At 52.6% G+C, this 251,087-nt stretch overlaps 12 protein-coding genes, 1 long non-coding RNA gene and 1 pseudogene across 24 annotated transcripts; 7 read left to right on the top strand and 7 right to left on the bottom strand.

The window, feature by feature from the left end:
- Window positions 1-5,061: 5,061 nt before the first annotated feature.
- On the bottom strand, window positions 5,062-17,207 carry ARMC6 (armadillo repeat containing 6). Its single transcript, XM_080928769.1, has 8 exons — window positions 17,112-17,207; window positions 15,171-15,297; window positions 12,995-13,077; window positions 9,515-10,088; window positions 8,180-8,325; window positions 7,200-7,331; window positions 6,789-6,926; window positions 5,062-5,684 (listed from the first exon to the last, which is right to left on the bottom strand). Exons 2-8 carry the CDS (start codon window positions 15,289-15,291, stop codon window positions 5,472-5,474), a joined length of 1,407 nt encoding a protein of 468 aa, XP_080784895.1. The 5' UTR covers window positions 15,292-15,297; window positions 17,112-17,207; the 3' UTR covers window positions 5,062-5,471.
- SUGP2 (SURP and G-patch domain containing 2) lies at window positions 17,143-49,003 on the top strand. Of its 5 annotated transcripts, XR_013975331.1 has the most exons (12): window positions 17,221-17,288; window positions 19,085-19,207; window positions 28,680-30,245; window positions 32,566-32,686; window positions 35,251-35,738; window positions 37,227-37,338; window positions 40,375-40,862; window positions 41,971-42,032; window positions 42,895-43,031; window positions 43,672-43,792; window positions 44,408-44,494; window positions 46,020-49,003. XR_013975331.1 is itself a non-coding variant. In XM_080928768.1 (11 exons), the coding sequence occupies exons 2-10, from the start codon at window positions 19,096-19,098 to the stop codon at window positions 43,790-43,792; spliced, it is 3,207 nt and encodes a 1,068-aa protein (XP_080784894.1). In that variant the 5' UTR covers window positions 17,143-17,288; window positions 19,085-19,095; the 3' UTR covers window positions 46,020-49,003. The 5 variants fall into 5 exon arrangements, 4 of the variants coding, with proteins under 4 accessions (XP_080784894.1, XP_080784893.1, XP_080784891.1 ...); XM_080928768.1 differs by lacking the exon at window positions 44,408-44,494 and having other exon boundaries at window positions 17,143-17,288; XM_080928767.1 differs by lacking the exon at window positions 44,408-44,494 and having other exon boundaries at window positions 32,569-32,686.
- LOC308429996 (nucleolar transcription factor 1-like) lies at window positions 22,773-25,932 on the top strand (annotated as a pseudogene). The gene is made up of 2 exons: window positions 22,773-22,782; window positions 23,673-25,932. The product of its transcript is annotated as a nucleolar transcription factor 1-like (transcript).
- Window positions 49,004-61,195: 12,192 nt separating the features above from the next.
- HOMER3 (homer scaffold protein 3) lies at window positions 61,196-70,542 on the top strand. Of its 2 annotated transcripts, none has more exons than XM_080928318.1 (10): window positions 61,196-61,311; window positions 63,211-63,292; window positions 63,371-63,527; window positions 64,137-64,268; window positions 67,368-67,475; window positions 68,011-68,132; window positions 68,836-68,992; window positions 69,103-69,213; window positions 69,303-69,389; window positions 70,343-70,542. In XM_080928318.1, the coding sequence occupies exons 2-10, from the start codon at window positions 63,279-63,281 to the stop codon at window positions 70,532-70,534; spliced, it is 1,080 nt and encodes a 359-aa protein (XP_080784444.1). In that variant the 5' UTR covers window positions 61,196-61,311; window positions 63,211-63,278; the 3' UTR covers window positions 70,535-70,542. The 2 variants fall into 2 exon arrangements, with proteins under 2 accessions (XP_080784444.1, XP_080784445.1); XM_080928319.1 differs by having other exon boundaries at window positions 69,303-69,396; window positions 70,343-70,459.
- LOC308429774 lies at window positions 66,517-68,083 on the bottom strand. Its single transcript, XR_013975330.1, has 3 exons — window positions 67,960-68,083; window positions 67,740-67,849; window positions 66,517-66,977 (listed from the first exon to the last, which is right to left on the bottom strand). It is a non-coding gene; the product is annotated as an uncharacterized lncRNA (long non-coding RNA).
- A 302-nt stretch (window positions 70,543-70,844) lies between the features above and the next one.
- DDX49 (DEAD-box helicase 49) lies at window positions 70,845-78,563 on the bottom strand (the record flags this gene model as incomplete). Its single annotated transcript, XM_080928317.1, has 13 exons — window positions 78,438-78,563; window positions 77,278-77,401; window positions 75,048-75,133; window positions 74,844-74,965; window positions 74,171-74,358; window positions 73,942-74,082; window positions 73,493-73,568; window positions 72,734-72,810; window positions 72,546-72,643; window positions 71,966-72,040; window positions 71,279-71,367; window positions 71,128-71,199; window positions 70,845-71,024 (listed from the first exon to the last, which is right to left on the bottom strand). The coding sequence occupies exons 1-13, from the start codon at window positions 78,550-78,552 to the stop codon at window positions 70,845-70,847; spliced, it is 1,443 nt and encodes a 480-aa protein (XP_080784443.1). The 5' UTR covers window positions 78,553-78,563.
- Window positions 78,564-78,666: 103 nt separating this feature from the next.
- COPE (COPI coat complex subunit epsilon) lies at window positions 78,667-89,696 on the top strand. The gene is made up of 10 exons (XM_080929113.1): window positions 78,667-79,034; window positions 82,378-82,440; window positions 83,375-83,475; window positions 84,133-84,285; window positions 85,427-85,480; window positions 85,944-86,025; window positions 87,513-87,668; window positions 88,665-88,733; window positions 89,387-89,461; window positions 89,555-89,696. Exons 1-10 carry the CDS (start codon window positions 78,909-78,911, stop codon window positions 89,600-89,602), a joined length of 927 nt encoding a protein of 308 aa, XP_080785239.1. The 5' UTR covers window positions 78,667-78,908; the 3' UTR covers window positions 89,603-89,696.
- A 2,075-nt stretch (window positions 89,697-91,771) lies between these two features.
- Window positions 91,772-104,889, top strand: CERS1 (ceramide synthase 1). 2 transcript variants are annotated; one of them, XM_080928895.1, is made up of 7 exons: window positions 91,772-92,078; window positions 94,104-94,263; window positions 97,299-97,479; window positions 98,192-98,353; window positions 98,829-98,976; window positions 99,084-99,193; window positions 104,708-104,889. In XM_080928895.1, exons 1-7 carry the CDS (start codon window positions 91,830-91,832, stop codon window positions 104,748-104,750), a joined length of 1,053 nt encoding a protein of 350 aa, XP_080785021.1. In that variant the 5' UTR covers window positions 91,772-91,829; the 3' UTR covers window positions 104,751-104,889. The 2 variants fall into 2 exon arrangements, with proteins under 2 accessions (XP_080785021.1, XP_080785022.1); XM_080928896.1 differs by lacking the exon at window positions 98,192-98,353.
- On the top strand, window positions 104,760-107,046 carry GDF1 (growth differentiation factor 1). Its single transcript, XM_080928893.1, has 2 exons — window positions 104,760-105,442; window positions 105,843-107,046. The coding sequence occupies exons 1-2, from the start codon at window positions 104,890-104,892 to the stop codon at window positions 106,601-106,603; spliced, it is 1,314 nt and encodes a 437-aa protein (XP_080785019.1). The 5' UTR covers window positions 104,760-104,889; the 3' UTR covers window positions 106,604-107,046.
- On the bottom strand, window positions 106,650-126,786 carry UPF1 (UPF1 RNA helicase and ATPase). 2 transcript variants are annotated; one of them, XM_080928892.1, is made up of 24 exons: window positions 126,322-126,786; window positions 118,557-118,696; window positions 117,752-117,841; window positions 116,391-116,558; window positions 115,872-116,052; window positions 114,991-115,152; window positions 114,459-114,543; window positions 114,190-114,288; window positions 113,801-113,909; window positions 113,556-113,715; window positions 113,361-113,479; window positions 112,958-113,122; window positions 112,767-112,881; window positions 112,076-112,219; window positions 111,609-111,822; window positions 110,631-110,748; window positions 110,217-110,373; window positions 109,550-109,692; window positions 109,018-109,192; window positions 108,838-108,919; window positions 108,271-108,432; window positions 107,973-108,190; window positions 107,669-107,791; window positions 106,650-107,528 (listed from the first exon to the last, which is right to left on the bottom strand). In XM_080928892.1, exons 1-23 carry the CDS (start codon window positions 126,535-126,537, stop codon window positions 107,672-107,674), a joined length of 3,342 nt encoding a protein of 1,113 aa, XP_080785018.1. In that variant the 5' UTR covers window positions 126,538-126,786; the 3' UTR covers window positions 106,650-107,528; window positions 107,669-107,671. The 2 variants fall into 2 exon arrangements, with proteins under 2 accessions (XP_080785018.1, XP_080785017.1); XM_080928891.1 differs by having other exon boundaries at window positions 114,426-114,543.
- Window positions 126,787-144,740: 17,954 nt separating this feature from the next.
- On the top strand, window positions 144,741-152,490 carry COMP (cartilage oligomeric matrix protein; the record flags this gene model as incomplete). Its single annotated transcript, XM_080928519.1, has 19 exons — window positions 144,741-144,816; window positions 145,028-145,113; window positions 145,535-145,586; window positions 145,941-146,110; window positions 146,853-146,990; window positions 147,156-147,230; window positions 147,311-147,469; window positions 147,547-147,651; window positions 147,736-147,843; window positions 148,152-148,311; window positions 149,204-149,322; window positions 149,488-149,540; window positions 149,625-149,806; window positions 149,928-150,106; window positions 150,214-150,262; window positions 150,661-150,857; window positions 151,784-151,956; window positions 152,169-152,308; window positions 152,383-152,490. 19 exons carry the CDS (start codon window positions 144,741-144,743, stop codon window positions 152,427-152,429), a joined length of 2,268 nt encoding a protein of 755 aa, XP_080784645.1. The 3' UTR covers window positions 152,430-152,490.
- A 266-nt stretch (window positions 152,491-152,756) lies between these two features.
- On the bottom strand, window positions 152,757-205,406 carry CRTC1 (CREB regulated transcription coactivator 1; the record flags this gene model as incomplete). 2 transcript variants are annotated; one of them, XM_080928651.1, is made up of 15 exons in its annotated part: window positions 152,757-156,623; window positions 157,568-157,748; window positions 158,097-158,183; window positions 161,112-161,213; window positions 161,788-161,838; window positions 161,947-162,090; window positions 162,753-162,865; window positions 168,693-168,901; window positions 169,209-169,249; window positions 171,516-171,601; window positions 173,202-173,296; window positions 175,642-175,703; window positions 176,472-176,609; window positions 179,123-179,239; window positions 205,281-205,406. In XM_080928651.1, the coding sequence occupies 15 exons, from the start codon at window positions 205,404-205,406 to the stop codon at window positions 156,412-156,414; spliced, it is 1,764 nt and encodes a 587-aa protein (XP_080784777.1). In that variant the 3' UTR covers window positions 152,757-156,411. The 2 variants fall into 2 exon arrangements, with proteins under 2 accessions (XP_080784777.1, XP_080784776.1); XM_080928650.1 differs by having other exon boundaries at window positions 161,788-162,090.
- A 9,007-nt stretch (window positions 205,407-214,413) lies between these two features.
- KLHL26 (kelch like family member 26) lies at window positions 214,414-238,384 on the bottom strand. Of its 3 annotated transcripts, XM_080928661.1 has the most exons (4): window positions 238,261-238,348; window positions 222,074-222,207; window positions 219,212-219,394; window positions 214,414-217,104 (listed from the first exon to the last, which is right to left on the bottom strand). In XM_080928661.1, exons 2-4 carry the CDS (start codon window positions 222,148-222,150, stop codon window positions 215,523-215,525), a joined length of 1,842 nt encoding a protein of 613 aa, XP_080784787.1. In that variant the 5' UTR covers window positions 222,151-222,207; window positions 238,261-238,348; the 3' UTR covers window positions 214,414-215,522. The 3 variants fall into 3 exon arrangements, with proteins under 3 accessions (XP_080784787.1, XP_080784788.1, XP_080784789.1); XM_080928662.1 differs by lacking the exon at window positions 222,074-222,207 and having other exon boundaries at window positions 238,261-238,384; XM_080928663.1 differs by lacking the exons at window positions 219,212-219,394; window positions 222,074-222,207; window positions 238,261-238,348 and adding an exon at window positions 217,238-217,364.
- Window positions 238,385-245,143: 6,759 nt separating this feature from the next.
- On the bottom strand, window positions 245,144-248,040 carry TMEM59L (transmembrane protein 59 like; the record flags this gene model as incomplete). The annotated part of the gene is made up of 8 exons (XM_080928593.1): window positions 245,144-245,272; window positions 245,394-245,511; window positions 245,587-245,698; window positions 245,911-246,013; window positions 246,411-246,563; window positions 246,794-246,891; window positions 246,987-247,110; window positions 247,891-248,040. The coding sequence occupies 8 exons, from the start codon at window positions 248,038-248,040 to the stop codon at window positions 245,144-245,146; spliced, it is 987 nt and encodes a 328-aa protein (XP_080784719.1).
- Between the last annotated feature and the right edge of the window lie 3,047 nt (window positions 248,041-251,087).

Consider the following 251,087-nt stretch of genomic DNA (forward strand, 5'->3'; position numbering starts at 1 on the left):
AATTAAAACAAGCTTTTAAATTTGTGTACATGGATTGTCTCTCCCTAAAGGCCGGGTTTAAGACATCAATCAGCACTGAATCTGGGGAAGATAAGTTTGTTTTATTGTTGGTGTTTGTTTTGTTTGGTTTGGTTTTTGTTTTTGTTTTGAGACAGTGTCTCACTATGTAGCCCCGGGTGTCCTGGAACTCACTATGTAAACTAGATTGGCAGAGAGTGCCACTAAACTGCATTGGAAGATTAGGTCTTTATAACTCAAGGTAGGGGGTTTCCAAATGGAGGATTTGGCAGGCCACAGAACATAAAGGTTAACAGTTGGTCATAACACCCACCTGAAACAGACATGGCTGCAAGGTGGTCATAACAAGATAGTCACAATCGTTTGGAGCTAAGACATGATTGTCATTTCCTGGAACAGGTAGTACAAAAAGAATCATTTGTAGTTAAGGTTACAGGTGAGACATAGCCCAAGTCTTAAGAAACAGAGGTGTAATTATAAGTAGGAATGAGCCTGGTTTGTCCTTACTATAAGATGTCTTTCAAGCCCAAGATGGAAGCAGTCTTGTCCTTCATAAAGACACTGTCCTGGCCACAGCCCCAGTGACCTGCATTTATGGTGGAAAGAGAAAGCAGAATCCCAAAAGTTGTCTTCTGACCTCTACACACCCCTGCTATGACATGTACATGCTTAAGGCCCTGCCTCTCTGTGGAGCAGAGGGCCAGAGCAGGCTTTGCAGTTGTCCACAGCTGGGGGACCATCCTATGCTCTCTTTCCTAGAACCATTTCCTCTCTGACTTCCCAATAGCATTTCTTCAACCTTCCAGACATTGAGAAGACAGAAGCAAACTCTTATTTCTCACATGTCTTGGATGTGGCCTGTGGAGATCAAGTTTAACAGCGGAGGATCTTGGGAGGAAGCCAGACTAAGTTTAATATTAAGGCCTCAGGTTTCAGGGCTGTGGAAAGCCCCAATCTCCAGTGTTCAAGTGGGCAGGCTCACATGATGCAAGCCATTATCTGCAGGCCACTGTGGGACTCCCCATAGACTAATTCACTGTAAACTTCCTGGCAAAAAGGAAGATATTCTAAAGAGATGACTAAGAGGTTAAGACCACTCCACTTTTGCAGAGAACTCGAGTTTAGATCCCAGCACCCACATGGCAGCTCACAACTGTCTGAAACTCCCATCCCAGAGGATCTAATGGCCTCTTCTGGCTTTCACAGGCACCTGCACACACAAGGTGCACATAAATTCATGTGGGCACACACACATACATAAGGGAAGCATCTTTGCACCTCCCTTACCTATCAGAATATTTAAACAAGGATCTCCAAGACATTAGAGTTTCCCCAGAGGACAGGTGGTGGGTGGCACATGCCTTTAATCCCAGGCAGAGGCAGGCAGATGTCGATGAGTTCAAAGCCAGCCTGGTCTACACAGTGAGTTCCAAGATAACCAAGGCTACACAGATATAGAGAAACCCTGTCCCTCCCCCTAGCACTCACAAAAAAAGAATGTCCCCAGGGACCTGGTGCAACCTAAGCTGAAACTGAACTTGGCTTTGACAAAGATACCATACAGTTCCAACATCCTGTCAGACCTCTCAGGAGAGACTGAAGCTGAGCCAACAATGGGCCAGTGACAGGCAAAAGACTGTCACCTGGGTAGGACCACTTAGCTGCTTACAGCTCTTGCCTTTTGTCCAAATATGAACCTTGGGCTCGTGGGAAGATGGCTCAGCTAGGAAAGGGGCATTGTCTCCAAGACTGATGACCTGAGTTTAGTCCCTGCCTCCTGCAAGTTCTCCTCTGACTTCCACACTTGAGCCGTGTTGTGTGAGGTGTATATTCACAACTAATCAAATACATACATAAATAAGTATAATAAAACAAATTACTCCTTCACCTTGTATCAGGACCTTGACGTGGGAATCGGCGGACCTTTACTTGCTCCTCTTCACAGTGCAGCCTTCCCTCTGCCAGTTTCTCAGCGTGTGCACCCTGTACAGAAGCCAGAGAAGCCATACAGCTCGCCACCTTTCCTGGATCTCAGGGCTGCTTTGACGCCAGCGAGCCCCCTACATCCTCCTGTCGGTACTCACGGCCCAGCCTTCTGATGACAGTCATGTGCAGCCATGTCCAGCCTTTCATGTGGGGGCTGGGGATCTGGAGCCTTATGCTTGCATAGCATAGCAAACCGTCTCTTACCCACCAAACCATTCTTTTCAGCTCACACCGCCTTTGATGAGACAGGGTTTCACTGTGTAGCCCTGGCTGGCCTAGGGCTCATCATAGACCAGGCTTGCGGGAAACTCACAGACACTCACCTGCCTCTACTTCCCCAGGACTAAGATGGAAAGGCCTGCACCATCATGCTGTGCCTCACAGGTTTAATTTTTGATACAGGGTTTCATGTAGCTTACACTGAACTCAGACTTGTTGTATAGCCAAGGATGATCTTGATTTTCCCGCCTCCACCTCCTGAGTGCAGAGATGGCAGCTGTATGCCTCGTGCCTGCTTAATGTGGGGCTGGAGATGGAGCCCAGGACACACATGCCAGGCGAGCACCAGCCCAACAGAGCCCCAGCCTGAGACCTCAGCCTGACTTGTTATGGCCACCAGAGGCCAGGCTCCAGCCCTAACAGCTCCAGCAACAATAGGGTCAGATGGCCAAGCAAAGAGGATGATGTCCCTATCCAGGGGGTAGAGAGCCCCACTGTGGTCTTACCAGGCTTTGAGGGAGAGGGAGGGAAAAAGGAGGGAGGGAACTGGGAGGGAGGGAAGAAAGAAAGCTCCCAGAAGGCCTCATGGCTCCCTACTGATGCCAAGTGAGGCAAGGGTCAGGCAATGGTCCAGCCCTGAGCTGCCTCTGCCAGTGGTGCCAGAGGCACCAACAGGGTCTGGGCATGGCAGCAGCAGCAGATGATACTCCATTATGGCCCCACAGTGTAGAGCACTTAGCAAGATCCCAGCCTCTCTGCACTTGAACCCAGGCAGCACACTGTCTCCTCTTCCCTCTGTCTCCTCCCCTTCTGGGAATCCCCCGGGGCATATCTTCAGACAGACAGACATGACTGCTCTCATGTATGGTGGAGGTTTGTAGACGTGAGGGAGAGTGTAGCCAGCACAAGGACATCTGGGAGAGTCCAGAGTGAATGTGACCCTAAGCCTGGCCATGTGAGCAGAGGGGAAGAACGAGAGAAGCCCCTCCCTCAACAAGGATGGCCCAGTTATATAATGGCTGAGTTATATAGTGACCAGGAGCTTGGTGGCGAGGAAAGCACAGCCCAGTGTCTGGGTTTGAGAGTTCAGGGTAAGGAGTGGAGTATGCCAACCAGGAAGGCCCTATACTGTAACAGATAGGGACTAAGGGATGCTGGGAGAATCTGGTGACCAGTGTCTGCTTTGATATTTTAACAGGATTGAGACCTAACACACACATATGTACATAATTAAAAATAATAAAAACACTATTTTACAAATCAAAACAAAAATAACTGGGTAAGATGGCACACACCTTTAATCCAAGCTTGTGAGGCAGAGGCAGGTGGGCCTCTGTGATTATGAGCTATCTGGTCTATATAGCAAGTTTCAGGTCAGCCAGGGCTACATGGTGAGACTCTGCTTCAATTTACAAAGAAAGAAAGAATGAAAGAAAGAAAGAAAGCAGGGAGGGAGGGAGGGAGGGAAGAAGGAAAGAAAGAAAGAAAAAAGAAAGAAAGAAAGAAGGGAGGGAGGAAAGGAGAAGGAAGGAAGAAGGAAGGAAGGAAGAAGAAAGGAAGGAAGAAGAAAGGAAGGAAGAAAGAAGGAAGGAAGAAGGAAGGAAGAAGGAAGGAAGGAAGAAGGAAGGAAAAAGGAAGGAAGAAGGAAGGAAGGAGGAAGGAAGGAAGGAAGAAGGAAGGAAGAAGGAAAGAAACATGTCAGTGTTGTTCTCTTCTCTGGATCCTGAGTGGGGCGCTGTCTGCAGACACCCTGAGCACACCTAGCATCCCAGGGGCACCTATCCCTGGGACTGAGGAACAGGGTTTGAAGCCTGCCTACAATCACACACATCACTGACCCAGACACCAAGTTATGCAATCTAGGCAGTATAGGACTAGAAGACCCGACCCTTCACCTACATCCTGGTGTTTCTGTCCCCTGAGAGTGGAGAAGGGCAAGGTGACCTCGTCCAAGGTTCATGTCTGTCCTTGAGCTGGCAGAGCCTCTCCCTGTCCAGTGGGGGAAGCTCAGACATCTGTGTGTCTGAGTTAGGATAACTCTCCTACCCACCCCACCCCCCCACACTTTGCAGAGCAGCCAGAAGCAATGGCTGGTTCCCATGGAAACCAAGAGCCTTCTGGGAAAGGCAAACCAGGCCCAGAGCTATGAGAGGGGGGAAGGGATTTTGAGACAGAGGCGGGAGGTTCTGAGGCCACCCTGAACCCGATGGGTCACACAGGTTCAGGAGCAGCTAGCTAGCTGATTAGGGACAAGCAGAATACTGGGGAGGTGGTGTGGGCATTTGAATTGGTGACAATGGTGTGTTTCACATTGGAGAAACTGAGGCTCAAAGAGATGTGGGCTGCCAAAGACAGTGAAGAATGTCAGGGTAAGCCTGGTGTGGGGCAGCATTTCTGGGATGACAGGGGCTGGTGCTAATAATGCCTGTTCTTCTCTGTGCCCAGCAGACAGACCCCAGTGTTACAGATATTCAGTGAGTACCCCACAGTCAGGCTACCTGCGTTCACCACAGATCTCCCTCAGCACAGGTACTGACCATGACCCCAGCCTTTGAGGCCCAAATACCCAGTGCCTGTAGCTACCTCAAGTGCCCTGGTCTCACTGAGGCTGTGGTCACAACACTAACAGAGCTATGAAGAGACCCCTTGAGCCTGCATCAGCAGGCTGCAGTATCAGGAACCAGGGCCAGGGCAGACCCTGATGGATGAATATGAAATCCCTGTCTCTACCAGCAGTGCCAGGAGTTCTAGACCTATTTTACAGGTAAGAAAAATGAGAAGCTTTAAAATTACACTCATTTATTTAGCATGTGTGTATGCACCACAGCACACATATGGAGTTCAGAGGACAATTTGGAGGACTCACCTCCCTCCTCCCACCATGTGGATCTTAGGGAATCAGCCTTGGCGGAAGCACCTCTATCCAGGATCCCAACCCAAGGAGCAGGGTTATCAACTGCTTGGAGTGGTGCCCAGATTGCAGGCTGGCCTTGCCCAGAAACCAGCTTGTGGAGGCCCCAAACTCCAGACAGAGTGATGTAGTTCCCTGTGCCCTTTGCTCCAAAGCTGCCAAGAAAGGCAGTGGTGGAAAGGGCACTGGGAGCGGTGGGCCACCGGGTCATCACTGCTTCTACCCTCCCCCACCGTCCTGCTAACACACTTGTGTGTTTTGGGTACATGGGTGGGGGACAGAGAGGCAGGGCCTCATAGCCACCCATGTTCTGGAGTCAGAGCTCTCTGAGCCGGAGTCACAGCGCCAGGTCACCCTTCTTTCCTGTCCACAGTTCACGAAGCTCCACACGGCAGCCTAGGTCTCGCAGTGCGGCCTTGGCCACATCTTCACAGTCTGGGTGGGCAGCTCGGGCTTGCGAAATGAGCTCCTCCGCCCCCAGGTCCAGGATGGGCTTGGAGAAGACCTGGCTACGGGACACCAGGTTTCGGATCAGCATGCAGGCCTGTTTCTGGAAGGCAGAGAGACTGAATTGGGGAGAGGCCAGGACTGGGGTCCACTCTCACCTCCACAAACTCCTTAGAACATGAGACAGTTATTCAGTGTAGAGCTACATTACACCAGGCTAGACCCATGTCCCACATCTCCTGAGCACTCAGGACAGAATCTAGCACTTGGACAGCTACCCAAGTCCCCTGAGGCGGGTCCTGGAAATGGTACAGAGGACATGGGTAGAAGGTGCCAAAGTGTGTTTCTCAATGAGTCACACATCTGGGTTGGTTCCAGGACCCTTAATCAAGTTTTGTTTTTTGTTGTTTTTTTGAGACAGGGTCTTTCGGTGTGGCCCTGGCTGTCTTGAAACTCACTCTGTAGACCAGGTTAGTCTTGTACACAGAGATCTGCCTATGTATGCTTCCCGAGTGCCGGGATTAAAGGTGTACACCACTACATTCAGCCCTCCCTTTGTGGATTTTAAAATCACTGATTACAGGCACCATGTTCCACAGCTGGGTCTGCAGAGAACAGGTTTCCATGCTCCATGGCCTGTCCTCATGGCTGGATGGCTCAGAGTACCTGACACAATGGGGATGCTGTGTGCATGGTGATGTTTAGTTGTGACAAGTGGGTATGGTGGCACAGGCTGGCTGAGGACATGGACCCCAACTTCCATGTCTGCAGGAGCTACAGATCTACAGCTTGTTTCAAAGGAAGACTGGAGTGGGGGTCAGGGTCAGAGGTCAGTTGGTAAATGTTTCCCTGGGGTTGGTATCAGTTGTAAGTGTGGTGGTACAGGCCTGTCAACAGTACTCACTGGGGAAGGCAAGAAGACCAGGCAGTGAAGGTTATTCCTGTAGCCAAGAAAGTTGGAGGCCACTCTGTCTACTCTGTCTCAAAGGAAGAACAAGAGGGAGAGGAGAGGAGAAAGGGGATAAGCCTAGAAAGAAGCAGTTGTGCCTGCAGGTGTGTGTACTAAAGTCCTTGTATATGAGACTGCCCAGGCTGTACTGTAGTGTAGGACGGTCAGTCTTGAATTCATGCCTCTTGTGAGACTACAGCCACCACACCCGACTCAACATGCTTAGCTGATGAACAGGGTGGGTGGCCACTTACTTACCTGGACACCAGCCTCCTGTGGATGTGCCTTCATGGCCTGCAGAGCGGCCAATGCCCCGCCGCCCTCAATAATGACCCGGCTGTTCTCCGGCTTTCGAAGGGCCAGAACACAGAGTGCCCCGCAGCTTTGTTCACAAACCTGAGTGTGGAACAGGAGGCAGCTGAGACTGTAGGGCAGATAGACTGCCCTCCCCGTGTTAGCATGACTGACCACCCTGGATAGCCTGCAGCTCCCCTTGTGTCATAGCAGTGGTGGGCTGGGTAACCAGAGACGTTGAGAGCAGAAACCCGTGAGAACCCGATATGGTGTAGCCTACCAGGAGACCCAGTCCCTCACCTAGCCTTGCTGACAATGAGGAGGCAACCCCTGTATATCCGACCATTGTCCCACTCATGTGGCTGAGGTGAGTACCTGGGGGCTGGCCAGGTGCCGGGTCATGGCAGCCACAATGGACTCAGTGCCGCCTGCTCGGACAATAGCATCCTTCACATCGTCGTTGCCAGCGATAGCCCTCAAGGCACTGAGCACCTGCTTCACGAGGTCCTGTGTGGATGGCAAGGTGAGGTCACCCTGGCTCGTGCGCCATCTGCAAGCCTCCTACTTGCTGGATGGTGGGAGAAGGTGCTAAAAAAAGCACTCTGGCTGTTTCTCAGTCTGAACACATGTGGCTATTCCAGGGCCACAGGCCTGCCTGTGACAACAGGATCATGACCCAACAGAGGAAGGGCAGACTGGAGGGCAGGGCGGCTCTAAGTTGCCTACTCCACTTCAGATGAGCTGGGCATGAGCGGCAGCCCAGGGAGAGCCCTGAGTGGCTGAGCTATGTCCACCTCCTCACTCCTGCTCCCTGGAGAGCATGCACTCGGGGGCCTGGGCTCCCACGAATAAGGCCCCAAGTTCTAGCACCCAGAACCACAGTGAGCCTGGGCCAGGTAGTACATATGGGTCAAATTAAGGCCAGTTGAGACTATGTTGAGTCCTTGCAATTCTGTCTCATTGTCTGTCTCTCTGTCTGTCCCCATCTGTCTGTCTGTCTCTTACACAAATGCACATGCACACACACAGCCAGTGTGGTAGCTCATGCCTATCACCCCAGTACTTGGAAGGCTAAAGCAGGAAGACTGCAGAATCAAGCCCAGCCTGGGCTACAGACTAAAAAGGGCTGTGGCATGATTTGGTGGCAGAGGGCTTGCACACAGGAGGCTCTAAGTCTCACCAATCTAGGGAAACAAGAAAAAAAAGAAAAACCGGCAGAATGGAACCATGACCCTAAGAGTGTGGGCAGGCCTTCTGCGTCCGGACTTTCACCCTTGCCTCAGTGGGGTCAGTCTGGCCAGCTCTGGCCTCAGGGGCCAGGAGCCCTGAGGAAGGAGAAAGACTTTGGGCTCCACCTGGTGGTCATTGCAGTCAGCCAGCAGGGTCACAAGGATGCCAAGGCCTCCAAGGTCTATAACCTCTTGGCAGAATTCATTCCGAACAGCCAGGCGGGACAGAGTGCTGCAGAGTTCGCTCAGGACCCCCGGGTTGTCAGAGAATGCTGTGCAGAGGCAGGAAGAGAGAGTTAGAGCTGGGAGGACCAGGGACAGGCAGATGCGTAGAGAGGAGCCTGTCAGTCTTGGGAGAATGTCCCACTTCCCAGGCTGGCTGGGGTCATCTAATAAGGCCATGGAAGAGTTGGTCCCTGGCTGGGCGTGCTGGGCACCGTGCCAGCAGCTCTAGAAACTGACACCACAGTGACAATAACTGGCAGACTTGCTCCTGGCATCCCCTAAGCAAAGAGGTTAAGGGTGGGGCATGGTGCACACCTTAGTTCCCCATATTCAAGAGGCAGAGGCAGGGGGATCTTATTGAGTTCCAGTATAGCCTGGTCTACATAGCAAGTTTCAGACCATCATGAGACACAGTCTCAAAGAAAGGTAGGAAGGAAACCAAACAAGCAGAGCAAGGTTTCTGACGTAACTCTGAGGATCCTGTCTGGGAAGGAGTTTTCTAACCACCACAGAAAGCTGGCGGAGAGCACAAGCAGACCAACTGGAGATGCAGTGGAGGTGATAGTCAACAGTTATCCATAACATCTCTGTGGCACATGCTACCTATGCCCACCTGGTACCCTCTTTTTCCTACACAGGCTGATCTGAACAGGCTATGGATTTACTTTAAGTAATGAGATGTGGAGTCTGGGTGGCCCATCCAATCAGGTAAAGGCTTTTGTAAATGGGACACTGAGGTTTCTCAGTAGAGAGTGTCTGGGGTCTGGGAGTTTCCGGTCTGCCCTGGGGCCTTCAGAATGTTAGCCATCCTCTTTAAAAAACTACGCATAGGCTGGGGTACAGTTTAGAGGTGGGGCCTGGGCTCAGCATAGGGTAGTTTGTACTTAACATGAAGCATGCACTATGCTGGGTTCCACAGCAGCACCAGGAAGCAAAGACAAGACAAGCAAGGCTCCAATGTCTACACTCCTGCTCTATCTAATTAGCCTAATCCAAGCTGCCACACATAAGCACAGAAGTGCACACAGTTCTTCAAGAAGCTGACCAGCTTTCCGGATGGTCAGGCCTCATTTCTCAGCCTCTCTGGGGACAGGACAGGGACTGAGGAAGGCTTTCCTGTCTCTCAGATGAGTGGAGAGCCCACACACGGGTCACTAAGGAGCTGGAGCTGGGACAGGCTGGGAGCTATCCTTCCGAGAAGCACACCCACCCTCCTCTTACCAGTGCTGTTCCTACCTCTGGCAGCCTCAATGAGCACCTTCAGGCCTTTGTTCTCCTGAACAATCATCTTGGCATGCTCATGGGCATGGCCAAAGGGTACTCGGATATCATCATCGAAGGTCATGACTCTCAAGGCCCAGCAGGCCTCCCTGACCACGTCGGCGTGCTGGCCATGCTGTGTAATAGCAGCCGTGAGCAGGGGCAGCACACCAGCTTTCACCAAGCCCTGCCGATTCTGTTCGTGCTTTAGGCAGACATGGCGCACGCAGCGAATCCCACAGCACGTGAGTTCAGTGTTGGTGGCATTCTGTGCCAGTGTGGCCACCAGAAGACGCAAGCCCTGGGCATCCAGGAGGTCAGGCTGGCCATCAGTCAGTACTGCCAGGGCATTGAGAGCCTGGAGCAGAAGACCCTGGTCACTGGTGGCAGCCAGCTGCCAAGCAGCCAGGAGGATCGGGTAGGCCCCCTTCTGGGCTGCCAGGTAGCGGCTGGCCTTCTGCTGCTTACACTGGTCACAGAAGCGGACAAGGTGGGCTGACACCTCCTGGAGCTGGGAGCCAGTCAGGGATTCCTGCAAATCCTTGAGAACCTGTGGAGAATGTCACAGTATTAGCTGCTGCTGATAGGCTCAGCACTACAGGGAGTCTCAACACAGAATCTGGGCCCAGGATGGAAGATAGGGCCAGGTCCGTCTGGACATTTCTTCTATACCTATACTGCTATTTTAAGACAAAAAAATTTTTTTTTTAAGTGGGTATGTGCGTATGTGGGTGCAAGTGCGTGTGCAAGTGCATACAATACCCTCAGAGGCCAGAATAGAAGGTAGGATCCACTGCAGCTGGAGTCACAGGATGTTGTGAGGTAATACATGGGTGCTAGGAATTGAACCTGGGTCCTTGGTAAAAGCAGCAAGTGCTCATAACTGCTGAGCCATCTCATTAATGCTAACATAGGAGCTTGATCTATAGCCTAGGCTGGCCTTGAAATTATGTTGTCGGGGCTGGAGAGATGGCTCAGTGGTTAAGAGCACTGACTGTTCTTCCAGAGGTCCTGAGTTCAATTCCCAGCAACCACATGGTGGTTCATAACCACCTGTCATGGGATCTGATGCCCTCTTCTGGTGTGTCTGAAGAGAGTGCACATAAAAAAAAAAAAAAAAACTTCTGCAACAGTATCCTGGGTTCAGGGACTCCAGCTATCAGCCACTATATATATATATATATATATATATATATATATATATATATATATATATATATATATATATATATATATATATATATATAAAATCACCCTATTTAAAAAAAAAAAAACAACTTCAAGTGTTATTTTATTCGTATGGGTGTTTTGCCTGGATGTCTATCCAACAACTGAACCACTCAAGGTGCTTGACACCTGAGGATGCCAAAAGAGGGTGTCACATCCCCTGGAACTGGGGTTACAGATGGTTCATGAGCAGCCATGTAGGTGCTGGGAACTGAACCCAGATTCTCTGTAAGGGCAGTCAGTGTTCTTAACTGCTGAGCCAGCTCTCCAGAACCTGTGCTTTTTATTTAATGTATATGAGTGTTCTATCTGCATGTATACCAGCACACCAGAAGAGGGCATCAGATCCCATTACAGATGGTGGTGAGTCACCATATGGTTGCTGGGAATTGAACTCAGGACCTCTGGAAGAACAGTCAGTGCTCTTAACTGCTGAGCCCTACCCTGCATTGTTAAGTACTGTGGATTAAACCTGGGGGTCCATATAAGATAGGAAATGCTCTACTTGAGTTACATATATCCCCAGCCCTTGATTTTTTTTATTTTTCATTAAAATTTTTTTCTGTCTGTCTGTCTGTGTCTCTGTCCCCCCCCCCCCCCCCCCACAGCATGCATGAGGATGGCAAAGAACAGCTCATGGAATCAGGTCTCTCCTTTCACCATGTGAGTAGGCCCTGCAAGGCAGTCACTAGCTCAGTTACTGGCCACACTTGTAATCTCAGAAGCCTTGAGTACAAGGCCAGTGACTACAGAGCTGAGTTTACTCTCAAGTGAAGTGAGAAAAAGTGTGCTTTCTTCTTTCAACTTTTAGCATACGCTGTATCAAAAATCAGAAAGCAAGTTCTTTCATGCGACACTTATGGTGTCATGTCAAGAAGTGCCAGCCATCTCTGTGGCTCTGCTAAGCAAGGGCACGAGTGAGTAAAGACACACTGGAGTCCACTCTCTAACTGCACCAAGAAGCCCCAGGCAAGAGCAGTAGATAAACAGCCCCGATAAGAGCATTAGAAACACCTCAGTGGCAGCTGGCGTTGTTCTAGAGTGTAACTGGTCCAGACTGCTTCTGGAGGGAGAAGGTCTCTTCCTCAGACTTGCCTGTTTGGATAGCTCCCTCTCATCCACTCCCCAGATATTCACCTGCACAGGGAAGCCTCGTTGCAAAGGTTTCCTGAATCCAACTCCAGGCCATCAGGGAGAATTATGAGAAAGATACTAAGAACAAAGCCAGCCAGTCTGAGTGGCATGACCTTAGGATGCACACAATGTGAACCAAAGTTAAGTCAATGTGCCCAGTGCTACTGAGGTGCTGGCAACCAGTCAATGAAAGGGAGGCTCCGCTGAAACCAGCAGCATGGCCAGGAAGACTTGGTTCAAACTCAGAAACCTGGCAGAGCACGTGACAATAGAATGGAACATTAAAGAAGCCAAGGGGCGAGCTGGAGAGATGGCTCAGCAGTTAAAAGCACTGTCTGCTCTTCCAGAGGTCCCAAGTTCAAATTCCAACAATCACATGGTGGCTCACAGCCATCTGTAATGGGATCTGTAATGGAAGTGTCTGAAGCTACAGTGTACTTATATAAATAAAATAAATAAATCTTAAAAAAAAAAAAAAAAGCCAAGGGGCCGGGGGAAGGGGCCAGGGGGGTGGTTCAGTGCTTCAAAAACAAGCCTAATAACCTCGGTTCAATCCCCAAGACCTACAAAGGGGAAGGATACACTAGATTCCTGAAAGATGATCTCTGACCTCCACCCCCCCCATAAGAATTCTGCTGTTGTTAAAACAGAATTATATTATATGGCCCTGACTAGCCTGGACTCAATATGCCTCCTGAAAGGATGGGGTGGGGTATATATTAAAGGTATGTGTCATTGTTTCTATAAAAGTCAAGGATTGGGAGGGGGAGGTGGTTGGGTGCACAGACTTGTTCAGATCCCCAGAACCCACACTAAGCTGGGCCAGAGACCCTTGATAAATGTGTGCCCTTGACCCCAGCACTTGGACAGTGAGATCATGTAGGTACTTGTATTTTCAAATATGTCTGTCAAGTGGCTCAGCTATCCCCCAGAGCCTGGGCTGCCCTCACATGGACTTAGGACACATGGTTGTAGACTTACATTGGTCACAAGATGGACAGACCACTGACATTCAGATACTGATTTCTCCTACATGGAACATGGGGAAGAGACCTTCCTAGACTGTTCCACCATGATGGGGAGACTGGCTCCTACCTGCAGGACATCATGTGTCGGCTCCTGGAGCCCATCCAAGGATCCTTTCGGTGCTGTCTTCACAATGTTGCTCAGATCAACCCCTGCAGAGAGGAAGATGGGATGAGTGCTGGAGTCAAGTGACAGCCATCCCTCAAGTCCGCCAGGCCAAGAGGTCCCTGCTAGAGGCCTTACATCTGCGGTTCTTCCCAGTATTGCCCAACCACAGGCTGCAAGCAAGGCCATGCCACACAAGCTGTCTCTCAATGAGGTAGCAGCTCTTTCCTGGCAGGCAGATGGGGAGGCAACCTCAAAGAGCCTTTCCCTCGGAACTGCATCCTGCCACCTCAAGGCCTCCCTCTTGTGGTAGGTACTTCATGCCTGCATGTGTATGTGTAGTTTAGGAGAAAATTTTGTTTGAGGCAAGAGTCTATGTAGACCAGGCTGGCCTTGAACTCACTATGTAGCCCAGGCTACCTCCACCTTCTAATATCTGTCAAAATCCGGGATAACAAAAGTGTAGTTAAGGTGTTTTTCAGGTAGTCTTGTTATAAAGCCCAGGCTGTCTCAAATTCACAGTAATCCTCCTACCTCAGCTTACCAAGTATTGGGGTCAGCAGGTAGTGTTGATGAACATTTATTATCCCAACGCTGGGAAATACAGGCAGAAAGACCAGTGTTCAAGCTAGCCTTAGCTACATAATGAGTAAAGAGGTTAGCCTAGGCTATATGAACCAGTCTTGAAACAAATGAAGAAACAAGCCAGGTAACAAGGATAAGGAAGAGATGGAAATCCCAGGCTTTGCCACTGGGCTGTGCCTTGTCAGACACTATGTGTGTGTTTGTGTGTGAATGTGTTTCTATGTGTGTTTGTGTGTGAATGTGTTGACGTGTGTGTATGGTCATGTGGGGGGATATGTAGGGGTCATGCAGGTTGACTCACGTATCATTCCTCAGGAGCTGTCCTCTTCTCTGAAACAGGATATCACTGGAACCTGAGGCTCACTAATTATCCCAGACTGGCTGACCAGTAAACCCCAACAATCTGTCTCCACCTCAGTGCTGGGACTGAAGACATATTCTACTGCCCATGTACTGGCTGGTTGTGTGTCAACCTGACACAAGTTACAGCCAGAGAAGCAGCAACCTCAGTTGAGGAAATGCCTCCATGAGACCCAGCTGTAAGGCATTTTCTTATTAGTGATTTATAGGGAAGGGCCCAGCCAATTGTGATTGGTGCCATCCAAGTGGTCGTGGGTTCTATTAGAAAGCAGGCTGGGCTGGAGAGATGGCTCAGTGGTTAAGAGTACTGACTGCACTTCCAGAGATAAATAAATTTTTAAAAAAAGTTTTAAAAAAAGGAGAGAAAGAAAGAAAGCAGGCTGAGCAGCACCAGTCCATGCATCAGCTCCTGCCTCAGGTTTCATGTCCTGCATGAGGTCCTGTCCTGACTTCCCTCAGTGATGAATTACAATATGGAAGTATAAGCCAAATAAACTCTTTGCTCCCCAACTGCTTTTTGCTTATAGTGACTCATCACAGCAATAGAAATCCTAACAAAGACACCTGATGGTGGTGGCACATACCTTTGATCCCAGCACTCAGAAGGCAGAGGCAGGTGGATCTCTATCAGTTCCAGGACAGCCTGGTCTACAGAGAAAGTTCCAGGATAGCCAGGGCTACACAAAGAAACCCTGTCTTGAAAAACCTCAAAACACACACACACATACACCCCAAAACTCAAACACACCTCATTATGGCTAGCGTTTTACATGGGTTCTGGTTCAGACTCAAGGCAGATTCAGTAAGTATTGTAGCAAGTGAGCTGGATATCAGTCATGGCCCCAGTGTTACTTGATCAGGGCACCCTTTTGTGTCCTGGAGGCAGGAACTTCTCTTCCCTTCTGGCTGAGCGAGACAGGAGGAACGGGTTTGCGGCCGGCATCCTGGTTCTAAGGACCCGATGCACATGTGACCACTTTCATCTCCAAACCTACCACTGCCACCACCACTCTGCAGCCCTACCCACCCACTGTCCCCCATGTCACCCCTTTTCTTACTCTGAGGTGAAGTGAGTTGCTGGTGAAGAAGACAGGCAGCAGGGCTGAGGTCGGCAGCACCTCACTACTGTGTTAGGCTGAGGGCTGCGGCCTCATGTTACTCTTGCCTCTAAGAGCCACGGAAGCCTCTGCCCTACCTTGTGATTCAAACTGCTCCACAGCCTCTCGAATGGCCTCCTCAGGGCCCATCTCAAACTCCTCAATGTTCTCCCGTACTGCAGCATCAAAGGTTTCCTGGGTGATGCGCTTGGAAGCCATCACTGCCTGTTGAGTAGAAAGGAACATTTGAGGGGACAGCGGGCAACTGGGAGTCTACTACCTTAGTAATCCCAGCACTAGGGAGGGCAGAGACAGGAGAAGGCCAGAATGGACTACATAATGAAACACTATCTCAAAAAGCCAAATAGATAAAAGGAAAAGGGCAGTGTCTACCAGGGCCAAAGCAACTATGAGAATGCTCTCCTCGCCTACCATACCTGATCTAGCCGCCAAGAAGCTCAGGCCTACCATCCTAGCACTTGGGGAGCAGAGGCCAGCCTCATGCACATACAGAGTTCTAACCCAGGCAAAGCTTCACAGTGAGAGCCTAACCCAAAACAAACAAGACAAAGGCTAACAAACAAACAAATCCAGGCTATGTGAACCCTGGTCTCAATAAGCAATCCCCCAAGATGAGGGAAATAAAGGGCATTCAATTAAACACCAAGACATAAACAAAGTACAGCCACTGACAGTGTCACTTGGCAGTGCATGGATGGTGCCTAGTCTCACGCATGCTAACTAAAAGTTCCCCACCGAGACTGTTTTACAACACTCATTTATTTAATTTCTTTAAATTGCATTTTATCCACTTGTAAGTGTTGGCTTGCATTTGCTGTGTCACAGGTAGAGAGGTCAGAGAACAGTTTGCAGTTCTCTTCACCATGGAGATCCTGGGGATTGAACTCAGGTCCTCAGGCTTGGCAGCAAGCACCTTGACCCACTAAGCCATCTCACTGTCCTGAGTACTATTTCCTAATGTACAAACTTTTCGGATGCTGTTCTTTAGAACACTTTGTGTTTCCCCATTCGCTGGAGAATCCTGTCTCGGGTGTGATGGTGCACAACTGTCACTGCAACACCAGAAGGCTTGAGGCAGAAGGATGGGGAATTCCATCCCTGAAGCTCACAAAGCATGAGAGAACTGACTCCTTTAAGTCCTCTGAATCGGAGGCCAGCCTGGGCTACAGTGTAAGTTCCAGAACAGCCAGGGCAACACAGAGAAACCTCGTCTTGAAAAATAACAACAAAACAAAGCAAAACACACTAATCCCAGAACAATGGAGGCAGAAATGGCAGACCTCTGTGAGTTCTGGGCTAGCCTGATCTATGTGGTGAGACCCTCCTGTCACACATCCCCGCCCCGCAAGTAAACAAAACCAGTCTGGTTCAAGCAGCCCTCTCCCAAGAAATGATTCCCTCTGTTTTTGTTTTTTTGTAAGTTAGAGCCTCATGTAGACCTGACTGGAACTCCTAATCTTCCAGTATCCAAACAACACCCTGGCTCATTTATTGTTTTTTTTTTGTTTTTTGTTTTTTTTTTTTTTTGAGGCGGCTTCTGGATTGGTATGAAACTCGCAGCAATCCTCCTGCCTCCGTTTCTTGAGTGCATCACAACGCCTGTTCTTTCTTTTGATTGTTTTTATTCTGAAATATGGGCTGACTACGCAGACGAGGCCGGTCTAGAACTCATCAGTTCTGCCTCTGTCTCCATGACAGGTGAAGCAACCACGCCCGCTCCATCACTACTAGATCCCCGTGAACCCAGAGCCACACTGTCTTGGACCTCCTGCACTCCTGGCTCCACTGCCTAGAATGCAACCGGACACGTAGCAGGTGCTCAGCACATAGCTGCAGCACAAATGAATAAAATGAATGAAAGAACCTGCACCCCAGAGAGGCGAAGCTTTTGGTACGATTCTCTCCTTCCCCCCAATCCAAATCCCCGAGAGTCGTGCAGACACTACCACCCCGACCCCGCGGCGCCCACTCCCCACTGCGCCAGTCGGCCACGGGCACAGGCGGTCGATGCTCCTCACCCGGTCTACGCAGCCACGTGGGGGAAGGGTGGGGCTCGCAGTTGTCACCCAAGACTTTGCTTTTGGCTCCTTCGGGCCACCGTACACGCGCAAGCGCAGAGGCGCCGCCTCGACTCGGCGTCCCTCCTTCGGCAGACAGGCTCCTTCCCGGGGCAACAAGGGTGACCGCGAGCACAGGTAAAGCGAAGGGAAATACAGAGTACGCGTGGGCCTGAAGCCCTTGCAGTCTTCTCAATGATGCTTCTAGGTGTCGCTTCCCCTCAGACGGGAGTTTTTACCTAGGTAGAATCTACCCTGAGAATTGAGCAGCACGAAAGAGCCAACATGGCTGCCTTTGACGCTTGCGCATGAGGGCCTAGGCGGTGGTAGCCAGCGCCTGCGCACCAAGTCAGGGCAGCGGCTTGCGCCTGCGCGACGCGGCGCTGCGGAAACCGTTGGCTCATTTGCATCTCCCCGCCTCGCCTGGCTGTGGATAAGGATCCTGAGGCGACGGCGGGGGCGGCACCGCGCGCGGCAGGCTCGGGGTGAGGCCCTGAGGCCCTGGGAGGGCGGGCCCGGGGTGGGAAGGACTCTGGGTGTCCCTGGGGCTAGCGCGCTGCTCCGGCCGATCTCACGGGTCCATTCATTACGTTTGAGCCCGCAGTCGGCCAGGCGAGCTGGGCGTAACGGCGAGTGGGCTTCGGGCCTCTAGCTGCTGGGAACCGCAGCAGCCTCCTGCTAGTCCCATAGACGGGGGAACGGAGGTACAGACAGATTAGGCGCCTTGATTAGATTTCAGGACCAGCTGACCCGGAGGAGATCTTGCTTTTAAAATGACAGAGAACAAGGGGCGCCCTATCGCTTTCCCAGGCCGTGGGGAAACAGGGTGATGGTTATAGAAATGACCATAAGGGAGGTTTGCTTCTTGAAGTTGAAGTGTCATAAGGCAGGCTGTCACTGATATAAATGCTGCCTAGTTTTTTCCTGCATATACAGAAAGTGCCCTCACAATGAATGTCAGGCTTAAGACTAGGATGCTTGACCTCAGTGGCTCACTTCTTAAAGTCTGCTTTTTCTCCTGTGTCAGTGTCTTGTTTTTTCTTTCCTTTTTTTTTTTTTTAAATGTTTTTAGGCAGAGGCTCTCAAACTTGAGTATGATGGCTCACCTCTGTAATCCCAGTGCCCGGGAGGCAGAGATAGGGTGGATTGCATTTTCGATGCCAACCTTTGTGTGTGGGGGTCAGAAATTGATGTCTGGTCACTAATTGGCTAATCTGGATGACCACCAAACTCCACTGGTCTTCCTTATCTTCATCAGAGATTACAGGCACATGTGTCTTCATGCCCAGCTTTTTTTTCTGCTGAATATCGTGTATTTTTGGGTACATATATGCTACAGCACATGGGTGGAAGTCAGACGACAACTTGGCCAGATTGAACTCTTGTTAGGCCCCTTACTGAGCCAGCGTAACTCCCATCCCCCTTTTAAGATTTTATTTGTGTTAGTTGCCCCGTGCGGATGCTGGGAACTGGACTGGGGCTCTCTGTGAGAGCAACAGGCACTCTTAAACACTGGGCCACTTCTGGGGTCCTTTAGCCCTTTTTGTGGGGTCTCACTGTATACTCTTGACTAGCCTGGAACTGGAGATCCCAATGCCTCAGCTGGAATCAGAGCCTGCAGCACCACGCCCAGCTCCTTCCATGCTGTAGGGACTCAGCGCCTGGGTGGGTTTTTGAAAGAAGCAAAAGAGATCTTTCACTGAGTCTGCCCAGAGCATACAGTTGCTAGTTCATTGTCCTCTTGTGAGAATGCCACTCCAGAGAATTTTCAGAGGTGAAGTGAGCTATGGAGAGCCCTTCTCTAAACTGAGTCAGAGTGGTCACACCTTTCCCAATACTTCTTTCTAGGTCATTCTTCCAGTTCTGATCCCCTGTTTTGGTGATTTTTGACCTGAGGCAAGCTGTCTTGATTAGTGTGACTTCTCTCACCATAGGAGAGAGAAACATGGCAGCAAGGCGGATGGCGCAGGAATCTTTGGACACCATGTTACAGGAGAAATGTAAACGGTACGGGGATTCCGAGGCTGCTGGTGAAGCTCTCCATCTTAAAGCTCAAGGTAAGTTAAGATATTTGACCTGTGCAGGAGGAGTTTTGTGTACTCTCATGCTTTGGGTACAAGCTGAGCTGCTGTGATCCTGGATTTGTGAAGAGATCATATTTTCTTGTGGCCCACTTGCCAACTAAGTATGCAGAAGGTACTGTTGTCAGTAAGTAGAGTATGTCAGCCAAACATCGTCACTAAAGAATTTGAGCATTTGTGCTAAAACACATTCTCTGCCACTGACTATACCCAGCCTTTACAGAAGGGTTCCCGTGTGTGTGTGTGTGTGTGTGTGTGTGTGTGTGTGCGCGCGCGCGCGCGCGCGCGCATGTACATGCACCTAAAGCGGAGGCAAAGGACAACTGCAGAAGTTGGTTCTCTGTGGGTTCCAGGGATTGAACCCTGTTACCAGTCAGGCTGTGGCAAGTGCCTTTACTCACTGAGCCATCTCAACAGCTGTCCTTCCCCCTACCCCCTCTTATTAAAGACAGGGTTTCTCTGTTTTTAACCAGACCAGTCCTGGACTGGACTTGATTTGTAGACTGGCTGGCCTCGAACTCACAGAGATCCTTCTGCCTCTGCCTCCCAAGTACTGGGATTAAAGGCTTGTGCCATCATGCCTGGCTAGCTGTCCCCCTTTTAAGACAACTGCCTCAGCCTCCAGCAAACTGACTGAACTGAAGACTTATTTCTTGTAGGCATATCTAAACCACAACTTATGGATTGCTATAGAGGTAGGCCTATACAAAACTATAAACTTACTGAACAAGATTTGTTGTTTAAAAGTTTTTTTTTTTGTTTTGTTTTTTAGCCTGATTAGTTTTCCAGTGTAAACTTAATAGATTACAACCTAACATTGCAATAGCAAAAGGTTGAACATGCCATGATACTCAGGTGCCACTTGAGTTCTGTTCTCTGATGGGCTTTTGGAAACTCCTCTAAAAGAGGTCATGACCCACAGGTTCAAAAACAGTGCTGTATTAGTCCTAACTGTCATGGAGCTTGACCAAGTTAGCATTGAAAAAAAAAAATCCTCCTGCCTTTGCCTCTCAAGTGCTGGGATTATAAGCATGGTTAATCTACTGGTTTTTGTTGTTGTTGTTTTGTGGGTGGAGGAGGCATAAGGTTCCTCACTAAACCTGAAGCTCACCATTTATTTCATCCAAACTGACTGGCCAGTGAGTCCCTAGTGTCTACCTGACTCTAGCTCTCAGCGCTGTGGTGCAGCTTGTAGAGCCATGGGTGCCCTTTGTGGGAGGTGGAAATCTGAACTTAGGTCCTCTTGCTTGCCCAGCAAGCATTCTTACCCACTGTGCCATCTCCCTGCACATCACATCTTAACTTCCTCAGTAAGACTAGTGAAGGCTTGTGTTATGAGGCAGGATGACCCCTGTGGGTTTGAGGCTACCTTGGTTTATATTTATATCTCAAGACCCTGCCTCAAAAGAAAGAGAAAGAAAAACTGGTTGGCAGAGAAACAGTAAGCCTTGCAGAGTACTGCATGGTTTTGGTACAATACTGTGTGGTTGTCAGTCATCCTTTCTTAGGCTTCTGTTCTATTCTGGACATTTCTCTTTTCTGTAAACCTGGCGTAGGAAATGCCTGATGCAGCCACGATTCCTGCCTCTTTTTTAATTTTGGTTTTGTTTGTTTGTTTGTTTGTTTTTGGCTTCTGAGACAGGGTTTCTCTGTGTAACCCTGGCTATCCTAGAACTCTATAGACCGGGTTGGTCTCAAACTCAGAAATTCTCCTGCCTCTGTTTCCCCGGAGCTGTGATTAAAGGCATGTGTCACCACCACCTGGCTTTGTTCTGTTCTTGCCTTAACTCTGCCACCTTGACTGCACAGTCAGGGCCCAAGAGTGATTTCAGTTTGTTTCTTGTTGGTGGAACTTCATGTCTGCCCCCACCTCTTTAGTTAACACCAGGTACTGCCCCTTCATACATGATGAGAATGTCTTAGGATGGCGTTTCCCACTGTATTCCTGCCCATTGGATTGCTCTGCTTGGCACCCACCTACTGCCAGTGTATGTATATGCATGGGGGTGGAGGGTTCTTTTTCTGAGCTCAGGGAGAACTCAGGTATGTACTAGATAAGGGCTCTGCCAGTGAAACATCTCCTTCCCTTTAGTAATGGCAGTGCCTACTGTGTACACTTCAGTGTTTGCTAAAGAAGGAAACTTGTGGGCTGGAGAGATGTTGCAGCAGTTAAGAGCACTGGCTGCTCTTCCAGAGGTCCTGAGTTCAAATCCCAGCAACCACATGGTGACTCACAACCATCTGTAATAGGATCTGATGCCCTCTTCTGGTGTGTCTGAAGACAGCTACAGTGTACAAACAAACAAACAAACAAATATATATTTTTAAAAGGGAACTTGTATTTGCCCAGGAGTGTGGGTTTTTGTGTTTTCCTCAATTGCTCTACTACCTAGTACCTGTCCCTTTCCTTACTTTTTATTGGGGTGGGGGAGGTTATACATTTGTTCATGTTTGTGTACATTCATGTGGGGATGCACAGGTTGACATTTGGTATCTTCCTCAATCATTCACCACTTTGTTTTGCTTTTTAAAGATTTCTTTTATTTTTAAATTATGTGTTTGCGTGGGTGTATGCACCTGAGTAAAGGTGCTTGAAGAGAGCATCAGCTCTCTTGAGCTGAAGTTACAGGCAGTTGTAAGGCTGTGTAATTTGGGGAATTGAGCTCAGGTCCTCTGGAAAAGCAAAAAGTGCTCTTACTACTGAGCCGTCTCTCCAGCCCCACTTGTTTATTGAGATACTGGGAGCTTGTTCACATGCTTAGATTGGCTGCCCAGTGGGCCCTGAGGTCTTCTGTCTCTCCCTTCCCAGCACTGGGGTTACAGACTTGTGTTGATAGGTTAATGTGGGTCCTAAGATGGGGCACAGATCTTCTTGCTTGTCCAGCCTAGCCTTGAAACTCAGTTCTATCTCCTCTCGTCTCCTGAATGTTAGCCTTCTTGGTGTTTGTTACCAGTACCTTTTTGTTAGATTTTTTTTTTTTAAACTTCATTGTAGATTTTGTTTTAAAATCCACCTTCAAGAAAGATGCCCGGGGCCTCCTGCCACTATGGATAGCTTCTGGAGACAGCTTTTTGTAGCATTTCTTCTGTGTGCAGAAGGAACTGCAATAGTATCTGTGCAGCCCCCCCCAACCCATCCCTATTCTCTACCATAGCCTTACTTGTATGACTTCTACTCCTACCTGCCTCTGTCTCTGTTTCAACCCCACAGAATGGAGGGTTAATGCCAGGTGGACCTTTCTACCACTTTGGATCAGCTGTGGTGGGTAAGGGTCATGCTGCTGCTGCCTCCCAGTGGCAGTGTGGGACAGGAAGTCCTCCAAGAAGCAGTTAGAATGGCAGCCTCTATAAAACTTGTAAGACAGAAGTAAAAACTCTGAAGTGGGCCATGCACAGTGAAAGATCCAGGCTTCATAGACCAAGTCCCTTCTCTAAAGGGTGGGTGGAATGATGTTGGGGGTGGTGGCTGGTGGTGAGTTTGGGAGCCTGTGTCTGATGCTAATGTGTGCCTGAAGGGTCATCCACTGTGCTGTCTTGGCTAATGGCACCAGGTAAGCACCAGGCTTGTGCTTACAGACATGTCTTTGTAAGTGTGATCACGCCTTGGTGCCCATAGGACATGGGTGTGGTTCTCAACCTCTTCTGTACCTAGATATCGCTAGGAACCATGACAAGTTGGGAATGAAGCCCTGCAGTTCTTCAGTCAGCCCCCACTGTGGGGGACACATATGACTTACTCAGGGTGAACCACAAATTAAATACAATTTGCAGGGCTGGAGATATGGCTCAGTGGTTAAGAGCACTGGCTACTCTTCCAGAGGTCCTGAGTTCAAATCCCAGCAACCACATGGTGGCTCACAACCAACCATCTGTAATGAAATCTGATGCCTTGGTCGTGTGTGTCTGAGGACAGATACACTGTACTCATATATTTAAAAAAATAAATTTTTTTAAAAGTTCCTCTTCTTAAAAAAATACCTTTTGCAGGGAGGAATGTTCATTGGCTACACTCAGGGGCCCCTGGAGACCTCATTAGCATGGAGAGCTCTAGGCTCTATGCACTATGACAATTTGTCATGATTCTCTTATTGTGGTCACATACTCCAGGATAGGAATCTGATCAGGAGCTAGTTTGAACTCCTACCATTCTCAATTATGAGTTTTATCAGGATTCTGAATTTTCCTTACATTTTCTTCTGTCTGGTGGCCAAATTTGATGCCCCACACGTGGGTTTCTAGCCCTATATAGTGCAAACTTAGAAGATGCTTCTATGGGCTGGAGAGATGTCTCAGTGGTTAAGAGAACCGACTGGGACTCGCTGCCCCAGCGTCGGCAGCTGCGGCTCTGCTCTTCCGCCTGCTGTGCTGTCTGGTGCCCCCAGCCCTCACTAGCACCCACACGCTCGGGTGAGGTGCCTTTGACCCCAGGTTGCCCGTCCAGCACGACCGAGGAGGTGGCTGGACAGCTGGAGAATAAACGGAGAAGCGGACTGTCCCACAGACCTGGAAATGGCCTCCCCCAAAGGCCAAGACCGCTGGTCTCAGGAAGATATGCTGACTTTGTTGGAATGCATGAAGAACAACCTCCCATCCAACAACAGCTCCAACTTCAAAACCACAGAGTCGCTTATGGACTGGGAAAAAGTTGCCTTTAAGGATTTTTCAGGAGATATGTGCAAGCTCAAATGGGTGGAGGCTTCTAATGAGGTAAGGAAGTTCCGTACATTGACAGAATTGATCCTTGATGCTCAGGAACATGTTAAAAACCCTTACAAAGGCAAAAAACTCAAGAAACACCCGGGTTTTCCAAAGAAGCCTCTCCTTACTTCTGCTTCTTCATGGAGAAGCGGGCCAAGTATGCGAAACTCCACCCTGAGATGAGCAACCTGGACCTGACTAAGATCCTGTCTAAGAAATACAAGGAACTTCCAGAGAAGAAGATGAAATATATTTAGGACTTCTAGAGGGAGAAACGAGTTCGAGTGAAACCTGGCCCGATTCAGGGAGGATCACCCTGACCTTATCCAGAAAGCCAAGAAGTCGGACATCCCTGAGAAGCTCAAAACTCCCCAGCAACTGTGGTACACCCATGAGAAGAAGGTGTATCTCAAAGTGTGGCTGCATGCCACTATGAAGGAGGTGAAGGACTCCCTGGGGAAGCAGTGGTCTCAGCTCTCGGACAAAAAGAGGCTGAAATGGATTCATAAGGCCCTGGAGCAGCGGAAGGAGTACGAGGAGATTATGTGGGATTATATCCAGAAGCACCCTGAGCTAAACATCAGTGAGGAAGGTATCACCAAATCTACCCTCACCAAGGCCGAACGCCAGCTCAAGGACAAGTTTGATGGACGACCCACCAAGCCACTTCCGAACAGCTACTCCCTGTACTGTGCAGAGCTCGTGGGCAACATGAAGGGTGTGCCCAGCACAGAGCGCATTAGCTATGCAGCCAGCAGTGGAAGCTGCTTTCTCAGAAGGAAAAAGATGCTTATCACAAGAAATGCGACCAGAAAAAGAAAGATTATGAGGTGGAGCTGCTATGGTTCCTTGAGAGCTTGCCCGAGGAAGAGCAGCAGCAGGTCCTGGGGGAGGAGAAGATGCTGAACATCAATAAGAAGCAGACTACCAGTCCAGCTTCCAAGAAGCCTTCACAGGAAGGTGGCAAAGGTGGTTCCGAGAAGCCCAAGCGGCCTGTGTCTGCCATGTTTATCTCAGAGGAAAAGAGAAGGCAGCTACAGGAGGAACGACCTGAGCTCTCAGAAAGCGAGCTGACCTGCCTGCTGGCCCGCATGTGGAATGACTTGTCCGAGAAGAAGAAGGCTAAATATAAGGCCCGGGAGGCTGCACTGAAGGCACAGTCTGAGAGGAAGCCGGGCGGGGAGTGTGAAGATAGGGGCAAGTTGCCTGAGTTGCCCAAGAGAGCTGAGGAAATCTGGCAGCAGAGCGTCATCGGAGACTATCTGGCCCGCTTCAAGAATGACTGAGGGAAAGCCTTAAAAGCCATGGAGATGACTTGGAACAACATGGAGAAGGAGAAGCTGATGTGGATTAAGAAAGCAGCAGAAGACCAAAAACAATATGAGAGGGAATTAAGTGAGATGCGGGCCCCTCCAGCTGCTACAAATTCTTCTAAGAAGATTAAGTCCCAGGGGGAGCCCAAGAAACCTCCTATGAACGGTTACCAGAAGTTCCCCCAGCAGCTGCTGTCCAATGGAGAACTAAATCACCTGCTGCTGAAGGAGCGCATGGTAGAGATTGGCAGCCGTTGGCAGCGTATCTCCCAGAGCCAGAAGGAGCACTATAAGAAGCTGGCAGAGGAGCAGCAGAGGCAGTATAAGGTGCACTTGGACCTCTGGGTCAAGAGCCTTTTTCCCCAGGACTGCGCAGCATACAAAGAATACATCTCCAATAAACGTAAGAACATGACTAAGTTTCGAGGTCCAAACCCCAAGTCTAGCCGGACCACCCTGCAGTCTAAGTCGGAGTCTGATGAGGAAAATAAGGATGATGAGGAGGAGGAAGAGGAAGACGATGAGAGCGGTGACTCATTTGAGGACGGCGGGGATTCTTCTGAGTCAAGCAGTGAAGATGAAAGCGAGGATGGGGATGCGAATGAGGATGAGGATGAAGACAATGAGTCTGAGGGCAGTAGCTCCAGTTCTTCATCTTCAGGGGACTCCTTAGATTCTCACTCCAACTGAGGTCCGGCCTCCACCCCAGGCAGGCAGTCCAGGAGAGCCACTGTAGAGCTCACCTCCCCAACTGACAACCTTTGTCTCTCCCTATGTTCTGTCCCTACCCCCCAGACTCCCCCACTTTTTTTCTTTCCTTTTTTTTTAAAAAAAAAAATTTCAGTGGGGTAGGAGGCTAGGACCTGTAGCCTTGGAGTCTCAGCTTCAGGGGTTCTCCAGGGACAGCAACCATCAGACTGAGCCAGCATTGGACCAGCCCACCCCGCCTCCTCTTTTGCACTTGCAGTTCCAGCATGGACAATGGACCGGGGAATTTGGGGTTGGAAATGTGTCCTAAAAAGTTTGGCAAGGCCCTTCACATATGCAGCCTGCAGGAAGGTGGATGTTCAGTGGGGGGGCCTTTCCTTCCCAGACAGGCTTGCTACCTGGGCCCCCCCACCCCCACATTGAACTGGAAGGAGAGAAGGGTGCTGCCTTCAAGAAAGCAGGCAGTGTCCGTGACCTTCTTCCCTGCCCCTGCAGGAAGGAGCTGCCTGGACCCGTTCGTAGGGGAGGGGCAGAGTGTTTTTTTTATATATGTGTATATATGTGTATTTTTTTTTTTTAAGCTCTGAGCTGTCAACGAGACATTTCCTACCGATCTCGGCTGCCGTCTTTGTTGTCATTTCTGGAAGAGGGAGGGCTTGGGGTGGGGTGTATCAAGGCTTAAAAAATGGTCTTGATATGCATAGAATGTGTGTGAAGCTGTGTGTATTAGAGAGAGAGAGAATCACACACAGACAGAGAGAGAGAGAGATACAGCATGGTTGCACCTGTGAATAGGAGAGAGAGTGAGTGTCTCTGTGTGTGTGTGTGTGTGTGTGTGTGTGTGTGTGTGTGTGTGTGTGTGTGTGTGTCTGGGGAATCTATCCTAGAACCCACCTCTTTGAATCTGGAAAAAGGGTCGGTAAAGGCCTGGGAGATGGTGTTTGTAGCAGGAACAAACCAAGGCTGCCCCTTCTTGCAATCTTCCACTGTGCCTGCCCTCTGGGTCCACTGTAAAGGACACAAAACCCACCTGATGCTTCCTATACTAGTTTGCCTCTGCCAAGGCCGTGTTTCCCTGAGCTGCTGCAGATCTGTGGTGTCCAGCAGGAAAGTGGGAGGGACAAACCATGGCATGAGCCTTAAAGCTTTTCTCTGGTCCCCTGAGCTTCAGGACGTGTCCTGAGATCTTTTACCTACATGTTTCCTGCCTTGCCCCATGTCCTCTGGCCACCCCCATTTCCTTTGATTTCTCAGGTTTGCTCCCCTTCTGCCTCCACCCCTGTAATCTGAGGAAGGTACTTTGTGCAGCTGGTCCTCTACCCCTTGCCAGCAGCTTCAGACCTAGGGTCAGTCCCTTGACTTTATAAGCCAAGTCACTTTACCTGTGGTGAATTTCATTTTTAATACATTGGCCAGAATTTTTGTTCATGCAGTTGGGTTTTGTGCTGCCCTATCTTTTTTTTTTTTTTTTTTTTTTTTTTTTGCCTCTTGAATGGAAGCCAGGGGTGGGAAGTAGGCTCTCCGCAGAACGGCCTGTAGCCCAGCTGCCTGTCCTTAAAGGCAGAGACACTTGCCTGGACAATGTGATGGAGATTCCTAAAAGAGAAGACTTCCTCTCCACCCCTACAGTCCTTATTCTGAGATTTAGTAACCAGGGTTTTAAGTTCCCCAGAGGGCTTGCAGAGAACCCCATCTTGTTTGAACACCCAGGACTGTTAGAATTGAATGGAGTGTGTTTTCACTTCGAAACAACTTTGAACATGACATGTGTTCCTCCCATTTCAAGTATTGGAAAATTCTTACAGATGGGGGGGGTGGGGGTTATTGGTGCTGTCAGAGGTTGCCCAGGGTATATTTTAGCACTGGGACCCTTCTTTTTCTAATATTTAAGGAGTATTTTGTAGGTTTCAACAACCACCACACTTGAATTTGTACCTTGGGAGCAGCTTAGACATGTCTGTCCCAGATTAAGGCCTGCTGTGGAGGTTTTGTTTTCCCTTTTTTGTATAATAAAGTGAAAAAAAAAAAAAAAGCACCGACTGACTGCTCTACCAGAGGTCTTGAGTTCAATTCCCAGCAACCACATGGTGGCTTACAACCATCTATAATAAGACTTGATGCCTTCTTCTGGTATGTCTGAGACAGCTACAGTGTATGTACATATAATAAATAAATAAATCTTAAAAAAAAAAGAAGAAGAAGAAGATGCTTCTACTTTATATGTAATGGCATTGTAGAATCTCCATAGCACAGAGGTGCTCATTTCCCATGGGTTTTGTATCCTCCCAAATACAGCAAAGAACGGTGAGCAGCAGTGCTCCCTGCTGTTGTATAGGAAGAACACTGGGAAAGGCCACATTGGTGTGTGTGTGTACATCTGTGTCCCCAGCGTGTACAGGTATCTTCCCCAGTCATTTATTGAAGCTGTGGCTCCTCCTGAACCTGGAGTCAAGTCACCAATTTCTGCTACTATGGCTGGCCAGCTTGCTTCAGGGATTCTGTCTCTACTTCCTGAGAATGGGAGATTAAAGGCAGCCACACCTGCTTGGTTTACTGTGGGTTCTGGGGATCTGACCTCATGTTCTTACGTATGACAAACACTAAACCCTCCTGATGCCCGTCTACCCAATTTAACAATGTTAGAACAAACTGTTTGTACCTCACACGTGTCTTCTCTTATAGTCCATGATCTAAAGTGCCTTCTGTCTGTCTGTGGCCATCTATTTCAGATCTCTTAAGGACAGGCTCAAGAGCCAGAGCAGATGTCTACGAGGACATTCATGGTGATAGCAGGTACTCTGCCAGCGGATCTGGAGTGTACTCACTAGACTTGGGAAGAGAGGGTCTGAGAAGTGACATGTTTGTGGGACCCTCCTTCAGATCTAGCAACCAGTCGGTTGGTGAGGACAGCTATCTTCGAAAAGAATGTGGCCGGGATCTGGAACCGTCCCATACTGACTCCCGGGACCAGAGTTTTGGCCACCGGAATCTGGGACATTTTCCTTCTCAGGACTGGAAGCTTGCGCTCTGTGGCTCTTGGGAACAAGACTTGGGCCACTCCGTTTCTCAAGAATCCTCCTGGTCACAGGAATATGGTTTTGGGCCCTCGTTGTTAGGAGACTTGGCCTCCTCCAGGCGGATGGAGAAGGAAAGTCGGGATTATGACGTGGACCATCCTGGGGAAGTGGACTCTGTGTCTAGAAGCAGTGGGCAAGTCCTGGCCAGAGGTCGGTCTCTAAATATGGCTGACCAGGAAGGCACTCTACTAGCGAAGGGGGACACTCAGGGCCTGCTTGGAGCAAAGGGTGTTGGGAAGCTTATCACACTGAAAAGCATGACCACAAAGAAAATGCCTGTTGTCAGTCGTATTACTTCCAAACCTCAGGGCACTAACCAAATCCAGAAAGCCACCCCAAGTCCTGATGTGACCGTTGGGACAAATCCAGTGCTGGATGAAATCCAGTTCGCTGCTCTGAAGATTCCCTTGGGGCTGGACCTTAGGACCCTCGGCTTCCCCAGAAGGAAGCTGGGTTTTGATGCCATAGACAAGGCAGATGTGTTCTCAAGGTTTGGCATAGAGATCATCAAGTGGGCGGGATTCCACACTATCAAGGATGACCTCAAGTTCTCCCAGCTCTTCCAGACTCTGTTTGAACTGGAAACTGAGACCTGTGCCAAGATGCTGGCCTCCTTCAAATGCTCCTTAAAGCCAGAGCACAGAGATTTCTGCTTTTTTACCATCAAGTTTCTAAAGCACTCTGCTCTGAAAACACCCCGAGTTGATAATGAGTTTTTAAACATGCTTTTAGACAAAGGTGCTGTGAAGACCAAAAACTGCTTTTTTGAGATCATCAAGCCCTTCGACAAGTACATTATGCGGCTCCAGGACCGGCTGCTGAAGGGCGTCACGCCTTTACTCATGGCCTGTAATGCCTATGAGCTGAGTGTCAAGATGAAGACCCTCACTAGCCCACTGGACTTGGCTGTGGCCCTGGAGACTACCAACTCTCTGTGCAGGAAGTCCCTGGCACTCTTAGGCCAGACCTTCTCCTTGGCTTCTTCCTTCCGGCAAGAGAAGATCCTAGAGGCTGTGGGCCTCCAAGACATTGCCCCATCTCCAGCTTACTTCCCAAATTTTGAGGACTCCACTTTGTTCGGAAGGGAGTACATAGACCACCTGAAGGCCTGGCTCATGGCCAGTGGCTATCCTCTCCAGGTCAAGAGGACTGTGCCACCAGAGCCCCGAGAACAGAAAACCATGGCTCAGACCTGGGCAACAAGCACTCTGAGCCAAGGTAAGGGTTTCTTTTTTTAAACAATGTTATCACTACCAATGCTACAGTATTTTTATTCAGAGAGTGTGTGTGTGTGTGTGTGTGTTCATCTGTCTTAGGTTATAATGAGAACAGACGCCTATGTTGCTTGGGGCTGGACTCTGCGCTCTGGTCCTCGTGACCACCAGCAAGCATGCTAACCACTGCAGCCCTCATTGGTCTTTCTTTTTTTTTGTTAACTTGGACTCTTGATACGTAACCTAGACTAGTTAGTCTCAAGCTTTAAATCCCCTGCCTCAGCTTCCCCATACTCTGAGAGGACTGATATCTCAACTTATCTGAGTTTCTTCAGCACTTGCTCCATCTTGACACTGATCATGTGTAAATGACCCCACTTTTTCCTCGGGCTTCCACTGCCTGGTAGTAGTAGAGGTTTTTGAAGCAGAACTGAGCATCTCCTTGGCAGCCTCTGCTCTGAGTGCTCAGCTGTGTGGCCAGCCATAGGACTGCCCAGCTGCTTCAGCTAGTGTCACCTCTCCTCTACAGGTGCTCAGTGCTCACTGAGCTAGTTACGATGATACAGGCCCGTCATTTTAGCCTGGGCCAAGAAAGACAAGATTGCTGCAAGTTCTTGACTCAGAAAGCAAAAGAGATGCTGAAGAGATGATCCAGGCTGCTCTTTCAGAGGACCCATATGCTAGCTCACAACTGTCTGTAACCCCAGTTTGGGGTGTCCAGCGTCCTGACCTCCAAGGTTATCAGGCACATAAGTCGTATACAGACATGTAAACAAAGCACCCATACACATAAAATAAAAAATAAAAAACTAAATGAGGACCTGGTAAGATGGGTTAAAGGCACTTGCCACCTAGTATGACAACCTACATTCAATCCCTGTGACCCATATGGCAGAGGGAGATAACTGACTCATGTCATCTGGCTGCCACCTGCAGGCGATGATAGTCACACATCCTTTCACACAGTTAGTTACATAGATAAAAAAGACAGGGCTGGAAAAATGGCTCAGTGGATAAGAGCACTTACTGAATTAGTGTAAGGACCTGAGTTTAGATCCCAGCAACCATATAAAACTGTAGCCACACCCATAATCCCAATTCTGTGGGACCAGAATTGTTGTTGTCTACTAGAGCTTGCTAGCTGCCAGCCTAGCTCCAGGTTCAGTAAGAGTTACCATTTCAAGGAATAAGATGTAAAGAATGACAGGACACCCACATCCTCTGACCTCCACATCTGGCACATGTGCGCATGCACCGCACATATTTAGCATATTTAACAGGCATGCATGAGAGGGCCTCTGAATTGTGCAGCCTGTGCTCTTGACTAAGCCCCATCAGTGATGTCTTTTGTATTTTTTGTTTTCAGGTATTTTAATTGAGTTTATGTGTGTACATATATATGTAAGGATAGAGTATGAGTGTGTACTATATGTGTGAATGTATAGGCTCTTAACACTGTTTTACTCTCGAGACAGGGTCTTATTTAATCTGGAATTATGCTGGTGACTAGCAAGTTCTATCTGTCCTCCAGTTGCCACCTCCCACAGCACTGGGGTTACAGGCATTCACTGTCTGTCATACCAGCCACTGAGCCATCTCTCTGGCCCTAGAGTAGTTTTCTTTCTTTCTTTCTTCCTTCCTTCCTTCCTTCCTTCCTTCCTTCCTTCCTTCCTTCCTTTCTTCCTTCTTTCCTTTCTTCCTTCCTTTCTTCCTTCTTTCCTTCCTTCCTTCCTTCCTTTCTTTCTTTTTTTCTTTCTTTCTTTCTTTTTCTTGGATTTTATAGACAGGGTTTTTCTTTGTAGCCCTAGAACTCACTCTGTAGGCCAGGCTGGCCTTGAACTCACAGAAGTCTGCTTGCCTCCTCCTCCTGAATACTAAGGATTAAATATGTGCACCACCACTGCCTGGTAGCTGTTTTTTAAAAAGTCTTACTCTTTTGCCCAACTGTTTAGAAACTCTTGGGGTCAGACGGTCCTCATGCTGTGTCACAGGCATACAGTACCACCACTGCCTCTAGCTGCATCTCACTCCACCTGTTCTCCACGTTAATACTGAAGCAGCCTGTGTACAGTGGTAGTGGATCCATGCTTAGCAGCTCCTTTCTGGAGTCTACACCTACTCTCTGCAGCCCAGTGACTCTCACTATGTATGGCTAAGCTGGGACATCTTTCAGCAGGACATTTTCTTTCTCAACCAGGCTTTCTATGATCGAAGGTTCCAGCGCTAATGGCCTTGTGGATTTCTGCTGCCTTACAGCTCGCTGTCCTGGTCCCCAGGCCTTTGTGGTCCACCATTCCTTACAACATCCATTCTGTGTATTGCAGCAGTTCCCCAGCGGGCGGACCACAGGGTGGTGGACACGATTGACCAGCTTGTCATGCGTGTCATCCAAGGAAGGCTATCCCCCAGAGAGAGAACACTTCTCCTGCAGGACCCTGCTTACTGGTAAGATGGTTATTTTGTCTTTTTTTTTTTTTAATTTTTTTTAAGGACATGTTCTTATTTAAGAAATAATTGTTTTATGTGTATGAGTTTTTTGCCTGCATGTATGTCTTTGTACCACATTTTGTGTCTGAGGAGACTAGAAGTGTATGTCAGATCGCCTAGAGACAGTTTTCAGCTGACATTTAGGTGCTGGAAATTGAACTGGGGTCCTCTAGAAGAACAGCAAGTAGTCTTAAAGAGCTGAGCCATGTCTCTAGACCTATTTTATCTTTTGCAAAAGCAGTTGAGCACCACTCGCTTCTCTACTGGACTGTCCTAGGAGGCAAAGAGACAGGTATCCCAAAAGCACATGGTAATGAAGAGAGACTTTACAGCCCTGGAAAGCAAGAAGGTCAGAACTGGCAGCCAGCCTGGACTACAGGATAAAGACTCTGTAAAAAAACTTAAGGATGAAGAGTGTTTTGCCTGCATGTGTACCACATGCTTGGTGACTGGAGAAGTCAGAAGGTGGCATTGGATCTCCTAGAATTGGAGTTATGGATGATTGTGAACCACCATGTGATTGGTAGTAATCCAACCTGGATTCACTGCAAGAACAGGAAGTGCTCTTAATCTCTGAGCTAGCCCCTCCAGCCTCTCTGACTTGTTTTTTTTTTTTTTTTTTGTAAGAGATAGGATATTAAGTTGTGGCTTAAGCTATGCCCAGCCTCTCTGGGCTAAAGGGATCCTCCTGGCCCAGCCCTGGTTGCTGTTGACTCTACACTGACAACCTATGAATTTGTCTAAAACTGTCCTTGCTTTACAGATAGAGGCACCGTGCTTGCAGGATACTTAGCTAAAAGCAGGGGAGGAAGCTGGGTGGCCTTAGATTGGTGAGGGAAGCTAAGACCGTTTGATAAGAAGGCATCCTGGTATAGAGGCCTAGGGGTGATGTCACCAGAGAGACCTGACCTAGAGAGAGGACTGCTTCTGCCACAGAGACACTGGGCACAGCCTAGCAGCTGATGGTCACCACTAGAGGTGGCAGATAGAAGAAGCCATACTTGGTAGTGTGAGGTGGAGGCGCTAGCTTTGAACTCTGGCATTCCTCCTGCTTTAAGCTCTGGTGCTGGGGTGGCAGGAGAGACAGTGCACACAGGAGTGTGGCTGTGCTTCTTTCTGTTGCTGGTGCTCTCAGCACTTGTACTTTGTAAGGGAAGTAGGGCTCTGGCTCTGCAGTTGTTCCCTCAGCCTTTGGGGAACTCTCAGTCAGTGATCCAGGAACTTTTCACTTGTCACCTCCAGTATCAGCAAAGGGCTGAGTTCAAGACCATTGGGTCCTAGACTCTTGGTGTTCAGTTCCCCATGCAGAACAGTGTCCAGCACATGGTTTGCTTTGAATTTTGAAAGTCTTTGTGTAGTCTGGGCTGATCTGGAACTTGACATCCTCCTGCCTCAGCCTTCCCAGTGTTGGGGTTGTATGTGTGTGCCACCTCATGTACTGTTTTGAATGTTTTACCTAGTCTCCAGCTGGCTGGAAACACTGGAGGAATGTGACTGTGTCCATAGCTTTAGTGATAAAGGAGTTTGTCCCTTCTCGTTCTGTGTTACATCCAAACTCAGCTAACTCCCAAGCAGCAAACCTGGGTATACAGGGCCAACTGTGACAGTTGTCTGGGTTTTTGTTGTTGCTGTTTTATTTTGTACTTTGTTTTTGTTTAATGAGCTGGAGAATGCTAGGGTCCAAATGGAGGACACAGGTTCCCATTCCTTTTGTTTTTTCACAGGCATCAGAGGTTTGACATCTTGTACCTGAGGGAGTCGGTGAGGTGACCACCTCAGCCTAGTTTATTCAGCTGTCCCTAGTACATTTGCAGGTGACTTGGAATCCCCTCAGTCTTGCCACACCTCCCTCAATGGCACAGGGAAAGCTCACAGAGCACTTGGCCATCTGGCCATGTAAGAGGTTCCCCCTCTTGTCTGCCGTAGAGCTGCAGGACAGTGTGAGCCTACAGCTTCCAAGGCTCTGAGCTACCTCATAGCTGCTCACCAAAGTAGAAAAGGAATCCAACAAATGCTCAGTTATACACCATTCATCCCAACACTCTGGAGACAGAGACAGATAGATCTCTGTGAATTTGAGGACATCCTGGTCTATATTGTGAGTCCAGGCTAGCCATGGCTATATAGTAAGACTATCTAAAAAACAAAACAAATAAAAAGGTAATAATTCAACAGGCAGTGATGGTGCATACTTTGAATCCAGCACACTGGAGGTAGAGGCAGAGGTGGGGAGATCTCTGAGTTCAAGGCCATCCTGGTGTATAGAACGAATTCTAGGACAGCCAGGACTACACAGAGAAACAAAAAGAGAATGGCTCATTTTGTAGTCCAGGCTGGCCTCGAGTTCTCTGCTGTCCTGCTTCAGCCTCCCCAGTGTTAGGACTAAGAATAAGCCTCTTTACATCCAGCTGAATCAAAGCTCCTGACTTTCTTTGAGCAGCAGAGGGCAGCAGCTGCCTCGTTCTTCACTTGGGAGGCACAGAACTGCTTTCACATTGCTCTGCCCTGTGTCTGCTTGGCAGGTTTCTGTCTGATGAGAGCAGCCTGGAGTATCAGTACTACAAGCTGAAGCTGGCAGAGTCACAGAGACTGACCCACAGCTGGCCTGTCGTGGAACGGAGGCCAACGCCAGCCCAGTGTGCAGTGCGTGCCATGCTGTATGCACAAGCTGTGCGAAGCCTCAAGCGCAGACTCCTCCCATGGCAACGCAGGCGGCTGCTTCGCTCCCAGGGTCCTCGAGGCCTGAAGGCCAAGAAAGCCACCACTGCCCAGCAGACATCCCTGTCCTCGGGCACTCGTCAGAAACACCATGGCCGCCAGGCTTCTGGCTCCTTGAGGGTGAAACCACCACCACGGGATTCAAGTGATGCTGCCCAGGACTGCCTACCAGAGCCTGTCAAACCCTGTCCACAGCCCTCCAGCCCTGGAGCCTTGGGCCCATCTCCTCGGCCAACAGCAGGGGAGGACTCTGGAGCCCTGCCAGCCTCTTCTCGATGCCCCTCTGCTAATAGTAGGTGTTCACTCCTACCCCATCCTGTCCCACGCTCATCTGGGTCCCTTGGGGTGGTAGGAGTCAGGATGCTAGGTGCTCAGCAGTCTGGGGAAGATAGCAAGCTAGAGTAGTCAGCAGAACCTGGACAGGATGGATACATGGCCACACTGTCCTTCATATTCCTCCTGAGCCCCGACTCCTGATAATCTAACAAAGTGCTTGCTACCCAGGTCCCTGCTTGGCCCTCCCATGGGGTGCTGATATTGGGGTGGCCAGGCCAGGCCTGAGTCTTCATCATGCCACCATTACCCTCGTGTGTGCCAGAGTCCACTGAAGTGAAAGTCATGGAAAAGGACATAGTTTTCAGAGAACTTGCACACACCTCTTATTGCTTTGCTTGGTTTTGCTTGTGTTTGAGGTTTGAGACCGGATCTTTTCATGTAATTCTGGAGCTCACTGTGTAGACCAGACTGGGCTTGAACTCACAGAGATCCATCTGTCTCTGCTTTCAAGTGCTGAGATTAAAGGCATGTACCACCATGGCCTGGAAGAGCTTATTTTGTGTGAGACAGGGTCTCTTTAGCTCTGGTTGGTCTGGCATGTGCTATAGCTGGGACTGGGCTGGAACCTACAGCCACTGACCTGCCACATCCTTGTCTCAGTGCCTGGCTTCTTCTACATTTTCATCCTGCCTAGGTTACTTACAGCATCTAGCAGTACTCACACTACATGAAGCTGGCTGTTGTTGGACATACCTGTCATCCCAGACTTGCATGGTCGGCCTCACTTATATGAGACCTCATCTCAAATAATAGAAATAATCATTTCTGTATTATTTGGGGTGGGTGAGAATATGAAGTACGAACAGAGGCAGTGCTAAGTGTCTTCATTAGTCTGGGTTTGGCAGTGCTAGCCATTGAATGCAAGGCCACAGGTCTGCTGGGCAGACACTCACCTCCAGGCGATGTCCCAAAACCATTGCCAGTATTTCCAACCTGTCCTGAGGTCTGTGTACTTCAAATACCCCATGGTATTTCCTTAGATGCCTCTTGTACCACTGCCTCTGCACAGCTGCACTGCTGATGATGCTGATAGTTTGGTTATGCCAGCTTTCCTTTACTGCCCAGGGGCCCCTTCCAGCTTTAGGTGGGACATGAGCAGACTATACAGTGCCCAAGCCTCACCATAGACCACCCATGCTTCTCTGCTCCTGACTGATTCCAGCAGAGTCCTGAGCTGTTGGCTGGGTGTCTACTGACCTAAGCTTCAAGAGTCTGAGCCACAGGTTGGCAGTCTGTTGGCTGAGGTGATGAGGATGATGGCCATTTGCCTGTTCCCCTCAGCCAGCCCAGTTGTCCACGGGGCTGCTGATGCTTCTGCCACAATCTGCCTATTGGCTAATTGTGACAATAAGAAGACTTCAGAATCACATGGTACAGGGAAGGACCCAGGATAGGCAGCTTGAGTCATGCTAAAGAGCCACGACCACTGCTTTCTGTTTTGTAGTGGATGCAAAGACCATGGAGACTGCCGAGAAGCTGGCCAGATTTGTGGCTCAGGTTGGCCCTGAGATTGAGCAGTTCAGCATAGAGAACAGCACTGACAACCCTGACCTGTGGTACGTGCCTTGGACTCCACCACACCCCATAGCCCACATGCTGTGAGCAGGTAGGATGGGGTCCACCTTCAGCTGAGCCTGGCCCAGAGCTGACGTCTGTTGGGTCAGCCTTCACCCAGGTTATCAGGAAATGGCCTCGCCCTCCTTTCCATTCACCTTCACACAGACAAAGGGCTGAATACCCTAGTAGCATTTGTGCCTCTCAGCCACCCCTGAGCAGCCAGACACTATGGAAACTCCAGCCTGTGGTGGAAGGCCTCTGTGATGAAGATGCTCCTAGGCTCCTCCAGAGGCCATGAGACCTTCCCACCTCCACTATGCCCACGTATTCCCAGAATTAAGATGGGCATTGTTGAGTTTCCTCCTCCTTGCTGGAGAGCTATGTCATGATCTGACTGAAAATGTAGTTGAATGTTTTGCTGGGTGCAAGGGGCCTGGTCTGTCCCTAGTGCTACAGTGGAGTACAGTTAGAGACTTACAGGTTTGAGCCAGGGCTGGAATTAGGTTGATATATTTCTTGCCTGGCATGCACTGAGCCCTAGTGTCTGTCGCAAGCACTGCATAAGCCACATCATGTTCCATTCCTGCCTCATTAGCACTTAGAAAGTGGAGACAGGAAAATCAGTAGTTCAATGTCATCTTTGCTACATAGGGAAGTTGAGGTCCTGCTTCTAAAAGCACAGAACAGAAGGATGGAAAGCAGGCAGAATGGGCAGAGGGCAGACAGGCTGCTTACATGTCTTAAAGAACTTGTGGTTCCAATGCAAACAGCATGCTGCTCTGGCTGCCTGGGCCTAGTGTGTCCTTCACTTCTCAGCCCTGGCCCTTGATTGTCCTGCTCAGGCTGCTTCCTGCCCACAGGAGAGCCAGTGTACCATGCTCAGAGCCACATCCTGCTTGCTGCGCACATGTACTGTCATTTCAGGCTGTTAGTTGGGCTTTTTTTCCCCTAATTCAGTGAAGACTACAGTTTGAAAAGAACCCTCGCTGTTCTTGCTTATTGTTTACACGGTTTGTTTACTTTGTGGTGGACATAAGCAAACGTGAAGGTCAGAGGACAATTCGCAGGAGTTATTCTCTCCTTCCACCATGGAAGTCCAATTGTCAGGCTTGGAAGCAGGCAATGCCTTTATCCTCTGAGCCATCTTGCTGGCCCTCCAGAGTGTTGGGATTAAAGGCATGTATTACCACACCCAGTTGGAATTTTTGTTAGTCTGTGTTGTTTTACAGTAAAAATCACCTAGAGAAGTCCCACACACCCTTCTCAGTACCAGGGAGCCATCTTGTTTGTACAGTGCCAAGCACTTGCCCACTTAGCCTAGCACTACAAAAATGTTCCCAGACCCCTCTCCTTTCTACCTGCACATCTGTCCTCCTGACTGGTTTTGGATCCCCTGCTAGCCTACATACAGTGTGTCATTCAATTCATACTCCTTCAACAGTGCTGTCCAATGTGTTCATGAAGGGAACCCCAGGACCTCTGGTAGGTCCTGCCCCTCCCCAGTGTCAGAACAACTACACACACAACATAAACGGGGAATGGTTGATTTGGGCTCATGGCTTCTGAGGTCTCAGCTAGTGGTTGGTCTGGCTTCACTTGCACTTAGAGACAAAGCAGAGAAGCACAGCAGGCCTCTCTGGAGGCCAGGAGTAAAACAGAGCATGTGTGTGCTACCAGTGCACTGCCTTCTCCTCCCCTCTGCTCTATCTGAGTCCTCCTGGGATGGTCCTGTATGCTGACCCCACAGCATTCAGCTCTGCCCCCCACACCCTTTGTACCAGCCAACCCGATCGTGACCCTGTGCTCTACCTTCTGTCTGTCACTTCTTCTGTCCCCAGTCAGTCAGCTGCTCATCAGTCTGTACTTGCTAGAACTACCATGTCCTTGTGTGCCTGTGTGTGCTGTTACATGTGTATGTCCCTGAGTGTTGGTGCACTTGATATTATGGACACAAGGAAGCCAGACACTGAATGTCTTCCCCAATTTCCTTTCCTTCTTAGTTTTTGTTTATTTAATGTTTGTATATGTGTGTGTGAGTTTATGTGAACTGCGTGTGTACAAATGCCCATGGAGGCCAGAAGAGAGCATTGGGTCTGCTGAAATGGGAATTACAGAGTGTTGTGAGCCTGGTGTAAGTGCTGAACTTGGACTCAAGTCCCTTGTAAGAGCAATATACCTTGTTGTTAATGTTGGGACATTTACAAAGCGGCTGCTGTGGGGGATTGTGGGGTAAGGTACTAGGCCCTGGGTTCTAGCATCATTGAAGAAGGGGAGACTTTTTGTGGCAACTTGTTAGTATCTTGGGGGAAAAATCCTGAGGTTAAGAAACCTGGCTCGGTACTGGAGAAGATGATTTAGAGGTTAAGCTGATCTTCCCAGCACCCACAAGGCAGCTCACAACTGTCTGTAACTTCAGTTTCAGGGGATCTGACGCCTTTACATAGACATACATGCAAGTAGAACACCAATGCACATAAAAAAGTAAAATAGAACGGAATCATCAAAAATATTAAAGGAAAAAACATGCTACTTCTTAGTGCGCCTGCAGGCTGAAGAGTACCCTCTCCCTTGGCCACTTCTGGGCTTCTGAGCCTTTGGGTGTGTGAGCTTCTGTTGCTGCTCAGGCATCTCAGATCCTTCATCTATTTACTTTATTACTGTGTGTTTGCTGTGGACTCAGCTCTCAGTTCTGTGTGTAGCAAGTGTTTTTATTGGCTGAGCTGCCTCACAGCTTTTCCTTTTTTTTTTTTTTTTTTTTTTAATTCCTTTTTTCTTTTGAGTTTGGTAGGGATGGAATGGGGGTGCCTCTTGCAACTTGCAGAAGCATCCTGTCTTGACAAACTTCAGGACAATCTTATCCCGTCCAAAGATTATTAGATTCGGCTGTCCTAGTCCTACAGGAGTCTGAACATCCTGTCTCCCATTAGCTGCTCTGTGAACCCATAGCAAGGTCACAGGGAGGCCTGGCCTCTGTCCTACGCCAAGTAGGAGCTTCACACTCACTCCTGCAGCTCAACAGTGCATTTTCCCCTCAGGTTCCTACATGACCAGAGCAGCTCAGCTTTCAAGTTCTACCGAGAGAAGGTGCTGGAACTGTGCCCATCCATCTCCTTCCATTCCACGGGTGAGGCTGGGGATTCAGCGCAGAGCCCTACAGCCAGCAAGGAGGGTAAGGGCGAGCCAGAGGAGGGGCATCCTGAGCAGGAGGCTGCACTGGAGGGCCCCGAGGTGATGCCTGAGGAGGAAGAAGAAGATGAGGAGGAGAGCGAGGAGGACGAGGGCGGAGAGGAGACCTGCACTCTCAGGCCACAGGCAGGAGCTGCCAAGTGTCCAGGCTCTGAGGGCAGTTCCCCCACTGACAGCATCCCTGGAGAAGGGTCCAGGGAAGACCAGGCCGGCACCCCTGGCCTATCACAGGTCTCCTCTGGCAGCTGCTTCCCCAGGAAGAGAATCAGCAGCAAGTCACTGAAAGTTGGCATGATCCCTGCCCCAAAGAGGGTGTGTCTCATCCAGGAGTCAAAGGGTGAGTATCCGTAGTCAGTGAGGAGCACACTCAGTAGCCAGTCACCCTACTTTCTCGGAGCATCTGCTAGCATTGTGTGTGCAGATGGGCCCAAGTGCCTGGCACAGTACACAGGGTTTTCTGCATTAGAACTTAGGATTTGAGTGAATTTTTTGGGTCTTGTGGTGGTTTTCTTTGACACAATATACGTGTTTAGTCTGTGCTGGCCTCATACAGTAAATCTTCCTGGCCAGCTCTCACAGGGTGAACTGCAGGTATACCACCACAGCCAGTTTCTCCATGGTTCACAGTGCTGGCAGGAGAGCCTAACCAGGCTAGTGCTGTGTGGGCCCTAGGCCTATGCTTTGGCTTGAAAGTATTTTTAGTCATTGTGCACTGCGCTCTAACGTGTTAGCACGAGACCTGCATGTCCAGTAAGAGGGCTTCCTTCCTTACAAGGAGCTCTCACCACTAGACTGTAATAGAAGTTCAACCTGTTATTTCCCACCCTCGACCTTGAGGCACACAGTTTCTCTCCCATACCTGTAGTGAAACTGGGGAGACAGGAACCATCGGACCTTGCAGGCTGTGTAAAATTCACTCTGTAGTCAGAGATGTCTACTTGGCAAAGTTCTCAGAGATGTGTTTTTAGCACTGTAGTGATGGCCAGTGGCCCCACTGTGACCCTTGTGTCCTGTATCTCAGGAGCTGAACCATACTTCTATCTTACATCAGATACCTTGGTGCTTTGCGCATCTGTGAGACAGGCCTGCCACTATCTTCAGTGACTTCCATGATGAGAGCTTGATGCTTTTCTGAGCTCTGTGTTCTCAAATTGAACAGTTAGGGGCTTGACTAGGAGGGCATAGTGCTGCCGTCGCCTGCCTGCAGCAGGACAGTGCTCCTGTCACCGTGGAAAGCAGCCCGAGCAGCAGGTCTCTGGGGTGGAGTGGTGCCCTTGGCTTCGTCACAGCCATTCACAGTCAGATCAGCAGACAGAGCATTTGAGAGCTGGAGACAGGATGGGCAGACAGGTGTGGACCATCTTCACCAGGCAGCATTTCTGTCTATCTCTAAGGGCATGGGGCAAATGTTCAATGTGAACAGATCTTTCCCTTTTGTCTTCCAGTCCATGAACCAGTTCGAATTGCCTACGACAGGCCTCGGGGTCGTCCCATAGCCAAAAAGAAGGTGTGTGTGACTACATTGTGACACTACCCCTGCAGGTTCAGGATCAGAATGGTTGACTTGCTGCTTGTGATGAAGTTTCAGGCACTTTACAGAGCTAGGTGTGGAGCATGTGCCTGTCCTAGGTGCTCAAAAGGCTGGGTAGGATGGTTACTTATGCACAGGAGTTCCTGGCTGGCCCAGACATCACAGCAAGCTTCATCCCCAAGACAGCAGCCAGGCATAGCATGCCTGTTATTGCTTCGCTGCCTTCAGGAGGCTAGGCTTGAAGATCTCAGGTTTGGAGCCAGCCTGGGCTGGAGTGGGATTGCATTCAGCTCTACACTATAAACTATGCAGTGCACAGGAGAACAGTCCACTCATAGAAGAGGTTGGCTGCCAGAGGGCCATTCATCCTTACAGGTCTCTTGTTCAGTCATTTCTGCTTTGGCCTGGGCCTCACCCTCCTCACAGGGTTTCCCTCATAATCTTAGTACAGGGCAGCAGCATGCTACTCCACAGCCAGTTACCAGTTCTAACCTGGGGTAAGGGACCTGGCCTCAAGAAGTCCCACCCCAGGGCTGGAGAGATGGCTCAGTGGTTAAGAGCACTGCTCTTCCAGAGGTCCTGAGTTCAATTCTCAACAACCACCTAGTGGCTCACAACCATCTGTATTGGGATCTGATGCCCTCTTGTGGTGTGTCTGAAGACAGCTACAGTGTGCTCATATACAATAAATAAATCTTAAAAAATAAAAAAGGAAAGAAGTCACACCCCCAAGAATGTTACAGGGAAGCTGGAGGTGAGTGGAGCTTACCATTCAACCACTTGGAGATCCAGTGTGCACTGAGACAGACTGACCTACCACCCACCTTTCTCTCCTCAGAAACCCAAGGACCTGGAGTTTACCCAACAGAAACTGACAGACAAGAACGTGGGCTTCCAGATGCTGCAGAAGATGGGCTGGAAGGAAGGCCACGGCCTGGGCTCCCTTGGGAAGGGCATCCGAGAGCCCGTCAGCGTGTATGACATGGCTGGGGGAACACTTGGGTGCCTTGGGTTCGGGCTATACCAGAGTATACAGTCAAGTCTTTTTACTAGCTGTTCACTCCGGTGCACACGGTAGCCAGCTCCTTCCTATATAGGCCTCTGAACAGCTTCTTGACCCTTAAATCTAAGCAACATTTAGTAATGGCACAGGTATTTCTGGAAGCCATTACAGGCTACAAGGATGGAAACACAAATCCTCAGCCCCTGATCATATGTCCAGAGGATGTGTCCCTCAGCACCAACATACCCCTGGGTAAGGTGACCTGTTTTGATCAGACTGCAAACCCACAGAGGGCTCCAGTCAGGCCTAGCTGGCTCTTATCTGTGATCTTGGAAGACTGAGGCAGGGAAATTGTGAGTTCTAGGCCAACTTGGGCTAATTAAAAGACTGTCTCAAGCACAAAGGCCATGCTCCCATGAGCTAGTGGCTTCTTTTTCTTGTTTAATGTTTGTTGTTCTAGGGAGAGAACTCTGGGCCTCACCACATGGCAAGCACTCATTAAACCATGCCCCAGCCCTGTGACTGTATTTCCTCCCTGGATATCTGTCCCAAGACCCTGTGCACCCTAGTGGACTCCTGATCCTACCTCTGACTGTCACCTCTGTTCTGCAGGGGGACCCTCTCAGAAGGAGAGGGCCTGGGAGCTGATGGGCCTGAGCAGAAAGAAGACACCTTTGACGTCTTCCGCCAGCGCATGATGCAAATGTACAGACACAAGCGGGCCAGCAAATAGGTGCGTGCCGGGACCCAAATCAGCACCGATGCTACCAGAAGGAAAATCGAGGGAGGCAGAAGGGCCTTTCTTGCCATGTGCCCTCTTCCTGTTCAGGCATGCAGAGGAGGAAGCTCCCCAACAAAAGGGTAGCTTACTGGTCCCAGCCTTCCCATCATCCCTTCAGTGCCTCTGCCTGAACAGGCCACCCTTGGCCTTCCCTGTTTCTGCTCCAGATTTCTCTCAAAGATGACAGTCCCTTTCAGGGGTCCAGCAGCTAGGACAGACCTGATTAGTGGTCTTGCTCAGCCACTACATTTCTTCCTGAGGGCCTCAAGTGCTATTTTGTGAAGGGTCTACAGGCCTCATCTTTCCCACTCTTGGTTCTTTTTAACTTTTATTGTGTGTATGTGTGTAAGTAGGTGTGTTGAGGTGCCCATAGGAACGGCAAAGGACAACTTGTGAGTCAGTTCTCCTTCCACCATGTCGGACTCTGAGATTGAACTCAAGTCCTCAGGCTTGGTAGCAAGCTCCCTCACCCATTGATCCCTATTGCCGGCCCTCATTCTGGTTCTTGACCTTCTCTCCCATCATGCTCCATACACAGTTCTGAACAGCCATTCTCTTCCTAACTAGATCAGAGCCACTGGCGACAGAGATAAGCCTCGAAGCAGCCTTGCCCTTCCCGTCACCCTGTCCCGGACGCCTGCAGCCTGAGCCTCGGTGTGTACTCGGCCAGCTCCACATCCCTAGGTCAGGTTCCATCAGGCCTTGCCACTGTGCGCAGTGCAGCAGCCACTCAGGCACCTTGTCTGTCCTGCTTCTGACTCTGTCCTTCATCTTATTCCCCTTTAAGCATGGTTTCTCAGCCTTGGTGCCCAGGGCCCGGCTCCTCTGTAAGGTCTCCACAGCCCTGCCTTCCAGAGCCCTGTGCTGCTGTGTCTTCAGAGCTTATCTGGAAACAGACAGGCTCCAGCGGAGAGGGAGCACTGTGGATTCCTGCTATTGAGCAATGGTGTCTGAGAGCTTTACAGGCTCAGGCAGAGACACCTAGGGCTAGTTAAAGTCCTGCCTGGCTGTGTAGCAGGACCCTGTCTTCAGAGACTTGTCAAAATCTTAGCCCCAATTTAATATAGTTGGGGCTTATAATACACCTATTTCTGAAAGTACGTTCTGAGGAAAACCCCAGTCCTTATCTCCAGCCTCCACAGTGCGCGGCTCCTGCAGGTGTGTGCTATGATGCTGCGGCCCAGTTTCCATGGACAGTGTCTTTCTGAAGCCTCTGGAAGGACGGCACAGCTCAGCTGCAATGGATGTCTGCTTTGGAGCCTAACTCCACCTGTGCCTGCTGCCCCTGTTTGGTACAGACACTCTCACTGTGTCCCAGCCTCCCTGCCACAGTGCTGGGCATTTGAAATCAGTCTAGAAGTCTGGGAAGGCTGATGTCAGGGGCTGGGGACACGCTGGTCAGGTGTCAGTCATGAGCACGGCTGGAGGATCTTGCTGGAGTGATACTCAACTCTCACAGGCGGTGCGCTTAGCTCTACCTTCTGTTTCCCAGTGTGCCCTTCTTCATATCTGCTGCAGCCCGCGCCTACCTCACTCTCTTGTGTTGTCTTGGCAACTCACAGGTCTTTGTAGCTATGGAGATGCTGCACTGCCTGGGTCACAGTCTGACCCTTGAGCACTGTAATCTACAGGATGGAAGATGACAGGTCAGGGACCCCAGGCTTCAGCTTCTTCATCTTCAGGTCTTTTCTTTCACTTTCTAGCAGCTTCCATGTTGGCTGTGGGTTGGAATGGGACCCTTGTCCATGGTGGACTCTTAGGAGTTCCCATCCATAAGTGGAGCACACACGCCTGGGCATGCTTCTTACTCCATAGCTTCAGCTTCTCTCCAGACAGCTTCGTTTGTGCTGGTCTATTGGGTCTTCAAGATGATTGAGGAATTGTGCATAGATGGTCCTGTCCCAAGTTTCTGTCACTCTGGGACTATCAGGTTGCCTCCAAAGTTGAGAATGACATTCCTGGGTGCTCTTCTGGAGGCAGGATGGGTAGTGGGGGAGAGAGCACATGCCTCATACCCATCAACGGGAGCTTACATGACCCTCCTCTCACCCTGCCGTCCTTCCCCTCCTGGGGCACCTTGCTCTCCAGCCAAGCTGCTCTGGGGGCAGAGCTGTGGAGGACACCTGATGCATACTTGTGTGACCTTGTCTCTATCATGGTGTTTGTCCTGTCATTCTAGTTCCAGGGTCACACCCACAAGGACCATGGATTCCAAAAGTTGTGCTGGCCTGGCCTGCCCTGGCTCCAGTGTGTTCCTGTTCCTGGATGTGAGTCGTGCAAGTTGATTCTGTACCTGGTAAAGCCTAGAACACACTTGTGACGTCACCACTTGGACGTAGTTGTGTTTGTAAGGATCTAAGAAGTCGTGTTCGGTGTCGAGTGCTTGGAATAAATGAAGAGCAGACCCGCTCCCCGGCTCCCGTGCTGCAGTCACTAGACCTCCATGGGTTATATCATAGTCTGCACTGAAGAAGAAAAAATAAATTGGATAGAGTAGCTCATGCCTATAATCTTAGCACTAGGGAAACTGAGGCAGGAAGATTGCTTTCAGTTCCTGGATATCCTGAGCTGCAGAATGAAACTGTCTCAAACATGTGAATCCTGTGAGGAGGACATGAAAGGTGGCGGTGCAGACCCAGGCCTGACAGGTGCCAAGTGGTCAGAAATGGGGATCTGAGCCCTGATGACCAGAATCCCCAGGTCCAACAGTGTGTCCCCAGAGTCCAGCCTCAATTACAGACATTCCCAGGCCTGACCAGATAACAGTCCATCAACCCAAACCCAATGACAAGTGTCTAGCTCTCATGAGTCTCCCAAGGCCTGATATCAGTGTAAAATAGAGGTTTTCCAAGACCAATGACACCATCCCCTTGACTTTGTTCTCTCCCAAGCCTAATGATAGGCTTTTTCCTGTACATGATGAGGAGGTAGCCCCAGGCTCACTGTATTCTGCAAGCCTCTGATAACTAGGTTTGTCCTCTAGGTGCCCTCTGTGACCCAGGCTGGTCTTGAATTCAAGATGTTCTGCTTCATCTTCTGGAGCCTTGGGATCATGGGTCTGTCACCAGACATAGTCTCTGAGAGAATGGCTGCCCATGGCTAACCTGCCTTGTCCCTACCTGGGGCAAGAGCACTGAGTAGCAGGGCCTCAGACATGGTTTTGTGCCCTAAAGATCCCTTGCCTCTGGTTTTCCTACCAATACTTCCCTATACCTAAGCAGGAGGGTGAAGAAACAGGAAACCCTGGGCATGGCCCTTCAGAAGCTGCACCTCCTCTGCTTTATCCTAGAGGAATTCTTACCATGATGGTGACCAGCCAAGCCGTGCCACCTGGCACCCTGTCTCTTGTACCCACCCACCCGATTCTCCACCACAGCCATTGTGGGGGCCATGTGGGTGAACACAGGGCAGAGTCTCCAGCCATATGGGGGTGAGGAGAGAGTCCACATTTAGGCTTTGACCTCTGTCCTCAGTTTCCCCTGACAAACTGTAAGAACCATTAGAACCATCAGAAGGTAGAATACCCCCTGTGTCTTGGGGCCTCTATTGCTATGATAAAGTGCCATGAACAAAAAAGCAATTAGGGAGGAGAATGCTTACACTTCCATAGTACTGTTCATCATTGAAGGCCGTCAGGACAGAAAGCTGGAGGCAGGAACTGATGCAGAGGCTATGGAGAGGTGCTGGTTTGCTCCATACTGATCGCTCAGCCTGCTTTCTTATAGAACCCAGGCCCATCAGTCCAGGGATGGCTTCACCCACAATAGGCTGGGCCCTCCCCATCGTAACAAAATGCCCTACAAGCTTGCTTACACCCCAGTCTTACAGAGGCATTTCCTCCATTAAGATGACCCCAGCCTGTGTCAAATTGACATAAAACTAACCGGAACACCCTTTGAATTTAAGGCTGTGTGGTAATTAAATGTGTCTTATACAGGAGAGTGTTCCCTCACTCAGCTGTGGTTCAAGGACAAGCCAGATGCATGCAGAATAAAGCACAAGGGTCCCCTTCTCCTACATCCACAAAATAAAATAACAGGCACATGTGAGCCCCAGCAACATGAGACAGCCAGGAGTTGTTGAGTCTTATTTCCTCAGGAATGCATGGCCAGTGTGGAGCAGAACAGAAGCCTTTCCTTTCCGGGGGGTTTTGCATGTATAACTGCAGAGAAACAAGCTTGAGACAGTTGGGTTTGGAAATACTGGTTCATATTTCACAGCCATGTTGTTGTCACGGATATTTTTTAAATTACATTTATTCGGGTTAATGAGATGGCTCAGTGGCTAAGAGCACTCACTGGGTCTTCCAGAGACAGGTTCAGTTCCCAGCACCTACGTGGCAACTTACACCATCTGTAACTCCAGTTCCAGGGCATCTGTCACCTTCTGGCCTCAGGCACTACACACACACTGTGTACAGTTATATATGCAGGCAAAAGGCCCATACACGTGAAATAAAAGTCTTTAAGTTAAAAATTGGTGGGCTGGAGTGGCGGCTGCTCTTCCAGAGGTCCTGAGTTAAATTCCCAGCAACCACATGGTGGCTCACAACGATCTGTAATGGGATCTGATGCCCTCTGCTGGTGTGTCTGAAGACAAGGACAGTGTACTCATGCTAAATAAACAAATCTTAAAAATCAAAAGAAAGAATTGGTGTGGGTCTGTATGAGTGAATGTGGCTGTGTATGCCTTTGACCTGTGTGGAGGATGGGGAGTCAGTTCTCTCCGACCATGTGGAACAGGGGTCACACTCAGGTTATCAGCTTAGCCACAAGTGCCAGTACCCACTCAGCCACTGGTCTGCTCCATCATTTAAAACACTGGGTTTTTACAAATACGTTTAATTTTACATAATGGGTGTTTTGCCTGCGTGTGTGTCTGTACCACACGTGTACCTGGTGCCCGTGGGGACCAGAACAGGGCATCAGATCTCCTAGAACCACAGTTGCAGATGGTGAGTCACCACCAATTGCTGGGAGTCAAATTCTGGTCTTCTGAAAGAGTGGCCAGGGCTCCTAACCACTGAGTCCTCTAGTCCCTTAGAATAAGTCTTGTGTTTGTAGGTTTTGTTATTTTTGAAGCAGAATCTCTATATAGTACTGGCTGTTCTAGAACTCCGTATGTAGGCCAGACTGGCCTTGAACTCAGAGATCTGCCTGCCTGTGTCTCCCAGGCACTGGGATGGAAGGCATGCATCATCATGCTCAGCCCCTTAAACTGATCTTTTCTTAAGAATTATTCATTTATTTTATCTATATGACCACACTGTAGCTGTCTCCAGACACACCAGAAGAGGGCATCAGATCCCATTATAGACGGTTGTGAGCCACCACATGGTTGCTGGGAATTGAACTCAGGACCTTTGGAAGAGTAGTAGCCAGTGCTCTTAACCACTGAGCAGTGGCCTAGTTGCAGGTGACACTTTTTTAAATCTTTTTGTTTTTTCAGACAGTTTTTCTGTAGCCTGGTTGTCCTAGAACTCACTCTGTAGATCAAGCCTCCAACCCAGAGATCTTCACTCAGAGATCACCTGCCCCTGCCTTCCTAGTACTGGGATTAAAGGTGTACACCACCATCTGACTTTTTATTGTATGTGTATGTATGTTTGCCTACATGTAAGTGTACCATGGAATGCCATGTCTCAGGAAACCAGAAGTTGTCAGACCCCCCCCCCCGACCCCATATCTGGAATTATAGTTGATACTTAGCTGCCAAATGGGTGCTGGGGACCAAACCCTGGTCCTCTGGAAGAGCAGCCACTGCTCTTACTTACTGAGCCTTCTCTGAAGACTCTTAGTTTTGAGACAAAGTTTCATACCGAGCCAGTAGCCTGGAAGGCTGTGTATCAGGCTAACACCAAACTCAGAAACCCATCTGCCTCTTCCTCTGCCTCCTGGGTGTTGGGGTTAAACGTACTCAATACACATCATGGAATAACTTGAAAGTACACATGCTTACACAAGTTGTCATGAAACACACCTCTTGCCACTGGGAACAAATTTGTTGCCTCTGGCAACAAATCCCAGAGTTGAGCAACACCTGCCCCAATGTCCGGCTTTCTATCCCACCCATAGCCCTGTGCTCTCTGAAGTGGGGCCTTGGGCAGAAGGAGAGGGGAAGCAGGCTCACCCTGCTCCTTTTAGTCCATACGATCCTGCACTGACTTCACTGGCCTGTGGTCCAAGAACCCCAGACTGACCCTCCAGGATCTTGAGCCCCTGGTGGAGTAGCAGGGGCCACACCCCTGGTGAACAGTGGAGGGGCTGCCCACAGTTAGAGAGTACTCAGGACTGGGCTTCTGCTCACTGCTGCTCCTTTCACTGAGTCCTTTCAGACTCAGGAGCCGGGACCATCGGCCTGACAGGTATCCACATTTCACAAGCAGGGAAACAAGAGCTAAGAAGAGCTGAATTGCTTGATTCTTCAGAGCATTATTTTCCTGTTTGATCTTGACAGCAGGCAGCCATTCTTCCATATTCCCCGGTGGGGGTTTACATCCTGGCCCAGAGGTCAGGAATCTGGCTCTGAATGTGAAGTGTGGACAGGGAAGGTCCCTGCACCCCAGCCACGCTAGGCAGGCTTTCCACCCAACGTCCAGCAAACCCAGTTTGAGTGTGCCTTTCACTGATAGGGAAACCTGGGCCGCCTTTCTGGAACCTGTGATCCTCTGGAGTGACATAAGTGTGTCATCAGCCATCTCACATATTAACATTGTATTTACAATGAAGGTGGGTGTGACACTGAGAAGTGTGAAAACAGAAAGGGGGGCTATAAGGAGAGAAGGAAAGGCCCAGTGTTTGCTGCTCAAAGGGGAGTGAGCTTGCCTCATTTGATCTGTGGGATTTGCTGGTTTGCTCCTTGACAGATGAAGGCTGAGCAGGAATCTAAACAAACAAGACTGAGATACTTGGTCTCAAAGGACCTCTCACCAGGAGAGTCTCTGGGGCAATTTAAGCACCCAAGCCCTGGGACTGGGCCTCTGATCATTTGGGGTGCTGTGCCTAGACCCCAGGATCTCTCTCACACACTAGGCAAGTACTATTCAAAGAGACACCTTCGCTTGTCTTAGAGGCTCCTACATGTACAACCTTAAGCCCCAGCCCTGCCTCCTCTGGGATGGCAGCCATGCACCTCTACACCAGCTTCCCCAGAAGCTCTCAGTGACCTGCCTGGATCAAGATCCCAGTGTGGGAAGTATGGCTGCTATCCACGCCTCAGACTGCACCACATGGAAGGAGGTGCCTGTGCAGCTCCAAAAGGAGCCAAGGAAGAAGGCAAACAGGAAGTGAGAAAATGGCTGCTGGCATACTGAGGGAGCTGCAAGCACTAGCCTTTGTTTGGGAAGCAGCTGTGGGACACTGAGAGAAAACCCTCCAATTTGAACCAAACACTGCTTGTGCCAGTGGGAGAGACAGCACACTTCTGCTCACTGCATGTGTGAGGAGCGCTGGTCCCACCCCACATCTGAGACTTCAGTGAAATTAGAAGCTACAGGGTTTGTTTAAAAGATGACTCCACTGTACAAGGAGTAGGAGAATGGGAGAAAAACAAGACCCTGAGGCCTGGAAGGAGGACCCGGAGCACGGAGGTGCAGGGAGCAGCTTGTGTAGAGGCCTTGTGATGAAAATAATCGTGGCTGTCAGGAGCTTGAATTCCTTCCCACAACACCTGAGAGTTTATGTGGGAGTGAGTACAGTGCCCAAGGAAGCCAGAAGAGGGAATCAGATCCCCTGGAGCTAGAGTTACAGATGCCTGTGAGTTCCAGTGCGGTCCTCCACTGGTCTCCAACCCCAGAAAAACGCAAAACATTTGACCAGGAATCGTTCCCCCACAGATTTGCAGGTTGAACACTTGTTCCTCAGTGGATGGTATTTTCAAATGGGTCTGGAAATAAGTGGAGGCATCTCCTGAATGGGACCACAAAGGGCCTTCAGGGATAGAAGAGGTTGAAGCAAGAGGTAGGGGGTGTCTTGAGAATATAACAGAAGCCCAACCTGGGTCAGGCTTTTTCAGGGAGCAAGGGTGCCCCATAAGGAGGGGTGCCATCCTCTAGAGTTATCAGTGGCTTGGGTGCTAGGAACTCAGCTCTGGTCCTCTCCAAGAGCAGCAAGTGCTCGGAGCCTCTAGAGGCTTCCAGACCCCAGGCTGTACTTTTTGTGTGTGCTCAGAGGACTCTGGGCAGCGAGATTTTGAAACCTTAAAGTCCACCTTCACTAACATGTCTGTTCTAACAAGGCCACACCTCTAAAACCTTCTAATTATTTCAAAGAGTATATGAGCCTGAGGGGGCTTCTTTTACTCAGACCACCATACTTGGTCACCATAGTGAGTGGCTACATGAAACCCTGACCAATAAGGAAAGGATAATATTCTGACACTTGAGCCATGTCAGGATGGACTTTGGGTGGACCACCATCCTTTCTGTGACTTGGCCACACCTCCACACCCAACTTCTTTTCAGTGTTTGATTTGAAACACAAAAATCAAAGCCGAGGGGCTGGGACCCAGTTAGTCAAATACTGCCCTAGCACACTCCAGCCTGGGTTCCATCTCCCCACAGAACAAACTTCTTCCCCTCTCTTCTGCCTTCACACTATGACCTGAGGACCATTTCCTAAGGACATCTCAGTGGATATGAATGTGCGTGCAGGGGATGTAGAGGTCTAGGCAAGGGTCGCTGTGTCCCAGGTGGTACCTAGTTGATCCAGTACGAGGCCCTAACACCATCCCACAAATGAGTCAGGAACAGCCAGGACTTGCTAACACAAGGGTACAACTGTCCCCTCAAAGGGAAAAGAGTTTGTTCTGGAGCTAAATGTGTGACCAAAGCCCAGGAACTCAGATTCAGGTTACCCCATATTTCATGCTCCAATGTGGTAACAGTACTGCAGTATTTATAGTAACAGGACAAAGGAGATCATTAATCAAGATGCTTTTCAAATGCTTCAGTGGATCACAGGCAGGTGGGTCCCAGCAGAGTGAGGAGCTCAGCTGTGGGCCTTGATGCTTGCTAACCAGTGTAGCCTTGGATGGGTGGGACTTGGTGATCTGCTAACTTAACCCATACCAAAGCTTCCTTGATAGTTAACAGAGACTGGACGCAGATGTGGCTCATCAGGGACTAAACGTAGCCAAGGCAAACTGCAATTAGGAACTGAGCCTGCAGCACTGCAGGTCAGCACAGCCACTGAAAGTTCATCAAGGTGTCAGTCCTTCAGACGGCTCTCTGTAAGGTACAACCTGTTTCCAGAACCTTCCATCTCAGGTTCCAACCCATGTCCTCACACTTAACTGGTGTCACCATGACTCTACAGGCCCCACCTGTCCTGGACACATCCTCTAGGCTTTCTGAGGGAGCTTTGCTTAGTCAGCTAAACAGCAAGGCTAGGAGGAATTAGGCGTGGTTGCCAGCCCTCCTTCTGGAAGCCCTGACCCAGCATTCCAGGGACACTATGTTGTCACTATGGGCACAAGATGCAAGTGCCTTGTCCAGCTGGAACTCCTGAGGAGGGAATCAGCTGGTCGGTGAGTGCAGCCTAGTTTCCAGGCCTCACTCCAACTGGTTCATCCCCCAAATTTCCCAGATCAGGCCTCAGAAAATCCCATCCTCCCTAAACTGCTCCCTCAGCCTCTAGAACATTCTTCCACTTGATAAGCTTTTCATGCCTGCCCCTAAGCGAGCCATCTCCCTTCACAGACATTGCTCCAGCTCATGCTTGGCACCCCTGACAAAGTACCCTTCCTGCGGCAGCTGGGAGGAAAATTCCAGAACTTTCAAACTCTTATTAGTCACTGTTTTGTTGCTGTGATGGGACACCATGACCAAGGCAACTTAGAAAGAATTTAATGTGGCTTACAGTTCAGAGGGTGAGTCCTCAGACATCACAGTGGGGAGCATGGCAGCAGGCAGGCAGGTATGGCTTTGGAGCAGTTGACATCTGATTCTCTTACTGCCAAGTTAGAGTCAGGGGCTGGGGAGACTGAGCCTGGCCTTGGCTTTTGACGCCCCAAAGCCCACTGTAATAGTAATTCTTGGGGGGAGGTTGTACACCCTCCCTTGTTCTCAGATAACTGCTGGCTGTTTCTCACCCACTCTAGCCAATTTTAGCCCCAATAAAGACACAGAGACCTGATGTTTTATTAACAAGCTGCAAGTCTAAGCTGAGCAAGTTCTGAGCTCTTCTAACTCCCTAAGTCTGCCTATTTCCCAGCCAGATGGTCTTTTACCTTCAATCTGAGTCTCACTTTGGCTTGCTTTGGTCCATGTGTGACTTTATGGAGACTCCTTTGGCAACCTACTCATGACACCTCCTCGTGCTCTCTCTATACCTTCCCCTCCCCCTCTCTCCCTCCTACCTTCTCTCCTGTCCATCCTCCCCCTCCCTGCTCTCCCTCCCCTTTATTTTTAGTTTATGCATGTTGATGTTTACCTGTGTGTATTTCTGTGCAGCATATGTGTTCTATGTGTTTGGTGCCCACAGCATCCAGAAGAAGGTATCAGATCCCCCTGGGACTGGAGTTACAATGTTTAGGAGCTACCAAGAGGGTGCTGAGAACTGAACTCAAGTTCTCTCCGAGAGCAGCGAGTGCTCCTGACCCCTAAGTTGTCTCTCCAGTCCTGAACTCCTCACTTCTGGGGTCTTTGGGATATATCAGAGAAGCTGAGCCCGAATACCTTCCAGCACAGCTCTCCCTTCTTTCAGCTCAAGCCCTGGAGGTTCCCATTCGTCCCACTGCTGCTGGGCACTCCCACACCTCACTCCAACTTGTTTCCCAAGCTGTAAGAGGCTGAGGCAGAAGTTCTACCCTGTGGCAGGTTTCTGAGTTCATTCTTAGTTTTTAGCATTTGGATGGCAGCGTACTCTTAAGACGTTTTCTGTTTAGTTGTTGGGATAGCACTTAGGCCTGCCTCTGAGCCAGGCCTCAAGGTCAACATTTAGTCATTAATTCATTGAGACAGAATCTCACCATGTAGCCCTGGATGGCCTGTAATTCCCTATACTTTCAAGTAGCACAGGCCCATTCTCCCGGATCCCAGATGCTGGGATTAAAGGCCCCAGTTATTTAACTTTATTTATAGACAAGGTTTCATGTGCTCCAGGCTGACCTCAAACTTAGTAAGTACCCAAGGCTGGCCCTTGAACTCCTGGTCCTCCTGCCCTGGTCTCCTGGGTGCTGGGATATGTCCACTGCACCCAGCACCCTACTTCTAAAACACCCCACAGAGTTATCTGCCGGTCACCAAACCCAAGGCTCCATGTGAAGCCCCTCTCAGGAAAGTGCTCAGGCAGACAGAGCATGCGCCTCCAAACCCTAACCACCACAGAGGAAGATCCAAACCCAGGCTCTGGTGGTGTGCATGTTTCCCCGTGCAAACAGTCGGTGCCTAATGGACTCATTCTCCTGTTCTCTCAGTAACCCCCTTGGGCTGGACTGTCCCTTTCCCGGAAACAGGTGTCTTTCCTGCTACTGTGGCTGGGATTCAGTGATAAGACCCAAGGGCCCCTTGAATAGAGGAAGGCAGAGGGCAGGAAGAGGGCTCTAGGGATGGGCTTCCTGTCAGGGTAGGAGGGAAGCGAGCTCCCCCAAGCTCATCCCTGAAGAACAAAGCATAAAGGTCCACTCTTCATGTCCTCCCACACAGGCCCTGGGTTGCTCCATCCCCAGCTATGGAAACGGAAAAAGAACAGAAGCTGGGTGTGGTGGGCCCTGTCATCCACTCCACAGGGACAGTGGGGGGAGTTGACAGTTAGCCCAGCTACCAATTGAGTTCATGAGACTCTGTCTCAAAACAGCTACTGTCCCGGGTGATAGTGGCCCATGCCTTTAGTCCAAGTACTCAGAAGGCAGAGGCAGGAGGATCTCTGTGAGTTCAAGGCCAGTCTAGGTTGCATGAGGCCCTGTATCCTCAAGGCATTTGAAGCATGTTCCTCAGGGCATGCTGTCCAGCTGCCAAGGATTCTGATCTGAACTTGGAAGGGAAGAAGGTGGTTCTCTTCTTCGCAGCTTCACCCAGGGCCACTTGGGCCACATGGCCCAGTTACTCAGTGCTAGAGCACTTTCTACATCAGGACACACACAAGCACAGACACAGGCACATACCACACATACACACACACAGCTCAGAGCACAGACAAATATACATAGCAAAGACACAGGCACATATACACACAGAGCACAGACACATATACACAGCACAGGCACACACACATGTGCACAGACACAGGCACACACACATGTGCACAGACAGGCACACACACATTGCACAGACATAGGCACATATGCACACACAGCATAGACACAGGCACACACACATGTGCACAGACAGGCACACACACATGTGCACACACACAGGCACACACATATGTGCACAGACACAGGCACACACATGTGCACAGACATAGGCACATATGCACACACAGCACAGACACAGGCACACATGCACACAGACCACATACACTTTCCTTCTTTCTTTCCCTCCTCTTCCTTTTCCTTCTCCTTCCTCTTTCTGCCTTTCTAACCAACTTCAGCCACGCCTGGGGGCACACCCGTCATCCCAGCACTTTGGAGGCTGAGACAAGAGCATCACAGGCCCCAGGCAGACTGAGGCTGTTCCACAAATGCTGACCGTGGTGCAGGCAGGTGTCCAGCAGGTAAAGGAGCCCGGAGCCCGACAAGAAGACAGAAAGGACTGCAGCCCACGCTCTGCCCTCCACAGACAGATTAAATAAATGTTTTTAAATCTTTTTAAAAAGAAAACAACAAAACCAAACCACAACAGCAAAGTCCAGGAGAGGTCACGGAAGGAGCTGGGGTGCAGAGGAGACACTTTATGGGGAGACAGGGCTTAGGGGTGTTCTTGTCGTGCTTGGACCACAGGCAAATAATAGTTTGGTCGCCTCTTTGAGGCCCTGGGAAGCCTGAGTTCTGGAGCCAGAAAACTGGAACCGGGTCTCTTTGGAGGGACTGGTCTGCGGAAACTGGCTGCGAGTCACCGGCCCCGCTTGGGGCAGTAGGAGCTGGGGCTGGCCTCCCTCAGTCCCTGTATAGACAGGAGGCTGCCAGGCTGAGTCACCAGGCTGCTGGGGAGACATTCGGCGCCTAGAGGCCCCGCGTGGGCTGTCACACAGCAGGAACACGGCCCCCAGAACCCCCCAAACCTCCTTCTCCACTGTTCCCACAGCTGCTCCACAGAAGGATCGTGGGAGGTGGGGGACAGGCAAGAGCCAGGGTAAGGCCAGCAGCCTCGACTTCCAGCAAGGTGCAGCCTCTGTGTATCTGGAAAACTCTGCCAAGAATGGAGAAACTGAGGCTGTAAGAAAGGCAGGGTCTGCTCAGGTCTGCACTCTCTACTTGCAGACTCTGCCTCATTTGTACATCTGGTCGTGTCCCCCTCCCTCTCTGGCTCCCCAGCACCCTCAGAAGAACCCACACACCTCCTGGTGGCCCTGGGAGGGCCTGCTCAGGTCCTGTGTCCTCTCATCAGGGTTCACCCCACCTCATGGCTCTGTCTTATTCACCTCTGGCCATCTCAGCTTCCACGTTGCTCTAGGAAAACCAGGCTGTTTCTACCTCGGGAACTTTGTCTGTGCTGTTTCCTCTGCTCTTGTCCCTTCTCTCAGTGAAGCGACAGTTTTAGAACCATAGCTGGTCATGCAGATGGCCACCTGGGAGTCAGGATTCGAACCCAGGCCATCTGACACTCTCCCCTTTCCAAAGTGCCCTGCAAGGCAATGGTTTGGGTTTCGTTGTTACTTAGTGGCAGGGTCTCTCTATGTAGCTCAGCCTGGTGCTCACAGCAATGTCATTGCTTCAGCCTCCTGACTGCTAAGATGAAGGAAGAGTGTGAGCAAGGCTGCCTTAGAAACTCAGGTCCACTGTTCAGTGAGGCTGGCTGACCCCCAACCTCTGAGGTTCCAAAGACCCTTGGCCCCTCCTCCCATCCCTGCTCAGGTTTATTCCCAGGGTCCCTCTCAGTGTGGCCGCCATTCCTCCGGCCCACTTTCTGCCCTTCACAGGCGCGGATGTCGGAGCCTACAAGGGCATATTAGCCAAAAATAATCCTGTGACCTGCTCCTGAAAATGGGCCGGCCCCACCCGGCCACCTGGCTCCCAGGAGGCAATTAGCGCACGTGGTAAATGAGGATAATTAGATCTGTGGGAACGAAGTGTGGTCCAGCGCCACCTCCCCTTACCCTGTGCGGGTGGCAGCCTGCTCCTTGCTCCCTCTGGCTCCTTCCTGTGCGAGCCAGCTGGGCTCTGAAGCTTCCTGCATCCTTCCACGGAAGCACACTTTGCCTGGGAGAGAAGTCCCAAGTTTGCAAACTCCTTAACACACTCCACCTCCCCAACACCCCAAGGGCATGCCCCAAGCTTTGGGAGCCCACTCAGACTGGGTCTTCAAGAACTGCACAGAGACACTTTCTGGGGTCAGACCTGATACAGAAGACAAAGAACTCCCTGGAATCAGAGCGTTGGAAGTAGGCTTCTGAGGGATGAATAGGAGTTTTCAAGGAGGAAAAGGTTTGAAATCTGGCCGGTGTGTGGGTAGAGGTATGGGGCTGACGGAGAAGGGGAAGCTTGTGAGTTCCACACCATGATGCATCCATTTTAAAATTTAAATCATTACATTTTGAGACAGGGTCTTACTGTGTAGCGCTGACTGTGCTGGAACTCACTGTGTAGACAAGGCAGGCCTCAAACTTAGCTAAGAAATTATTTTTATTTAAAGACTTAATTGTGGCCAGATGATAGTGGAAACCTTTAATCCAGCACTTGGGAGGCAGAAGCAGGTGGATCTCTGTGAGTTTGAGGCCAGCCTGGTCTACACAGTGAGTCCAGTGTTAGGAGACCTGATTTCTGGAATGAGATTTGTGCCAAGTTGGCTTGCTCTAGGTTTTAGAACAGAGCTTCATAGGAGGGGAATGGTGTCCAATCAACATAGTGAGGCCTGACGGGCGCTCACGGAGAGACTAACAGAAGCCCCAGAAAGAGACAGTTTTGCTCTGGCCCAGTGGAGAGAGAGCCTGACTAGCAGCCATTGCTCATGTGTAGCCTCTGCCGTGCTCGGGACTCTGGCTTCTGTTTGGTTCCTCCTGTGGACAGGAGGCTCATTTCTTCACCGTTCCTCAGCTTTCAGAGAGCCATACCAGTCAAGTAGGGACCCCCAATTGGAAGTCAGTCACTGGGATCCAGGAGGAACCCCCTGCAGCCACTTACCTGTCACTCAAGGGACAGAAAGCTTTGGACACTGCCTGGGTCCTCCAGCCGCTCACCCTGCCTCAGTCCATTGTCCAGGTGAGAGAGCCATAACTGGCCTTGGCTTGCTCCAGGCTAGCCCTGTTCTAGCCCTAGCTTAGAGGCCAATGCCAGGTTCAGGTGAGGTACTCCTGTTTGCTTTTTGTTTGTTTTGCTACAGGATCTCTTTTCAGGCCTGGAACTTGCTATGTAGACGAGGTTGGCCCTGAAACCAACAGAGACCCACCTGACTCTGCCTCTGAGTGTCCAGCCCTGCTGTTTGTATGTGATGTAGTATCTCATGCATCCCAGGCTGGCCCTGACTTCATTTTGTAGCTGAGGATACCCTTGAACTCTCCATTGGACAATCTCCACCTTCCAGGTCCTGGGAAGATGGGCGCCTGCCAAGCCTTGTTTGGGGAACTTTCAGCTCTCACATTCTTTCTTGTGCCCACACATAGCACAAAGCCTGCCTAGGCCTTGAGCTACCCCCACCCCCACTGAGCTCAGATACTTTAATAAGGAGAAAGTCACTCTGAACACAGCAGACGGTATTTTCTTTGTTCCCAGCGTTCACATGTTCTGTGGCTCCAGGCCTGAGAGTGAAGCCAAGTCGTGTGTCTCTGTGCATATGCCCCTCAAAGTCAGGAGCAGTTGGAGAGGACCGTGTTTTCCTCAGCCGTGAAGTGTGTGTCAAGGAGGCTGTAGTTCAGGGTCCCGCGAGACCCAGAAACGAGTGGAGCCAGGAGCCCCCAGGATTCCTAGATTGGGCTGTCAGAGGCAGGGGACAGAATCACAGAGCCTGGAAGGCAGAGAGGACACATCCATGGAGAGGAGGGCATTCTTGGGAGGGTGAGGGAGAGAAACGCACCTCCTGACCAGAGAATATCTCCACTGGAAGTTAGGCACCTGCTGAGGTCCCGTCAGAGACACCAGACTTGAGAAGAGGAAAAATGTCTGACATAGACTCAGATTCGGAGCTGACCATTTGTCCCCAGAACACAGAAGCCCTTGCAGACATTTCTAGAAAAGGGCAGTAAGGGTTTTGGGGGCGGGAGACCCACAGGTAGAGAGGTGGTCCCCTAAAGGACCCTCCTCAGCGGGCTGCTGTGGACAGAGCTGAAAAGGCTTGCCCATCCCACGGGAAGAGGACACTAGGGAACCACTTGGATCCCAAGCTCCTGTAACAGTTGATAACCTAGTTACAAGAATTTTTTTTCTTTTTGAAAGTCAGAGTCTCTCGCTATGTGGCCTTGGATGGCTTAGAACTCACTATATAGACCAGTCTAGCCTAGAATTCACAGAGATTTGCCTGCCTGTTCCTTCAACGTGAGGATTTAAGGGGTGCACCTCTGGGACCAAGGATCTGAGTGCCTGCTGGAGGGAGGCCCAGAGCTTGGAGAGGGCGTTACCCACTTTGCAGCCCCACCCAGACCCTGGTTTGGGGAGTTGGGCTCAAGCTGCCTTCATGCTTCAGTTGCTGAGAGTCCAGGAACTTTTTCTTTTCAAAAGAAAAGGCTCAGGGCCACCCTTGGTAGGAGGAAGGAAGGCGAAGGCTCGTTGTTCACCCATTTCCCGTGTTTCTCCCTATCTCTGGGTCACTGGGTCATACTCCAGGATGAATGCTTCTGTCCCACACCCTGACCCACTACCACCCACCCAACACCCACACTTTTGTCATCTCAGCCTTAGCTCATCAGCCCAAGTGCTCTGCCCAAGGCTGGTCCCGACAGACCCTCCTTTGCCCCGCCTCCTCCACCCCTCTCCCCACCCCGCCACGGTTGTCCCCAACCACCTTCTGCCTCTCTCCGCTGCCCTCCTGGGTCCCTCCCCTCTGTCCAGTACTCTCTGCCTGCTCCTAGGCCCCGCCACTCTGGTCCCTCACTTCATGGGCCCCTCCCCCTCCTTCAAAGACCCCGCCCTCCCCACTTCCTTCACTTGCCTCCCACTGGGTCCCCATTTCAGGAGTCCCTCCTCTTGACCTCCTGGTGCCCTCCTCTTCCTCTGACCTTTCACCCCGCCCATCCCTCCCCCGTCCGACCTCCCCTTCTTCCCTCTCGGGGTCCCCTCCCTCCTCCCCGCCCTCAGTAGCTGGCCAGCAGGGGGCGCTGGGCAGAGGCGGGGCGGGCGCGGGGACTGGCCGCGATGGGACCGGAGGCGGCGCAGACAAAGGCGCGGGTGGCGCGGGGCACGCGGAGGGCGCGGGCCGGAGGCAGCAGCGACGACAACGCGGGGTGAGCCAGGCAGGGGGACCCCAGCTTCCGAGGCACAACCAGGGAGCGGGGACGCAGGAGACGCAGACGGTTTCTAAAGTTGCGGACTGTGAGGCGGCCCCCGGGTGCTTCAGGGTGCAGGCTGAGGAACTGGGGTTCTGGGGTGTGGACTAGGGTGCTGGCTCAGGTGCCGGCTAGGGTTCTGGGTGCGGGGCGTAGCTTCGCCGGGTCCCCCAGCCCAGGCCCGGGTGTTGGGGGCGCCGCATCGCGAGGCTCCGCGGCTTAGAAAGTTGCAGGTCAGCGGCTCCGGTAGTTGGCCTTGCGAGCTGCCCTGGTGGGAGTGGAAACCGGTGCCAAGTGGGAATCCGGCGCGGGGCTCCTGGCAGGGTCCCCGCCGCTTGTGATTGCGATTCTCCGCCCCGCGCCGCTGTTTCCGAGGCGCGTGACTACTCAGTGAGTAACTTTTCCCGATCGCAGCAAGTCCAGACAGGAGTGGTCTGACCGGATGGGCCTGGGTTCGGAGACCCCTTTTCCCCAATATCCGCTAGTCCCAATAGCGACCCCGACTCGACGCCCATCCTCCTCCGCATGGGGGCTCCGGTTTCAGACCCCGTGACCGCGACAGCAGCTTTCCAAGACAGCTTGGAGGGGCCTTGACCTCCCGCACCCTCAGGACCCTCCTCCATCCTCTTAGGCGCAGTTTTGGGGGCTTTAGAGAGTACAAGCTTTCACAGGAGGCTAGGGAGCCCCCTTCTCCCATCCTTGCTCGCTGTTCACATGGTGGGGGGTCTGGGATGAGCCGCTTGTGCAGTGTGCGTTCGTGAGTGTGTTATGATCCCACTCTGTAGCCTAGGTTGGCTTCAATGTCACAACATTCCTCTTACCTCATCCTCCCTAGTGCTGGGATGGCATGTGCCACCATACCAGGTTTACATTTTTTCCTTTTAAATAGGCTCCCTGGAGACTCCGACTCAGAGTTATTTGGGCTACATGGTCTTCCTTTTTTTCTTTTAAGATTTATTTATTTATTATATATAAGTACACTGTAGCTGTCTTCAGACACACCAGAAGAGGGCATCAGATCCCATTACAGATGGTTGTGAGCCACCATGTGGTTGTGGGACTTGAACTCAGGACCTCTGGAAGAGCAGTCAGTGCTCCTAACCACTGAGCCATCCCTCCAGCCCCTAAGTAATTCTTTTATGGGAGCAGAGAGATCCTGACTTCCCTGTTAGCTCCCTGGAAGAGAAGCACTCCACTTTTACTCTCGGAGATGGAGGTACGGCCATGATGAACCCCTGAGATGCATGATCCAACTGTCTTGGCTTCCTGAGTAATAGGACCACAGGGCCTCACCACTGACCCAGCTTTGTCCAACTTTTTGATGCAAGGCACTCTGGGAGGAGGGGGGCTGTTTGATCACGTGGGACACTTGCCCTGTAGCTGATGAGCTGGACAATGAACACAATACCGCAAGCCTGGGACCAGGCTGTTCTCCGAGCTGGCTCTGCCCTGGCAGTTTGGTGACACTATGTCACCTCTCCGCCACACTTGAGACCTATAGATTACTCAGTCCAGTTGTGGGGGCTTCTCCCGAAAGCAGGGCCTTTGGGCTGTGCCTACAGCTCAGACGGTAGAGGGCTGGAGGTCTGGGCTCCATCCTCAGTACCACATGAACCAAGAGAGACGGCACAAGCTGCTGTCCCAGCATTGGGAGGTGGAGGCCAGTGGATCCGGAATTTAAGGTCACTGTTGGCTGCAAAGTGAGTTCAAGGCCAGTCTGGGCTGAGACTGAGGAGGTGGGTGTCGGACCAGTGACTGCTCAACTGCCCAGTGCTGTTCCTGTCCTTCCTTGCTGGTTTTGCAAAGTCCTGAGTATCTCTGGAGCCTTCCTTACTCACAAGCTCCTTCTTTCCTCAGGGGACAAACAAGTGGCTCCTGTCACCCTTCTGGGTGCCCCTTAGAGGCCATCCAGCCCAGCCTGACCAATGTCCACTGCCAGGTGAGCGTCCACCCACTCTGGTCTGGCCTTGCTCCTAGGTGGCGTCAGACTCCTGCAGAGCTTCTGTCCCCACTGCAGGGAACAGCCAATCTTCAGCACCCGGGCGCATGTGTTCCAGATCGACCCCAATACGAAGCGGAACTGGATTCCCGCCGGCAAGCACGCACTTACCGTGTCCTGTTTCTATGATGCAACCCGAAATGTGTACCGCATCATTAGCATCGGGGGTGCCAAGGTCTGAGCAGGGGCTTGGGGGCAGGTGTGCAGCCATCAGCCAGGCTGGGTAACTTGGGAATAAATGAGCCTTTCCGACACCTAATAATGTCTTACAGAAATAACGCAATGGTGGGACTACCCGAGAAGGGCAAAGCCATTTAGACTTTCAATTATTGCCAAGATGGGGAGACTAGACCTCAATGGGCCAAGAATTCTACTGCAGCCCTTCACTGGGGGATTCTAGGCAGAGGCTCTACCCATAAGCCTTCAGATAACTCCTTATTGGGGGAATCCTAGGCAGAGGCTCCACCCATAAGCCTTCAGATAACTCCTTATTGGGGGAATCCTAGGCAGAGGCTCCACCCATAAGCCTTCAGATAACTCCTTATTGGGGGAATCCTAGGCAGAGGCTCCACCCATAAGCGGTCCAATAGCTCCTCACTAGGGGATTCTAGGTAGAGATCAGTTACTAAGGCAGAACTAGAATTCTTATTTTTTATTTAATTTTTTTAACTCCAGCATGTAGCCCCAGGCTGGCCTTCAGCTTGAATGCCCCTTCCCCGGCCGTGAGCGGGTGGTCCTCATTATCCTATCCTCTGACCTGGAATCTTGCTTCCCCCACCCCTAGGCCATCATCAACAGCACAGTTACTCCCAACATGACCTTCACCAAAACCTCTCAGAAGTTCGGGCAGTGGGCCGACAGTCGAGCCAACACTGTCTATGGTCTAGGCTTTGCCTCTGAACAGCAGCTGACCCAGGTGGGCAGGGACATGGGCAGTGATTGGCATCTGTTCCTCAGGGTGGGCTGACAGAACAAGACTTCTTGAGTGCCCTGGGTAGTGTAGTCATTTGCCACCCCGCTCCAACTTTGCACACCCCGCATGCCTCTTAGCAGTGTGGATGGAAGCCTAGACTGGGCACATCCCCTCCCCCGCAGCATCGCTCTCCAGCTTTTGATCACTTAGTAATGAGTCCGTTGTCCTTTTCAGACATGTTTGTATGTGTTTCTGTGCGTTTGTATGTGCATAGGCCATGTGTGTGCTGGTGCTTACACAGGTCAGAAGGGGGCATTAGATCTACAGAAGGAGATACAGGCAGTTGTTAAGGCACCTGACATAGGTGCTGGGACCTGAACTCACGTCTTTTGAGAAGCATTCTTAACTGTCAAATCACGTCTCCAGTTTCTCGAATTTTAATTTAAAAATTATTACTTTTTTATTGACTTTGGGTGTGAATGTGTATAGGCATATCAATGTGTGTAACTATAGAGACAAGAGTGCGGGCCTACTGTGTGGGCTCTTTGTCAGCAAGCACCTTGGCTTTCACTGGGCCATAATGTAGCCTCAAATTTGTTTTGCTTTGTTTTATTTTTCAAGAGAGGGTTTCTCTGTGTATCTCTGTCTATCCTGGGATTCACTCTGTAGACCAGGCTGACCTCCAACACAGAGATTCCCCTGCCCCTGCCTCCTGAGTGCTGGGACTCAGGACAGCTTTGGATTTTTTTTGTTATTTAATATTTCTTTTAAAGATTTGTTTATTTACTATGTATAATACACTGTACACCATAGCTGTCTTCAGACACACCAGAAGGGGGCATCAGATCTCATTACTGATGATTGTGAGCCACCATGTGGTTGCTGGGATTTGAACTCAAGACCTCTGGAAGAGCAGTCAGTGCTCCTAACCACTGAGCCATTGCTCCAACCTGTTATTTAGTATTTTTATAAGTCTTTTGCTTCCATGTATCCATGAGTACTTGCATGTGTATGGACTGTGCCTCTAGAGGCCAGTAGAGGGTGCCAGATCCCCTGGAGCTGGAATTAGATGGTTGAAAGCTGCCATGTGTATGCTTGGAACAGACCCAATGCTCCTAACCACTGAGCTATCACCTCTCCAGCTCCCTATTGTTTTTATTTTATTTTTAGGGGGAGTGTTCCCAGACAGGACTTCTGTTTCTCTGGCTGTCCTGAAACTTGCTCTGTAGACAGGCTGGCTTTGAACTCAGAGATACATCTGCCTCCGTCTCCTGAATGCTGGTATTGAAGGCCTGTGCCACCATGCCTGCCTAGTTTTGGTTTAACGTTTAGACAGGGTCTCACTCCTTCTGCCACTAGAGTGCTGGCTCACAGGTGTGTGCCACCACCCTGGCTTGGTTGTTTATTTAGGGTCTCTCTGGCTTCAAGCGATTCTATCTCAGACTTTTTAGTGGCTGGAATTAGCCCTTGCCTGGTTAAAAGTAACACTTTCTGGTCTGGAGGGATGGCTCTGTGATTAAGAACACTGGCTGTTCTTGCAGAAGTCCTGAGTTCAATTCCCAACACCCACATGGTGACTTGTAGCCATCTCTAACTTCAGTTCCAAGAGATCTGACACCTCTGGCTTCCAGAGACACCAGGCACAAATGTGCCCAGATATACATGCAGGAAAAACACTGATACTTTTTCTGTTTTTCATTTTTGTGGGTAGTGGGGTCTCACCATGTAGCCCTGACTGGTCTAGAACTTGCTATGTAGATAAGGCTGGTCTCAAATTCACCTTCTAGCTGAGGATAACCTTGAATTCCTAATCTGCCTGTCCATGCCTCAGGGGCTTAGATGGCTGCACAGTACCCCAGGATGTCGTTTAAACTCTGTGGGTGGGAAATGCCTCAGTGGTAAGCACAGCTGCTGTTCTTGCAGACAATGGGGTTCAATTCCCAGCACCCAATGGTGGCTCCCTACTTTCTGTAACTCCATGGAGGAGAATCTGATGTTCTGGTTTCTGGGGACACTTCTACATATGTACACACACGCAATTAACAGTAATAAAAATAAGTTTAAAAACAAGTTTTCTTTTAAAAGTTTTTATTATATTGATTTATTATTTCTGTGGTGTACCTGTGTGGGTCATGCGTGCTGTGACAATCAAAGAATAGCATGTGGAGTTCAGTTCCCTCCTCCCGGGTGGGTTCTAGGGACCAAAGGTTCGTCATCTGGCTCACAGCAAACTCATTGGTCCAGCTCCTAGCCTCCTTTGTTTGAGTCAGGTTTGTTTGTTTGAATGTAGCTCTGGCTGTCCTGGAATTTGCTGTATAGACCAGGCTGGCACCAAACTCAGAGATCCTCCTGCCTCCGCCTCCTGACTGCAGGATTACAGATGTGCACCACCAATCGATGCCTGGCTTAATTTTTTTTAATTTACTTTTAAAAAAATGTTTTTATGTGTATATGTGTGCATGCCTGTGTGTACATGTGTGCATGCCTGTGTGTACATGTGTGCATGCCAGTGTGCACATGTGTGCATGCCTGTGTGCACATGTGTGCATGTCTGTGTGTACATGTGTGCATGCCTGTGTGTACATGTGTGCATGCCTGTGTGTACATGTGTGCAGATGTCCTGCAAGGCCAGCCGAGGCCATTGGTCCCTGCAACAGGTGGCTCCTCTGCAGCAGCCTGCCCTCCTCTCCATGGCTCCAGTCCTCACGGGCTCTGTAATAAACAAATGTTACGTTAAAGTGAAAAGAAATGCGTTGTCATAGCCACAGAGCCAGCATTAGTTGTCAGCTGAGGAATTTAGAAGGAATGTCAGGAGGCCTGGGCTCTTGATGGCTGTGGATGTCCTTCCATGTGTTATGTATGACATGTCGGCAGGTCTGAAGGACAGATGGGCAATAGCCTCAGGCTGGCCACTCATCCTGACGAGAAAGTCCCTTTTAGTGTGGCTCAGAACTTTTTAATGTCACCTCTGTAATTCGCCAAACCTCCTCTGTGTGTCATCCTGACACCTGAGAGGCCCTAGGGTGACAGGGCAGGTGCAGGTCGGGGTGTGATGGGAGATGTGAGAAATACTTTCTGACTATCCCCCTGCCTCACCCCCAGTTTGCTGAGAAGTTTCAGGAGGTGAAAGAAGCTGCCAGGCTGGCTCGGGAGAAATCTCAAGATGGCGGCGAATTCACTAACACTGCCCTGGCTCTTGCCTCCCACCAGGTAGGTATTCCTGCACCCCAGGACTACCACACCCTTGAGGCAGCCATATATGCTTCTGATATATGGGGCCATGCACTGTGCTAGTGTCCAAGACTGGCTGGTGGCCTTACTACATTTATGTACCTGTGCACACACGTGCACGTGCCTGGGTGCACATGTGGAGCTCTGAGGACAACTTATGGGAGTAATTTCTCTTCTTTCAGCAAGCAGGCTTGGTGACCATCCTTTACTGAGCCCTCCCACTGGCCCGTGCCACAATTTTACCTGGAGGAGAGTAGTTCCCTGTTTCTGTAGGTGTTTGGGTTTGGCCTTGAGAAGTTAGTGAAGACCCAGGCAGGCGGGGACAGAATTCCTCATCTACAGGCTACAGGGAGCTATGGAGGGTGAGAGAAGAGACACACTGGTCATCCTGGGTCAGTTCAGATGACTCTAATACTCCAGTAACCCCAGTCCTCACCTCAACCAACCTCTCCTCCTACTGCACCTGTGACTGAAGCACGTGCTCCCGTGACCCAGTCCTGGCTCCCATGCACAGGTTCCTCCGAGCCCCTTGGTCAGCACCAATGGTCCAGGAGAAGAAAAGCTGTTCCGCAGCCAGAGTGCAGATGCCCCTGGCCCCACCGAGCGGGAGCGGTTGAAGAAGATGCTGTCAGAAGGGTGAGGGGTGTGGTTGGCAGAGCCTGCTGGAAGCTGGGATGGGCCTGGCGGGACCCTAAGGGGTGTCTTGTGTCCAGACTGAACTTTCAGGTGGCAAGGCGTGGTGTTTCTAGTATCAGGGTCTTGAATGTCACTAAGGGGGCATAGCTGGCAGTGAGGCTGTGCTAGAGCGGGGAATCCCCAGAACAGACCATGAGGATGGTGTTCTTGGGTCAGCGTCCTGGCGGGGACTAAGGGGCGTGGGATGGGCGTGGTCATTAAGGTGATACCTATGGGGGGCTGGACTGCTGCAGATGCAGCTGGATGGGGGTTGGGAGGATGTAGGAATCTGGACTGCAGACCTGGGAGAATGGGTTCCTGCCTCATCTGGAACGGAGGCTGTACTTCCTCCCTGATTGCGCTTCCATCTCCTTTAACCGTGCCCACGCCCATTCTGTGGCTCTCATGGCAATTTGGAGGGTAAGGATAGGTTTCCAATTTGTTTTGGAGGTAGGTCCTGCTATGTAGCCCAGAACTCATTGTATACAGCCTAGGCTGACACTGTTCTTAGGAGACCCTCTTGTCTCTCAGCCTTTCATGAGCCACAACTCCACACTGTGGTCCCATGTCCCACTCCCTGACCCTGCTCTTAGTCCATGCTGCTCTTCACTAGATGTCATCTGTCCTGACCACGCACACCCCCAGTCCAGTGTCTTCCTCACAGGTCTGTAGGGGAGGTCCAGTGGGAAGCTGAATTCTTCGCGCTTCAGGACAGCAACCAGAGGCTCGCAGGAGCCCTTCGAGAGGCCAACGCAGCCGCCACTCAGTGGAGACAGCAGTTGGAGGTCCAGCGTGCAGAGGCTGAACACTTGCGGCAGCGGGTGAGGACCCCCACATCCCTGTCCTGGATTTCTTGCTGTAAAATGACTTGAAACAGAGCTTCACAGGGGTCATTAGACCCTTTGCATCCCACTGAGCTGCATGTGTGCAGGTGGCAGAGCTGGAGGCCCAAGTGACTGCAGACCAGGTCCGGGCAGGAGAGAAAGAAGCAAACAGCCAGTCAGTGGAGCAGTTGGAGGCTCGGGTGCAGACCAAGGACCAGGTGAGCCAGGGCTAGCTCAAGGGATCCTGTCCTGCCCTCCCCGGGAATCCAGGGGCCTCTGAGCACACCCAGGACACCTTCCCCTCTAGGAGATCCAGACTTTGAAGAACCAGAGCACTGGAACCCGAGAGACTCCTGACGCCGCCGAGCGGGAGGAGACGCAGCAGCAGGTTCAGGTTGGCTGTGAGTGGGATAGGGCTGTCTACTCCAAGTTCCCACATTTGAGCAGTCTAAGGTCCCAGGGAAACTTCCAAAGACCTCAGCCAAGAGCTGGGGAGATGACCCTGTTGTCCTCGAGGGCGGGAACAGATTATGCAAAGGTCCAGGACCTCAGAGTCCGTGGCCCTCCCAGGGAGAGGACCCACAGGAAGACTGTTTTGTATGTCACTCAGGTACCAACTACCATGGGTTTTTGTGTGTAGTGTATGTGCAGATGGGCACGCATGTGTATATGGTGTCTCCCTGAGCTCAGAATGGCTGGGTGCAGAGTCAGTGAACAGCGGGGTCTTGTTCTCCCACCCTTGAGTTTACAGCTGCAAGTCGTGCCTGGGGCAGCAGACTGTGCGTGGGTAAGAGGTGACTGAAATTCAGGCCCCTCAGGTTTACCATCTCTTTATTTACACCACACACTTCATTCACAGTGCTTGGCTTTAGGCCATGCTGTTAGGATGCAGTTCCCTCCTACCATGTGGCCACTGGGGATTAAACCTCCATAGATCCCCTGCCTCAGCTTCCAGAATGCCCGTGGGACCACCTGTGGTGCATGCAGTTTTAAGACTTAGTTATGTGTGTGGTAGTGTATACCAGTGATTCCCTCAGGGGCTACATGTTTGTGAGTTGTCTCATGTGGGCGCTTGGATGTGAACTCTGGAGAAGTTCATACCCTTAACCACTGACCTATCTCCCCAGTCCATCTTTTTAAAAACTGGCCTGGGTACACGTAGGTTGGCCAGCATGCTCCGGGAATCCTGTCTCCCTAGCAGCGGAATTACAAATGCTTACCAGCCATCTTATGTAGCTTTTGGGTTCCAAGCTCAGTACTTCACACTTTCATGGCACTTAGTATCGGACAGGACTGACAACCAGAGCTTCCTAGGTTGCTCCACCCCACCCCTTGCTCTCGCTGTAGGACCTGGAAACCCGGAATGCGGAACTGGAGCAGCAGCTTCGGGCGATGGAGTGCAACCTGGAGGAGGCGCGGGCCGAGCGGGAGCGCGCGCGGGCGGAGGTGGGCCGGGCTGCGCAGCTGCTGGATGTGCGGCTGTTCGAGCTCAGCGAGCTGCGCGAGGGCCTGGCGCGCCTGGCAGAGGCGGCACCCTAGTCTTCCCTGGAGGGTTGCGGCCCCCAGCTGTCTCTGAGCTTTGCACTGCATAGAGTTTTCTAGAATCCTTGGGCAGTGCTTCTGCCAAAGTTACATTTCTACACGTGCCGTTGCTGGCACCTGCTGTCCCTGGCCGCTGCTGCCCTGCACCCCAGGGACACTGTGAGGGAAGGCCGCACTGGTCATCCCCATGGGGCAACAGAGGCTTTGGGGTCCTGAGATCAGAAGGCCCTGCCCCATTCTCAAGTCAGACTGACAGATTCAAAGAGTGTTTACTGAAGTCAGGGGCCACCTGCAGCAGGTTTACAATTCAGTCCTGAGCCCCAGCCTGGGCTGGCTTTTGGGGCCGAGGTCTGGGAGGACGTGACTGTCGGCCAGTGCTCCCTGCTTTCTGCTGCCGAAGCGTCTGCTCCACTTTCTCCTTGAAGCGCCGGTTCTGTTGCTTGATCTTGGCTAGCTCAGCTTTTCGTTTGGCCTCCAGGTCTGGGTCCTGTGGAAGGGAGCTGCGATTGTAACTGGGCAGATCCCAGAGATTGCCCTGGCCACACTCATGCCTGCCCCTGCTCACCCATCCCTCCTACACTAGCATCTACCTTCCCCTCCAGGATCATCTGTTTCCGCTTGTTGATCTCCTTCTTTTCATCAAAATGTGAAGCCTCCAGTTTCTGGGGGTGGGGAAGAGAACAGGTCAGGTCAGGCCCAGGGCAGGTAGCTCTGCTCCACACACAGGCTGGCCACACTTACGATCTCGCACTCCCTGCGCACCACGTTGACCTGCGTGAGGATTTGCAGGACCTCGGCCTCCTCCACTGCCAGCTCCGCCAGCTGCTGCTCTGCAGACAGGAAGTACTGAGTTAGGCTGGGACTGCAACTGGTCCTCCTCGCCCCTAGCTCTGGATCCAACCAAATGTGGACTGAAGATATTCAAAAAAGCAAAATGCTGCCGAGCCTGACAGCACATGCTTGTTATTACAGCACTGGGAGGTGGAGGCAGGGGGATCACTTGTTCCAGCTGAGTTCCAGGCCAGCTCTGTAGAGCAAGAATCTGTCTCAAATTAATAAAATGAATAAACAAACAGGTAATGAAGTGAGATCTGGGTGCCTATGAGCCCAGCTCCCTGAAACACTGAAGCAGGGTTCTTGGTGAGCACAGGTCGTCCAGGCCACTGTGAGTTAAACTGAAAAAGAGCTTGCTACAGGGAGCCCTACGGATGGCTGTGTAAGGGAGGAGTAGGCTGGAGGGCCTGCCTGAGAACTCACATCCTTGCCAACTTCCAAACAACACGTGGACCTTCAGGGTTGGTGTCCCTGTGTGCAGAGTACATTTTCAGGGTGTTGGGTGAGCACTGGAATAGGATTCCCAGGGTGGCTAAGGGAAGGAACTTATCTCCCAGGCTTGGACAGGAGCCACCCTGGACCCTACCCACTTACTGATCTGCTCTTCGATGGCATGCAGCAGGTGGATGTCATACTGCGTCACCAGTGTGATGGCCTGTCCCTGCCTCCCTGTGGGGACACATCTGTTATAGAACCTGGGCCCCATCAAGAGGATTGTCCCAGTTGAACAGCTCCAGAAACCTCCTCAGGGACAAGAAGTCAGCGGGGAAGCAGGGAAGCTGGAGGGCATGGAGCAGCAGTTAACCAGCCTTTCTGGGGCTGGGCTGACAGGAAACCAGCTGACTCCTGCTCTCCTGCCCTCTCCTCAGTGCTGACCAAGCTGATGCAGACCATTGGCTGATAGGGCCCATGAACCACAGCAGCTTCTCAGTGCTTATTAGTAAGACAGGGTCCCACTCAGACTTCCCCAAACCCACAGGGGCAGGATGAAAGGTCCAGTCTGGTCCTAGCAATCCTGTCTCTCCTGGTTACAGTCATGAGGGAATATCAAAGATGCCTCCCTGGCCCCTGGATCAGCATCCCAGGCTGGGGACGTAAGGCAGTGTCCTGCCAAGGTGTTCCCACTGAGTCTTTCCTTCTGGATGATACACCCCAGTTCTCCAGTGTCTCTCACCTGCACGGGCTGTGCGGCCAACCCGATGGATGTAGATCTTGGGGAGCCCCGGGGTGTTGTGATTGATGACCACCTGCACAGTGGGGATGTCCAGGCCCCTGAAGGTACAGAGCACTCAGTTGGAGCTCACATAGGGACCACAGCTTCCACTCAGCCTCCCCATGCCCAGCTGCACTAGGCCAGCTCACCTGGAGGCCACGTCAGTAGCGATAAGAATCCGATAGATGCTGGACTTGAATCTGGCCAGGGCTGCAAAGCGCTCTTTCTGTGCCATAGGCAAGGAGAGGTTTGTGAGCAGATGGAACAAGCCTGGGGACAGGGTAAGACCAGACTGGGGAGGAAGGCGGTCTCAAAGCCAAAGGGGACAATAAGATAACATGGGGAGAGGATGGGACATCACAGTGCTGTGATGTCTTTTGTGGTTTATTTTGGGGTGGGGGACAGAGCTGTGCTGGGTGTGCTAACACACACCTGTAATCCCAGCACTTGGGGAGCAGAGACAGGCAGATCTCAGTGAATTTGAGGACAGCATGGTCTACACAGAGCACCAATATAAACAGGGCTACATAGAGAGACCCTGTCTCAAAGTACCAAAAACAAAGCAAAATGAAACCAAATGAATAAACAAAATAATCCCACAAATCAAATCAACAAGCTCCTCAAAACAAACAAAAAACAAAACAAAAATTCACCAAAACCAAAGACAGAGCCTCCATTAGCCTAAATTGGTCTTGAGTTCCTATGTATACAAGGCTGGCCTTACACTCCTGTTTTTCCTGCCTCACCTCCTGAGTACAGTATATAAACCACTATACCCACTGAACAGCGCTGGGGATGGAAACCAGGGTCCCAACTGAATCACAGCCCTCTAAAATTGAACTAAAAGTTCTCTACCGACTGAGTTGTGACATTTGAGACCAGAGAGAGGCTGTCACATGGCCCATCACCTGCTTCATCATGGAGTGCAGTGCCACCGTGGGGAAGTTGAACTTTCGAAGCATCATACAAAGGATCTGGCAGGTCCTGGTGAGAAAAGGGTGGGTGTGGGTACCCCAGCCCACCAAGACATCTCCCGAGAACCAACAAGAAGCAGCCCTGACCATGGTCCACCGTCTTCCAAGATAGAGCTATTAAGCTGCTGGTTCCTGCTGCGCCTGCTGGCTGCTCTGAGGCCAGCATGCCCTCTCCTATGGCGGACACAGGTCCTCTCGTCTCTACACTGACTCAGGGTGAGACAGCCAACAGCTGTTATCTTTGTTCCAGTCAGGCCTGGAAGAACTCTGCATGCCTCCTGGTCACGGCAGTCACAGAGGCATCAGCAGGGTAGGCCGAGCCCAGCTTCACCTTCGTATGACAGAAGGTGGGCCAGAGCCTCCAGCCAGCGCCTGTTACTCACTTGCAAGTATTGGTGAAGATGATGATGGAGCAGTCCTCCTGCTGGTCCTGGAAGGTCTGGACCAGGTGAACCAGGTAGGCATCCTTTACCTTCTCAGGCACCAACAGATAACGCTGGTCAAGCTGCTCCACTGTGCGAACCCTGGAAGTGGAAGGGCAGAGTAACCTACCCTCAGCTTCTTCTGCCTCCACTCTCCGGTGTAACCCTCACCCACAGCTTTGGAACTCACGTGGCCTGTGCCTCCCAAAAGAAGGGCTGGTTAGTAGCCAGGCCCTGCAGCTCCTTGAGTGTGTCAGTCAGCGTAGCACTGAACAGCAGTGTTTGCCTGCACGCTGGAACGGCTGCCAGAATGGTCTCCAGGTCTGCAGTGAAGTCGGTGCAACCCTGCTCCAAGAGCCTGTCGGCCTCATCCATCACCTGCATCAGAGCAGCGGGAGCAAAGATCTTCAACCTGGGAGCTGCAAATGCTCAATAAAGCCCCAAGCACAGCCCACCTGCCTTTCACAGACTGTGAAATGGGTTCCTCAACATTGTCCTCAGCCTCAAGTTCAGGCTACCTACTCTGCAAGACTCCAGCAGGTCCTCTAGGACAGCCCAGCTCCCACATGCCTTGTCTCTATCAGCTTTGTTTTGTGTGAGATGGGGTCTCTCGCTGTGTAGTACTGACTGTCCTATGTAGGGCAGTTTGGCTTTGACCTCAGAGATCCTTCTGCCTCCGTTCTGAGTGCTGGGATGGAAGGAGTGTGAGCATGCGCAGCTGGCCCTTGTCTATTTCTAGCCCTTTGCTCGGTCATCTGGGAACCCGATGCCAGAGCTACATGGAGACCCGTCTCACACACAAGAGAACTGACACAAGGTGCTTCCCAGCCCAGTCTCTAGACGCAGGAGCACAGATGGCTCACCAGGAATCGGATTTTCTTCATGTTGAAAGTGTTGGAACTACGCAGGTGGTCAGCCAGGCGCCCAGGGGTGGCAATTACCACGTGTGGCTTCCGAGAGAGCTCCAGTGCCTGCACCACCATGTCTGAAGTGGAGGGAGAGGTGAGATTTCAGAGAGAGGGGTGAGCAGGGACCCCAAGACCCACCACAGCCTCTCAGCCCCATACCCATGCCACCAACGATGATGCAGTCCTTCAGGCCCAGAGGCTTCCCCAGCACCCGGAACTGCTCGGCAATCTGGTAGGCCAGCTCTCTGTGGGTGACAAAAGCCAGCTGGATCAGTGGGTGTCTGTGCCTATCTCCCATCCCCTCCCCTTCCTCCAGGTTCCTCCTGGCCCTCTACTTCCCTAGTGTTGATGGTCTCCTCAAAATCAATTTTAGGGAGGCTGGTAACATGTCTCAGCAGGTAGGATACACGCTCACAGCTGGAGCTCTGTCCCCAGGACCCACATGGTGAAAGGTAAGCCCTGGTCCCTTCAGCTGGAACAATGAACACCACAGGAGCACAGGGGCATATGCATACACACAGCAATTAAACATCTCAGGGCAAACTGTTCACTGCTGAGGTATGAAGACCTGAGTTTCGATGCTCGGCCTCTCTGTAAAAGCTCAGTGTGCAGTAGCCTATCTTTAACCTCAGTGGGGGTGAGGAAGGGCACTGAGGCAGGAGGATTGCAAACATTCTACAATTAATGAGACAGTGAATGATGTCTCAAAAAATAAGATGGGGTGGCTAGGTGTTGGTGGTGCACACCTTTAATCCCAACACTGGGGAGCAGAGACAGGCTATAAAAGGGCAGTTTGTGAGAGTTTATCTGGGGCTAGAGAGATGGCTCGGTGGTTAGAGCACTGACTGTTCTTCCAGAGGTCCTGAGTTCAATTCCCAGCAACCACATGGTGGCTTACAATCAACTGTAATGGGAGCCAATGCCCTCTTCTGGAGTGTGTGAGACAGTGAGTGTCCCCACATACGTGAAATAAGTAAATAACTCTGATATTTAAAGAGTTTATCTTCTGCTCTGATTGTTGTCTTTGAGGCTCACTGCCTGTCTGCTAACCTTCCAGCCACCACACAATCTCATCTAAGCCTGAGACTCCCTTCTGGATAAACACGTCCTTTCTAGTGCTTTCTGACCTCTGGCTGGCTGCTTCAATTCAGGTGTTCTGGCTCTAACCCCTCTCCACACTGATTCAAACTGGCTTCTCTCTGTCTCTCTGCTTCTGAATCGCCCTGCCTCATACTAGAATTAAAGCTGTGTACTAAGGGTGGGTCTATATTTCAGTCAGAAGGATTAAAGATATGTACTAAGGCTGAGCCATACCACAACTAGAGACAAGTAAATAACACAATCTTAGGGTTCACAGTGTGATCAAATATCCTACAACAGCAGGCAGATCTCTGTGAATTTGAGGCCAACCTTGACCACATAATGAGTTCCAAGAGAGCCATAGCTACACATAGAAACCCTGTCTAGAAAATCCAAATAAGATGGCGGTGGAGAGACAGCTCAACAGTTAAGAACCCAGAGGTCCTGAGTTTAATTTCCAGTAGTCATATGGTGATTCACAACTGTCTCTAATAGGACTTAATGCCCTCTGCTGATCTGTGGCAGGGTGTAATGGTACCCACCTTTAATCCCAGCACGCAGGAGGCCAAGGCAGGAGGATCTCTGTGAGTCAATGCCAGCCTGGTCTACAGAGTGCATTCCAGGACAGACAGGACTACACAGAGACCTTGGGGGATGAATGGTGGTAGAAAGGAGTTCACGGGTGGTTCAGAGCAAGTTACTAGGCTGAGAAAAATCAAGTAGAACGCCTCCTGACGTTAACCTGTGGCCCACATGTAAACACATAAACTATCTCACCTTCTGTGTGATATTTGAGACTCATATTCAAGGTGCTCTGACAGCAATCCTTTCTGTTCCCTAGCCTCTCAACCTATGCACACCAGAGCCCATACACCTACAATATCTTTTAAACACATTTATTATGTTTATTTATTTATGTGGGTGTGCACACGCATGCTGTGGCACTCTGGTGGAGGTCAGAGGCCAATCTTCGGAAGTCAGTTCTGTCCTTCCACCCTGTGGGTGAATCCCCGGGGACCGAACTTAGGTCATCAGGCTTGTAGGCAAACACCTCTGCCTGCTAAGCAATCTTGCTGGCCCAAGAATATCATTTTGTTTCTCTAGCTGTTAGATTTGGTAGCTACCCCGCAGCCAGCTCCCTCCTGAGTCCTAGGAACATTTCACACACACCATTAGTCCTGCTTGATTCTGCATCCCTACAAGAGAGGAGTGATTCTCATCCCACTGCACACAAGAGGAAAATGCAACTCAGAAAGGTCAAGGCACTTGCTTCAAGAAAGCACATGTGGATGGTGTGCTGGAGGCTCACCTGGTGGGTGTCAGAACCAGACAGAAGATGCCATAAGGGTCCTCAGACAGCTTCTGCAGGATGGGAAGTACGAAGGCCGCTGTCTTGCCGCTTCCTGTTTTGGCACAGCCCAAGCAGTCCCGACCTGGGCAGACAGCAAAGCAGTATCAGCAGGAAGCAAGGGCAATGATCAGTCCTGTGGGCAATTCACTCACTGTTGTAAGAAATAGCTGGGTCTGGTCTGCTTTTAGTATGTGGTGCGCTTACAGTTCATTGGAGTTACAGGCTAGGGAGCGCTGGGCCCTTCTCTCCCCTAGTTGGTGGCTGGCACCAAAGTCTTACAATTCTAAGACTTGGAGAGTTACAGGTGGTCTGCTATGTGACTGTGCCCATGATTAGAAAAGGCAGGCGGCTTCAAGCCCCCAAACATTAGATAAGACTTGGGGCCCCAGCGGACTAATGGGATGGGGACTAATGTGGGAAGGGAACAAGCCCTGCAGGTCTATGGAAGAAAAGGTCAGCATTTCCCAGATATGGGGAAAGGCTTCAAAAACTTGCTTGAAATCAGCACACCAGTTATTTTTGCATTTTCTCTCTGCTGGCACCCCTTTTTGCAGAATGGAATATTAAAATCTGGTTTATTTACACTAGTCCTTTGAACAAGTTATTATCTAATCTCCAACAATTATTATGATTGCTTGTTTGAAACAAATTTTCAAGTGGCCCAGGCTGGTCTGCAACTTGCTACACTTGAACTCCTGATCCTGACTCCACCTACTCAGTGTTGTGATGACTGAGTTACCACGTCTGGCTCCACAAAAGCCTGTTTAATGGCAAGAGTGAATTGGGCTGAAGAGCACTAACGCAAACACGGAGCCCTGATTTTTACCTGGAGTCTGACGGCTCCTGTTTCTGTTTGCTACGTCAAAGCTAGTTCTACCTTTTTTCCCCCCTAGTGCCATGTTTTAGTCATTCACTGAACTCTCCCTATGCCCGGACACTACGAAAAATTTCAGAGGTGCCATCCATCACCTGTGTGACAATGCACACGAGTCAGTCGCAGCCTAAATGCTGCGGGTTAGGGTCTGTGAAACACCAAATGCTGCCCTGATTCGTGGTGCCCAAGTGGGGATAAGGAAGAAGGGACAAAGAAAGGCATTAAAAGAGAGGCGAGGACTCACCTTCCAGGATAGCCGGGATACACCCGAGCTGCACCGGCGTGGGCTGCTTCAACCCCAGCTGTCGACACTGTTCCACCAGCCACGATGACAGCCCGAGCTCAGCAAACCCCGCCATGCTCCAGACCGGTGCAGAGAACCTAGTGATTAGTACTTCCGGCGCGTGAATGTTACATCACGTCCACCCCGGAGCAGTCCGGCCTGGGTGTGACATCACGGAGAGCCACTGCGCAGCCACTCTCTCCAGATCCCTCAGCCAATCCCAGCTTCGACCGCCTTTTAGTGTTTTGGTCCTGAAAACCTTGTGCTTGTGGATCGAACCCGAACTATAGTTCTCAGGAGGCGTTGCAAGGTTTCTATTTCAACGCCTCCGATTGGTTTCGTAGAACTACGTTTCCCATAGTTCCCGGCGGCGGGGTCCTGCTTCCGGCCTACGTGTCTCCCAGGAAGAAGGCCGGTTAAAGGTGTGGTGACATGGCTCCTCCGGCTCCCGGCGCGGTTTCTGGCGGCTCTGGAGAGGTAGACGAGCTATTCGACGTGAAGAACGCTTTCTACATCGGCAGCTACCAGCAGTGTATCAACGAGGCGCAGCGCGTGAAGGTGGGCAGTGTGCGAAGCAGCTTCCAGCGCTCTGAGGTTCTGGTCTGTGACTCGGTTTCTCTTAAAGTCAAATATTGTTTTGAACTTACTGTGTAACCGAGGCTGACCTTGAAGTCCTACGCCGCCTTCAGTCTCCACCCCTTCAGTGCTAGGATGACAAGTGTGCACCTCTGTGCCCAGCTTCTAAAATTCTGTTAGTTGTTGTCAGGGGCTCACTTTGTAGCCCAGGCTGACCTGAAGTCAGGGTAATGGTAAGGTAACAGGTTTGCGCCACTGGCTCCATCTTAAAACCTCTTGCTATTTCGTTCCTTCCCCTATCCCCCTCTCTTTTTTTTTTTTTTTTTTTTTTTCTTTAAGTGTCCGAAGCCAGGCATCATGGTGCACGTCTCATGTCCCAGTACTTGGGAGGCAGAGACAGATTGATCTCTGAATTCCTGATGTCCGTGCCTCTACTCTAGAGTGCTGGGATCACAGTGTGCACAGCCATGCCCAGTTTATGCAGAACTTGGGGTGGAAAGCACAGCCTCGATGCCAGTGCTCTACCATTTTGTTTTATGTTTTAAACAGTCTCACATAGGCTGTCCCTAGATTCAGCAGTCTTGCCTCAGCCCTCCCAGATGCAGGATGACAGGCCTGTGCCATGTTTCCCAGCTTGTGTTTAGTCCATTAAAGATGGGAACAGTGTTTGCAACACCTATGTTATTGACAGGATCACCCATCACTTATTCCTCTCTTCTCTCGTGTGGAAAACCCAACATTCCTGCTGGGCTCAGCGAGGGATGGAGTTGATGGAACTCCAGGCTTTCTAGATTCAGTAGTCTTGGCAACAGAGGCCAAAGCAGGCAGCCAGGGAATGACAGGAGAATGGCTGTGGAAAGCAGTGGTCGTGGGCCTGGCTGTTTTGAGTGTGAAAACAGCCTAGCATTCCATGGTCAGGGTGTGATGGGCTAGGGTAAAGTGTGTGAAGGCTTGTCCTAACCAGGCTAAAAGCTCTGTTTTCTTAAACTTCTGGACAGGTAGTACTTTCTAGCTTTTCCAGTGGTATTGACTGATGATGTCTAGCTCCTAGAAGGTTCTCTCTAGTCCCAGGTTCTTCTCCCATCTCAGAACAACCAGATGTGGGGTCTTGTCATCCTTAGAACTCCTTATGTCTCCCTCTGGTCACTTTCCTCTGGGTCTCTGCCTTTAAGGACTTATGTGGTTAGGTGTAAGTCCCTGATTCTGGACTCTGAACTTTAGAAATGCGGGACGATAAATGTTTAGTCACCAGTCATTTGCCCAGCAAGTGACTTCAGTGACTCTCTGTGATACTAGCATCTTTCCTTCCTTTCCTTATGCCTTTCAGGTTTTGGGGGTGACATCAAGGCTCTTGTGTGCTGGTCAGATGCTCCTTAACTCTAGCCACACCCTATATCCTCGCCCAATGTCGGTTGAAGCTTGTGTTCCCTTTCTCTCATCCCTTTTAGTACCTACTACAGACCCCCCAACAGTCCCACCTCAAATATCAGCCACCCCAGTCTCCACCTGGGGACCTCAGGGTGTCGCATAGTTTAGGCTAGTCCTTCAGCTGAGTTCCCAGGACACCTTCAGACAGCATGCAGGTGGCTTGGTCACACATCTGTTCCTTCCTTTCAGGGAGGGCACTAGAACTATAGGTGGATTGAGGCAGGGCCTCTGCCTGCTGCAACTTCTGGCCCCATGAGAGCTGCTAGTTGCTAGACTGTGGTGATCAGGGGCTCCTCAGGGTGTTTGGTCCCATCTACTCCAGAGTCTGAGGCAGGAAGATGATTAGAATCCATCCTGGGTGCTGTTGTGGTAAATATTAAAAGTATGGCTTATCCTTTTATCGGTCCCCCGCGGTCTCACTCTGCAGATGCGGCTCCATTGTGGTCCCCACACCACTTGGCACTCCAGGCCACCTCTAAGAACTCAGGCATGGTTCACTCTACCGCCCTTGTTGTTTCTGCCCCGGTGTTTTCTTTCCCCCACCGCCCAGCACAAACATGACTCCAAAGCCTGACAGCTTTTCATGTAGATTTATATATTAAATTCTCAATCCACAAACCCTCTATACAATAAGATTATATCCAATAAACAAAGATACAAACTGCCCTTCTATATAAGATAAAAGACCTATAAAATACCTTAAAATATTCAATTTACCTAATGCCAATCCAGTCCACCTGGATCCAGATCACCCTTCTCAAACTCCATCTTGATTCCCTCTCCTTCTTTCTCTGCCCCCTGTCTCTACTTCTGCTCCCCGACATTTTCCTGCCTATATTTCTCCTGTCCAATCATGTATCACCTCAACATAAATCTACAGGGTGGTAACTAACCACTCACCACAGAATGGCCTGGCCTGTGTGCCCAAAACTTCAGTGGGTCTAGTCTCCTGTCTCATTCCCACCTCTGGCATTTTGAAGTGCTGGGGCCTGCACTCGCTTGGCATGCGCAGTCATCTGTGGCTCCTCAGCTCACACCTCTGCGGTTCATTTAGCCACTTCCATGCTGCAGAACATACAAATCTTCAGCTTCAGAAAAACTAGCAGCTCTCAGTTGCCTCACTGTTCCAAAGCTGTGGTCTCCTTCACACTCGGAAATGTAGACTTTAAGGGATGGGAAGGCCTGAGCTTTACCCCAGGAAAGCCTCACTGAGTTTAGAGTCCAGGCTGATCTTGAGCTACCTGAAATCTTCCAGCCTCAGCCTCCTGGGTGCTGGCGTCACAGGCTAGCCTCTTCTGCAGCTTCCACCAACCAGATCTGCAGGTCTATCCTGTCCTTACACTTCTCACTGAAAGGTCCTGAGGGTATTGGTGGGGAAGCCGCCTCTTTTATGCACAGGGCCACAGGGGCTGGAGGGTGGCCATATTGACGGTGTCATTCTCTGGGTGTCCTTTGAAAGTTATTTATTAGTCAGGCTTGGTACTCCTAGCATGTGGGAAGGCAGAGGTAAGAAGATCCAGCTTGTCTCAGCTATGTAGTGAGTTTAAGGCCAGCCTGGTCTACATGAAAGCCTGTCTACAAAACTTCCAAAATAATAAAATCAAAGCCAAACAATTTCGGCTTGTCCAGCACCCAGCAGGGCTGGGGCACGCAGTGCTGCTGCTGTGGTCATAAGGCACTACTCTCTGTGACAGCTGGGATGATGGCAGAGCCTTCTTGGGCTCACATCAGTTGAGATAAGATTAGGGCTTTTCCACACTGTAAGCCTTCTGTGGAGGCTCCTTTGTGGCTTCTGGGCCTCCTGGATTCCAGCTAAGGCCCAGAGCCATTAGCCTGAGTGCCACCAGGCAAGCTGCCCAGAAGGCTCCCCAGCCTCACTTGGCACCTCTCCCCACAGCTGTCCAGTCCTGAGAGAGAAGTAGAGAGGGATGTCTTCCTGTACAGAGCGTACCTCGCACAGGTGAGTGTGGGCAGCCTGGGGAAGGGCACAAGGTCTGCAGGACAGCAGTGGGCATCCAGGCCTGGGGCCTGTGTCAAGATGCTTCATCATGGGGAGGCTTGGGTGTGTGTGGTCTGAGGACCTCGGGCTCCATTCTCTCCTTCCATTGTATAAGTCCCAAGAATTGAACTGAGGTCATCAGGCTTGGCAGCCGTCTTATATATAGCCCAGGCTGGCCTTGAATTCACTATGTAGCCCAGGATGCCCTTGCTTCTTCTACTTCTACCTGCTTTGTGTTACCATGCCTGGCTTCATCATTATGCACATAAAACAAGCTGTTCAGGATGTCACAGTCCTGTCATCTCAGCACTTGGGCTCCTGAAGCAGGAGGAGCTCAAGTTTGAGACTACCCTGGGCTACACAGTAAAATCCTGCTCAAAACAATACATTTCTAGTGACCTCATTCTGGCCCAGGGCAGGACTCAGGTGCCGCAGAGGAGCCTGCTAGGCAGCCTCATCACAGAATGGGATCACCAGCCCCAGCCTAGGGTGTGTGCTTTGTGTGCTTCAGAAAATTGGGTATGACTCTCAACAGGGCATGGTGACACACATAATCCCCAGCTCTTAGAAGGCTGAGGCAGGAGAATTGCTGCAAATCTGAGAGCAGCTTGGGTGAGAAAGACACAGCAAGAAGGGACAGGTGGTTCCAGAAGTAGCCATAGATGTCAGGAAGAGGTCTGCCAGGTAGGAGAAAGTGGGGTACAGCAGACATCCTCTGTCCCCACACTGCTGACACATGTCCCAGCTACAGCAGCAAGGAAGACGTGGCGACCTTGCTGCCTGCTGCTGATGCACTTGGCACTACTGGCTTGAGCAGTGTGTTGGTGATGTTGGCTGTGGGTTGGGAATATGAAGCCTTCATGTAGGAAGAACTGATGTGCACCTGTGACCGTAGAGGAAGTATGGCGTGGTCCTGGACGAGATCAAGCCCTCCTCGGCCCCAGAGCTCCAGGCTGTACGCATGTTTGCTGAGTACCTTGCCAGTGAGAACCGGAGGTAAGGCTTGGCCAGGCCGGTGGCACTAGGTCCAAATAGCCTGGAGCCCAGGGTCTGCTCCAACCTGCAGAGAGGGTAAGATGTCCTTACTTCCTACCCCTTCACTTCTATGTCTCCATTTCCCTCATCTGCTCAGTGGAGTTGGTGACAGACGCTGCTGAATGTGCTGTACGTGCATATGGCTTCCTAGCACAGAACAGAAACAGGGCTCTGGTGACATTCAACATGCTCTGTCCTAAAGCCTCAGACCCAAGAGCACTGTCCCTTAAAGCTCTGCTGGCCATACCCAGAGTAGAGCATTTCTCACCTGCTTCTCCCAAGCCCAGGCCTGCTCATAGGCTCAGCACAAGGCCATGGCACAGAGGCCTTGAGGATTCCCACCACCTAGAAGTTGACAACTTCTGATGCAGTTGCTCTGCTGTCACACCCTCCAGCTGGCCTGGAGTCCCTACTCCCAGGCTCCCAACTTGTTTTGTCATCCGCGTAAGAAATAAGAATGGTGGCTGCACCCATAGAGGGCCAGGCCTTCCCGGTGCTCTGTAAAGATGGCCACTGTTGCTTGTCCCTGTGCACTCCTGGGTCCTGAAGAATGGGATCCCTCAGAGGCATGAGGCCAACTCCTGCCCTAGCCTCACTCTGAGCAGCCACATCTCATAGGGACAGCATCGTGCTGGAGCTGGACCGTGAGATGAGCAGGAGCGTGGATGTGACCAATACCACTTTCCTGCTCATGGCCGCCTCCATCTACCTCCATGACCAGAATCCGGATGCGGCCCTGCGCACCCTGCACCAGGGCGACGGCCTTGAGTGGTGAGTGGCCTGGAGCCTGCTTCCTCTGTGTTCTCTCTAAGATGGGCCCACGGGCCACAGGTGTCCTCTGACCCCACACATTTGCGGGGCATGTGTGAGCGCACGCGCGCACACACACACACACACACGCTTCCACACAAAAACTATCGAAGAAAAGGGAACTCGGTAAGTCCAAGCTGAAGGATCCCAGAGGGAGAGTGAGAGGGGATCCAGTCTGTTACACATGTGTATGAATCGTCAGAGAGTTTACAGTTACTAAAATAAAGATTAAAGGAGGAAGTAGGGCTAAGCAGGTCAGGCAGATACCTAAAATCCCATCCCGTAGAAAGCTGAGGAAGGTGAGTCAAGCCTATACACACATACATGTGTATATACATATATATTTTTTTCCTCCTGAATTTGGGGACAGAAATGTACAACAGTGCGTGTGTGTGCTGCAGAGCAGAAGACAATTTTTAGGAGTTGTTTCTCTCCACCATGTGGACCCTGGAGATCAAACTCAAAGCATCAGACTTCATAGCAAGTGCTTAGCCTCTGAACCATCTCTCAGATACCTTAGGGTTTTGAGGCTAGCCTGGGCAACATAATGAGAGACCTTGTTTCAAGTGGGCGTGGGGAAGCAAGGGCATTTACCTGCCATCCCAGAACCTGGAGGTGGAGGGGAGAATATCTGGAATTCAAGGTTACCCCCAGCTAATCTCAAATTTGAGTCTAGCCTAGGCTACATGGAACCCTGTTAGAAAGAAAAGGGCAGATGAGCGCTTGGAATTGCAGGAAAAGTAAAATGAAGAGCAGAAGAAATGGAGTTGGTGACTAAAGGGCCTGGGGTCAGCCTGTCTAGAAGGGAAGCAAGGCAGAGTGGCCACATGAGTCACCTGTCCTCCCTGGAGCTGAGACAGAGGCTGATGACGGCAGGCAAAGGTCCTGCAGGGCAGTGGTGTCAAGCAGTGTCTCTGTGTTGTTGCCCCACACAGAGGCAGGGCAGGGCGGGCTCCTCTGTTTGGCCTGCAAGAGGAGTGCAGGCAGCAGGGCTCTACCGGCAAGTCTGCCCTACAAACCCTGTCATCCCACTGGAAAAGTAGAGGTGTTTCTCTTGGCAAGGCCAGGTGCCTGCCAACCACTGTCTCTGCCCTGTCCACAGCACGGCCATGACGATTCAGATCCTCCTCAAGCTGGACAGGCTGGACCTAGCCCGGTGAGCCACAGCCAGGACCACAGTGCCCCATACAAGTGACACACCTCCCTTACCTAGCCTCTCCCTGGGGTCCTTGGCTGGAAACAAAGGTGTGGGGGCTCTGCCTGCTTCCCTCTGTCATGCTGTGGGTGGACACTGCCCTGTAGGATGCTGGGAGGCTCTGCACAGGACATGTGGGAAGCCAGGTTCTATCACAATATTGGGAGATGGGATAGGGGTTGTTGGTGATGGAGTAGCAGCTCCCTAGGCTGTGGCAGGCTCGGAGCTTATCATAGGCAGTTCCACACAGCTGATCTCTGTCCCCGGGTAGCATCTCTCTGAATCTATACCATACCGGGCAACAGGAGGGCCAGACATGCCTTCTCCATATCAGCTGGACACAGACTAGTAGGAGAGTGTGTCAGGGTCTATCTTTAGGCTCTGGCCCCCCAGGCCACTCAGTGCCTGGCTTCCAATGTCCCAGGAAGGAGCTGAAGAGGATGCAGGAGCAAGATGAAGACGCCACCCTCACCCAGCTAGCCACTGCTTGGGTCAACCTGGCTGTGGTAAGCTCCACAGGAATCGGGGAGTCCGGTAGGAACTAAGAAGTGTCACTCCGGTGGCTGTAACTCTCTGTTCAACCAGGCCTCACCCTAAGCATAATGGCAGAGTCCTGCAGACTCTAGAAGAGGCTCTTGGAGGGAGTGGTCCAAGCCAGGCAGCTCTCTGTGTCTCCTAGATTTGGAGTGGCTCTGTTCAGCTCTCAGGGCTCCTTTAACGGGCTCACACTGCCTGACTCCTGCCAGCTGCCTTGTTCTGGTTCCTGGGCTTGGCCTCCTTTCTGAGCTCTTTTGTCCATAAGCCTTTACAGGAGAGCCCAGCTCTGGCCTCTCTAGTGCTCCTCCTCTTGGGTGGTAATGACCTTAGGTTTTCTGGAGGTGTACTTACTTATTTTCAGTTTGAGTTTTTGTTTTTCTTTCTTTATGGGACTGGCACAGTATGCAAGGTCTTTCTCGCTTGGGCCTGGCAAGTAATGTGCACTTAACTACACCCAGTCAGAATTAACTTATGTACACTTAACTTGGAAGGATTTTATTTTGTTTTAAAAACAAGTGTCACATAGCCCGGGGTATCATCTGATTGGCCACGTGGCTAAGGCTGTTTTAGAATTTCTTGTCTTCCTGCTTCTATTGTCCTAGTACTGGGATACAGGCGTGTACCCCATGCCCTGCCCCTCTTAAAGATTGATTTGTGCATATGCATGCAGTACTTAAAGAGGCCAAAAGGGGGTGTCAATTCCTGGTCCGGTTACAGAGTGGTTGCTTACCCATCTTCAACTCCCTGACCTTTTTTTAAATTTAAAATTATTGAGCCAGATGGTAGAGGTGCACACCTTCAATCCCAGCACTCAGGAGACAGAGGCAAGTAGATCTTTTTGAGTAAAAAAAAACAGCCTGGTCCACATAGTGAGTTCCAGGACAGCAGGACTACACAGAAAAGCCCTGTCTCAAAAAGCCAAAAAGAATGTTAATTTTTATTTTAGATAGCACTTCATAAGGTTCCATGTGGTGGCCTTGAGTTTACTCTGTAGGCAGGCAGGGCTTGGACTGTGCATACATTAGTTTCCTAGGATGAGACGTGCATGTGCAGAGGGGTGGAGCTCTGGTGTTCAGGTCTGGCAGCGAGCACCGTTACCTGCTGAGTCGCCTCACCAGCCAAGGCTTGAACTTCTGTCCTGCCTCACCCTCAGAGCAGCTGGAGTTACAGGCCTGCCCTGACAGGTCCCACTGCTTTTTACTGCTTTGAGACTCAGTGTCCCTATGGTCTCAGCACAAACACCACATCCCTTTTCCACAGCATCTTAGCAGTGTTAGAGCAGGCAGTATGGCAGGAGGGATGTGTGGCCCGTTGTGTGTCTCACACCCTCTATTCAGGGTTCTCTGCTGGAAGGGAGGTGGGCCTGAGCTGGTCTAGAGAGTGACTCGCCCTGGGCTGCGTCAGAGAGGGTGTCGGGCCAGCAGGTGGCCAGCAGTTGACATAGTTGTCCCCACAGGGTGGTGAGAAGCTGCAGGAAGCCTACTACATATTCCAGGAGCTGGCCGACAAGTGCTCACCCACATTGCTGCTGCTCAACGGCCAGGCAGCCTGCCACTCGGCACAAGGCCGCTGGGAGACTGCGGAGGGCGTTCTGCAAGAGGCGCTGGACAAGGTGGGTGGGGCACACCGTGGCAATCATGGGCATCCCAGCATACCATTATACCCCAAACCATTGGAAACCCTCCACCCTGCAATCCTTGTACTTGGTGGCCAGAGTGCTGGAGTGATGGGCTGACTTGAAATTAAAGAGGCATAGCCAGGCATGGTGGCACGTGGCTTTGATCCCTACACTTGGAAGGCAGAGGCAGGTAGATCTCTGAGTTCGAGGCCAGCCTGGTCTACAGAGTAAGTTCCAGGATTGTCAAGGCTACACACCAAATTGAGGGCTGAGGCTTGTCCTGGACTGTCCTTAGGAGGACACAGGCATTGCCTGTTCCTCATGTGTGTAGGGCTCTGAGATGTCTTAAGGAAGGACTGTGGGGAAGCCTGTCACCATTGCACTTAGGAATTTACAACAGGATGATTATGAGTTTGAAGCCCAAAACTAAGAAAGTCATATGGAGTGAGCTCCCACAAGGGAAGTCTGCGCTTACTGCTGGCCTACACCAGGCTCTTGCAACCCAGGTCCATCATTAGGACAGTGGCCATGCCCAGCAGGTGGTCAGCACAGACGCTGTGGCCACAGGCTTTGGGGAATTTTAAACACAAAAGCACTTTTGTGGGACTTGGCACAACTAGTTGTTTCCCGTTTGCTTGTCCCCAACCCTCACCTAACGCTGGCCTGCCATCCCTTAGTGGAGAAAGGCTGGTAGTGTAATTTTGGGGGTGGGGGGGGCAACTTCACAATTAACCAGCAGTTTAGTGTACAGCAAGGGAACTCGGTGCCCCCCCCCCAGCTAGGAAGACAGACCCAGGCCAGACTGAGCAGGAAGCACAAGGCCCTGGTCCCTCTGCCTTGCAGAGTGCATGGTGAAAAATCTGGGACAGCCTGGTGCCATCTACCTTCCTTATGGTAGCTTAGGCTGGCTCTTTCTGGCCTCAGTCAGGTGTTGGTCTGTGGGTTCAGGGCTTGGGTTCTGCTGACTGCCTATTCTCCATCTTTTTCCAGGACAGCGGCCACCCTGAGACCCTCATCAACCTCATAGTACTGTCACAGCACCTGGGCAAGCCCCCTGAGGTAGGCTGTAATGTGACTCAGGCTCAGCCCCTTCAGGATGGTGGTGAGGACAGAGACAGGGTGGGCAGAGACCAGTGAGAAGGAGGGAAGAGGAGGCTGGTCAGCTTCCTGCATAGGTAACAGGATGCAGCTTGCTGAGCCCTGCGCCAGCATCTTTTGCTGTCCTGTGGAGGACAGACGGTGTCCTCACTGCTGTGTAGACAGGGCTGGGCTGGCGCTGCCTTGCTTTAGGTCCTAGGACAGTGGCTCTCAACCTGAAGGTTACATGAGCCTTTCACATACCTGCACATCAAATGAGTACATTACAATTGAAATGCTGAAAGTAGCAAAGAAAATGTGGTTGCGGTCAGCACATGAGGAACTGAATTAAAGGGTCACAGCAGTAGGAAGTTGAAAACCTCTGTCTTAGAATCTAGGACATGTCAGCTCAAAGACATCAGCCAGTCTCTCCGTCCTGGCCAGGCCTCCCTGGAGCCTCTGCTGCACACCTGTGGCTATCTGGGGGTGTGAGGCCAGGATTCCTTAAGCATACACTGGCTCTGGGGTGGGCGGTGAGGATCAGGGTCCCTCCCTAACTCCCACCCTATCCTGCACGGTAGCATGGCTTTTGGATTCCCATATCTGGCCAACTAATTCCACCCCACTCTCCTCAGGTGACAAACCGATACTTGTCACAGTTGAAGGATGCACACAGGACCCACCCCTTCATCAAGGAGTACCAGGCCAAGGTGAACGGAACGGTTTTCTAGGGATGGGGATAGGTTCCTGATGAGAGGGAGAAGGCTGTGCTGTCTCACGCTGTGTCCCATCTCCCACTGTAGGAGAACGATTTTGATCGCCTGGCACTGCAGTATGCGCCCAGTGCCTGAGGTGGAGAGGCCTTGGTAACCCCAGCTGTGTGCCACGGGATGCTCTCCTCTCTTCCTTGTCTGCCAATAAAGTCTATTCATCGCCTCTGCCTGATACCCACCAGGCACTCATTCTGACACAGGTGGGGCTTGGAGGAAAGTCCTGCTTCAGGGTACCCCACATGGTCCCCTACCTCCCTCTGTCCCTCCATCCCCGGTTAGCCTCAGTTGGCATCCAGGGAAACTGAGGTACAGGCCCATCAAAGCAGCCATCAGTGAAGGATGCTGCTGCTCAAGTCTAGGACCCTAGGCCTGTTGTCTGTGCTGCCACTTTGCACATGATGGGCACAGAGCCACTTCAGTGAGGAGTCCCAAACAGGTAGGGTCCCACTGGACAGGAAGGAGGGCTGTGAGCCCTGTGCTGGCTCTGGGCCTCTGGTCGTGCTTGTGACCTCACCTTAACTGCTGGGGTATCGTCAGACACCAGCTCAGATGCCACTGCAGTGCAGCCACTGACACTTGGCCCTGTGGCAGAAGGGGACAGTATCAGCCTAGCATGGGATCCATTAGGGAGCCCTGGTCATGGACCTACAGCACACATCACCCCACACCTCATTGGCAGGCATCCCACCTACACGGCCAAGAAGAAACTCAGGCTGCATGGGCTTCTTCACTTGCAGATGGGCACTGTGTTTGCCAGATGGCACCAGAATTTGCCAGGAGGGACTGGGAAGGGCCCCAGCCCCTAGCCTGTCACCTCCAACTGTCAGGAGAAAGAACAAGAGCCCCTCACCCACAGGGGTTCCCGGTCCAGAACACTTGAGTAGTTGTGCACTCTGAGGGAGCCGTGGGGGGGTTGTGTTCACTGCCATCTCCAGCCACATGGGACCCTCAGACACACTCAGTAGTGGGCCTTCCCTAGACTCAGGACAGTCCAAGCCAAGGGCACAGATAGCTCAAGTCTGTCCCCGGGGTTGAGGGCTGGAGTGGGACTCATTGCCCACCTGGTCAGTGAAAGATCCTGTCTCAGAACTAAACAGCAGGGGTTGGAGGGGTGGTGAGCACTGGCTGCCCTTGCAGACTGTTCAGGCTCAGTTGTCTGTAACTCTAGTTCCCAAGGGATCTGATGTCCTTCTTGCCTCTGGGCACCAGACAGAAAAAATACACCAAGTGACTATGTCTTTTTAAATGGTCAGTGTGGCAGGGCTGGGTGGGGGGTGTCAGTGTTCACATGCACTGCTTTGCAGAGGACTGGGGTTCTGAAGCCAGCAGCCAACAGCAGCCTGTAGCTCCCCATCCATGGATGTGCCTTCCAGTCCCGTGAGCATGTATACTCATGTGGCATATGTGCACACAGACACACAGGTTTTACATACTGATGGAGGAAGGCCGTAGATATCTGTCGCCCCTGGACTCGTCCCTTGTGCATGCGGGCACATGGTGCGTGTGCGCACGTGCAGGAGGCTGGGGATGTGGCCCCGTCGGTGGAGTGCTTACCTAGCATGCACAGCCCGAGTGCCACACCAGCGATGAGTAAGCCTCACATGGCAGTGCCTAGCTGCCTTCCAGGCACTCAGAAGGCAGAAGAGAGAAGAGTTCAAGGCCATCCTCAGCTACACAGTTGGAAGATCTGCACAGAGGCCAGATCTGCACAGAGGCCATGTGGCTGGAGGAGTCAGTAGAGGAAACTGGTCAGGCTTTGGCTCACTGGTGATGGAAGAGCAGGAAGCTGGTCTTGGACAGTCCTCCTCCCACTACCATTTGTCAGCTCCACCCTCACAGTCTACCAGTGAACCTCTGGGGCTAGTCTAGGACACTTACAGGCTCTGCATTCAGACACAGGCAAAGGGTGACTGCCGACCCCAAGCATGGATCGAATCTTTTTTTTTTTTTTTTTTGGTCTCATTGCTTTTATTTATTTGTGTATAATGGCGCCCAGGTGGAGGTCAGAGGATGATTTCTGAATGTTAGTCTGTCCACACCTTCACCCGCTGAGCCATCCTGATCGCAGAAGAGCCCTCAGGGCAGTCGCAGACTGAGCAGAGGACCATTAGGTCTCAAAGCCGTACCTCCGGAGGGCAGGAGGTTGTGCCGTGCATTGTGAGGGGCGGGGCCTGGGAGACCACACCCCCTTCTTGCTCTGGTGGGGGCCTGCGCGCCCCCGGCCTGGCTGCTGCGCGTGACGCGAGGGCGCGCGGTGGCTGGGACGGGTGCAGGCAGCAGCGGAGACAGCGGACAAGCGGGTACCATGGCTGCTGCAGCGATGACCACCGGCCTCGAAGCACCAGAGCCCATGCCGAGTTATGCACAGATGTTGCAGCGAAGCTGGGCCTCGGCACTAGCGGCGGCACGGGGCTGCGGGGACTGCGGCTGGGGACTGGCGCGCCGCGGCCTGGTGGAGCACGCGCACCTGGCTGCACCGGAGCTGCTGCTGGCTGTGTTCTGCGCTCTGGGGTGGACAGCGTTGCGCTCGGCAGCCACCACGCGCATCTTTCGGGTCAGTGAGACCTGGGGGCCCCTGAGAATTGCATGCAGGAGAGTGAGGCCTCTCCCCACGTATTCCTCCTATGTCCATGGTGGCCGCTGGAAAGAGGGGGGCTCGGGTCTGGAGATGCCCAGGAGGTTGGCGCCTCAGGCTATCGCGAGACCCTTTGCGGGGGTGTGGCTGAATTGGGGTGACAGTGTGATGGATTTGGTGTCCAATATAGCGTGGGATGTTCTTGGTCTCGGGAAACCAGATCCACACCCTGTCTTGGGTTGTTTTGATAGAATCTGGGGCGATCCACTTGGTACAACCTCTGTGCTGTTACTGACCAGAGAATCGACTCGGGGTCCTTCCTGGGGATTGACTTGGGGACCAAAGAGCCTAGATCCTGGACCGAGAGGCCTCAAGATGCACGGAGGTCACCTGTTCCCTGCGTCACAGGGAGCTGCTGAGCCTACACCCAGTCTGTGCAGTTGAGGCTCCACCCCTGTCTGTGGTCCACACCATCCCCGAACCAGTGATGGCACGTGTGCCTCAACCTTGGAAATGACCCTGTCTGTGTCAAGGCTGGATTCTGCCGCCCCCATGGGGTTATGGTCAAAATGCTCCCTTTCTAGTGACTAAGAAGGCCACCGCCCAGGTCTGAAGAATGACCCTGTAGCACTTGTACTGATGACATTGGCACCTGAGTCCATGCTTCACCTCTCCAGGGATGAGGGGGTCTCAGTGGTATCTGGGCCAGTAGCGTGGTGGATATTCCCCAGGGGGACTAGCTGGGGACATCCCGCCCCCGTCTAACTGAAAGTGGCTGGGGGGTGCGGGGACAGAGAGCATTGTGCCAACAAAAGGGCCTTTCTCTGCTGGCGGGAAGAGGCTGTTCCTTGTTAGGTCAAGACAGGGTGTTGTCCAGCTCCAGAGCCCACCCTCTGGTGTCACTCACTGGAGGGAGCAACTTTAGCTCTCAGCTGCTGGGGAGAGGCAAGAGTGAGAAAGGCCGAGGCGCAGTGCAGCCATGGTCCCCATCTGCCTTGGCCCTGACACTCTCCCGGCGCCCAGATGGGTTGCTGGAGGCCTTGATGCGGCCTGAACCACTTCAGTTCCAATCTCACCCTTCCAAAGAAAGGGGCGGAGGGACTGTCCCACTCTCCAAGCTCAACTTGGCAGCAGCCTGCCTAGTTGCTAGGGGTTACAGGAGCTGGGCTCTGGCTGTCTCCATGACAACCGCTGAGCGCTCTGTGCTCCTCTGGCCCCCTCAGCCTTGAGAGGAAGGGTTTGGCGTTCAGCTCAGGAGCTCCACCCCCCAGTGTGCTGGAGCCTTCCCTGACTCTAGTCTGCCTATTCCAACTGTCTTTTGTAGTCTTTGAGACAGTTTCTCACTCTGAAACCCAGGTCGATGAAACTCATGGTAATCCTCCTGCCTCAGCTTCCCAAGTGCTGGGATGATAAGCATGTACCTTCTAATTCAGGACGCACTATCCTGTGATGTCTCTGTGTCCCCAAAGTGAGGTTGCCTCACTATCACATGTTCCGTTTCACTTCTGCCCCCCCAGCACCACCCCCTTTCTCTCAGTAGACTCAGTTCACAGTCTTTGGTCCACAGCTTCCCTCCCAGGCCCGTCCTGTCTTCTTCCTCCCAGTGTGAGGGAGCACTGGTGTTTTTGAGGTTTCCTGTCCGCCAAGGTATTTTCCTTCAACGGTCAGGTCTTTCCCCCTTTCTCCCTCCCTGAAACACCCCCAATTCTCTGCCAGGACCTGAGCCCCCAAAATTCCCTGGGCTCTATTGCTTAAAGCCTGAGTGTGTTGCCCTGCCCTGCCCTCTCCCCTTCCCTCTCCTCTCTCCAGGCCACACAGGACAGCTGGGTGCTAAGTTTAGCCCTTCGTGGGCCAACACATGGGCTCTGGTTACCCCAGATGATATGGGCACAGAGTCCCAGCCTTCTTAATGCTGCTCAGCCTGCTGAGTCCCTGGGCCTCACTTTGCCCCTGGAGGGGCATCGAGCTCCCCAGTGATAACCATTACCCACCATGTCCCCACAGCCCCTGGCCAAGCGGTGTCGTCTGCAGCCTAGAGATGCCGCCAGGTTACCTGAGAGTGCCTGGAAGTTTCTGTTCTACTTGGCCTGCTGGAGCTACTGCGCTTACCTGCTCTTGGGTACTCACTACCCTTTCTTCCATGACCCACCCTCTGTCTTCTATGGTAAGAACCCTGTGGGACCAATGCAAAGGGTTCTGTGGAGGCTGACACAGCACAGCCAAGCCTGACAACCCAAGCTCTGTCCTTGGGACCCATATGGTGGAAAGTGAGAACTGACTTGAAAATTTGTCCTCTGACCTCCACATGTGCACGCATTCTCTGTCTCTCTCTTTCTCTTCCTCATGGGCTTAATGAGATGTCTCAATGGAAGTCTTGATATTAGGCCATCTCAAAACAAGGGTGGCTATGGACCCCTGGAATGGAGTGGTCAGAAGAGGGCTCCTATCAGAGGCAGTGCTTCGAGGGCATGTGCAAAGGCCCTGGGGTGCCATAGGATGATTCTGTGAACATTGAACTCTTGGCTGGAGTTTGAGTTTCAGAGATGGATGAAGGTAGAGACTTGTAGGTGTAAAAATGTGCAAAGTGGAAGGGGCTCCTTGCTAGGAATCCTGTCATGGGAATTCACAGTGACCAGAGGTACAGAGACAGGCTCTGTGAGGGAACAGACATGGGTTGAGAGGACACTCTCTGGTGGTACTAGGACGGATGGTGACTTTCTCCACATGGAGAACACCACACAATTTTTTTCCTACATGATCCAGAATGGCCCAAAATTGGGGATGCTCCTGTCTCAGCCCCCAAACTGCTAGGTGTGTATCACCATCAAAACAACCTGTTTTGGGTTTCAAAAAGAGTGGTGTTAGCGTCATTCAATTTGCTTTTGTGTAGGCAATTCATGGTTTTGTTTTTTGTTGTTTTGTTTGAGACAAGGTCTTCCTGTGTAGCCCTGGCTATCCTAGAACTCACTATGTAGACCAGGCTAGCCATAAACTCACAGAGATCTGCCTGCCTCTGCCTCCCGAGTGCTGGGATTGAAAATGTGCAGTGTCCCGGCAGCTGATGGGCCCATGCTCGATTCATGATTGAACCTTGTCTGGGAAAAGGTGTTATGCATTTATTGAACATTTACAGGGTTTTGTGGGTTTTTTTTTTTTTTTTTTTTTCTGGAGATGGAACCAAAGAGGCCCCTGCATACTGGGCGCCACCACAGCTGTGCATGTCCGAATGCAGCACCAAGGGAGGCTGAGCTAGGCCGCTACTCTTTACTCCCGAGCCACGCCCACAGCCACTCAGGGGCTCTACCCTGAGTCACTGCCCCAGGCCTAAGCATGGTGAACTAGGTCAGCCTGTTCTAGACACAATCAGGAGGAGGCTCCCAAACCATCCAGGGGACATTCAGTCTGTTCATAGCAAGAAGTAGCAAGAGAAAACGGGGAGGGGTTCAGGGGGGCAGAGTGTGGATATGTTAACAGGGATGGGGACCCTACTGAAGGTGACTTTGGCTGAAGTATGCTGAAGTGGGGTGCTACAAGTAGGCACATGCTAGAGGATGAGGAGAAGTGTGGGGCTTCTTCTCCCTCTTAAAAAAAACATATCCCTTTATATCAGTGTGCGAGGGGACACCTGTGTACCACTGTTTGCACATGTGCATGAAGGTTAGAGAATAACCTTTGGGTGCTGCTCCTCTCTTCTGTGTGTGGAGCCCTGGAATCAAACTCAGGTCACCTGGTTTGGTGGCAAGCGCCTTTACTCACTGCCTTAATTAGGGTTTTACTGCTGTGAACAGACACCATGACCAAAGCAACTCTTATTAGGACAACATTTAACTGGGGCTGGCTCACAAGTTCAGAGGTTCAGGCCATTATCATCAAGGCAGGAGCATGGCAGCATCCAGGCAGGCATGGTACAGGAGGAGCTGAGAGTTCTACATCTTCCTCTGAAGGTAGCTAGCAGAATACTGGCTTCCAGGCAGCTAGGATGAGCGTCTCATGGCCCACGTCCACAACAACACACCTATTCCAACAGGGCCACACCTTCTGATAGTGCCACTCCCTGGGCCAAGCATATACAAACCACCACACACCGAGCCTCCCTTTGGAATTGTATATGGGTTCATATGCAGCCTAGGATGGTCTCAAATGTTACTGTCCCTCTGCCTCATGCCCAGTGCTGGCTGGAGGTCAGAGGCCAACTCTGAGAGTTACTTCTCTCTTCCACCTTTATGTAGGCTCTGTGGGTGGAATTTTGGCATTTAAGGCAAGCATCTTTGCCTGTGGGGCCGTCTCACTAACCCTAATGAGTCCTTCAGTGATTTTATTGCTTGGCTGGCTGCCTACGCTGGGACTGTGAATGCAACTGGGGACATGGATCACAAAGGCCCAGACAGATTCAAAAGGACAGAGCATGGTGACCGGAGAGGAGGAGGCACAAGAAAGGAGTAGTGGGTAATATGGGGCTCACCAGGGATGGAAGACAATTACCTGAGGCACAGGAAGGCTGGAGGGGAGGGTGTAGGCTACAGGCAGAAAGTTCTGTATGAGACGCACCCACCACAGCTGAGGCACACTGAACTAAGCATTGGACCAGGAGGCCTCTCTGTCTGCAAGGTGGGAACTTTAACCAGGCATGATGGTACATACTTGTCATTTCAGCACTCAGGAGATTGAGGCAGGAGCATTGCTATGAGTTTTCAGGCCAGTGTAGGCTAGCTAACAGTCTCTCAAACAACAACGGCATACCCAAACAAAATGGGGCTGGAAATGAGATGGTAGAAAAGCTTACTCAGAAGGCCCTCGACTCCACCCATCCAGTGCTTCCACACGTCCCAGCACTCAGGAAGTGGAGGCAGGAGGATTATGAGTTCAAGGTCATCCTTGTCTCCATAGAGATTTTGAAGTGAGCTTGGCTTACATGGGATCCTGACTCAAGGCAGGGCAAAGGCTGGTGAGATGCCCCTGCCCCCAGTTGAGGTGCTGGCTGCCAAGCCTGAGTGGAAAGAGAAGGGTGACTCCCAAAGAGTGCCCTCTGACCCCCCCACGGGGTCCTGTGACAGGCTAGTCCCCATACACGTTCACAATAAATAATCCTATCCATCAAATAGAGACTTACAGCCACCCAACATTCAGCAGACACATGCTGTGTGGGGAAGTCTCAGGGGACATAGCAGCCCTGAAAATGACTGCTCGTGATTCTTCTAGACTGGAGGTCGGGCATGGCGGTGCCCTGGGACATAGCGGTCGCCTACCTGCTTCAGGGGAGTTTCTACTGTCATTCTATCTATGCCACCGTGTACATGGACAGCTGGCGCAAGGACTCCGTGGTTATGCTGGTACACCACGTGGTCACCCTGCTCCTCATCGCCTCTTCCTACGCCTTCCGGTGAGTGCATTGGAGTGTGTGTGTGTGTGTGTGTGCGCGCGCGCGCGAGGGGCTAGTGTGAAAGTTAAGATAGGTCACCTGAAGGTCCAGAGCCCAGTGTTCCCTGTCAGGGGGCCGCAGCAGGGTCACTTGAGCGGGTTCCAGGCCTGAGCTAGAGCTAAGCTGAGCACAGGCGGAGGGTGCGGCCAAACGTTACAGAGCAGCGAGACCTGCGGCGGTGAGGCCGCACTCATAAAGGGGAGCTGAGAAACGGCCCACAGCCAAGAGCACTGGCTGTTCTCTCGAGGACATAAGTTTCGGATCTGTGCCCACATGGTGGGTGGTTCGCCTGCTTCGGGGCACTGAAGTCACTGTTCACCAGGCACTGGCATGCGCATCCCCCACACACATAGATTACACAGGAGTAGGAGAGGCTGGTCCCGGGGCTCAGAGTTAACAGCATGTTCTTTTAGGGTTTGCTTTTTTATGTGTATGAGAGTTTTGTCTGCATGGAGTGGGACCCCCTGCAATTGGAGTTACAGGTGGTTGTGAGCCCCCATGTGGGTTCTGGAAACCAAACCGAGCCATCTTTCCAGTCTCAGTTCCGGAATCTGGCGCCCTCTCCTGGGCTCCACAGGCACTGCACACAAATGCACAGGTTATGCACACAATAAGAAAAATCTGCCATGTGGCCCTGGCTTCTCAGTCCTGGTGTGATGTCCCTACTCTCCAGGTACCACAACGTAGGCCTCCTTGTGTTCTTCCTGCATGATGTTAGCGACGTGCAGCTGGAGTTCACCAAGCTCAACATCTACTTCAAGGCTAGGGGCGGTGCCTACCATCGCTTGCATGGGCTGGTGGCCAACCTGGGCTGCCTCAGCTTCTGCTTCTGCTGGTGAGAGGGTGGGCCAGACAGGAGAGGGTTGTGCCTTAGTGGGTGGCTAGAGCCAAACAGGAAGGGTGTGTCTTGTTGGATAGTGGCCAAGGAATGGGAAAAGGGGGTGTGGTTTGGTGGGGGGGGGGTTGGGAGGAGAGGGTACAGGCAGGCATGCACTGGGGTCTGTGGTTGGGTAGGAGATAGGGCCATAGACCATAGAATAGTCCAGGGGGAGAGGCTGATTGGTAAGATAAGGAGGGGCAAGCAGAGGAGGGTTGCAGCCTAGTCCAGAAATACCTATCCAAGCAAGGTCTGGCGTGTAGGTGGGGCTACCAGGCCATGGTGCTGAGAAAGAGTGAATCAGGGGACCCTGGGGATGAGTGACAAGTGGATGGAGAAAGCGGTAGAGAGGACCTGGGGATAGGGTGAGGGGTAGGGGGAAGGGAGTGAGCTCTTCCTCACCATCCCTCCTCCTGACTCCTCCTCCCCCCAGGTTCTGGTTCCGCCTCTACTGGTTCCCGCTCAAGGTTCTGTATGCCACCTGGCACTCCAGCCTGCAGTCTGTTCCCGACATTCCATACTACTTCTTTTTCAACACTTTGCTGCTGCTCCTCATGGTCATGAACATCTATTGGTTCCTGGTGAGTCCAACCCTCACGGTCATCCTCTGGCCTGGGAGGGCCCGTGTGCAGGTGCAAAGGGCCTGTGGCAGCCACAGGATTTCATCCGTGCCTTTTTCCTCCCACAGTACATTGTGGCTTTTGCAGCCAAGGTGCTGACTGGTCAGATGCGTGAACTGGAAGACTTGAGGGAGTACGACACTCTGGAAGCTCAGACAGCCAAACCCTGCAAAGCCGAGTGAGTGAGGCTGGGCCTAGGCCCCAGCTCCTTCTTTCAGGAACTGGTGTAGACTCCTGAGAATTCCGGGAGTCCTCAGGGAAAGAGCCTGAAGTGGAGGCTTGGCTATGTAGCCAGAAATATAACCTCTGGGAACAAGCTAGAGAGAGGCCTGCCGAGGCTGGGGGCTGCTTGCTAGGCCAGAAGGGATGTGCAAGTGACCAGGCCAGGCCCACCCATGATCTCCAGATTCTGAAGGACAGCAGGGGCTCAGGAGAATACCAAAGCACTGTCCACCTGCCTGCCTTGGAGTCTGGGGTTGGCTCAAGCAGCCAACAAGAACTGAAACAATGCTGGGCTCTCAGCGGACCTCTGGGGACCTCACCAACCCGAGTCTGGGCAGACAAACAGGGTTTAGGACATGCAGCCCCCAGAGATGGTTTGAGTAGCATTGAGCAGGAGCAAGGGCAGGAGGCTGTAGAAAGTTCCAGCAGGGGGCTGGAGATATGGCTCAGCAGCTAAGAGCACTGGCTGCCCTTCCAGAGGTCTTGAATTCAAATCCTAGCAACCACATGGTGGCTCACAACCACCTGTAGTGAGATCCGATGCCTCTTCTGGTGTGTCTGAAGACAGATGCAGAGTACTACTCATATACCTAAAATAATTCTTCTTTAAAAAAAAAAAAAAAGAAAGAAAGAAAGAAAAAGAAAAAAGAAAGTTCCAGAAGATGCAAACCAGCCAGGACCTGGGCTGTGTTAGCTCAGACACCATGAGACAGGAGGTTAAGAAGGGGAGAGATATGATTTCATAATTTTTGTTTTTAAAGAAATATAGGGGGAGGATTTTTAAAGTATTTATTCTCATGGTCGGTATGTGTCATAGTGTGTAAGGGGTCAGAGGACAACTTTCAGATATAAGTTTCTTCCACTGTGGGTCCCAGGGACCAATCTCAGGCCACAGCTTGGCTATAAGCAACCTTTTGCCACTGAGCCATCTTAGTGGTCCTACGCTCATTTGCTTTGCTTTCGTTTTTTTAAGTTATTTTATGTGTGGGTGTCTTCCCTGCATGTGTGTCTGTGGACAGTGCCCAAGGCCAGAGAGGGCACTGGATCCCCTGAAACTAAAGACAGATGTGAGCCTCCATGTGATTGCTGGGAATTGAACCCAGGTACTTCAGAAGAGCAGTCAGACTAGGTGGTGGTGACACACACCTTAAATCCTAGCACTCCGAAGGCAGAGGCAGGTGGCTCTCTGTGACTTCGAGGCCAGCCTGGTCTACAGGGTGAGTTCCAGGACAGCTAGAGCTACACAGTAAAACCATGTCTCAAAAAGGAGGGGGGGGGGGGAAGGAAGGGAGGAGGAGGGGGAGGGAGGAGGAGGAGAAGAGACTAGTCAATGCTCTTAACCAGTGAGCCGCCCTTCTTCAAGGGCCCTCAACCTTCCCAGTGCTATGGCCCTTTAATACAGTTCTTCATGTTGTGGTGACCCCAACCATAGAATTATTTCATAACTGTAATTTTGATACTGTTATGGACCATAATGTAAATGTCTGGCATACAGGATATGTGACCCCTATGGGGGTTGTGACCCACAGGTTGAGAATCACCGCTCTAAGACCCTGGCCCTAAGTTCATTTGTACATTTATTTTGTGTATATGGATGCTTCTCTGCATGTGTGTCAAGCACCACTGTGCACCTGACTCCCACAGAGGTCCCGGGAGACCACTGTGAGCCATAGTGTAGATGCTGGGATTTGAACCTGGGTCCTCTGGAAGAGCAGTGCATGGCTCTAACTTCCTGAAACAGGAATGGCTTGAACCTGATGGCTTCCACTGCTAACAGAGAGACTACCTTTGTTCTAGAACATTTTGATCTGCAGAGAGAAAAAGCCTCCACACACAAACAGAGGCACTCCAGTCCCTGCTATGTCAGGGGCTGCAGAGGAAGTGTGTTGAGGCCAGAGCTCACACCAGGGGTAATGTCTATTTACTTCCTGTAAACACTGTCCAAGAGCAGCTGGGAGGAGGGTTTGGCTGACACATCCCAATCACTGCTGAGCAGAGACATCCGCAGGACTCAGCAGAGATCTTCTTGGCTGGCCCCCTGCCCACTCAGCCTTCCTCCTTCCTTGCTTCCCTCCCTTCTTTCTTTCTACCTTTGTTTTTTGAGACGGTTTCTCTGTCCTGGAATTTGCTCTGTAGACCAAGCTGGCCTCCATCCAACTCAGAGATCTGTCTGCCTCTGCCTCTCTAGTGCTGGGATTAAAGGTGTGAGCCACCACTTCCTGGCATCCTGCTTTTTTATAGCACCCAAGGGTGTCCAAGGGTGGAGCCACCCACAGTGGGCTGAGGTCTCTCACACTGATCAGTTAATCAAGTAAATGCTCCACAGACTTGCCTGCAGGCTAATCTGATAGAGGCCTATTCTCAGTTGAGGTTCCCTCTTCCCAATGACCTCAGTTTGTGTTAACTTGACAAAACACTAACTTTTCCAATGGTCATTGTTAGCTAGACACAAACACAAGTAGTAAATCATAACCTCTCCTTTTTTTTCTCCCCAGTATCTCATGTTAATGTTAGGATTATATACAAAACACAGTCAGTTCAGTTCTTACAAGTCCCAAGTGTTTTTACCACTTGCTAGGCATGGTGGCGTATGCTTTTAATCTCAGCCAGAAGGCAGAGTCAGGTGATTTCACATCTCTGTGACTTCACAACCATGCTGGTCCACACACTGAATCTGAAGCCTGGCAAGGCTACTTAGTGAGACTTTGTCCCAAAAAGCAAACAAGCCAGGTTGTGGTGGCTCACACCTTTAATCCCAACACTCAGGAGGCAGAGGCAGGCAGATCTCTGAGTTCCAGGATAGCCAGGTCTACACAGAAAAACCCTGTCTAGAAAAAAATAAGTAAAAACAAAAATTTCATCATTTAAAAGTTCAGCCACTCTTAAATTTATTTGAAGTCTCTTAATCATGGACTCCTATAAATTCCAAAATAAAACATTTCTTACTTCAAATTGGAAGAACCAGGACACATACAAAGTAGAGGAAACCAAATTCCAGTGGTGTCGATGCACATCTGGAACCCAGATCTTCTGGACTCCAGGGTGCTTTGCCATATGCAGCGCAGCACCCGTTGGCTCTCCCATGGCATGGGGTCTCCGTGCTGGCATGGCCACCTTCTCAGTGACCCTCCCTGGCCTTCAAAACCAGCACCACCCAGGAAACTCTTACACTTTACAGAGAAAGTGACCCGTTCCTGTGTCCTGACTGAGGAAGACTTTGTCTCAGTGACGCTGGTCTCAGTCACAGCTGATCCTTCGCAGGAGAATTTACCACTTACCAGGAACCTTTCATTCCACTGCGCAAGAATAAGACTATTACCACAATGTTTGAACCGAATTTGAAGCAAGCTTTACTCTGTTCTGGCCAGGATAATGGACACTGGCCAGGTCCGTACCTTAGAGTCCCAGAGAACAATTATAAGGCAATACCCATTAGACTACATAGTTCCTGCCATAATCCACGGAGGGCAAGCATACATCCTGACATACTTCCTATGTGTGGTCAACACATCTTATGCAGTTGAGACAACCAACCTTGTTTACTGAAGGAAACACATATGGCTTGTCATCTTACATAAACAACAGCCTCTACTGTTCCAGGAAGCCATCTGCCCTTCGCAAGTGGGGCTTACAAATTAGAAGCATTTCAGAATCTCTCAAGCACAGTAATTTTTTATTAATGTATGTGGGTACACTGTCACTGTCTTCAGACACACCAGAAGAGGGCATCAGATCCCATTACAGATGGTTGTGAGCCACCATGTGGTTGCTGGGAATTGAACTCAGAACCTCTGGAAGAGCAGTCAGTGCTCTAACCACTGAGCCATCTCTCCAGCCCTCAAGCACAGTCATTTGAACCTAAAACATAGCTTTAGCCCTCACAAAACCACATATCTGTAGTTGAAGAGATTGTACAGCCCTGATAAGAGCCGTTGCTCTTTGTGTGTGTCACTGAGGCACGAGGGCAGCAAGCCCCATGGAAGCCAAAGCACATGGTAGCTCAAGTCCTGAGGAGCTGTAAACACTCAACAGAAAGAACAAACTTCAAATCCAGTGAGGCCTAAAGCACCAAACGCTGGCTTCCAGGGACATACTTTCTCTAGAAAAGCTGCAGCTTTTAATTCTCCACACAGAGCCAACTGAGGACCAAGTACACCAAGTACACAGGGCATCAAATCCAGGGGTATAGAAAGCTGCTCACAGTGCAGCAAGTTCAGCCAGTGGATGAGGTCTGAGTGAGCCTGTGGGAGGGACAGTATTGCTCTGACGTAGGGAAAAACCCCCAAAATCAAAGAGCCACCAAAACAGCTCCCCTGGGAAAGCATTAGACCAAAGAATGAGTGAGCTCAGACTTATAGTTCATTTGGCGTGTGGTGACTTGAAGTGGTATCTTTTTGTTTTATCAAGACAGGGCCTCTGTGTATCCCTAGCTGTCCTGGAATTCACTCTGTAGCTCAGGCCTCCATCTCAGATTCATCTGCCTGTCTCTGCCTCCCCACCCCCCCCCCTTGAAGTGGAATGCTTAACGTGAGCCATGAGGACTGTAGAGAGATGGTGAGGACATATTGAGGAAGCTTCTAGAACGTGCTAGAGGTTTCCACAAGACTTAAGAGGACAGGTTTGGGAGACACTTAACCCATATGAGGCAGGAATGCCCACTTGCTACAGACCTCAAATATAGAACAGTGCTCAGGAACTCAACACCTCAGACCCTGGAGGCCTGACCTCTGAACTTCATCCCTGGAGCTACCTGCTCTGCCTCATTTGAGGAAGTCCATGGCATCCCCAAGAGTACAAACTGCACAGAGATGAGGAATACCAGGGACCCCTGCCAAACATGGCTCCCTGTGTGCCTCCCTCAGCAGCTGACTTCTGAAGGCTGGGAGGGGGAGAGGCAGAAACTGCTAGGCTTTCTCTTCTTAAGGGACCCTCAGTCTGGCCAATAACTCCTGCAAGAATTACTTCACCATCAGACTCCTGCTCTCTACGTGATGGAGAATGAAATTTACTGTATTAGTTAGAAACTCTAGGGGCTGGCACGCTCGGGCAGGCCTTTAGCACCAGCACAGGTGACGCAGAGACAGGTAGACCTGTGAATCTGAGGCCAACCTTTACAAATGAAGCTCCGGGTTAGCCAGGTCCACAAAGAGGGAGACCATCTCAAAAAAAAAAGAAAGCCTAAAACTTCCCTTAACTGTGTCTGAGGGTCTGCCTTCCACTCCCAGCACTGGGGGAACCTTTCAAACTTTGCCAGGGATTCCGGGTGTTCGGAAAGGGAGTTTATGGCTGGGGGAGGCACACAGGGCCATGGCAGGGATGGTTTGTGTGGGAACCAGGGAATGAGTGCTGTTTTACCTGTCTGGAGAGGAAAGAGGGTTCTTGCAGCAGAGGAGGTATGGGAGGAGATAGTCAACAGGGAGGGTGAAGCATGGGCATCCCAGACTAATCTGTGTCTACTTCTGGCCCTCAGGAAGCCTCTGAGGAATGGCCTGGTGAAGGACAAGCTCTTCTGAGTTTCTTGTCCATCCTCAACTCCCGCCATCCAGGACTTTGTCCCACCCTACCTGGGATACTGGCCCCGCCCCTGGAGACTAGACCCAATCCCTGGAGGTCTGCTCCCACCCCTGGAGGCCTGGCCCCGCCTTTGGCGGCATGGCCTCGCCTCCGGGACCATGGCCCCGCCCTAAGATGCAGGATGCCACCCTTTTCCAGGGACTCTGGCTGCCAGCAGCTCCGCCTTTCAGGTCAATTCTCGACCACCCACCTTGGGCCTGCCGCCCAGTTCTGCCCTCTGGATCAGTGGGGTCCAGACACGCCCCCTTCAGGACCTCAAAGCACCCCGGACCTACGGTCACCAGCCCAGGACCCAGTGGACTCTGCCGACTCTCTTGGACTTCGCCTGGGAGGAAAATGCTCCCTGTCTGCCAGCGTTTTTGCGACCACCTTCTCTTTCTGCTCTTGCTGCCCTCGACGACCCTGGCCGGCGCGCCAGCATCCTTGGGCCCCGCTGCTGCCCTACTCCAGGTTCTCGGGCTTCCCGAAGCCCCCCGGAGCGACCCCACGCTTCGACCTGTTCCTCCTGTCATGTGGCGCCTATTCCGTCGGCGCGACCCCCAGGAGGCCAGAGTGGGGCGCCCTCTGCGACCATGCCACGTGGAGGAACTGGGGGTCGCCGGAAACATTGTGCGCCACATCCCTAATAGCGGTGAGTAAGGGGGCCGTGGTTGGATAAAAGTCCATGAGGCTGAGTCCCTCATACGACCTGTCCAACCTGGTAGCAAGCTGAGACCCTGTTTTCTTAGTCCTCTAAAAGCAAGGGCACATGCTGGTGGTTTTCCTGTACCCAACCTCAGCCCTGCCCCCATCCCGCCACTTATTATCCTTTGAAGCCTTTTCTTCAGCTCACTTTTCTGGGCCCCCAGGTCCCCGTCTGCCCATATCTGCAACTGTAGGCATGGCACCCCACAGTGTCCCTTCCTTGCAGCGGGTGCCCTGCCCCCACCCCATCCTTCAGTAGGGCTCCTGTCTCTCAGCGCTTCCTCCTTGTCTCAGCCCAGCCCGTTTGCTGGGACATCGCGCCATGTCTACTCTCCCTGCACCTCCAGGTCTGTCCTCCAGGCCCGCACAGCCCGCCAGGTGCCCGGAGTGGACCGTCGTCTTTGACCTGTCGAGCGTGGAGCCTGCAGAGCGCCCAACACGCGCGCGCCTAGAGCTGCGGCTGGAGGCCGAGAGCGAAGATACACGAGAGTGGGAGCTAAGCGTGGCGCTGTGGGCCGAGCATCCCGGGCCTGAGCTGCTGCGCGTGCCGGCGCCACCCGGGCTGCCACTGCGTGCAGACCTACTGGGGACTGCAGTAGCCGCCAACGCATCGGTTCCGTGCACCCTGCGCCTGGCGTTGTCACTGCACCCTGGGGCCACTGCAGCCTGTGGGCGCCTCGTTGAGGCCTCGTTGCTGCTGGTGACACTGGACCCGCGCCTGTGTCCCTTGCCGCGGTTGCGGCGCCACACAGAGCCCAGGGTGGGAGGTAGTCCAGTGGGCACATGTCGCACCCGACGGCTGCATGTGAGCTTCCGTGAGGTGGGCTGGCATCGCTGGGTGATCGCGCCGCGTGGCTTCCTGGCCAACTTCTGCCAGGGCACGTGTGCGCTACCTGAAACGCTGAGGGGACCCGGCGGGCCGCCTGCACTCAACCACGCTGTGCTGCGAGCACTCATGCACGCAGCTGCCCCCACCCCAGGTACAGGCTCGCCCTGCTGCGTGCCAGAGCGCCTGTCGCCCATCTCCGTGCTCTTCTTCGACAACAGTGACAACGTGGTGCTACGCCACTACGAGGACATGGTGGTGGATGAATGTGGCTGCCGCTGACCACCCGGGACACCCTTTCAGGGACGGCCCCACGCAAAAGCAGGGACCGTTTGTTCATGTTTTATTGGTGACAAAAAGCTTAAAACAAATTTGACTAAAAATTAAGTTCCATTGCGTTGGCGCAGGTGTGCCTGGATAGGGGTTGGGTGGCTGCCGCGGAAGGTGGGGGCCGGGACAGGGCGCCCAGCAATGAGGCCTCCACCCACGATGGGGAAGAACCCGCGGGCCGTGCTCACGAGTTCGCCTGTGGCCTCTGAAGCTCAAAACTCAAAAACAAATCCTCCGGCTGCGGTGCAGGCGGTGATCCCAGGCTGCAGGGCTCGGGCTTCTCGGTGCTGCCTCTTCGGAAGCTTCCTCCCAGGTCCGTCAGTCAGGTCTTAGAGACAAGCTGATCCAAGTACTTCCCACACTCCTTTGAAAGAATCTTGGGGGGGGGGGGGGGGGGGGGAAGAAAAGAGGAAAAAAAAAAAACCAGAAAAACCCGAAACACCGTATTTTAAATGAAACCCCTTAGCGCTGGGACCGCGCGCGGATGGTTCTGGCTGCCTGCTTGGGCACAGAAACGCGAAGTTCGTCCTGCTAAAACGTAGCCCCTCAATCACGAGAAACAAAGAAAATTAACAGCGGGGCCGGTCCTGGCGAGGCCTCTCCCTCTGGCAGGCATGGCGCTGGGCCGGCCTTGCAGCGGTGCGGGCCTCTCTCCTCTCGCCGCCCGCAGGGGGCGCCCGCTCCTCGGCGCTCCGCTCTGTCGTCCTCCCTGGCCGCTCTCTGCTCGCTCTCGCTCCTCCTTCCTCTCCTCGGCTGCTCACACAGTGGTGCTTCAGTTTTAGCAGTGGAAAACAGGTATCCATTTATTTTTATTTTTTATTACCCAGAATAAGATGCTGATAGACTAAGCCACATAGCTTAGCTCTTCCGCCGCTACCTGTGATCAGGGACAGGGTGAGAGGTGTCAGAGCCAGCTGACGTGGGACCAACAAACACCCCACATCTACATTCCCAGTCTGGCCCGGAAGACCCTGTTTGAACTCATGTGCAGGGAGCTGAGCCCACTAAGCCACTTACCTTCTAGTACTGGGACAGCCCGGTGACCCCGCCGTGCTGGTATGCCCGCTCTCCCTGGTATGTGGAGTCTTGAGAGAGAGCCACGTCAATCTGAGATTTAAACTCATCACCGAGGTAGCTGTCCTGGAAGGCAAAGGGTAGTGTGAACATGGCCAGAAAAGCCCACAGCTACCCAGTCCTCAGATTCCAGAGGACAAAGCCCATACTGCAAACTGAGTCCACTTCAGAGAGGCAGTGTTAGCGGTCTCATGTGTCCCCTTCCCCTCCCCCCTCCCTTCTCTGCAGTATGATGGTGACAGCCCACCTGGGACAATTCCGGCTGGGAGAGGCCAGGCTGGCTCATCTGGGAGGGCTGGCTCATGGACACATAACCCTGTGTGAGGGCACCCTGTGAAAAGGGCTGCGAGGCCACATCCTGACTGGCCTGGCTGTTGGGAAGGGTGGTCTGGCTGGGCCCAGGAAGCCCAAAGCGGTTCTTCTGGCGGCCTCCACGGCCAGTCTTGCTTTTTGGGGTCCCCCGACCTGAAAGACAGCAGTGAGATATGGCAAGCTCTCTCTACAGCTAGGAGAGGAGCCAGGGCAGTGGTGATAAAACCGCTTACCGGCAGCCGGCCCATTGGCCTGTCCGAAGTACCCAGGCGGTGGCATGGGAGGCATGACCAAGTTGAAGGGAATGGGGATGTTCATGGCAGCCACGTGGCTGGGACCTGCGCTGATCATGCTGATCTGGTCATGGGTCTGGAAGTACATGTTCGAGGGCCGGCCTGCAAAACACTTGATTCAGATGCAGGGCAGTGGACACGAGCAGACAAGTAGGCGAGCAGAGGAAGGCCGACTGCCGGGCACACAGGTGCTGCTAGAGGGTTGGTGAGGCCGCGATGAACTTTGTGGGCAACTTTAAGGACTCCAGAAAGCAAAGGCCAGCATGGCTGAGGTTGGCTGAGGTGGACACAGGTTTGTCACAGAATAAAGGGCACCAGCACTCAGGCAGCCTACGCAGACAAGTGACCCCAAACTAACAGCAGAGGCCAGAACGGCCCTTGTGAACCTGGCTAGAGAAACTACAGACACCTACTGGACTAGCTCCAGATGGAGGCCACCCATGGGGTGACAGGTTCAGACTGGGACATGGGAAGGTAAACACATTGGTGCTTGCCAGAAAGGCTCACCCTGGCTGCTGCGGTCATACACAGATCCGGGGATGATGGCCTCTCGGGCATCATACATGGCAGTAGTCATGAAGCGGGCTCCCTGCAGGGCAGCACAAGAGTGAGGAATTTGTCAGTCAACAGCGGCAGAGGCTAAGAACCCCCAGCTCTCCCATGTCCCAGGCCAGCCCCTTGGCCCACCGGGTTGACAGTGTTGACAAGTTTTCGGGGCTTGCTGAACTGCATGAGGCTCTCTCGTAGGTTGTTGAGTGGCCCTTCCACTAGCGCCTTCTGTTCCTTGTAGTAGCTCAGCAGGTGGTTCCACAGGGGCTGCTTCGACAGCGCCTTTGGATTACCCACAATGATCACGCCGTATCTGCATGGCAACCAACACGCTGAGCCCACGGCCACACCCACTCAACCCCACTGTCTCGGGTTAGCACCCTGAATGTGAAGAGCTGGGTGCTAAGAATCAAATAACACTGGCCAGCACATGAAGGTGGCACGTAAGTGGCAGTGGGAGCTCTCCACATGCTGATCGTGAGCTCCATCTGTGTCCTATAGGATCATGGAGTTGTGTTCCTCAATCAGTGGAGCAGCAGGCCACAGTACCCAGTTCTCAAGATGGGTGCCAACATGCATGTGCACTTCGGGACAGATACGGGTAAAATGGACCAAAGGGAGGGCTTCTTGTTGGCTGGTGGGTGGATGGGAGCAGTGGGTGGTGGCCTACCTCGCTCTGGTGAGAGCCACATTGAGACGCCGGGGGTCATTTAGGAACCCAATACCCTGGTGCTCATTGGCACGCACGCAGGACAGGATGATGAAGTCCTTCTCCCGGCCCTGGAAGGCATCCACGCTGGCAATCTCCACTTCCTGAATGAGACAGTGTCCTGTTAGTCACAGCCTAACCCCTTGCTCTTCTGCCTCTTCCTTCAGCTGCACAGGAGGGAGCTGCATCATTAAGTATGGTACAGCCAGATGCTACAAGTCCCCAGTGACAGAGCTACCACAGGTCCAATAGCGCAGAGACTGAGTAGCTCCATGGCGCAATCCTTGGCCATGCTAATCCCAATAAAAAACCAGCCAAAGCTCTGCATCTGTCACATGCCCAGACAAGTTACAAGTTCCATGTCCCTCAGTGGGACCAGCTGTCCTGCCCCTTCCTGTGTAACTCTGAACTGCTTTTTGGCTTTACTGAACAGCCCTGGCTGTCTCGAAGCTCACAATCAAGGCTGCCCTCAAATCCAGAGACCCACCTACTCCTGTCACCAAAGTGCTGACACTTTCTACTTTCACGTCCAGCAAGGTCTGACACACTTGCCGTGGTGTAAGACAGCCCTGTACATGAGGTGTGCTCATGTGCTTTCTCCTAACTGCTGGGCATGGGGTGGAGGTACCTGGTAGAGCTTCGTGTGCAGGGAGCCACTGAATTGCATGTACTGCACCAAGTAGGAGCGCTGGCCCTCGTAGGGGGTGATGATGCCAATCTGGTCAGGCTTAGCGCCTGCCTTCAGCAGCTTCGTAGTTATCTTCTCCACATTGGCTGCCTCCGTCCTAAGAACATCTGTCTGTCAGTGACAGGCTCCTCAGAGGTCCCCAGCCTGACAGACCTCCAGTAACAAAAGGGGCACAGGAGGCCAACTAACAGTTTCCCACCCCTGCCATTTACTGAGGCTCCAGGAGAAATGAGCCGTGTCTTTCCCTCACATGCTGTAACAAGCAGAAGGACCCAGGGAGTAAGATGCTCTGGGTCTTGGGTCTGAGAGCCGAGGGTGAGAAAGTGGCTCCATACCAGGGACACAGCTGCACACCTGTTGAGGTAGGATGTGCCAGAGCTGGCAATCTCCTCCTGGCCCTGTGTCACGTAGAAGAACATGGGCTTGTCAGGCTGTGGCCACTGGAAGTCAAAGCCTTTCTTGACACGATCCGCTGTGTCAGAGAAAGACAGAAAGCGTCACCATCACTGCTAAGAAGCCCAGGGGCTCAAGGCACACTCACACAGCAAAGGGACTGCCTGGATCCACATAGTAGGGCCATAGAGACAGAGCTCTGAGCAGGCATCTTCCTTGTCACAGTTCAAACTCAGACATTCAAATCCACACTGACTCTGAGAAATAAGCCACTGTGCTGAAGCTGTGTTTGAGAAAAGGTCTCAGTATGTAGCTCTGGCTGGTCCTCCAGAAAGCCTGTCTATCTGCTGCCCGAGTCCTGGGATTAAATTGGAGAGCCATGCCCAGTTGTTACACCATGTTTATGAGAAACATCTTTATGCTGCCAACAAGTCAGCGGAGCACAGCTAGTGGCAGCGCACCTATAGCTTACCCGATACCATAGGCAGTGGCCTCCACAGGTCTACTGCCCACGCCCTCAAGGTCCTCCCAACAGACATTGTGCCAAGGCCCTGAAGGGGTCACTGCCAAAAATCATTTTAGGTGACCCTAGTGTCCTAAAATTCCCTGTTCACAGAGCCTCCCTGCCTGGTCTCATCACACATCTCCCAAGAGAAAACCTTGTCCTTCCCTGGGCATGTGAGCATGTGATATGGTGATATCAGACTGGGAACCCCTGCAGTCAGGGCGATTCTGTTCTAAGCATGGGGTGCCTAGGCTGGGACTGTCCAGCATAAAGCACATGGCCCTTGTGAAAGTCACAGCAACCCCATGACAGGTCAGCTGTGTGGCCACTGTGGAGCTACCACACACTCCAGCAGCACTGTGCCTGAGAAGCTGGGGTGAGCAGCACCATGAAAGTTGTAGGGAGGGGTTGTGAGGATGTGGCCCAAATGTTACCTGCAGTGACGCCATTCTGCAATGAGCCCTCGTAGAAGATGTTGGACGGGAAGGCGCTGAGAGCAGGGTGCATGCGGTATTGCACCTGCAGGCGGATGGGCCGGATGCCCAGCACCACCAAGCGCTCAAAGAGCGACTGTGACAGGCCAGCCTTGGCTGCCTTCTTGCACATCACTACTGGGCCCAGCTGGCAGTGGTCACCCACGAGGATCAGCTGCAGCAAGAAGTCCCACAAGTTAATTCCTCAGGTTCCACGCTCCTAAGTGCCTACCGCAGGGACAGCGCTCCCTCCACCATCTAAAAGCAGCAGAGTGACTAGCACCAGGTGGGGAGACAGCTGCTCAGTACACCAACATGGCAGTGGACACATGGGACACAGCCCCTCCAAAGACCTCTTGCAGGTCTTGTGTCACCCAGCACCACTTCAGGAGGGGATATCAAGGGCCACATGAGTGACAGGCACGCACCTGCTTGGCTCCAAGGACTACAGGCACCATGCACTCAGGCTCAGTGGCCTGGGTGCTCTCGTCAATGAGGATGGAACGGAATTGCATCTTGGCCAGCCTCGGGTCACCAGCACCCACACATGTGCAGCAGATGACATCTGCATTCTGGGGAAGACATAGACATCAGGGCACATGTGCCTACCTCACCATGGCCAGATGGCTTAGGATGGGACCTACAATGCCTTGCTCTATGCCCATCCAGCAATTGTGTTGTAGGATCTCCTGTGATGCGCACACACAATTGTTCTGCTGGGGTCTTGCTTCGTTGCCCCAGGCTGGCTCTCTGCAGACAGTTCCCCAACAAGTAAACAGGCCACTTCTGCAGCCCAAGCATGAGCACCAACTTGCAAAGTGGCACAGCCTAGTGGAGCACATTCCCCAGCAGACAATTTTGCTGACAGTCTCTGGAACAGTGCTGAGCTGGTGGTACCCAAGGCTGAGAATCCAGTTTTGATGAACTGGTTTGCTAGAATGGAGACTGACAGGAGTGGCAGCTATGTTCTTGACTGAGGTCACAGATCAGGGAGACAAGGGACCTCCAAGTTCTCAAAAGCAAAGGCATGTCTACCAGGCTTCTGACCCAGATAAGTCTCTCAGGCCCCTCTGCCGACAAGGTACAGCCCCAAGGCTCCTGGGCTGGCACTGAACTCACCATGAGAAGTTCTCTCTCAGCTGTGCGCTTGAGCGCCCGGTACCGCTTCTCATCTGCAGATGACAGCTCGCCTGTCTCATCCTTCAGCTGCTGCAACTTCTGCAGCTCGGGCATGCTGCAGAAAATGTGGTGGGAGTCAATGTCAGCAGCAGGGTGCAGCCTTGACTGAGCCCCAAGCAGCAGATACTCACCTGTCCATGTTCCTGATCTGGTTGTGCAAAGCCAGGAAGGAAACTGGGGAATCAATCGCCTCACGACTCTTGGCACAGAGGCGGACGACCTTCAGCCCTGTCTGGTGGATTTTTTCTGTGAGCTGGTCCACAGCGATGTTACTTGGAGCACAGACCAGCACAGGCCTGTAGAGAGTGGAATAGGCTGTCAGCATCACACAGAGAAGCTCAGTAGGGCCCATGGACAAGCTGTGCACCTGTGATTGGCAGGTCCAGCCATGCCAAGGTAAAACAAGTAAAGCTTCCTGTCACCTGCCTAGCCACCTTCAGCTCAATTCATTCATGTGAGGCAGGCCTATGGGTTGTGGAACACACAAGGTGCCTGTGTTGTGATACTGCATCTATTTTCCAGCTAAGCACCTACCCATTGCCCTGCCGAGCAAGGTGGTAGACAATAGTGGCAGATGTCACAGTCTTGCCTGTGCCTGGAGGGCCCTGGATGAGGCTGAGGGGTCTCTGCAGCACAGTCTTTACAGCATACACCTGCAAGGACAGAGCATCAGCAGAGCTGCAAAGTCTACAGCCCCCACAGACCCTGCCCCTATGGGCCTAATGGCACCTGAGAGTGGTTGAGGTCAGGGAGCCCCTGAGCCGTGAAGCGCTTTGGCAGCTGGCACTTGATGACCACATCCTCCACCTCATGGCCCAGCAGCTTGTGGTAAATATATCCCGACACAGAGGTCTCATCCACAGCGAAGGTCTTCAACGCACTCTGCATCCTATAAAGACAGCCAGCGTAAAACCCACGTGGCCACAGACACTGAAGGTGAAGGTGGTCCCCAAGGGTACGGCCTTCACACAAACCTATCAAAAGAGGTCGACTTCCACACAAAATCCACTTGGAAGTTGTGGGTCACTTCCACGGGGGCACCCACGCTGCTGCGGAGCTCAATAGCAATCTCATCACCATAATCTGGCAACTGAGTTAAGTCTGTTTCCTGTTCAAAGTTACCTTCTACAGGGCCTCTGGCTTGTCACTAGACCAGTTCCCCTTGGTTATCAGCCAAAGGAACTACTGTAGTCAGACCCCAGGCCGTTTTATTCACACATGCGCATGGCTCACACGATGGTGTCACTGTGTGCATGTCCCACAAAGCGAGAGGAGAGGAAGAAATCACATATATTAGCACCCTGGGGACAGCCAGGGGTCCTGTCACAGCACCCATCATCCTAGCAGATGTGGCAAAGGATACTATCGGGAACCTTGATGACGTGGCCAATCCCCTTCCACAGGGGTGCCAGATCCCCTTTGTACCGCAGACAGATCTCGTCACCCTGCATGAGCCGCATATCTTCAGGAAGGAGCAGCAGAGTTAGCATTTTCAAGAGGGCCGTGGCCTCCATGCAGAGTTCACATAAGGGACATGATAGGGGGGACTAGGAATTTTATGCTACTTATGGTCACAAATATTTTAAAACTTAAAATCACCTCTTAACCAAATTATGACTAAATCCTCATTACCAGAGTCAGTCTTGGGCAAAGTGAAGAAGGCGATTCTCTTCTTGTTAAGGCCCAGGTCCCACCTGACCGTGATGTTATCTTGAGTCTGAACACATGAGAAACAGGGGCCCAGTTAGCCCCACCACTCATTCATGGGCTGGGCTCCCCACAGGTCAGAGCCTCTAGGAAGGCCATGCCGGTGCTGTGCTGCCTTCGGCGTGCAGTGCATAGCACCCACAGCCAGGAACTCAGCATCTGGGAAAGAAGCGACCGAGACACCCCTCCCCGCTCCCCAACACCCACTGCCTAAGCCAGTCCCTGAACCAAGCTTTGTAAAGAGCCTCAGGAGACCCACACACCAGGCTCTGTGGGGAGAGAAGGCACTTTGGGGAATTGGTGGCATGGGTCCCATATCCCAGAAATGTTCTTGGAGCTGCAGACAAAGCTGTGAAGCAGACACAGGGTCTTCCCATCTGCCTGGTTCTATCTAGGCTCAAGCCCAGGAAGAGTCCCTGACTTGGGAGAGGTTTTGCTAGAGACCCAGCCACATCACCTGCGACTCCTTCAACTTCTTGTCATAGTCAGCCTCCAGCTTGACCAGTGGCCCGAAGATATTTTGGTACTGGTAAGCATCCTCGTACCGCAGGAGCACATGCTGCGGCTCCTCGTCCACGCCAGGCTTCTCCAGGTCCTCCAGGGTGGCTGAAGGATTTTCCTATGGCCAAGAATACTGCTGTGCTTGTCTTGCTTAATCGGCAGCCAGTGATCAAGAGCTCAGAAGAAACCCAAGGCCTCTCAGCACAAACCCTCCTCGTAGGTGAAGAGTAGCCACTGTGCCAGGCTCTGTGCTGAGCCTACTGTCCTGATAGCCACCGGCATCCTCAAAACCATTCTGACCCCTAAGAAACCTGGCAACAGCATCCCCAGGGCCCAGTACAATACTCAGGCCCACAACCAAGAGTCCCAGATTTGGGTGCCAGAGTCCCAGGCTTCTTCCCGTGAGCCAGGTCCATCTCCCATATCCTGCACCAACATGCCTTCCCTGGGACTGACTGCCCTCAGTGAACCTCACTGTGGCAGGCAGCAGAGAACCTTGGCAAACTGAGGTAACTGGAACCTGGCCACCCAAATGCAAAGACACTATGCTTGACAAGCTTAGGTTTCTGCCTGATACTACTTGGGATTCCTGGTTAGAAAGTACTCAACTGACACCCCTAGCCAGAGCAGAACTGCACACCTAACCTGGAGCCCTGATGTGTCATTTGGGACAAGGACAGGTCTCACTGGAGTAAGAATCTTGCCACACAGCCTAACCCAGCTACTCAGATCATCCACTATGTCCCGTGCAGAGCCCTGGGTTATGTCCTTCCCTCCCCATCTCCCAAAGGCCCCAGTGTGAGGCTGGCCATGTACTTTTGTCTCTGGGTAGCTCACCTTCCAGAGCTCCTCCAGCTTGTTGATCTGCTGTGCAGTGATCTGCCGTGCTCTCAGCTGCTCCTGCTCAGAGGGAATCTTGACCAGCCATGACAGGAAGCACCGGTCCTGGATCAGGGGCTGCCACTGTGAGCTGTCCCAATTAATGTCCTTCAGGCTGCTCTGGCTGGCACAGGGCTGCCTGTGCAGGAGTGGGACAGAAGAGAGGTGTGTGAATTCTAGCCCAGGAGGTCTCTAACTAGCCAGAAGGCAGCAGCATATGCAAGATCAGCTCTGGCCTCAGCTCATACAACTCGCTGCTTTCCTCTGTTCCGTTGTTTTGGAGATAGGCTCTAACTACATAGGCCTGGCTGGCCTTCAACTCAGAGATATTTCTACCTCTGCCTCCCCAATGCTGAGGTTAAAAGTGTGCATTACCACACCAGTCAGAGTTCATTTTCTAATCTGATCAAAATACATACACAATTTGGTCTCAGCAGTCCCTGTCCAGCCCAGCCCAGCCTGCTGCAGGCAGCTCACCTGCACAACAGCACCACCACAGAGTCGGCCTTGGCAGGGATGAAGCCCAGCAGGAAGACGTTGCGGCAGCCACAGTTGTAGCACTCCAGCACTGTCTCGCCCAGGGGCCCGTCCTTGTGCAGAGTCACTTCCTTGCACTTTGCCCTCACGAGGTGATTTACAATGTGGCTGAGACCAGAAAACCATCAGCAGTTAACACCCCAAGCCTGGCTTTTCAGCACCTCCAGGCATGGGACCCAATGCAAAAAAATCCAGTACTGTTCATAGCCTATCAGCACATGTGCCTGGGAAGCCACAGCAGCCCTGTCCTACCCCATTTGCCTGCAGGAAACTGCCCACTGGCTCACACATTTTCCTCCATTCCCACTTTCTTTAGCCCCAGCTTGTGTTACTAACTTAACCTCTGGCAGCGGGGCACAGCAACGGCTCCTTTCCAGGAGCCCCTTCTCTCATGCCTACTTACAAAAGGTCACCTCCTGGTCTCTGTAGCAAGGAGCTGCTGCCCTGAGGATCACAGCTTCCCTTCCCCCTGCCACATATGACATGGCCTACCCCATTGGTGGCCCACATTGGCTGGCCACCTCATCCCTGAGGGCCCCAGGCTCTGCCAGCTCTTCTTGACTTCTTAGTTACACTTGTCATTTTGTAAGATCCCATGAAACCTTCACCAGAGCCCTCTGGTGGCCATCCAGCCATTCTTGGCTTTGCAGGTCTTACTCCTCCTGAGAATGGGATGTCTTGGTCCCTGAAAATGACTTTAAGACCTTTTAAAGATGCTAACCCTGCCTCACTGTAGACCTGGTACCTACAGCCTTCTGTGGCATTCTTTTTACAGAATATCCTTAGAAACAAACCACATCCCTACTGGCAGTGGGACACAGGCACACCAGGGTCAGCCATTTTTCTCCAGGAGTGTCTCCTGACACCAGCTAGCATGAAGAACCGTGTGGAGTTTTGGGCTCAGCAGAAATACTCAGAGATATGGATAATTCTAGTTCTTTCTAATGACTTGGGATCTTGAGCCATTAGCTCTAGAAACAATCAAGTGAGTTGGCCTAACTGGATGCCCTCAGCCTCCCAGGAACGAGGACAGGCAGGCTGTGCCAGCTTCATCTCATGAGAGACAGGCGCAGCCCGAGAACAGAATTAAGCCAAACTCCTCACATAATGAGAGAGCCAGAAAATCAATCAAGGGTAAACATGTCAAAGCGTTCACACGCCACCATCTGTTTCAAGTTACAGCAGTCAAAGGGGGAGTCAGGTTCACCAGCACCACCTCATTCCAGCTTCGCTCCAACCTCACTGTAACTCACTGCAGCCTAGTGTAGCTGATTAAACACACATGCATGGCTGTTAGCTACCTGCCAGAAGTATTTCCTCGGCCGTTGCAGAACCACTTCTTGCTGGTATTACAGTAAACCACACAGGCAGGATCATGGATTCCGCAGTAACTGGAAAAGCCCAAATATCAACAGTGCTGGCCTGCAGCTTCAGCATTTGGTTTAGCAGTGTAAGGGCAACAAAGGCACAAGGTGATCTTGGTCCCCCACCCCCCTTCAGTCTGCTGGTTACTAACAAGGTTGTGGTTGTGGGAGTACCTGACTCCAGAAGGCACTGTGCACCCAGGGAACTTTCAGGCCCGGGCCAGGTGCTATGAGGCCCCTGAATCACTGGTCTCCATAGCTCTGCTGTGCACTAGGCAGGTTGGGGCGTGAGGTGTCAAACCAGAACACTCTCTCTGGGTTCCCTAGTCTACTCCTGGTGGCAAGGGGGATTAGGGCTCCCAAGACAGCCTGCCTGTGACTCTGAAAAGCGGTTTTATCCTGAAAACACTTGTCAAGCAGGGAGAGAGCCATTTTCATGGAAGACAATCAGTGTGTGGAGGGAAGAGGCCAAACTAGCCCAGTAGAGGGCAGTAGGGGACTGCAAAATCCCCAGTGAATACAGAAGCTCTGGCCCTGGGGGTGAAGTTAGCTGAGTTGTGTATCCCACAGCAAGGACATTCCAACTCTTTAAGCCTCCAATTCCCTCATGTGATCCTGATGCCTTGCCTTGGCTTTTCAGGGTCCTTTCTGAGCAGCTATGGCAGGGGACCCACAGAGCCCTGTGAATCTGGGGTGTTAGGTACTGTGCTCAGGGTTCTGAACAAGCAGCCCTGCAGCCTACCTGCAGGCATGGACTGGGAGGTCCTTGGTGTAATATGTGTCTTCTTCATCTTCCTCGAAGTTCAGCTCAGCCAGCAGCTGGCTGGTCTTGGCCACACTGTCATCCACAGCCCCATTTTGCAAGATGCCCTCTGGTCCAACCTACAGAGAACACAGTATCACCAGGCAGGCCACCAAGGGCACCCAGAGGCCCCACTCCTGATGTTTGTGCTGCTGAGCCTCATGCTCCTCTACTGAACAAAAGGATAGAAGGGTCAGTGCTGGCTGGCAGCATGGGTTCCCTTCCCACTCAGTCTGGCCATGGAGTCTCAGCCAAGCCAAAACTGTTCCCATAGCCAAGGTGCACAGAACAAGACGACTGTTTCAAACCTGTCATACACACACATTCTAGGGTGTATGTAATGCAGAGTCATACGCCTGAGTCCTATCATGGAGGCTCTGAAGGCTGAGGCAGAAACTGGGAAGCTATTGCCTTACATGTCCAGGTTGTGCCTTATGGTAAGGAACATGTAGTCACAAAGGACCTCAAAGTCACAGCCTAAGATGTCTGCACTGAAGGAGCACTGCACCCCAGGAACCTCAGCTCAAGAGCACTAAGTCAGCATCCCCCAGCACTTAGCCACCGGTGTCTTCAGGAGCCTAGAAGTAGCAAAGCCCCAACCAAGCACCAGGTCTCAAGAGCTAGGAGCAGATACCTCCTGCCCAACCATGGTGAGCTCTTGATATGGTTATCAGTCATGTTGTCCAGTCCCTAGCCTCAACCCTCAGCCGCCTCCCAGATAGAGGTGAGCCTGCCAAGCTGCATGCAGACATTTACCAGTCATTCCTCATACCCTAAAAACAGCATGTCCAAGAGAGGCCAGGATTCCTGGGTCAATCCCCAGCACCACCAAAATGCACCCTATGACTGGGACACATGGGGGCTCGGCCTGGTTGCAGTCACCCTGTGTCTGTACTGATTCTAGAGGCAGGCAAGGGGAATGTGGTCTGCTGTCTAGAAACTTTCAGAAAGGAAGATCCAATGTAACTTCTGGATCCATCTTCCTTAGTACTAGGGACAGAGCCAGGGTCTCACAAGTACCAGGCAGGAGTTCTCTACCAGTTCTCTCTCTAGCCCTGGCCCCAGTTTCTGGACCACACCATTTTATCAGTGCAAAGGATCTCTTTAAAACTGTGACAGAAGATACAGAGCAAGTAGGGATTGGAGGCAGAGGATGCTGGGATGGATGCCTTCAAGTGAGCATGTCAGTGGTATTATTTCTCATTGTTAAATGCCTGTCCCGCGATGGCCACTCAACAAGCCCTTCTCCAGAGCCATGACCATTCTGAACTTTGTGTACGACGATACCAGGGAGTGCTTATGTATAAGTAGAACTATTACAGAACTTGACTGGCTCATCTCCCTGAGCCAAGTCCTATGGGTCACTTAGGACTCTCACCTTACCCAAAACCCCAGATGGAACCTCATAAGTTTCACAGTCATCTGCTTCTGAGCTCCAGGCATTAGCAAAGCTGGTATAGGTCAGTGTCCCAGAGCCACATCAGCCTCCAGGAGGCCATGCTGAAGCACAGGCAGATGGCAGGCTTGCTAGCACTCTCTGTCCCACCTCAGCATGCAGTGGGATGCATGGGTGATATACAGAAGATGCCAGACAGGGCTCAGAGCCTGCCTGGGACCTGAGCTCTAATGGGGCAGGTCCTATTCTAGATGGCTCTGTTGGTCTCACAGGCCTGGAAAGAAGTAGAGGAGGGACTGGCAGCCTCTCAATTCTCCTGCCCACACAGCACACCTGCTGCTCTGAGCCAAGCATCACTTCCCCTCAGGCCACACCATTTTCCACTCCCCACAGAGACACAAGAGCTCCGATTTCTGCCTGTCTCTGCCATGAACAGGTGTCTGCTACCCATGCACATGGGGCTGAGGTGGAATCCTGGGGCCGTCCTGAGCCACCACCCTTGTGACCTATGTAGCTGATTCCTGCTACTCTGTCCCCTTTCCCATGCATCTGTGAGCCCACTCCCCACCCCATATGGTACCTGGCCTGGAATTCTGACAGACAGTCACCATGGTGAACAGAGCAGGGCAAGGAAGGAGGGAAGCATCTCAGTGGTGGTCTTGACTCAGCTTCTTATCCCACAAAGCCTTGAGTGTCCCCACCAAGCCCCTTAGGGAAGTTCTTCTGGCTACTAGAGAAGTCACCAGCTGTAAGGGGCAGTTCCTATTTGTTCCGGTAGAGCTGGGATGGAGCCCTGAGAATTCTGGGTGGGCACACCCTGCTAAGCTGCACACCAGCCACAAATTCATGGCAAGAAACAGCCTTTCTGGGCCAACTACAGTGGTGTAAGAGATAGGGAGAAGCAAGCCCAGACTGGTCAACAAGGAGGGTCCAAGGCCAGCCTGACTACATAGTTTTTCTTTTTGTTTTTTTTTTTCCCCCAGGATAGCCAGGAGATCCTGTCCCAAAAATGAAATTTAAAAAAGGAGAGGAAGCTATCCTTTCTGCATGTGCAACCAGTCAGGTGTGGGACTGGTACCACCAGGAGACCAAGATGCTAATAGCACACATGTGCTCACATCCCTCATGCAAGCTAAGGGACAGGATGCCCTGGTCACCCTGAGAGACAAACACAGGACTCTCCAGCACCCCACAAAGGCCAAGCTGAGCTGACTGGCCCTGTCACAAATCACAGTTGGGCCTCCTCTACTACATTTTGTGACTCAAAGAGCAAGCACCTTCAGGCTCTCAGAGACATATCTGGTCCCAGATGGTAATAAGATGAGCTAAGACTAAGGGACAGCACCTGGGCACAGAACAGGGCCAGAGCCCACAGCAGGTAACACAGTAAGGTTGAGTGGACACTATTGCCTTGGCCAGCAGAAGACAAGTCCTTGCCCCATGGGGAAGTCCAGGGCACAGCTCCCATCTCACCAGATTAAAAGGCATGCTGTCAGGCCACTGTCCCCAGCCAATTCAAAGGCCAAGGCTAGGTCTCTCAGGCCCCACTCAGAAAGTCTGCTCTAACACAGTAACATTTAGGTCCACCCTGAAGTTCTCAAGTGAATCAAGGCCAACAGGGTCACCCGCCTGAAGACTAATTCCTACAAGATACACAGAACTCAGACCCTATGACAGAGCTTCCAGAAGAAACTTATATGACCTCAGACCAGAGGCATACTCCAGGGTTCACAGGCACACCATTTCAGTCTGTGGGATGGCGCCCTAGGTCCTTGGTTGACATATGCTGCTCTCCCCCTCAGCTAGGCTGGCTAAACGCCTCTGGAGGTGTACAGCACCTGCCAGGGCAGCCTTGGATCCCTATCTGGCCCCAGGGGCCACTTTTTAGCCTGTTCCTTGTAGGAGCTCCACCCCTGAAGAGAACCTGCCCTCTAGGAGGCCCCAAATCCATGTCTACCTTTTAAAGCACAAATGCTGAGATATAAAGCGGGGCTACTCCTGGCCAGTGTGGCTTCCTTTACCTTAATTTGGACTCAAGCTGAGTTGTATCCACTTTGACCACACGGAGTCATACAGGTAGCAGAAAATGGCAAGAATGGATGATCTGAGTGCACTGCTAAATCCATGGGCAGGTCCACAAAGCCAAAGAGAGAATAGAATCCTGGAGCCCACACCCTCCCAGGGCGGCACCCTTGAGTCCTGAGGAAGCAGCACTGCTGCAGGCATGCTTCCCACCCAAGACAAGGCTGTGTAGAGCTAGGACAGACTGTTCCAAACTACGAGAACATCCCACCTCAGTGACCACCAAACTGTTGAAGCTGTGGGCCACCAATCCGGCACCTGTGGCTCTAGGGACCTCTTTTCTCACTTAGCCCAGAAGGGCAGGGGGACTCAGCTGCCACTAACGGGAGGGCTCTCTATTTACAGGCAGCTTACATATATCCAAAGGCATTCACACAGCATGGCCACAGAGTCCCCTGCTTCCCTACAGCTCCATCACAGTTACACAATGCCACCCTCTGCCAGTTCACCTCTAAGCCTTGCCTAAGGCCCTCCTGTCCAGGGCAGTGGCAGTACCTGCAATCCCAGTCACATCCTGGCCATGCTCTTACCCAACACAGAGGCTGGTGCCCCCAAAGGTCATCCTGCCACCTCCTCGGTGTTTGAGTGGGCACCATGAGCAGCTGTCAGGCCTTCCTCCACCAGTCCTCCATGCAGGAGGAAAAAAAGGCACTGTAGGGCAGAGGAACACCTGAGGGTGCAGAGGTGGAGCCAGTCCCAGCCACAAGCATAGTGAGGGCCTCAGGGTGCCCATCGACCTCACCTGTGACCACTGGCCAGTGGTCATCATGGGTGTAGGTGCTGCCCAGGGAGCTACACCAAAAGAGAGCCACAGTGGCTGCGGAACTCTGTAAAAGTTCATAACTACTGTCTCACTTTACAACAGCTGTTCCCAGCGGTGTGGAGCACTTACAGACGCAAGGGTTTGCTTTGCTCATTTCTCCCCTAGTAGACAGCTGGGTAAAGAGGGTAAGTATGACAAATGTCATAATCACACCCCACAGTTCTGCTCTCAGAGTCTCGCCATTTTAACCAAGGACAGGTCTCCACACACCCACAAAGGGACTGTACAAGAGGCTGAACCACAGCAGGTATGGTATGGCCCACATTGGACAGTGAGGCTGGACTGGATGATAGGTCCCTGTGAAGACAGACCAGGAAGTGATAGGCACTGCAGAACAGTAACACATCAGAGTCCAAGTTGGTACCCAAAGCCACTAATCCAGTATGGGCACACGGTGGCACCTGCTTTCTAGCATTCTGACTTTCGTTACTTCACACTGATGGCCTATGTGCTGAGCATGTGATAGTGGAGACTACCACAGGACCCCAAAAACCCATCACATCATAACAAGGGCAACCCAGTCCCACTTGCCTGCCTCCTCCCGCTCGTCCTTATCCTGACAGCATCTACAGTCAAGCCCTACTGCTCCATCTCCATCAATGGGTCCTGAGAGCAGTACTCAGTAGCCAGCCAGTAGACCAAGGGTTTCTCCCACAAGCCTGCATGCAAGTGAAAATGGAAGTCACCATTCAGTCCTCTAAGGAAACAGGGAACGGAAAGAGTTAAGAGCTAGGAAAACAGCCTGTCTTATCTCAGGGACTGCATGACAGTGCCAGCACACTCTACCTGGATTGTCGGGGCTCTAACAGCAGGGCTTTTCACACAAAGTGGGGGTTCTCCAACATTGAGCCAACAGCCTTCTACCTCTAAACTTCAGAGTCAAATCCCCACCCAGTCAGCATCCACAGCCACACATGCAGTGGGATACGGGACTCCAGGACAAGTTTCTTCCCCTACTAACTTCTCCCACAGCCACATTCCGGCTCTGGGCAACGCAGCCACCAAGTTGCCAAAAGAAAACACCAACACATCCAGCACAGGGTACTCAGGTTATGGTGGCTAACTGAGGAGACAGGCAGATCAGCAGCCTGCCCACGAGTATCTGCCCAGCAACAGGGCCCCACATTTGTCTGCACTCCAAAGTACTGGGGCACAAACATGACAGATGCAGGACAAGTATACTATGCCATCTATCCAACACAGGAAGGGCCTGGGACATTTACATCCACAGAGACCACAGGACTATTGGTGGCTAAAGAGAGGCTGGGGTGCAGAGACTCAGGCTGCTGAGGTATTACTTGGTGTTAATGATGGTGGCAGCTTCCAGGGACATGTGCAGGCTCCATGACCCTGGTTCAGTAAAACTGGGAGAGACCACCATTGCTCAACAGGAGATGCTTGAGGGTCAAGCCCCCTAGAATCTCCTGACCAAAGGCTGTGTGACCCATTCACCTGGAAGGATGAAGAAGGAAAAGCAATGTTTCTGATGGCTGAGGACACTGGGTGTGCAAGGGAGGGTTTTCTCTACTTTCCAGTTCTGTTCACTTTCTGCCCACAGATGCAGGTCCTCCTAATAGAAGACTGAAGGCACTCCCTCCCTCCCTCCCTCCCTCCCTTGTGATGAGAGGCCACAGGTGGGTGGGTGGCAGCTCATGGCTCAATCTATGATTTCAACTGGAGGAGCAGGGCACACCCATGTGAGCATACACAAAGCACAAGTCTGCTCGGCACATCAGCTAGAGCTAAAAGACCTTGAGATGAAGCAGCCCACTTTCCACTCCTGGTCTCCCCAGCTGCGCCATCATGGCCTGCGGTACAGTGCCTCTCTTCAGGTCCACGAGGCCAGAGGAATAAAGAAAGGAAGGTCTACCAGTGGGGAAACTAACAGAAGGACTGGCCTTTCAGGGCCACTCACTCCTCCAGGTAACCTGCCCTCTTCCCACTTCTTACACGAAAGGTAAACAGCTAGAAACAACATGCAGGCACACCTGATCCTGTACAGCAGCAGGGGCTGAGTCAGCCCTCTCTTTCTATTAGGGCTGAAAATGAGCCCAAGTGGGTGGTCTACCCACAGGCATGACTCAACCAGCCAGCTTGGAACTCTGGTCTGAGATCACCGCTGAAGACTGGTGGTGGCTCCCCAGTCCTCAGTACAGACGGACTACAAGAGCACCTGTGGCTCCAGCTTGCAGCTCCCCCGAGAATACAGGAAAACAAAGCCGAGAGAGCCCAACACCAAGCCACAGAGGGAGAACCATTTGACTGGGAGCTAGGGGTGGCTTGTCCCCATCCCAAGCTGAAATGCCTACACCAGCAGCCTGTCATTCAAAACAAAAGTCCCTCTCCAGGGCACAATCACCCATGTGATATCCATTTTAGTTTCCTCTAAGGAACAAAACTCAAACCCAACTTTTCCAAGCAGAGCCTAGGAGTTACATAACACCGGTTTCAGCAACAGGCAACCCAGAAGGAAAAGCAAACCAGCAGCTACCCCTCTAGCCACCTCAACCAGCCACCAAGTGGGCTGTTTCCACCTGAGGCGCCAAAACCCTGGCTCTGCTCCAGGTAACCCCTCCACCAAACTTGAATGTGAACCCTGGTGTGGAGAGGTGGTGGATGGAAGTGGCAAGAGGGTAGATGGGGTGGCTGGGCTAGCCAAATAGGTGACCCTGGAGGATAATGTGGGTCCAGAGGATAGAGACTGTGGACAGGTCACCTAGGGCCAGAGAGAGACCTAGTGTAGGTCAACTTAGATACACCTAGAAGGGGAGTAAGGGTAACTCTGGCTTAAGCCTTGAGCCAGAGCAGATCCTGTGCTACAGGAGAAACACTAATGCAGGTCATTGTCCAGCCGAGCTCGGTGGAGGAAAACTGGACAGGTGGCAGAGACTAGGTGCAGGTGGCAAGTAGCTAGGACAAGAGGCAGGGAATCAGAGGAGATGGTAGGTAGTTGGGCCAGAGCAGCAAGGACTAGGGCAGGTAACAGGCACCTGAGGCAGGTGAAAATGCCTGGCAAGTAGACCTGGGAGAGGTAGTTGGGATAGGTAGCTGAGGGTGGAAGCAGAGATCTGGGAAAGGGGCAAGTAAACGAGAACCAGGGTAAGGTAGCAGGGATCTATCTAGTACAGGTAACAAGGACCCAAGGCAGGTGGCGGGTATCTGGGTAGTTAAACAGGAATCTAGAGTGGCTAACTAGAGCTGGTCAATAGGGACTTTAAGGAGCCAGAGTAGGAAGCATGCACCCAGGTTTGTTAACTGGACCTGGAGTCGGTAGCTCGGATCAGCGCCGTCTAACTCGGACCTGGCGCAGGTTCATAGGGGCCCAGGGCTGGTTAACTAGGACCTGGCGCCACAGCTCCCGCGCCCGCCCGGCTTCCGGCGCCACCATGCGCCGCTCAACTCACTTGCGCGTCGAGCTGGCCGGCCGCGCCGCCTGCGCTCGCTCCGCCCGGGCCTCCCGCGCCACCGGGGCCGCCGGGGGGCGTCTGCGTCTGGCTGGGGAGGGTGAAGTCGGTGAACTCGAACTCGGAGCCCTGGGTGTCTGCGCCGAGCAGCTCGGCCTCCTCAGTGTCCAAAAAGGTGAGTGTCTGCGAGCTGGGGCCGTACGCCTCCACGCTCATCCTGCCGCCCGGGCCGCGCCTTCCGCCGGCGCCTCACCGCACTCGAGCCCGAGGCTTCGCCTAGGCCTAGGCCGTAACCCGGAGCAGCCGCTGCCGCCGCTCAGAGAACCCGGCGGGCTCTGAGCCGGCCTCCGAAAGCAGAGCCGGGACGCCGGCTGTGAGCTCTGAGTTGCCGCCTCCGCCGCCGCGCCCCTCCGCAACGCTGCTCGCCTCAAAGCCGACCGCCGCTCTCAGCCCTCTGGACAGGAACCGCCGCCACCGCTGCGGTGCGCGTGCGCGAGCCCGACGCCGGCACAGGTGCGCGTGCGCGAGCCCGACGCCGGCGCAGGCGCGCGCGCTCCTCCCGGAAAGCAGCCAACCGCACCGGGGCACTAAGAGCTGAGCGGGAGGGCGGAACTCGCCGTGCGCCTGCGCAAAGAGGCGGGACTTCAACCGCCTGAAGGATCTGAGCTCGCGAAACTGGCCCCGCCCCAACCGCTGCCTAGTGATGCGCATGCGTCGCTTTGATGGCCTCACCTCCAGGCTTCAGGACTGTATGTTCTTTAGGTGCTGACTGAGGCTCTCTCCAGAAGGTCTTGAGTGTGGAGGCTGTGGCATGGGGACCAAGCACCTGCACTCCTTGAGTCCTAGTTACCCGTGTCTGTCACTTGACTCGTAGCCATCTTTAGTATTCATCGATTGAATAAATGAGTAAGGAGCGGGGACTCTGCCAAATGGTTGTCACTGATACCCTCGGCACTCCTTGGCTGAGAAGATAACCGCTTCTTTTGTCTTAAGATCAGGTCCCGTTGGCCCGGGCTAGCCTGGGAATCGCTGAGAAGGGTCAGATCCTCTAGAACTAGTTACAAGGTTGTGAGCCCTCCTTGTAAGCGCAGGGAAGCTCAACTCTGCCTCTGAGCCATCTCTCCGGCCTGTTTTGGTTTTGATAGAGGATCTCTCTATCAAAAACCCAAGCTGGTTTGGAATCCTCCTGCCTCAAAGCCCCTGGTGGTGGAATGACAGGTGTACACGTAAGTTGGTCACAGAACCCAGGGCTTTTGTATGCTAATCAAAGGCCAACTGATGAGCATCCACAGCCAGCAGGGAGACTTAAAAGGAACACAGGTCTCCCAGTGCTTCCTTCACACTGTCAGAGGAGGAATTGTAAGTGTTGCAGCTCTGAAGGGACAGGCTTCCCCCACATAAGTGTATCCTCCTTTTGGGCAGGGGGAGATTTCCCCCAGAGAAAGTGTTTCTCCTGTTCTCCATAAGTTATCCTGGCAATTGGGAGCCAAGGAATACAATGAAGTCCCAGCAAACAACATAGTTCACAGGGATTTATTGGGAGGGAAAGACCCAGAAGGATGGCTGCATCTGCTTAGGTGGATCTTCCAGTAAGTACAGGGCTGGGTGTGGTGTCACACTCCTTAAAATCCAAGCACTCAGGAGTCAGAGGCAGGAGGATCTCTGTAACTATGTGGCCAGCCTGGTCTACAGACTGAGGTTCAGAACACTCATCATTACATAATCTCAAAACACACACACACACACACACACACTGAGGGCTGGAGAGATTTCTCAGTGGTTAAGAGCACTGACTGCTCTTCCAGAGGTCCTGAGTTCAATTCCCAGCAACCACATGGTGGCTCACAACCACCTGTAATGGGATCTGATGCCCTCTTCTGGTGTCTGAAGACAGCTATGGTGTACTCATATACATAAAATATAAATAAATCTTTATTTTTAAAAAAGTTCTCTGATGCTGTTATTTTTCAATTTGCATTACATTTATTTAGTTGTGTGTGGGATCACAAGACAACCTGCAGGAATTGTTGGTTCTTTCCCATTAATGGAACTCAGGTTTGGTGGGAAGCCCCTTCACCCACTTGAGCCATCTCACCAACCCCTTGACAGTTATTTACATCCAAGGTCAGTCAACAGGATATGAGATTAAACCATGTGAGTCTAGACTTCAGCTGTCTTTTTGGAGGAGGATCTCTGAGAGTTCCAGGCCAGTCTGGTCTAAAAAGTGAGAACCAGGAGAGCCAGGGCTGTTAAAAAGAGAAACATTGTCTCAAAAATTAAAATCTTTAAACAGGACAAGGAATTGGCTCAAGACCTCTTCTCCGGCAGAAGCCCTCCACTGTCTCCTGTGGCAAGTGGTGTCAGAAATACCAGCCTGCTCTTCCTCCCGGTGAAAGGGGTGGAAAGAACTTAAGATCAGCTCAGCCTGGTAACATAGATCTGGTTTGCTTTATTCTCTAGGAATGCAGGTGGTACTACCACAGATGCAATGGGAATCAGGACAACATGAACTCTTCTCCCCTCCACAATGTGGGTCCTCAGGGTCAGACACAGGCCCTCAGCCTTTGCAGCAAGCCCTTTATGCACAGAGTCATCTGGCTAGCCCTCAGGATTTTGATTTCATGTCAGTGGGCATATAGAAGCCAGAAGTGGGTGCCAAGAGTCTTCCTCAGCCACTCTGCCTTGTGTTTGAGAGAGCCTCAGTGGAGGCCAGCAGCCTCCCATCTCAGGAACCTCGGAGTTTTTTATTACATGTGAGTTTCACTAGGGCCCAGAATCTCTGCGTTAAAGGAAGATTGTTTTGTACAGAGCCATTTGTGAAACGACACACTAGAATATATTTAATACAAAATTCAGGGTCTGGAGGGTTGGCTCAAGAGCACTGGTTGCTCTTCCAGAAAACCTGGGTTCAGATTCCAGCACCCTCATGGCAACCCACAACTGTCTGTACCTCTAGTTCTAGAGGATCTGACACACTTAACCTCCACAGGCACATATATGCACATACCCACACAGTCGTACTTACATTAATTTATGTGTACTGTGTTTGTCTACTTGTATGTCTGTGTACCATGTATGTGTAGGCAGTGCCTTTGGAAGCCGGAGAAAGCACATGATTCCCCAAGAACTGAAGTTACAGGTGGTTGTGAGCTGCCCGGTGGGTGCTAGGAATTGAACCTGTGTCCTCTGCAAGAGCAGATCATGCTCTTACTCACTGAGCCGTCTCTCCAGCCTCAATACACATAAAAGACTAAAATATCTTAAAGGAATTATTTATGTATATGAGTAAACTGTAACTGTCTTCAGACACACCAGAAGAGGGCATCAGATCCCATTACAGATGGTTGTGAGCCACCATGTGGTTGTTGGGAATTGAACTCAGGACCTCTGGAAGAGCAGCCAGTGCTCTTAACTGCTGATCCATCTCTCAAGCCCTAAAATATATTTAAAAAAACCAAAACAAACAAGGGGGCTGTTGACATGGCTCAGTGAACCTTAGTTCAAATTTCTAGCTAGACCCTATGTAAAAGTTGTGCATAGGGACACATGCCTGTAAACCCAGCTCTCCTTTAGGAAAATAGAAGGCAGGGTCCCCAGAAGCTTGGGGGCAGCCAGCCTGCAATAATATTCAATGCAAGTGAGATCATGCCTCACACAAGCGGGAGGATGCGGAGACACACCTAGCACTGTCTGATGTCACAGTGCCTGTGGTACACAGGCTTGTGCCCATACAGAGCATGTCTGAGACTTCTCAAAAGTGTCCCAGTAATGTGTACTTTGAGTTAAGAACTGAAGTCATTCTGCTTCCTCCTCCTCTTCTTCCTCTTCTTCTTCTCTACATATCAAATAAGGGACTTTGTTAGGAAGAAGAAATGGCCAGACCTGTAATTATATACTGACTCATGATCTGTGACCTTCAGCCCTGGTTTTCATGGAGCATCAGCTCTGGGAAGATGAACCCACTTGATGGGTCTCAGAGTTTAAGACGGGAAAGATCTATAATAAAGTGACCCAAGAGCTGGGGCTCGGCTATTGCACAGTGCTGGTAACTGAACAGGACACCTGCTCAGGGTCCAGTGTTCTACCCCAACTTCTCACACCTGAACCCAGTCCTACCCCAGCACTCAGGCCTGTAGATACTATGGTTCTTCTGCCTTCCACCTTTTCAATCCCCTAAAGACTAGATGAGAGAAAAAAGAACAGAGAGGAAAGAAAGAGAGATCTTTAAAGTCAGGGATTGGAAAGGAGGCCACATTAGGGTTAGAAAATTTCCTGTTGGTTAGGGGCATTGAGTTCCTTGGGGCAGGTCTGATCTTCACCATCAGGACATCTAATTTCTTCCTGTTGTGTTTCTTCTTTGTGCATGTCTACTTAACAAACCACAACCAATCACTATCCAGCACCCCACCCCCTCAGGGCTCTCACATTTATACACCCTCTGAAAAGTTCCCAAAATTCCAAAGCCACACAATCACAGAAAGTATTTGCAGCTGGCAAAATCCCACCCCTGCTAGAGCACGAGGTAAATCATAGTCAACTGCTGTGGACAGTCTGAAGCAGCCCAGAATCCCACAGCTGGGGTTAAAATGAAAACACATTCTTATAATATTCCTGTCTTTTTCAAAGAAACCAAAGTGGTAAAATTTGTCACTACCCCAGGCTGTGTTACGTACATAAGCAAAGGCTGTCTCAGAAGAAATCACCATAGGAGGCCAGAGGTTACAAGAACAGGATGCTCTCCCAGAGGACCTGGGTTTGGTTCCCAGCACCCATGTGACAGTAGTAACTCCATCCCAAGGGATCTGATGCTTTCTTCTGATCCCCATGGTTTCCTGGCATGGGCGCCAGGTACAAATGTGATGTACAAATGTACCCACAGGAAAACATTTGTACACATGAGATCAAAATCAATCTAACAGATTTTTACAAACCAAAACAGAAGGCCAAAACCTTTAATCCTAGCCCTCTGGAGATGGGCAGGTGACTAACAACTCCAGGCCTGTTTGGTCTGCATAATGAAACATTCTGAAAAGCAAACAAGCAAATCAAATAAATGAGTCAGGAGTTTGAGAGACCATGTCTTAGTCAGGGTTTCTACTGCTGCGATGAAACACCATGACTAAAAAGTAAGTGGGGAGGAGAGGGTTTATTTGGCTTACAATTCCACAGCACTGTTCATCTCTGAAGGAAGTCAGGACAGGAACTCAAGCAGGGCAGGAACCTGGAGGCAGGAGTTGATGCAAACGTCATGAAGAGATAGATGCTGCTTACTGGCTGGCTTCCCAGTGGCATACCCAGCCTGCTTTCTTACAGAACCCAGGTCTACCAGCCCAGGGATGACACCACCCACAATGGGCTGGGCCCTCCCCACTGATCATTAACTGAGAAAATGCCTTACAGCTGGATCTCATGGAGGCATTTCCTCAACTGAGGCTCCTTCGTCTCTGATGACTGTAGCTTGTGTCAGGTTGACACACAACCAACCAGTACAGATGCCTCAGTGACTAAGAGGGCTTGTTACTCTTGCAGAAGACAGTTCCGTTCCCAGCATTCACAGCAGGCAACTCAAGTTCCTGAGTCTACAGATTGAGGGGATCTAATGGACTCCAATGCTACCTGAACCCAGGTATACACACACCCTCACACACATTTCACACCCTCACACATACACATGCTCATGCACACACACTCCCACACGTTCACAATACAGACAATCACATACATAATTCAGAATCTAAAATAGATTTATCCAGGCCCAATGCCAGGAGAATTGAGAGTTCAGGATCATCCTAAACTATTATTAAGTTTGAGTTAAGATCAGCTCTCAGAGAAGGACAACTCAACCCAGCCATGGTGGCACATGCCTTTAATCTCAGCACTGGGAATGTTGGGGCAGGAGGATTATGAATTCAAGGCCAGCCTGGTCTACACAGTGAGCTCCATGCCAGCCAGGGCTGCCTATCTTAAAACTACAGAACCAAATAAAGAATAATCGAATACACAGCCTTCACAGCTGCTATGCTACCTCAGCCAGCCATCACAGGCAGCTCGGATGGCTCTGGGGAGGCCTGTGATTTACACAGAGGAAAGAGGACTTGGCCTGTTTTCTAGAAGGTTCTGCACCATATGCAGCCCCCCACCCCACAGCAGACAGCTGTGGAGCCCTGCTCTGGGACATCCCTGGAGGATACCTTTGAAGGCTGATCCTCTTGACTGGCCGGAACCTCTACCCGCACACCTGGTGCTCACTCTAGAGGGACCACAAGCTGGGCCTGTAATTGCACACTGATTCACAGGCTGTGCCGGTGGCTTCGGATGGGAGACCAGGAAATTGGAAGGAACAGAACTGGAGAACTGGTGAAGGAAATGGGGCTGGGGATAGACTGTGTAGATGGCCCATCCCACGCAGATATACACTGATGGAGAACCTCGGCACATCTTAAATCACACTTGTTTTTATTATTGGAATGAGGAGCCCTTGCCTCGGTGCACATGAAGAGGTCAGAGAACCACGTGTAGGAGTCAGTTCTCTCCTTCCATCCTGTGGCCCCCAGGTTGTCAGGCTTGGTAGCAAGCTCCTTCCCCTGCTGAGACATCTCGCTGGCCCAGCACAAAATACAGTGGAGAGTATGCCCCATTCCCTAGGCAGGCAGCTTTCTTCTTGGCCTCGCCTGTCCTTGTTCAGGGTGCCCATGGGTGTCCGTGGTGAAGGACAGAAGCTAGGCATGCTCCCAGCAACCCGGATGTTCGCTCACAAGGGTGACCTAGGCTATGAAAGTGGCTGAAGGCCAGACCAGTGTCGGGTGTCCTGCTTATCACTCCCCTTCAGCCTCTGCCGTGGCATTTCTCACGGAGCGGAGAGCTGGGCTGGCAGCCAGCGCCGGTGGTTCCTCCTGCCCCTCCTTCCTGAAGCATTAAGGTTACAGGCAGTTATGACCCTGCCCAACTCTTAACTATTTATTTCTATGTGTAGAACCAGGTTTAGCCGGGCAGTGGTGGCACATGCCTTTAATCCCAGCACTTGGGAGGCAGAGGCAGGGGCATCTCTGTGAGGTCCAGACAAGCCTGGTCTACAGAGCGAGTTCCAAGACAGCCAGGGCTACAAAGAGAAACCAAACAAAACAACAAAAATAAAAACAAAAACCAGAGTCTCACTGTGTAGCTAGAATTCACTGTGTAGACCCGGTCAGCCTCAAACCTCAAACTCACAGATATCCACCTGCCTCTGCCTCACAAGTGGTAGAATTAAAGGCATGCACAACCACGCCCTACCTGGCTTTTTAACTTATTTTAAGTCGGGCTGGAGCACTGGCTCAGCGGTTAAGAGCTCCTGAGTTCACAACCATGGGATCTGATGCCCCTTCTGTAGTGATGACACCAGACAATGGTGGCATGGGGGTGGACACAGGCTGCAAGTTGGTGTGTTTTGTATAGTTACATGTGTCATATGTGTGAGTGTGCACATGTGTACAGGAGTTTATGATCACGTGAGTATGCTTGTGAGTGCATGTGTGCACATGCATGTGAGTGCTTGATGTGTGCTTGTTCCTGCATGTGCTCATGAATGCATGCTCGTGAAGGCCAGGACCAAACTTCAGGGATTACTCCTGTTCCTTAAAGATTTTATTTTTACGTAGCCTGCGGTTTGTGCACATGACTGCAGTGCCCTCAGAGTCCAGAAGAGGGCGTCAGATCCTCAGGGCTGGAGTCATCCACAGTAGGGAACTACCCAGCATGGGTGCAGGGAATGTCTTCAACTGTTCCCCCGTCTCTCTGAGAGATGAGAGAAAGGAAAGGAGGCCACAGCAGCTAAGCTCTGATTCTGGGTGGAGCTCTCCTGACGGCCATGCTCCCTCTGCTGGCGCTGTGATCTGAAATGGCTTGGTGTCTGTCTGTGCCTTTCTTGCGAATAGGCTTCAGGTGGCCCCGCCACCCCACCACCCTACAAAGTGCACAGAGTAGCAGGTAGGCGTGTCTGTCCGTTTAAAACGGTTCATTCACTATTCAAATAAAAGCAGGAAGGCATTACTGATCTCACCGAGGCTCTGCCTTTCTGTTTCCTCCTTTTTTAAATTAATTTTAAAGATTTATTTATTTTAATTTTAAGTGTTTGTACATTTGGCCTGTACGTGTGTCTGTGCACCGTGAATATGCAATGCCAACAGAAGCCAGAAAAGGGATCTGGAGTTACAGAGGGTTGTGAGCCACCATTCACATACTGGGAACCAAAACACAGGTCCAAGAACAGCCAGTGCTCCTAACCCGAGTCATCTCTCCAGCTCCGCTTCGTTTTGTTTTGTTTTCTGTCCCTGAATCTCTGTCTCTGCTGTGTTCTGGGTAGACTGAAGTCCTGTCTGGTCATTCTGTGATCTAACCCACCTCACATGCCCATCCCAGCCCTGCTCTTCCCGGCTGTTCTGGAAGTTCTAGGCATTCTCCTTCCCCAGTGTCCTGCTCTGGAAGAGCAGCACTTTTCCCCTGCACTGAGAGAGGTCCCTCAAACACAGATGCAGTCCAGGTCCCCAGAGCTTCCTCCCAGTTAGTTGCTTGTAGCTTCTGTGTAAGAACCCCTGCATCCTGGCAGGGGTGCCCTCCCTGAGCTGCGGCCGCGGTGGGCCCTGGACACTGCACTTCCTAGAAATAGCAGCAAGCTGTGGGTCTCCTGCTCAAAGCAGCCTGTTGTCAGCGGGGGCCACACCCAGCTGCCTAAGATGCTGTGGGTTTGAAACACTCCTAGCCTCTGTTTGAGAGAACTCTTTGAACAGGACGGTGGGCTCAGCAGCTGGGGGCCCATCTGAACCTAGACGCCACAGTAGCTTTATTGGGGACATGCAGGGGTGTCAGGAGCTGGCTTTCAGCTTGGCCTCAAAGCACCACTTCCCACAGAGACTCAAGACTGTCATTCAGAGTGGCCGGGGCATCCATCTTACGGAAGGAAGGGCTCTTAGGCCCCTCTGCACTCTGAGCCACCACAGGAAGGTCTCTTTGGATGGAATTTCACTGTACTGTTTTAGATGGTAAGAGAATAGGAGATTAAATAGTACATCCCCATCCCAAACACACTCTGAGGTGGCCATGACTGTGGCCGGTTTGAGTGGAGATGTCTGTGGTTATGTATATCTTATCTTTTTCAGACAGGATCTCATGTAGCCCAGGCTGGTCAAGCATTTACTATGTAGCTGAAATGACCTTGAGTTTCGGTTCCTCTTGCTGGGATGAGAGGGGACAATGCTTTCAACCAAGACCCAGCACACCGTGTATAGATACACCAGCAACAAAAGCAAAGCCGGCATGTGCTGAGCTAATAAACCGTTCAACGTTCATCAGCCTGCACGTCTGCCTCTCTCGGCCACTTCCCAGTCAGGGGAACCTGGGGATAGATTGGAGGGGACGGGAGAGTTGACTTGGAGGGTGGGTCAGGTCCCAGTGGTTGGCAGGAAAGTCTGTAGTGTGAGCAGGCCTTTCCACTCTCTGGTCTGATTCCGGGCTCCTGACAGCCATAAAATCACTCTGCTTAGACTGGCAATATTTTCCTTTAATGTGTTCCTGAAGGCTTTGGAAGACCAGGAGGAAAATTCCAGAGTAACAAGGAGAGGGCTCTTTTAGGTCCTGGGGGAAGGGAGAGCAGTGGGGGCAGGACCCGGGGGCGCCGCAGCCCTGTGGGGAGACCTGTCTACTCATTGTCTGCTCGGAGAGGGTCTGTAGACAGAGGACCTCTGATCTCTGCGGTGCAGGGACGGTGGGTGGCCTTGCTTCTTCTGGCCGCTTCTCCACAGGAATTTACATAAAACTGCTCCAAGGCGTTTCTACCAAGCACGCTATGAGCCCGGGACTCATACTGGCTGTATGAGTGGGGCACACTCTGTCACCCCTGTCACTCTCTCTCTGCGGCTGCTCTCGCCCAGCCCAGAGACCACCTTCTTCTTGCTCCCCTCCTCATCTTCTCAGACTGGACTCAGCATGTCCAGTGGCCTGACTCTTACTTCTCCAATCACAGGGCAGGGGCTCATCCTCATGACCCTTCCAGAGCTGTCTATGCACCCCCACCATGGCTCTCAACAGTCTGCACTGACTAATGAAGTTCTGTGTTATGATCCTGGAGTGTTGTTGGGAAAGTGGAAGGAGGCAGATGCTTTTCAAACTACATCACAGGGTCTGGAAAGTCACATGGTCCCTGAGAAAAGATGGTCCTCTTTGCTGAGTTAGCTGTGCTGGGAACAGATAAAACATGTTTAAGACGAAATCTATAGGCAAAAGGGGCTGTGGAAGCAGGGAAGAAGAGCTTTCCGACACACAGGTCAGCTTGTGCAAAGGCCCTGGGGTCAGGCAGAGATCTGTTCACAGGAGGCTTCATTCCTGGAACGAGGACAGGGATATATTCTTTGGGCAAAAGGGAGCTATAGAGGGTGGGTGAGCAGGGGGAGGAAAGTAGCCTAATTTATAATCTTTTTCTGTTTCTTTTTGTTTTATTTGGAGACATGATCTTACTCGACAGCCCAGCTGCCTTTGAACTCTGCTAACCCACCTCTGCCACCTGGGATTATGTGCTGGGATTACAGTGGGAGGGAGGTGACTCTGTGTTCCAGCTGGGACCAGGGTGTGGCTACAGGGAGAACAAGGAGAAACGTGTGTGTGTATGTGTGTGTGTGTGTGTGTTTGTGTCTGTGTGTGTATGTGTGTGTAGTGTGGTGTGTGAGTGTGTATGTATGGTGTATGTGTGTGTGTGTATGTGTGGTGTGTGTGGTGTATGTATGTGTGTGTGGTATATGTGAATGTGTGTAGTGTGGTGTGTGTGTATGTATGGTGTATGTCTGTGTATGTGTGTGGTATGTGTGTGTATAGTGTATGGTCTGTGTGATTGTGTGTGTGGTGTGTGTATGTGTGTGTGGTGTATGTATGGTGTATGTGTGTGTGGTGTGTGAGTGTGTGTGTGTGTGTGAGTGAGTGTGTGTAGTGTGGTGTGTGAGTGTGTGTGTATGGTGTATGTGTGTGTATGTGTGTGTATGTGTGGTGTGTGTATGTGTGTGGTGTGTGTGTGTATATAGTATATGTGTGTGTGTCTGTGTGATTGTGTGTGTGGTGTGTGTGTCTGTGTGTGGTGTATGTGTTATGGTGTGTGTATGTGTGTGTGTTGTGTGTATGTGTGTGGTGTATGTGTGTATGGTGTGTGTGTGTGTGTGTAGGGCTCTAGAGGGACAAGCTCCATGTTTATCTTACAGGTGTTTACCCATGATCTCATGATGGAGTAGAGGCTGGCCTGGAGCTTGTCATCCTCCTGCCTCTGTCTCCGCAGTGCTGGGATTTCAGGCATGAGGCACCATGTGGGCTACCGTGCTGTGTGCTCCATTAAGCACTGTACCGCTGAACCACAAGCACTCTACCAACGAGCCCAAGCCCAGCATGACACAATAAATTTTTAAGTTGAATGTTTTTGTCATCATGTGTTATAATTTGTAAGATGAAAAAAGAAGACAGTGGAACTCACAGTCAAATTTGCCTCGTTTTGACTGCAGAGCCCTGGATGGACGCCTCGCGCTCTGGCTTGTTTGTCATCGCCTGGGGCATTGTGCCTGGGGCAATGATGACACTCCTGGGATCTGACGAGTCTTCCTAGATGAACGAACGTCTCATGGACTCCATTAGGACAACGTGAAAACCAGCCCTGGCCCTGCTGCTGACCACCAGACATTTGGAAAGAACAGGCTGAGACTGCTCCAAGCAGGCTGCTCCCTGACACTCATGGTTGCCTGGTACCCAGTGGAGGGACAAAGGGGAGTGGCCAAGGCCACGCCCAGTGGCAGACTTCCTGTGGCCGGGACAGCCATCTTGCACATGTCAAGTGTAGACAGAGGGACCAGTCATACGCAGGTGAAAGCAGCTGGCCCAGTTTGGTATTTGCCAGGATTGGATCATTAGCTCAAACAACCGAGTCCCCAAAAGCCACATCACAGGGACCCACTAAAGAGTGAGGGGCAACGCATGTGCCTAATGCTCCTTAGTTCTCATCACACCCCAGATCTGAACCCAACCCACTCCTTCCGCCCACCCACCCATTCGCTTGTCCACACATCGCCCCTTCCATCCTCCCTCTCCTTTTCCTTACATCATTATGATGCAGAGAGACAACCATTACTCTGTTCACAGCACCACCCAGGTGACAGAAGGGACAGCTGTGCTGTGCTGGGCTGGGCTTTGGGGAGCAGTGAAGGCCACCAAATGACAGACACAGCAAGAATAAACCATTTGGAGGTGACCATGCCCCACAGTCACAGCAGACGATGCCAGGGTTCATGCTGGGAGTGCCTGTCTTCCATCACCACCCACTCCCTCCCCTCTCCAATGTGTGAACCGATAAACACTCACCTGCCTCAGATGCCTGGGCCAGGCCGGCAGGACCTTTGCATTTGCGGTGCCCTGGCTGGGCCTCTCAGAAGCAGATAGTTACCTGCCCGCCTGTGAGGGTGTGAGCTTTCTTGTCCCTCCAGTGTCCCTGGACTACAAGACCTTCATCTCCACAGCTCAGTCCTCCCCACATGGCAGCCTCTGACCTCTGACATTTGTTTCACACTTGCTGCCAAGCCCTGTGGTCATTTCTCTTCCCCAGGCCTGGGCCACTGCCAGGTGGATAAACACACAGGTCTCTGCTCCATTCATCACTCGGTGAACAAGGGCCCCACTGTGCAGGCACTGAGGCATGCTGTGAGATGGGGGGGACTGAGGCCCCGGGACTTCCCTCTTTTGAGTTCACACCCACTGTTCCCAGTCAACTGCAAAAACCTGGGGCAAATTTTCTCCTGCGACCCGTGTCTTTAGCATGAAGCAGGGAAACTTCCCTCTCTGAGTCTCCAGTGTCCACAGGGACAGGGCAAGGCGTGAGGCCATCTTTGAGACAGGGTCTCACAGAGCTGACTGGCTTCAAACTCCTGATCTTGGGTCTTCCATGCCAAGTATTGGGGTGACAGGTGTGTACTGTGCCCAAACGCTGAGGCTTTTGAACAGGTGACCCGGAAGGAGCTATTCTCCTGCCTCAGTGCTAGGACAGCAAGCATGCTCTACCATACCAGTCACCCTACATACTGAGCCACAAGCACTCCAACAACTGAGCTACATCTCCAGTCGGTAGGATGGTATTTCAATTTCACTTTCAGTTTCTCAGATAATAGTGGGTATAGCCCAGGCTGGTCACAAAACTCTACGTATCCAAGGATGGCCCTGAACCCCTGATCCTCCTTGCTCTTTCTGGGTAGCCCAGGTTGGCATGGAACTATATCCTCCTGCTTCTGTCTCCCTTACAACCCTAACCCTGCCACCATTCTAGGCCATATGATTTCTTTTCTAATATTTTCTCTGCGAAGTGTGAGTTTGAAACCCAGAGAACCGCCTGAACGAATATGTTTAATTCTTGCATTGACCCTAAAAAGTGTGGCCTTGTTTTTATTTGAGCGAGTGCACATATATGTGTATGAAATTGAGTGTATATTCTGTGTGTGTATATATGCAAGTGTGTATGTATATGTGTATGAGCATATGGACTTTTATGTGTGCCTGTATGACTGTGTGTGAGTATGTGTGCACCTGTGTATACATGCATGTGTATTATTGTGTGTAGTGTGTGTAATGTGTGTGTGCGTGTGCTTGAGGCAGGGGTGGGGACAGAGAGAAGAAAGGCTTGTAGGGGTTGCAAAGACTGCTCAGAGTTCACAAGTGTGAACTCAAGTCTCAGAAACTGTGTGAAAAGGCTCAGAATTCCTGGGACTCAATGGGCCAGCCAGTGAGAGACAGAATCTCAAAGATCAAAGTTAGGGGCTGGTGGCAGTCATCTTTAATTCCAGCAGAGGCAGGTGGGTCTCTGGGAGTTTGAGGCCAGCCTAATCGATGAAGTGGAAACTTAAGGATTCTTTGACAAGTCAGGACTGTTGGACAGGGTTTTGCTGGGGCAAACACACGAAGGAACATTTCGCTAAAGCGAACAGGAGAAAGAACGTTCTGGTAAAGCAAGCATGTGAAAGGACGTGACAAGGGACTCTTTGCTAATGACACACATGTACTGGTTCGCCTTACTTTGCATAGTTAAGCTGCGTTTTTAGGACAACACAGAGAAACGTGCCAAAAATTTTCTGGTGCTGTGCTGCAGTTTCTTACCAATTTCTTGGACTTGGGCTGGTTGGCAGAGTGATGTCAGCTGAGGCAAGGCACACGGAGGACACGAGATGTTTGGACTCACAGAGTGACAGACAGAGCTTGGCAAGCTGGCACAGCTGCCCTGCAGTGTTTGCTGGTCTCTTGTCTTTACTGATCTTCGCTGAGAGAGGCCCAGCCGAGAACTTCTCCTGGTGTCCCTCCGGGGTGAGGCCTGGCTGCCACTGCTGCTGATTCCTGTTTGCTATCCTGACTCTATGGAACTGGACGGCTGTGTATCTGTGAAGTGTTTGTGAGTGGATCGAGCCGCCGCTGCCGACCTGTGAGCTGAACTGCAGATTTCCAGACAACACAGATGGGAGATGCTCCAAAGAACCTTTCTAAACAGGCCCGCCTCCCCTGTATCCTTTCTTTCCCACTACCTCTGGTGGGTGGTGGGCTACAAGGGAGGTTAAAGTGTTTAAGAACCATCGTTAAAAAATAGGTCTTGAAAAAAAAATTAAAGTTATATTCTATTCTACACAGTGAGTTCCAAGACAGCCAAGGTTACATAGAGAGACTCTGTCTCAGAAAAATCAAAACCAAGGTCAAGACTGGTGTATGCAAAAGGAGAAAAAGCCTCCTTGACATATAAAGACATCTTAGTCAGATCCCTACTACCCCAGGGCTGCACCTGATAACCAGGATGCGGTGGCTAACACTCAAGATAACTGGACAGTCCTGGAGCCCCAGGGTGCCCGCCCGCTGCACAGCACATAAGCAGAGACCAAGAGCAATGCTCTGCTCTCCACGTCTGGAGAGACACCGCCTGGATCTGCCCTGCGGCTGGAGAGTCTCCTGCAGGATCCTGGCCCTCACATCCAAGTCTGGACCTGACACTCCGATGAGCTGCCTTGGGGGCCAGGCTTGGGACTGTCTAGATGAGAGCCAGCAGAGGGAAATATAACTTTTGGTATACTGACTACTTGTGTCTCCTTCCTGCTCTCCACTGGAAGATTCTGGAAGATTCTCAGAAGGTGAAGACTTGTTCTCCTCCCACACTTATCCTCTGACCTCCACAGTATCGCAATTGCTCAGTAACATTGTAACTGTTATAGTTACCGTTGTGTCTCATCTGAGGAAAGTCGAGCATGAAAAGGCCTGTGCTGAGGAGGGTGGCCCCCGTCAAAGGCCTAGTCAGTCTCAGGCCTCAGACACCCGCTCCCTGACCCCTGGATTTGGTCCTTATTTATGGAGAGTAAGTCTGGCCTGGGATGTGGGCATGGCCAAGTGACTCTCCCCCTTGTCCGGCCTGATGGGTTCCCCAGATCAAGCCTGTGGCTGGGCAGGCCATGCCCAACATATTTCTCCTTTGGGCGGTGGCAGGCAGCCTGGGCGCCACACGTCTCCTGGCCCAGCCATCGTCAATCAGAAAGGGCCCCCGGGGCTCCACCAGCAGGCCCCGCCTGGCGATGCTCCTGGAACGACTCAGCCTGGATGTCGGGAAGAAAGACTGGCTCAGACTCATGAGTTCCAGAATATCACAGCTATTGCCTGCCTGGGGCCAGAGCTAAGTCTGGATCCTGTGGGAAGGGATGTGTGTGGGTATGTATGGGTGGGGTCATGTGTGGATGTGGGGGATGAAGATGTGTATGTGTGTAGGGCGTTGGGTGGATATGGGTGTATGTGTGTGTGTGTGTGTGTGTGTGGAGGAGGTTGTGTGTGCGCGTGTGTGTGTCTAATGTGGGATTGTTTGCATGTATAGGGGTGTATGTGTGTGTGAGTGTGTATGTGAATCTAATGTGGGATTGTTTGCATGTATTGGGGTGTATGTGTGTGTGGGTCTAATGTGGGATTGTTTGCATGTATAGGGGTGTATGTGTGTGTGGGTCTAATGTGGGATTGTTTGCATGTATAGGGGTGTATGTGTGTGTGGGTCTAATGTGGGATTGTTTGCATGTATAGGGGTGTATGTGTGTGTGGGTCTAATGTGGGATTGTTTGCATGTATAGGGGTGTATGTGTGTGTGGGTCTAATGTGGGATTGTTTGCATGTATAGGGGTGTATGTGTGTGTGGGTCTAATGTGGGATTGTTTGCATGTATGGGGTGTGTGTTTATGTGCGTGTGTAGCTCCTCAGCTCGGGTGTGGTCCATCAAGCTGGGTCATTTCTTCTTTGAGGAAAATATGGATATCACTCATCTCTGGCTAGGTGGAGCCTGCAGTCTATCCTAGCACCTAGGAAATGGAAGCAGAAGGATCAGAAGTTCAAGGTCATTCTTGGACACAGAGAAAGTTTAAGGCTAGCCTGGGCTACAGAAGATCCTGTCATAAGAATACAAAACCAACCAAACTTACAAAACACTCGAAGCAAAACCCATTTAGAACATTTCTGTGTGTAAATTCCAAGTTAAAGAGCCAGGCTGATTTGGGAGCCAGCTCACTAATGTTCCTCACAGGCTGTGAGTATTCTGATTTCCAGATGAACACTTACTGTGTCACACAGAGAACCTTGCTTGGGCAGTACTGAAGGCCTGGAGGAGCAGATGTCTACTGTGGAAGGAGAGGTGCAGGCATCGGGCAGGCAGCAGGTAGGGGTGAGCCCAGGCTGTCCCTCTCCCCACTGTCCTCAGCACGACCTCAGCTCTTACCCTTCCTTCAGTCTGGACTCCCTTTCCCACCTCTCCCTGAAGGGCCCAGCTGTGGCTATGGCTCAAGCCATGTGGTCCTGAGCCCCAGCCCTGCGCTTGACTCGTGGTAGACAGCCATTAGGCTGCTGTGTGCTCCTGCCTCAGCTGCACTCTGGAGGCCACAGGTCCACCCTGCAGTGGTGGTTTTCTGGAGAATTCCAGGGCTGGTCAGCAAGAACAGCCCCATGTGTGCCCAGGGCCAAAGAAAACAGGAGGTAGCTCAGCCAGCAGGGAGGATGCCACGGGGGCCTGGCTTCTCTGAACACGGTTCCTCTGCACCGGCTGTTTTCCCTCCTTTGCCAACCCCCCTGCTCTCCCCCTGTGAGCCCAATGACACCTTGGGCCTTAAGATGTTGTTACTGGTCTTGGCTAGCCTCACTCCCTGTCTTGACAGCAACGGTGTGTGTGGTGTCCATCTACCCAGCAGCCCGGGCTCATTTCTACTGAGGACTATTGCTGAGCAGTTTCCACTATAGCCCTGCTGCCGATTCCCACACCTACCTCAGCTGCCTGATAGAAGTCAGGGACTGTTTATTCCAGTGCCCCCCAGCAGCTACCTAGCAGGGGATGTGACCCACAACAGGCACATTTATGTAAAACATGATGTACCAGAAATCTCCAACAACACACACACACTGACATCCCCCACCCCCCCTCCCCCGAGCCTCCTCAACTGCTTCCCATAACTGATCTAAGTAAGGCCTTTATTCTCTTTGTTCCCTGGACTGTCTGTCTCCTCCAGGGAGCCCTCCATGGTTTCTTCTTGAAACAAGAGATCTTCCTGGGTTGCAGTAGCCCCAAGTGGGCCAGTTCCCCTCCCCTGAGCCCCAGCTTCTCTGTCTACAGACTGTAAGCTGTGAGTCCTGGCAGGCCAGGTAGAGAGGGTTGAAACTCCTGGAGGCTGAGGTATTTTACAGCTCAGAGTGTGGCTGGCTCAGGAAAGATTTTTCAGTTCCCAGCTGGTATTATTTTTATGAGACTGTGTCTCCCCAGTGGCTGAGGAGCAAAGTTCAGTGCAGCCCAGAGAGAAGAGAACCTCAAGGAAACTGAGGACCCTTCCTGCACCCCATCCCCAGTACTCCTCCTGTTTATTCAACTGTGCAAAAGGGGAAACTGAGGCACGGACATCATTTACTAGGAATTCTGTTTGTTTGGAGGTGTAGGGCGGTGATGGTGGCGGTGCAGAGGAATCCAAGCCTACCACCCTCATCACCTCCTGCTGCTGCGGACGGAGCCACACCCATAGACCCGGTTTGCAGGATTTGGAAGCGCAGAGGGAGTGTGGGAGCCAGAGTGGGTGACCTTTAGATTACTCCCGACTTTCTTTCCCCAGTGTTATCTGAGGGAGCAGACAGAGATTGTCTTGCATACAGCAGGCACTCAATGGTGAACCAGAGTGAGTGGAGAGCGCCACTTGACTCCTCAAGGCTCATGGTTCCTCAGACCCCACCTTGTACTGATCAGCCGTGGGGCGGGGCCCTGAATGCAGAGCCCAGCCTGTTTACCTTGCGGCGGGCTCTGGGCTGGGCCGCGGGGGGCTGTCCCGGACCCGGCGCGGGGATAAATAGGCTGTGGGCTCGAGGGTGCAGGCAGCAGCTGCAGCTCTACCAACATGGACCCCACAGCCTGCATTCTAGTGCTCGCCCTGGCTGCACTGCGGGTTACCGGCCAGGGCCAGATCCCTCTGGGTAAAGCTGCTTAGTGGGAGACATGGGTGGACAGGCCTCTCAGTTTCCTCAAGGCTCATGATTCCACCTCCTCGGAGCTTGGGGTCCGCTCTCCAGGAACGTCCGGGGTTCCTGAAAAATGAAGCGGCGGGTGGAGCCTGGATAGCCCCGGAGGAGGCGGGAGGGGTGATGGAGTGGTTGGGTCGCCCATCACTGGCCCCTGTGGATGCAGGTGGAGACCTGGCCCCACAGATGCTGCGAGAACTTCAGGAGACTAATGCGGCGCTGCAAGACGTGAGAGAGCTGTTGCGACAGCAGGTAAGTAAACAGAGGGAGACAGCAGCGTGGACACAGAACAGGGACAGGGAACACGGAGGGGACTAAGAATAGTAGAGAACAGAGAGAGAGACAGTGCCGGGTCAGAACTGATGCAGGGGATACGGCGCAGTGACGAGCGGGGAACAGAAGGGACGGAAAAGACAGAGAGGGAAACAGTGCAAGAACAGAGCAGGGAAGAGAGCCTAGAACAGGGCGCGGGGCAGAGCGCATGGAAACAGGGCTAGAACAGGATGCGGCGACTGGATGCACCGAATCAGACAGGGAGACAGGAGATCCGGAACGCGCTTGTGCAAAGAAGATGGTTGTGGGCACCGGGTTCTGAGGAACCGGGTCGTGGGAGGAGGTGGGGGACCGAGAGGAGGCACATGGGAAGGGGTCCCGTTGACTTCCTGCCCCTCAGGTCAAGGAGATCACCTTCCTGAAGAATACGGTGATGGAATGTGATGCTTGCGGTGAGCACAGCGGAGACCCAAAGGGCGGAGGAAGAGTGGGGCACAGAGCGGAAGGGAGGAAAAGGGCTGGGGAAGGGAGCTGGCCGAGGTAGGGGTGAAAGTGGACGGCGACGGAGCGGACTGGACGCCGGAGAGAAGGCTCGGGAAATGCGCGAAGATCAGGGACGTGGGCAGGAGGACCGCACAGCCTAAGGGCGCACGCGCAAACAAACCCTGTCCCAGCGTAGGCTAATCAGAGCCCCCCCTGGGGGCGTGGTCCTGAACAGCCCCACCCTGGGCGGGACAAGCTCATCGTGTGGGCGGGGCTGTGCAGGCACCACCTCTGGGCGTGGCCTAACTTCTGTAGGTCTGCAGGAATGCAGCCCGCACGGACTCCTGGCCTGAGCGTGCGGCCAGTACCGCTGTGCGCACCGGGCTCCTGCTTCCCCGGCGTAGTCTGCACGGAGACAGCTACCGGCGCGCGCTGCGGCCCCTGCCCTCCTGGCTACACCGGCAACGGCTCGCACTGCACCGACGTTAATGAGGTGCGCGGGCTCCCCACACCCCCGCCGTCCTGTACCTACCCGGGCCGACCCCACCACAAATTCCCTTCATCCGGACGGCGCCCCCCTCATCCACTGAGAGTATTCTCCCGGACCAGCCCCTCGCAGCCCGGGGCTCCAGCCCAGAAGACCTCACGTCTACCAGGGGGGCCCCACCCAGGTCAACTCCAGCACTATCTCAGGCGCACGTTCTGACCACGCCTTTCGCCCCTACCGAGGCCCATCCCAACGACCCCTTGGACGCCGGGGGTGGCTCTTTCCAATCCTCCTCCCCACTGGGGCTTGCTCGCCCGGACCACGTGTCTGCTGTGGAGAGTCGCCCTTTACGTCTGGGCCGTCGCCGCCGTGCCTGCATGCCCAGGCGGCCACTTCCTCCCTCGGCTGGGGATGCCCGCCCCCCAAATTCATTTCCTCACCCCTAAGAGGTCACGACTCCATGCCCACGAAGGCAAAGTCACCAGCGACCCTCGGGTTCTCTATCCCGTGTAGCGCCCTACTTCAAGAGCTGGCTGATGGCCCTTAAGCGCCCTGGAATGCAGAGGCATGCCAATCTCTTTGAGTTCGAGACCAGCCTGGTATTCATGGTGTGTTCCAGAGCAGGCGGAGCTATGCAGTGAGATCCGATCTCCAACAAAACAAACCCCTCTCCACATCCCGGAAGCCCCAAGGTCTGGCTCTAGCAGTCCAGCTATGGGCCCCTAATCCTGTGTGGTCTTTCTCACAGTGCAACGCTCACCCCTGTTTCCCGCGTGTGCGATGCGTCAATACCAGCCCCGGCTTTCACTGCGAAGCCTGTCCCCCTGGGTTCAGCGGACCCACCCATGAGGGCGTGGGGCTGACCTTCGCCAAGACCAACAAACAGGTAAGGAAAGCCGGGGACCCTACGTTTATGGCAGGAGGGAATGAAAGACATTTTGTCCAGAACACTCGCTTCCAGTGAGAAAGTTCTTCGGGGCGGGGAGCAGGTTGCAAAGAGGCGTGACCCGTGTGGAACGTGTGTTGTCTGCCCGTGGTCTCCGTCCCCCAGGTTTGCACGGATATTAATGAGTGTGAGACCGGACAGCACAATTGTGTTCCCAACTCCGTGTGCGTCAACACCCGGGTAAGGAGGGCAGGGACGGTGAGGTTGACCCCATCAAGGCGTGAGTGGATGACCCGCTGACGGCCCGCGCCTGCGCACAGGGGTCCTTCCAGTGCGGCCCCTGCCAGCCCGGTTTCGTGGGTGACCAGACGTCAGGCTGCCAGCGGCGTGGGCAGCGCTTCTGCCCCGACGGGTCACCCAGCCCGTGCCATGAGAAAGCCGACTGTATCGTGGAGCGTGACGGCTCAAGGTCCTGCGTGGTGAGTGCAGGAATATAGTGGAAGAGGGGTCCTGGGCTCAGGCGTGCGTGGACATTTCCACCGACTCCCCTATGTAGTGTGCCGTCGGCTGGGCCGGCAACGGGCTCCTGTGCGGCCGCGACACGGACCTGGACGGCTTCCCGGACGAGAAGCTTCGCTGCTCGGAGCGCCAGTGCCGCAAGGTGGCTGTGACCTGGAGGGCGTGACCGGGAGGGTATGGTGAGCCAGGTAGACACACGCCTCACTCCCGTGTCCTTGCTCCCCAGGACAACTGCGTGACGGTACCCAATTCGGGGCAGGAGGATGTAGACCGGGATGGCATCGGAGATGCTTGTGACCCGGATGCGGACGGGGATGGAGTCCCTAACGAGCAAGTAAGGCTGTGTAGGGTCCGTGGGCGGGGCTTGGTGGCAGCAAGGCCTCTAGGGTTTCGTTAGTTATCTAGCTTCTTGAAGATGAGCTGGTCTGGGCCGTGCACTTTACATTTTATCACATTTATTTATTTATGTGCATGTGCGCGCGAGAGTGTGTGCTCGCGAGTGTGACACAGCGTGTGGAGGTCTGAAGGCTACTTTCAGGAGTCAGTTCTCTTTTTACACCTCGTAGGCTCCGGGAAGACAGGCAACTGGAACGTGAGCTCTGTCCCACGCTGACCTTCCCTTCTCCTTGTCCTGCCCTTTAGGACAATTGCCCACTGGTAAGAAACCCAGATCAGCGCAACTCGGACAGCGACAAGTGGGGAGATGCCTGCGACAACTGCCGGTCCCAGAAGAATGACGACCAGAAAGATACAGACCAGGATGGCCGGGGCGACGCCTGCGACGACGACATAGATGGCGACGGTGAGCATGGCTGGGGACGGAAGGGTGGGACCCATCTCTCAGGGGAGGTGTTTGCAAGGCTTGGAACTGAGTGGTGGCCTGGCCTAGAGAGTCCTGGTGTGGCTAAAGTCAAGCAGAGGGAAACAGGAAGCCAGTTCTGGGAGAGAAGAGAGCTGGGGCACAGTGGGTGAGGTGCCCAGTTTAACAACCCGGGGGGGGGGGGGGCTTCATCGAGGTGACGCATAACAGGGGATGGCCTTGGATTCCTGACCTTCCTGCCTACCTGCTGGGTACTGGGGTGACAGGTGTGCACAGGCATCCTTTTTTATTTTACATTATTGTTGTCACTGTTTTTGGGACAGGGTCTCTCTACATAGTCCTGGCTGTCCAGGAGCTCACTGTATACACCAAGCTGGCTTTAAACTCACAAAGATCTGACTGTCTCTGCCTCCTGGGTGCTGGGATTAAAGGCGTGAGCCACTGTGCTTCAGTTTAATTTTTTAAATCTCGCTTTATTTTATTTTATTTCCAAGACAGGGTCTCACTATGTAGTTTGGTCTGTCCTAGAACTCACTATGCAGACCAGGCTGGCCTTGAACTCAGTGATCTGCTTGCCTCTGCCTCCTGAGTGCCAACATGCCCAGCAACTTTTTCTACATTTGAGTTTGTCTGTTCTATGTACATGCACCTGTGTGTGCTTGAGTATCATGACACACATGTGGAGGTCAGAGGGCAAACTGCATTGCAGGAGTGGGTCTCACCACATAGACTCCAGAGATCAACCTCGGACCCCTTGGTCATCTCCTGTTTATCCCATGAAGCTGGGGCTCTGTCCCAGCCCTGATCTGAGATGGTACCACCCTAGCCTGGCCCTATTCTCAGGATCCTGCCTTGGTTCTCTGACTTGTCTCAGGAATACGAAATGTAGCTGACAACTGTCCCCGGGTGTCCAACTCTGACCAGCGTGACAGTGATGGTGATGGTGTTGGGGATGCCTGTGACAATTGTCCCCAGAAAGACAACCCAGACCAGGTGGACCACTTTCTATGTGAACTTTAGTTTGTGGGATACAATGGATTCTGCCAAGGGCATTCTGAGGGTGGGGGTTCTTGGGGAGGAAAGGATCTGGCTGTGGACTTGGGACGGGGCTGGCTTCTGAGTTCCTATCCCTGACTGTGACCCTTGATCCCATTCCAGAGGGATGTGGACCACGACTTTGTGGGTGATGCCTGTGATAGTGACCAAGACCAGTAAGGAGCCCTTGGGAAGGTAGCAGTGGAATGTCACATGACAACCCCCTTTCAGAGTCTCATTGTCTCTTCTTCGCACTCTAGGGATGGGGACGGACATCAAGACTCCCGCGACAACTGCCCCACAGTGCCCAACAGCGCCCAGCAGGACTCGGACCATGACGGCAAGGGTGATGCCTGTGATGACGATGACGACAATGACGGAGTCCCTGACAGCCAGGACAACTGCCGCTTAGTGCCCAACCCGGGCCAAGAGGACAGTGACCGTAAGAGTGGTCTTTAGCTGGTGTGATGAGGCAGAGGTGCCTGGTGTGGGCGTGGCCAGGAGCTAGCATAAGCTATTGGGAGGGGCCTGAGCTGAGCCCACAGAGATTATCTTTTTTTCAGAGGATGGCGTGGGTGACGCTTGTCAGGGTGACTTCGACGCTGACAAGGTTATAGACAAGATCGATGTGTGCCCCGAGAACGCCGAGGTCACTCTCACAGACTTCAGGGCCTTCCAGACGGTTGTGCTGGACCCAGAGGGTGACGCTCAGATCGATCCCAACTGGGTGGTGCTCAATCAGGTGCGCCTAGGGCTCGGGTGGTGGTCTGAGTGAGGCTGGGTGCCGCCTCAGCAAGACCTTCACCAGTCGGTGCTGTCCTGAGGCCCTTGTTCTTTCGACCTCACCAGGGAATGGAGATCGTTCAGACTATGAACAGTGACCCAGGCCTGGCTGTGGGTGAGGAGGGGCGGGGCGGGGGCGGGGCTATGGGGCGTGGCTACGGAGGGCTTAGCCACTGAGCAGGAGCTGTCAGCTTAAACCTGGGAAGGGTGGGTAGGGCTGAGGCAGGTTAGGACAAATGGCAAGTTGTAGGAGTGGTCATAGGTGGGTCATAGGCCATGGAGGGACAGGGCCGCTTGGTCAGGACCTGGGAAGATTTGGGTGGCGCCTTTGGGGCATGGCCATGGGAGGCAAAGAGATAGAGATGGGAAGTGCTTGAGGGTGTGGCTAGTGATATGTTGGTTGGGGTGTGGCCTTGTTTGGGGGAGCAGGTCTTGTTTGGAGGGGCAGGGCCAGACTCTGAGGTGTCCAGAGCAAGCATGCTTCTGGAGGCCTTGCTCTCTCTCCTTCTACAGGTTACACGGCGTTCAACGGCGTGGACTTCGAGGGCACGTTCCATGTAAACACCGCCACTGATGATGACTACGCTGGCTTCATCTTCGGCTATCAAGACAGCTCGAGTTTCTATGTAGTCATGTGGAAACAGATGGAGCAGACGTACTGGCAGGCCAATCCCTTCCGGGCTGTGGCTGAGCCAGGGATTCAGCTCAAGGTGCTGGCTGGGCTGTGTTCTCCTGGTCCCTGTGCCTACATACACTGTACTCTTTAGCCTTCACCCCAAAGCCTCCATAGCCCTCCAGCATTATCCCACAGCCCTCAAAATTGTCACCACTCCGCATTCTTCATCACTCATGCCCAGCCCCAGCCCTTCCACCTGGACCCGCCACCATTGCTATAGACTCAAATTGTCCCACAGGCCCACACATGCCTTCTGTGGAGGGTTGGGAAGGTGACTCCTTATTACAGTGCTTGGGGAATAAGCAAAGGAACTGGGGTTTGGGCCCCCACAGAACCCACATAAATGCTGGGTCTGGATGGTGACCCAGCTGTAATTACAGCCTTGAAAGGTAGGGACAGGGTCCCCAGAGCAAGCCAGTGAGACTAGCCACACTGGGAAGCCCCAGGCCTTACGGAGCGAGGTAGAAAATCTATTAAGGATGACTCTGAAAACTTCTGCCCTTCATTTACATGTGCATGTACCCACACATATTCAGAAACGTGCATATTCAGAAAAAATGAAGATAGACCCCGTCTCATTAAAAAAAAAAAAAAAAAAAGGAAAAAAGTACCCCTTGGGATCACCACATGTCCCTTTGGGTTCCCAAACCTATGAGAGTCACAAAGCCCTAGATTTCCCTGGACACCCCATATCCTCCTGCAGACACCTTGCAACAGGTCCTCAGTTCTGTAGACCCTGGTTTATCACAGCAGGTTATTGCATCCTATAAGGAGCCAGACCCTAAAGACCCCCTAAGGTATCTATCCCTGTATTTCCGGCACACAGACTCCTGGTTCCACTACCACAGTGGCCCAGCCAAAAGCCCTCACTTGGCCTCTCCTTCCATACCCATCACCCATAACTCCCACCTGCTCTGCTAGACAAGGTTCTGATCCCTTTCCTCCCCTGGCCTATGGCAGGCTGTCAAGTCCTCTACAGGTCCCGGGGAGCAGCTCCGAAACGCGCTGTGGCACACGGGGGATACAGCATCCCAGGTGCGGCTGCTGTGGAAGGATCCCCGGAATGTGGGCTGGAAGGATAAGACGTCCTACCGCTGGTTCCTGCAGCACCGGCCGCAAGTCGGCTACATCAGGTGGGGCCTGCCCTGCTGCTCCGTTTACAGTGCACCACGGACATATGGGCAGATGCCAGGCCCCTGGTACCTGCTATGTATGGGGCGCACGACACACATTCTGGCTGAGGGAAACTGAGGCAGGGGCCCTGACACCAGTCGTTATCGCTAGTGTGAACCAAAGAAGGGGGTAGCGAGCACGGGAACTCCACCTCATTAGTCTCACTCCACAGGGTACGGTTCTATGAGGGTCCTGAGCTAGTAGCTGACAGCAACGTGGTGGTGGACACAGCCATGCGTGGTGGCCGCCTGGGTGTCTTCTGCTTCTCCCAAGAGAATATCATCTGGGCTAACCTGCGCTACCGTTGCAATGGTGAGCTAGAGGCCAGTGGGCTGGACCCCAAAGGTTCCAGAAACCCCTCTCACCTGTTGCCTTTCAATCTGCAGATACAATCCCTGAGGACTATGAGAGTCACCAGCTGCGAAGGGCCTAGGGACCAGGTGTCTGGGGGCCTGGCCTGGGGAGGAAAGGCAAATAAAGTATGTATGTGGGGGACTGGCTGGCTTTGGTCACTGCTGAAGGGGCACTGTGTGGAGGGGCCTCCAGGAGGCCAGAGGATCCGTGCTCTAGTCACTGAGATAGTCAGGGGCACACAATTCACCACAGGTGACACACCTGGAAAATTCTAAGGTATGATCAGTTGGGGGTCTCCAAGTTTGAGGAGCCTCAGTCACTGAATGGCTCAGTGGGAGGTACCCAAGGGGCTCAGCCACAGGAGGGTGGAGTAACTGGAGGGAGACTGGAAAAAGAGGAAGAGGCCCAGACGAAAACATTGGGTTTTTATTACATTTCATTACAAAGGGCGCAAAAATACAAAGAAGCGTCTGCGCCAGAAGGTAGGGCGGGCGGCCGTGCGTGCCCTGAGCAACCTGACCCCCAACTGCGGTGCCCACGCGCACGGCCCACAGACATCCGCAGCAGTGGAGTGCGCATGCTGGGGGCAGAGCCAGCCTGGGCACAGGGAGGGGAATGTGGGACCAGCCATTTGCATATATCAAAGGGGCTGCCCATCCCATGGTGACCTGTTTCCAACTAAGGGGTGAGATGGGGCCTGAGAAACAGCCTGGCCTCATATCCCCCTGTGATCAGAACTGCTGGGTTGGATTAGGCTAGGCCTTGGTCACCCTGAAATTCCAGAGCCCCAAGAGATGGGCAAGACCTTGCCCCATGTGATGGATCCCTAGCCCCAAGGAGGGGCTAAATGCAGAAGGGGCAGCTGGTACCATCATGGGGCTGCTGCTGCCCCCACCCTGCCCACGAGGTTGGGCCCCTGAGCCCAGCAGGGTTGAGAAAAAGAAAAACTGAGGTTCAGGGCACCCCATGGCCTTGGGAATACCCCAGCACCCAGGCTCCAGAGGATACAAGTCCTCCATCTTCTGCCCTGACAGGGAGACATGGCTATGACCAATGGGTGGCAGGCATTTGTGCCACGCTGAGGGCCATGCCTGAGACAGGAATGATCAGGGTCTCCAAATCACCTACCAGATCCCTGAAGGAAGAGAAGCAAGCCCCTGGGAGCCAAGGTGAAAGGGGTATAAAAAGGACCAGATGCCACCACACTAGCGGCAGCGCACACGGGGTAGACACAGTGTCCTCACCTGGACAGGGAGAACAGCCAGGCCTTGGGCACGTATGTAACCCCAAGCCTGTGCACACAGCTCCATCAAGACCACCAATGACCCCAGCAGCCCTATCAGCCTGTGCTGAATCTTCTCTGCAAACACAGAAAATTCAGAATGCAGTGAACCAACTCTAGGCCCACTGTGAGCAAACAGTTGCCCACTCTTGTCCTGAGTGCACGGAATGTTGACTCTCGGCACCAGGCCCAGTGTGACAGCAGTCAGCCATTCTTGGTTGCTGTGCAGTAGCCTTTGGGTCTCGCTAGGGGGCTCCCCTGTTTAAGTCTTCCAAAGAGCTGAAGGCTAGGCTAAGTGCCAATGGACTGCTCAGAGCAGCACTACATAGTGCTGCAGAAGGGACATGGCGGGGCCTTGGGTCAAGGGGACAAACCATTTCTTAGGACAGGAAGGGGCTGGGTCCAGCTGCATTGTTCTGTGGGGCTCTGGGTAGATAACTACTGCCCAAGAGGCTGTAAAAGGGTAAACTGAGGCAGCTGGGCATAGTGTAATCAAGATGCCCCCATCTTGTTTCTAATTCAGGGAAGTGAGTTGAAGAGCCACATGGCTGAGGGGTTCAGCTGAAGTTGGTGACACATAGACAAGATTGAGGGGAAAGGCCAGGCCTGGCTCACACTCTGACGTCTCAAGGGCCAGGTGTTTAATCCTGTGCCGGGAGAGCACAGATGTGGGCAGGGGGGCTGCTCCCAGCACAGTTCAGTGGCTCACAGTACATGCAAGTCACCAGCCGAGGCCCCCACAGCCTTGAGCTATCATCTTGGGATGTGTTGGCAATACGGGGGTATTATCAGACAGGTGACAAAGATACCCCCCTGGAGTCCCCAATAGCAGCCAGGCCCAGGGAAGAGGAGGGCGAACCCTTACGGAACATGCATGCACCCGGGAGAGGCTGAGACAGGGATTATCACCTCATCACAGAACTTGGCACTGAACTAGTCACATTAACACAGCTCCATGTACTCTTGGCAGAGGGCATTGAAGGCCCGGGCCACCAGCGTATGAGGGCCATGTCTGTCCTGCTCTAGCTCACTGAGAACTTGGAAGGCCAGTGACGGGTTACTGGGAAGCCTTGCCCGGGAACGGTATCGTTAAGGCCATTTGTTCAGACTTCTACAATTCGAAGAGAATCAGACCCCATTCATGTGTACTTTCTCTTTTGTTTTTTAAGACAGGGTCTCATGCAGCTCAGGCTGGCCTTGATATCCCAATCCTCCTGCCTCCAGCTCTCCAGTACTGGGTGACAAGTGGCCACCACACATGTTTAATATTGATGATGATGATAATGCTCCCACTATTCCCTTCAAGCCCTCACCATGGTGACAGAAAGGCCTGAGACCTGGACAGGTGAACTGGACAAACCAATGCTGTATCCCCAAGTCCAGGGGGGGAAGGGGGGACGGTGATGAAAGGGCAGCAGCTTTCTCATGCAGGCAGCCACCTAGTTGCTTGGAGAAAGATACACACAGCTCTTGTGCTTCCCAACCCCCAGCATGGGCAGTGGGCAACACCATAGAGAAACAAGCGAAGGCATGGGCCTATGGGACAGAGGCATGTGACATGTCAAGCCCCGCCACTTATCACAGAGACACCAGCAGATACCAGCTACCCACTGAGGCCTGGCAGACACCTTACAGATACTCAGAGGGAGAGTGTTCTCCGGAGGCCCCAGTGAAAGCCAAGGCCTGTTCCCAGAAATCTGTTCTGAGGTTCTTACAGACATGCCCAGCCACTAGGACCTTGCATCCAGCCCCATCCCTGCCCACCCAGCTCTTTGAGTAAGCCCACGTCTGGGTGAGCAGCCCAGGTGCCCCCCGCACACCCCCCAACTTGCAAGTGCTTCAGGCAAGTATTCCAGTTAGCTTTAAAAAATGTCAAGAAGGGATGGGGGGGGGTTAACATGCTGCCAGGCAAGTCTGGGGGGTCAGCTATCAAACGCCAACAGAAACTGAAGAGAAAGCAGACCCCACTAAGGGCTGCCGCCACCTGAGCCCCAGATCTTTAATAGGAGTAGGGACTTAGTTATGGGGCTGGGAAAAGTGAGGAGAATGCACAGGTGGCCTGTGACTCTGTCCCCGCACCACCATGCTGATCACTGCCCAGCAGTGGCCAAGAAGGGGCACCGGCTGCTTCAGTGGGCTCTGTCCACACCACATTCGGTCATAGGTCAATTGTCGCGCTCTGAGAGCGCTCAGAAATGTAAAAGGCAGCCATCCAAACAGTGTTTACTCTGGTCCAGGTCTGCCCCTTGGCTCTGCTGTTTTGCCCTGGGCACGGTGGGCATGCATGACCTGACCAGGGCTAGGATGGCGGTAGGGGGTGGGGAGGCAGTGACAGCTGAGAACAGTCGAATGGATGGCGCACCTCAGCCTCTGGGGCGCTCCAGGCCCACACCCCAGCCCTCCTCGTGCAGCACATCTGGGAGGAGTGACACTTTGGGTGTCTTGGAAGTGGTCCACTGATGAGGGGCTCTCACATCCCAGTGCGGGTGAGGGAGTGAGCATGGGGAAAGTCCATGGGGCCAGGTGCTCACAGCCTCTGCGATCAGCCTGCCCCGGGCGGATGGATGGACAGACAGACAGCCAGCCTAGTACACAACGGCCTCACGCCAGGCATCATGAGAGGCGAACAACCGGGGTGCGGCTGGCAGGGGGCGCTGGGCAGCATTGCAAGCTCAGAACCACAAGCTTGGCCGTTGGCAAAGGGGGGCGGCATTGCCATCCCCGGTTTTGGGGCAGCGCTGTTGGAGACTGACCAGCGGCAGGTGGCGGGCACAGCCACTCACAGCCGGTCCATTCGAAAGGTGTCCTCGGTGGCTGGGTCGGCTAAGACCATATCGGGGTCATTCAACATATGAAGTCCGTCCAGGGTTAGAGGATCAATCTTCAGCTCGTCCAGTGGAAACTGGTGGTCCGAATCAAAACTGACGTCACTGACCCCTGCCAGCGTGCTGCTCAGTTCCTTAGAGAGGCTCGGGGGCGACTCTCCTGTCACTGTCGGGTAGGGACAAATGATATGGCTCAGTCTTGGCTCCAGGGAACCAGACACCAGGCCGTGTTAGATGCAGGGGTGGAGGGGACAGCTCGCCCCAGGGATTTTTCTGCAGGGCGAACATCAGAATATCTGGGGTGTTTTATGTACCATCATGGTAGAGCAGACACTGGCACTGACTGGGCTGGCCAGGGACATGGCTCAGCAGTCTCAGAGCATGAGCTGGTTCCAGCCCTGAGGACAGAGACCAGACGGCTGCAAAGCCACATGCTTGGTAGCAGATGACAGTGTGACCTGCAGGACACGCCCTCTGACTGGGTGTCTGAGGTGCACAGGTGGGTCCTCCCCATGAGGACCCAGCTCCTTTTATTCAGGGAGGTGCCTGCCAGGTCCCCAGACCTAGAAATGAGATTATTCTGTCTAGGATGATGGGCCTATTAGCTTAGATGTGGCTCTAAGCACAGAGGCCGTTCTATGAGCCACGGGGTTACTGAGGATTCACCCTCTGCCCTGGGTGTGACACTGTGCCCAATAGACCTAGACTACACAGAAGCTCTCCATTTTCAGGGTGTATAAGATGAAGGCAGGCGGCTATGGGGACTTGGGTGGGGCAGACACTGGAGAAGCTGGGTTCTGGGCCGGATGGAGCAAGGCCTGGTCATACTGCGCTCAGAGGGCCTTGGTGTGTGATGACTCTCCCTGGCTGGAGATGAGAACAGGGTCATAAAGGAGGACTTGGATCCCAGTGGGAGGCGAGAAGGGAGAGGGAGCACAGCTGCAGTGTGAGGAGACACTGAGGGGTAGACCTCTCATGTTTGCAGTGGGGTTCAGGGACTGTCTGGGCCTTCTGTCCCCCATCCTGTGGAGGCTAGCCTCGGCTCCATCCCCTTGTCTGGCAGGGGGACCTGTGAGGATAGTTTTTATGCCCCGCCACCCCAGGCCTCACCCGTGAGGATGATGTTGGGGATTCCGCCGTGGCCCGTGTAGCCGAGCTGCTGCGGGTCCTGAAGGCCTGCGTGGCTCCCGCTCAGACCCATCACGGCAGCCTGGGAGTAGTTGAGTGTGGAGCCGGGGTTGTACAGGCTGCTGGAGCTGATGGCGTTCTCCATCATGTTGAACTGTTCCAGCTATGAAGGGAACCAAGAGAGACTGTAAGGTCAATGGACAGCAAGGTTTCTCCCACCCCTGAGTCTGCTCCTCGCACCCACAGCCTCGCTGGAAAGATGGCAGATGGAAGATGAATGGCAAATGAAACTCCAGGCCACCACCAAATCCTCCCGGCTTCTCCATCGGGCAGTCCCCACCATGTTACTGCATGGTGCTTGAGTCCTGCTCTTCCTCCCTGTGACCTTGAACTCCACTCTGCTGGGTGAACATAGGTCAAGGGGGTGTGGCCAAGTCATCGTCAGGGCCTTTGCTTCCACAGCCCGCCAGCAGGATGCGGGTAGAGCAGTGAGGCCCGGGTACCCGCTCACCTGGCGGGACAGAGCATTGGCCTGCCTGGCTGTCATCTGCTGCTCATAGTACGCATCCCCAAACACGCTGCCCAGGGTGGACGTATGCTGTGGACAGAAGAGAAGCCCGCTGTGGTTGCAGCCTGAGGCCCAGGAAGCAGTGGGGCGTGCTGCCTGTGCTGGGGTTCCTGAAGTCTGTGTCTTCCACAGCCCAGCTGTATGGGACAAAGACCCCTGGGGACTCCAAAAGGGTGGAGATCACAGACAGTTCTCTTGGGAGTGCTCAGGGGAATGCCTTGACCCTAGGGTGATTGTTTCTTGCCATACCCACTCTCAGGGGCTTCTGATACTCCCCAAAGCACTGCCCCATCTATGCCCCTCCAAGAGCCTGATATAGGAGACATCACTTCTTAGGGAGCAGGGGCTTCGAGGGAGGTGCTGGCTGACCCTGACCGGAGGACTGACCAGAGGGCGTGTACTTGCCCTGTTAGGGATGCAGTATGGTCTTGGGGACGTAGGGCATAGGACACACTCTCTAGACAGTTCAGTGCATAGGACACAGCAGGGGACAAGTCCCTGCCTGGGGCTGCCTGCCTGAGACCCCAGGCGCTGTGGGGTTGAAATCCTATCACACTTGCTTACTAGCCAAGGGTTAATTTAGGGCTGGGCTCTTTAGGGGTTGGGGAAGCTAGAGAGGAGTTCCTGTAGGGAGGAGTTCCTGGAGGAGGGAGTTCCTGGAGCTGGCTGGGACATGGACAAAGGGTCATGAATGTAGCTAAGTCACACCCAAGGAACCTAAAGGTCCCAGCTACACTTGTGGCCATCACAAGTCAGATCCCAGATACTCCTGAGTGCACTGTGCAGCGTAACTGCCGTGGCCTCCAGCTCCCTATGAGCTTCACCTAGGCTGAGTTCAGTCTGGTCCCTGAGAGGTGGCAGACTTTACTCAATCAAACCCTGCTACCATGAGACCCCACAGCAGCTGAAGGTTTCATTAAAGGGTAGGGACAGGGCTTCTGAGATGGTGGCTGGTTCTGCCTCAGAGTCTTGTGAGGCTGCCCTTGTAGGAAGCAACTTACAGGTGGACTTAACCTGCTGAGGCACAGGCCTGGCTGGAAAGCCATGATGTATGTGGAGAGGGGACATTGGGCATGAGAGAACACATGGCCAAGGCCCGATGGGTGTCTAAGAAAACCCAATGGAAAGCCAGCTGTGGTTATGCCTGGCACCTTTGGGTTCTGGGAGAAACTTGTGCCTCTGCAGCCTCCCACTGGGGTCAAACACCCCAGTGGTCTTGTCCAGAACAACATGATACACCTGCTTCCCATATCAGAGATGCACAGAGACAGGTTGAATTAGACAGGATTTTTAAGGACGTCCCACGATTTTTCAGAGACAGTGAACTGTGGACTTCTACTCTGTCCTTCCTGCCTCCCTGTGTCCCCAGAGCCCAAGTGCTCAGTGTGAATGGACCGAGGTGCTGACACCAGGTGAAGAAGCAGGTGGATGGTCACCATAGGGGACCTTATCCTTGTCTTTGTTCCCCAGCACCAAGGCAGCCTGGTGCTCCTGCCTGGTGTTCCTGCCTGGTGAGCCTGCCTGGTGCTCCTGCCTGGTGCTCCTACCTGGCAAGAACCTATTGCTCCTGTACTAGGGCTGAGAACAGTTTCAGGACGTGGGGAACTACAAAGGCCAATACAAGTCTCTCTGCCTAGTAATTTTAGGGTGGGGTGGCCCCAGGATGGTGAGGCCCTGACAAGTTCTGCTGTGACCGAGTCACTCCTCAGCTCAGTAAGGAATGAACAGGGCAGGGAGCCACACCACAAGGAGAAATGAGAGACATTTGCTTTGGCTGAGCTGGACCAAAACAGCAATCAGAGGCCTGGCCTGGTGAGGGCTCCGGGCTCTGCTGCACAACTGCTTCCTGACAGCAGAAAACCTGGCTCTGGGTGGCTGGGCTGGCACTTAAGTGTCACCTTCACACTGAGGAGGCTGAGGCAGGAGGATTCAGAGTTTGAGGCCACTTGGGCTACACAGTGAATCCAGGGGATTGCCTGGGGAACATAGACCCTGCCACAGGATAACTGATCACATTATGGACTCTGAGATGGTGTTATTTACTGGAAAAACCTATTTTTAGTTGTGGTGAGGCTCAGCCTTAGCACAAAACTGTAATCCAACAGCTTTTTGCTGGAACACTGCAGAAATTAAATAGTCACCCATAGGGCAAGGGGGGGGGGCAGAAGGTGAATATAGTATTAGTAAGAAAAGGACCATAGGGGTTGGAGAGATGGCTCAGTGGTTAGAGCTCTTCCAGAGGTCCTGAGTTCAATTCCCAGCAACCACATGGTGGCTCACAGCCATCTGTAACAGGCAATGGGATCTGATGTCCTCTTCTGGTGTGTCTGAAGACAGCTCCAGTGTACTCACATAAAATATGAAAATAATTCTTTAAAGAAAAGAAAAAAGGAAAAACCACAGAGAGTGAACGGGCATCAAGAGGCTGGCTAGGGCACAGGAAGCGAAGTGAGGGACATTCAGTCTGAAGGGTTTTTTTTTCTAGGGAGAGAGGCATTGCTCTGGGACATTGGTGGAGGGTCATTTGCAAGCTCCTCTGCCTCTCTAAGCTCATACCCCCTGCCCCTGACATCTTCATTGGTAAAATTGAACAAATAAAATTTTATTAAAAAAAACACAACCCTGTCTCAAAGCACAACTCAGTCAGAGTCAGCCAAATGAGGCTATAGACTGTCATTGACAACAGATCAGGGACCAGGGTGGAGGCAGAGCAACCACAGGCTGGCTGACCGCCTCCCCTGAGCCCCAGAGAGGCTCCACCTTAATCTTCGAAGGTCTGGGAGCTTCAGGTTCCACACTCTGGGGCTATTCTGGTGTCCTGAGTACCTTAGAGCACGCCTAGTAGGGGCAGGGCCCAGACTGATGGAGGACAGATGGCATGGGGTGGAGGACAGCACTGGGGAGCACTGGGCACATGGGACACAGGAAGTGGCACAAGGCCAGGAGTGGGGACCTTACCTGTGGGGAGCTTCCGGGGGAGAAGCCTTGGTTGGAGACTGGAGACGTGGGAGACTGGGTGGCCGGCGACCCTGCACTCGTGCGGTATTGCAGAGCTGGTGCCTGTGATGACAAAGAGCTCATGCTTTACTGACTCCCGCACTGACTCAACAGCCCTGGGCATGATGCCTGGACCCTCAACAATGGACGCCACACAGGTGGTCAGTGGCTTGTGGGGATCCAAGTGTCTACCATGAGCTCTGCAGTGGAGAATGTGACTGTGAACCTGGTTTCTCAGGGCAACCGCACACACAGGACTGCAGGGCCCACCTGGAGCTCACAGCAAGGACTCCTGCTGATGCTAGGCCTGACCCTGTTAGAGTTGAGGGCTTCAGGCACAGTGCCCTCTGGATGCACCTGGATATCCCCAACACATCTGCACATCCAGACTGTGATCCACACACTCCTAAAAGCACAGCAAATTAACACACATACAATTGGCAATCACCCAAATAACCCTACTTATAAACAACCTCCCATGGATGAACACCCCCCCCATGCATGAGCATATACCCCACTCACGAACACATCCCACTCACAAACACACATCTCACTCATAAACACACCTGACTCATGAACACACTCGCCCACTCATGACACACACATGGAGGGCCCAAGGCCCTCCTCTCAGTCTTACCGAGGTGGCGTCGATCCCCATTGGCGGCTGGCCTGGGTTCTCTGTAGGGGACTGGGGAAGAGTGGATGGTACGGTGACAGACAAAGGCGGCAGCTGGGACCCCCGAGTCAGGCTGGCACTGGGCAGCAGTGGACCACCCTGGGGGAGCCCCACAGACACCTGTGGGGGCGGGGGCTGCTGCTGGGATACAGGCGGGGGTGGAGGCGGCGGCTGGGGCTGCGGAGGAGGCTGCTGTGAGCCAGCCTGGGTGAAGAAGGCATAGGGCAGCTGCTGCTCCAATGACAGGGCATCCATGGCCACGGCCTGCAGAGGACAAAGGTGAAGAAGAGACGCTGGCCCGGTGTCAGTGGGGGCATGGCAGGAACTCTGTGGCTCTGTTCTCCCTGGAGCAAGTGAGCCAAACTTGGTGAGGGCAGATCTTACACAGGGAGCAAATAAATAGGGAGAAACCCCGGCAGGGGATGTCCGCCTGCCATGCAGCACTCGGGAGGCCGAGGCAGAGGTCACTGTAAGTATGGAGCCCACCTAGGCTGCTGTAACGAGTGTCTGCCTAGTCACTCTGATGCCTGCTGATGCCCTTGGGCCACTCCAGTGACAGGAGACGGGACAGAAGACCGAGGAGCCACCCTCATCTGCTCAGTACCACGAGCCTGGTCTCAAAACCAGAAACACCATAAAATCTGCTTCACGGAAACACCGAGCCGTGCAGCTTCTGTTCAAACGTTTGTTGCTAAGTCCAAAGGGAGCTGGAGGGCTGGCTCGGATAGAGCACTGAGCGCTCCTACAGAGGGCCTGGGCTCAGATTCCAGACCCACATGGTGGCTCTTAACCACTCAAGAACAGATGTACACATGAAGATAAATACATACGTAAAGAAAACTGGTAAAAGCAAGACCAAGGTCAGGACTCCACAGGCAGGGTTGGGGTGGTAGATTCTCGTGTTCCCGCCCACCTCACCCTCGCACCTGAGTGATGGGTGACACTTGCTGGGCCTGCTGCCGCCTGGCCTCTGTGCTCAGGGACAGGGGGCTGACGACTGCTGGCCGGTGCTGTGGGGAAGAGCTGGGAGTGTTCATACCTACAAAGGAAAAAGGGGCTAGGGACAGGCGGCCACACCACAGCCCAGCTGCCCATGGGAGAAGCTGCCTGTGGCCAAACCTGGGATGGAGCTCTGAGGAGGGTCCCGTCAGTGACCATCCTAGTTTTCGCAGCTTGGTAGCCTAGTTTCTTCTATCTGCAGACTTTAGTAGCCCAAGGTGTGTCGCATGGCCTCAGCCAATCAACACTGCTTCCAAAGTAACCAATCAGCCCATCAGGGATCTTGAACACTATCCTAGGAAGTACTTGCTGCCCATAGTTGGTAGAGTGGAGTTCTCAGTGACAGGGTCCTAGGAGCCCTGATATCCTCTGATGACGGGGTAGTGGGTGTGTGTCCCTACACCAATGTCATGGTATTTCCTGGCTTTAGAATATGATATGCCTCTCTACTGCAACGCACACACGCACACACATACCATACACTCACATAAAACATGTTATATAGTGTGAGAGTGTTCCGCCTGAATGTATGTCTGTGCATCATGTGTGTGCCTAGTGAGTTGTGGAGGAAAAAAGGCCCCAAATCCTCTGGGAGTTATGGTGGCTGGGAGTCACCCTGTGGGTGCTGGGAACTGAACCTGGGTCCTCTGTAAGACCAACAACCGTTCTTATCTCCGAGCCGACTCTCCAACCTCCTTTTAATTAATTTCTGTTTTTTTTTTGTTTGTTTGTTTTTGTTTTTTTTTTTTTTGAGACAGGATTTCTCTGTGCAGCCCTGGCTTTCCTCAAACTCACTCTGTAGACCAAGCTGGCCTTGAACTCACAGCCAACTGCCTCCCTCTGTGTCCCAAGTGCTGAGGTTAAGCTGATGCACCACTACCACTTTATATCTTTGTTTTCTTTTGAGATAGATTTATGTGTAGCTCATGCTGTTTCAAGCTAGCTATGTACGAGGGAGACCTTGAACTCTTGAGCCTCCAGCCCCTAGTCCTAAGGTAACAGGTGTGAGCCAGTTTTTGCTGTACTAGGGCTCAAACACAAAGGCTTTGTGCATGGTAGGTGGCACTCTGCCAACTGAGTTACTAGCATTGTACCAGATAAGCTTCAGGGTACCAAGCTGTTCCTATCATTTAACACAATGCTAGCCTGGGACAAACGAGGTAGTCCAGGCTGGCTCTGGTGCCAGAGCAATGGCCAACTCGTTTTTCAGCACAGATCTCAGGTCTGTGCCATCATAAGCCCATCTCCCTTTCTGTCTTGGCTTGGGCAACTCTATCCTATGGGAGGTTGGGTTTCTGTTACACCAGGGCCCTCCCCAGTCACTACCCAAACTTGTTCTTTCCTGTCAAGGCATTTCTTGATGACCCAGTGCCCTTCATCCACATCCTTCTTTGGCACCTTCAAGATGACGGAGCCCCCCTCCCAGCACTCCCCTTCCAAAGCTGCCTGAACTGAAACCAGAATCCTTACTACCCTGCCCTAGCCCTGCCTTGGAGTAACAGGCCTGTACCCGCCAAAGCCTCTGTGGGCCTCGCTGCCCCTTCCCTCACCCCGCCTGCCCCCAGGGGTCTAATCCCTGAATGCTGAGGCGATGAGGAACTTGGGTGAGATCAAGGGCACTGGGCAGAGTGGGGGCCTGTTGCCTCATCCTGGGCACCAGGCCAAGCAGGCACCAGGCCCCTTTGATGACAGGGGGAGCCCTGAGGGCCCTGCATTTGACATCCCTCTCCCCAGGTTACTAGGACGCTGACTCCTCATCAGGAGCTATCAGATATAAACAGCAGAGGCCTCAGTGAAGTCAGGAGCACAGGGAGGGCTTGGCACCATCACACCGGGTAAGGCTGCCCGACTCACCAGACCTGGAGCCTGCCTGCCCTGGGCACCTGGTTTACTTTGCTCCTGTTCCACTTTGTGGGTGGGAACACACCCAGTATTCCTAGGGGAGACAACAGGGCAAGGGGCCTTTGTGCCTGTGGCAGGCACTTGTGCAACAGCCTACACTTCCCCTGGGATCCTGGTTGGCTCTCTCCTATTCAGTCCTGTGGTGACGGTGGTGTCGGTGGCCAAGCCTGGTTCTGCTATAGGACTGTCACTAGAACCCTAGGCAGGAGAATTTGGGAGGCAGCGCTCAGAGTGTAGTTGAGTCCAGGACTTCTGAGTGACAGCTCCCTCCTGTGTCTGTCAGGGCTGAGGTACTTCCTGTTCAGATCTGGAGCAAATGCTGGGCCCGGCAAAGACGCACAGCACAGGTAGGAGCTCCATAAGAAGTGGATGTGAGGCTGGAGAGACGACTCAATGGTTAAAGGCACTGGCTGCTCTTGCAGAAAACCTGGGTGTAATTCCCAGCACCCACACGGGCTCATAATACCTGTCCCTCCAGCCCCAGGGGACTGTACAGCTTCTTCTGAGCTCCAAGGGCACCAGCCACACATACAGAGCACAGACATGCAGATAGGCAAACACTCACTCATAAAGGAAGCATGGTAAGTACATGTGGAAAGTGGAGGCTTGGCTGGCAGCACCTTTGTGGCTCAGTAAACTGCTTACCTAGAACACAAGGTTGGGGTTAGTCCCTAACGCTGCATTCACCAGTCAGAGTGATGCATGCCTGTCACGCTACACTTGGGAGACTAGGGCAGGAGGACTAGGAATTTGAGGTCTTGCCTGACTACACTGCAAGTTCTAGTCCAGCCTGGGCTACATGAGACTGCAATTTCAACAACAAAACAAACAGAAGTGAGGGGGCTGGAGAGATGGCTGGGGTGGGGCTGGGACACCTGCTGCTCTTGTGGGGTCCCAGGACCTTCTGGCTTCAGCATGATCCATGTGTATGTTCACACACAGGACCACAGGACTGCAAGTGGGGCAAATGGCCAGGCAGGACCTACTGTAGAACAAAAAGATGGTAGCCTTTTCCATTTTTTAAAAAACCTTTTTGAGATAGCATCTCACTAAATAGCCCAAGCTGGCCTAAAACTTAATGTAACTCTCCTGCCTCAGCCTCCTGAGTTCTGGGATGACAGGTATGAGACATTATGCTTTGCTTGATTAAAAAAAAAAATAATTGGCATGGCGGTGCACATCTTTAATCCCAGCACTCAAGAGTTGGAGTCACAAGTTCTAGCACAGCCAGGCCTACACAGCAGGACCCCAGTTTAACCCTTCCCTCCAAAGTCATTTTTGAAGTTGTGTTTGTGTGTGTGATGTGTCTGTGCACGCAGGTGGCTGTGAAAGCTCCCAGGATTCCCTGGGGCTGCAGTCACAGCTGGGAGCCATCTGTTGTGGCAGTGGGGCTGAGCTCAGGTCCTCTGGAAGAACAGCAGGGCCTGGGCTTGCTTTTTAAAAAAACAATTTTTAAATGAATTTCTCTGTGGGGCTGGGCTCGTATAGGCACACTGGGACATGTGTACTGGTCTGAGGACATGCTGAAGTTGCTTTTCTCCCTGTACTGTTTGTTCTGGGGCTTGAACACAGGTCCTAAGGCTTGGTTCACATGTCTTTACCCACTGAGCCATGTCAACAGCGCCAAGGCTTGCTTGCTTGATTTACAGATAGGTTCTCAATGTGTAGTGCTAGCTGTCCTTGAACTCATAGAGATCCACCTTCCTCTGTCTTCTGGGATACTTCATACCTTGCCCCTCCCCCACCTCCTGCTTGATTTTCAAACATGAGTTCAAAGTGCCTAATAAACATGAACATGCATGTGCACACACACTCACAGACGGGGAGGCACACACACACACACACACTCATGCATACACACATACAGACCAACAGACACACATGTATCCATGCAAGAATACAGACACACACTCATGCACACATATACTCATGCACACATACATATAGACCAACAGGCACAAACGCATGCACACATACATACATACATACATATAGACACACACACACACACACACACACACACACACACACAGCAGTGGGTCAAAGAATTCACACTTCCAGCTGGTATGTTTAGCCCTGGTCTGCTGACCATGAACATGAGGGCATTTTTAGTCCTTGCCTAAGCACCATCACATCCAGAGAGGCCAGATGGGCAGGAAGCCACATGGGTATCCTGCTGGCGGGTTTCTCTGCCCAGCCTGGATCACCTTTGGAGCAGAGCCAGCTGGAGGGGAAGTCTGAGCAGGGAAGGGTGGGGCAGGCTGGCCAGGTGGCAGTGCCCTGGCTCTGGCACATAAGCCCTGGTGGTGCAGCCCTGAAGGCCTTTGGAGTACAGCCAGAAATGGCCACCTGGGTCACTTTGCTGTGTACTGGTCCTCAGACAATATGGGGCAGGGGCTTGGTCTCCCAGCTCCTCTCCCTCACCAGGGTCTGGCAGCAGGAGGGGAGGTGGAGACTATCTGTGTGTGCCAGGGCCTGGCTTCAACTAGAAGGTGCTCAGAAAATACGTCCGTGTGAAGGGGACTGGCTGGCTCTTAAACAACCACACATGGCGTATGTTACCGGTCAGGGTTGGCCACCCCAGTGAGCCAGCAACAGTGTCACATAAGCTCTTTCCCTAAGCTTGTTTACCCTGGAACTACAGCAGCTGGTGTGGAGCCCCGGATCCAGAGGTACAGAAAGATTCAGAGAACAAGGATCTGGATATGGCAGCCTCTGTGCAGGGCTTCTAGACCCTCCCTGGTTCCCTTGGCCTCACAGCCGGGGACTGAAAGGCACATGCCTGGCTGTGAAGATCCAAAGTCCTGCACACCCTCATACCAGGGTCCTACTCTGGTCCTATCTGCTTACCTGGAAGCCTAGAAAAGGAACCGAGGAGGTAGTATGTGTGGCCCGGGGCAAGTCACTGGTTGGACACCCGTGGACCAGCCCATTTCTGCCTTGAGCTGAGCTGAGCAGACACAGGCCCCAGATTTTAGCCCCAGCCACAAGTGACCTTTGTGTTCCATCTCAGGAAAGAAAACACCCCAGGCACACTAGCACCTTCCCATATGCCACCCCCTCCCTGGGCTGGCATCAGTGACAAATCAGTGACAAGCTTGGAGGACCCTGATTTCAACTCCCCACATAAATCCTGCCTCAGTGATCCTTACCAGCCCCTAATCCCAGGTCTGGAGAACAACTCCACACAGAGCCCCCCACATGAACTGTAGCCCCCACCCTTCATGTGTGTTTCCTCTACCCCTCCCCATCTGTCTTTATCCATGTTGCCACCTATAGCCCCAGTGGCCTGGGGACACTGTAGCAGTGGAAGGCGCTGGCTGGGGCAGTGTAAATGAGCAGGACAGCTTGTGCAAAGGCCCTGGGGTGAGCGGTGCAGCTGAGAGGTCAGGCTGGGAATGGGGTGGAGGAGCTTTCATGGGGTGTGGCAGGAGCAGAAGATGGAGGTGCACAGGCTCTGGGTCATGGCAGGGCTGACCGGGATGCCGCAGGTGAGCAGGTGGTGAAGTAAAGAGGACAGAGCCACAGTGACCAGAAGAAGCACTGTTGAGTCAAACAGGGGGATGGGCAAGAAAGTGGGCATTGCCAGGAAAAGGGGAGGGTGGCCTGGAGAGATGGTCCAATGGTTAGGGGCACTGGCTGCTCACAACTGTCCATTAACTCCAAATCCAAGGATCCAGCGCCCTCTTCTGGGATTAGCAAGTACTGTGCACATGTAGTGCACAGTCAGACATGTGGGCGAAATCCCAATACACATAAAACCTTTCATTTTGATTAAAAAAAAAAAAAGCAGCTCAAAGACATCAGCATTCCCTCCTGGCTCCCACCCTGAAGCTTGGCGCTTCCTGGCAAAGCCCCAATGCCACAGCCTGATTCCTGGGGGCAGGTGTGTCACCCCAGCCACAGACCTATCAACTCTTCACTCCAGTGCATACTGCCCGGTGGGGACAGCATGGGGGCCTTACCCTGGCCTGCGCCGCCAACGCCCAGATGTGCAAGGCTGCCGGTGCTGCTGGAGCTGGTGAGAGCAGGGAATGGCGGCTCCTCAGGGTCCAGCGGTGTCGGGAGGGGGGAAGGGAAGTGGATGTTGGTGAGGTCAGGAAGGGAGCCCCCAGTGTTGTGGGTAGCAGGGATCAGGGCTGTTGTGTTCTCCTGGTCTGCAGATGGAAAGATGCTGGGAAAGGCCAGATGGGGGGGACAGGACATAAGGTCAGGGACAGTGACTAGCAGGCCAGCCCTGCCAACCCAGGACAACTGCAGTGGAACAGGAGAGCCTGGGGAGGTCAGTGGATACAAAAGACGACCCTTTAGTGAGCCCCAAGCACAATAGGACCTCAGGCTGGAACAGGGGTCACGATGGCCAGGACTTCCTGGGTGCCCTCTGGTGACATGTGTATGATCTCCCGTGCCAACAATGCCGGCTTGGAGAGAGAGAAGAGCCCTGAGGAGCAAAGGGGAGGAGGGGGGCCCGGATAACTTACTTGATTCCAGGGACTTCACAGGACTTGGGCCTGGAACCAGCCTGAAAGAAAGCAGATGGCAGGTGGCAGGCATGGCTTCCTGTGTGCTGAGCCCAGTACTGTCTTTCCTACCCCATCTAGGACAGTCATCGGCCATGTAGTGCAGGGACAGCTTCAAGGAGCCCCAGGGAGAGCCAGGAGCTATAAGGAGGGGTCTTCCCACACCTTCCCCAGATCTGGTAGCTAATCTTGTGTGTGGCCATATCTAGGGCATTTTGTAGCCCCATGTCTAGGGAACCTTGGCTGCCTGGGGTGTCTGGCTGCTGCAGGGTAGAGACCCTGGTCCTTTAGGGGCCAGTGCTGCAGGCTGGAGCGCACACCAGAGGGACACAGGGCAGGTAGACAGCACCTGGGGGCTTCCCTGAGGGTGGCTTGTGACCAGCAGACTTGGCAGGGAACACAGAAACAATGGATTTGAACAGATCTGCAGAGTAAACATTTCTCATATTATGGGCTGGGTAGTTACATACATATACATTACTACATATGAGGAAGCTTTACAAAAGCTTTCTGGGTCAGTAGTATGTCTTAGCCAGTAAAAGGGCTTGCCACATAGGCTGATGGTCTGAGTTCAATTCCCAGGACCCACATGGCAGGAGGAAAAACACCAAGTCCTACAGTTGTCGTCTCTCCACACACCTGCCCGGGTGAATGTGCACACAGCACACTTGTGTAAACAATACATTTAAATAATATAATTTTTAAAAAAAGACATGTGTTTCATGAGTTCAGATCCCTGAACAGTTTTCTTAGCTATATTTTAATTTTGGCACATAGCCCAGGTGGGTGCAAATCCTTCCCCCTCCTGCCTCAGCCCTCTAGGTGAGGCCAGCGGTGTGACTCCTGTCTTGAGCTGGAGCTCAGCTGTGACAGGCCACACCTACCCTGCTTCTGAAACTGGACCAACAAAGAGGTCAAAGTTGTGTTTGGAGGGTTAGAAACAGTTTTCTTTCTGGTTTTGGTTTGAGACAAGATTTCCCTGTGTAGCTCTAGTTCTGGCTGTCCTGAAACTATGTAGACCAGGCTGGCCTTGAATTTACAAGGGCTCCACATGCCTCTACCTCCCAAGTGCTGGGATTGAAAGCATTCACGGCCATCCCTGGCCACATGATTTCTTCAGTGTAGGGAATGGAATCCGAGCATGCTACATGAACCCCCCTCCCCGTCAGCCTCTTTCTTACTTTGATAGAAAAAGATTTTGTTTATTTATTTAGGTTTTTTTTTTTTTTTTTTTTTTTTGAGACAGGGATTCTTTGTGTAGCCCAGGTTACCCTGGTATTCACTCTGTAGACCAGGCTGGCCCTGAACTCAGATTCCTGCCTCTGCCTCCAAAGTGCTCAAACTAAAGGTGTGCATCAACACTGCCTGTCCTTCTTTTCCCAATATTGTTTAGTGTGTATTCTGCCTACATGTCTGACTTATGCTTGTGTTCCTTGTGCTTATAAAGTCAGAAGAGGGCACTGGATGCCTTGGAACTGGATTTACAGGTGGTTATGAGTCACCTTCTGGGTGCTGGGAAACAAACCTGGGTCCTCTCAGGACCAGTCAGTGCCCTTAACCACTGAGCCCCGTTTCCAGCCCCTATATTTTTCTTTCCTTTTTAAGAAAATACTTATTTTATGTATATGAGTACACTGTAGCTGTCTTCAGACACACCAGAAGAGGGCATAGAATCTCATTACAGATGGTTGTGAGCCACCATGTGATTGCTGGGAATTGAACTCAGTTAAGCAGCCAGTGCTCTTAACTGAGCCACCTCTCCAGCCCCACCTATTCCTTTTTTAAAAATGATTTACTTATGTGTGTGCATGTGTGGGGAACTGGTGTCCTGGTGCTATGTGTAACCAGCATATGGAAGTCTAAGGACAACTCGTGGACTTGGTTCTCTCCTACCAAATAGCTCCTAGGGATGGAACTGAGGTTGCCAAACTTGCGACAAGCACCATCATCTGCTGAGCCCTAATCCTGCTTTTACTCTCTTCTCTGAGGCAAGGCCTTGCTCTATGGCCCTGAACCTCAAACACTACTGCCTGGGCCAAGATGTGAGGTGCTGGGGTCCCAACTGGAATGAGTGTCTGTTCCTCACCACCCTAACGGGCCACAAATGTTAACACTTGGCGCTGTTTCTGGGCAGTCTGACAGCTGTTGATAAAAGCCTGGTGCCGGTAAAGCTGAGCGAGACTCCCACCTCAACACGCCACCTGGTCATTTGCTTCCGGCCTGGATTTGAAAAGAACATAAAAAGGTTTGCCTACCAGCAGCCCTTACCTTCTTTGAGTCCCATGACTGCTTAGAAAGGGTCTTGTCTGTCTCGGACCCGGTCTCCTCCATTCCTGGGACGGTGAGCAGTAAGACTGGGTGTAGGGGGAGAGAAGGGTCAGGACGACATGAGTACACGGTTGAGTGACCGCAGGACCCTAACAAACTGGAGGTACTGCTGAAGCTGTTGAAGGGGCTTAATTAACAAGAAAACCTTGCACTGGGCCCATCAGCAGGCTGTGCAGTAGGAAGAGCTGAGATGGCAGCTAGGGCCAGGGCTGAGCAGGGACCCACCCAGCCCCAACCCAGGCCAGGGCCCTGGAGGCCTCAGCTGTATAGGTCAACAGACTCTGCGACTGCCACCTGCCACCCTGGCAGCAAATGCCATCCCTCAGTACCTGGCACTAGTGGCTGGGCTAGGCTTGGGTCCCCACACTGAAGGCTGGTTCTCACCCTATTGCTAAAGCTACCTGGGATTTAACTGATCTACCCAGAGGGTGTGTGCTTGAGAGTGGGCAGACATGTCAAAAGGAACCTCAGGCTAGACCAGGAGGAGGGACTGGAGAGCTCTGAAGGGCATAGTGAGAGGCCCAAGGGATGAGATGGATGGATACTGGTTGATGCCCTGGAGCCAGCCATACCCGAAGTCCACTTTTAGTCTCCGTGAGTGTGTCTTTTTTCCTTCCTTTTTTATTTTATTTTGTTTTGTTTTATAGTGCTGGGGATGGACCCAGGTTCTATTGCTAAGCTGGGTTCTATGTTTTCTGGCTCTTGCCAGGTTCATTTCTTCCCTGGGCCAGGAGAAACAAGGCCGATGGGAAAGAGCTTCCTGGGAAGCACATCAGGTATGGGGAGGCAGCTGGGAAACTTCCGCCCTTGGTCCCTCTAGGGGTATGGGGACAGGGGACATGGGCCTTCCCACATCAAGGCTGGTTGGATTCTGGGTACAGAATCCTGAGAAGGCTGAGATCTCAGATGCATTCCAGAAGCCCTGTGTGAGGAGGACCCATGGTCCATCTGACCTCAACCCTCCTGCACTGCACAGATCTTCATCCTGAAGCACTGCCAAGCAACCCTACCCCCAGGGTGAGTCCTTTAACCAGTAAAAGCCCCTGGGACCCAGTGAACCGCCATAGCAGGCCCTCCCTTAGCATCTGGGTCTCAGAGTCATGAGGGGTGACTTCCCTGGCTTTGGTGTCTAAGGTCCGTGGGTCTGCTTCACAGAACCCAGTCCTAACTCTTCAAGACAATTGATGGAGAAGCTGTCAAGGACTAGCTGCCATATGGGAGCCCAGAAATGGTGGTACAGCCTCAGCTACAGGGTTATATGCATTGCCCCTCCAGTGAGGAAACGCACCCTAAACCTGGGACAGAGAGAGCCCCTTTCTCATACAGGGCTGGACCCAAAGGAAAGAGGAAATAATTCTGGGCAGCAGAGCTGGAATCCTGGACCAAGTGGTACCTACAGCTGTGTGAGTCAGTAAACCATCTCTGCTCTGCTTTTTGAGATGCTGGCATTTCAATCAGTCACAGGTCCAGAACATAGCCAATGTGCAGCAGCGAGAGCCCCCGTGGGAAACATGCTCTAAAAACATTTGAACTATTCTGATTCTTCCTCTGAAAGTCTAGTGACCTCCTGGGACATGGGGGCTCCTGGGTTGCCTGAGCCTGCAGGAACACCGAATTTCCATATACCTCTCTTCTGGTGCACGTCCGGGGACCCGCCCGTGAAGGATTCTGCCTGGGTGGGTGTCATTGTGCTCTGGTGCAGGGCAGAGTCAGAGTTGGTCCTGGGAGACAGAGAGAGGGTGACACTCACAGGAATAAGCCTCAGCCTGATCTACCGATGGCAGGCATTGTCTTAGTCTCCACCAGGGTCCAGGATGTGCCCCCATGGGTTGGGGCAGCATGTGGGTTGTTCCACCAGCTGTGTGATCCCAGGTCAGCGATCAGACCTCTCTGTGTCCAATTTTATTATGGTAGAATGGATTTAAAAACTGTTTCTTGAGGCAGGGTCTCATGTAGCCCAGGCTGGCCTCAAACTCACTGTCTAGTTGACCTTCGGCTGCTGATCCCCCGAGTGCTGTGACCACATGCACATGACGCAACTCGGAGTCACCGTCAGTGTTCGTGTTCTGGTCTCCTGGGCCCTCACTGTCACTGCTGTGTGCTGCAGGCTGCCCGGTCTGGTGGTCTGGCCTGCTCCAGGGCCCCCTGCCTCCACAGCCCATCTGTGGTGGTCCTGGGGCTGCACATGACTTCTGCTGTGCTCATGCTACAGACTTGAACTCAGGTCCCTGTGTCTTCCTGCTGCTCTGCTCTCTGTGGTATTTTAAAACATTTAGTTTTATTTCACACGCATGGGTATTCTGCCTTTGTGTATGCCTGTGTGCCTGGAGGTTAGCAGGGTCAGATTCCCTGGAACTGTAGACAGTTGTGAGCTACCATGTGGGTGCTCTTCCCGCACAGGTTTCTGTGGACCTGGGGATGGAACCTATGATTTGAACATGGTTAGGTGAGCACTCTACCTACTGAGTGCCAAGTCACAGCTTGGTCTGTTCTGAGAGTAGAAGCTGGGGATGATAACCCATGTGTAGTCCCAGCACCAGTGAAGATGAGGATGGCTTAGCCCAGGAGTCTGAGGCCTGCCTGGAGCGCAGGGAGCAACCGTGTTTGAGCCGATCATGCCAGCAAGAGAGTGCAGAGCTGAGAGAGCTCAGAAAAGTCTGATGACCTAAAAAGTGTTAGCCCTGACCACATGGTATGAGAGAACCGACAAATTGACCTCTGACTTCCATCTGTGGCATACATGTGCCCCACCCCACCCCCAAAAAACCAGGTGTAGAGATCACAACTGTAATCCCAGTACTTGGGAGGCTGAGGCAGGCAGATCTCTGTGAGCTCAAGTCTAGCATGGTCTACAAAGTAAAACCTGTCTCACAACCAAACCAGACCAGACCAGACCAAACCAAACCAAACCGGCCTTGGATTGTAACCCAGGTGGCCAAGTGCTCCTCTGGTATCCACAAAGCCTTGGGTTCCATCCCTAGCACCACATAAACTAGGCATGGTGACACGGGCCTGCCATCCCAGTGGCTAAGGCTGGAGGGCAGACACTTAGTCCCCGCCTGACATGAGTACCTGAGACCTGCCCAGAGGAAAGAGCAGCAGACATGTTATTTAATACCATCATTATCCACGGACCATGACCTTGGGAATCCACAGGGCAGTGAACCCATGTCTCCCAAAACCCTGACACACATCACGCTAGAACAGCGTTGGCACAGAGCCTTCACGTCCTCCCAGAGCACTGGACGGGACAACACACTGTGTGCAATTACCGTATTGTTATTTTCAGGATTCATTTTATTTGTGTGTGTGTGTGTGTGTGTCCATGTAATGTACACACGGTTTCCTTGGAGGTCAGAAGAGTGTGTCACAGCCTCTAGATCTGGAGTTACAGGTGCTTGTGAGCCACCACGTAACTGCCACCGAAACCCAGGTCCTCTGAAGGAGCGGCACCTGCGGCCTCAATGCGCACCTCCCACTGGCCTGGAGCTCAGAGATCTGCCAGCCCCTGCCTCCCTTCCCCAGCTGCTGCACACGGAAGCAGGGCCCTCACACATGGCACATGATGCCTGCCACAGACTATTTACAAATGTAGTTTCCATGGAGGCGAGTTCCAGGCTTCGTGGTGAATACCTTTGTTCCTAGCCTCCTGGAGGCTGAGGCAGGGGAACTACTGGAGCCCGTGTAGGCTGAAGTGTGTGTGAGAGAGCTTGTCTCATTATAGAAGCAAAATAACGTGAAACAGGTGAAATGCACCACTGACCATTCAATTCTGAAAAGAAATAAGAAATACGGAAAGCAGAGAGAGGGGGAAGACAGGAGGAGGGATGAGGGGAAGTGGAAGGGAAGGAAGAGGAGAAGGAGAGGAGGAAAGGAAGAAGAGGAGGAAGAGGAGGAGGAGAAGAGGGAAAACGAGCCTCTGAAGGCTCTGAGGCCATGTTCTCCAAAATTCAGAGTTGATTTCTGGGATCTTTTGCAAGCATCTTGCTCACTTTTCAGTGACTGTGCTTTGCATGTGATAAAGTGTACAGTACCCCTCCCAGAGGCCAGGTGCCCCTCCACTGACCTCCTCCAGCTGGTGTCCGCAGGAGGTGAGAGGTACACGGTACCATAGGGGCAGCTGTCAGCGTGAACAAGTTAAGGAAACCTCTGTCCCAGGGAGCCTGGCACACAGCCTGTGGCACTAGGCTGCTGGGGGCTGCTGGGGGCCGCTGGGGGATGCTGGGGGCTGCTGGGGGCCACTGGGGGCTGCTGGGGGCCGCTGGGGGCCGCTGGGAGTGGCACCTGCTCCCAGTGTGTGCTGGGGCCAGACCTGTTCACTTATAACTCAGCACCATTCTCCCAAACCATTCCAACAGAGGGCCTGGACCTCAAGCTGGGTCCCAGATGCCTTAGGGAGGCCAAGTTCAACTGACCTCTTCCATTGCAGCAGCTCCCAGCACCAAAGTCTTAGAGGTAAAAGGCAGGGAACAGGCAGGCAGTTCCATCCTGCAGACTTGAGGGTAGGGTGAGAGTAAACAAAAGCCATTCTAGTGATGGGGATCTGGCTGGGGCAGCCAAGTTAGAAGGGGGGCCCTGGCAGGTGTTCACCCTCCAAACAACAGAGGCTGCATTTATGTGTGGAGTCCCTGTCAAGACCATGCTTCCTCCACTGAGCCACGCCCACTTCCTGCAGCCCTTGGAAGCAGCATCCCCATGGTTCCTGGTGGCCCAGCCTCTGTGGTTTGGGGTCACTCTCCCTAACTTCTCTCTGTCCCACGTCTGGCTCCAACATCCTGTGTTGAGGCCTTTCCCCAGGTTTTCCTGGTCTGGTGTCCACAGGCAGCAGTGTGTGCCTGTCCACCCCATCCCCCGCCCCGTACCCTCCCAACCCACACATCCTCTCCGAAAGGATATCTGCCGCCCATGCTTGTCTACTGACAGGGGACGGCGGTGTGGGGAGCCGAGTCTGCCACGTTCACGATATACTCTGTCCACAAGCCCATGATGTCGTGTGGTCCGACTGGTGTCCAGGCCTGAGGACTGGAACGGGGTCTGGGGAAGAGGATGGGTCAGGAACTGGACTTCAGAAAGGCCACCGTTTAAGGTTCCCTAGCTCTACCCTCGGAGATCTCTGCTCTGGGGACACACTTAAACTGTACTCCATAGGCATCTCTGGCAGCCCACCTCCTGCTGAGCCATGGGGCTGGGGTGCAGAAGCCAGCAGTGCTATCCAGAAAGGGCAGGAGACACGCAGTGCAGCCTGCATGCTTGGGCCAGATAGGGCTGCACAAGCTCTGCTGGGTGCCAGGGGACAGATGACTGAGCAGCTCTCCCCAGCTGGCCAGGTGTAGACAGGCCTCCACCCTCTCTTCAGGCCTGGCTGGCCTCCTGTCCCCACCTACGTCATCTCTGGAGGGGCCTGCCAAGAGAGGCCCCCAGGGCTTCAAGCCCAGAGCTGCTGTGGGGCCCACCTGGCCCAGAGCTTGTTCCCAAGATGATCAAGGCAGAGCCCAGAACCGGTCTGGATTGAGCCGTGGCCCCCTTTCCTGCTCCCACCCTCAGCATCTCAGCCAGGCACCTCTGAGAGCCAAGTACAGGCGCCTTCTGGGGCTGTGGTGTGGCTGATGGGGCTTCTTACCAGCACCTGGGCTGGCACAAGGTTCTAGGCGAGCATTGGAGTTCCCAAGGCTGCCAGAAGCCTGTCACCATGTTAGGATGAACTCAGCTGTCTGTGCCAGACCTGGACATGACTTATCCCCATGCCTGCCTGGCTACCTAGGCCCTGGGCCCTTCTGTCCCCCAGGCAGAAAGCAAAAGCCATTCTGATATTTAGATAGGTTTCCCTTTCACTTCTTTTTCTGTGTGCCATCAAGGCTGTCTGAGTGGCCACCACCAAATCTGTGACCCAGAAGACCCCGTGATGTTGTGCTTGTCACATTTTTGTTTGTTTGTATTTTGGCTGTCCTGAAACTCACTTTGTAGAACAGGCTGGCCTCGAACTCAGACTTTTCTACATTTTTACCCATAAAAGGCAATGAACCCCAAGGATGGCCATGAAGTCATCTGAGACAGCTAGAAGGGAAACTGAGGTTGCTGCTACCCATCTCTCTAGACTCTGCCCCTGCATATTAGACTCCTCCCATCTCTCTGCCCCCATCAACAACCAAGTCCTATCCTGCATACTGACCACGTAGACTTCTAGACCCTAACAAGCCTTCCAATCCCCGCCCACTTCTCAGGCCCCTCCCAGCTCTTCAGCTCTACATGGGATCCAGCTCTTGGGGATGAACATGCTTGGGGGCCTAGACCATGTAGCCTGGGGCACATGCTTAGATTCTGCTGTAACATACACTAGAATATGTGCACAGGACATCTGTCCAGGAAGGAGCCCAAGGGTCCTCAGGGACTTTGAGTAGCACCCATACATACTTCCCAAGATGGGGGCATTGAGGCCGGTTCACCTCAGGTAGGCAGATGGAGGAGGCACGTCCCAAAGAGCCACGGAGAAAACTGTGGACCACCCACACCAGGTCAAGGTCTTCCAGGCTGGTGCCAGGTGAGAACCTCAGTGTGAGGCTCAGTTACCAGAAACACTGAGCTGCAGCCAGAGCTACCCACCCCCAAAACCTATTACACTAAAAATGCAAAAGCCCAACACTCTGAATGCCCACTTAGGTGGGCATTTGCACCTTGGGCAAATGGGCTCATTAGGATCCCCTGTGCCCTGGGACTGAGGAGTTCAGTGTGATACCCACACAGGGTTAAATGAGGGGTGCTGGGGTGCTCAAGGAGAAGGAATAGGAACTGGGGGATGATGAACTGGGGCTGCTCTGCCCCAGAGAGCCAGTGACTTCAGTATGCCAGGGAGAGGACGACTCTGGAGCTGGTAGCTCTTGGGGAAACGGCTCTTCTCAGACCCTTAGAAGCACTGTATGTGCCGGCTGAGGGCCTTGTCCGCACCCCCCCCCCCCGCCTCTCCTGAAGACTGGGATCTGGAGAGAAGACACCAGCCCTTATTATTCTGACAGCAGCCTGTGGCCTGAGGGAGCCATGCCGGGTGTGCGGCTCTGCCAAGAACTGTCTGCAGACAAGTGGGGTCAGGCGGCAGGGGCTTCCTTCTGAGAACTGCTGGGCTTGCAGATCAGTGAGGTAGCTGGAGCCAAGCCCCCAAGGCCCCGAGCTCTTCTCAGGGCCCCCCAGCCCGCTGGCAGGTGCAGCAGCTGCTGAGTGTTGTGAGTGGCTGGGGAGGGGGAGCGTGAGGGGTGGTGACGGTGTGTGCGCTGTGTGCGCTGACTCCGGATCGAGCTCAGGGAAGCTGGCTAAGGCTGTTCCCCTCTCCTGGGCCCCAGGAGACTAGGGGAGTATTTAGGAGTGGGTAGCTGGTCTCTGTGAATTGCAGGGGACAATGGCACATGTTTAATTTAGGGCGTATGGTCCATCTCCTGTTGGCTGACCAGCTGTCCCTGAAGTCTGTATTTGGAGTAGGCCCCAGAGTGGGACACAGTTGAGACAGGAAGACCGAGTGTTACCGAGGAGGGCACAGAGCCAGGGGAACGGGGGCTCACCTGGAAGGACAGGTCCATGCTGCTACTTCCAATCTGGTTCACGTTGGGCAGGGACCCGCCATAGTACTGGCCACGGCTAGGACCCAGCTGGAGGTACTGGGACTTCTGCAGTTGAAGCTGGAAAAGCAAAGCCACCAGCTGTCACCATGCAGAAGGGGACACGTTCTCAGTACACCCCATGGAGTATGCCGAGGATTTAGCTGGTGGGATCCAGGGACTGCAGTGTCCTTTTGACTGAAGCTCTACAAAAAGCAAAACCTAGTGCACCCCGAGCAACCCTCCCTGACTGAGACCGTGCACTCTAAGGAGCTCCTGACCATGAACTTGTAGAGTCGGCTGCCTGGAACCATGGGTGTACTAGCCATTGGGAAGCCTCTTTCAACGGTGGAGTATTGGCTAGCTCTATCTGCCTGCCTGTCTGTCTGTCTGTCTGTAAAACAGCTGCCTGATGCCCTAGCCTCGGTCTAAGCACTTGGGGACCCTGCCTAAGCCTAAGCCCACCCCTTATCTCCCTGGGATTCTGGAGCTGACATCTGTGAATTGTAGGGGACAGTGGCAGATGCTTAATTTGGGGGAATGGCCCACTTTCCTCATTGCCCAGGGTCCTCAGTGCCCACTTCAGCGTGGTCAGTCACAAGGAAAGTACTGTCTGCTCTGGCTGGGCCTGGTGGTTGCTAGGGTCTGGTACTGTGTACACAACAGGGGCTGGTTCTCAGTTCTCACAAACGACTCCTGGCAGCCCAGACTTCCCACCTCTCTTCCACACCAGCCCTGTTTCCTGGGAAGGATTTGGACACTGGATGGGGGAAGCAGGCTCCAACTGGCTGCATGCCCGGCTCGGCCAAGTACCTCGCCCAGGTAAACAGCTGTTTCCTGTGAGCTACAGTGGAGGCCAAAGGACGAGGAACAAGCCTGGTACCTCTGCTGGGCCTGCACTGGGAGACCCCTGTGTTCTCCATGGATGCCGGCTGGTCCCACCCACATGCTTCCCGCTGACTATGAAATACAGAAAGGGTCTGTCGAAGTGGCTCAGCAAGAAGGGTGCTTACTACCAAGCTTGACAACCTGAGTTCAGTCCCTGAGTACTAGAGAGAACCGACCTCGGACCTCAAATACACTTTGTGTGGGATTTTACCCAAGTAACTAATTAAAAATATAAACCAAGCCAGAATAGGGGTGCTTCTTGGGGTGAGGTTCACACAGTGCCTTTTGCCCTCCTTGTCCAGGGCTATGTGAGTCTCACGGGTGGGTCTCTGTCCTGGCAGCCCTGTGCTGACTGGAACAACAGTGTACGGTGTGTGTATGTGCACAGATGCTTCTTAGATGGACAGAGCCACAGGCTCTTGGGGCCTGGGGATCAGGGCAGTGCACACCAGAGCCATTGGGCTCACTGCTATGTGTGGGAGCAAAGAAAGCCTGGGGTTTGGGGGTCTGACTGGTTAAGACACTCAGGGCTCCCAGGCCTGACCATACAAATCTCTGTCCTGCCCACCCTGCAGCTGTTCTGCATTAAGGCTGGTGTGGCAGGGACTCCAACACCCCTGGGACAGCCATCTTGGGTGACACAGAGCTGCACAGGAAGACAGAGGCCCAGCCTGTACCCCTCTACCCCAGGTGACCTGGAGACCTTCAGCATGTCTGCCCCGACAGCATACAACTGTGGCAGGTCACAATTCATACCTGTCATCCTAGCACTCAGGAAGGGCAGGAGGTCAAGGCCAGTCTGAGAGTTTCTGTCCCTGTGATGAAACACCATCACCAAAATCAAACTGGGGAGGAAAGGGTTTATTTTGCTCACACTTCCATATCATTGTTCATCACTGAAGGAAGTCAGGGCAGGAACCTGGCTGGAGGCAGGAGGTGATGCAGAGGCCATGGAAGGATGCTGCTTACTGGCTTGTTCCTCATGGTTTGCTCAGCCTGCTTTCTTACAGAACCCAGGACCACCAGCCCAGGGACAGTCCCACCCACAACGAGCTGAGCCCTCCCCCGTTGATCACTAATTAAGGAAATGTCCCACAGGCTTGCCTACAGCAGTCTTATGGAGTCATTTTCTCAACCACCTCCTCTCTAATGACTGTAGCCTGTGTCAAGTTGACATAAAACCAGCCAGGACAGCCAGTCTGGGCTACATAACAGCTGTATGGAGCAGGGAAGAGTGGAGGATTTCTGTTAGTTTAACCTCCATGGGGAAACCTGGTAAGTCTGAATGTGAACTAAACAGCAGGCCGAGGCCAGGCCCTCCCCTTGAGGGAAGCACCACAGCTCTCCTTTAGAGCAGTGACAGCAGGAAAACCTCACCAACCAAATACCAATGTGCCAAGCCACCCAAGAGCACCAAAGAACCAGCACAGACGGGCCGGCTAAGAGACAAGAAACTCAAAGCCCAGGTGCAGAGAGACGACAGGCGAGGTGGCACCCCAGCCCATCAGGATTCGGCTTTCAAGAGCTGTTCCTCCAATTCAGCCGGGAGCACCCAACGCTTGTTATCAAGACTTGGTCTCTGAAACAAGGGTGAGAGGTGGGCTGTGCAAGTTGGTGGGTCCACAGCTGGCCAGGCGGGCTCTGACCCCAGACTACACAGCGTGCCCTTACACATGTGAGTGGCTGGGTGGGTAGGTAGGTAGATAGATAAACAGGTGTTTTGGAGAAGAGTCACTGTGTACCTGGAACTTTGAGGCAACCTGGCATCAGCCTGACTTCTGATGATGCTAGACTCTGGACACTGAAGCCATCCATGACAGTGGCTACTCAGCCGGAAAGACTGAACCCCAACAAGAGCCCAGATGCCCTGGCAGTATGGCTGTGCTGGCACATACTGGTGCTGGCAGGATGGCCATGATCCTCCCATGGCATGGCGTTGGGACAACTGAAAGGTTTAAGTCCTATCCTAGCCCTGGAATAAGCTGTAACTCTGAGTCAAAAGTCCCCGGAGTTCTGAACCTTCAGGGAAGACAGTGAATGTAGGGTGATGAGATCCCAGCCTGCACCCTGTAAGCCCCATCTCCATGTTCCCACTACGCTGTGTAGACACAGAGGATGTGTACAGGTGCAAACTGACATGTATGTGTTGATGAGCCACAATCCCAGGGTGAGAGCATGTGAATGAATGGATGAGTTCATAATTCAGTCACGAGTGAGCAAGCACACGGATAATAAGTGTGAGGAATGAGTGGGAGATTCTCGTGTTCACTTGGAGCTGCTAACCTCCAAGTGCCCATCAGCACTCCTGAAGCCACACAGCATCTAAAGCAGTAGTTCTTCCCCCGTGGGTCCCCTTTGGGGACCAACAACCCTTTCGCAGGGGTTGAATATCAGATCTCTTGCATATCAGACATTTACATTATAATTCATAGTTATGAATTAGTAATGAAGTAATTTTATGGTTGGGGTCAAAACATGAGGAAGTATATTAAAAATCTGCATCATTATTGAAGTCGAGAACTGCTGTTCTAAACTGAAGCCACTTGTCCCTGATCCTCAGGCCACACCTGATGCACCCCCCCACACACACACACAGATGCTAACAGGAGGTCACATCAAAGCCTTCCGGTCCTACAGGTCAAGCCCAAGTCAGGACCCCCAGGTCTACCAACAGCCTTCCCCACGACTCAGAGCCCACCTAAATGGACAGTAGGCAGGCACTCACACTTTCCCCACGGCTGGCAATCCTCCTGCCTCAGACTGAGTGGGAGCCGCAGAGAACACAGATGGTACAGCTGGAGGGCTTCAAGTACCATTCTTTTGCACCACCGGATGCCATCCTAACCGCAGAAGCGTGCTCATCCCTGGGCCCTCGGCAACCGTTGGCCATGAGCTGGTCTACACTCTTGGATAGTGAGTTTGTGGCAGGGAGTCCCTGAGACCTGGTCTACCAGTACCTGTTGTATTCAGAACCAGCACAGGTGAGCAGAACCTGTCAGCCTGGCCTCATTTCCTGCCTGCTGGCTGCAGCCTTGAATCCTTCCAGAAAGCCAGCCTCTGTCCCTGCTGACCTTCAAGCCATGTCTGACCACTGGAGTCAGGGTGGGAGGAGCCCCTACTATACCTTACGCTGCTGTCCTGTGGTAAGACAATAGGTGGGCCCCAAAAAGTTGATGAGTGGAGGAAAGCCCACCTCACACTATGGCCATGTTTGGCACATCTTCAGACAAGGCATCTGGAGGGGTGGCAGCTCGATAGAGCATCTCGGTGTTCACTGAGCCCCTTCACCCTAGGGAAACTTGAAGTGGAAACGTAAGCGTCCTTTGGAAAGTCCGTCTGGTGCTGTGCTGCACTTTGGTGCCACTGTGTGAACTGGGGCTGACTGGCAGACTGATGTCAGCTGAGACCAGGTCCCGGGAGGGCACGTGATGTTTGGAGAGCGCATATGAAGGACTCAGTGGCCACCGACAGACTGAGCGTGCGCTCGTGCAGCTCGCTGCGCAGTGCTTATGGGTCTCACGTCTTCGCTGATCTCTGCTTTCCTGAGAGAGGCCCAGCTGAGAACTTCTGACATTCCTGCTGGTCTCTCCTGATGACTCAAGCCGAGGCTGAGGCCTGGATGTTCCTGTTAGGTTGTGCCACTGCTTCTGTCGACCCAGTATTTCCCTGAGAGGCTTCGTGGATGGAGCTGCCATGCTGACCCGAGAACTGAACTGCCCATCTCCAGATAACATAGATGGGAGCTGCTCAAAAACCCTTCCTAAACAGGTCCACTCCTTTCCTTCCCACTACCACTAGTGGGCAGTGGGCTAAAATGAGGTTAAAACACTTAAAAACCACCATTAGAAATAAGGTTAAAAAATTAAAGTTACAGTAAATCCTAGCTGTATATGGTAAGGCTGGATTACAATCCAGCAGCACAGGCTGGTTAAAGCCATGGGCTCCCCTCCCCCCATTCTCCTGGGCTCCTCCTTTCTGTCTTGTCCATCTACAAACTCCAGGCAGCCTGGCAGGAGGGATCATGGCTCCGATATCTCAACCCATGCTGAGGCCTTCTATGTTCTGACCTCAGTTCTTGTCCACCTCTCTCTTCCACTCACACTATCTGTGGGCCCTACGTTCAGCAGCCCCCAGAAAGACCACTACATCTTTACAAGAGCCCACAGAATCCCCCAACTCCCTAAATGCCGCTGTGATGCGTCCCATAGCTTGGTGGAATCAGGTGTAAAGTGGAAACTTGCGGTTCCTGTGGAAAGTCAGTTGTGTTGGGGTTTTGCTGGGGCAGAGGGTGTGAAGCAGACACAGGTGAAAGGACACCTGATGTCAAGAAGGACACAACAGATGTGGATGACGCTGGGTGGGATTGGTGTGCCTTACCATTCCTTAACTGCCATGTTTGTCCTGACTTCATAGAGAGAAATGAAACAAAAATCGGGTGGGGGTGGTCTGGCGGCTTCTTGCTGCTTCCTCGGATCTGGGGTGATTGGCAGAGTGATGTCAGCTGACACAGATTAACATGAGTTTTGCTAAGACAGACTCACGTGGTGAGACGAGACCCACGGGAAGACACTTGCGGGTCCTGGCGGCTCCTGCTGACCTGTGCTCATTCAGCTGAGGCCTGGCTGTTTCTGCTGGGTCATGCCACTACTGCTGACTCATGTTTGCTCTCCCACACTACTGAGCCAGACTCCTGACATCCTGACAGTTGGAGATTGGAATCACCCTGAACAGGTCCACTTCCCCATATCCTACTAACCTCTCTTTCCACTCCCTCTGGAGGGCGGTGGGCTAGGAGGGAGGTTAAAGCATTTCGGAACCCTTCTTAAAAGTAGGTTTTGAAAAACTGAAGCCTACATAGATGTTTCAAGTTCTGTGCAGATGTTTCCAGAAGACTGAACAGAGACTCCCATAGCACCTCCATCAGAGAACGGCCTGAGCACTGGAGTTTCGTGTCCACAGAGCTCCTGACACCTGACTCACAGGCGCTGAAACAGTCCTGGGATTTGACTCTCACCTTAACCCAGGACTCACCTTGAGACTGTATTATAAAACATATGATTTAGTCAGGTATAGTGGTACATACCTTTACTCTCAGCACTTAAGAGGCAGAGGCAGGTGGGTCTATGCGACAGAGGCCACCATGGTCTACAGAGAAACCCTGTCTCAAAAACAAGGCAAAAACCAAGTATTTTATTTTTAATTACATGGGTGGGTGTCTGTGTGTAGGCATGTGTACAAATACCAGGAGGGGGCGCTGGACTCCCTGAAGGCTGAGGAATCCCGGCCCTTTGCAAGAACAGCGCTTATTACTAAGTCTGGCACCGCCTCTGCAGCCCCTTAATTAAGGACTTTACTTCTGCATGAGGTCACAGCCCCTGCCTCTGAAGCATTAAGATGCACTGCTAGGGAGACACAGTCTACTCCCCTGATGGACAAGTCAAGCCTGGGAGAGAGACAGGGCCTGCCTAGTTAGGAGGGAGATGAGCATGGTGGGATTGTTCACCTCTCCTACTGCAGACGGAGCACCTCCTCAGTGGACTGCTCAATACAATCATCCCTCTGGCTAATCTCCTTTGGGTGGGCTGGCCAGAGTATTATAAAAAAAGCCACTGCTGGCCCTTTGCAGAGCCACTATGGGTAACTCCTGGGGATGGGACCTGGCAGGTCCCAGTTTTCCTAGGAGACCTGAGCAACCCCACACCCACTATCCCCTCCTAGCCTCAGTGTTCAGATGGAGTGTCCTTGGGCAGGCCAGGACTGCCTGTAGTCACCATGGCAACAGGCTGGCCTTGTAAAGAGATTAAAGGGAACAGGCCAGCTGACACTGGGATTCTGTCCTGTGAGAGACTAGAGTGGGAAGGAGTAGGAAGGGGAGGCCACAAAAGGGATACATGTTCCCTGCATGTCTCAGCTTTCCCCTTTGCTGGCCTGGCCCTCTGCTCTCCTCAGCCTCACAGCTCTTCTATCAGATAAGCCAGCAGCAGCTACCCCAGGGCCTCTGCATGGAAACCATCGAAATCTCCCTTCCTCAGTTTACCATTTGAACCTCCCTGACTGAGGACCGTCTCCTGCCACACTGTCACCTCTACGGTAGCCAGGAATAGAGCCTGGAAGAGAAGCAGGGCTCAGACATGCAGACAAGACAATGCTTGCAGGATTATCCAGAAGAGCAGTTCTCGGGACCTTGAGTGGGGACACAGCTCCTGTACCTAGACAGGGCAGCTGCCCCTCCGGTAATGGGTGGAATGGGGAACGAGGCTCAAAGACTAACCATGGTCTTCCCAGTGCTAAGGCAGCATGCATCCCAGGAGAGGCTGACAGCACACAGTCCCAGGGGTCCCTACCCTCAGGCCCTGCAGCCTCTAACACAGACGCAGAAGAAGGCCAAGGGCAGGAATAGGGCCACCTACCCAGTGTGCTCTGAGAGAAAGAGCCAACCTCTCTGGATTCTGAAACACTACAGGAGGCAGCAAGCTCAGGGAAGGCTGGAGGAGATGCTGAAACGCAGGAGGCAGGTACAAAGACCCTGGGGCGGAGAGTGTGCAAGGGCAGGGACCTACGACAGCACCAGAGCCATGCCCAGATAGAGTCTACGACTCCTCCCTTACTGCACCGGACACCTTGACTGCCTCCCCTGCCCATGCTGCCCCAGCCCTGTCACCACCCACATCCCTAAGCTTTCCCCACAAGGCACCATCTGCTCCCTACAGCTAAGCCCTCAGATTCCAGAGCCAGGCTGTTGCATGCCATGGCCCCACACAGGGATCCCAGCTCACCAAGACCCTAGGTGGAGAAGAACCAGCCACTAGGCAATAAGGACTGGCTGCTACAAACAATTTCCAACAATGGGAAGGGAGGGCTCCAGGGTGGCAAGGAAGATGGGGACAAGAGCTGTGACCTTTCATCCAATCCACTCCCCACGTTTCTCAATGAGTCCTAATAGTTTGTGGTCCCCTGTGGTATTCCAAGGCTTTGCAGCACCTGCCCTCCAGATTCTCCCCTCCCTGCTGTGGATGGGAGTCAGGACCCATACAAGCCACTGGGGACCAGCACCAACCTCACGTGGGCTCACCCTAGGAACCCTTAAACTCCTTCTCTGCTCCCATGAGAGTCTAAAGGAAAGGGTCCTCGAGCCAAAGTGCCAGGATGTATTCTTCTTACATGCCCTACACTAGCTTATCTGGTAGAAGGGCTGTGGGGTTGAGGAGAGCAGAGGGCCAGGCTAGCCAAGGGGAAAGCTGAGGTATGCACGCATCCCTTGACAAACCCCACCTGAGCACAATCCAGTGACCTAGAGGCTTAAGTGTGACAGTGACAGAGACTCACAGGGTAAGAGAACCCCCTCTGCAGGGACAGCCTGGTGCACCTGGAACAGTGTATGAGGGGCTCTGGGATGACCCACCTGCACGGAGGCCAGTCCCTCCTCATCCTGGCAGCCCCGCCTCTGCTTCCCATCTCTCTAGATGTTCTGGACATTTTTTAGCCCCACAGTTATGCGAGATGTAGCCTTTCACATCTGGCTTCTGTCATGCCCTGTCCGTCTGGGGTCCATCTGGCCCACTGCATACCCCGGGACGGGCACACAACGTTACTGTTTATTTATTCCTCAGATGATTGACACTAGGCATGGTTTTCCATCTTTCAGCGGTCAGGTATAATCTGTGAACCTAAGTGTGTACATGTGTGCTGGAGCCCCTACCTGAAAATCCTAGTGTACACCTGGAGAGGGAGGGAGCCGATTGCTGCACACTGGGGAGGGAGCTATGGTGCTGCCTGGCAGTTCTGGGCCCCCTGGCTGTGGCGTCTTCCCCAGCAGCTGCATGTGTCAAACTCCCACAAGCTTGAAGCTTCCAGCCTCACCTCCTCCCCAACACTTGTTCCTTTTTGGGTCTCTTTGTTTTCACAGTGCTGGGGGTGAGCCTAAGAGTAGAAGCACACTAGACAGTGCTCTGCCTGACAGGATCTCACACTCAAAGCAATCCTCCTGCCGCCTCATTTTGAACACTGGGGGCTACAAGTATGCACCATCCACTATGCTTTTTATTTTTATTTTTATTATTTTATTTAAATTGTCCCTGTGTCTGTGTGTGTGTGGGTGACATAGGGTCAGAGGTATCGGATCCCCTGAACCCCTGATGAAGTGCTGAGAACCAAGTGTGGTTCATGCAGGGCAGCAGACACTCCTACAGTCTGATCTCTCACGTTTATGAGACAGTCTCATAACCTGGGCTGGCTACCCAGCTGGTCTTCAGACTTTTTAATTCTTAAAAAGCCAAAGGTTCCAACTCTTACATTTGGGTTGTTTTTTGTTTTGTTTTGTTAATTAGAAGTATTTTATTCTTGAGACAGGGTCTTACTGCGCAGCTCTGGCTGTCCTGGAACTCAATATATAGACCAGGCTGGCTTCGAACGCAGAGATCCGCCTGCCTCTGCCCCTGAGCGCATGCCTGGCTCATTTGGGTTCATGTGTCCTCTGCTGTGATGTTGTTGGGGTCCGGCTGGGTCACCAGGATGACCTGGAACACTGAGGGCAGTCTGTCCCCAGGAGGAAATGATGCCCGTTGACAGAATCAATAGAGGACACAGGCATGTAGGTTCCAGGCTGAGTCACCACAGCCCCCGGGTGGGCCTCCAGCCTCCCCCGTCTCTGCAGCCCACTATAAACACAGACTCAAGTACACAAGCGCGGTGGAGCCTCGGAATGCCTTTAATCAGGCTCTGCAGCTCTTGCCAAATTTCCAGACCCGGGAATGAGCGGGTCTGTGGCGGGCGGTGCCGGCTGTTTCTCCAGACAGTGGTGGAGGTTGGACACAGGCACTCGGGCCCAGAGCTGTGATGGGTCCCTTAGGGTCTGTGCACAACAGCTGTTTTTGTGGGGCCCTCCTTCCTTCACAAGGTACCCCAGCCCTCCACATTGGCTAAGTGCCAATTTCTGGGTGGGGGTCTCACAAAGCAAAGAGACATTTCTGAGTCCTCAGTTTCGAGTAGGGAAACTGAGGCACCAAGGGGCCACAGGGCAGGAAGGAGTCTCTGTTATAAGCCAGCCTGTTCCAGAAACCTATGGGGGTGTCTTGTCATCTTTCTGGTCTGGAGTATTCTATGGACACTAACAGTTGTACTGGGACCAGGGGTGCACACCTTTAATCCAGAACTGTGGAGGCAGAGGCAGGTTGATCTCTGTGAGTTTGAGTCCAGTCTGGTCTGCAGAGAAAATTCAAGGACTCTTAGCTAGGGCTACACAGAGAGACTGTCTCAATAAACAAAAACAAAAAACAAAACAAAACAAACAAACAAAAAAAAACAGTTGTACTGCAGACTGGAGATGGAACTCAGTAGGTAGAGTGCTTGTAGCTCAGTAGGTAGAGTGCTTGTAGCTCAGTAGGTAGTGCTTGTAGCTCAGTAGGTAGAGTGCTTGTAGCTCAGTAGGTAGAGTGCTTGTAGCTCAGTAGGTAGAGTGCTTGTAGCTCAGTAGGTAGAGTGCTTGTAGCTTAGTAGGTAGAGTGCTTGTAGCTTAGTAGGTAGAGTGCTTGTAGCTCAGTCAACAGAGTGCTTATCAAGCATGCACAAAGCCCTGGGTTCTATTCCTAGCACCACATACAGCATGTGTGTTGGCACACACCTGTATCTCAGGAGACGGAGGTAGAGGGATCAGGGATTTGAGGTCACCCTTGGTTTCACAGACTAAGGTCAGCCTGGGGTACACGAGACCCTGTCTGCAAAAACAAGGACAACGTGGAAAGCCTGGAATACCCACATACCTTAAGTCTTCAGGAATGCAGCACCCACAGTCTGCTGAGACCTGTGGGAGTGCACAGCACAGTATGGTTCTGCAGGGTTTCCCACCCGAGCTCACCTGTGCTAAGGTGAGGGGTACCTACCATGGAAGGCAGCGGGAAGCTGTGGGGCAGTGACCACACAGGGTTTCTAGAGTAAACAGGCTTGGGGACTGGGGCCCCCACTAAATAAAATCGTGTCCTACCAACAAACACAGCCACCCAAGTCTCCAAAGGTAGCTGGGTTAAAAACTGGGGTCTCTGCAGAGTAAGCTAAAGGTCTGAAACATGAGGCCTGGACTGAAGGAGAGGGTGTGGCCAGAAGCCAAGGGTGCCAGGATGGCCAAAGTCACAAGCCAGTCACAATGGAGCCCCGTGCTGCACAGCAAGCCCACATATCTGTGACCTCATCTCATGGTGATGTGGGCTCAGCAAAGGCCCAGAGTTACCGGAAACAAGCCAAGGGGACCCTTGGGAGATGTGCAGGGAAGATGGCTGGGTGAGGAAGAACAGGGTAGAGAGTAAGGTGCAGAGGGCAGTGGTGACCAGGACCTGGGCAGCCTAGCTCCATGACAGTCCCAGGGGTGGAGAGGAGGGCTGTGGACTCAGGAAGCTGCCACAGGCTGGACTCTAAGGACCTCAGGCTCTCTGGATACAGACTGTCTGTGTGCTGTGGGTGAGTGTGAACTTCTGTAAGCCATGGTGCTAGAATGACTGGCATGTGTCACCACACAGCCCCGCCTCCGCATGTGTGTCTGTGTGTGTGCATGCCTGTGCAAGGGTGTGCTTGTGTGTGGAGGCCAGATGTCACCTTCGAGTTTAATTCCTTTAGGAGACATCCCCTCATTTTGGGAAAAGGCCTGGAAGCAAGGTCTCATGTAGCCCATGCTGACCCTGAACTCATAACTCCCCCACGTTCACGCCCTGAGTGCTGTGATGACAGGCTTACAGCACTATACCTGACAGCAGGTTTTAGGTTTTTTTTTCCTTTTGGGGTACTGGCATAGACCACAAGGGGATGTGGGCAGTGGGGCTGAAAGGAAGCTGGGTAGCCTTTCTGAAAATGCAGATTTTTCTAGGTCTCTGTGGAGGTCACTGGGACACAGGAGGGCCCAGCTATAACCAGACTGAGTAGAAAGAGGCAGTTGGCCATCAGCTGGGGCTGGGACAACAGACTCATTCGGGTTCAGGAAAATTATAGTCTTCATAGCCAAGCCTTCTCCTTGACGGGCTCCAACTCTAGAACCCACCACCTAGGGGATCAAGACAGAGACACAAACAAGCCTTTCTGTGGACTCAGGCCCAATGTGGACAGGGCGGCCTGGTTGTTCCTCTAGCATGCTCTGCTAGGTTAGTTGTGAGGGTGTGTGCTTGCGGGAGCCTTAGGGCTACACATCCTCCCATGTCCCCTCCTGGATCTTTACACATCATTTTTGCATTTTTTACTTGTTTCCTGAGGCGGCATGGGAAGTCAGGGAAAAACAGGAAGGGGTCAGTTCTCTCCTTTTATCTATGATCCTGGAGACAGAGCTCAGCTTTGCAGGCTGGGTGGCAGGACCCTTCACTCGCTAAGCCATCTTGCCTGTACCCTGCCCCCCCTTAAAGACAGGGTCTCTCACTGGCCTAGAGATCCCTGACTAGAGCAAGTGCACTGGCCGGAAAGCTCCATGGAGCCTATTGTCTCTGCCTCCCACTGCTGAGGTCACATGAATGCCATCTTGCTCGGCTCTGACCTGGTGCCATGCAGCCCCGAGTGCTGGGGTAGAGGCACACCCCCCACCACATGCCCAACCTGTCCTCTCGCTCTGTGCCTCTCTGACAACCCCCAAAGCAGGAGACACCAACACAGAGCTCCAGCCATGGAGCTGCCTACAGGACGCAGAGGCAGGCTGCGCCTTAGAGACCTGGCGTCCACGTGTGTAACTGAGACGGGCTAGAGGGATGTGTGTGCAGGTAGTGGTGTGGGTAAAAGACACATCCCCTCCGACTATAGGAGGCCAGGGCTACTGTGGCCTTGGCAGCAGTGTGTGGGTGCTGTGTTTTAGAAATCCTGTTCAAAGCTGGTATCGGAGGCACATCTGTCACCCCAGTACTTGGTAGTTAGAGAAAGGAGGTGCAGGAGTTTAAGGTCACATTCTTGCCTACAGAGTAAGTTCAAGACCAACCTAGGCTACATGAGACTCCGGCTCCAAAACAAATAAAGGGGGGATCCTTCAAAATACAAATAGGAGTTAAAACTGTGGGCACAGTCAGGTGTGGTGGAGCACACCTTTTATCCTAGCACTGTGCCAGGCCAGCCTGTGCTGCACACTGAAACCCTGTCTAACAACCAAAACCTGGTACCCTCACCTGCATAAGCAGAGCACTACTGGGGCAGATGGTCTTCAGATACACATCATTAGGTAAGAGGCTCTGAAAGGAAGAAGGGGGTCAGCAGGCTGTGTCAGGGGGGTAGGGGGGTCAGCAGGCTGTGTCAGCAGAGAAGGGGGGTCAGCAGGCTGTGTCAGTGGGGGGGTGGGGGGGGACAGCAGGCTGTGGGGGGGATGGACAGCAGGCTGTGTCAGTGGGGGTGGGGACAATCCTGCTGGCCCGGGCCACTAACAGCCAGTTGGGGCAGAAAAGTACCTCCTAGCCTCTGGAGCAAGCAAAGCAGCTGACCTGTGGTCAAAGACTTGTCTCCTGAGCCAGAACACATGGCTGTTGGTCTGTTGGTCTTAGTCCCTAGGTTTGTCTCAAACCTAGTCCCAAAGGCTGCAGGCCTCTGCTCTGGCACACAGTGAGAGTGTGTGTGTTGTGTGTGTGTGTGTGAAATATGACTATTTGAATGCATGCAAATGTATATGTGCATATCTTAATGTGAAGAAACGTGTTTGTGTTTGTGAGTATAAGCATGTAGATGTGTGTATGAACACATGTTACATGTGCATATATGTGCATGTGTATGTTGCACTGAGCAATGGGAGAGTGAATGGTAACTGTACTAATTTGTGCTTTAGCTCCCTGTGCTCTGGAGTGTGTGTGTGTGTGTGTGTGTGTGTGTGTGTGTGTGCATGCACATGCCTCAGAGGGCTAAACTCTGTAGCAGTTAAACTTTAAATCCTGCCTGGAAAGAGTAACATGATGCCTCAATTGGGATAGGGGCTCCCTAAATCTGGAACACACCAGACTGATCAGGCTAGCCTCAGACTCAATGGTCACTTGCACCTGCCTTCAAAGGCTAAGATAGACTATGCACCACCATGCCAAACCCCAGGCCCTGGGCTCAGAGAGATGCTCAGGTAAGGGCAGCTGGGTGCAGGTGAAGGAGGTGGTGACATGCCCCCTCCCGGCAACACGGTCGGTCCCCACATTGCTATGCCGTATCGCTGGGGTCATGGCTTCCCTGAGGGGCGATGGAACCACAGGGAGATAAAGTGGTGATGGCCTCATTACCCATGGCCCAAAATAGCTAGAATGCTCTGCATTTCAGGAGTGCTCAGCGGGTTACGTAAGAACTCAAGGTTAGGGTGGGGCTGCGACCCCATGGGAACCTCAAACTCAGACTTCCACAGGCCCAGGTCTCAGGACCTGGCCAGGTGGGATCTCACCTACGTTTGTTTGGAGCACACCCTGGCCAGCAACCCTGTGATGCTCGTAATGGAGGACGGTGGGACCAGCACTCACACTGGGCAGAGAAGGCAGCTCAAGCCACACAGGCCAGGCCAGAAACAAGAGATGCCCAGCACCCTAAACCCCCACCCCAAGCCTTCCCACACCCTTGAGCTCTCCTTGGGCTCCCAAGACAAGTCAGCCTCTGGTCCCAGCCTGTGCCATTCCAACACCCAGCTGTCTACACAGCCTTATTCTAGGCATTCCCATCACTGCTGTGGTGCCCACTCCATCACTGCTGTGTGGTAAGGTTCGAATGCCCTAGCTCTCCTTTTTCTTTTCTTGCAACACCAATAGGTTTCTGTTCTGTTAAAAATGAAGCCAATTTGCTCAGAATGTCAACACATAAAATATAAAATGACCAGTATTCCATTCCTGCGGACACAGAGAAGACACAGAAACAAATGTTCATGGCGCCTTGGCAAACGGGCAAGAAAGAGAAAGCCCAGTTCCCAACAACAATGTGTGACTAGAAAAAGACTGGGGTGTCGGAATATTTGTCAGCCCTGAAAAGGGGATAAGGCTCTGACATACTACAAGGGCAGACCTAGAAAACAAGCCACTGAATGTCAGAATAGGAAATAGGATCATATTGTGTATTATCCCAAGATCCATGCAAACCCTCAGAGCAAGGAGGCTGCCGTGGGCTGGAATCAAAGTGGCTGCTAACAAAGAAAAGCTCTCCTTTTAGAGGTATGGGATGTTCTAGAACTAGGTGGAACTTAACAGTCACACTGCAGGATAAGCGTACTCAATGCCACAAAACATAGCTTCAAGAAGCATCATCAAAATTAGCAAATAGAAAAATGAGATTAGGGCTGGAGCGATGGCTCAGTGGTTAAGAGCACTGACTGCTCTTCCAGAGGTCATGAGTTCAAATCCCAGCAACCACATGGTGACTCACAACCATCTGTAATGGGATCTGATGCTCTCTTCTGGTGTGTCTGAAGACAGCTACAATGTACTTACAGATAATAAATAAATCTTTAAAAAGAAGAAAGAAAGGAAGGAAGAAAGAAAATTGAGATTCAAACCCAGTCTTGCCCTGGGGCTGATGGAACCTAGACGTCTAGGGATGGGAGGATGGGTGGAGCCCTGCCTAGAATCCCCAGTAAGGAGCTGGGGCGTGGCTCAGGGGTGGAGCTCCTGCCAGAATGTCTGGGGCCCTCAGGTCAATCTTCAGCAGGTTCTCATGCAGTGACCAGGAGGAGCCTAGACTTTCCTACACTAGCACCATTTAACTGGAAAGCCACCAAACTTCCTCCCAGGAAATTTCTGAAACTTTCCTGTTCACTTCCAAAGGGAGACATGATTGAAACATCCTTAGCCCAGGATGGCGGGGACCGACGAGACCGCTTGGGCATTTCTCTCCTCCTACCATGTGTGTCTTGGGGATCAAACTCCTGCCGTTAGACTTGGCAGCAAAAGCCTTTACTCACTGAGCTGTCTTGCACCCCAATTAGTTTCTGTTTTGGGTTTTAGTTTTCTGAGATGGCTCTGGCTCTCAGAAACGGTCATTGTGGGACTCGCTCTGTGGACCAAGCTGACTGCAAACACAGAGATCTGCCTCCTGAGTGCTGGGATTGAAGGTGTGAGCCACCACTGCCCGGCTAAATTATTTTTAAAAATTAACTCATGTATCAGAATAGTTGGGTTTTGCTATACCACCAGGATGGATGCTGGGGTCTGGAATGGCGGGTGCTTATCGGCTAGCTCCCACTAACACTTCTGGGGATGGGAGCAATGGGTCCCCTAGACCCTGGGCTGAGGTGACCCAACAGCTGCAGGCTCAGGTCAACCCCAGCCAGAGCCGAGGCCCAGGGGGTCTCTAGCTTTCCTCTGAAGGCTGAATGCCACACAGAGTAAAGGCTAGCGTGGAGGCCAAGCTCAGGCTCCAGCAGGATGCTGACCAGCAGAGATGCCCAGCACAGCACCTGCAGAGATTCTAGAACAGGCCTGACCACGGCTTTGTTAGGAGTTGGGGTCACCTGCCACCAAACTTGCCACCAATTCCTAGAACCCACAGAAAGGTAGGAGGGAACCGACTATAAACTTCCACCACATGAGCACCACAGTGCAGTAACCCTACACAAACCACGGACACACAACTGTGCCAAATTAAAAGGAATTGTGGAAGGGCCATGGGGCTCTGGAGAACTGTCTAGACTCTCGTGGAGGGAGCAGTGTGCATGCCCAGGGTCTCCTCTGCACCCTTCAGCAGCCTCTTTGATTCTTTAGGAGGCCTGGCAGGAAGCAGAGGAACACACAGCACCCAGCAGGGGAAGCCAAGCTCACAGCTCACACACAGAGCAAGCTGCAGCAGTAGGGCTGAGCAACTGAACAGGCTCAAGGTGGAAGATAGATCCATCTGAGGAACTAAACAGAGATACACAGGAAACAGTGCGAACAAAAGACCTGGAGTCACAGCGTGAGTGTACTGAAGGAGGGGGCCGGGCCCCTCCATAAGCAAGGAGATGGTGGCGGTCAGCTCTGGACTCCAAGAGGCCAGGCAAGCCACAGGAGGCTCATCCAGATGAGACATAATGAGCCCCCGTCATCTCTGGCAGAGATAGATGAAGCAGGTGAAATGTAGACAAATGGGAGATTCTCAGGCACGAGGATGCCTGGCCAGGGTAGCAAGGATATGGGGACCCACCTTCCCAGGGATGCAGCCCTGCAGGCTCCAGTTTCCTAGTCTCTGTCACCCACACAGCAAATCCCTGTTCCCTAACAGCAACACCTCTCTCTCCATACCCAGGTATAAGCCTGGACCTTGAGGCTACAGCCCAGGGAGTCCTGTCCTGGCTCTGTTCCCGTCCTGTTCTCTGTGACAGCAGATGGCACCTGCTGTGGCCTGGCCACCCCGTGAGATGATGGACTCGTACCAACGTGTGTGAAGTATTCAGACAATTGATTCCCAATTATCCTCTGACTTTTACATGTGTGCGTGCCCCCAGCAAATTATCATTAAAAATCAAGCCTTAAAAAGTTAAAGGCATGGGGCTGCAGGCCTTTAATCCCAACACTCAGGGGACAGAAGGAGGCAGATCTCTAAGTTTGAAGCCAGCCTAGTCTACAGAGCAAGTTCTAGGACAGCCAGATTTAAACAGAGAAACCCTCTCAAAACAACCAACGAAACAGAGACAATCAACCAACCAACCAGTGCAGAACCAACAATAGAACACTCTGGCGCCAAGACACTGGATGGGAAAGAGCAGCATTTGTGCAAAGGGCTCTGAGAAAATCGGATTTTCACAGAGAGAAAGGAATCCGGACAGCTTTAGAATCCACACTAAAGGACCCAGGTGCAGCCGGTTCAGAAACTGCAGACCTCAGAGGCAGGTGGCCAGCCAGCACCCCAGGAATGCAGGAGTAATGCAGGCGCAGACACCAAACTCAAGCAATAAAAACAAACGGGCTGGAGAGACGGCTCAGTGGTTAAGAGCACTGGCTGCTCTTCCAGAGGACCTGAGTTCAATTCCCAGCAACCATATGGTGGCTCACAACCATCTGTGATGGGATCTAATACCCTCTTCTGGTGTGTCTGAAGACAGTGACAGTGTGTTCACAATAAATTAAACAAATAAAGTGCCATGGGTGAGGTGAGAGGAGCCCAAAGGGGAGAAGTACGCTTGCAAGTGCCTCTGATCAGAGGTGAAGTGCCTGGGAACTGGGGAATGGGGCCCTCTCAAACTCCTGGGTGACAGTGACTGTGGCAGCTGCACGGCAGAGTGGCATCGGATGACTTAAGCACTAGGTTGTGCTGTGGCAGTCAGGCGTCTGAGGCAACAGGATTGCCATAAGTTTCAGGCCAGTCCGGTCTACAGAGGCTGAGTGTGGTGGTGCACATCTCTGACCTCAGTACTTAGGAGGCTGAGCATCCGTAGTCTAAGGTCAGCCCCACAACAAAACTGCCTTCACAGAGGAGAAACTGAGGCCCAGATGGTATGACCACTTTAGAGTTATATTTAATGGGCTGCATGTCGGCATAGTGGCAGAACTGAGTTGAGTATTCTCAGGCAGGCGTCTGTTTGCAAGGTTACTACTTGGCCTAGAAGACCAGAGTTGACAGTGGTTGTACACTCAACTAGTCAGCACACGGCCTGCCAGCACCCTGAGGACAACCAGGGAGCAGGGCCCCTGAGCTGTGGACCTCCAACCATGGCTGCTGGCAGGACCTCTCTCCTTAGAAAAGCCAGGAGCAAACAGCATTTCCAGGTAGATATACACTGTGCTCCTGCAGTGTGCCTGCTGAATTCATCACACACCTGCTGAGTGCCTGCTGAGTACACCACACACCTGCTGAGGGCCTGCTGAATACACCACACACCTGCTGAGTGCCTGCTGAATTCATACACACCTGCTGAGTGCCCGCTGAATTCACCACACACCTGCTGAGTGCCTGCTGAATTCACCACACACCTGCTGAGGGCCTGCTGAATTCACCACACACCTGCTGAGTTCAGCCTGTGTCAGCTGAGTATATTTTGTCTGGATATCACGACCCCAGCTGCCAGGCAGCAGCACAGAGAGTCACTGCTGCTGAACTTCTCTCTCCTCACAATGGCTGACAGAGGCCTTGCAACCCTGGTGCACTCTTCAAAGAGGGTGCAGAGTTGAACAGGACAGGAGGCAGCTTCCACGCCTCCAACCAGGCGTGCACACACCCTACACCCTCTCCCAGGAGCACCAGGCTGCACCTCACTTGACTCTGAATCCCTGGCCCTCAAGGCATGCAGGAGCTTCCTCATTTGTCCATCGGGAACTCACAGCAACACCTGGCTGGGAACAGGCCATGCTACAGGGGCAGTACAAGAGGAGTGACAGTCTGTCCCTAGCCACAGCTGCCCATAAGCTCCAGGACAGGCCTCCCCCACCACAAACACTAACACATTGAGCCCTATCGACTCAGCACAGCCTCCGAGCCCAAGCTTTCCTCCTAACCTGGCACCACCTTTTCCTGCAGCTAAGACACAGGAAGAGACATTCCCTGAGAAGTGAACTAGAGGCTCCACATCCAGAAAGTAAGGAAGCAAACGTGAGAATTGCAGGTTGTAAAAACCAGGGCAATAAACACGCCTGTCAGTGGGTGCGTGGTGGTCAACCCTCATAGTGTACGACATGTAGGCATGTCTGCCGAGGTTGGTCCTCACAGTCCCCCGTTGGAAGTTCAAGGACACTAGGATGGGATTCAAGTTGGAAGCCTGGTTCCTACTCTCTGAGCCACAGGTTGTGATTGGCTCCTGGGACTGCCACACTGCAGGAGCTCCTCCAATGGTAGCCCCAGCCTCACACTGCCTTTGTTCTGCAGCTTCCACAGCCCCTGTTACCACCTGCCTGTTTCCCTCCCGGCCAGGCTCACAGGGAATCCATCCTGAGACCTGAGAGCCCTTTCCTGCATGCATGGGTTCTTGCAGACTCGCACATCCCGCCTGTGTTGGACATGCTGGCATGCCTTCAAACTGCATGAAATAAAGCACTCTAGATACTGGGTCAGTCTGGCTTGCCCAACTCACTCTGTGACACGTGCTCTCTGGCTCTCATGCTCCTGTCACAGGGGTGCTACTGGTGACCCAACACTGGCCGTGACAAGCTGCCAGGTCTCATGCAACCATGGTTTCTGCAAAGCCACCCTCTTTGTATATACATGTCCCAGGCATGCAGAGCCAGACTTCTCTCTCCAGCTGTGACTGCACAACATCCCCAAGGGAGGCTCAACTTTGAGTGAGCTCTCCACTCCAAAGCCACCATACTGCCAAGGATTGGAACCCACAATCCTCCTGCCTCAGCCTCCCAAGCAATGAGATGGGAATTGCAGCACTGATTAGAGTCTCAATATGTAACCAAAGCTGAGTTCTAAGTTGCAGCCATCCTCCTGCCTCATGTAGCTCAGATTATACCTGGTGCTGAGTTTGGGGGTCACTCCGTCCATGGCATATGGCAGCCACAGGTTTCTTTCCTCAATGGCTCCTGCCTTGCTCACTCTCCAGAAATTACAGCTCACTGGGCAGCACCGGCCCCACTCAAGAAATCAGAGGCCCAATGGGACCAAGCAGGGACCATGAGGAACTAAGGCAGGAGTCACAAGTATGGACTGCTCATTGGGTCCAGGGATGGTGACAGGGTGAGAACACACAGACAGAAAGAAAGAGAGACAGACGGTGAGGGAGGGAAAGAGAGGAGAGACAGGCACATGGCTTATAGAGAATTTCTGCCGGTGCCACTGTCCTGGGGCCAGTGTCTAGTTGGTCCCCAGCAGAAGGCTCATTCCCTCTTCCACTAAGGTGAGCCAGGCAGAGAGAGGACCACAAAGTTCTGAGAAGACCAGATGAGGAACTGTCTAATTTGGGGTCACCAAAGCTCAAATGCAGGGAAAAATATGTAGCTGGGCTCCATCAGCGCACCCTGTCAGCACGTGGTGGGGAGGGGACATGCTCTGTCACCAGCACTGTGCCCCGGAGTATGCAGTATTACCTGCTGACTGAACACAGGCACCTGGACCAGATCTGAGAGCCTCTGGCTCTGAGCCACCTGCTGGACTAACCCAGGGACATGTTCTGTGCAACCAGCAGTGGGTACGGTTCGTGGGAAAAAGAGCTGCATGCTAAAAGCTCCAGTGATGGCTCCATGGTCACCAGCAGAACTGTGACAAAGAACCAATGGCTGCAAAGGCAAGCTCTGCCTCCCGACAAGAGGAACACAGGTCTGGATTTGGAAACCAATCACCCCAGCTCCTCACTGGGGGATTCTAGGCAGGGCTCCACCCCTGGCATGCCGCCATTCTTGCTTGTTTGCTCTGACATGTGCTCTGGCCATACCATCCATAACTCACTTTACTTTTTTCCTGCTTATTTATTCATTCTGTATGTTTGTAAAGAGATGTGTACATGGCATTTGTGAGTGTGAGTGTGTGTGTGTGTGTGTGTGTTCTGTCTTCTAGCATGTGCTGGCTACATTTCTGACATAAATGAGAATAATTTTGGAAAAGAGAATCCCAATTGAGAAAATGCTCCTCCAGCTGGACCTTTCTTGATTGACAATAGAGGGAGGGCCTAGCTCACTGGGTGGGGGAGGGGTGGAATCCCTGGGCTGGTGTCCTGGGTTCTAAAAGAGAGCAAAGCTGAGCAAGCAGCACCCCTTGAGGGCTTTTGCGTCAGCTCCTGCCTCCAGGGTCCTGTCCTGAGTTCCTGCCCTCTCTCCTTCACCACGTGGCAGCACAGTCCCCACTGGAACCTCACACTCACACTGTCTGTGCAGAGCTGCGGCTGCAGTTAGAAGCACTGCTGTTCTTCCGGAGACCCCACCTGGAGGTTCACAACCATTCACAACTCCAGTTGCAGGAGATGCGAAGCCCTCTTCTGTCCTCCTGAGGAACCAAGCAATCACAATGCACATACACACGTGCGGACAAAACACTGCACACATAAAATAAATGAAAGAAAAGCAAGTGACCAAGAGGGCCAGGATTGTGGCACAAACATTTAATCCTACTGGGGAGGTAAGAGGCAGGCAGATCTCTGAGTGCAAGGCTAGCCTGGTCTATGGAGTAGTTCTATGCCAGCCAGGGAGACACACTGAGACCCTGTGTGTGTACTATGGCTTGAAGATGAGCCACCTCGAGGACCTGAGCTTGGATCGTCAGCATCCACATCAGAACGTGGGCATCACATGTCCCACAGCCGCAGAGGACAGAGGATGAGACGGGGCTGCGGCTTTACAACCACAGCCCAGGTCCAGAACCAACAAGGGCCCTGAAGTGAACAGACCAAGATGGAGCTGACGGAGCAGCACACCTGACATGTGCTCTGCCCATGCCCGCATGTACACACATGTACCCCACACTTGCACACACCCCCACACCACACACCTGCACACACACACACACACACCACACACCTGCATACACACACACACACCACACACCTGCATACACACACACACCTGCATACACACACACACACCACACACCTGCATACACACACATACACACCACACACCTGCATACCCACACACACCACACACCTGCATACCCACACACACACACCTGCACACACACACACACCACACACCTGCATACACACACACACCTGCACACACACACACCACACACCTGCATACACACCCCCACACCTGTACACACACACCTGCACACACACCACACCTGCATACACACACACACACCACACACCTGCATACACACACACACCACACACCTGCATACACACACACACCACACACCTGCATACACACACCACACACCTGCATACACACCACACCTGCATACACACACACACCACACACCTGCATACACACACACACTCCCCACACCTGCACACACACTGCACACCTACACACACACACACACACACACACACACACACACACACACACACACAAATGTTCCAGCCTCTATTCTCTGCACAGCCACCCCTGTCATAGGTAAAGTCAGAATGCCACCCCTCAGCCCAGGTAGGGCTAGCCAGCAATACTGGTTCTGGGACAACACATAGGTGGCACCATACCCAGGGAATAATGCTGCGGCCCAGCTCCTGTGCCCGAGAGGGTGAGTATCAGCCACAGCAGGAAGCCAGTATTCCAAACCAATGGTCAGCAGGACACACGCTCTCTCACCAGCAGGACCTGCCCACCCTCCTTCTTCTGTGTCTACAAAGTTCTGCAGAGAAGAGGTTCGTCACCCCATTGCTCAGGTTAGCCCTCTCATCTGCACCCCACATAGTCTCCAATGGTCCTGCTGTCATCTCATGTGGCACAGACACCTGTCCTCAAGGTGCAGTCAGTTCCCAAGGAGCCAAGAAGAGAGAAACCCATGTGTCCTACAGACAGAATGATCTGGCACCACCAGCCCCTCCGACACCTCAGAGAGGACAAAGTAACGGAGGGGCAGCACAAACCGGTGGACCCGAGATGTGCAATGACCCTGTGCTCTCTGGGACCCACGAAGTGGAAACTAACCAGCCCTACGCAGTTAGCATAGCACAGGCACAACTCTCAAATCAATTAAAATGTAGTCCTTTAAAAAAACATCCAATAGGTACATTTTATCATGTTTTTCCTTGTTTGTATGTACACATGGATATACAAGTGTGTGCATGTATGTACAAATGTATATGCACATGTGTGCATAGACATACAACCTCAGGCACTGTTCTTTAGGAGTCTTCACCTTGTTTCTTTTTTGAGACAGGCTTTCTCTATGTAGCCCAGGCTATCCTGAAACTCCCTCTGTAGACAAGGCTGGCCTCGAACTCACAGAGATCCACCTGCCTGGCCAGTTTTAATTTTTAAAGTATGGGTAGTGTGTGCAGGTGCATGTGAGTTCTGGGGTCCAAGATACCCTTGGAGCTGGAGCCACCGGCAGTGGCAAACTGTCTGCTGTGCATGATGGGAAATGAACGGGGCCCTTAGCCAATGCTGTTACCACTGAGCATCTCTCCAGCCCAGGGTTTCACTGAGGGGCTGGCCAGGCGGGGTGGGTGGGGCCTTGAGATCCTCCTTGGGTTTTGCCCCCCACACTTTCTTTTCTTTTTTTTTTGTTTTGTTTTTTGAGAATTGCCTTGCTTTACAGCCTGGGCTATCTTTAAAGACCTTAAACAACTCATAGCCTCAACCTTCAGACTGCTGAGAAACAGACGTGTGCTACCATACCCACCTGTTATTTGTATTTTGAACTCCAGCTACTCATGGGGCATCAGAGACGTTTCAGGGGTTGGCTTTCTACCAAATGAGTCCCAGGGACTGAAGTCAGGTCCCCAGGCTTGGCAGAAAGCACCTTTACCCAGCATGCTACCTCACCAACCTGCCAGGATCCTGACAGGAATGGGGCATGGTAAGCGTGCATAGATGGTTTGCGCGTGGGGCCAACTCCACAAAGACAGTGGCTGTGACTGCAGAACAGCCAGAAGCCCAGGGAGGGGTGTGGCTCGGGCGGCCGAGGGAATGAGCTCCTCTGGGACAATGAAAGTGTTCTGGAACACAGCGGTGTGGTCACATGATCAAGGAATACGGTTAGAAGCCAGTAAGCGCCTCTGGTCACACACAGATTTTACTTCTCAACCACACTCCAACCAGGCTGCTCCATCTTTCCAGGATAGGAAGTGGAGGCCGGAGCGTCCAAAGTCACCCTCAGCAACTCAGGGAGATCAAGGCTGTGCTACGAGAGACCTGGCCTCGGACATCTCCACATCCCTTCACTATCAATCCCATGAAGAAACCAGATGTCCATCAGAACGCCAGCCACTAAACTCTTTGTCCTGGTTACACTGCAAACAATGACATCAACTGTATACAGACACCTACTATGTGCTAGAAACAAGCAGCAGACTCAGTTGCCCTCTAAGTGACACAGGGATGACACACTTTTTTGTTTGGTTTGGTTTGAGAGACAGGGTTTCTCCAGGTAGCCCCTGCTGCCCTGGAACTCACTCTATCGACCAGGCTGGCCTTTAACTCAAAGCTCTTCCTGCCTCTGCCTCCCAAGTGCTGGGATTAAAGTTGTGCAGCACCATTTCACCCAGTAGATGACACAGTTTATTGTTCATTCACTGTCCTTCCTCAACGCCTTCCTCAATATGCCGAGGGAGAACATTCGTCCCCTCCTGGGGGCTCTGGGGACAGAGTCTGGCTGAAAGTGAGAAAGCCACCACATTCAAACACTCATTTTTGTCTATGATGCCACAGTCTTGGAGAAACAAGCAACTGATTATAAAATCACCTGACCCAAAGGTGCCTGCTGATGAATCGAAGTGTCACTTACACACCCCGGGCAGGTCACATGGAATTCAGAACCCAGGCCTAAGGTTGTGCAGAACATACCACACAGCAGCATCACCTCCTTGACCATCAAGGAGTGTCTGACACCACACACTGGACATGGAAGGATCAAGTACCTCGGCCACTGCATTTGGCCAAGAACCCAGCAAGGCCAGCACACCTGTCAAACGGCCCAGCTACTGAGGCAGTCACACCTTCCATTCCAGTCTGGTGGCAGTTGTTCCTTGTCACAAATGGAGGCCCATACCCTGCACAGGAACCAAGCAGCCATCTCTGTGCTGACTCCAAACATGGAGGACCACTCAACTATCCAAGAGGGATAACATCTGCTTCCTGGCAGAGGTAGAAGCACCCAAGGAAGGCACAGGTGACAATGATACAGTGCCACTTCCTCCTCAGGTGGCAAAGGAGTGACAACTGTGCCTCAGATAACAATGAAGGGAACCCTCTCCTTTAGGTAGCAACGAAGGGTGACAACCGTCTACTCAGGTAGCAATGACGGAGACCTGTTCACTCAAGTAGCAGGAAGGGTGACAACTATCTCCTTAGGTAGCAACAATGAGGCCACTTATCCACACAGATAACATGACGGAAACAACTATCCCTGAAGATAGCGATGATGGGACCACCTATCCCCACAGGTGGCAATGAAGGATGACACCTGTCCCCACAGGTGGCAATGAAGGGGTGACACCTGCCCCCTCAGGTAGCAATGATAGTCATAGGTCCTATGAGGTAGCAATGATGGAGTCCCTGTACCATCAGGTAGCAATCAGGGGGGTGACACGTGTCCATTCTGATAGCTAAGATGAGAGCACATGTCCCCTCAGGTAACAATAATAGATGACACTTGTCCCCTCAGGTAGCAGCAACGGGACCACCTGTCCAGTCCAAAGAGCAATCTCGCCAGCAGCCGCTCTGCACCGGCTGGCGGCGTGGGGACACCTGCGGCGGCCGCAGCCCCGCCCCCGCGTCCCTTCCTCCTCCCCTCCCTCCTCCCCTCCCCTCCCCCGCGCTCTCACCCGCGCGGCCCGCGTCAGGCTCAGGTCCTTCATGACCTCCTCGAAGGCCGCCGTCTCCTCCGCCTGCTTCTGGTTGTGCAGTGCGATCTTCTCGCTAAATTTCCGCGGATTGTTCGAAGTCGCCATCTTCTCGCCGCCGCCTCCTCCTCCTCCTCCTCCTCCTCCTCCACCTCCAAGCCCCCCCACTCGCGGGCTCCACCGCGCAGGCGCCGGCCGGGCCCACGGCTGGAGAGCAACGCGCAGGCGCAAGCACGGCCCAGAGCGTGGCGCAGGCACACCGGAGAGGCGTGCGGCGCGGGGGTGAAGACGCCTGCGCATGCCTGGGCAGAGCGTTGGAGCCCGGGAGGGTCGTGGCTACGCAGGCGCACTGCAGCGCGTGTGGCCCGCTGGACAGCGGTCGCCTAGTTCTGGGGACTTGAGTGGCAAAGAACTGATGCCCGCATTCGCTGGAATCCAGCATTCACTGAGGACTTGTGGAGCGCCTGCTGTAAACGAGGGTACAGGCGTGAACAAACAAACATGGTCCCTGGGCTGCTAGGTTATACAGCAGGGGAGGGGAGCTGACCTTCCAGAAATCGAGCAGGGGTCCCGAGGTGCAGCTCCTGGGGAGAGCCTGGCTTGGCACGCAGAAGCGGGGGTTCAACACATATACACAATTATAATAAAGTTTCGGATAGGGAAAGTGCCGTGCCTTCTAAGAACAAGGACAGTGCTGGCCGTGATGGTACAACCTGGAGCCAGGGTAATGGGGAGTTCAAGCCATCCTTACTTGCAGATTGAGTTCAAACCGGACACTGAGGTGGGGGGGAAAGGACAAGGGACTGGAGAGATGAGAGATGGCTCAGAGATTTAGGGAACCTGCTGCCCTCGGGAAGGACCTGACTTTGCCATCCCACGGAGCAGCTCACATGCCCTGGCAACTCTGGTTCTAGAGCGTCCAATGCCTTCTGGTCCCGGCAAGAAGTTAAATACATGCATAGCACACACATACAGATGCATAAGTAAATTTTTTAAATTTAAAATAGTAGAGCTAAGGTCAGGCATGGTGGCGCCTGCCTTTAAACCCAGAAGAGGCAGGCACTTTTCTGTGAGTTCAAAGCCATCCTGGTCTACAAAGTGATTACCAGGTCAAGGCTATACAGAAAAACCCTCTCAGAAAAAAAAACAAAATGCTGGGGAGATGGCTCAGTGGTTAGAGCACTGGCTGCTCTTCCAGAGGTCCTGAGTTCAGTTCCCAGCAACCACATGGTGGCTCACAACGATCTTTAATGGGATCTGAATGGGATCTGATGCCCTCTTCTGGTGTGTCTGAAGACAGCTACAGTGTACTCATACATAAGTAAATAAATATTAAAACAAAACAAAACAACAAATGGAAAAAAAAGGGGGGGGAGAGCCAGAGAAGAGCCTCTTCTAATAGCATTTGCTGTAGAAGCATGAGGAGCCGAGTTCAAATTCTCCAGCACACATTAACGCTGGGCATGGTAGTGGGTGCCTGTGACCTCTGTGTTAGGGAACAAGAGAGAGGAACTGAATGATCATTCTACTGAAGTGAGCTCCAAGTTTAGTGAGAGGCTCTGCCTCAAAGGAATGGGTAGATGAGATTAAAAAGACACCTGCCACCCTCTGCTAGCATCCATGCACACACTATGCTGAAGGTGACTATATGAAACACAGACCCACACAAAGGAAAATGAAGCCTCAAGGTGTAAGACTGAGGTCCTGGGTTCAGCTGTGTCTGAAGCTGGAACCAGGACTTTCAGCTACACAGGCCATGTGTCCTTCCCAGTTTACTTAGGTCCATCTTTCCAGCAGAGGGGAGATGGGACAGCTACTTCTCACTAGTGTCCTGAGAGGAAGTGGTCAGAGGGCACAGACAAAGCCTACAGCTGCCTGGAACTGTGACCCTGGCTGTCTCCTCACAGCGCTTTAGAAGGCTTTGGTGAAAGTAATGTACCTTGATGAACACCAGCTGTTTCTGCTACTTGCTCTGGTCTGAAGGAGTCCCATCACAGCCGCAGGAGAATAGGGCAGAGGTTGGGAGGTGACAGCTAGGGGCTGTGTCCTCACCCCATCCACCCCACAGCCTTATTGTAACTGGATCTGTCCTCCTTCTGGGGTGGTGAAGCATGGGTTGATCATGACTAGATCCACTGACCAATGTCCCCCAGGACTGATGAGGGAGATGTGGGGGAAATTACATTCAGGGGTCCCCCTTCCTTGTTTCCTTACAGTTGTTATTCCAGCACTGGGGAAACTGAGGCAGAAGGATTGAGTGTTCTCAGCAGCACCTGGAGAGATGGCTCAGCAGGTGGTGTGGTCTGAGCACACATGGCCCCATCAGGCTCCTATATTGCATGCTCAGTTAATAGGGTGTGGCCTTGTTAGAGTAAGTGTGTCACTAGGGTAGCCAGGCCCAGTGTCTGATGTGGAACTCCCAGCTCCTTCTCTGGCGCCATGCCTGCCTGCCTGCTGCCATGCGCCCCGCCTTGATGATAATGGCCTGAACCTCTGAACCTGTCAACCAGCCCCAATTCAACACAGTCATGTTGTCTCTTCACACAACAGAAGCCAGCGGACATCAACGGGCTGGGGCTGCACAGCTGGCTCTGCGTCTTCATCGGCGTCTCACGTCTTCATCTTCGCTGCTCTTCATTCCGAGGCACAGCAGAGAACTTCTCCTGAAGTCCCTGCGGGTCCTGGCGGCTCCTGCTGACCTGTGCTCATTCAGCTGAGGCCTGGCTGTTTCTGCTGGGTCATGCCACTACTGCTGACTCATGTTTGCTCTCCCACACTACTGAGCCAGACTCCTGACATCCTGACAGTTGGAGATTGGAATCACCCTGAACAGGTCCACTTCCCCATATCCTACTAACCTTTCTTTCCACTCCCTCTGGAGGGCGGTGGGCTAGGAGGGAGGTTAAAGCACTTCGGAACCCTTCTTGCTTGTTTGTTTGTTTGTTTATTATAAGTACACTGCAGCGGTCTTCAGATACACCAGAAGAGGGCATCGGATCTCATTACAGATGGTGGTGAGCCACCACGGGGTTGCTGGGAATTGAACTCAGGACCTCTGGAAGAGCAGTCAGTCTGGGCCACCTCTCCAGCCCTTCAGAACCCTTCCTAAAAGTGGGTTTGAAAAATTTTAAGGCTACAGGTGTGTGCTGCCTGAGTGCTGGCCTGGGAAGCCACACAGCACACTGCAAGCACAAAGGCCCCAGGCAGGCTGCAGCCCGCTGCAGTGAAGGGCAGGAGAAGGGAAAGGGGGAGGTGACACTGGAGAAGTTGGCAGAGAACACATGCCAGGCAGACTAAAGCCAGGTACAGCCATGACTACAGGACAGAAAACTGGACCTGTAGGCGGTGCGACATCTCAGGCCGCAGAGCACTTGCTACGTACTGCACATGCGTCTAATCCCGGGATTGAGAAGGGGCACACTTGACTTCCAAGTTTAGTGAGGAACACCGAGAGATGCTCAGCAGGCCGAGGTCCTTGCTGTGCTGACCAACAATCTGAGTTCAATCCCCAGGGCTGCCATGGTAAAGTGACAGAGCTGACTCTCACAAGTGGTCCTCTGACATCTATGTAGCTGTTACACTCTCGTGTGTGTGTGCGCGCGCGCGCACACACACACACACACACACACACAAGCAAACTGGAGAGTGAGAAAGGTACCCATGTCCAGTTTCTGACCTGTGCATGTGCACACACTCATATGCACAGACCCATTCACACCCACCCATGAACACACACACATGCACATCACACATGCAACTAGGTCCAAAAGGCTTGGGCAAGGGGTTTCTAAGGTGTGCACTGCATCACAAATGGTGTTCGTTAGTATCTCTGCTCCCCTCCCAGACAGGGACCCAGAGCAAGGCAAGTGTGAAGAGTAGACAGAGTTCTGGAGGGAGTCTTCGTTGCGGGTTCTGTGGGATAAATTTGTCCCCTGGGCAGATCCAAAAGACGGTCACAGATCGAAGTTCATGATGTCAAGATCTTATGAGAAGTTAGAGCAGAACCTAAACTCTCATGATGGCAGGGGGCAGGCAGGCTTGTTCTCCGCTCTCCTCTGTGCTTTTTCTGGGTTAAGTATGGGGACGGAACTCCACCTAGCATGCTGTGGGGAAGATGGATGAGATGCACTTAACTCACCCTGGGGAAACTACCAGGATTGGACCAGACTTCTCTAAGCTGCTCTTTGTTTTATAAGACGCCAGCTGCTTAGGGCACCCATGTCTTGAAAAAATTAATCTAGACCACTGAGTCTGGCAGGTAAAGAGGCAAACCAGACTTTGTGCTGGAGCCACACTTACACATCAGGAAAATAAGAGCTGGTGTTGTGACCAAGCAAGAGGCAGATGGTGACAGACACCTAAACAGCAGAATTAGGGCTGTAGTGCACCTAAATAGTCCCAAAAGGCCTGAGAGTACATCTGGATGAACAAGGTGAGGCTCCGGGTCCCATCACCCACCCTGTGCTTAAACTGGGGAGCAGCAAGATGGCTGGCTACCAAATAAAGGTTTGCAGTCTAGCATCAATCCCCCCGAGTTCAATCCCTGTGCCCCACATGGTGTAAAGATAGAACTGACTCCTGCAAGTTGTCCTCTGACCTCCACATGTGTGGCAGATGTGCACACACACATACATGCACTCACAATATAAAGAGAAAAAAAAACCTTTAAAGAGGCTAGGCCTAGAGAGATGGCTCAGTGGTGAAGAGCACTGGCTGCTCTTCCAGAGAACCTGGGTTCTATTTCTAGTACTGACACGGCAGTTAGAGAATGTGTTTGCAATGCTTGGTCTGGCTTTCCTGACTGCTCAGCACCCAGGATCCTGTGCCCCTTGGGGGGGACAGTTTCCCACTTGAACAAATGTCCCGAAGTCAACATTCAGGGTCAACCTATTGATTCCCATCCCCATCCCATTCTCCTTTGCTCACAGCCTTGACCAGGGGACTCTGGGTCTTTCTTTTCAGTGAGAAATGTCCATTCTCATGTTGGCTTTGGCCTTCTGTGTGTTAACATTAGGGCTGTGATGGTCTGTATATGCTCTACTCAGGGAGGGACACTTGGGAGGTATGGCCTTGTTGGAGTAGGTGTGGCCTTGGAATAGATGTGCCAATGTGGGTGTGAGCTTCTCCTAGTGGCCTTCAGATAAAGATGTAGAACTCTCAGCTCCTCCTGCTTCACGTCTGCCTGGATTCTGCTGTGCTCTCTCCCCCTTGATGATACTGGACTGAACCTCTGAACCTGTAAGCCAGCCCTAATTAAATATTGTCCTTATAAGAGTTGCCTTGGGGGCTGGAGGGATGGCTCAGTGGTTAAGAGTACTGGCTGCTCTTCTAGAGGTCCTGAGTTTAATTCCACACGGTGGCTCACAACCATCTGTAATGGGACCTGATGCCCCTCTTCTGGTGTGTCTAAAGAGAGCTATAGTGTACTCATATACATAAAATAAATAAATCTAAACAAAAAAGTGCACAAGACAGACACAGACCACCAGTGAAAAGCCTCACAGCCTCACACCCAGAAGCCAACTGACTGCAGCCAGCAGCCCCAGGAAGGAAGTTTGTTGACAATTCCTGCAGGGCTGTTTCTTGGGTGCTTTTGTTTTGAGACAGGTAGCCATGGCTGGGCTGGAATGCTCTCACAGAGATACACTTGTTTCTGTGGACTGAAGGGATGTGCTGCCACACTTGGCTATGGACTATTTCTTACAAAGCAGCTGATCGATTCACAGATGTGACGTCTCTCTTCCTGTGAGCAGCTGAAACACAGAGATATGGACTTGACGTGAATTTGCGTGAGAATGGCCAGCAGAGGCTTGTGTTTGAATACTCCATCTTCAGTTGGTGGGATTGGGGAGGATTATGAGGTGTGGTCTTGTTGGAGCTGTCACTGGTGGGTTTTGAACCATTCCATGTGCCCTGTCTGGTGACTGTTGTCTCAGCAGGTAAGCTCTCAGTTGCTGGCTCAGGGCCTTGCCTGCTGCCAAGCTCCTGCCATGACGCTCGCTGACTTACCTCCGAAACTCTAAGCCATGAAATCTTTCTTTTGTGAGTTACCTTGACTATGGTGTCTCTTCTCAGTAACAGAAGAATACCGAGAACAGTGGGGCACCAGCTGGGGGGGGGTTCTACTCAGCGATGGTGGAAAAGGCAAGATGGCTTCTTGGATAAAAGGAGCTTGCCACCAAGCATGATGACCTGAGTTCAATCCCTGGAACCCCACATAGTAAAAAGGAGCCAACTCTTGTTAGCTGTCCTCTCCCACGCATGCTCACTGTAGTGTGGAGTGAGGCCAGCGGGACTACGGCATCCTTTCTGGTCAGCGTCTGGCTACCTCATCCTCTTGTTTCTTACCCTTAACCCACCCACCCTCCCTATGTAACCCGGGTAGCCTCAAACTTGCAATCCTCCTGCCTCAGGCAAGGGTGCTGGAATGGCAGGTGTGTGCCACAATGCTTGAGTGTGTGTGCAAGTGTGTTACTTGACAATTAAATGCAGGGCCTCACACATGCAAGGGGAGCACTGCATGGGGCCACCTGCCCGTCTGTCACATTCATGCTATATTGCGCACAGCGGAGGAGATGATGTCTGTGGTTTAAGGCTTTGGGAGGTAGGGCTATCTGTGACTCACTCACCTTGCTCCTCATGGCCACAAGATGGCTGTAGAAGCTCCTGGCATCCTGTTAACAGAGGAAGCAACAAGGGAGGGGAGGGGGCAACAGTTTCTCTCTCTTGTCCCAAGAAACTCCCTACCCCTCAGTGCTTGCTGGCCAGAGCTGGGAGCTGTGCCCAGATTGAAAAACAACCCCAGCCAAAGGCATTGCCAAGAACGGTTCGGACCGAATCTTAAATCAACCCCTGGGGCTGGGCACATGGCTGCTGGCAGCATATCAGAATTCTGGTGGTGAGGAAGGAGCTGTGGCTGCCCCTGGGAACACTAGGAGGGGAACTAAGCAGGGGCCCTAACTTGGGTGGGAGGGCAGCTTGGCGCCAAGTGACGGTGCCACAAATGCGGGATTTGGAGGGATGAGCGGTGCTCACTTCCCTTCTGGCCAGGTCCCTCTGGGCCAGGTCAGGTCCCAGGCTGCAGAGACAGGCAGCCAGGTGCTCCCAGCACCAGGGAGCAGAGAGGAGCTCAGCCGTGAGAATCTTCAAGCTGGAACTGACTTCTGGAAAGCAGAGCCGGGGCGGGCTTCCAAGCCGGCCAGGTCCAGGCGGATTCCCACCTCACACAGCTCCCTGGAGGCCCCCATGGCTTGACTCACCGCAAGGCCTGGAAGTCACACTTGGCCTGTCTCTCGGGCCTGCAAACCACCGTCCCCTGAGAGGACAGTTTCCCACAGCCAGAGCCCAGGTGTGGAGGGAGGTTCCTGAGGACCTTGGCCAGGCCTCTAGGAAGAAGCCGGAAACAGCCTAATGTCCCTAGGCTCAAGGCAGTTCAGGGCCCTAAGGCTGTAAGATAAAAGGCAGAGAGGCCAGGGGCAGGGATGCTACCAACCTGCAAAAGGGCACTGGACAGACACTAGAACTGGCTTTCTTATGTGTAATGAGGAGAAAAGCCAGGGGCTCATACATACTAAGTCTCTCTTTTACCACAAAGACCTGCCATCAGTCCCTCACTGGGGGATTCTAGGCAGAGGCTCTACCCTTGAGCCACACCCATAGAACCTAACTAGAGGATTCTAGGCAGGTGCTCCACCCCTGAGCCATACCCCCAGACCCTAACTGGGGGATTCTAGGCTAGTGCTCTACCCCTGAGCCACATCCATAGCCCCTCACTGAGAGATTCTAGGTGGGGACTCCATGTCTGAGCCACGACTCCATCCCCTTACTGAAGGATTCTAGGAAGGGGCTCCACCCCTGAGCTATACCCCCAGCCCCTCATGGGGGCATTCTAGGTAGAGATTCTACCCCTGAGTTATATCCTTTGCCCCTGAGGAGTTAGTTCTAGGTGGGCTCCACCCATGAGCCATATACCCAGCCTTTCACTGAGGGATTCTAGGCAGAAACTCCACTCTGAGACATACTCCTAGCTTGGTGAGCTTGCCCTTAACCATATGTGAATGTATGTGTGTGTTTGACACAGCACAGATGGAAGTGCATGGATTTGGCATGTCCATCTTGGCTGTGTGAGCTCAGGAGTTGCTCTGTGTCCTTGAACTCAAAGTATGCCCTAGCACTCAGGTGTGTGTGTGTGTGTGTGTGTGTGTGTGTGTTTGTTATGCGCATGTGCAGTGTGCAGGCATGTTTTCCTTTCTCTGAAGGACAGACGATCACTGACTGAACGTGCAAGTCAGCTTCTGCTAATTAAAAACAGCTTTTTCATGTTTAAAGTTTACAATACAAAAAATAATTTTCTTTCCTTCATGGGGGTGGGGTGGGCGCCAAGGAAGGGGCAGGGGCCCCCAAGAACATTCCATAAACTGGCTCAGATGGCTCTGCACAATCGCCTTAGTTAGATACAGTAACTCCCCTCCCCCACGACCCTACTGCAAGCTCCATGGCCAGCTCATTGGGGACAAGATGTTGTGAGGTGCTATGTGATTTGGGGGACTTGTGGCTGGCAGACATTTCACCCTGCCCCTCTGCAGAAGGCAGCTAGAATGTCCTGGGGGGCTGTTTGATGCCCCTGGCAGCCTGGGCTCTACCCTTCTGCAGCTCAGCTCTCATCTTTGCCACCTGAGCCTTACTGAGGAAGACCCCTGGAGTAGCAGGGAAGGGACCCTGGGATGAGGTGGAGGTGACAGCATCAATCAGTCCCCAACTGTGACTCTGTGCTGAGCTGGGCTGGGGCAAAGATCCTGAGGGGAGCCCTTCCCCCACAGGGGAGCATCTGGGAGAATGGAGAAAGGTCTGCTGACTGACCAGTCATGGCCTCAGAGGCTTATGCCGTTGGGGTGTATGACTGAGCAGACTGAAGCTTCTGAGGGCTGTAGCTACGTGAAGAAGTCCCTCACAAGCCTCCTGTGCACACCTTCTTCCAGGCTGCCCAACAAACCTGGCCCCTAAGCCCAGCCCTGACATTCAACAGCTCTGCAGCTCCCTGTTCAGCAGGGAGGCTGGAGAAAACATGATTGAGAGGCCCCAAAGCCAGAAGTCACACAGGCTGCAGGCACCCAGCACAGGTCTGCCCCATCCTTCCTCCGTAACACTTTATTAAATCAAAGGACTTATCAGCAGAGGCCGTGGCAAAGGACTGGGGTTAATTACCCATGTGCAGAGCGGACATACAGTGGTGACATCTTTAGATCACCGGAGAACACTCTCATTTGGAAGACAGGGGGGCTGGCTTCCTTAAGAAAAATGGAACAAAACATAAAGATGAGAGTTCAGGGCTGCCATCTTGTGAGGCTGCTGGGGACCACAGCCACAGCCCCTCCCACCACCCCACCCCAGGGTGGGCCAGGCCTGGGAGCATGGCTTTCTGCAGCCAACATGGGAGATGGGCACCTGGGCACCCGGTCGGCTGTCCTCCCAGGCCATCTGACACAGGCTACCTCACCTAACGTGGCTTTTGTGTTTCTGTGGGTTTCCTCATTATTTCAGGGCTTTGAGACAGCCTCATTTTGTGGCCCTGGCTGGCTTAGGCTCCAGATTATTGGAACAGGCCGCAGCATGCCTCACTTGGCTGTGTCTTCTTATACAAGCGATGGCACAATGCTCAGCGAACTGGACGGGAGCCTCTGGGGATGCAGAGCGTGCTCCATAAGTCCACACGTCAAGGCGGGCCAGGGAACTTGGCGGTGAAGACATAGCTGCATCTGTCACCTGTCAGGCTGCCTCTGGGACACGCTCTGCCTCCTGAATGCTGTCGAGGTACCAGAGAGCTGATTTACAATCTTACTCATTTGACTGTGTGTGTGCATGTGTGTTCCATCGTGCCCAAATGGACCTCAGAGGGCAATTCTGAGGAGTCTCTCTGCCTTGTGGGTCCCATGGCAGAGATCCAGGATAGAATTTCAGACACAAGATCTTAGTCAAGAGACTGGGAGAGCTGTTCCTCCCAGGACTTGGTGTTTTATAGCCACGAGCTTGTATCTGTCTGACTAGGGTTGAGGGAAGTCAGGGCCTAACCACACAGGACAGTGCAGAGACGCCCATTAGGCCATGGCTGCCATGGTGCCCAAATCTCTGGGACCAGATCTCTCTGCTGACTTGGGGCTAGCAGGCAGGGAGCCCCTGGCGGGGGTCTGACACTTGTGGGGAACACACCCAGGCTGGGATCCCACGCTACCTCCCATGACCTGAACGGGGCAGCAGGACAGCAGCACAGGCGATGCCTGCAAAGGATTCGGGGAAGTGTAGGTCTCTCTCCCACTCATCTGTCTCCGTGTTGTACACCTGCACGATGCCTGTGACATTGTTCAGCCTCCAGTTGTAGCCACCCACGATGTAGATCTTCCTCTCCAGTAGGCAGCAGCCAGCTTCCGACTGACCAGCGCGCATGGGGGTCACACTGGTCCACTGGTCGGCATCTGGCACGTAGTACTCCACAGCCAGCACATCGAAGCAGCGGTCCACGTGGTCCATGCGGCCACCTAGGGCATAGATCCGGCCAGCAGCGCCCAACATAGCGTGCAGCACCCGGGGCTCACGCATGGGTGCCCTGGGCTCCCACCGGTCGGCTGCAGGATCGTAGCACTGCAGCGCCTTCTTGTCCTCAGCTGAGACACCATAGCCACCTGAGATGTAGAGGCGGCCAGCAGCTGCGGCACCCGCGTGGCCCCAGGTGCGGCGTTTGAGCGGGCAGGCAAAGTCCCAGCTGTCACGGCGTGGGCAGTAGCGCTCCACGGATGCCAGGCTGCCCGCGCGATTGCGGCCACCAGTGGCATACAAGAGCCCACCCAGTGCAGTGAGCTGGAACTGCACGCGGCTCTCATGCAGTGCCCGCAGCCGCAGCCAGCGGTTGCGCTGCGGATCATAGCGGTAGCAGGCGTCCACAGCGCCCTCGCCACTGCGGTGCTGCAGGTGCTGGCCGCCTGCCACATACACAAAGTTATCCAGCACAGCCACGCCCGCGTGGCTGCAGCCCAGCTCCATCTCCGTGAGCTCTCGGAAGTGGCGGGCCCCGGGCTCAGGCAACTGGAACACCTTGCTGCTGACAGCTCGGTCACTGTCGGTATAGGGTGTGCCTCCGAAGGCCACCAGGGACGCTACATCGGATCGCACGGCCGTGCGTGGCGACTGCATGTCATGCTGGCGACAGGGCAGCACGTGGTAGCTGAAGGCCTCCAGCAGGTACTGGCGACACAGGGCATCGTCCAGCATGACGTCGAGTGTTTGCACGCTGTCCACGAGCTCAGCGGGCTGCATGAGCGGGAAGCGCACGTGGCGCAGCACGAGGCTGGCGCGTGCGCGACGAGACGGATCGTGCTGCAGCCAGCGCACAGCAGCGCGGAACAGGTCGATCTCTGCGCAGCTCTGCAGCCGGTTGCTCTGCAGAAAGAAGACAAGGCGCTCAAGTGGCAGACGCAGAAAGTCCTCCTCTGCTGCGATCTGCAGGAAGTGGCGGAAGGTGAAGGCGTCTACTGACTCACGCAGTGACGTCAGGCTGAAGGTGGTAGCCATCTGGCCAATGTGAAGGCACGTCTCTACGCTCATGGCAGCTTTCAGGAAGTCCTCACACAGCTCCACCACTGGCAGCATCTGCAGGAACACGGCAGCGCCCAGCACGTCCTGCACACAGTCCAGGTCCAGTGTCACCTCAGCACTGTAGGCGAAATCGATGATGTGACGCAGGCCACGCGCAGACACACCCTGCAGCTGGATGACGGCCTGGCTGGCCTCACGCATGCCGCCGGTGAACATGGCCCTGGAGGTGGGAACACACCCATAAGCAGAGCCAGCAGAGAGCCAAAGCCTGTTCTGCCCTCACCCCAGCCTCTCTGACCCTGTGCAGCTGCAGGGGAGCTAAGCTGCGAGAGAACCAGCTATTCTGCGCACACCTCTGCATGGGGCTCCCGTCCCTGAAGGCTAACTGGTAGGTGTCTTGAGGAGTATCAGTTGTAGATGCACAGCTGGGCTCCAGGTCAGGGCCAGCCCGTGTTCTCTACTACCACCAGGACCCGGGACCTCTTCACTGACTGCCAGCAGGCACCGCCACTTTCCGCAGCATGGAACTTGCGAAAGAAGGTCAAAGGGTCAGGACCCACAGGGGCTGTGTCCGTTACTGCTGTCTACAGGGAGAAGCAATGGAGATGGCGCTCAGGCCCAGACATTAGCCAGCCTCAGGGCCTCTGGAGCCACCCGGGGCAGCTGGTGAAGGGAATGAGACCCGGCACGGGGGTTCTGGGAAGGCTTGGTCAAGTCTCAGTTTCCAGCAGAACTGAGTTGTGCTCACAGGGCCCATAGGATCACACACAATCTGTAACATTTCACAGCAGCCCTCACAACTGGGAGCAGGCCTTCCTGCCAGAGAGGGAAGGTGATCTCCACCATACAGTGGTCTGCTTGATGCAACCTAGGCTCAGGTCACAGCAGGAGTGAGGCCCTGGGTGTCATGGAGGTGCTGTCACCTAATGCCATCATTCTATGGGACAGCATCCTGGGCCTTCCTAGGACCATGATGAACAGCTCCTAGCCCCAGCCCCTGCCTGTCCCCCAGAGTCCCCACCAGCCCTTGGGCACTTCAGTGAGAAAAGAGGCCAGACCAGAAGACAGGATGGAGTTTTGCCTTTTAAGGCCTCATGGGCTACACTGTCAGAGCGGGGGTGCCTTTAAAAGGCATTGCTGGCTGGGCTGCCCACCCGCCCCCAAATCCAGAGTAAAAATAGCACCAATGCCCCAGTTGGCTGCAGCAGCTCCCCATAACAGCCTCACTGGGCCCCAGGGAGGGCCGCTGGGCCTAGAGGGACATATGGCCCAATATGCATGCCTAGGTAACAGTGGACCTGGAGACTTGACCTCTTAGAACGAAGATAGCAGCTGGGGAGGAAGGCCTAGCACAGGTCTCCAAGGACAACCATTCCATCTCCCACGCTCACTGGCAGGGACATCTCCTGATGAGACAGCTCCACTGGACCCTTAGTTCTGGCTCAGTCTCAGGACATGGAAGAGCAGACAGACCCATGTGTCCTTGCGTGCCTTGGGCATGATACAAAGGAGCCACAGGGGAGACAAGACATCTCTCCAGACTTCAAAAGCTACATGCACAGACACTTCAGGGCCCGGGCACCACGGCCCCCGTGTCCCTCCAGTCACCACGGCAGCAAGGGGCTCTTCACTACCTTATCCTTGCTGAGCATGAATGGCAGCAATGCCTGGCACACAGCAGACGCTGAATGAAGGCCTAGAAAGGGGAGGCTGAGGTTGGTCGTAGAGCCTGCCTGAGCACGTGTGACGCCCCGGGTGTACCACTGCAGGCTGGGGAGAAGGAAGGAGGGGTCAGGAATTCGTGGGCATCTTGGACTGCATTGTTAGTATGAAGACAGCCTAGGCTATGTGAGTTCTATCTCAAAAAAGAAAAATGAGGGGTGGGTCAAGAAAACCTCCAAGATGGCCCAGTGTGTGGGGCACTTGCTGCCAAGCTTGACTACCTGAGTTCAGTTCCCAGGACCCACACATTCCTACAAGATGTCCTCTGACCTCCACGTGCGCCACGGCACACATGTCCCTTCACCCCCACTCACCATCACATGCACACACCGGGAAATGAAGTAAATAAAAGTGAAAAGAGAGAGGGACCCTCTTGGTGGCAGAATGTTTACTTAGTGTGCAACAGGACTGAAAAATAAAGAACTTAGAAAGCATCAGAGGTCAGTTGTGCTGGCACACCAGAGGTTGGAGTGGGGGTATTTTGGTTTGTGGCTAATCCAAGCTATGCAACAAAACCTGGTTGTTAAAAGGAGGAGGTGGCTGTCACAAAGGTCCCCAGTGAACATGGCAGAGGTGTCAACTCAAGTCCCCAGGGCTAGGCTTACCTAAAATAGTCACTGCAGGCTGCCAAGACCACCTTGTGTGCGTGGAAGGCTTCACTGTTAACAGTGAGGACCACATCGAGCAACTGGCCCTGTGCACGGAGGGCAGCCAGGCCCTGCAGGAGACCAGTGCTATGTCCAGCTGCAGAGAAGGTGCACTTGAGGGTCCCATTCCTGTCGGCCAAGCTGCAAGGACAGCAGAGGAGAGACATGACTCAGAGACCTCCAGGTGGACACACACATCCACACAATGACATGGATGACACTTGGAACTGTAATACTGAGTGCAGAATCGGCCAGGATAGATGCCCCCACACAGGGAAGGATGCACGGGGTAGCAGGCCAACAAGTGGAGGGGAAGAGACCATTAAACACATGAGGGTCTTCTTGTGGGGAAGCCCTAAAACCAGGCAGAGGACAAGCCTATGTCACACAGCAAATACTGCAAGACTGTCCACAATAAGAGCCCCACCTAGAATCCCCCAGTGAGGGGCTGCACAGCTGTCATGCTAACACTGGAAGTGGACACAGGAGTCCCGTCCCCTCACTACAGAGTGAAACTCATGAAAGCCTGGGCTATGTGAGAACTGATTTCATAAAACACAAATGGAATGTGGTGGTGCAGCCTTTCATCCCAGCACTCGGAAGGCAGAGGCCAGCCTGGTGTACAAACAGGGTTCCAGAGCAGCCAGGCTACACAGTCTAGAACTAGGACTATCTAGAACAAAACAAGAAAAGCCGAAGTCAAGCACATCCTCACACCCATTCCGTCTGTCTGCCATTCTCCCTGCCAGCCCTACCAGCCGGTTGTTCCTTCAGACACCTGTTACTGAACTCGGCACAAACAACCCGCACTGTCAGAGCGCAGGAGGGGCAGTGCTGCTGAGTGCCTCTATCCAGCCTCCCAACCCACCCTACAGAAGCAGGGACGTCCTGTCTCTGAGCATCCACTCCCCTGTCCCTGTCCCACCCATCTCCCTTCTGGGACCTTCCCTTCCATTCTTGGGCCAGGAACGTGGGGCACTGGGCTTCTTGAGAAAAGAGGAGAGAGAAGGGTATGGGTGCCTACCCACCAGTCCCCAAACAAGGAGCTATCAGGGGCTGGAGCTGCTCCATCCATCTGTCTTCTGAGGCACTATTCAGGCCAGGTGCTATGGCAGTCCGAGACCCATGCTTCTCATATCCACAACAGATTTGGTACTCAGAGACTCTGGGAGATATTGCCACATCAAGGCCAAAGGCCACCTTTATGCTCCACGAACAGGGCACCACATTTTCCTATGCCTGGGCTGCTTAGACCCCTAATGATATCCCTCATGAGCCTGCAAGGGATGGGGAACACTGACGCCCTCAGTGCATATATATATATAGTCTGCACAACAGGGTCAAAGGTCACACAACCCTGCCCAGCTTTGCATCCCAGCTGCAGCCGAGGCGTGCAGGCCTCATTGTTCTGGAGCTGGCAGACTTCTGCTGCCCAGCTGAGGGAAACAGTGAGCTCATGGGGCTGCTGTCCATGCCCACAGAGCCTTTCTAAACAGGGGCCTGGGTCAGGGCAGAAGCCACAGACATACAGCCAGGCTAGCCAGGCTCAGATGTCACTGTGAGGAGGTGACAGCCTGTGTGACCCTATGTAGCATCCTTCTCACAAGACAGAAGTGTTTTTCCCTCCTGAGGAAGCTAGTTAAAATACATTCCTGCCTTCCCAGTCCACAGGGTTCTGAGGCAGGAGGACTGCTGCAAATTCACAACCACCCTGAACTGAGTACCACCCTTCTAATAAAAGAATGAAAAGGCAAGCAAGTAAAGGCGCCAAGTTTGTCTTGACCATCCAGCACTGAGAACTGATCCCTGCAAGTTGTCCTCTGACCTCCACACATGGGTACTCATTTCCCCAAATAACTAATAAACAACAAAACACCAGAAATCAACAGCTTGGGGACCCCAGAACAACAGTGTCCCCATAGCAGAGACCTTGGCTCCACATGTTGAGGGTTGGCACAGAACTGTGTGTCCCCAGCCACCCACAGCTGCAGGCTAGCCTGAGCCAGGTTGAATCCCAACATCTATGATGCACAGCTATAAGAGACACCACTCAAGGGAGCCTGCCAAACTGCGCCTTCATCGGCCACAGGCCAGCAGTGACCTCTCAGGCAGGCCAGGGTCGTAGGCTCTCCTGGGAACCTGCCACACGGGGTCAGACCCCAAGGCTCTTCAAGGTTCTCCTCTCAGCTGTGACGCTCACTCCCTCATTCATCATTTACACGTGACTCAGGCTTCAGGAGGAGCCAGGGACAGTGTGGTGCCCTGGGTGATCAGCACGGCCCAGCACCTGCTCACAAGATCCAGGGATGGTCCTGGAACAGACATGTCCTCAGGACCACAGTGTCACTGCTCACCCTACTGGCAGGGAGCAAGTGTCCATAATGACAGGCCAGGCACGACGGCGCAGCAGGTAAAGGCACTGTGGCCAACCTGATGAGCTGACTTCTCACAGAGGAAAGAGAACTGCCATCTACAGGTTGCTTTCTGAGCTCCACAGCTACTGTGGCACATGCCCCACCCCCAACACAGTAAGTGCAATAGTAATAATTTCTTAAAGACCTGTGGCTATATGGATTTGGCAGGGAGCTCTCTGACACGCTGGGTCAGTTTTTCTCAGCTGTCAAGGTAGCAAGGTCCTTTGAAGTCACCATGTGGCATGTGGCTCCACAGCTCCCTGACCCTCAGGAACAAAAAGCCATAGGCAAAGACTTCCATAGCCACCAAGTGTGATGGTTTGCATATGCCCAGGGAGTGGCACTATTAGGAGGTGTAGCCTTGTTGAAGTAGGTGTGTCACTGTGGATGTGGGCTTAACACTCACCCTAGCTGCCTGGAAGTCAGTCTTCTCCTAGCAGCCTTTAGATGAAGATGGAGAACAGTCAGCTCCTCCTGCACCATGTCTGCCTAGATGCTCCCTTGTTCCTGCCATGATGATAATGGACCGAACCTCTGAACCTGTAAGCCAGCCCCAGTTAAATGTTGTTATTTATAAGACTTGCCTTGGTCATGGTGTCTGCTCACAGCAGTAAAACCCTAACTAAGACACCAAGGGACTTCTTAGTTCAAGGAGACTTTGGGGCAGAAGGGCTTTGCAACAGATATAAATAGTATCATGGGGCACATGTCCATTGGACTTTGAGCTACTGTAATCCTCCATCTTGACGGAAGGTGTGTGGTGTGAAGAGAACACTCAATGCTTAAGAGTACTTGCTACCCTTACAGACCCAAGTTCAGTTCTTAGCATCCATCTTAAGTGGCTTATAACAACCTGCTATTGTAGTTCAAGGAGGGGGGGGGGCTTAAGCTTTCTTTCTGCTTCAGTGGGTACCTGGACACACATAGCCAGCCCTCATATAGGCACATACACATAAACATAAAAACATTTTTGCCCACCAGTGGTAGTACACACTTCTGATTGTAGCACTAGGGAAGCAGAGTGAGTTCCAGGGTGGCCAGGCTACACAGAGAACTAAAAATGGGGGCTGGAGAGGTGGCTCAGTGGTTAGAGCACTGACTGCTCTTCCAGAGGTGTCCTGAGTTCAAATCCCAGCAACCACATGGCAGCTCACACCCTCCTATAACCAGATCCGGGTCAGATGTCCTCTTCTGGACTCCACAGGCACTACACACATGTGTGCACGGACATGCAGGCAGGCAAAGTATGTGTATATTAGTAAGCAAACAAATAAACAAATGAAGAATGTAGAAGCTGGGGGCTGGGAGCTAACAGGAAGGGAAGCTCGCTGCCAGCAGGGGCTCGCGCCTTGGTATGGACATGCTCAGCCTCCTACCTGTAAACAGCCATCACTGGGAATTTGTGAGGAACAGAACCCATAGAGACTTATCTCCCTGAATCATGATGTCTTATGTGCTACCTGTCCTACCCTTCCCCACATTCTGTCATCTCCAGACATCGCCAGCTGTCTTCCCCAGGGCTGGATCCTGCACTATACTGACCTGCTAGCAAGGTGTGGGTCACCAGTGCACTAGTCGTGTGAGGCCACAGGGATGAGCTCCTGCTCACTGAACCAGTGCTGGATCCTGGGTATTCCATGCTGGTATTCCAAACCTAGCCACAAGTCCTTGGCTCTGGGAGTTAGGAGGATGCTACTACCTTTGTCCTGTCAGACACTGCCAAAATGACTTCAAGATGCTTCCATTGTAAGCTCTGGGATCAGCACTGCTCAGCCATGGCCACAAACACGGACGGCAGCTAATGCAGGCTTGGTCAAAGTGCTCAGACCTGTAAAGGACAATGGTATCCCACCCTCTAGGCCTAGGGGACATTTTGCGTGGAAGTGGACAGAAAGAATGTAAACACTGGAGGATGGGAGGACTGTGGCATGCTGTCATCGGCATATGGCACAGGGCTGCACTCAGGAAGTTCCCTGCACAAGAACAAGAGCAAGCCACCGGCTCAGCCAGCATTCCAGCAGGCAGAATTAACCAAACTCTGTGGCATGCGGACACACACACACACACACACACACACACACACACACACACGTGTACACATACATACAAAAGAGGACACAGACACAAAGCAGTGGGTGGAGAAGTTGAGGGTGCATGATCATAGCAAGTGTAAAATTGCCAAAGAATAAAAGGCTTTTTAAAAATGTATGTGGTGTGGATCCATTTTTCTTCAAATACTGTCTGTTTGCCTGAGAACACAGGCACTAGGGCTGGAAGGGTCATGGGGTCTCTGTCACAGGTGGCCACTGTCACATTTTCAGGCAGCAGGGAGGTACTCAACAGCCCAGCTGGTGGGAGCCAGCCCAAATCCTCACTGGTGAGGACAGCCAGGAGGACAGAGGAGCTAGACGGGGCACTGCCTCAGGGAGGAAGGACCGAAGTGCTCTATCTCCCTGAGTCCTCTGCCATTTCATTTTCTAGGGGAAAAAATGAAAGACCCAGAGTTGATATGGCTTCATGAGTAAAATCACTTGCCACCAATGCCACAAAGCTGACAATCCCTAGGGCCCACATGGAAGGACAGAGATAACCACATGGAAGGTTGTCCTGACTTCTTCTACGAGACACCATACCATATGTATTCGTTCCTGCACACACACACACACACACACACACACACACACACACACATGCACGCATGGTACGGGGGCAGGATAAAGAAAACAAATGTAATTAATTTACCCAGAGAGGTGACCAGAGTCTAGGATCCACAAAGAAAATAGGCATCCTGGGCCTGGAAGGCAGAGACAACACACAAGGCCAGAGTACCCCTCAACTTCTGACCTCTGCAGCTGGTAGCCTGGCTGTGCTCCTGTCCCCTAGGCACTAGTAAGTCCCTGACACAGCCATTCTATCCCTTCTGACTGAGGAGGAACCTCTGCCATGAACCTACACACCTAGGCTGAGCTACCCTGGGGAACTCCGAGCCCCCATAGTTCAGAGAAGTGCAGCTCATCAATGGACAAGACAGGGCTTTCCTGCTTGAGCTATGACTAAGGTCACCTCTGCCAACACTAGGACTAGCACTGGGCGGAGGGAGGACCCATTACTCAGAACAGTTCTAGACAGTGGGCGGCCACACGTTGGGGCCCCCTGAGCCAGTCCGAATCTCCAGACAGCCACTCGAGTCATGGTGTCCGGCCTGTGAGTCATCAGTCAGTGCGTCAGCAACCTCGAACCGGACAGTCTCCAGAGACCACTCACCACCCACCCTGGCTGTACCCTCAGCCTGGATTTGGCCTTGGAGTAGCTTCACATTCCATCTCAGGCCTGGCCCAGGCCCAGCCATCCTGCCATTCTCCCCTCCATGATTCCCCCTGCGCTGTCCAAGGGACCCAAGCAGGGTCCAAGTCTGTGCTGGACACAGGCGTACACCAGGCCATCAAAGTGTGCGAAGCCCTTGGTGGGTGTGTGGCCTTGATGGCACCACCTGTTTGGAGACCCAGGTGTGGGGACTGCTACTTGAGTTCCCAGCCCCCTCCCCCGAATTCTGTTCTAGGACTATCATGCCAGATTAGGCAGCTAAAGAAAGGGCCCACAATCTCAGCCACACCAGCTGTGGCAGGCCACCCTAGTGACCAGAGCCTACTGGAGCACTGGGAGCTAGGAGCTGGCAGGGGACATAGCCCTGGCCCCCACCCACCCACTGGCCTTGTCCTGAAGGCTTTGGCTTTCTAAACCCCAGAACCATTCTTCTCAGAATGTCGAAAAAACAGTCAAGAACAAGAAGGAATTTCATGGAAACATTTCTTTGGGGTTTAGTAAAATCCGTTCCCACCCCCACGCAGAGTGCAGGCTCGCCGCCTCGCACACCCTGTTCTGACGCCGGTTCCTGCTCCCCCAGTCCAGCTACTTCTACTTTCAAAGCCAATTTCACTTTTATTGTCCATGTGGTTCGCTGAAGCACGGCACAGCTGGCTGGCTCACACCCTGGCTGCACTGCTGTCCCACCCTTGATCCCCAAAGCTTCAGGGAACAGTACAGTATCAGGTTGGTCACCTCAGATCAGCGACAGGGCCCTGAAACATCCCGAGAGCCTGGATGGGTGGGAATCATACAAAGACCTGGGTGTCAGGACAGCAGAGTGACCACAGATGTGGGTGTTAGAGACCCTGGATGAAGGAGCTTAGACTGGAGCACGGTGTCCCAGGACCTAACCTCAAAGCCCGCAGCCATGCTAGGACCACCTCCTGACCATCCCCAAAACCTTCCCCAGGACCCTGCATCTCCCCCATGAGCTAGCAAATGTCTTTCTTTTAAAATGGGGAAACTGAGGCATGGGGACCTCTCCTAGCTTTGAGTACCTCATCTTCCTACCCATACAGCATTCTGTTCCCAGGAACATCCCAGTGGCTCTGGTCCTAACTACCAAGGCAGAGGGTGTAGAGCTCTGGGGTCCAGCACACCCACCCATCCTGTTGCTATGGTTACCCAATGTTTCCTAGCTCTGGGCACAGCACTCCAGCTACAGGATCAACTCACTGTGCTCTGGCACTTCAACCAGCCAGAGATATGCAAGCCAGCCAGCAGCCCCCACACTCACTCACGTCAACAAACCCTCCCCTGGGATGCTCCACGGCTCCTGGCCCACAGCCTGTGTTTCACAGTGGCAGCCCTTTTTGGGGGTTCACCTCTGATGTCAGGGGAAACAGCAAGGTTCCTGCTATAGGCTTGCTCCAGGGGAAGTCTTGAGACACACTTTTCTGGAGGTGGGCCACAAGTCTAAGGCAGAATGCTAGCCTAGGGTGAGCCAGGCCTTGGGGCCCAACCGTAGCCACTTAAAAGACCAGGCTGGGCTCTCCCTGCTGCCAGGTTCAGTAAGCATCTTCAGCTGGAGGGGCAGTGGGAGGTGGCATGGGAGTGAGAAAGAGGCTGCCGGTGTCACTGGACTAGGAGGCGCTTCCTTGAAGAAACCAGATCCCCAAGGACTCCTGGGAGGTGAGAGATGTTGTTCCCAAGTGTAAGCCAAAGGTGAGCCCAGCAGCTCTGCCCATTGTCTCCCTGGAAAATGGGGTGCCGTAGGGGACAGTTGGGAAGCACTAGTTTGCAAGACGGGTTCCAAGAACAGAGTGCTAGAGGGCTAGGCTGCTCTGCATGCCCATTTCTGGCAGGTCACGAACCCATGTGAGGATCTGGCCATCTACTATGAGCATAAAGACTCACGGCCAATGCCAAACCCCACACTGCCCAACTGCTGCCACTTGTTAGGAAGAGCAAAGAGCAGGTCATGCTCTACAGAGGCTCAGGATGTGGGGCATTACTGTGCCAGCTTCCTGAGGAGTATCAAGTCCTCTGTCCACAGCTCGTGTCATCTGAACTCACGGCTGAGCACAGCACTAGGTGTCACCATAGAAATATACCCTGCAGGCTGTGCCCTGACTGTGGCTCACCAGTGGCCTAGGACGTTGAGGAAACACAGCAAGGAAGAGAACTCCTAACAATTCAAGCACTTGCTCCCCTCTGCCCAGATAAAAGGTTCAGGACAGCACTGAGATGCAGCTGGAGAACCCAGACTCAAAACCCAGCTGAGTTGGGACATGGAGCTCAGGAGCCAGAGGAGGCAAAGCACCCAAACTTTATCCCAGAGGACCCCACCCGGCACCCCATTTTCTTCATGAGTGAAGGTCCCTTGCAGATGACAAACGGGCCTGACAGCTACTCTGGGAGACTGCAGGACCCTGAATGCCAGGTCCCTGCCTGGCTCCTTTCCCGTTCCCTTCAGAACTTCATCCATAGGTCTGGGAGGCCAGCTAGAAGGGCTCCTTCTCCTGCCACATCCTGAAGTCCACCCCACAGTAAAGAGGCTTTGCCAGATTAGTGACCTGGACAGTTAGTAGCAAGGTCCAGGGTGTGTGAGGGGTGGGTGGGGACGGGTGGTGTCTCCAATGTGAGTCCATTTCTAAGCATGGCCTCTACACCTTCATATCCATGTGAGTGCTCAGCTCCTGCTCTACACTCCCAGAGGACCCCAGTGAACCCCACTATCCATCCTCCACATACAGTCAGTCTGTGGTGTCCTCTTAGCAGCCCCATTAGGCCAGTTCTTGGAGCTCTCTCCCACTGATGAGTGAGTGGCCTTACCTTTATGCCCCACACAGGATAAAACACAAAGGTCCAGCTGTCCTTAGCAGCACAGATGGGGCACACAGTACATGCTAGGACACACAGGTCATCCTGGCCTGCAGAATCCCAGCACTTTAGGACTAAAGCAAGCTGGCACCTTGGCCCAGGACCCCTGGCTACAACCCTGCAGCAAGTCTCTGCATTTTACAGATGTCTAAACCACCCTTTCCCACTCAGCTTCCTCTGCTCTCTGGCCATGCATTGGGGATCAGGTAGACCAACTCCTTGCCTGACCAGTCAGAAGAGCCTCCTGGAGCCCTGGCACTGTGATTAGTGAGGATGAGGGAGTGACCCACCTGAACCAATCAGAACCTTTTCAGGGACTTTTTTAATGACAGGGTTTCTCTGTGTAGCCCTTGTTGTCTGTGACTCAGGCTCACAGAGATCCCCCTACCTCTGCCTCCTGCGTGCTAGAATTAGTGTGTGCCACCACTGGCTTCCATTCCCTAAGACTTCTTAGCTCTAGATGGAAGCTCTTTCCCCTGTGGAGTTGCAAGGCTGGAGGAGGGGTATGCAAGCCTAGGCCAGGGCAGCAGCTAGGGAAAGGGAACAGATTCTCTGAGATTTCTCCATGCATGCCTGTGTGTCTGTGCACATACATGTGCCATGGCATGAATGTGTTCACCACCTGATCCAGGCAGGTCATGATCAAGGGCTGCTAACACTGAACCCTCTTGCTGATCAGGCTGTTGGTCGTCTTGAGACAGAGCCCAGTTAGAGAGTCAAACCTGGAACTCAGACAGCAGGTGCCTTGCACCATCAGGCTCCAGGGCACTCTGAGACAGGGTTTCTAACTGAACCTGGAGCTGGACTGGTGGCCAGCCAGCAGCAGGGTCTTCCTGTCTATGCCCTGCCATGTTGAGTTGAAGGCAGCACACAGCACCATGCCTGAGGCCTTCATGGGTGCCTGGGGCTAAACTCAAGTCTTCAGGCTTCCATAGGTGTCCCTCTGAGCCATCTCTCCATCTTCCCTGGAGCTGCTGGCTATGAGCAGCTTTCTCAGTCCAGGAAGCCTTCTCGCAGCAGAAGCTTCCATCTTCCCCTAATTCTGCCACACTGTGCCTGAAGCCTCTGCACCCCACTGCACTCCACCCCACAGTAGGCAGCTGCCCGTGTGTGCCTGCTGAACTTCCTAGGTGGCCAGACTGATGATGAGTGGGTAGTAGCCATGCCAGGACAGCTGGCTTCACTCTGGCCACGGAGAAGCCCCAGAAAGGTCAGCAAGCTGCCAGCACTGACCCACACCCTCCCAGAGTGACAAAGGCTGATGGGAAAGGGCTGTGGAATCTATGTAGTGATTCCTGTGAGAGAGAGAGAGAGAGAGTGTGTGTGTGTGTGTGTGTGTGTGTGTGTGTGTGTGTGCATGTGTCCTGCCACACACAATGGGAGACAATGGCACCTGAAGAGGAATATAGGCAGGAGGTAGGGTGTGACCAGCAGCTATCCCCCAGTGCTTGGGAACCTCAGTGGCTCTCTAGGCGTCTGTCACCTGGCAGCTACTCCACCCAGCCCAGCTCCGACCATCCGGGTAGCGGAAGATTCCGGAAGATTCCGGGAGATCCCATGTCTCCACTCTCACTCTCCGCTTTCAAGCTGGGCTTGAATTCTCCCGTCCCGTGGAGAGCAGGCTCCGGATATCCAGCCCAGACGCCCCGCCCGGTTCCTGGCTTTGACCCCTGTGGAATTTCATGGCTGTGGTGTCAAAAAACATCTTCAGCCTCTATCCTTGAGTGTCCGCCCCAGGCTCTTTAAAAGCTAGAAAGTTGTGTTCTGCAGGCTGAGCGCTCAATCCCTGAAGCAGGAGATGCTGAGACTACTCCTGGGCACAGTGGATGCTTGAAGTGACTGGAGCCAAGTGTCTGCCAGGTCCCCGTGAGGAGCAGCACAGGATGCAGGGAGCTGCTGGGAAGGGCGGCGCAGGAAGGGCCAGACCGGGGTTAACAAGTATTAAGAGAGCCAGTCAGAACAGCTGCACAGCGGCTACCAGAGCAGGGGGGTCCACTGCCTGGGGACCTCATGGCCCCCACCTCCGCTGCAGACAGCTGCCTTCACTTCCAGCTAAGGGAAGGTTGTGTAGGACTGTTCTTTTTACTAATCCCCTAGACTCTGTCCCCAAATAAAGGATGGTGGCCTTTGACCCACTGACATGGAGGGTGGTGCATACGCCAGACAGCTGCTCAGCATCCACAGTGGCTGCCAAGGTCCTGCCCTCAGTTCACAGGCCTTAAAGGACATAAGATGTGACTGGACAGGTTGGGGATGCACAGGCCTGTCGTCAGCTAAGGGCTGACATGAGATGCTGGGCCTGGCAGGTGTTAACAGCTGTGAGCTTAGGAAGGTCTTTCTGGTCCAAGGTGGGGACAATATCAGGCAAAGGGTGGCCTGTTGAGTGAGCCCCTGCTGGCTGGCCCTTGCCTTGTGTAGCTGCACACTTCTTTTGAATGGAATGACAGTCTTAGGGATAGAAGACAGGTCTCCCCCAGGTTCAATGAGCAAAGAGGGCTCCAGAGGCCTTTCTGGAAGACACAAGATTGTGACCCAGACCCCATGCCACCTGTCCATGAGTTACTTGCAGACAGCACGGCTCAGCTACTCCAGGCCAGAGTCTTCCCCTTCCACACACCCTGATAACACATCTCCATCTCCCGGCCCTCGGCTGGGCAGAAACCCAAGAGCCTATACCCCTCACCCTGCTCAGCCACATACCCTTGGCCCCAAGACCACTCTGTCCCAGGCCCAGAGGCCTTCAAACGGAAGGATGAGGGGACCCAGTTCTGACTGCCTTCCTCTCCTCTGCCCACACCTGGTCTACAAGAGGCCAGACACCTGCTGCAAGGACGGTGTCAGCTGAGCTGAGAAGGAAGCCCGGAGCACTAAGACTGAAGGGTCTACCTCCTCTGGGCCCCACAGAACCCTTCTCAGGTCAGGCATCAGGCACGTGGTACATGGCTCTAATTCCAGCACAGAGGAGGCACAGGCAGGCAAATCTCTGAGTTCAAGGCTAGCTTCATTTACTTAGCAAGATCCTAGACAGCCAAGGCTACATAGTGAGACCCTCTTTCAAAACAACAAAACACCCAAACCTATCTTCTCAGCAACCATGCCAATGACAACGAGCCTGTGCCTGGAGCTCCAGGCTGCCAGGCTGCCACAGTCCCGCTGCAAGCCAGCACCTGCATGTGTCGGGCATGGCTGCAGCACAGGCTCCACCCTGGCTCAGGCTGTACCCACAGGACACTGACATGTGCTCCAGAGCCAGAGCTCATATGACCCAGGTTGCATGGCGCTGTCTCACCCCACCCTATGCCAAGGGCTGCTCTGCTCCCAGGAGCCCCTCACCCTTGGTAGCTCCTACTATGGTGTGGTGAGTGACACCCCAGCACCCGTGAGCCCCATGAAGAAGCAAGCAGGGCAGTAGGATGAGCAATATGTACAGACACAACCCCCAGCCTTCCCATGCCTGCATGACCCCAAGGGGCCAAGGGTGCTAGCTTTTCAAGTGGCGATGTCTTGCCTGCCCTCCCTCTGCAGTGGCCACGGTGACTCCAGAGTCTTCCCAGCATTGAGAAGAACAGGACTCCTTGGAAGCCCAGGCCTCAGTGGAGAAAGTCAAGGAAACACTCAGACTCCCCTAGCCCACCGAGTCAGGCTGTACCGTGACAAGCCCTTTGGCTACCACTTCCCATGTCCCTGTCCTCCAAATGAGGCCAGAGGCCAAGTGGAGATAGGGGATCTCTCATGGTCACATGACACCCCTATCTTCACAGCCCTGGTAGCTGAGACCTCAGCTCTCTCTCAGGGAGAAGCTGGCCCAGGCTTCTGGAGGAGATCTCTCAAAGCAAGTGCTCTTTGTTCCCTGGGCCAGGCTCTGGCCCCCTCCTCTCTGCTGCCGCCAGTCTGGTGGCCACACTGTCTACTTCATTCACCTCAGACGTTATGACAGGCTCCTCTAAGCAACCAGGTTTGTTGCTCCCAAGGGATGAGGGAAGGGAAGCCAGGCTCTTTCTTCTCCCGTAGTTGGGAGAGAAGTCAGAACAAACAAGTTACATAACAGAAGGGACAGTGTGGGCAGTGTGGCCCTGAGCTTTGTCAACATAACATGGTGGGGAACACAGATGTTACCCCTAACATGGCCAGATCACACCAGTCTTCCTGGGTAGATGAGGGCACAGCCTGACAGGCTCCAGAGATGGTGACAGTCAAAGACCGTGTCCCTGCTCCTGGGGACTTCACTGTCGCCCCAGAGAGACTTGAGCCCGTAAAGGGATATGGCCAGGCTGCATGCCCGGCTCCCTGCACAGAAGCCTAGGGCAGGCACTGGCCACAAGGACAATCACCAAAGCACAGCAGGTAGTGACTAACACATCACTAGTTACCACAGGACCACTGCAGTCCCACTGCCATGCACAAACCTCGTCACTCTACACACAGCCCTACTGGCCTACATCACGGAGGACAAGCTCCAATAGGGAAGCCACAGCAGGGACAGGGTATGGCCGGTTCCCACGGAGACCACAGTGTTCTCTCAATGAAGCCTCCACTTAGGCAGGGCTTCTGAATGTGTCGGACCTGCTACAGTGTCCCCACAGCTATCCTGCCCTGGCCTTCTGACAATGCTTGGGCTGCCACTGTAGGCCAGCCCACCAGGGGCAGAGCAGACACTGCCCTCCAGTTCCTACGGAACAGAACCAGACAAACCTCTTTGCTCATAAAGCACTAGCCTCAGTTTTAGCTCCACTTTTTGTTTTTGGTTTTTTCTGGCTTCTTAGTATGGAACTTACGGCTTCCTGAGTCCTGGGCATGGCCTCTGCCCATACCAGCCCCTCCAGGGAGATTTCCAGTCCTTTCCTTCCCTTCCCTTCCCATTTGTGTCTCACTTAGCAAGCCTAGAACTTACTGTGTAGCACCAGCTAGCCTCAACTTGAAGCCATCTTCCTAAATGCTGAAATTACAGATGTTGGGACAATACCCATCTTAGCTGAGATACCATCACAAAAACGACACCCAGCCCAAAAACAAGCAAAGACACCAGCAGGTTATGATAATATAAATAGTGATTAGCCATGTAATGGAGTATTACTTGATCATGAAAAAGGATGAAAGACTGATCATAAATACAAGTACACTTCAAATCAGAAAGCAAACTGAGAGGAGCCAGACTGAGGAAGTGACAGTTTACAATGGGCGGGGTGTGCCAGGCACATATCTTTAATCCAAGCTACAGGGTGAGTTCCAGTACAGCCAGAACACAGAGAAACCCTGTGTCAAACAAAACAAAACAAGCCAGGTGGTGGTACACACCTTTAATCCCAGAACTCAGAAGACAGAGGCAGGGGGATCTCTGAGTTTGAGGCCAGCCTGGTCTAGAGAGTGAGTTCCAGGACAGCTAGGGCTACACTGAGAGACCCTGCTTCAAAAACAAAATAAAAAAGACTAGAGGCTCTAAGGTAGCCTGGGCTACATAGCAGGAGCCTATTAAGAGTGATGGGAAAGGATAGAGGAAGGGAAGGGAAAGGAGAGGCAGGGCTTCTGCCATCTCACACAATCTCATCAATACGTAAAGTCCAGACCAGGCGATTCCACAGGCAGGAAGCAGGGACTACCAGGGCAGGGCCTTATGGGGTATACAAACTCAAATGTGTTTCTGATATGCTGACCGACACAGCTACCCACTGATAAAGGTAGATTGTATGTTACACAGGTTTTACTTCTAAAGAATAAAAACCCAGCCAGGGTTGGTGGCATACACTTGTCATCCCATAACCACAAAAGAAGAGGCAGGGAGCTAAGGAATTCGAAGCCAGCCTCCTCTTCATGTCAAGTGTTAGAGCGGCCTGAGCTGCAAGGCACTCTGTCACACACAGAAGCAAAACAAAAGCCAAGGGGCTGTGGAGGAGGCTCAAGCAAAGTGCCCGTCACACCAGAAAGTCTGGATAGCCAGTGCCCATATTTAAAAAGCAAAACAAAAACAAAAAAGCATCCAGACACAGAGGTGCATGCCTGTAACTACAGCATCAGGGAGAGAGGACAGATGGAGTCCATTAGCAATGGCCAGCACAGGCTCAGTGACAGGTCACGGCAGAAACAAACACAGACAGGCAAAACTGCTAACTCTAACTGCAAAACTAGACAACTGCTAAAGAGAGGAGGGAGGAGGGAAATAAAGGAGATATGTGACAATGACCTCTGACCTGCCACGTACATGTACACTACACACACACACACACACACACACACACACACACACACACACACACACACACACGGCCAAGGAGATGGTTCAGTAGGTAATGGCACTGGCTGCCAAGCTGGAGGAGCTGGGAGAATTGCCATCAATAGTTTTAGCTGTGACCACATGTGCACTAGCGGGACATAGTGGTTACTGAGGCAACAGTGGTCTGGTGGCTGTGGGCATAACCAATCGCTCTCTGACTGCTCTCTCCAACTAGGATCACAGTCAAAAGCCTACGTCTGAAGAGGTCACAGATGTGGGTGGAGAAGCACTGCTGTGTGCCTGTTAAATGGAGCTGAGGTACCAGTCACACTCCTGCTACAGAACCATTTGTGCCTGCAGACTTCTCTCCACAGGAGGCAGCAGGGACTGCAGACCTATAACTTGTCAAAGCATTGAGAATAAGACTGAATGCTCAGCCCTAAATGGGGCATCTATCTACCCTGCCAAGGCTTGTGGCCCATCGTGAACACAGTGTAAAGAATGTAAGAGCCGAAGCTGGAGAGATGGCTCAATGGTGAAGAACCCTGTTTTTTCCAAGAGGACCTAGGCTGTGTTCCCAGGACTTACTTGGCAGCTCACAAATCCAATTCCAGAGGATCTGCCACCCTCTTCTGACCTCTAACAGCACTGCACACACGTGGAGATACATACATGCAGGCAAAGCACCGACGCACAGTAAATGAAATAAAATCTAAGCTCAGCATCTAAAGCCTAAAATCTAAGGCACTAAAAGCTGGTGCACGCCTTTAATCCAAGCACAGAGAAACCCAGTCTTGAAAAACAAACAAACACCTAAAAATAATTAAAAGGAGGGGGAGCTGGAGCTATGACTCGATGACTCAAAGTGCCAGCTGCTCTTACAGGACTCACATTCAGCCCCCAGCTCCAACACAGTGGCTCACAACTCCACTTCCAGGGAATCTGGTGCCTTCTTCAAGCCTCCAAGGGCAGCAGGCACATACAAGTTGCACAGACTTACATGCAGGCAAAGCACTCTCAAACATACAACAAATAAATCTCAAAAAATAACTAATGAACAATAAATGAAAAAGATTGGTGTAGGCTAGGTGTGCTAGGGATAACATACACTGCTATCCCAGTACTCCTGAAGGAAAGAGATCAGGAGTTAAAAGCAAGCCTGTGTTAACCACTGAGAACCACATGGTAAAACAACAAAATGAAAACCTGGGCTGAAGCCAGATCAGCAGCTGAGATCATGCACTATTCTTCCAGGGTCACGTTTGGTCTCCAGCACCAATTATAAACAGCTCACAACAACAGATCCTGGTCAAGTTTGTTCTAGCCTCCACAGGCACCCACATATACACAGCATATACTCACAGGCACACACACTCACACACTGCATATACTCACAGGCACCCACACACACTGCATATTCTCACAGGCACACACACACACACACACACTGCATATACTCACAGGCACCCACACACTGCATATACACACAGGCACACACACACACACACACACACACACACACACACACACACTGCATATACTCACAGGCACCCACACACACACTGCATATACTCACAGGCACCCACACACACTGCATATACTCACAGGCACACACACACACACACACACACACACACACACTGCATCTACTCACAGGCACACACACACTGCATATACTCACAGGCACCCGCACACACACTGCATCTACTCACAGGCACACACACACTGCATATACACACAGGCACCCACACACACACTGCATATACTCACAGACACACACACACACTGCATATACTCACAGGCACACACACACACTGCATATACTCACAGGCACCTACACACACACTGCATATACTCATAGGCACACACACACACTGCATATACTCACAGGCACACACACACTGCATATACTCACAGACACACACACACACTGCATATACTCACAGGCACCCACACACACACTGCATATACTCACAGGCACTCACACACACACTGCATATACTCACAGGCACACACACACACACACTGCATATACTCACAGACACACACACACACACTGCATATACTCACAAGCACCTACACACACACTGCATATACTCATAGGCACACACACACTGCATATACACACAGGCACACACACACACACACACACACACTGCATATACTCACAGGCACCCACACACACTGAATATACTCAAGGCACACACACACTGCATATACTCACAGGCACCCACACACTCACTGCATATACTCACAGGCACACACACACATACAGCATATACTCACAGGCACACACACACATACAGTATATACTCACAGGCACACACACACATACAGCATATACTCACAGACATGCAAATATTCATCAATACATTTTTAAAATAAAATCTTAAGTCAGGTATTCTGGCACACACACCTTTAGCACCAGTATTTTGGAATAGAGGCAGGCAGATCTCTGTGAGTTCAAGTAGAACCATGTCTATCAAGTGAGTTCTAGGACAGCCAGAGCTATCCAGAGAAACCCTGTCTTGAAAATATAAACAAATAAAAAAATACATCTTTAAAAATTTTACCCTAGGGATGTGGTCAGCTGTATCCTAAGCCCTGCTCACCCATCCCCCAATGACTCCATAATCCATCGCTACTACAGAGCTTCAGTCCTGGCCCCCAATTCTGTCACTCCTGTTTGGGCTGACACTCTTCTGGGGCCAGAGCTCCCTGTTTCTGCAGTTGTTGATGGCCTGCATGGAGTCCCTGGCTTGCTCTGACCTCACGCTGAAGCATCTAGCTGCTCATCAGCAACTGTGGTAACAGGCAGGGTCAGTGCCTCCTCTAGGTGGTGGCAGGGCTTCCCTAATCAGCATTGTCCCTCCAGTACTAATGCTCAACTCAGGGCCACAGACCATTAGATCTTTCCCTGCCCTGAGGTCCTGCCTGGGGACGAACTTATCCACTGTCATAAGGCCCAGTGTCCTTGGCTTCAGTTTATTCACAAACCATCTAGAGACTAAATTTCCTCCTTGGCCTCCCAAGGGTGATGGCTGTCTCAGGGCAGGGGTTCCTGGCTCTGGGTCAGTGTGAAAACAGAGGGTGTGAGTGCTCCCTAAGAGAGTTCTCTAAGACAGGAGTTCTTCCCCTGAGACTCCAGATCAATTCACAAGTGTATTATAACAAAGTTTTTGAGTTCAAGGTTGGCCTATGCTATACAATCAGACACTGTCTCAAAAATAGGGTGGGTAAGGGAAGGGGGCAGGGCATATGACTCAGTGGCAGACCATGTACCTAGCATGCACCACAGGAATGGTGATGCCTGTCTGTCGCCTTGATCGTTTGGGCTGAGGAAAGATGATCAGCAGTTTGATGTTATCCTCAGTTACATAGCAACTGTGAGACTGACCTGGGCTATATGATTCCTTGTCTTGAAAAAAAAAAATTAAAAATACCTGACATTTTTATGTAAATTCCCAAGTTCAAGGGACCCATCTCAGGAGTTGACCAGGAAAGAGTGGACCTCATTTAACCAAACGGGTGAACGTGGCCCCAATATCTGAGGGCAAACCTCTAACCCAATTGTTTAGACTGAAGGAAGGGTGAAGGAAGGGGGTCTTAAAGAAAGACCCTATACTCTTGAGACCCCTTGTCTTCTCTCACAGTGCTCAAACTCCACAAATACATCCCGACCTCTCACAACTCCTGGGACTCCCTGGCCATCATGATGGATCTGCTGGGGCCCCTCTAGACACGCCCAAGTCCCTTGTCCACCTACCAGGTCCCTAAACAATTTTCTGACAATCAAGACCTGTTGAAGTCTCGCAGTGACCTCACTGTCTTCTCAGACATGTCCAGGTCCCCAGGTGACTGGCTTCAGTGTTCCCTCCAGACATGCCCAGGCCTCTAGTTCCCTGCCAGGCCCCTACAGGGCTTCCCGTCCATCGGGACCTCTGGAGGTCCCCAGGTGGTCTCAGTGTTCCCTCCCGGGCCCCGGGGTCCTTGGGAAGCTTCCCACGTCACCTTCCCAGAACCCCTGCAGTCCTGGGATCGCAGCTCCGAGGAAGCCGGGCCTCAGCCTGCCCTCAGGCCTGCGCCATAGCTCAGGACCTTAGCAGCCAGGGACTCGGAACGTCCACGCCCCCGGAGGTCTCGGGTCGGCCCTGCCGGGTCCAAGAGGTGCACTCCAACAGAGGCGCAGAACTCACCTGCTCGGGCGCTCGGGGCTCTGACCAGAGCCGCTGCTACCGCCGGACTCCGCCATCTTCCGCCGCGCGCCCGAGCTACGGGGCTGCGCGCCGACCCGGAGACCAAGGCCCGGGTAGCGGGCGGAGCCTGATGAGAGACAGAGATGGACTTGGATGGTAGGCGGAGCTTAGGAGCATGGGCGGGGCCTGAGGAGAGCAGGTCAGAGGAGAGCAACGAGTATAGAGCCGGAGAAAGGTGTGGGGGGCGGAGAACGGTCTGGGGGCGGGGCCTGAAAGGACCAAGGGAGGAATCATAAGCAGTGGGCGGGGATTGAGGGGCGGAGCCTGAAAAGAGAGGTGGAGCTTAAGACCCGGGAGGGTTGCAATGAGATATATAAGCCTAAGAGTGGACCTAAGGAAGATGGTGCCTGGAGTGGAGGTCAGGGCTGAAGAAGTTATGGCCTGAGGATGTCTGAGGGGAGAGGTCTAAGGAAGGTGGTTCAGGCAGGCCGTGACCGGTGGAAAGAAGGGAAGAGGCCAGTGGAAGAAAAGTTCTATGGGAGAAAAGGTTGGTTCCAAGGTATGGCAGGACCTGAGTTGGGGTGGGTCAAGGTTTGTCTGTGGAAAGAGTGGCTGGAAGGCCTATGCGGGCAATGGAATCATATTACCTCCCAACATAACCAGGAAGGGGAAGGCGGCCTGAAGGGCTTTCTTCGAGATTGATATATGCAGGACCAGAGAAGTGGAAAGACTGGACCCGCCCCTGGAGGAGGGAAGGAGCCCAGGATGATGAAGGGAAGTGTCTGGTTTGAGGGGGCGTGGCCAGCGGAGGGGTAAGGCTTAGGTCTTTACTGGGCAAAGGGAAGGATGGAGGGGATCTTTTAATTAAGAGCAGAACTGACTGCTGAGAGCACGTGTCTGGTTTGGGAAGAGGGCGGGATCCACGTGCGGAAGAAGCTTGGGCAGGGCCAGGGCTGGGAGAGGGCGCAGGTCTTTGGCGGGGGCGGAGCTAATCATCGTGAGGGAGCGGGTCTGGAGGGCAAGGAGGAGGGTTAGGGAGGAGCCTTCGTATGGGAGGCAGAACCTAAGAGGTGTAGGTCCAGATATGAAGGACCGGGCAAAGGTGTAACGCACAGACGTGGGAGTGGCTTGTCGTTGGCAGGGTCGTGATGGCTCGGATGGCACGTTCTGATGAGTGAGGGAACCAAAATCCCTGAGTGCACAGACCCTCTTCACCAGCACCCTGCCCTGAGTCATATCCCTTTCCCAGCCAGAACCCTCTGACTTTCAACCCTTTGCGCCAAAGCTTTCAGCATATGGTAAACTCAGAAACTCCTACCTCAGGCCCCCGATGTCACTCTCAAATCCCCATACCTTCTGTATCTGCCCTCATACTCCCATTCCCCAAATACCTGCCCACAGAGATAGAGACACACGCCAGCCTCTACACCCTCTACCTCAGGCATTCTATAGACTTCTAATCCTCAGCAATGGCTCAAAGGCCCGTTCGTGTCTGTGAAAGGCTTTCCTTCTTTCTTCCTTTTGCTAAGACTGTGTCTCCTAGGCTGGCCTGCAACTGTGAACCCTCCTGTCCCACCCTCCTGAGTGTTGGACTGACAGGCATATATCAGCACGCCTGACTGTCTTATCTTTTTTATTATTTTCTGTCTTCCGTTCTTTCTTCCTCTCTCCCTTCTGTCATCCCTCCCTTTCTAGGCCTCAAAGAATAAACGGCTGCAATACTTGAGGGTCCTGGGCACCTCCATCCTTGCACATCATAGTCTCGGCTTATAGTAGGTGGAAGTGCTTTATATTTTCTTTTTCAGATGGCTCAGCAAGGGCCAGCTAGTCAGCTAGAAAATACAACTCCTTCTGGTAAACGCAAAATTTAGCCACCAAATGTGGCACCCCAAAGCCTGCAAGCAACCCCAGCACTCAGAAGTTGAGGCAGAAGAATCAGAAGTTCAAGGTTGTCCTTACCTACACAACAAATTCAAGGCCTGCCTGGGATACCTGTAGCTCAAACAAAACAAAATATGATCAAACCCAATGAAACACAGTAGGTACCCAGACATTATATCCAATACCCAGGAGATGATACTATACAAACAGACAAACTCCAGCCATTGCTCCGCAAACAGGGAATGTGTTCATGTAGGAGTCTCTGCATACTCCGCGGACACACCCTTGTCCATCTGAGGTCAACTTTTCCAACTCTGGTTCCATCTGTGCTGTATGCAAGTTCGACCCAACTGGCAGAAAGGCCCATAGCTGGCATGCCCTCCACACATGCTGCCCCAATCAATGGTGTCCAGATGTGTGCACATTTCACACTTGTCCAGATTCAACCCACATGTCAGACATACAGCCAGAGTCTAGAGACAAGCAAGAAAGCTTGTCTGGGGACTTTGCCTGTATGCTACCCCAGTCTCAGGTCTAGCATCTTCATGGCCACTCTGGGCTATGCAGCTTCTCTCCGAGAAAAATAAAAGGAGTGTGACGGGCAGATGGCTCCACAAGATGAAGATGCCTGTCACCAAGCCCAGCAACCTGAGTTTGCTCTTTGGACCCCACATGGCAGGAGAAGAGAGCGGAGTCCTGCATATCATCCTCTGCCCTTGACACATGTACTGTGGCCTGTGGCAGTCCTTAGCAAAGATGGAAAGAGGAGGTGGGTGGGTGGGTAGCTAGGCAAACGATAGGTAGATGAATAGATGATAGATGGATGGATAGATGATGATTGATAGACACAGATAAATAATGGATGATGCAAAGAGTCAGGACAACGATTTGGATGTGTAAGACCCCTTTGACACTGTCTGAATCCGCTCACTCCCAAGTGAAGCCACATTTTAACTACCTATGGGAAGTTAATTGGTGCAGGATACCTCTCCGTTCTTCTAAGTCATTTGTTGGTGGTTAGTTTCTTTTGTGGGCATGTATGCTGGTGTGGGTACTGCCACCGTGACCAGACAGGAGTCAGTTCTCTTTTTCTACTATGTGATCCCCAGGGATCAAAGTCAGACTCTAGGCTTGGTGGCAAGAGCCTTACCCACGGGGACATATTTCCAGGTCCTTAGTTTGTTGGATTTTTTTTAACCAAAACAGATTAATACAAACAAACTGCCACAAACCAAAAATATCTCAAAGATCCATCAACAGGTGGACTGATAAAAGAGTCACAGAAAAGGCAAATTTCCAGAACGTACTGGAAGAGTCCAGAATGTTCCAGGTGGACATAAGGTAGAAGAGCATGGTTCAGTGCCAGGGACAGCTCAAGAGACAGCAATGCAACAAAGAAAAAGAAGGAATCACTGTTAAACTTCATCCACCCTAGACCTCCAGAGTGACGCAGCCAGAGGACATTGGAATTGGAGGACAGACTGGAGCCTATTTGTGTGACATTGAGAAACAGCCCTTGCTGCCCCATGAAGACAGGCTAGGCAAGGAACTACCTGGGGGGGGTGGGCAGGATGAGGTTGGACTGCAAAGATCTTCAGGAATGTTCTACATAGTGTAAGGGTGACATAGGAAGACTCTTTCTGAAAACTGATTTGCTGGGTCCTATGACTTTAGGACATGGAGTCCTGTTTCACAGCTGTCCATTTCTTGGCTGGGGTGATTGTGTGAGGAGCCATAGCCTTCTCAACCCTGCAAGCAAGAAAAGCGGAAAGCAAGCAGCTCTACTCAGTATTGTTTTTCTTGTGTAAGCATGTGTTCATAAGAAATATTCATGTGTGTGACATGTGTATGGTATATGCATGTGTGTGTTCATAAGGAACATTCATGTGTGTGTTGTGTGTATGGAGGTCTACCTTGGGATTTTTTTTTTTTTTGTTTTTATTTTTTTTAGACAGAGGGTTCAGCTACTGTTGAGAATTTAAATACACTCACATCAGACTAAAACCCTGACCTCGAGTTCCAGAACATTTGTCAAGTATATTCTAATGGAAAATATAAATCCAGAACTTCATACTGTTTAGGGACAAAGGCCATTCCAGGTGGGAGGAAACGCACAAGGGCAGCCAGCTGAAAGAGTTCAAGAGGGAAGCCAGTGCTTTATTCAGGTCAGCAATAGCCTTTCTAAGGAATGGCGCCGTCCCTGCTTTAGGAAGAGTCAAATGTATTCTAGAATGTTCCAGAACACTCAAACATTTTTGGAACGGTGTAGAAAAGTCCAGAATGTTCCAATACATTCCAGGTGGACATGATGCAAAAGGCCCTAATCAAGTGCCAAAAAAGATCTCAAGGGAAAGCAATGGGGCCACCATGGGAAGCGGGAAATGAGGCAAGGCAAAGCAAAGAGCGTGTCGACAAAGATGTATTGAGAATAGCTCCCTCAGTGTGTGGGACACAGCTGCGACCGAGACGCCCAGCATGTTGCATCTGGCAGAGGGACCATTTATTAAACCAATCATCACACAAGTGAACAAGCAACTACTTAATTGTCAACATGATAACTGGAGTTGAGACATAGGTCGTGGGCAGGGTTGGAAGGCTCTGAGTACACGGGAACAGCCTTCAGGGACGGGTACAGCCCTTGCAGTGATCAAGCCTTTGCTCTCTGTTCCCTCCAGGAACCCCTGCCTTCCCCTCAAACAGTCCAGAGTGCGCATGCTGTGTCTGCTGTGTAACTGAGTCTGGGTCCCTCTGGACCTAGCCCTGGTAGCAGAGCCACTGTGGGTTGTTGTCACCAGGGAACTAGGATACTGGTTCCCATGACAACCCTCTGCTATCCTGACACATAGATGTTCCTGCAGATTGCCATTAAGCCAGGCAGACATCTACAACCACCTGATCTGTGCATCATACCTGATGATCACAGACAGAACCTTGGGGACAAATGGGGAAACTGAGGTTTCAAGAGCTATATCAAGATTGGCTGTGAGCTATGAGGAACAAGGAGGAGTCTCCTGACATTCTGGTAGAAACCAGCAGCTAGTAACTGACAGAGATGCCTTGAGTTCCTCATGGGACACTTGAGTCTTTCTCAAGCCATCCCAGGTGTCTATGAGGTATTTTGAATCCTGTGATCTGAGTGGATCATGCTGAGAAGGCAGGAAACCCTCAGTCAAAGTCAAAACACCTATAGAGAGACCCAAGCAACACAGGTTCAAATTGGATCAAAGGGGATGAACTCTGTTGCGAGAGACCTGCCTAGCATGCCTGTGAAGCCCCGGGCTCCATCTCCCACACCATCAGTATGCATGGTGATCATACCTGCCATTCCAGCACTTAGGAGGCAGAGGCAGGAGGAGCAAGAGTTCCAGTCCACCCTTGGAGAGGGAGAGTGAGGAGAGACTGAGATTTCTGTGATCCTGTGACCAGATTACAGTGAGCAACAGTTGGTGTCTCCCAGGCTAGACTGTGAGGACCTTGATGGTACAGTTGTACTTGGGGGAGCTGTTGATAGTAGAACCAGGAGACATCCATGTCGGTAATCAGACTTGACCAGACAGGATTTGGAGGGAAGCTGGAGAGGGCCAGAATGCAAGGGCGAGAGGATCTGGGGCTGTCATGGAAACCAAGGAGGCTCAGGAAGTGAGGGAACAAGCATGGGTTTGGAATAAGGTAGAAGTCCAGGAAGAATGGAGGCTACTTAGAGGTCCCCAGAGGTGAGGGTTGGGACTGGGCTAACTGGTTAGAGCAGGCACTGAGAGCGTGGAGAGGAGTCATTGTTTCCCAGTGCCAGGGACAGTGAGCTCCAGCACTAAGGGCCTCTGAGCCTGTGCACATGCTACTGAGTCATTGCAAGAGGGCCTAAGTGCACACCTCAGTTACCCCAGCTCAGACTCTGACGAATATTCACAGTTCTAGGCCAGCTTGGCCTACATAACCAAAAAATAAAGTCAGCACAATGAAAGCAGGAGGTGTCACTCAGTGGCTAAAAAACAACTTAGAATCCCCCAGGAAGGGGTTGGGGGTGTGGCACCCCGCCTAGAATCCCCCACTGTGGGACTAAGGGTGTGACTCATGCCCAGGATCTCCTTCCTCCAGAGGTCCTAAGTGTCTGCAGTGGGTCAGAGGCTGTCCCCAAGAGAAAGAAGGGATGCTGAAGAGATCACTCACTGCTCTTCCAGAGGTCCTGAGTTCAAATCCCAGCAACCACATGGTGGCTCACAACCATCTGTACATAGGAGCCACTGCCCTCTTCTGAAGAGCCACAGTGTATTCACATATAGAAATACAAAAGATAAGTAATTATTTTTTTTTTAAAAAAAAGAAGGGATGCCTGATAACCACAAAATTATCAGCAGACTTCAAGGGGTTACCCACTGATTTTTCAGGAGGGACATCAAGCCCAGGAAAGGGGCACAGCCTCACTTCGGCTCCAGCTGGGACAGTTTTTGTCAGAGACTTTCACTCTTTAGGTTTGTCACCTGTTGTGTCCCTCTTCCTCTTTAAGGTCCCCTGAGTTGGAAGGACCCAGCCCACTTAGCCCATCCTAGGGCAGGCACAGACTGAAGCAGGCTCAGCCATCCTGTCTTTGATTCAGTTTATTTAAAGGTTTATGTCTCCTTATCTCCTCCCAGAAGGGAGTTTCCACCACTATCCTTGTGGGGCTGGGTTTCCAGAACCTTAGCGGAGGAGAACCCGAGACCTCAGGCCCATGGTGAGGACACAGAGAGAGAAAAAGAAAGCAACACAGGTGAGGTCCACAGTCAGAACCTGTGAGAACTGCCAAAAGGCCAGCCCTGGGAAAGCAAGACAGCAAGGGAGGCCAGACCCTCCTCTCCAGACACTTAGGTCCATTTGTCTCAAGGGGACTGAGGGATGTGCTGGAAAGACTGGGGCAGGGGGGAGGGTGGATGAACCCAAGGCGGGTGCCCATCCTGACCTTGGACTTTAGGGTACAGAATGAGTGGATGTGGAGAGGCCCCTGGATTTGGCAATAGGCTGGAGATTACAGTGTGGTCAAATCAAGCTTCAACTTGTATGGCGGGGGGCTGTCCTCATAGGCAGGCGATGGGGACGGGTACAAGGGCCAGTCGGACTCCACCAGGAGGCCCTTGTGCTGTTCTGCAGTTAGAGGCTGTAGGGATTGGGGCAAAAGAGCCTTGTCCGGCTTCCCAGAGCAAGCAGGACTCCCCAGCATGCAGCCCCTAGGCCTTCCACCTCGCCCTGAGCCCCTAGCCACCATGACCGTTACTCACCTGGAACCTGAGGTGCTGGCCTGGTGTGGTGACCAGGGTGCAGCAACTCAGCCATAGTATGATCAGGACGGAGAGGAAGAGACAGCAGAACAGGACCCATCGAGGCAGCCCAGAGCGCCTGTCCCAAGGGCAGGCATTGCTTAGTTGTCTGAGCCTCACACCTCGGTACCCAGCCCAGCCCACTGGCACCTACCGGGACATGCAGCTGAGGAAGTCACTCTCCTGTTGGTCCTCAGACTCCACATTGGCTTTGCTGGTCTTCACTCGGGGCTTAGCTCTCCTCACTTTGTCCAAGGGGCCTATGCCTGAAAGGTAGGGGCATCTGAGCCCCAGTCTCAGCTAGGTCAGCCTGGTGAGGGGTGGGAAACGGACACCAGGACTTGAGCAGGAGGATGTATAGGGCTGGAGTGGAGGTGCAAGGGGTCCTGGGTATGACCCACAGAATGTGGAGATGGATCACGAGCCCTGGGAGACGATGGATCATGTGACACTGATCATGGATCTGTTGCAATCTTACCCGTGTGCACCTCTAGGGCCTTGGGGTGGGATCCCCTCCAGGTCATCTCCACTCGCTGCAGATGGCTCCCTCGGAATGCAAAGTTCTCTACCACTGGCTGGGTCTGAGCAGGAAACAAAAGGTCACAGAGATACCCTCTGAGCCCCAGCAGGCTCATCTCAGATGCAAGAGGTCTAGAGTTCTCCTGGGAGTCACTCAGGAGAATACCGTCCCAAGGGCTGATCTGCTAGCCTTAACCCCTGATAATCCTAGGAACAGGAAGATGCCCTGGCCAATGACACAGAATTACTGTGATTGACTAACATGACCCAGCCAGTGCCAATCAGAGTAAACCCCTTTTCAAGTAAAGCCCTGAAAGGAGGGCAGGTGTGGCTCAGTGAGCTAAGGTAATGGCTGCCAAGCCCCATGATCTGAGTTCAGTCACCAGGATCTACATGACTGGCAGGAACACAGCTCCAGGACGTGACACTGCCTCAAGTTCACCGTGTCATTCCTCTCACCTGGAACACCAGCACCTTCTGGTTGTCTGTCTGATGGGAGTATGTCCAGGTGGAGGACATAAAGGCCTGGGCAGAACTCACGAGGTCACTGCAGAGCATAGCAAACAGGTCCCGCAGGGACAGGGTCCCAATCGGTGGGTCCAAAGCCAATTCCTGGGAAGGGAAGGGGAAGCCCAAGACAGAACTGTCAAAAACCTTGTGCTGGGATACTGGCCGTGTGGATTTAGACAGCTGGTCTGAGATAACCAGTATTTCAGTGTCCAACAGGGACGCTGCCCTGCCACAGGTTAACTCACTCAGCCCTTTCAGGGGAAGAAGCCACACACAGTCTTTCTCGTGTGTGCTTGGTTTTGAGATGGGGATTTGTAGGTTAGGGGGTTCACCTTCTGCTCCAGCTGAGTCTTGGGTTCAAGGATTTGGCCCCGGCACCCCTCACTGCAGGCCCGTTGCTCCTTTGCCTTCACGTAAGCCTCGGTGCAGGCTGTGGGCCACATGATGGGGGTCACTGGAAGCTGCTTCCCAGGATACCTCTGCTCCAGTGCAGCCCCAAGGTGCCCCCAGCGCTGGAGGACTTACCTGCTTCACATTCTGTCTCCGTGGCATTAGGCCTAGAGCTCCTGGCCACGAAGCGGCAGATGGAGAAAAGCCGACAGCCTCGCTCGCAAGCGCTGAGCAGGACGGCCTTGGCCTCTGGCTCAGGCTGGGAAGGGACACGGGGAAGAAGGCTGGGGTCCCCCTAAGAATCCATGAGGCTGAAATGAGGTTTCAGAAGGCCAGGACCATCACGGGGGCAGGGTGCCCTCTAAGAAGGCTGAACAGAGAAGGTCTGGGCTGGAGGAATGGACTCCACAATCTCCAGGAGTGTCCTTGAGGCTGGCAGAGGGCTTCTCAGAGAGAAGCAGAAATCTTGTACTTGGGGGACAGAGTGGAGCAGACTGGCTCCGGGAAGGCAGTGAGGAATGTAGGAAGAGAAAAGGCCCATGGGGAAGCAGGGACCGGCACCCAGTGGTCCTTGCACTGTGGGTGGGGTGAGCTCCAGAACCTCTCAGGTGCAGGTCTTGGCCTTTCTTTGGCATATCCCTACTTCCAGTGTTCACCTCAGATGCCAATTCAGCCCTTCCAGGAAGGAAGGGCAGTTCTGAGAGACCCCTCCCCTCTTCATGCCACCCTCCTTGCAGGCACTACAGCTCCTCCCCACTCCTGAAGATTCTCCACCCTGTCTCCCCACTACTTCTAGGGACTCTCTGGCTCCCGCATCTCTCTAGGGACTCTGAGAATCCCGCATCCCTCTGCCAACCTAAGGGACCCCACGTCAGCTCTTTCCTCCTGGCAAGGACCTCCTCCTCTCTGGCCTCCCCTCCGACATTCCCTCGTCCAGGCCCCTTCCGAGTATCCTCGAATCCCCTCCCCCACCTGAGGGTTCTGCACTCAGGTTCCTCCTCTTTTCCAGTGATTGGATTCCTAAGAGTCCATCAGTTACCTGCGCAGGCGGCGAGCCAGGGTGGCGCTGCCGACACCGCTGCTGGCACCTCTGAGTGTCTCCGTGCTGTGGAGCGAAGGGGTCGCGCGCTGGGGTTGGGGTGACCGGTGACGCCAACAACAACAGCAGCGACAAGGCTACCGCAGCCATGGTTGAGCGTGCGCAGCGATGGCTCCGGGTGCGGGTGTCGGGATGCGGGACCGGTGTTGACGTCACTGAGCGAGGCAGCCTGGGAAAGGGGGGAGGCTGCGGCTAGCGGGGCGGGCAGGTGAATCTCTCTACCCGGGTCGGGGACATCCTCTTGATGCTCATGGTTCGGTCTATGCGGGGACTTGGATCTGCGGGCCGCGGAGTCCAAAGAGGACCTGGCTAGATAGGGTGACAGGCCTATCTCAGCCATTCAGGGATGGAGGCCAAGAGCAACCCGGACAGGGAACATCCAGGATCCTTAGTCAAGTAATTAAAAAAAGGGAGGAGGCAGAGCAAGGAAGAAGAGTATAGACTGGGTGATGAAAGAGCAGAGAGGAGACAAGAGGATGAAGAGGCTGAAGGCCTGGGAGGGTGGGGGGCAGGTGGGAAGGAGATGGGGGTGGGGAGGTAAGAATGAGAAGAAGAGAACGGAAAGTGGGGGAGGGGGAGATAAAAATGGAAAATAGGAAGTCAGTGAGGGAGGAGGGGAAACGAGGTGTTTGAGGACCAGGAGGAGGGGGACAAAGACTTGGGAGTGGAGAGAGGAATTGGAAGGAGCGGCGAGGCCAGGCGAGGGCAGGATCATAGGGCTGGAGCCAGGGTGGGTTTGGAGCATGTGAGGGCTCCAGCCACAGTCGACCTGCTTTCTGGACACTGGAACTCTAAGGGAGGTACTCTAGGAGCAGCTGCCTCCTCCAGAAAGTTCTCGAGGACCTACAGAGCACAACACTTACGGTGCTCTCCCTCCATTTCAGTGCAGAAACAGACCTGTGGGAACCCAGTGTCTCCTTGGGACTCGGAGGGCCCCACCACTCTAACAAGGACACTGCGCCGCTCACTTTTCCCATCTGGTGGGAAAACTTGAGACAAGCAAGGACACTGTGGCTTCCGTCCTGGGTTCAGAGGTCTCCCCAGCTTCCTCCGTCCGGGCGCCAGGGCGGGGGGCTCTGAGCCCCAGTGGCCTGCTTGGCACAGGTGCCGGCGGCCCGCACGCCCTGTCGCTCCGCCCCAGCAGACAAGAAGGCCGCTCGCAGGGTCGTCGGGTCACGGGGAGCCGCAGGTTCCGGCCGGGAGGAGGGGCTGGCGCGCCCTGGTCCCCGCCAGCAGCTCGCTTTCATCTCTGCGGCCCGGGCCGGCCCCCACGTGGCTTAATCAGGCGCGGCTGTGCCTGGCGGACCTGAACATCTGGATCCCGGCGCGGCCCCTCCTCCGCCCCTCCCGAGCGGGGCCTCTCCTCCACCAGAGCACCCCGGGCACGGTCCCTGTGCGCTGGGACCCCGACTGTTTCCCCCAGTCGGACGCCTGGGCGTACGCTCATCCCAACACGCGGAAAGGCTGAGGCAGGAGGATCGCAGCGAGGTCAAGGTCAATCTGGGCTAGGACGTGAGTTCTAAGTCAGCCCTGACCCACAGAGGGAGACCCTGGCTCAATAAACCAAACACAAACCCTGTTTCCCCAATTTACAGGTGGGAAATCTGGCATCCGAACGCCTGGGCAGAACCGGAATTCAAGTTCACACTTGTCATTTGCAGAGTCCCGGGCACTTAACCCTTCCACAATTACGCTCCTTCATTCAATTTCAAACAAACACTCCTTTCAACAGATTTTCTTGCCATGACTTTTTTTCTCTGACAAAAACCCTATAGGGTAGGGCTGTCCCCCTTCCAAATTAGGTCATAGGAACCCGCAATGGCACAGGGGATGGGCCTAGGTGACAGGATACAGGAGAAGAGGGCTAGCAGAGGCCGCCAAGCTGGGGAGGATGGGGGCTGAAGACAAGGCGGACCTGACAGTCTCAACAGAGAAGGCTGAGACAGGAGGATGGCCGAAAAATTGAGGCCAGCTTGGGCCACGTGACACAGTGTGTGTGTGTGTGTGTGTGTGTGTGTGTGTGTGTAGGTCTTCGTCCAGTGTAAAACTGGACGTCGTATCCGTATTTGAGGATAGAGAAATTGAAGCATGAGGGATTGGGTCGGAGCGCCCCAGGACTGAAAGTAAGAGTTTGCTGGCTTCCAATACCCCCTCCTTTTCCGCTCCTCCAGGCCGCAGGGGGTAAGCGGAAGAGGACTTGACCCCAGCCCCCCAGGTGAGCCCCGACGCCCCTCCTGGCGTTCCCGGGGGAGCTGGTCCAGGTGAGGGGCGGGCGGCCGGCGGGCGGCCGGGGTCGAATTTCAGGAAATCCGCCGACATTCCTTCGGGGCTTAAGAGGGAAAGTTGACTCGCCGCCGCCCCGCGTCCCCCCCCCCCGACTTCCTACCCCCCGGGGCGGCGCGGCCGGGGGCGGGGGGGGGCGCTGTCCGCGTGAATCAGCGGACTCCCGGCGTCCGGGAAGCAGCCACCCGGTCAAGGCAGGCCGCAGACAAGCGCCCTTTGTCCCTGGCCGCCCTCTTCACGACCCTGCTGACCCCCACCCCCAAGAGGAGTTCAGCCCGGCAAGGCTGGGTGGCGCCACTGCTTGCTGACACGGGGGGGGGGTGAGCGATGGGAGGAGGGGTGCGGTGCTTCCCCATACACCGCTGGCCATCCTGGGACTCAGCACCAGTCTTTTGAGGGTGCAGAGGAACAATGACTCCAGTCTTGGTGGCCCCAGAGCACACAAGCCCAGACTGGGACCTCTCCACATCCCATATCTAGTACTGAAGTTGCAGCACACTATAAAACTGAGGTTTGCTGTCCTCACTGTCTAGGCTGTAGGGGATGGGGGAGGCTGGGGCACCCACGGGCCATAAACCAGACCCTCATTACCCCATTGCCCAGAGCACAGTCAGGTACAGGCAGGAGGGGGAGGGGCGTCCCTGGAGGAGTAGTCCTGTCTCAGGAGGGAAGGGCAGGTTCCATGCCTTTCTCAGTCTGGTAGGCTTTGATTTTTACTGGTCTTGTTACTCTATCAAATCTTTGGTGGTTCTCATCTGGGAATCTGAGGCTGGGAAAATTTCCCTGATTTAAAGCTGCCTTGCTCTTCCACAGGAGACCCCTAGGTAAAGAGTTCAGGGCTAATAAAGAGCCCT

This window comes from Micromys minutus, assembly GCF_963924665.1.
Source record: "Micromys minutus genome assembly, chromosome: 14".
In the NCBI taxonomy this organism is placed as follows: Eukaryota; Metazoa; Chordata; class Mammalia; order Rodentia; family Muridae; genus Micromys; species Micromys minutus.

Excerpts from the sequence above, each read along its gene's own strand:
- ARMC6 (XM_080928769.1), bottom strand. The coding sequence starts at position 15,291 with ATGGCTTCCAAGCGCATCACCCAGGAAACCTTTGATGCTGCAGTACGG. Across the intron at positions 7,332-8,179 it reads CTGACTGCAATGACCACCAG|GACCTCGTGAAGCAGGTGCT; the intron begins GTGGAGCCCAAA and ends CCATCCACACAG. Across the intron at positions 6,927-7,199 it reads GGCACCTGGCCAGCCCCCAG|GTTTGTGAACAAAGCTGCGG; the intron begins GTACTCACCTCA and ends TTCCACACTCAG.
- HOMER3 (XM_080928318.1), top strand. Across the intron at positions 67,476-68,010 it reads TGGCTCTTGCCTCCCACCAG|GTTCCTCCGAGCCCCTTGGT; the intron begins GTAGGTATTCCT and ends TCCCATGCACAG. Across the intron at positions 68,133-68,835 it reads AAGAAGATGCTGTCAGAAGG|GTCTGTAGGGGAGGTCCAGT; the intron begins GTGAGGGGTGTG and ends TCTTCCTCACAG.
- KLHL26 (XM_080928661.1), bottom strand. The coding sequence starts at position 222,150 with ATGGTGCAGGAGGAGCTGACTGTTCTCCATCTTCATCTAAAGGCTGCT. Across the intron at positions 219,395-222,073 it reads CTGACTTCCAGGCAGCTAGG|CTTGGCCGACAGGAATGGGA; the intron begins GTGAGTGTTAAG and ends CTGTCCTTGCAG. Across the intron at positions 217,105-219,211 it reads GCCTGCAGTGACTATTTTAG|GGCCATGTTCACCGGCGGCA; the intron begins GTAAGCCTAGCC and ends TCCCACCTCCAG.
- SUGP2 (XM_080928768.1), top strand. The coding sequence starts at position 19,096 with ATGGCAGCAAGGCGGATGGCGCAGGAATCTTTGGACACCATGTTACAG. Across the intron at positions 19,208-28,679 it reads TCTCCATCTTAAAGCTCAAG|ATCTCTTAAGGACAGGCTCA; the intron begins GTAAGTTAAGAT and ends CATCTATTTCAG. Across the intron at positions 35,739-37,226 it reads TCGATGCCCCTCTGCTAATA|TGGATGCAAAGACCATGGAG; the intron begins GTAGGTGTTCAC and ends TCTGTTTTGTAG.
- CERS1 (XM_080928895.1), top strand. The coding sequence starts at position 91,830 with ATGGCTGCTGCAGCGATGACCACCGGCCTCGAAGCACCAGAGCCCATG. Across the intron at positions 98,354-98,828 it reads CTCAGCTTCTGCTTCTGCTG|GTTCTGGTTCCGCCTCTACT; the intron begins GTGAGAGGGTGG and ends TCCTCCCCCCAG. Across the intron at positions 99,194-104,707 it reads GCCAAACCCTGCAAAGCCGA|GAAGCCTCTGAGGAATGGCC; the intron begins GTGAGTGAGGCT and ends TCTGGCCCTCAG.
- UPF1 (XM_080928891.1), bottom strand. The coding sequence starts at position 126,537 with ATGAGCGTGGAGGCGTACGGCCCCAGCTCGCAGACACTCACCTTTTTG. Across the intron at positions 115,153-115,871 it reads AGCTGGAGGAGCTCTGGAAG|GAAAATCCTTCAGCCACCCT; the intron begins GTGAGCTACCCA and ends TCTTGGCCATAG. Across the intron at positions 108,191-108,270 it reads GGCCAATGGGCCGGCTGCCG|GTCGGGGGACCCCAAAAAGC; the intron begins GTAAGCGGTTTT and ends GCTGTCTTTCAG.
- GDF1 (XM_080928893.1), top strand. The coding sequence starts at position 104,890 with ATGGCCTCGCCTCCGGGACCATGGCCCCGCCCTAAGATGCAGGATGCC. Across the intron at positions 105,443-105,842 it reads GCGCCACATCCCTAATAGCG|GTCTGTCCTCCAGGCCCGCA; the intron begins GTGAGTAAGGGG and ends CTGCACCTCCAG.
- COPE (XM_080929113.1), top strand. The coding sequence starts at position 78,909 with ATGGCTCCTCCGGCTCCCGGCGCGGTTTCTGGCGGCTCTGGAGAGGTA. Across the intron at positions 88,734-89,386 it reads ACCTGGGCAAGCCCCCTGAG|GTGACAAACCGATACTTGTC; the intron begins GTAGGCTGTAAT and ends CACTCTCCTCAG. Across the intron at positions 89,462-89,554 it reads TCAAGGAGTACCAGGCCAAG|GAGAACGATTTTGATCGCCT; the intron begins GTGAACGGAACG and ends CTCCCACTGTAG.